Source organism: Phasianus colchicus, chromosome 15 (genome assembly GCF_987193195.1).
Source record: "Phasianus colchicus chromosome 15, bPhaCol1.hap1.1, whole genome shotgun sequence".
NCBI classification, from domain to species: Eukaryota; Metazoa; Chordata; class Aves; order Galliformes; family Phasianidae; genus Phasianus; species Phasianus colchicus.
In genome coordinates, this window is record NC_143450.1 from 49,648 (window position 1) to 334,678 (window position 285,031).

The window sequence follows — 285,031 nt, forward strand, 5'->3', positions numbered from 1 at the left end:
TTGTTGTATTTGTGCATATCTAAATAGCAGTACAGGCATCTTGTCATCCCAAGGACACCATGGAGTATTCATATAATATAAAGAGAGATGATGGGGATTTTCTAATAACTAAATTGGAAATCAGAAATGTTACTTTTTTTTTTTTTTTTCTTTTCCCAATTTACCAGTTTGCAAGCAATGCCTCCTTTTCCATAAAGACAGCTCTTCAAGAAAGCCCATTTCTAACACTCACAGACCTGTGCAGAACACCGTTTTTCATAGATGACAGACAGTAACTTTACAATAACATCAGCCATTTCTTTCAACACTGTCACAAATACCATTCAACAACAAATAGCATTCAACTAGGCCTCAACTGCCTAATCTCATTGAAGCCTGTATACCTTTCATTCAGTGTTAACATTACTTGAAAAAAAGTGTTTGGACGTTACATTATATTATCCTCAGTTCATCGTGTTGTAGCAGATCTAATCTTTAATGAAAACGAGACATGTAGGAATCCTATTTGAACTTTTATCTTCACTCTTATTTCAAAAAGAAAGTCGTTGATTAAACACACCTAGTGACAAACCAACATGTGATTATCATCTATAATAAATGATACTCCTGCTTGCTAGTATAATTGTATTTGCTTTTCTTGTTGCCTTTGCTTGCTTCATCCACACCAGTAGATGTGTTGAGAAAACTGACTGGGAGAAAAGAGGTCATTCCCTGGTCCTGGTTACAAAGACAGCACAGACACAGCCCATGGTGACTGAAAAACAAGGAATAAAGAGGTTCAAGACTGTACTGCAAAAGTGTATTGCAACTGCAGGTTGCTTAAAGAAGTAGAAGCAAAGGGAATGTCCACAGGTTTGAAAAAGTGGCCTGCAACTACACAATATTCATTGTTTCAGAAAGGAGATTTAACGATGCAAAATCTTTGGCAAGAAAACAGTTGTTTTTAGGGATCAAATAGAGAGAGAAATAGTGCTGGGGACCTAGACTCCATTTAGGACATAATACTTGTCTTGTCTCTACACGTGAAAATATTTTAAATTACTAGCTGAGAGATCAGGGGTCCTGAACCATGGTATGTTCATTATTGTTGATTGCATGTACTGTGTCATATCACTTAAAAAATTAAAAACATTAATGGCACTGAAATTTCAAACTGGGTGCACGTACCACTGTGCATAACAACTGACAAGCTATTATCTACGTTGATTAAAACTCTTAGTGCTAGTGTTTTAGCTTCTCCAAAAGCAAGGAATAAACAATTTGAATGTAGGCTTTATCAGTATTTGTACTTGTAATAAAACCAGGAATATTCATAGAATCATAGAATCATAGAATTTTTTTTTGAGTTGGAAGGGACTCTTACAGACCATTGAGTCCAGTTCCCCAGTAATGAACAGGGACACCCACAGAGGTCAGAGACCTCAGAGGCCTGTCCAGCCTGACCATGAATATCTCCCCACTGCCATAATGTTGTCATGCCCCAGACTTATACAAGACTACAGAGTGAGTCACCAGCTCTGGATTCCTACTTAGGAGGGGTTTGCCATCAAGATAGACAGCAAGTCTCCATGTAACCCTCTCCTCTAGGCATCAGCCCTGGGAAACATGCTGCCAAATATTCTTCAGAAAAGCATCTTAGAGAGGTTTCTGTGAGCAGATGGGGGACATTTGATGAAGCAAACGGATGCTGGGTAAGCAGTAATTCTCACTCAACAACCAGCCTGGGGGCTCCGTTCTTTCTTCGTTTCCATTCTTTCTGATGGAAATGTCCTTGAAACTTAATTGAGTTTGCATGGAATTTTACACTTTTTTGGATTTCTAATCTTTCTCATCATTAATCCTTAAATATGTGTTCCACAATACCAATAACCAATTATAGAAAAATAATTTAAAATAATCATGTATCAAACTTTTTTAAAATTCTATTTGGAAGGTAGGAGACCTAATTACAGGCATGGGACTTTAATGTGTGTGCTGAAAACTGAAACTCAATATCTACTCTTTCATTGCTCTTCAGCAACCTGAGCAAATAGATTACCTCCTGTGATAGGTTTCTGACAGTCCCTCTTAGTTTGACAGTTATTTTAGAGAGTCACTTTTGTATATAATGAAGGAAAAGTTGCCAAGCATACGTACATATTTTATGTTTCTTAAAAATTAAAAGCTAGAGGAAAGACTCCATTTTTAGTCATGCCATTTTAAATTCAGAGTATTTGTACTGTCCGCCAGGTTTACATCAATGACACAGAATGGCATCTAGCCCAAGGCCTGAGTTACATTTCTTGCACAGGAAGGGCAGCTTTTATAATTGAGTGTATCAGTTACTGCTTTGAACTTTTTTTGTGTTACTAAATTCATGTGAAAATATGATGTGCATTTCCGCATCTTCTATGTATGCCAAAAGAATTAAAAGCCATTTCTATCGAAGTGTTTCCTTGAAATTGCAACATAAAAAATATATAAATATTAAAAAAAATAAAACAAAACAAGAAATTTTCTCCCAGAAATAACAGGACTCTTACAAATACCTCACGTTTCATCTCAAGAATACTGCTTTCCACTCCTCAAGATCACACTGACTCCCATCACAATGGCCTTTTCTCCCACATACACCAGCTTTCTCCCAACCATGGGACATATTCTCCCAGAAATGCCAGCTTATTCTTTAAAAAACGGCCTTTTTTTCCCAAAATACCAGCTTTCTCACAAACACCTGTCATTTTCCAACCAAGTCTGCTACTATCTCCCAGAAACAGCTGGTTTCCGAGAAATACCTGACGTTTGCTCTCCCAAATACTACTTGACACTCCTCCAGAGGACATTGTCTCCCCTATTTACCACGTTTTCTCCCCAAGAGACCACTTGGCACACCAAAAAGACCACCGTTGCTCTCCAGTACAAGATCTTCTTTCCCACCGCTTCCCACTTTTCTCCCCCAGCTATGTCATTTCCTCCCAGAAATGCCACTTTTCCCTTGCAAATTTCACCTTCTCTTCCAAAAAGAGGAGATTTGCTCCCAGAAATACCCCTTCTCTTACCACTGCCACACGCTTTCTCCCCAAAAAGCCTCCATGACAATGCCAAATGGGACACTTGCAGCCAAGAAGAGGACACCTTCTCTCAGAAAGACCACTTTTCTCCCCAAGACAGGAGATTTTCTCCCAATTGGATGACATTTGCTGTAAGAAATACCTGTTTTCTTCCCTCAAGAGGACATTGTCTTTCCCACTGAGGACATTTTCTCCCAGAAGTGCCGCTACTCTTTGAAACACCTCCATTCCCTTCCACATCTACTCCATGACACGCCTCAGGATGACACTTACTCCCCGATTTGGGGCATTTTCTCCCAGAAATACCACTTCTCTCCCAAAGGGATGGCCTTTTCCCTCTCTAGCATCTGTTTCCTCACCAATACCTGGCATTTTCTCCCAGAAACACCAGCTTTCTCACACATACATCACCTTCCCCCCCCCACATCAGATGTTCCCTCCCAGAAATATGGCATTTGATCACAGATAATACTCTTTCCAGGGAATACCAGGTTTCATAAAAATACTCCGTAATTTCTCCATGAAGTTCGTTGGCAAGATGACACTTTCACCCTATATAGGAGGTTTTCTCTCAGAAATTCATGCTTCCCCCTCGCAGCACGGCACTTCTCCACAAAATTAGGACATTATCTCCCCGAAATACCACATTTCTCCAATCCAATGACATTATCTCTACGGAGAGTTTGCAGTTGCTGACCTAGAAATCGCTTTTCTCCCCGAATACCACTTACAGACTTCAACAGCGGTCTTGTCTTTCTCTCTCGCATGCCGAGAAAGGGCGACTTCAGCCGTGTGCTTTTCTCGGACGAGCGGCTTCTTCTGCGCACATCGCAAAGGAGCGGTTCTGCCTTCTCCGTGTGTCCGTGCATTCTACACTACGGTTCTCTCTCATTCTTAACCCTTGATTCCTAGGGACATTTCGTTTTTCTCTGTTTTTCCGATGCTACACTTCAGCATTCTGTGAGGAATATAGTAGAAGGGAAAAGCCCCTCTAATAAGGCAGCTAGAAGTTCCAGGAGCGACACACGTTGTGCTTTCAGAGAGGACGTTACAGAAAGACGAGAGATGTGGATTCTTTCCTGCGGAGAAAAAACCCCCTGTGTTCAGGAAATGCAGTATGCTGAATTCGCACGATCTCGGCATAGCAATTTCGCTATTTCGCTCTCGTGGGTGGACAGCGCCACTCTCTGTTTACCGCTTCGGAGAGTTTGCAGTTGCTGGCCGAGAAATCGCGGTTCTCCCCGAATGCCGCTTTGTGCCTTCAGCAGCGGTCTCGTCTCTCTCGCATGCCGAGAAAGAGCGACTTCAGCCGGATGCTTTTCTCGGACGAGCGGCTTCTTCTGCGCACATCGCAAAGGTGCGGTTCTGTCTTCTCCTTGTGTCCATGCATTCTGCACTACGCTTCTCTCTCATTCTTATGCCTTTCCTTTTATTCCTAGCGACATTTCGTTTTTGTGTGTTTATCCGATGGTACACTTCAGCATTCTGTGACGAACAGAGTAGAAGGGAAAAGCCCCTCTAATAAGGCAGCTAGACGTTCCAGGAGCGACACACGTTGTGCTTTCAGAGAGGACGTAACAGAAAGACGAGAGATGTGGATTCTTTAATGCGGAGAAAAAACCCCCTGTGTTCAGGAAATGCAGTATGCAGACTTCACACGTTCTTGGCGTCACAGTTCCGTTATTTCGCTCACGCACGTCTAAAGCGGCACTCGCGGTGAACCGCTTCAGAGAGTTTGCAGTTGCTGGCCGAGAAATCGCGGTTCTCCCCGAATCCCGCTTTCTGCCTTCAGCAGCGGTCTCGTCTCTCTCGCATGCCGAGAAAGAGCGAATTCAGCCGAATGCTTTTCTCGGACGAGCGGCTTCTTCTGCGCACATCGCATACGAGCGGCATCTGTTTCCTCACCAATACCTGGCATTTTCTCCGAGAAACACCAGCTTTCTCACAGATACTCTCTCGTCCGAGAGAAGCATCCGGCTGAAGTCGCTCTTTCTCGGCATGCGAGACAGACGAGACCGCTGCTGAAGGCACAAAGCGGCATTCGGGGAGAACCGCGATTTCTCGGCCAGCAACTGCAAACTCTCCGAAGCGGTAAACAGAGAGTGGCGCTGTCCACCCATGAGAGCGAAATAGCGAAATTGCTATGCCGAGAACGTGCGAATTCGGCATACTGCTATGCCTGAACACAGGGGGTTTTTTCTCCGCAGGAGAGAATCCACATCTCTCGACTTTCTGTAACGTCCTCTCTGAAAGCACAACGTGTGTCGCTCCTGGAACTTCTAGCTGCCTTATTAGAGGGGCAAATCCTTTTTACTCTGTTCGTCACAGAATGCTGAAGTGTAGCATCGGAAAAACAGAGAAAAACGAAATGTCCCTAGGAATCAAGGGTTAAGAATGAGAGAGAACCGTAGTGTAGAATGCACGGACACACGGAGAAGACAGAACCGCTCGTATGCGATGTGCGCAGAAGAAGCCGCTCGTCCGAGAAAAGCATTCGGCTGAATTCGCTCTTTCTCGGCATGCGAGAGAGACGAGACCGCTGCTGAAGGCAGAAAGCGGGATTCGGGGAGAACCGCGATTTCTCGGCCAGCAACTGCAAACTCTCTGAAGCGGTTCACCGCGAGTGCCGCTTTAGACGTGCGTGAGCGAAATAACGGAACTGTGACGCCAAGAACGTGTGAAGTCTGCATACTGCATTTCCTGAACACAGGGGGTTTTTTCTCCGCATTAAAGAATCCACATCTCTCGTCTTTCTGTTACGTCCTCTCTGAAAGCACAACGTGTGTCGCTCCTGGAACGTCTAGCTGCCTTATTATTAGAGGGGCTTTTCCCTTCTACTCTGTTCGTCACAGAATGCTGAAGTGTACCATCGGATAAACACACAAAAACGAAATGTCGCTAGGAATAAAAGGAAAGGCATAAGAATGAGAGAGAAGCGTAGTGCAGAATGCATGGACACAAGGAGAAGACAGAACCGCACCTTTGCGATGTGCGCAGAAGAAGCCGCTCGTCCGAGAAAAGCATCCGGCTGAAGTCGCTCTTTCTCGGCATGCGAGAGAGACGAGACCGCTGCTGAAGGCACAAAGCGGCATTCGGGGAGAACCGCGATTTCTCGGCCAGCAACTGCAAACTCTCCGAAGCGGTAAACAGAGAGTGGCGCTGTCCACCCACGAGAGCGAAATAGCGAAATTGCTATGCCGAGATCGTGCGAATTCAGCATACTGCATTTCCTGAACACAGGGGGTTTTTTCTCCGCAGGAAAGAATCCACATCTCTCGTCTTTCTGTAACGTCCTCTCTGAAAGCACAACGTGTGTCGCTCCTGGAACTTCTAGCTGCCTTATTAGAGGGGCTTTTCCCTTCTACTATATTCCTCACAGAATGCTGAAGTGTAGCATCGGAAAAACAGAGAAAAACGAAATGTCCCTAGGAATCAAGGGTTAAGAATGAGAGAGAACCGTAGTGTAGAATGCACGGACACACGGAGAAGGCAGAACCGCTCCTTTGCGATGTGCGCAGAAGAAGCCGCTCGTCCGAGAAAAGCACACGGCTGAAGTCGCCCTTTCTCGGCATGCGAGAGAGAAAGACAAGACCGCTGTTGAAGTCTGTAAGTGGTATTCGGGGAGAAAAGCGATTTCTAGGTCAGCAACTGCAAACTCTCCGTAGAGATAATGTCATTGGATTGGAGAAATGTGGTATTTCGGGGAGATAATGTCCTAATTTTGTGGAGAAGTGCCGTGCTGCGAGGGGGAAGCATGAATTTCTGAGAGAAAACCTCCTATATAGGGTGAAAGTGTCATCTTGCCAACGAACTTCATGGAGAAATTACGGAGTATTTTTATGAAACCTGGTATTCCCTGGAAAGAGTATTATCTGTGATCAAATGCCATATTTCTGGGAGGGAACATCTGATGTGGGGGGGGGAAGGTGATGTATGTGTGAGAAAGCTGGTGTTTCTGGGAGAAAATGCCAGGTATTGGTGAGGAAACAGATGCTAGAGAGGGAAAAGGCCATCCCTTTGGGAGAGAAGTGGTATTTCTGGGAGAAAATGCCCCAAATCGGGGAGTAAGTGTCATCCTGAGGCGTGTCATGGAGTAGATGTGGAAGGGAATGGAGGTGTTTCAAAGAGTAGCGGCACTTCTGGGAGAAAATGTCCTCAGTGGGAAAGACAATGTCCTCTTGAGGGAAGAAAACAGGTCTTTCTTACAGCAAATGTCATCCAATTGGGAGAAAATCTCCTGTCTTGGGGAGAAAAGTGGTCTTTCTGAGAGAAGGTGTCCTCTTCTTGGCTGCAAGTGTCCCATTTGGCATTGTCATGGAGGCTTTTTGGGGAGAAAGCGTGTGGCAGTTGTAAGAGAAGGGGTATTTCTGGGAGCAAATCTCCTCTTTTTGGAAGAGAAGGTGAAATTTCCAAGGGAAAAGTGGCATTTCTGGGAGGAAATGACATAGCTGGGCGAGAAAAGTGGGAACCGGTGGGAAAGAAGATCTTGTACTGGAGAGCAACGGTGGTCTTTTTGGTGTGCCAAGTGGTCTCTTGGGGAGACAACGTGGTAAATAGGGGAGACAATGTCCTCTGGAGGAGTGTCAAGTAGTATTTGGGAGAGCAAACATCAGGTATTTCTCGGAAACCGTCTGTTTCTGGGAGATAGTAGCAGACTTGGTTGGAAAATGACAGGTGTTTGTGAGAAAGCTGGTATTTTGGGAAAAAAAAGGCCGTTTTTTAAAGAATAAGCTGGCATTTCTGGGAGAATATGTGCCATCTTTGGGAGAAAACGGGTGTATGTGGGAGAAAATGTCGTGTATTTGGGAGAAAGCTGGTGTATGTGGGAGAAAAGGCCATTGTGATGGAAGTCAGTGTGATCTTGAGGAGTGGAAAGCAGTATTCTTGAGATGAAACGTGAGGTATTTCTAAGAGTCCTGGTATTTCTGGGAGAAAATGTCATGTTTTGGAGAGCCAAAGTCCCATTTTGGGGGCAGAAGCTGGTATTTCTGTGACACTGCCATCTTGATGGGGGCAAGTGTGATCTTGAGGAGTGTAAAGCAGCGTTTTGGTTAGAAAATGGGAGCTCTTCCTAAGAGCAGTGCTATTTCTGGGAGAAAAGGAGCTCTACTGGGCACAAAAATGGTGTATATGCGATAAAATGCCACATTTCTGAAAGAAACTGTCCTCTTGCGGAGTGTAATGCTGTATGTTCCAGAGGAAATGGGAAATATTCTACAGAGTCCTGGTATTTCTGGGAGAAGAGGTCTGATGTGGGGGGGGGGAAGGTGATGTATCTGTGAGAAAGCTGGTGTTTCTGGGAGAAAATGCCAGGTATTGGTGAGGAAACAGATGCTAGAGAGGGAAAAGGCCATCCCTTTGGGAGAGAAGTGGTATTTCTGGGAGAAAATGCCCCAAATCGGGGAGTAAGTGTCATCCTGAGGCGTGTCATGGAGTAGATTTGGGAGGAAATGGAGGTGTTTCAAAGAGTAGCGGCACTTGTGGGAGAAAATGTCCTCAGTGGGAAAGACAATGTCCTCTTGAGGGAAGAAAACAGGTCTTTCTTACAGCAAATGTCATCCAATTGGGAGAAAATCTCCTCTCTTGGGGAGAAAAGTGGTCTTTCTGAGAGAAGGTGTCCTCTTCTTGGCTGCAAGTGTCCCATTTGGCATTGTCATGGAGGCTTTTTGGGGAGAAAGCGTGTGGCAGTTGTAAGAGAAGGGGTATTTCTGGGAGCAAATCTCCTCTTTTTGGAAGAGAAGGTGAAATTTCCAAGGGAAAAGTGGCATTTCTGGGAGGAAATGACATAGCTGGGGGAGAAAAGTGGGAACCGGTGGAAAGAAGATCTTGTACTGTAGAGTAACGGTGGTCTTTTTGGTGTGCCAAGTGGTCTCTTGGGGAGAAAACGTGGTAAGTAGGGGAGACAACGTCCTCTGGAGGAGTGTCAAGTAGTATTTGGGAGAGCAAACGTCAGGTATTTCTCGGAAACCGGCGGTTTCTGGGAGATAGTAGCAGACTTGTTTGGAAAATGACAGGTGTTTGTAAGAAAGCTGGTATTTTGGGAAAAAAAAGGCCGTTTTTTAAAGAATAAGCTGGCATTTCTGGGAGAATATGTGCCATCTTTGGGAGAAAACGGGTGTATGTGGGAGAAAATGTCGTGTATTTGGGAGAAAGCTGGTGTATGTGGGAGAAAAGGCCATTGTGATGGGAGCCAGTGTGATCTTGAGGAGTGGAAAGCAGTATTCTTGAGATGAAACGTGAGGTATTTCTAAGAGTCCTGGTATTTCTGGGAGAAAATGTCTTGTTTTGGAGAGCCAAAGTCCCAATTTGGGGGCAGAAGCTGGTATTTCTGTGACACTGCCATCTTGATGGGGGCAAGTGTGATCTTGAGGAGTGTAAAGCAGCGTTTTGGTTAGAAAATGGGAGCTCTTCCTAAGAGCAGTGCTATTTCTGGGAGAAAAGGAGCTCTACTGGGCATAAAAATGGTGTATCTGCGATAAAATGCCACATTTCTGAAAGAAACTGTCCTCTTGCGGAGTGTAATGCTGTATGTTCCGGAGGAAATGGGAAATATTCAGCTGAGTCCGGGTATTTCTGGGAGAAGAGGTCTGATGTGTGGGGGGGAAGGTGATGTATCGGTGAGAAAGCTGGTGTTTCTGGGAGAAAATGCCAGGTATTGGTGAGGAAACAGATGCTAGAGAGGGAAAAGGCCATCCCTTTGGGAGAGAAGTGGTATTTCTGGGAGAAAATGCCCCAAATCGGGGAGTAAGTGTCATCCTGAGGCGTGTCATGGAGTAGATTTGGGAGGAAATGGAGGTGTTTCAAAGAGTAGCGGCACTTCCGGGAGAAAATGTCCTCAGTGGGAAAGACAATGTCCTCTTGAGGGAAGAAAACAGGTCTTTCTTACAGCAAATGTCATCCAATTGGGAGAAAATCTCCTCTCTTGGGGAGAAAAGTGGTCTTTCTGAGAGAAGGTGTCCTCTTCTTGGCTGCAAGTGTCCCATTTGGCATTGTCATGGAGGCTTTTTGAGGAGAAAGCGTGTGGCAGTTGTAAGAGAAGGGGTATTTCTGGGAGCAAATCTCCTCTTTTTGGAAGAGAAGGTGAAATTTCCAAGGGAAAAGTGGCATTTCTGGGAGGAAATGACATAGCTGGGGGAGAAAAGTGGGAACCGGTGGGAAAGAATATCTTGTACTGGAGAGCAACGGTGGTCTTTTTGGTGTGCCAAGTGGTCTCTTGGGGAGAAAACGTGGTAAATAGGGGAGACAACGTCCTCTGGAGGAGTGTCAAGTAGTATTTGGGAGAGCAAACGTCAGGTATTTCTCGGAAACCGGCTGTTTCTGGGAGATAGTAGCAGACTTGGTTGGAAAATGACAGGTGTTTGTGAGAAAGCTGGTATTTTGGGAAAAAAAAAGGCCGTTTTTTAAAGAATAAGCTGGCATTTCTGGGAGAATATGTGCCATCTTTGGGAGAAAACGGGTGTATGTTGTAGAAAATGTCCTTTTCTCCCAGAAATAGCACTGCTCTTAGGAAGAGCTCCCATTTTCTAACCAAAACGCTGCTTTGCACTCCTCAAGATCACACTTACCCCCATCAAGATGGCAGTGTCACAGAAATACCAGCTTCTGCCCCCAAAATGGGACTTTGGCACTCCAAAACAAGACATTTTCTCCCAGAAATACCAGGACTCTTAGAAATACCTCACGTTTCATCTCAAGAATACTGCTTTCCACTCCTCAAGATCACGCTGGCTCCCATCACAATGGCCTTTTCTCCCACATACACCAGCTTTCTCCCAAATACACAACATTTTCTCCCACATACACCCGTTTTCTCCCAAAGATGGCACATATTCTCCCAGAAATGCCAGCTTATTCTTTAAAAAACGGCCTTTTTTTCCCCAAAATACCAGCTTTCTCACAAACACCTGTCATTTTCCAACCAAGTCTGCTACTATCTCCCAGAAACAGCCCGTTTCCGAGAAATACCTGACGTTTGCTCTCCCAAATACTACTTGACACTCCTCCAGAGGACATTGTCTCCCCTATTTACCACGTTTTCTCCCCAAGAGACCACTTGGCACACCAAAAAGACCACCGTTGCTCTCCAGTACAAGATCTTCTTTCCCACCGCTTCCCACTTTTCTCGCCCAGCTATGTCATTTCCTCCCAGAAATGCCACTTTTCCCTTGGAAATTTCACCTTCTCTTCCAAAAAGAGGAGATTTGCTCCCAGAAATACCCCTTCTCTTACAACTGCCACACGCTTTCTCCCCAAAAAGCCTCCATGACAATGCCAAATGGGACACTTGCAGCCAAGAAGAGGACACCTTCTCTCAGAAAGACCACTTTTCTCCCCAAGACAGGAGATTTTCTCCCAATTGGATGACATTTGCTGTAAGAAAGACCTGTTTTCTTCCCTCAAGAGGACATTGTCTTTCCCACTGAGGACATTTTCTCCCAGAAGTGCCGCTACTCTTTGAAACACCTCCATTTCCTCCCACATCTACTCCATGACACGCCTCAGGATGACACTTACTCCCCGATTTGGGGCATTTTCTCCCAGAAATACCACTTCTCTCCCAAAGGGATGGCCTTTTCCCTCTCTAGCATCTGTTTCCTCACCAATACCTGGCATTTTCTCCGAGAAACACCAGCTTTCTCACAGATACTCTCTCGTCCGAGAGAAGCATCCGGCTGAAGTCGCTCTTTCTCGGCATGCGAGACAGACGAGACCGCTGCTGAAGGCACAAAGCGGCATTCGGGGAGAACCGCGATTTCTCGGCCAGCAACTGCAAACTCTCCGAAGCGGTAAACAGAGAGTGGCGCTGTCCACCCATGAGAGCGAAATAGCGAAATTGCTATGCCGAGAACGTGCGAATTCGGCATACTGCATTTCCTGAAAACAGGGGGTTTTTTCTCCGCAGGAGAGAATCCACATCTCTCGACTTTCTGTAACGTCCTCTCTGAAAGCACAACGTGTGTCGCTCCTGGAACTTCTAGCTGCCTTATTAGAGGGGCAAATCCTTTTTACTCTGTTCGTCACAGAATGCTGAAGTGTAGCATCGGATAAACACACAAAAACGAAATGTCGCTAGGAATAAAAGGAAAGGCATAAGAATGAGTGAGAGGCGTAGTGCAGAATGCATGGACACAAGGAGAAGACAGGACCGCTCCTTTGCGATGTGCGCAGAAGAAGCCGCTCGTCCGAGAGAAGCATCCGGCTGAAGTCGCTCTTTCTCGGCATGCGAGATAGACGAGACCGCTGCTGAAGTCAGAGAGCGGCATTCGGGGAGAACCGCGATTTCTCGGCCAGCAACTGCAAACTCTCCTAAGCGGTTCTCCGCGAGTGCCGCTTTTAACGTGCGTGAGCGAAATAACGGAAATGTGATGCGAGGAATGTGTGAATTCTGCATACTGCATTTCCTGAAAACAGGGAGTTTTTTCTCCGCAGGAAAGAATCCACATCTCTCGACTTTCTGTTACGTCCTCTCTGAAAGCACAACGTGTGTCGCTCTTGGAACTTCTAGCTGGCTTATTAGAGGGGCATTTCCTTTTTACTCTGTTCGTCACAGAATGCTGAAGTGTAGCATCGGAAAAACAGAGAAAAACGAAATGTCCCTAGGAATCAAGGGTTAAGAATGAGAGAGAACCGTAGTGTAGAATGCACGGACACACGGAGAAGACAAGAACCGCTCCTTTGCGATGTGCGCAGAAGAAGCCGCTCGTCCGAGAGAAGCATCCGGCTGAAGTCGCTCTTTCTCGGCATGCGAGATAGACGAGACCGCTGCTGAAGGCACACAGCGGCATACGGGGAGAACCGCGATTTCTCGGCCAGCAACTGCAAACTCTCCGAAGCGGTAAACAGAGAGTGGCGCTGTCCACCCACGAGAGCGAAATAGCGAAATTGCTATGCCGAGATCGTGCGAATTCAGCATACTGCATTTCCTGAACACAGGGGGTTTTTTCTCCGCAGGAAAGAATCCACATCTCTCGTCTTTCTGTAACGTCCTCTCTGAAAGCACAACGTGTGTCGCTCCTGGAACTTCTAGCTGCCTTATTAGAGGGGCTTTTCTCTTCTACTATGTTCCTCACAGAATGCTGAAGTGTAGCATCGGAAAAACAGAGAAAAACGAAATGTCCCTAGGAATCAAGGGTTAAGAATGAGAGAGAACCGTAGTGTAGAATGCACGGACACACGGAGAAGACAGAACCGCTCGTATGCGATGTGCGCAGAAGAAGCCGCTCGTCCGAGAAAAGCATTCGGCTGAATTCGCTCTTTCTCGGCATGCGAGAGAGACGAGACCGCTGCTGAAGGCACAAAGCGGGATTCGGGGAGAGCCGCGATTTCTCGGCCAGCAACTGCAAACTCTCCGAAGCGGTTCACCGCGAGTGCCGCTTTAGACGTGCGTGAGCGAAATAACGGAACTGTGACGCCAAGAACGTGTGAATTCAGCATACTGCATTTCCTGAACACAGGGGGTTTTTTCTCCGCAGGAAAGAATCCACATCTCTCGACTTTCTGTAACGTCCTTCTCTGAAAGCACAACGTGTGTCGCTCCTGGAACGTCTAGCTGCCTTATTAGAGGGGCATTTCCATTTTCTCTGTTTCGTCACAGAATGCTGAAGTGTACCATCGGATAAACACACAAAAACGAAATGTCGCTAGGAATAAAAGGAAAGGCATAAGAATGAGAGAGAAGCGTAGTGCAGAATGCATGGACACAAGGAGAAGACAGAACCGCACCTTTGCGATGTGCGCAGAAGAAGCCGCTCGTCCGAGAAAAGCATCCGGCTGAAGTCGCTCTTTCTCGGCATGCGAGAGAGACGAGACCGCTGCTGAAGGCACAAAGCGGCATTCGGGGAGAACCGCGATTTCTCGGCCAGCAACTGCAAACTCTCCGAAGCGGTAAACAGAGAGTGGCGCTGTTCACCCACGAGAGCGAAATAGCGAAATTGCTATGCCGAGATCGTGCGAATTCAGCATACTGCATTTCCTGAACACAGGGGGTTTTTTCTCCGCAGGAAAGAATCCACATCTCTCGTCTTTCTGTAACGTCCTCTCTGAAAGCACAACGTGTGTCGCTCCTGGAACTTCTAGCTGCCTTATTAGAGGGGCTTTTCTCTTCTACTATGTTCCTCACAGAATGCTGAAGTGTAGCATCGGAAAAACAGAGAAAAACGAAATGTCCCTAGGAATCAAGGGTTAAGAATGAGAGAGAACCGTAGTGTAGAATGCACGGACACACGGAGAAGGCAGAACCGCTCCTTTGCGATGTGCGCAGAAGAAGCCGCTCGTCCGAGAAAAGCACACGGCTGAAGTCGCCCTTTCTCGGCATGCGAGAGAGAAAGACAAGACCGCTGTTGAAGTCTGTAAGTGGTATTCGGGGAGAAAAGCGATTTCTAGGTCAGCAACTGCAAACTCTCCGTAGAGATAATGTCATTGGATTGGAGAAATGTGGTATTTCGGGGAGATAATGTCCTAATTTGGGGAGAAGTGCCGTGCTGCGAGGGGGAAGCATGCATTTCTGAGAGAAAACCTCCTATATAGGGTGAAAGTGTCATCTTGCCAACGAACTTCATGGAGAAATTAAGGGGTATTTTTATGAAACCTGGTATTCCCTGGAAAGAGTATTATCTGTGATCAAATGCCATATTTCTGGGAGGGAACATCTGATGTGGGGGGGGGAAGGTGATGTATGTGTGAGAAAGCTGGTGTTTCTGGGAGAAAATGCCAGGTATTGGTGAGGAAACAGATGCTAGAGAGGGAAAAGGCCATCCCTTTGGGAGAGAAGTGGTATTCCTGGGAGAAAATGCCCCAAATCGGGGAGTAAGTGTCATCCTGAGGCGTGTCATGGAGTAGATGTGGAAGGGAATGGAGGTGTTTCAAAGAGTAGCGGCACTTCTGGGAGAAAATGTCCTCAGTGGGAAAGACAATGTCCTCTTGAGGGAAGAAAACAGGTCTTTCTTACAGCAAATGTCATCCAATTGGGAGAAAATCTCCTCTCTTGGGGAGAAAAGTGGTCTTTCTGAGAGAAGGTGTCCTCTTCTTGGCTGCAAGTGTCCCATTTGGCATTGTCATGGAGGCTTTTTGGGGAGAAAGCGTGTGGCAGTGGTAAGAGAAGGGGTATTTCTGGGAGCAAATCTCCTCTTTTTGGAAGAGAAGGTGAAATTTGCAAGGGAAAAGTGGCATTTCTGGGAGGAAATGACATAGCTGGGGGAGAAAAGTGGGAACCGGTGGAAAGAAGATCTTGTACTGTAGAGTAACGGTGGTCTTTTTGGTGTGCCAAGTGGTCTCTTGGGGAGAAAACGTGGTAAATAGGGGAGACAACGTCCTCTGGAGGAGTGTCAAGTAGTATTTGGGAGAGCAAACGTCAGGTATTTCTCGGAAACCGTCTGTTTCTGGGAGATAGTAGCAGACTTGGTTGGAAAATGACAGGTGTTTGTGAGAAAGCTGGTATTTTGGGAAAAAAAAGGCCGTTTTTTAAAGAATAAGCTGGCATTTCTGGGAGAATATGTGCCATCTTTGGGAGAAAACGGGTGTATGTGGGAGAAAATGTCGTGTATTTGGGAGAAAGCTGGTGTATGTGGGAGAAAAGGCCATTGTGATGGAAGTCAGTGTGATCTTGAGGAGTGGAAAGCAGTATTCTTGAGATGAAACGTGAGGTATTTCTAAGAGTCCTGGTATTTCTGGGAGAAAATGTCATGTTTTGGAGAGCCAAAGTCCCATTTTGGGGGCAGAAGCTGGTATTTCTGTGACACTGCCATCTTGATGGGGGCAAGTGTGATCTTGAGGAGTGTAAAGCAGCGTTTTGGTTAGAAAATGGGAGCTCTTCCTAAGAGCAGTGCTATTTCTGGGAGAAAAGGAGCTCTACTGGGCACAAAAATGGTGTATATGCGATAAAATGCCACATTTCTGAAAGAAACTGTCCTCTTGCGGAGTGTAATGCTGTATGTTCCAGAGGAAATGGGAAATATTCTACAGAGTCCTGGTATTTCTGGGAGAAGAGGTCTGATGTGGGGGGGGGAAGGTGATGTATCTGTGAGAAAGCTGGTGTTTCTGGGAGAAAATGCCAGGTATTGGTGAGGAAACAGATGCTAGAGAGGGAAAAGGCCATCCCTTTGGGAGAGAAGTGGTATTTCTGGGAGAAAATGCCCCAAATCGGGGAGTAAGTGTCATCCTGAGGCGTGTCATGGAGTAGATTTGGGAGGAAATGGAGGTGTTTCAAAGAGTAGCGGCACTTCTGGGAGAAAATGTCCTCAGTGGGAAAGACAATGTCCTCTTGAGGGAAGAAAACAGGTCTTTCTTACAGCAAATGTCATCCAATTGGGAGAAAATCTCCTCTCTTGGGGAGAAAAGTGGTCTTTCTGAGAGAAGGTGTCCTCTTCTTGGCTGCAAGTGTCCCATTTGGCATTGTCATGGAGGCTTTTTGGGGAGAAAGCGTGTGGCAGTTGTAAGAGAAGGGGTATTTCTGGGAGCAAATCTCCTCTTTTTGGAAGAGAAGGTGAAATTTCCAAGGGAAAAGTGGCATTTCTGGGAGGAAATGACATAGCTGGGGGAGAAAAGTGGGAACCGGTGGAAAGAAGATCTTGTACTGTAGAGTAACGGTGGTCTTTTTGGTGTGCCAAGTGGTCTCTTGGGGAGAAAACGTGGTAAGTAGGGGAGACAACGTCCTCTGGAGGAGTGTCAAGTAGTATTTGGGAGAGCAAACGTCAGGTATTTCTCGGAAACCGGCGGTTTCTGGGAGATAGTAGCAGACTTGTTTGGAAAATGACAGGTGTTTGTAAGAAAGCTGGTATTTTGGGAAAAAAAAGGCCGTTTTTTAAAGAATAAGCTGGCATTTCTGGGAGAATATGTGCCATCTTTGGGAGAAAACGGGTGTATGTGGGAGAAAATGTCGTGTATTTGGGAGAAAGCTGGTGTATGTGGGAGAAAAGGCCATTGTGATGGGAGCCAGTGTTATCTTGAGGAGTGGAAAGCAGTATTCTTGAGATGAAACGTGAGGTATTTCTAAGAGTCCTGGTATTTCTGGGAGAAAATGTCTTGTTTTGGAGAGCCAAAGTCCCATTTTGGGGGCAGAAGCTGGTATTTCTGTGACACTGCCATCTTGATGGGGGCAAGTGTGATCTTGAGGAGTGTAAAGCAGCGTTTTGGTTAGAAAATGGGAGCTCTTCCTAAGAGCAGTGCTATTTCTGGGAGAAAAGGAGCTCTACTGGGCATAAAAATGGTGTATCTGCGATAAAATGCCACATTTCTGAAAGAAACTGTCCTCTTGCGGAGTGTAATGCTGTATGTTCCGGAGGAAATGGGAAATATTCAGCTGAGTCCAGGTATTTCTGGGAGAAGAGGTCTGATGTGGGGGGGGGAAGGTGATGTATCGGTGAGAAAGCTGGTGTTTCTGGGAGAAAATGCCAGGTATTGGTGAGGAAACAGATGCTAGAGAGGGAAAAGGCCATCCCTTTGGGAGAGAAGTGGTATTTCTGGGAGAAAATGCCCCAAATCGGGGAGTAAGTGCCATCCTGAGGCGTGTCATGGAGTAGATGTGGAAGGGAATGGAGGTGTTTCAAAGAGTAGCGGCACTTGTGGGAGAAAATGTCCTCAGTGGGAAAGACAATGTCCTCTTGAGGGAAGAAAACAGGTCTTTCTTACAGCAAATGTCATCCAATTGGGAGAAAATCTCCTGTCTTGGGGAGAAAAGTGGTCTTTCTGAGAGAAGGTGTCCTCTTCTTGGCTGCAAGTGTCCCATTTGGCATTGTCATGGAGGCTTTTTGGGGAGAAAGCGTGTGGCAGTTGTAAGAGAAGGGGTATTTCTGGGAGCAAATCTCCTCTTTTTGGAAGAGAAGGTGAAATTTCCAAGGGAAAAGTGGCATTTCTGGGAGGAAATGACATAGCTGGGCGAGAAAAGTGGGAAGCGGTGGGAAAGAAGATCTTGTACTGGAGAGCAACGGTGGTCTTTTTGGTGTGCCAAGTGGTCTCTTGGGGAGAAAACGTGGTAAATAGGGGAGACAACGTCCTCTGGAGGAGTGTCAAGTAGTATTTGGGAGAGCAAACGTCAGGTATTTCTCGGAAACCGGCGGTTTCTGGGAGATAGTAGCAGACTTGGTTGGAAAATGACAGGTGTTTGTGAGAAAGCTGGTATTTTGGGAAAAAAAAGGCCGTTTTTTAAAGAATAAGCTGGCATTTCTGGGAGAATATGTGCCATCTTTGGGAGAAAACGGGTGTATGTGGGAGAAAATGTCGTGTATTTGGGAGAAAGCTGGTGTATGTGGGAGAAAAGGCCATTGTGATGGAAGTCAGTGTGATCTTGAGGAGTGGAAAGCAGTATTCTTGAGATGAAACGTGAGGTATTTCTAAGAGTCCTGGTATTTCTGGGAGAAAATGTCATGTTTTGGAGAGCCAAAGTCCCATTTTGGGGGCAGAAGCTGGTATTTCTGTGACACTGCCATCTTGATGGGGGCAAGTGTGATCTTGAGGAGTGTAAAGCAGCGTTTTGGTTAGAAAATGGGAGCTCTTCCTAAGAGCAGTGCTATTTCTGGGAGAAAAGGAGCTCTACTGGGCACAAAAATGGTGTATATGCGATAAAATGCCACATTTCTGAAAGAAACTGTCCTCTTGCGGAGTGTAATGCTGTATGTTCCAGAGGAAATGGGAAATATTCTACAGAGTCCTGGTATTTCTGGGAGAAGAGGTCTGATGTGGGGGGGGGGAAGGTGATGTATCTGTGAGAAAGCTGGTGTTTCTGGGAGAAAATGCCAGGTATTGGTGAGGAAACAGATGCTAGAGAGGGAAAAGGCCATCCCTTTGGGAGAGAAGTGGTATTTCTGGGAGAAAATGCCCCAAATCGGGGAGTAAGTGTCATCCTGAGGCGTGTCATGGAGTAGATTTGGGAGGAAATGGAGGTGTTTCAAAGAGTAGCGGCACTTGTGGGAGAAAATGTCCTCAGTGGGAAAGACAATGTCCTCTTGAGGGAAGAAAACAGGTCTTTCTTACAGCAAATGTCATCCAATTGGGAGAAAATCTCCTGTCTTGGGGAGAAAAGTGGTCTTTCTGAGAGAAGGTGTCCTCTTCTTGGCTGCAAGTGTCCCATTTGGCATTGTCATGGAGGCTTTTTGGGGAGAAAGCGTGTGGCAGTTGTAAGAGAAGGGGTATTTCTGGGAGCAAATCTCCTCTTTTTGGAAGAGAAGGTGAAATTTCCAAGGGAAAAGTGGCATTTCTGGGAGGAAATGACATAGCTGGGGGAGAAAAGTGGGAACCGGTGGAAAGAAGATCTTGTACTGTAGAGTAACGGTGGTCTTTTTGGTGTGCCAAGTGGTCTCTTGGGGAGAAAACGTGGTAAGTAGGGGAGACAACGTCCTCTGGAGGAGTGTCAAGTAGTATTTGGGAGAGCAAACGTCAGGTATTTCTCGGAAACCGGCGGTTTCTGGGAGATAGTAGCAGACTTGTTTGGAAAATGACAGGTGTTTGTAAGAAAGCTGGTATTTTGGGAAAAAAAAGGCCGTTTTTTAAAGAATAAGCTGGCATTTCTGGGAGAATATGTGCCATCTTTGGGAGAAAACGGGTGTATGTGGGAGAAAATGTCGTGTATTTGGGAGAAAGCTGGTGTATGTGGGAGAAAAGGCCATTGTGATGGGAGCCAGTGTGATCTTGAGGAGTGGAAAGCAGTATTCTTGAGATGAAACGTGAGGTATTTCTAAGAGTCCTGGTATTTCTGGGAGAAAATGTCTTGTTTTGGAGAGCCAAAGTCCCAATTTGGGGGCAGAAGCTGGTATTTCTGTGACACTGCCATCTTGATGGGGGCAAGTGTGATCTTGAGGAGTGTAAAGCAGCGTTTTGGTTAGAAAATGGGAGCTCTTCCTAAGAGCAGTGCTATTTCTGGGAGAAAAGGAGCTCTACTGGGCATAAAAATGGTGTATCTGCGATAAAATGCCACATTTCTGAAAGAAACTGTCCTCTTGCGGAGTGTAATGCTGTATGTTCCGGAGGAAATGGGAAATATTCAGCTGAGTCCGGGTATTTCTGGGAGAAGAGGTCTGATGTGGGGGGGGGAAGGTGATGTATCGGTGAGAAAGCTGGTGTTTCTGGGAGAAAATGCCAGGTATTGGTGAGGAAACAGATGCTAGAGAGGGAAAAGGCCATCCCTTTGGGAGAGAAGTGGTATTTCTGGGAGAAAATGCCCCAAATCGGGGAGTAAGTGTCATCCTGAGGCGTGTCATGGAGTAGATTTGGGAGGAAATGGAGGTGTTTCAAAGAGTAGCGGCACTTCCGGGAGAAAATGTCCTCAGTGGGAAAGACAATGTCCTCTTGAGGGAAGAAAACAGGTCTTTCTTACAGCAAATGTCATCCAATTGGGAGAAAATCTCCTGTCTTGGGGAGAAAAGTGGTCTTTCTGAGAGAAGGTGTCCTCTTCTTGGCTGCAAGTGTCCCATTTGGCATTGTCATGGAGGCTTTTTGAGGAGAAAGCGTGTGGCAGTTGTAAGAGAAGGGGTATTTCTGGGAGCAAATCTCCTCTTTTTGGAAGAGAAGGTGAAATTTGCAAGGGAAAAGTGGCATTTCTGGGAGGAAATGACATAGCTGGGGGAGAAAAGTGGGAACCGGTGGGAAAGAATATCTTGTACTGGAGAGCAACGGTGGTCTTTTTGGTGTGCCAAGTGGTCTCTTGGGGAGAAAACGTGGTAAATAGGGGAGACAACGTCCTCTGGAGGAGTGTCAAGTAGTATTTGGGAGAGCAAACGTCAGGTATTTCTCGGAAACCGGCTGTTTCTGGGAGATAGTAGCAGACTTGGTTGGAAAATGACAGGTCTTTGTGAGAAAGCTGGTATTTTGGGAAAAAAAAAAGGCCGTTTTTTAAAGAATAAGCTGGCATTTCTGGGAGAATATGTGCCATCTTTGGGAGAAAACGGGTGTATGTTGTAGAAAATGTCCTTTTCTCCCAGAAATAGCACTGCTCTTAGGAAGAGCTCCCATTTTCTAACCAAAACGCTGCTTTACACTCCTCAAGATCACACTTACCCCCATCAAGATGGCAGTGTCACAGAAATACCAGCTTCTGCCCCCAAAATGGGACTTTGGCACTCCAAAACAAGACATTTTCTCCCAGAAATACCAGGACTCTTAGAAATACCTCACGTTTCATCTCAAGAATACTGCTTTCCACTCCTCAAGATCACGCTGGCTCCCATCACAATGGCCTTTTCTCCCACATACACCAGCTTTCTCCCAAATACACAACATTTTCTCCCACATACACCCGATTTCTCCCAAAGATGGGACATATTCTCCCAGAAATGCCAGCTTATTCTTTAAAAAACGGCCTTTTTTTCCCCAAAATACCAGCTTTCTCACAAACACCTGTCATTTTCCAACCAAGTCTGCTACTATCTCCCAGAAACAGCCCGTTTCCGAGAAATACCTGACGTTTGCTCTCCCAAATACTACTTGACACTCCTCCAGAGGACATTGTCTCCCCTATTTACCACGTTTTCTCCCCAAGAGACCACTTGGCACACCAAAAAGACCACCGTTGCTCTCCAGTACAAGATCTTCTTTCCCACCGGTTCCCACTTTTCTCCCCCAGCTATGTCATTTCCTCCCAGAAATGCCACTTTTCCCTTGCAAATTTCACCTTCTCTTCCAAAAAGAGGAGATTTGCTCCCAGAAATACCCCTTCTCTTACAACTGCCACACGCTTTCTCCCCAAAAAGCCTCCATGACAATGCCAAATGGGACACTTGCAGCCAAGAAGAGGACACCTTCTCTCAGAAAGACCACTTTTCTCCCCAAGACAGGAGATTTTCTCCCAATTGGATGACATTTGCTGTAAGAAAGACCTGTTTTCTTCCCTCAAGAGGACATTGTCTTTCCCACTGAGGACATTTTCTCCCAGAAGTGCCGCTACTCTTTGAAACACCTCCATTTCCTCCCACATCTACTCCATGACACGCCTCAGGATGACACTTACTCCCCGATTTGGGGCATTTTCTCCCAGAAATACCACTTCTCTCCCAAAGGGATGGCCTTTTCCCTCTCTAGCATCTGTTTCCTCACCAATACCTGGCATTTTCTCCGAGAAACACCAGCTTTCTCACAGATACTCTCTCGTCCGAGAGAAGCATCCGGCTCAAGTCGCTCTTTCTCGGCATGCGAGACAGACGAGACCGCTGCTGAAGGCACAAAGCGGCATTCGGGGAGAACCGCGATTTCTCGGCCAGCAACTGCAAACTCTCCGAAGCGGTAAACAGAGAGTGGCGCTGTCCACCCATGAGAGCGAAATAGCGAAATTGCTATGCCGAGAACGTGCGAATTCGGCATACTGCATTTCCTGAAAACAGGGGGTTTTTTCTCCGCAGGAGAGAATCCACATCTCTCGACTTTCTGTAACGTCCTCTCTGAAAGCACAACGTGTGTCGCTCCTGGAACTTCTAGCTGCCTTATTAGAGGGGCAAATCCTTTTTACTCTGTTCGTCACAGAATGCTGAAGTGTAGCATCGGATAAACACACAAAAACGAAATGTCGCTAGGAATAAAAGGAAAGGCATAAGAATGAGTGAGAGGCGTAGTGCAGAATGCATGGACACAAGGAGAAGACAGGACCGCTCCTTTGCGATGTGCGCAGAAGAAGCCGCTCGTCCGAGAGAAGCATCCGGCTGAAGTCGCTCTTTCTCGGCATGCGAGATAGACGAGACCGCTGCTGAAGTCAGAGAGCGGCATTCGGGGAGAACCGCGATTTCTCGGCCAGCAACTGCAAACTCTCCTAAGCGGTTCTCCGCGAGTGCCGCTTTAAACGTGCGTGAGCGAAATAACGGAAATGTGATGCGAGGAATGTGTGAATTCTGCATACTGCATTTCCTGAAAACAGGGAGTTTTTTCTCCGCAGGAAAGAATCCACATCTCTCGACTTTCTGTTACGTCCTCTCTGAAAGCACAACGTGTGTCGCTCTTGGAACTTCTAGCTGGCTTATTAGAGGGGCATTTCCTTTTTACTCTGTTCGTCACAGAATGCTGAAGTGTAGCATCGGAAAAACAGAGAAAAACGAAATGTCCCTAGGAATCAAGGGTTAAGAATGAGAGAGAACCGTAGTGTAGAATGCACGGACACACGGAGAAGACAAGAACCGCTCCTTTGCGATGTGCGCAGAAGAAGCCGCTCGTCCGAGAGAAGCATCCGGCTGAAGTCGCTCTTTCTCGGCATGCGAGATAGACGAGACCGCTGCTGAAGGCACACAGCGGCATACGGGGAGAACCGCGATTTCTCGGCCAGCAACTGCAAACTCTCCGAAGCGGTAAACAGAGAGTGGCGCTGTCCACCCACGAGAGCGAAATAGCGAAATTGCTATGCCGAGATCGTGCGAATTCAGCATACTGCATTTCCTGAACACAGGGGGTTTTTTCTCCGCAGGAAAGAATCCACATCTCTCGTCTTTCTGTAACGTCCTCTCTGAAAGCACAACGTGTGTCGCTCCTGGAACTTCTAGCTGCCTTATTAGAGGGGCATTTCCATTTTCTCTGTTTCGTCACAGAATGCTGAAGTGTAGCATCGGAAAAACAGAGAAAAACGAAATGTCCCTAGGAATCAAGGGTTAAGAATGAGAGAGAACCGTAGTGTAGAATGCACGGACACACGGAGAAGACAGAACCGCTCGTATGCGATGTGCGCAGAAGAAGCCGCTCGTCCGAGAAAAGCATTCGGCTGAATTCGCTCTTTCTCGGCATGCGAGAGAGACGAGACCGCTGCTGAAGGCACAAAGCGGCATTCGGGGAGAACCGCGATTTCTCGGCCAGCAACTGCAAACTCTCCGAAGCGGTAAACAGAGAGTGGCGCTGTCCACCCACGAGAGCGAAATAGCGAAATTGCTATGCCGAGATCGTGCGAATTCAGCATACTGCATTTCCTGAACACAGGGGGTTTTTTCTCCGCAGGAAAGAATCCACATCTCTCGTCTTTCTGTAACGTCCTCTCTGAAAGCACAACGTGTGTCGCTCCTGGAACTTCTAGCTGCCTTATTAGAGGGGCTTTTCTCTTCTACTATGTTCCTCACAGAATGCTGAAGTGTAGCATCGGAAAAACAGAGAAAAACGAAATGTCCCTAGGAATCAAGGGTTAAGAATGAGAGAGAACCGTAGTGTAGAATGCACGGACACACGGAGAAGGCAGAACCGCTCCTTTGCGATGTGCGCAGAAGAAGCCGCTCGTCCGAGAAAAGCACACGGCTGAAGTCGCCCTTTCTCGGCATGCGAGAGAGAAAGACAAGACCGCTGTTGAAGTCTGTAAGTGGTATTCGGGGAGAAAAGCGATTTCTAGGTCAGCAACTGCAAACTCTCCGTAGAGATAATGTCATTGGATTGGAGAAATGTGGTATTTCGGGGAGATAATGTCCTAATTTGGGGAGAAGTGCCGTGCTGCGAGGGGGAAGCATGCATTTCTGAGAGAAAACCTCCTATATAGGGTGAAAGTGTCATCTTGCCAACGAACTTCATGGAGAAATTACGGGGTATTTTTATGAAACCTGGTATTCCCTGGAAAGAGTATTATCTGTGATCAAATGCCATATTTCTGGGAGGGAACATCTGATGTGGGGGGGGGAAGGTGATGTATGTGTGAGAAAGCTGGTGTTTCTGGGAGAAAATGCCAGGTATTGGTGAGGAAACAGATGCTAGAGAGGGAAAAGGCCATCCCTTTGGGAGAGAAGTGGTATTCCTGGGAGAAAATGCCCCAAATCGGGGAGTAAGTGTCATCCTGAGGCGTGTCATGGAGTAGATGTGGAAGGGAATGGAGGTGTTTCAAAGAGTAGCGGCACTTCTGGGAGAAAATGTCCTCAGTGGGAAAGACAATGTCCTCTTGAGGGAAGAAAACAGGTCTTTCTTACAGCAAATGTCATCCAATTGGGAGAAAATCTTGTCTCTTGGGGAGAAAAGTGGTCTTTCTGAGAGAAGGAGTCCTCTTCTTGGCTGCAAGTGTCCCATTTGGCATTGTCATGGAGGCTTTTTGGGGAGAAAGCGTGTGGCAGTTGTAAGAGAAGGGGTATTTCTGGGAGCAAATCTCCTCTTTTTGGAAGAGAAGGTGAAATTTCCAAGGGAAAAGTGGCATTTCTGGGAGGAAATGACATAGCTGGGGGAGAAAAGTGGGAACCGGTGGAAAGAAGATCTTGTACTGTAGAGTAACGGTGGTCTTTTTGGTGTGCCAAGTGGTCTCTTGGGGAGAAAACGTGGTAAATAGGGGAGACAACGTCCTCTGGAGGAGTGTCAAGTAGTATTTGGGAGAGCAAACGTCAGGTATTTCTCGGAAACCGTCTGTTTCTGGGAGATAGTAGCAGACTTGGTTGGAAAATGACAGGTGTTTGTGAGAAAGCTGGTATTTTGGGAAAAAAAAGGCCGTTTTTTAAAGAATAAGCTGGCATTTCTGGGAGAATATGTGCCATCTTTGGGAGAAAACGGGTGTATGTGGGAGAAAATGTCCTTTTCTCCCAGAAATAGCACTGCTCTTAGGAAGAGCTCCCATTTTCTAACCAAAACGCTGCTTTACACTCCTCAAGATCACACTTACCCCCATCAAGATGGCAGTGTCACAGAAATACCAGCTTCTGCCCCCAAAATGGGACTTTGGCACTCCAAAACAAGACATTTTCTCCCAGAAATACCAGGACTCTTAGAAATACCTCACGTTTCATCTCAAGAATACTGCTTTCCACTCCTCAAGATCACACTGGCTCCCATCACAATGGCCTTTTCTCCCACATACACCAGCTTTCTCCCAAATACACAACATTTTCTCCCACATACACCAGCTTTCTCCCAACCATGGGACATATTCTCCCAGAAATGCCAGCTTATTCTTTAAAAAACGGCCTTTTTTTCCCCAAAATACCAGCTTTCTCACAAACACCTGTCATTTTCCAACCAAGTCTGCTACTATCTCCCAGAAACAGCCCGTTTCCGAGAAATACCTGACGTTTGCTCTCCCAAATACTACTTGACACTCCTCCAGAGGACATTGTCTCCCCTATTTACCACGTTTTCTCCCCAAGAGACCACTTGGCACACCAAAAAGACCACCGTTGCTCTCCAGTACAAGATCTTCTTTCCCACCGCTTCCCACTTTTCTCCCCCAGCTATGTCATTTCCTCCCAGAAATGCCACTTTTCCCTTGGAAATTTCACCTTCTCTTCCAAAAAGAGGAGATTTGCTTCCAGAAATACCCCTTCTCTTACCACTGCCACACGCTTTCTCCCCAAAAAGCCTCCATGACAATGCCAAATGGGACACTTGCAGCCAAGAAGAGGACACCTTCTCTCAGAAAGACCACTTTTCTCCCCAAGACAGGAGATTTTCTCCCAATTGGATGACATTTGCTGTAAGAAATACCTGTTTTCTTCCCTCAAGAGGACATTGTCTTTCCCACTGAGGACATTTTCTCCCAGAAGTGCCGCTACTCTTTGAAACACCTCCATTTCCTCCCACATCTACTCCATGAAACGCCTCAGGATGACACTTACTCCCCGATTTGGGGCATTTTCTCCCAGAAATACCACTTCTCTCCCAAAGGGATGGCCTTTTCCCTCTCTAGCATCTGTTTCCTCACCAATACCTGGCATTTTCTCCGAGAAACACCAGCTTTCTCACAGATACTCTCTCGTCCGAGAGAAGCATCCGGCTGAAGTCGCTCTTTCTCGGCATGCGAGACAGACGAGACCGCTGCTGAAGGCACAAAGCGGCATTCGGGGAGAACCGCGATTTCTCGGCCAGCAACTGCAAACTCTCCGAAGCGGTAAACAGAGAGTGGCGCTGTCCACCCATGAGAGCGAAATAGCGAAATTGCTATGCCGAGAACGTGCGTATTCGGCATACTGCTTTGCCTGAACACAGGGGGTTTTTTCTCCGCAGGAGAGAATCCACATCTCTCGACTTTCTGTAACGTCCTCTCTGAAAGCACAACGTGTGTCGCTCCTGGAACTTCTAGCTGCCTTATTAGAGGGGCAAATCCTTTTTACTCTGTTCGTCACAGAATGCTGAAGTGTAGCATCGGAAAAACAGAGAAAAACGAAATGTCCCTAGGAATCAAGGGTTAAGAATGAGAGAGAAGCGTAGTGTAGAATGCATGGACACACGGAGAAGACAGAACCGCTCGTATGCGATGTGCGCAGAAGAAGCCGCTCGTCCGAGAAAAGCATTCGGCTGAATTCGCTCTTTCTCGGCATGCGAGAGAGACGAGACCGCTGCTGAAGGCACAAAGCGGCATTCGGGGAGAACCGCGATTTCTCGGCCAGCAACTGCAAACTCTCCGAAGCGGTTCACCGCGAGTGCCGCTTTAGACGTGCGTGAGCGAAATAACGGAACTGTGACGCCAAGAACGTGTGAAGTCTGCATACTGCATTTCCTGAAATCAGGGGGTTTTTTCTCCGCAGGAAAGAATCCACATCTCTCGTCTTTCTGTTACGTCCTCTCTGAAAGCACAACGTGTGTCGCTCCTGGAACGTCTAGCTGCCTTATTAGAGGGGCTTTTCCCTTTTACTCTGTACGTCACAGAATGCTGAAGTGTAGCATCGGATAAACACACAAAAACGAAATGTCGCTAGGAATAAAAGGAAAGGCATAAGAATGAGTGAGAGGCGTAGTGCAGAATGCATGGACACAAGGAGAAGACAGGACCGCTCCTTTGCGATGTGCGCAGAAGAAGCCGCTCGTCCGAGAGAAGCATCCGGCTGAAGTCGCTCTTTCTCGGCATGCGAGATAGACGAGACCGCTGCTGAAGTCAGAGAGCGGCATTCGGGGAGAACCGCGATTTCTCGGCCAGCAACTGCAAACTCTCCTAAGCGGTTCTCCGCGAGTGCCGCTTTAAACGTGCGTGAGCGAAATAACGGAAATGTGATGCGAGGAATGTGTGAATTCTGCATACTGCATTTCCTGAAAACAGGGAGTTTTTTCTCCGCAGGAAAGAATCCACATCTCTCGACTTTCTGTTACGTCCTCTCTGAAAGCACAACGTGTGTCGCTCTTGGAACTTCTAGCTGGCTTATTAGAGGGGCATTTCCTTTTTACTCTGTTCGTCACAGAATGCTGAAGTGTAGCATCGGAAAAACAGAGAAAAACGAAATGTCCCTAGGAATCAAGGGTTAAGAATGAGAGAGAACCGTAGTGTAGAATGCACGGACACACGGAGAAGACAAGAACCGCTCCTTTGCGATGTGCGCAGAAGAAGCCGCTCGTCCGAGAGAAGCATCCGGCTGAAGTCGCTCTTTCTCGGCATGCGAGATAGACGAGACCGCTGCTGAAGGCACACAGCGGCATACGGGGAGAACCGCGATTTCTCGGCCAGCAACTGCAAACTCTCCGAAGCGGTAAACAGAGAGTGGCGCTGTCCACCCACGAGAGCGAAATAGCGAAATTGCTATGCCGAGATCGTGCGAATTCAGCATACTGCATTTCCTGAACACAGGGGGTTTTTTCTCCGCAGGAAAGAATCCACATCTCTCGTCTTTCTGTAACGTCCTCTCTGAAAGCACAACGTGTGTCGCTCCTGGAACTTCTAGCTGCCTTATTAGAGGGGCATTTCCATTTTCTCTGTTTCGTCACAGAATGCTGAAGTGTAGCATCGGAAAAACAGAGAAAAACGAAATGTCCCTAGGAATCAAGGGTTAAGAATGAGAGAGAAGCGTAGTGTAGAATGCACGGACACACGGAGAAGACAGAACCGCTCGTATGCGATGTGCGCAGAAGAAGCCGCTCGTCCGAGAAAAGCATTCGGCTGAATTCGCTCTTTCTCGGCATGCGAGAGAGACGAGACCGCTGCTGAAGGCACAAAGCGGCATTCGGGGAGAACCGCGATTTCTCGGCCAGCAACTGCAAACTCTCCGAAGCGGTAAACAGAGAGTGGCGCTGTCCACCCACGAGAGCGAAATAGCGAAATTGCTATGCCGAGATCGTGCGAATTCAGCATACTGCATTTCCTGAACACAGGGGGTTTTTTCTCCGCAGGAAAGAATCCACATCTCTCGTCTTTCTGTAACGTCCTCTCTGAAAGCACAACGTGTGTCGCTCCTGGAACTTCTAGCTGCCTTATTAGAGGGGCTTTTCTCTTCTACTATGTTCCTCACAGAATGCTGAAGTGTAGCATCGGAAAAACAGAGAAAAACGAAATGTCCCTAGGAATCAAGGGTTAAGAATGAGAGAGAACCGTAGTGTAGAATGCACGGACACACGGAGAAGGCAGAACCGCTCCTTTGCGATGTGCGCAGAAGAAGCCGCTCGTCCGAGAAAAGCACACGGCTGAAGTCGCCCTTTCTCGGCATGCGAGAGAGAAAGACAAGACCGCTGTTGAAGTCTGTAAGTGGTATTCGGGGAGAAAAGCGATTTCTAGGTCAGCAACTGCAAACTCTCCGTAGAGATAATGTCATTGGATTGGAGAAATGTGGTATTTCGGGGAGATAATGTCCTAATTTGGGGAGAAGTGCCGTGCTGCGAGGGGGAAGCATGCATTTCTGAGAGAAAACCTCCTATATAGGGTGAAAGTGTCATCTTGCCAACGAACTTCATGGAGAAATTAAGGGGTATTTTTATGAAACCTGGTATTCCCTGGAAAGAGTATTATCTGTGATCAAATGCCATATTTCTGGGAGGGAACATCTGATGTGGGGGGGGGAAGGTGATGTATGTGTGAGAAAGCTGGTGTTTCTGGGAGAAAATGCCAGGTATTGGTGAGGAAACAGATGCTAGAGAGGGAAAAGGCCATCCCTTTGGGAGAGAAGTGGTATTCCTGGGAGAAAATGCCCCAAATCGGGGAGTAAGTGTCATCCTGAGGCGTGTCATGGAGTAGATGTGGAAGGGAATGGAGGTGTTTCAAAGAGTAGCGGCACTTCTGGGAGAAAATGTCCTCAGTGGGAAAGACAATGTCCTCTTGAGGGAAGAAAACAGGTCTTTCTTACAGCAAATGTCATCCAATTGGGAGAAAATCTCCTCTCTTGGGGAGAAAAGTGGTCTTTCTGAGAGAAGGTGTCCTCTTCTTGGCTGCAAGTGTCCCATTTGGCATTGTCATGGAGGCTTTTTGGGGAGAAAGCGTGTGGCAGTTGTAAGAGAAGGGGTATTTCTGGGAGCAAATCTCCTCTTTTTGGAAGAGAAGGTGAAATTTGCAAGGGAAAAGTGGCATTTCTGGGAGGAAATGACATAGCTGGGGGAGAAAAGTGGGAACCGGTGGAAAGAAGATCTTGTACTGTAGAGTAACGGTGGTCTTTTTGGTGTGCCAAGTGGTCTCTTGGGGAGAAAACGTGGTAAATAGGGGAGACAACGTCCTCTGGAGGAGTGTCAAGTAGTATTTGGGAGAGCAAACGTCAGGTATTTCTCGGAAACCGTCTGTTTCTGGGAGATAGTAGCAGACTTGGTTGGAAAATGACAGGTGTTTGTGAGAAAGCTGGTATTTTGGGAAAAAAAAGGCCGTTTTTTAAAGAATAAGCTGGCATTTCTGGGAGAATATGTGCCATCTTTGGGAGAAAACGGGTGTATGTGGGAGAAAATGTCCTTTTCTCCCAGAAATAGCACTGCTCTTAGGAAGAGCTCCCATTTTCTAACCAAAACGCTGCTTTACACTCCTCAAGATCACACTTACCCCCATCAAGATGGCAGTGTCACAGAAATACCAGCTTCTGCCCCCAAAATGGGACTTTGGCACTCCAAAACAAGACATTTTCTCCCAGAAATACCAGGACTCTTAGAAATACCTCACGTTTCATCTCAAGAATACTGCTTTCCACTCCTCAAGATCACACTGGCTCCCATCACAATGGCCTTTTCTCCCACATACACCAGCTTTCTCCCAAATACACAACATTTTCTCCCACATACACCAGCTTTCTCCCAACCATGGGACATATTCTCCCAGAAATGCCAGCTTATTCTTTAAAAAACGGCCTTTTTTTCCCCAAAATACCAGCTTTCTCACAAACACCTGTCATTTTCCAACCAAGTCTGCTACTATCTCCCAGAAACAGCCCGTTTCCGAGAAATACCTGACGTTTGCTCTCCCAAATACTACTTGACACTCCTCCAGAGGACATTGTCTCCCCTATTTACCACGTTTTCTCCCCAAGAGACCACTTGGCACACCAAAAAGACCACCGTTGCTCTCCAGTACAAGATCTTCTTTCCCACCGCTTCCCACTTTTCTCCCCCAGCTATGTCATTTCCTCCCAGAAATGCCACTTTTCCCTTGGAAATTTCACCTTCTCTTCCAAAAAGAGGAGATTTGCTTCCAGAAATACCCCTTCTCTTACCACTGCCACACGCTTTCTCCCCAAAAAGCCTCCATGACAATGCCAAATGGGACACTTGCAGCCAAGAAGAGGACACCTTCTCTCAGAAAGACCACTTTTCTCCCCAAGACAGGAGATTTTCTCCCAATTGGATGACATTTGCTGTAAGAAATACCTGTTTTCTTCCCTCAAGAGGACATTGTCTTTCCCACTGAGGACATTTTCTCCCAGAAGTGCCGCTACTCTTTGAAACACCTCCATTTCCTCCCACATCTACTCCATGAAACGCCTCAGGATGACACTTACTCCCCGATTTGGGGCATTTTCTCCCAGAAATACCACTTCTCTCCCAAAGGGATGGCCTTTTCCCTCTCTAGCATCTGTTTCCTCACCAATACCTGGCATTTTCTCCGAGAAACACCAGCTTTCTCACAGATACTCTCTCGTCCGAGAGAAGCATCCGGCTGAAGTCGCTCTTTCTCGGCATGCGAGACAGACGAGACCGCTGCTGAAGGCACAAAGCGGCATTCGGGGAGAACCGCGATTTCTCGGCCAGCAACTGCAAACTCTCCGAAGCGGTAAACAGAGAGTGGCGCTGTCCACCCATGAGAGCGAAATAGCGAAATTGCTATGCCGAGAACGTGCGTATTCGGCATACTGCTTTGCCTGAACACAGGGGGTTTTTTCTCCGCAGGAGAGAATCCACATCTCTCGACTTTCTGTAACGTCCTCTCTGAAAGCACAACGTGTGTCGCTCCTGGAACTTCTAGCTGCCTTATTAGAGGGGCAAATCCTTTTTACTCTGTTCGTCACAGAATGCTGAAGTGTAGCATCGGAAAAACAGAGAAAAACGAAATGTCCCTAGGAATCAAGGGTTAAGAATGAGAGAGAAGCGTAGTGTAGAATGCATGGACACACGGAGAAGACAGAACCGCTCGTATGCGATGTGCGCAGAAGAAGCCGCTCGTCCGAGAAAAGCATTCGGCTGAATTCGCTCTTTCTCGGCATGCGAGAGAGACGAGACCGCTGCTGAAGGCACAAAGCGGCATTCGGGGAGAAAAGCGATTTCTCGGACAGCAACTGCAAACTCTCCGAAGCGGTTCACCGCGAGTGCCGCTTTAGACGTGCGTGAGCGAAATAACGGAACTGTGACGCCAAGAACGTGTGAAGTCTGCATACTGCATTTCCTGAAATCAGGGGGTTTTTTCTCCGCAGGAAAGAATCCACATCTCTCGTCTTTCTGTTACGTCCTCTCTGAAAGCACAACGTGTGTCGCTCCTGGAACGTCTAGCTGCCTTATTAGACGGGCTTTTCCCTTTTACTCTGTACGTCACAGAATGCTGAAGTGTAGCATCGGATAAACACACAAAAACGAAATGTCGCTAGGAATAAAAGGAAAGGCATAAGAATGAGTGAGAGGCGTAGTGCAGAATGCATGGACACAAGGAGAAGACAGGACCGCTCCTTTGCGATGTGCGCAGAAGAAGCCGCTCGTCCGAGAGAAGCATCCGGCTGAAGTCGCTCTTTCTCGGCATGCGAGATAGACGAGACCGCTGCTGAAGGCACACAGCGGCATTCGGGGAGAACCGCGATTTCTCGGCCAGCAACTGCAAACTCTCCTAAGCGGTTCACCGCGAGTGCCGCTTTAAACGTGCGTGAGCGAAATAACGGAAATGTGATGCGAGGAATGTGTGAATTCTGCATACTGCATTTCCTGAAAACAGGGAGTTTTTTCTCCGCAGGAAAGAATCCACATCTCTCGACTTTCTGTAACGTCCTCTCTGAAAGCACAACGTGTGTCGCTCTTGGAACTTCTAGCTGGCTTATTAGAGGGGCATTTCCTTTTTACTCTGTTCGTCACAGAATGCTGAAGTGTAGCATCGGAAAAACAGAGAAAAACGAAATGTCCCTAGGAATCAAGGGTTAAGAATGAGAGAGAACCGTAGTGTAGAATGCACGGACACACGGAGAAGACAAGAACCGCTCCTTTGCGATGTGCGCAGAAGAAGCCGCTCGTCCGAGAGAAGCATCCGGCTGAAGTCGCTCTTTCTCGGCATGCGAGATAGACGAGACCGCTGCTGAAGGCACACAGCGGCATACGGGGAGATCCGCGATTTCTCGGCCAGCAACTGCAAACTCTCCGAAGCGGTAAACAGAGAGTGGCGCTGTCCACCCACGAGAGCGAAATAGCGAAATTGCTATGCCGAGATCGTGCGAATTCAGCATACTGCATTTCCTGAACACAGGGGGTTTTTTCTCCGCAGGAAAGAATCCACATCTCTCGTCTTTCTGTAACGTCCTCTCTGAAAGCACAACGTGTGTCGCTCCTGGAACTTCTAGCTGCCTTATTAGAGGGGCATTTCCATTTTCTCTGTTTCGTCACAGAATGCTGAAGTGTAGCATCGGAAAAACAGAGAAAAACGAAATGTCCCTAGGAATCAAGGGTTAAGAATGAGAGAGAACCGTAGTGTAGAATGCACGGACACACGGAGAAGGCAGAACCGCTCCTTTGCGATGTGCGCAGAAGAAGCCGCTCGTCCGAGAAAAGCACACGGCTGAAGTCGCCCTTTCTCGGCATGCGAGAGAGAAAGACAAGACCGCTGTTGAAGTCTGTAAGTGGTATTCGGGGAGAAAAGCGATTTCTCGGACAGCAACTGCAAACTCTCCGAAGCGGTTCACCGCGAGTGCCGCTTTAGACGTGCGTGAGCGAAATAACGGAACTGTGACGCCAAGAACGTGTGAAGTCTGCATACTGCATTTCCTGAACACAGGGGGTTTTTTCTCCGCAGGAAAGAATCCACATCTCTCGACTTTCTGTAACGTCCTTCTCTGAAAGCACAACGTGTGTCGCTCCTGGAACGTCTAGCTGCCTTATTAGAGGGGCTTTTCCCTTCTACTCTGTTCGTCACAGAATGCTGAAGTGTACCATCGGATAAACACACAAAAACGAAATGTCGCTAGGAATAAAAGGAAAGGCATAAGAATGAGAGAGAAGCGTAGTGCAGAATGCATGGACACAAGGAGAAGACAGAACCGCTCGTATGCGATGTGCGCAGAAGAAGCCGCTCGTCCGAGAAAAGCATCCGGCTGAAGTCGCTCTTTCTCGGCATGCGAGACAGACGAGACCGCTGCTGAAGGCACAAAGCGGCATTCGGGGAGAACCGCGATTTCTCGGCCAGCAACTGCAAACTCTCCGAAGCGGTAAACAGAGAGTGGCGCTGTCCACCCACGAGAGCGAAATAGCGAAATTGCTATGCCGAGATCGTGCGAATTCAGCATACTGCATTTCCTGAACACAGGGGGTTTTTTCTCCGCAGGAAAGAATCCACATCTCTCGTCTTTCTGTAACGTCCTCTCTGAAAGCACAACGTGTGTCGCTCCTGGAACTTCTAGCTGCCTTATTAGAGGGGCTTTTCCCTTCTACTATATTCCTCACAGAATGCTGAAGTGTAGCATCGGAAAAACAGAGAAAAACGAAATGTCCCTAGGAATCAAGGGTTAAGAATGAGAGAGAACCGTAGTGTAGAATGCACGGACACACGGAGAAGGCAGAACCGCTCCTTTGCGATGTGCGCAGAAGAAGCCGCTCGTCCGAGAAAAGCACACGGCTGAAGTCGCCCTTTCTCGGCATGCGAGAGAGAAAGACAAGACCGCTGTTGAAGTCTGTAAGTGGTATTCGGGGAGAAAAGCGATTTCTAGGTCAGCAACTGCAAACTCTCCGTAGAGATAATGTCATTGGATTGGAGAAATGTGGTATTTCGGGGAGATAATGTCCTAATTTGGGGAGAAGTGCCGTGCTGCGAGGGGGAAGCATGCATTTCTGAGAGAAAACCTCCTATATAGGGTGAAAGTGTCATCTTGCCAACGAACTTCATGGAGAAATTACGGGGTATTTTTATGAAACCTGGTATTCCCTGGAAAGAGTATTATCTGTGATCAAATGCCATATTTCTGGGAGGGAACATCTGATGTGGGGGGGGGAAGGTGATGTATGTGTGAGAAAGCTGGTGTTTCTGGGAGAAAATGCCAGGTATTGGTGAGGAAACAGATGCTAGAGAGGGAAAAGGCCATCCCTTTGGGAGAGAAGTGGTATTCCTGGGAGAAAATGCCCCAAATCGGGGAGTAAGTGTCATCCTGAGGCGTGTCATGGAGTAGATGTGGAAGGGAATGGAGGTGTTTCAAAGAGTAGCGGCACTTCTGGGAGAAAATGTCCTCAGTGGGAAAGACAATGTCCTCTTGAGGGAAGAAAACAGGTCTTTCTTACAGCAAATGTCATCCAATTGGGAGAAAATCTCCTCTCTTGGGGAGAAAAGTGGTCTTTCTGAGAGAAGGTGTCCTCTTCTTGGCTGCAAGTGTCCCATTTGGCATTGTCATGGAGGCTTTTTGGGGAGAAAGCGTGTGGCAGTTGTAAGAGAAGGGGTATTTCTGGGAGCAAATCTCCTCTTTTTGGAAGAGAAGGTGAAATTTGCAAGGGAAAAGTGGCATTTCTGGGAGGAAATGACATAGCTGGGGGAGAAAAGTGGGAACCGGTGGGAAAGAAGATCTTGTACTGGAGAGCAACGGTGGTCTTTTTGGTGTGCCAAGTGGTCTCTTGGGGAGAAAACGTGGTAAATAGGGGAGACAACGTCCTCTGGAGGAGTGTCAAGTAGTATTTGGGAGAGCAAACGTCAGGTATTTCTCGGAAACCGTCTGTTTCTGGGAGATAGTAGCAGACTTGTTTGGAAAATGACAGGTGTTTGTGAGAAAGCTGGTATTTTGGGAAAAAAAAGGCCGTTTTTTAAAGAATAAGCTGGCATTTCTGGGAGAATATGTGCCATCTTTGGGAGAAAACGGGTGTATGTGGGAGAAAATGTCGTGTATTTGGGAGAAAGCTGGTGTATGTGGGAGAAAAGGCCATTGTGATGGAAGTCAGTGTGATCTTGAGGAGTGGAAAGCAGTATTCTTGAGATGAAACGTGAGGTATTTCTAAGAGTCCTGGTAGTTCTGGGAGAAAATGTCTGGTTTTGGAGAGCCAAAGTCCCATTTTGGGGGCAGAAGCTGGTATTTCTGTGACACTGCCATCTTGATGGGGGCAAGTGTGATCTTGAGGAGTGTAAAGCAGCGTTTTGGTTAGAAAATGGGAGCTCTTCCTAAGAGCAGTGCTATTTCTGGGAGAAAAGGAGCTCTACTGGGCACAAAAATGGTGTATATGCGATAAAATGCCACATTTCTGAAAGAAACTGTCCTCTTGCGGAGTGTAATGCTGTATGTTCCAGAGGAAATGGGAAATATTCTACAGAGTCCTGGTATTTCTGGGAGAAGAGGTCTGATGTGGGGGGGGGAAGGTGATGTATCGGTGAGAAAGCTGGTGTTTCTGGGAGAAAATGCCAGGTATTGGTGAGGAAACAGATGCTAGAGAGGGAAAAGGCCATCCCTTTGGGAGAGAAGTGGTATTTCTGGGAGAAAATGCCCCAAATCGGGGAGTAAGTGTCATCCTGAGGCGTGTCATGGAGTAGATGTGGAAGGGAATGGAGGTGTTTCAAAGAGTAGCGGCACTTCTGGGAGAAAATGTCCTCAGTGGGAAAGACAATGTCCTCTTGAGGGAAGAAAACAGGTCTTTCTTACAGCAAATGTCATCCAATTGGGAGAAAATCTCCTCTCTTGGGGAGAAAAGTGGTCTTTCTGAGAGAAGGTGTCCTCTTCTTGGCTGCAAGTGTCCCATTTGGCATTGTCATGGAGGCTTTTTGGGGAGAAAGCGTGTGGCAGTTGTAAGAGAAGGGGTATTTCTGGGAGCAAATCTCCTCTTTTTGGAAGAGAAGGTGAAATTTGCAAGGGAAAAGTGGCATTTCTGGGAGGAAATGACATAGCTGGGGGAGAAAAGTGGGAACCGGTGGGAAAGAAGATCTTGTACTGGAGAGCAACGGTGGTCTTTTTGGTGTGCCAAGTGGTCTCTTGGGGAGAAAACGTGGTAAATAGGGGAGACAACGTCCTCTGGAGGAGTGTCAAGTAGTATTTGGGAGAGCAAACGTCAGGTATTTCTCGGAAACCGTCTGTTTCTGGGAGATAGTAGCAGACTTGGTTGGAAAATGACAGGTGTTTGTGAGAAAGCTGGTATTTTGGGAAAAAAAAGGCCGTTTTTTAAAGAATAAGCTGGCATTTCTGGGAGAATATGTGCCATCTTTGGGAGAAAACGGGTGTATGTGGGAGAAAATGTCGTGTATTTGGGAGAAAGCTGGTGTATGTGGGAGAAAAGGCCATTGTGATGGAAGTCAGTGTGATCTTGAGGAGTGGAAAGCAGTATTCTTGAGATGAAACGTGAGGTATTTCTAAGAGTCCTGGTAGTTCTGGGAGAAAATGTCTGGTTTTGGAGAGCCAAAGTCCCATTTTGGGGGCAGAAGCTGGTATTTCTGTGACACTGCCATCTTGATGGGGGCAAGTGTGATCTTGAGGAGTGTAAAGCAGCGTTTTGGTTAGAAAATGGGAGCTCTTCCTAAGAGCAGTGCTATTTCTGGGAGAAAAGGAGCTCTACTGGGCACAAAAATGGTGTATATGCGATAAAATGCCACATTTCTGAAAGAAACTGTCCTCTTGCGGAGTGTAATGCTGTATGTTCCAGAGGAAATGGGAAATATTCTACAGAGTCCTGGTATTTCTGGGAGAAGAGGTCTGATGTGGGGGGGGGGAAGGTGATGTATCGGTGAGAAAGCTGGTGTTTCTGGGAGAAAATGCCAGGTATTGGTGAGGAAACAGATGCTAGAGAGGGAAAAGGCCATCCCTTTGGGAGAGAAGTGGTATTTCTGGGAGAAAATGCCCCAAATCGGGGAGTAAGTGTCATCCTGAGGCGTGTCATGGAGTAGATTTGGGAGGAAATGGAGGTGTTTCAAAGAGTAGCGGCACTTCTGGGAGAAAATGTCCTCAGTGGGAAAGACAATGTCCTCTTGAGGGAAGAAAACAGGTCTTTCTTACAGCAAATGTCATCCAATTGGGAGAAAATCTCCTCTCTTGGGGAGAAAAGTGGTCTTTCTGAGAGAAGGTGTCCTCTTCTTGGCTGCAAGTGTCCCATTTGGCATTGTCATGGAGGCTTTTTGGGGAGAAAGCGTGTGGCAGTTGTAAGAGAAGGGGTATTTCTGGGAGCAAATCTCCTCTTTTTGGAAGAGAAGGTGAAATTTCCAAGGGAAAAGTGGCATTTCTGGGAGGAAATGACATAGCTGGGCGAGAAAAGTGGGAACCGGTGGAAAGAAGATCTTGTACTGTAGAGTAACGGTGGTCTTTTTGGTGTGCCAAGTGGTCTCTTGGGGAGAAAACGTGGTAAGTAGGGGAGACAACGTCCTCTGGAGGAGTGTCAAGTAGTATTTGGGAGAGCAAACGTCAGGTATTTCTCGGAAACCGGCGGTTTCTGGGAGATAGTAGCAGACTTGTTTGGAAAATGACAGGTGTTTGTAAGAAAGCTGGTATTTTGGGAAAAAAAAGGCCGTTTTTTAAAGAATAAGCTGGCATTTCTGGGAGAATATGTGCCATCTTTGGGAGAAAACGGGTGTATGTGGGAGAAAATGTCGTGTATTTGGGAGAAAGCTGGTGTATGTGGGAGAAAAGGCCATTGTGATGGGAGCCAGTGTGATCTTGAGGAGTGGAAAGCAGTATTCTTGAGATGAAACGTGAGGTATTTCTAAGAGTCCTGGTATTTCTGGGAGAAAATGTCTTGTTTTGGAGAGCCAAAGTCCCATTTTGGGGGCAGAAGCTGGTATTTCTGTGACACTGCCATCTTGATGGGGGCAAGTGTGATCTTGAGGAGTGTAAAGCAGCGTTTTGGTTAGAAAATGGGAGCTCTTCCTAAGAGCAGTGCTATTTCTGGGAGAAAAGGAGCTCTACTGGGCATAAAAATGGTGTATCTGCGATAAAATGCCACATTTCTGAAAGAAACTGTCCTCTTGCGGAGTGTAATGCTGTATGTTCCGGAGGAAATGGGAAATATTCAGCTGAGTCCGGGTATTTCTGGGAGAAGAGGTCTGATGTGGGGGGGGGAAGGTGATGTATCGGTGAGAAAGCTGGTGTTTCTGGGAGAAAATGCCAGGTATTGGTGAGGAAACAGATGCTAGAGAGGGAAAAGGCCATCCCTTTGGGAGAGAAGTGGTATTTCTGGGAGAAAATGCCCCAAATCGGGGAGTAAGTGTCATCCTGAGGCGTGTCATGGAGTAGATTTGGGAGGAAATGGAGGTGTTTCAAAGAGTAGCGGCACTTCCGGGAGAAAATGTCCTCAGTGGGAAAGACAATGTCCTCTTGAGGGAAGAAAACAGGTCTTTCTTACAGCAAATGTCATCCAATTGGGAGAAAATCTCCTGTCTTGGGGAGAAAAGTGGTCTTTCTGAGAGAAGGTGTCCTCTTCTTGGCTGCAAGTGTCCCATTTGGCATTGTCATGGAGGCTTTTTGAGGAGAAAGCGTGTGGCAGTTGTAAGAGAAGGGGTATTTCTGGGAGCAAATCTCCTCTTTTTGGAAGAGAAGGTGAAATTTCCAAGGGAAAAGTGGCATTTCTGGGAGGAAATGACATAGCTGGGGGAGAAAAGTGGGAACCGGTGGGAAAGAATATCTTGTACTGGAGAGCAACGGTGGTCTTTTTGGTGTGCCAAGTGGTCTCTTGGGGAGAAAACGTGGTAAATAGGGGAGACAACGTCCTCTGGAGGAGTGTCAAGTAGTATTTGGGAGAGCAAACGTCAGGTATTTCTCGGAAACCGGCTGTTTCTGGGAGATAGTAGCAGACTTGGTTGGAAAATGACAGGTGTTTGTGAGAAAGCTGGTATTTTGGGAAAAAAAAAGGCCGTTTTTTAAAGAATAAGCTGGCATTTCTGGGAGAATATGTGCCATCTTTGGGAGAAAACGGGTGTATGTTGTAGAAAATGTCCTTTTCTCCCAGAAATAGCACTGCTCTTAGGAAGAGCTCCCATTTTCTAACCAAAACGCTGCTTTGCACTCCTCAAGATCACACTTACCCCCATCAAGATGGCAGTGTCACAGAAATACCAGCTTCTGCCCCCAAAATGGGACTTTGGCACTCCAAAACAAGACATTTTCTCCCAGAAATACCAGGACTCTTAGAAATACCTCACGTTTCATCTCAAGAATACTGCTTTCCACTCCTCAAGATCACGCTGGCTCCCATCACAATGGCCTTTTCTCCCACATACACCAGCTTTCTCCCAAATACACAACATTTTCTCCCACATACACCAGCTTTCTCCCAACCATGGGACATATTCTCCCAGAAATGCCAGCTTATTCTTTAAAAAACGGCCTTTTTTTCCCCAAAATACCAGCTTTCTCACAAACACCTGTCATTTTCCAACCAAGTCTGCTACTATCTCCCAGAAACAGCCCGTTTCCGAGAAATACCTGACGTTTGCTCTCCCAAATACTACTTGACACTCCTCCAGAGGACATTGTCTCCCCTATTTACCACGTTTTCTCCCCAAGAGACCACTTGGCACACCAAAAAGACCACCGTTGCTCTCCAGTACAAGATCTTCTTTCCCACCGCTTCCCACTTTTCTCCCCCAGCTATGTCATTTCCTCCCAGAAATGCCACTTTTCCCTTGCAAATTTCACCTTCTCTTCCAAAAAGAGGAGATTTGCTCCCAGAAATACCCCTTCTCTTACAACTGCCACACGCTTTCTCCCCAAAAAGCCTCCATGACAATGCCAAATGGGACACTTGCAGCCAAGAAGAGGACACCTTCTCTCAGAAAGACCACTTTTCTCCACAAGAGAGGAGATTTTCTCCCAATTGGATGACATTTGCTGTAAGAAAGACCTGTTTTCTTCCCTCAAGAGGACATTGTCTTTCCCACTGAGGACATTTTCTCCCAGAAGTGCCGCTACTCTTTGAAACACCTCCATTTCCTCCCACATCTACTCCATGACACGCCTCAGGATGACACTTACTCCCCGATTTGGGGCATTTTCTCCCAGAAATACCACTTCTCTCCCAAAGGGATGGCCTTTTCCCTCTCTAGCATCTGTTTCCTCACCAATACCTGGCATTTTCTCCGAGAAACACCAGCTTTCTCACAGATACTCTCTCGTCCGAGAGAAGCATCCGGCTGAAGTCGCTCTTTCTCGGCATGCGAGACAGACGAGACCGCTGCTGAAGGCACAAAGCGGCATTCGGGGAGAACCGCGATTTCTCGGCCAGCAACTGCAAACTCTCCGAAGCGGTAAACAGAGAGTGGCGCTGTCCACCCATGAGAGCGAAATAGCGAAATTGCTATGCCGAGAACGTGCGAATTCGGCATACTGCATTTCCTGAAAACAGGGGGTTTTTTCTCCGCAGGAGAGAATCCACATCTCTCGACTTTCTGTAACGTCCTCTCTGAAAGCACAACGTGTGTCGCTCCTGGAACTTCTAGCTGCCTTATTAGAGGGGCAAATCCTTTTTACTCTGTTCGTCACAGAATGCTGAAGTGTAGCATCGGATAAACACACAAAAACGAAATGTCGCTAGGAATAAAAGGAAAGGCATAAGAATGAGTGAGAGGCGTAGTGCAGAATGCATGGACACAAGGAGAAGACAGGACCGCTCCTTTGCGATGTGCGCAGAAGAAGCCGCTCGTCCGAGAGAAGCATCCGGCTGAAGTCGCTCTTTCTCGGCATGCGAGATAGACGAGACCGCTGCTGAAGTCAGAGAGCGGCATTCGGGGAGAACCGCGATTTCTCGGCCAGCAACTGCAAACTCTCCTAAGCGGTTCTCCGCGAGTGCCGCTTTAAACGTGCGTGAGCGAAATAACGGAAATGTGATGCGAGGAATGTGTGAATTCTGCATACTGCATTTCCTGAAAACAGGGAGTTTTTTCTCCGCAGGAAAGAATCCACATCTCTCGACTTTCTGTTACGTCCTCTCTGAAAGCACAACGTGTGTCGCTCTTGGAACTTCTAGCTGGCTTATTAGAGGGGCATTTCCTTTTTACTCTGTTCGTCACAGAATGCTGAAGTGTAGCATCGGAAAAACAGAGAAAAACGAAATGTCCCTAGGAATCAAGGGTTAAGAATGAGAGAGAACCGTAGTGTAGAATGCACGGACACACGGAGAAGACAAGAACCGCTCCTTTGCGATGTGCGCAGAAGAAGCCGCTCGTCCGAGAGAAGCATCCGGCTGAAGTCGCTCTTTCTCGGCATGCGAGATAGACGAGACCGCTGCTGAAGGCACACAGCGGCATACGGGGAGAACCGCGATTTCTCGGCCAGCAACTGCAAACTCTCCGAAGCGGTAAACAGAGAGTGGCGCTGTCCACCCACGAGAGCGAAATAGCGAAATTGCTATGCCGAGATCGTGCGAATTCAGCATACTGCATTTCCTGAACACAGGGGGTTTTTTCTCCGCAGGAAAGAATCCACATCTCTCGTCTTTCTGTAACGTCCTCTCTGAAAGCACAACGTGTGTCGCTCCTGGAACTTCTAGCTGCCTTATTAGAGGGGCTTTTCTCTTCTACTATGTTCCTCACAGAATGCTGAAGTGTAGCATCGGAAAAACAGAGAAAAACGAAATGTCCCTAGGAATCAAGGGTTAAGAATGAGAGAGAACCGTAGTGTAGAATGCACGGACACACGGAGAAGACAGAACCGCTCGTATGCGATGTGCGCAGAAGAAGCCGCTCGTCCGAGAAAAGCATTCGGCTGAATTCGCTCTTTCTCGGCATGCGAGAGAGACGAGACCGCTGCTGAAGGCACAAAGCGGGATTCGGGGAGAGCCGCGATTTCTCGGCCAGCAACTGCAAACTCTCCGAAGCGGTTCACCGCGAGTGCCGCTTTAGACGTGCGTGAGCGAAATAACGGAACTGTGACGCCAAGAACGTGTGAATTCAGCATACTGCATTTCCTGAACACAGGGGGTTTTTTCTCCGCAGGAAAGAATCCACATCTCTCGACTTTCTGTAACGTCCTTCTCTGAAAGCACAACGTGTGTCGCTCTTGGAACTTCTAGCTGGCTTATTAGAGGGGCATTTCCTTTTTACTCTGTTCGTCACAGAATGCTGAAGTGTAGCATCGGAAAAACAGAGAAAAACGAAATGTCCCTAGGAATCAAGGGTTAAGAATGAGAGAGAACCGTAGTGTAGAATGCACGGACACACGGAGAAGACAAGAACCGCTCCTTTGCGATGTGCGCAGAAGAAGCCGCTCGTCCGAGAGAAGCATCCGGCTGAAGTCGCTCTTTCTCGGCATGCGAGATAGACGAGACCGCTGCTGAAGGCACACAGCGGCATACGGGGAGAACCGCGATTTCTCGGCCAGCAACTGCAAACTCTCCGAAGCGGTAAACAGAGAGTGGCGCTGTCCACCCACGAGAGCGAAATAGCGAAATTGCTATGCCGAGATCGTGCGAATTCAGCATACTGCATTTCCTGAACACAGGGGGTTTTTTCTCCGCAGGAAAGAATCCACATCTCTCGTCTTTCTGTAACGTCCTCTCTGAAAGCACAACGTGTGTCGCTCCTGGAACTTCTAGCTGCCTTATTAGAGGGGCTTTTCTCTTCTACTATGTTCCTCACAGAATGCTGAAGTGTAGCATCGGAAAAACAGAGAAAAACGAAATGTCCCTAGGAATCAAGGGTTAAGAATGAGAGAGAACCGTAGTGTAGAATGCACGGACACACGGAGAAGACAGAACCGCTCGTATGCGATGTGCGCAGAAGAAGCCGCTCGTCCGAGAAAAGCATTCGGCTGAATTCGCTCTTTCTCGGCATGCGAGAGAGACGAGACCGCTGCTGAAGGCACAAAGCGGGATTCGGGGAGAGCCGCGATTTCTCGGCCAGCAACTGCAAACTCTCCGAAGCGGTTCACCGCGAGTGCCGCTTTAGACGTGCGTGAGCGAAATAACGGAACTGTGACGCCAAGAACGTGTGAATTCAGCATACTGCATTTCCTGAACACAGGGGGTTTTTTCTCCGCAGGAAAGAATCCACATCTCTCGACTTTCTGTAACGTCCTTCTCTGAAAGCACAACGTGTGTCGCTCCTGGAACGTCTAGCTGCCTTATTAGAGGGGCATTTCCATTTTCTCTGTTTCGTCACAGAATGCTGAAGTGTACCATCGGATAAACACACAAAAACGAAATGTCGCTAGGAATAAAAGGAAAGGCATAAGAATGAGAGAGAAGCGTAGTGCAGAATGCATGGACACAAGGAGAAGACAGAACCGCACCTTTGCGATGTGCGCAGAAGAAGCTGCTCGTCCGAGAAAAGCATCCGGCTGAATTCGCTCTTTCTCGGCATGCGAGAGAGACGAGACCGCTGCTGAAGGCACAAAGCGGCATTCGGGGAGAACCGCGATTTCTCGGCCAGCAACTGCAAACTCTCCGAAGCGGTAAACAGAGAGTGGCGCTGTCCACCCACGAGAGCGAAATAGCGAAATTGCTATGCCTAGATCGTGCGAATTCAGCATACTGCATTTCCTGAACACAGGGGGTTTTTTCTCCGCAGGAAAGAATCCACATCTCTCGTCTTTCTCTAACGTCCTCTCTGAAAGCACAACGTGTGTCGCTCCTGGAACTTCTAGCTGCCTTATTAGAGGGGCTTTTCTCTTCTACTATGTTCCTCACAGAATGCTGAAGTGTAGCATCGGAAAAACAGAGAAAAACGAAATGTCCCTAGGAATCAAGGGTTAAGAATGAGAGAGAACCGTAGTGTAGAATGCACGGACACACGGAGAAGGCAGAACCGCTCGTATGCGATGTGCGCAGAAGAAGCCGCTCGTCCGAGAAAAGCACACGGCTGAAGTCGCCCTTTCTCGGCATGCGAGAGAGAAAGACAAGACCGCTGTTGAAGTCTGTAAGTGGTATTCGGGGAGAAAAGCGATTTCTAGGTCAGCAACTGCAAACTCTCCGTAGAGATAATGTCATTGGATTGGAGAAATGTGGTATTTCGGGGAGATAATGTCTTAATTTGGGGAGAAGTGCCGTGCTGCGAGGGGGAAGCATGCATTTCTGAGTGAAAACCTCCTATATAGGGTGAAAGTGTCATCTTGCCAACGAACTTCATGGAGAAATTACGGGGTATTTTTATGAAACCTGGTATTCCCTGGAAAGAGTATTATCTGTGATCAAATGCCATATTTCTGGGAGGGAACATCTGATGTGGGGGGGGGAAGGTGATGTATGTGTGAGAAAGCTGGTGTTTCTGGGAGAAAATGCCAGGTATTGGTGAGGAAACAGATGCTAGAGAGGGAAAAGGCCATCCCTTTGGGAGAGAAGTGGTATTCCTGGGAGAAAATGCCCCAAATCGGGGAGTAAGTGTCATCCTGAGGCGTGTCATGGAGTAGATGTGGAAGGGAATGGAGGTGTTTCAAAGAGTAGCGGCACTTCTGGGAGAAAATGTCCTCAGTGGGAAAGACAATGTCCTCTTGAGGGAAGAAAACAGGTCTTTCTTACAGCAAATGTCATCCAATTGGGAGAAAATCTCCTCTCTTGGGGAGAAAAGTGGTCTTTCTGAGAGAAGGTGTCCTCTTCTTGGCTGCAAGTGTCCCATTTGGCATTGTCATGGAGGCTTTTTGGGGAGAAAGCGTGTGGCAGTGGTAAGAGAAGGGGTATTTCTGGGAGCAAATCTCCTCTTTTTGGAAGAGAAGGTGAAATTTGCAAGGGAAAAGTGGCATTTCTGGGAGGAAATGACATAGCTGGGGGAGAAAAGTGGGAACCGGTGGAAAGAAGATCTTGTACTGTAGAGTAACGGTGGTCTTTTTGGTGTGCCAAGTGGTCTCTTGGGGAGAAAACGTGGTAAATAGGGGAGACAACGTCCTCTGGAGGAGTGTCAAGTAGTATTTGGGAGAGCAAACGTCAGGTATTTCTCGGAAACCGTCTGTTTCTGGGAGATAGTAGCAGACTTGGTTGGAAAATGACAGGTGTTTGTGAGAAAGCTGGTATTTTGGGAAAAAAAAGGCCGTTTTTTAAAGAATAAGCTGGCATTTCTGGGAGAATATGTGCCATCTTTGGGAGAAAACGGGTGTATGTGGGAGAAAATGTCGTGTATTTGGGAGAAAGCTGGTGTATGTGGGAGAAAAGGCCATTGTGATGGAAGTCAGTGTGATCTTGAGGAGTGGAAAGCAGTATTCTTGAGATGAAACGTGAGGTATTTCTAAGAGTCCTGGTATTTCTGGGAGAAAATGTCATGTTTTGGAGAGCCAAAGTCCCATTTTGGGGGCAGAAGCTGGTATTTCTGTGACACTGCCATCTTGATGGGGGCAAGTGTGATCTTGAGGAGTGTAAAGCAGCGTTTTGGTTAGAAAATGGGAGCTCTTCCTAAGAGCAGTGCTATTTCTGGGAGAAAAGGAGCTCTACTGGGCACAAAAATGGTGTATATGCGATAAAATGCCACATTTCTGAAAGAAACTGTCCTCTTGCGGAGTGTAATGCTGTATGTTCCAGAGGAAATGGGAAATATTCTACAGAGTCCTGGTATTTCTGGGAGAAGAGGTCTGATGTGGGGGGGGGGAAGGTGATGTATCTGTGAGAAAGCTGGTGTTTCTGGGAGAAAATGCCAGGTATTGGTGAGGAAACAGATGCTAGAGAGGGAAAAGGCCATCCCTTTGGGAGAGAAGTGGTATTTCTGGGAGAAAATGCCCCAAATCGGGGAGTAAGTGTCATCCTGAGGCGTGTCATGGAGTAGATTTGGGAGGAAATGGAGGTGTTTCAAAGAGTAGCGGCACTTCTGGGAGAAAATGTCCTCAGTGGGAAAGACAATGTCCTCTTGAGGGAAGAAAACAGGTCTTTCTTACAGCAAATGTCATCCAATTGGGAGAAAATCTCCTCTCTTGGGGAGAAAAGTGGTCTTTCTGAGAGAAGGTGTCCTCTTCTTGGCTGCAAGTGTCCCATTTGGCATTGTCATGGAGGCTTTTTGGGGAGAAAGCGTGTGGCAGTTGTAAGAGAAGGGGTATTTCTGGGAGCAAATCTCCTCTTTTTGGAAGAGAAGGTGAAATTTCCAAGGGAAAAGTGGCATTTCTGGGAGGAAATGACATAGCTGGGCGAGAAATGTGGGAACCGGTGGAAAGAAGATCTTGTACTGTAGAGTAACGGTGGTCTTTTTGGTGTGCCAAGTGGTCTCTTGGGGAGAAAACGTGGTAAGTAGGGGAGACAACGTCCTCTGGAGGAGTGTCAAGTAGTATTTGGGAGAGCAAACGTCAGGTATTTCTCGGAAACCGGCGGTTTCTGGGAGATAGTAGCAGACTTGTTTGGAAAATGACAGGTGTTTGTAAGAAAGCTGGTATTTTGGGAAAAAAAAGGCCGTTTTTTAAAGAATAAGCTGGCATTTCTGGGAGAATATGTGCCATCTTTGGGAGAAAACGGGTGTATGTGGGAGAAAATGTCGTGTATTTGGGAGAAAGCTGGTGTATGTGGGAGAAAAGGCCATTGTGATGGGAGCCAGTGTGATCTTGAGGAGTGGAAAGCAGTATTCTTGAGATGAAACGTGAGGTATTTCTAAGAGTCCTGGTATTTCTGGGAGAAAATGTCTTGTTTTGGAGAGCCAAAGTCCCATTTTGGGGGCAGAAGCTGGTATTTCTGTGACACTGCCATCTTGATGGGGGCAAGTGTGATCTTGAGGAGTGTAAAGCAGCGTTTTGGTTAGAAAATGGGAGCTCTTCCTAAGAGCAGTGCTATTTCTGGGAGAAAAGGAGCTCTACTGGGCATAAAAATGGTGTATCTGCGATAAAATGCCACATTTCTGAAAGAAACTGTCCTCTTGCGGAGTGTAATGCTGTATGTTCCGGAGGAAATGGGAAATATTCAGCTGAGTCCAGGTATTTCTGGGAGAAGAGGTCTGATGTGGGGGGGGGAAGGTGATGTATCGGTGAGAAAGCTGGTGTTTCTGGGAGAAAATGCCAGGTATTGGTGAGGAAACAGATGCTAGAGAGGGAAAAGGCCATCCCTTTGGGAGAGAAGTGGTATTTCTGGGAGAAAATGCCCCAAATCGGGGAGTAAGTGTCATCCTGAGGCGTGTCATGGAGTAGATGTGGAAGGGAATGGAGGTGTTTCAAAGAGTAGCGGCACTTGTGGGAGAAAATGTCCTCAGTGGGAAAGACAATGTCCTCTTGAGGGAAGAAAACAGGTCTTTCTTACAGCAAATGTCATCCAATTGGGAGAAAATCTCCTGTCTTGGGGAGAAAAGTGGTCTTTCTGAGAGAAGGTGTCCTCTTCTTGGCTGCAAGTGTCCCATTTGGCATTGTCATGGAGGCTTTTTGGGGAGAAAGCGTGTGGCAGTTGTAAGAGAAGGGGTATTTCTGGGAGCAAATCTCCTCTTTTTGGAAGAGAAGGTGAAATTTCCAAGGGAAAAGTGGCATTTCTGGGAGGAAATGACATAGCTGGGCGAGAAAAGTGGGAAGCGGTGGGAAAGAAGATCTTGTACTGGAGAGCAACGGTGGTCTTTTTGGTGTGCCAAGTGGTCTCTTGGGGAGAAAACGTGGTAAATAGGGGAGACAACGTCCTCTGGAGGAGTGTCAAGTAGTATTTGGGAGAGCAAACGTCAGGTATTTCTCGGAAACCGGCGGTTTCTGGGAGATAGTAGCAGACTTGGTTGGAAAATGACAGGTGTTTGTGAGAAAGCTGGTATTTTGGGAAAAAAAAGGCCGTTTTTTAAAGAATAAGCTGGCATTTCTGGGAGAATATGTGCCATCTTTGGGAGAAAACGGGTGTATGTGGGAGAAAATGTCGTGTATTTGGGAGAAAGCTGGTGTATGTGGGAGAAAAGGCCATTGTGATGGAAGTCAGTGTGATCTTGAGGAGTGGAAAGCAGTATTCTTGAGATGAAACGTGAGGTATTTCTAAGAGTCCTGGTATTTCTGGGAGAAAATGTCATGTTTTGGAGAGCCAAAGTCCCATTTTGGGGGCAGAAGCTGGTATTTCTGTGACACTGCCATCTTGATGGGGGCAAGTGTGATCTTGAGGAGTGTAAAGCAGCGTTTTGGTTAGAAAATGGGAGCTCTTCCTAAGAGCAGTGCTATTTCTGGGAGAAAAGGAGCTCTACTGGGCACAAAAATGGTGTATATGCGATAAAATGCCACATTTCTGAAAGAAACTGTCCTCTTGCGGAGTGTAATGCTGTATGTTCCAGAGGAAATGGGAAATATTCTACAGAGTCCTGGTATTTCTGGGAGAAGAGGTCTGATGTGGGGGGGGGGAAGGTGATGTATCTGTGAGAAAGCTGGTGTTTCTGGGAGAAAATGCCAGGTATTGGTGAGGAAACAGATGCTAGAGAGGGAAAAGGCCATCCCTTTGGGAGAGAAGTGGTATTTCTGGGAGAAAATGCCCCAAATCGGGGAGTAAGTGTCATCCTGAGGCGTGTCATGGAGTAGATGTGGGAGGAAATGGAGGTGTTTCAAAGAGTAGCGGCACTTGTGGGAGAAAATGTCCTCAGTGGGAAAGACAATGTCCTCTTGAGGGAAGAAAACAGGTCTTTCTTACAGCAAATGTCATCCAATTGGGAGAAAATCTCCTCTCTTGGGGAGAAAAGTGGTCTTTCTGAGAGAAGGTGTCCTCTTCTTGGCTGCAAGTGTCCCATTTGGCATTGTCATGGAGGCTTTTTGGGGAGAAAGCGTGTGGCAGTTGTAAGAGAAGGGGTATTTCTGGGAGCAAATCTCCTCTTTTTGGAAGAGAAGGTGAAATTTCCAAGGGAAAAGTGGCATTTCTGGGAGGAAATGACATAGCTGGGGGAGAAAAGTGGGAACCGGTGGAAAGAAGATCTTGTACTGTAGAGTAACGGTGGTCTTTTTGGTGTGCCAAGTGGTCTCTTGGGGAGAAAACGTGGTAAGTAGGGGAGACAACGTCCTCTGGAGGAGTGTCAAGTAGTATTTGGGAGAGCAAACGTCAGGTATTTCTCGGAAACCGGCGGTTTCTGGGAGATAGTAGCAGACTTGTTTGGAAAATGACAGGTGTTTGTAAGAAAGCTGGTATTTTGGGAAAAAAAAGGCCGTTTTTTAAAGAATAAGCTGGCATTTCTGGGAGAATATGTGCCATCTTTGGGAGAAAACGGGTGTATGTGGGAGAAAATGTCCTTTTCTCCCAGAAATAGCACTGCTCTTAGGAAGAGCTCCCATTTTCTAACCAAAACGCTGCTTTACACTCCTCAAGATCACACTTACCCCCATCAAGATGGCAGTGTCACAGAAATACCAGCTTCTGCCCCCAAAATGGGACTTTGGCACTCCAAAACAAGACATTTTCTCCCAGAAATACCAGGACTCTTAGAAATACCTCACGTTTCATCTCAAGAATACTGCTTTCCACTCCTCAAGATCACGCTGGCTCCCATCACAATGGCCTTTTCTCCCACATACACCAGCTTTCTCCCAAATACACAACATTTTCTCCCACATACACCAGCTTTCTCCCAACCATGGGACATATTCTCCCAGAAATGCCAGCTTATTCTTTAAAAAACGGCCTTTTTTTCCCCAAAATACCAGCTTTCTCACAAACACCTGTCATTTTCCAACCAAGTCTGCTACTATCTCCCAGAAACAGCCCGTTTCCGAGAAATACCTGACGTTTGCTCTCCCAAATACTACTTGACACTCCTCCAGAGGACATTGTCTCCCCTATTTACCACGTTTTCTCCCCAAGAGACCACTTGGCACACCAAAAAGACCACCGTTGCTCTCCAGTACAAGATCTTCTTTCCCACCGGTTCCCACTTTTCTCCCCCAGCTATGTCATTTCCTCCCAGAAATGCCACTTTTCCCTTGCAAATTTCACCTTCTCTTCCAAAAAGAGGAGATTTGCTCCCAGAAATACCCCTTCTCTTACAACTGCCACACGCTTTCTCCCCAAAAAGCCTCCATGACAATGCCAAATGGGACACTTGCAGCCAAGAAGAGGACACCTTCTCTCAGAAAGACCACTTTTCTCCCCAAGACAGGAGATTTTCTCCCAATTGGATGACATTTGCTGTAAGAAAGACCTGTTTTCTTCCCTCAAGAGGACATTGTCTTTCCCACTGAGGACATTTTCTCCCAGAAGTGCCGCTACTCTTTGAAACACCTCCATTTCCTCCCACATCTACTCCATGACACGCCTCAGGATGACACTTACTCCCCGATTTGGGGCATTTTCTCCCAGAAATACCACTTCTCTCCCAAAGGGATGGCCTTTTCCCTCTCTAGCATCTGTTTCCTCACCAATACCTGGCATTTTCTCCGAGAAACACCAGCTTTCTCACAGATACTCTCTCGTCCGAGAGAAGCATCCGGCTCAAGTCGCTCTTTCTCGGCATGCGAGACAGACGAGACCGCTGCTGAAGGCACAAAGCGGCATTCGGGGAGAACCGCGATTTCTCGGCCAGCAACTGCAAACTCTCCGAAGCGGTAAACAGAGAGTGGCGCTGTCCACCCATGAGAGCGAAATAGCGAAATTGCTATGCCGAGAACGTGCGAATTCGGCATACTGCATTTCCTGAAAACAGGGGGTTTTTTCTCCGCAGGAGAGAATCCACATCTCTCGACTTTCTGTAACGTCCTCTCTGAAAGCACAACGTGTGTCGCTCCTGGAACTTCTAGCTGCCTTATTAGAGGGGCAAATCCTTTTTACTCTGTTCGTCACAGAATGCTGAAGTGTAGCATCGGATAAACACACAAAAACGAAATGTCGCTAGGAATAAAAGGAAAGGCATAAGAATGAGTGAGAGGCGTAGTGCAGAATGCATGGACACAAGGAGAAGACAGGACCGCTCCTTTGCGTTGTGCGCAGAAGAAGCCGCTCGTCCGAGAGAAGCATCCGGCTGAAGTCGCTCTTTCTCGGCATGCGAGATAGACGAGACCGCTGCTGAAGTCAGAGAGCGGCATTCGGGGAGAACCGCGATTTCTCGGCCAGCAACTGCAAACTCTCCTAAGCGGTTCTCCGCGAGTGCCGCTTTAAACGTGCGTGAGCGAAATAACGGAAATGTGATGCGAGGAATGTGTGAATTCTGCATACTGCATTTCCTGAAAACAGGGAGTTTTTTCTCCGCAGGAAAGAATCCACATCTCTCGACTTTCTGTTACGTCCTCTCTGAAAGCACAACGTGTGTCGCTCTTGGAACTTCTAGCTGCCTTATTAGAGGGGCATTTCCTTTTTACTCTGTTCGTCACAGAATGCTGAAGTGTAGCATCGGAAAAACAGAGAAAAACGAAATGTCCCTAGGAATCAAGGGTTAAGAATGAGAGAGAACCGTAGTGTAGAATGCACGGACACACGGAGAAGACAAGAACCGCTCCTTTGCGATGTGCGCAGAAGAAGCCGCTCGTCCGAGAGAAGCATCCGGCTGAAGTCGCTCTTTCTCGGCATGCGAGATAGACGAGACCGCTGCTGAAGGCACACAGCGGCATACGGGGAGAACCGCGATTTCTCGGCCAGCAACTGCAAACTCTCCGAAGCGGTAAACAGAGAGTGGCGCTGTCCACCCACGAGAGCGAAATAGCGAAATTGCTATGCCGAGATCGTGCGAATTCAGCATACTGCATTTCCTGAACACAGGGGGTTTTTTCTCCGCAGGAAAGAATCCACATCTCTCGTCTTTCTGTAACGTCCTCTCTGAAAGCACAACGTGTGTCGCTCCTGGAACTTCTAGCTGCCTTATTAGAGGGGCATTTCCATTTTCTCTGTTTCGTCACAGAATGCTGAAGTGTAGCATCGGAAAAACAGAGAAAAACGAAATGTCCCTAGGAATCAAGGGTTAAGAATGAGAGAGAACCGTAGTGTAGAATGCACGGACACACGGAGAAGACAGAACCGCTCGTATGCGATGTGCGCAGAAGAAGCCGCTCGTCCGAGAAAAGCATTCGGCTGAATTCGCTCTTTCTCGGCATGCGAGAGAGACGAGACCGCTGCTGAAGGCACAAAGCGGCATTCGGGGAGAACCGCGATTTCTCGGCCAGCAACTGCAAACTCTCCGAAGCGGTAAACAGAGAGTGGCGCTGTCCACCCACGAGAGCGAAATAGCGAAATTGCTATGCCGAGATCGTGCGAATTCAGCATACTGCATTTCCTGAACACAGGGGGTTTTTTCTCCGCAGGAAAGAATCCACATCTCTCGTCTTTCTGTAACGTCCTCTCTGAAAGCACAACGTGTGTCGCTCCTGGAACTTCTAGCTGCCTTATTAGAGGGGCTTTTCTCTTCTACTATGTTCCTCACAGAATGCTGAAGTGTAGCATCGGAAAAACAGAGAAAAACGAAATGTCCCTAGGAATCAAGGGTTAAGAATGAGAGAGAACCGTAGTGTAGAATGCACGGACACACGGAGAAGGCAGAACCGCTCCTTTGCGATGTGCGCAGAAGAAGCCGCTCGTCCGAGAAAAGCACACGGCTGAAGTCGCCCTTTCTCGGCATGCGAGAGAGAAAGACAAGACCGCTGTTGAAGTCTGTAAGTGGTATTCGGGGAGAAAAGCGATTTCTAGGTCAGCAACTGCAAACTCTCCGTAGAGATAATGTCATTGGATTGGAGAAATGTGGTATTTCGGGGAGATAATGTCCTAATTTGGGGAGAAGTGCCGTGCTGCGAGGGGGAAGCATGCATTTCTGAGAGAAAACCTCCTATATAGGGTGAAAGTGTCATCTTGCCAACGAACTTCATGGAGAAATTACGGGGTATTTTTATGAAACCTGGTATTCCCTGGAAAGAGTATTATCTGTGATCAAATGCCATATTTCTGGGAGGGAACATCTGATGTGGGGGGGGGAAGGTGATGTATGTGTGAGAAAGCTGGTGTTTCTGGGAGAAAATGCCAGGTATTGGTGAGGAAACAGATGCTAGAGAGGGAAAAGGCCATCCCTTTGGGAGAGAAGTGGTATTCCTGGGAGAAAATGCCCCAAATCGGGGAGTAAGTGTCATCCTGAGGCGTGTCATGGAGTAGATGTGGAAGGGAATGGAGGTGTTTCAAAGAGTAGCGGCACTTCTGGGAGAAAATGTCCTCAGTGGGAAAGACAATGTCCTCTTGAGGGAAGAAAACAGGTCTTTCTTACAGCAAATGTCATCCAATTGGGAGAAAATCTCCTCTCTTGGGGAGAAAAGTGGTCTTTCTGAGAGAAGGTGTCCTCTTCTTGGCTGCAAGTGTCCCATTTGGCATTGTCATGGAGGCTTTTTGGGGAGAAAGCGTGTGGCAGTTGTAAGAGAAGGGGTATTTCTGGGAGCAAATCTCCTCTTTTTGGAAGAGAAGGTGAAATTTGCAAGGGAAAAGTGGCATTTCTGGGAGGAAATGACATAGCTGGGGGAGAAAAGTGGGAACCGGTGGGAAAGAAGATCTTGTACTGGAGAGCAACGGTGGTCTTTTTGGTGTGCCAAGTGGTCTCTTGGGGAGAAAACGTGGTAAATAGGGGAGACAACGTCCTCTGGAGGAGTGTCAAGTAGTATTTGGGAGAGCAAACGTCAGGTATTTCTCGGAAACCGTCTGTTTCTGGGAGATAGTAGCAGACTTGGTTGGAAAATGACAGGTGTTTGTGAGAAAGCTGGTATTTTGGGAAAAAAAGGCCGTTTTTTAAAGAATAAGCTGGCATTTCTGGGAGAATATGTCCCATCTTTGGGAGAAAACGGGTGTATGTGGGAGAAAATGTCGTGTATTTGGGAGAAAGCTGGTGTATGTGGGAGAAAAGGCCATTGTGATGGAAGTCAGTGTGATCTTGAGGAGTGGAAAGCAGTATTCTTGAGATGAAACGTGAGGTATTTCTAAGAGTCCTGGTAGTTCTGGGAGAAAATGTCTTGTTTTGGAGAGCCAAAGTCCCATTTTGGGGGCAGAAGCTGGTATTTCTGTGACACTGCCATCTTGATGGGGGCAAGTGTGATCTTGAGGAGTGTAAAGCAGCGTTTTGGTTAGAAAATGGGAGCTCTTCCTAAGAGCAGTGCTATTTCTGGGAGAAAAGGAGCTCTACTGGGCACAAAAATGGTGTATATGCGATAAAATGCCACATTTCTGAAAGAAACTGTCCTCTTGCGGAGTGTAATGCTGTATGTTCCAGAGGAAATGGGAAATATTCTACAGAGTCCTGGTATTTCTGGGAGAAGAGGTCTGATGTGGGGGGGGGGAAGGTGATGTATCTGTGAGAAAGCTGGTGTTTCTGGGAGAAAATGCCAGGTATTGGTGAGGAAACAGATGCTAGAGAGGGAAAAGGCCATCCCTTTGGGAGAGAAGTGGTATTTCTGGGAGAAAATGCCCCAAATCGGGGAGTAAGTGTCATCCTGAGGCGTGTCATGGAGTAGATTTGGGAGGAAATGGAGGTGTTTCAAAGAGTAGCGGCACTTCTGGGAGAAAATGTCCTCAGTGGGAAAGACAATGTCCTCTTGAGGGAAGAAAACAGGTCTTTCTTACAGCAAATGTCATCCAATTGGGAGAAAATCTCCTCTCTTGGGGAGAAAAGTGGTCTTTCTGAGAGAAGGTGTCCTCTTCTTGGCTGCAAGTGTCCCATTTGGCATTGTCATGGAGGCTTTTTGGGGAGAAAGCGTGTGGCAGTTGTAAGAGAAGGGGTATTTCTGGGAGCAAATCTCCTCTTTTTGGAAGAGAAGGTGAAATTTCCAAGGGAAAAGTGGCATTTCTGGGAGGAAATGACATAGCTGGGGGAGAAAAGTGGGAACCGGTGGAAAGAAGATCTTGTACTGTAGAGTAACGGTGGTCTTTTTGGTGTGCCAAGTGGTCTCTTGGGGAGAAAACGTGTTAAGTAGGGGAGACAATGTCCTCCGGAGGAGTGTCAAGTAGTATTTGGGAGAGCAAACGTCAGGTATTTCTCGGAAACCGGCGGTTTCTGGGAGATAGTAGCAGACTTGGTTGGAAAATGACAGGTGTTTGTGAGAAAGCTGGTATTTTGGGTAAAAAAAGGCCGTTTTTTAAAGAATAAGCTGGCATTTCTGGGAGAATATGTGCCATCTTTGGGAGAAAACGGGTGTATGTGGGAGAAAATGTCGTGTATTTGGGAGAAAGCTGGTGTATGTGGGAGAAAAGGCCATTGTGATGGGAGTCAGTGTGATCTTGAGGAGTGGAAAGCAGTATTCTTGAGATGAAACGTGAGGTATTTCTAAGAGTCCTGGTATTTCTGGGAGAAAATGTCTTGTTTTGGAGAGCCAAAGTCCCAATTTGGGGGCAGGAGCTGGTATTTCTGTGACACTGCCATCTTGATGGGGGCAAGTGTGATCTTGAGGAGTGTAAAGCAGCGTTTTGGTTAGAAAATGGGAGCTCTTCCTAAGAGCAGTGCTATTTCTGGGAGAAAAGGAGCTCTACTGGGCATAAAAATGGTGTATCTGCGATAAAATGCCACATTTCTGAAAGAAACTGTCCTCTTGCGGAGTGTAATGCTGTATGTTCCGGAGGAAATGGGAAATATTCAGCAGAGTCCGGGTATTTCTGGGAGAAGAGGTCTGATGTGGGGGGGGGAAGGTGATGTATCTGTGAGAAAGCTGGTGTTTCTGGGAGAAAATGCCAGGTATTGGTGAGGAAACAGATGCTAGAGAGGGAAAAGGCCATCCCTTTGGGAGAGAAGTGGTATTTCTGGGAGAAAATGCCCCAAATCGGGGAGTAAGTGTCATCCTGAGGCGTGTCATGGAGTAGATTTGGGAGGAAATGGAGGTGTTTCAAAGAGTAGCGGCACTTCTGGGAGAAAATGTCCTCAGTGGGAAAGACAATGTCCTCTTGAGGGAAGAAAACAGGTCTTTCTTACAGCAAATGTCATCCAATTGGGAGAAAATCTCCTCTCTTGGGGAGAAAAGTGGTCTTTCTGAGAGAAGGTGTCCTCTTCTTGGCTGCAAGTGTCCCATTTGGCATTGTCATGGAGGCTTTTTGGGGAGAAAGCGTGTGGCAGTTGTAAGAGAAGGGGTATTTCTGGGAGCAAATCTCCTCTTTTTGGAAGAGAAGGTGAAATTTGCAAGGGAAAAGTGGCATTTCTGGGAGGAAATGACATAGCTGGGGGAGAAAAGTGGGAACCGGTGGGAAAGAATATCTTGTACTGGAGAGCAACGGTGGTCTTTTTGGTGTGCCAAGTGGTCTCTTGGGGAGAAAACGTGGTAAATAGGGGAGACAACGTCCTCTGGAGGAGTGTCAAGTAGTATTTGGGAGAGCAAACGTCAGGTATTTCTCGGAAACCGGCTGTTTCTGGGAGATAGTAGCAGACTTGGTTGGAAAATGACAGGTGTTTGTGAGAAAGCTGGTATTTTGGGAAAAAAAAAGGCCGTTTTTTAAAGAATAAGCTGGCATTTCTGGGAGAATATGTGCCATCTTTGGGAGAAAACGGGTGTATGTGGGAGAAAATGTCCTTTTCTCCCAGAAATAGCACTGCTCTTAGGAAGAGCTCCCATTTTCTAACCAAAACGCTGCTTTACACTCCTCAAGATCACACTTACCCCCATCAAGATGGCAGTGTCACAGAAATACCAGCTTCTGCCCCCAAAATCGGACTTTGGCACTCCAAAACAAGACATTTTCTCCCGGAAATACCAGGACTCTTAGAAATACCTCATGTTTCATCTCAAGAATACTGCTTTCCACTCCTCAAGATCACACTGGCTCCCATCACAATGGCCTTTTCTCCCACATACACCAGCTTTCTCCCAAATACACAACATTTTCTCCCACATACACCCGTTTTCTCCCAAAGATGGGACATATTCTCCCAGAAATGCCAGCTTATTCTTTAAAAAACGGCCTTTTTTTTCCCAAAATACCAGCTTTCTCACAAACACCTGTCATTTTCCAACCAAGTCTGCTACTATCTCCCAGAAATTGCCGGTTTCCAAGAAATACCTGACGTTTGCTCTCCCAAATACTACTTGACACTCCTCCAGAGGACATTGTCTCCCCTATTTATCACGTTTTCTCCCCAAGAGACCACTTGGCACACCAAAAAGACCACCGTTGCTCTCCAGTACAAGATATTCTTTCCCACCGGTTCCCACTTTTCTCCCCCAGCTATGTCATTTCCTCCCAGAAATGCCACTTTTCCCTTGGAAATTTCACCTTCTCTTCCAAAAAGAGGAGATTTGCTCCCAGAAATAGCCCTTCTCTTACAACTGCCACACGCTTTCTCCCCAAAAAGCCTCCATGACAATGCCAAATGGGACACTTGCAGCCAAGAAGAGGACACCTTCTCTCAGAAAGACCACTTTTCTCCCCAAGACAGGAGATTTTCTCCCAATTGGATGACATTTGCTGTAAGAAAGACCTGTTTTCTTCCCTCAAGAGGACATTGTCTTTCCCACTGAGGACATTTTCTCCCAGAAGTGCCGCTACTCTTTGAAACACCTCCATTTCCTCCCACATCTACTCCATGACACGCCTCAGGATGACACTTACTCCCCGATTTGGGGCATTTTCTCCCAGAAATACCACTTCTCTCCCAAAGGGATGGCCTTTTCCCTCTCTAGCATCTGTTTCCTCACCAATACCTGGCATTTTCTCCCAGAAACACCAGCTTTCTCACAGATACATCACCTTCCCCCTCCCACATCAGACCTCTTCTCCCAGAAATACCAGGACTCTGCTGAATATTTCCCATTTCCTCTGGAACATACAGCATTACACTCCGCAAGAGGACAGTTTCTTTCAGAAATGTGGCATTTTATCGCAGATACACCATTTTTATGCCCAGTAGAGCTCCTTTTCTCCCAGAAATAGCACTGCTCTTAGGAAGAGCTCCCATTTTCTAACCAAAACGCTGCTTTACACTCCTCAAGATCACACTTACCCCCATCAAGATGGCAGTGTCACAGAAATACCAGCTTCTGCCCCCAAAATGGGACTTTGGCTCTCCAAAACAAGACATTTTCTCCCGGAAATACCAGGACTCTTAGAAATACCTCACGTTTCATCTCAAGAATACTGCTTTCCACTCCTCAAGATCACACTGGCTCCCATCACAATGGCCTTTTCTCCCACATACACCAGCTTTCTCCCAAATACACAACATTTTCTCCCACACACACCCGTTTTCTCCCAAAGATGGGACATATTCTCCCAGAAATGCCAGCTTATTCTTTAAAAAACGGCCTTTTTTTACCCAAAATACCAGCTTTCTCACAAACACCTGTCATTTTCCAACCAAGTCTGCTACTATCTCCCAGAAACCGCCCGTTTCCTAGAAATACCTGACGTTTCCTCTCCCAAATACTACTTGACACTCCTCCAGAGGACATTGTCTCCCCTATTTACCACGTTTTCTCCCCATGAGACCACTTGGCACACCAAAAAGACCACCGTTACTCTCCAGTACAAGATGTTCTTTCCACCGGTTCCCACTTTTCTCCCCCAGCTATGTCATTTCCTCCCAGAAATGTCACTTTTCCCTTGGAAATTTCACCTTCTCTTCCAAAAAGAGGAGATTTGCTCCCAGAAATACCCCTTCTCTTACAACTGCCACACGCTTTCTCCCCAAAAAGCCTCCATGACAATGCCAAATGGGACACTTGCAGCCAAGAAGAGGACACCTTCTCTCAGAAAGACCACTTTTCTCCCCAAGACAGGAGATTTTCTCCCAATTGGATGACATTTGCTGTAAGAAAGACCTGTTTTCTTCCCTCAAGAGGACATTGTCTTTCCCACTGAGGACATTTTCTCCCAGAAGTGCCGCTACTCTGTGAAACACCTCCATTTCCTCCCAAATCTACTCCATGACACGCCTCAGGATGACACTTACTCCCCGATTTGGGGCATTTTCTCCCAGAAATACCACTTCTCTCCCAAAGGGATGGCCTTTTCCCTCTCTAGCATCTGTTTCCTCACCAATACCTGGCATTTTCTCCCAGAAACACCAGCTTTCTCACAGATACATCACCTTCCCCCCCCCCACATCAGACCTCTTCTCCCAGAAATACCAGGACTCTGTAGAATATTTCCCATTTCCTCTGGAACATACAGCATTACACTCCGCAAGAGGACAGTTTCTTTCAGAAATGTGGCATTTTATCGCAGATACACCATTTTTATGCCCAGTAGAGCTCCTTTTCTCCCAGAAATAGCACTGCTCTTAGGAAGAGCTCCCATTTTCTAACCAAAACGCTGCTTTACACTCCTCAAGATCACACTTACCCCCATCATGATGGCAGTGTCACAGAAATACCAGCTTCTGCCCCCAAAATGGGACTTTGGCTCTCCAAAACAAGACATTTTCTCCCAGAAATACCAGGACTCTTAGAAATACCTCACGTTTCATCTCAAGAATACTGCTTTCCACTCCTCAAGATCACACTGACTCCCATCACAATGGCCTTTTCTCCCACATACACCAGCTTTCTCCCAAATACACGACATTTTCTCCCACATACACCCGTTTTCTCCCAAAGATGGGACATATTCTCCCAGAAATGCCAGCTTATTCTTTAAAAAACGGCCTTTTTTTTCCCAAAATACCAGCTTTCTCACAAACACCTGTCATTTTCCAACCAAGTCTGCTACTATCTCCCAGAAACAGACGGTTTCCTAGAAATACCTGACGTTTGCTCTCCCAAATACTACTTGACACTCCTCCGGAGGACATTGTCTCCCCTATTTACCACGTTTTCTCCCCAAGAGACCACTTGGCACACCAAAAAGACCACCGTTACTCTCCAGTACAAGATATTCTTTCCACCGGTTCCCACTTTTCTCCCCCAGCTATGTCATTTCCTCCCAGAAATGCCACTTTTCCCTTGGAAATTTCACCTTCTCTTCCAAAAAGAGGAGATTTGCTCCCAGAAATACCCCTTCTCTTACAACTGCCACACGCTTTCTCCCCAAAAAGCCTCCATGACAATGCCAAATGGGACACTTGCAGCCAAGAAGAGGACACCTTCTCTCAGAAAGACCACTTTTCTCCCCAAGACAGGAGATTTTCTCCCAATTGGATGACGTTTGCTGTAAGAAAGACCTGTTTTCTTCCCTCAAGAGGACATTGTCTTTCCCACTGAGGACATTTTCTCCCACAAGTGCCGCTACTCTTTGAAACACCTCCATTTCCTCCCAAATCTACTCCATGACACGCCTCAGGATGACACTTACTCCCCGATTTGGGGCATTTTCTCCCAGAAATACCACTTCTCTCCCAAAGGGATGGCCTTTTCCCTCTCTAGCATCTGTTTCCTCACCAATACCTGGCATTTTCTCCCAGAAACACCAGCTTTCTCACAGATACATCACCTTCCCCCCCCCCACATCAGACCTCTTCTCCCAGAAATACCAGGACTCTGTAGAATATTTCCCATTTCCTCTGGAACATACAGCATTACACTCCGCAAGAGGACAGTTTCTTTCAGAAATGTGGCATTTTATCGCAGATACACCATTTTTATGCCCAGTAGAGCTCCTTTTCTCCCAGAAATAGCACTGCTCTTAGGAAGAGCTCCCATTTTCTAACCAAAACGCTGCTTTACACTCCTCAAGATCACACTTACCCCCATCATGATGGCAGTGTCACAGAAATACCAGCTTCTGCCCCCAAAATGGGACTTTGGCTCTCCAAAACAAGACATTTTCTCCCAGAAATACCAGGACTCTTAGAAATACCTCACGTTTCATCTCAAGAATACTGCTTTCCACTCCTCAAGATCACACTGGCTCCCATCACAATGGCCTTTTCTCCCACATACACCAGCTTTCTCCCAAATACACGACATTTTCTCCCACATACACCCGTTTTCTCCCAAAGATGGGACATATTCTCCCAGAAATGCCAGCTTATTCTTTAAAAAACGGCCTTTTTTTTCCCAAAATACCAGCTTTCTCACAAACACCTGTCATTTTCCAACCAAGTCTGCTACTATCTCCCAGAAACAGACGGTTTCCTAGAAATACCTGACGTTTGCTCTCCCAAATACTACTTGACACTCCTCCGGAGGACATTGTCTCCCCTATTTACCACGTTTTCTCCCCAAGAGACCACTTGGCACACCAAAAAGACCACCGTTACTCTCCAGTACAAGATATTCTTTCCACCGGTTCCCACTTTTCTCCCCCAGCTATGTCATTTCCTCCCAGAAATGCCACTTTTCCCTTGGAAATTTCACCTTCTCTTCCAAAAAGAGGAGATTTGCTCCCAGAAATACCCCTTCTCTTACAACTGCCACACGCTTTCTCCCCAAAAAGCCTCCATGACAATGCCAAATGGGACACTTGCAGCCAAGAAGAGGACACCTTCTCTCAGAAAGACCACTTTTCTCCCCAAGACAGGAGATTTTCTCCCAATTGGATGACATTTGCTGTAAGAAAGACCTGTTTTCTTCCCTCAAGAGGACATTGTCTTTCCCACTGAGGACATTTTCTCCCAGAATTGCCGCTACTCTGTGAAACACCTCCATTTCCTCCCACATCTACTCCATGACACGCCTCAGGATGACACTTACTCCCCGATTTGGGGCATTTTCTCCCAGAAATACCACTTCTCTCCCAAAGGGATGGCCTTTTCCCTCTCTAGCATCTGTTTCCTCACCAATACCTGGCATTTTCTCCCAGAAACACCAGCTTTCTCACAGATACATCACCTTCCCCCCCCCACATCAGACCTCTTCTCCCAGAAATACCAGGACTCTGCTGAATACTTCCCATTTCCTCCGGAACATACAGCATTACACTCCGCAAGAGGACTGTTTCTTTCAGAAATGTGGCATTTTATCGCAGATACACCATTTTTATGCCCAGTAGAGCTCCTTTTCTCCCAGAAATAGCACTGCTCTTAGGAAGAGCTCCCATTTTCTAACCAAAACGCTGCTTTACACTCCTCAAGATCACACTTGCCCCCATCAAGATGGCAGTGTCACAGAAATACCAGCTTCTGCCCCCAAAATGGGACTTTGGCTCTCCAAAACAAGACATTTTCTCCCGGAAATACCAGGACTCTTAGAAATACCTCACGTTTCATCTCAAGAATACTGCTTTCCACTCCTCAAGATCACACTGGCTCCCATCACAATGGCCTTTTCTCCCACATACACCAGCTTTCTCCCAAATACACGACATTTTCTCCCACATACACCCGTTTTCTCCCAAAGATGGGACATATTCTCCCAGAAATGCCAGCTTATTCTTTAAAAAACGGCCTTTTTTTTCCCAAAATACCAGCTTTCTCACAAACACCTGTCATTTTCCAACCAAGTCTGCTACTATCTCCCAGAAACCGCCGGTTTCCGAGAAATACCTGACGTTTGCTCTCCCAAATACTACTTGACACTCCTCCAGAGGACATTGTCTCCCCTATTTACCACGTTTTCTCCCCAAGAGACCACTTGGCACACCAAAAAGACCACCGTTGCTCTCCAGTACAAGATATTCTTTCCCACCGGTTCCCACTTTTCTCCCCCAGCTATGTCATTTCCTCCCAGAAATGCCACTTTTCCCTTGCAAATTTCACCTTCTCTTCCAAAAAGAGGAGATTTGCTCCCAGAAATACCCCTTCTCTTACAACTGCCACACGCTTTCTCCCCAAAAAGCCTCGATGACAATGCCAAATGGGACACTTGCAGCCAAGAAGAGGACACCTTCTCTCAGAAAGACCACTTTTCTCCCCAAGACAGGAGATTTTCTCCCAATTGGATGACGTTTGCTGTAAGAAAGACCTGTTTTCTTCCCTCAAGAGGACATTGTCTTTCCCACTGAGGACATTTTCTCCCACAAGTGCCGCTACTCTTTGAAACACCTCCATTTCCTCCCAAATCTACTCCATGACACGCCTCAGGATGACACTTACTCCCCGATTTGGGGCATTTTCTCCCAGAAATACCACTTCTCTCCCAAAGGGATGGCCTTTTCCCTCTCTAGCATCTGTTTCCTCACCAATACCTGGCATTTTCTCCCAGAAACACCAGCTTTCTCACAGATACATCACCTTCCCCGCCCCCACATCAGACCTCTTCTCCCAGAAATAACAGGACTCTGCTGAATACTTCCCATTTCCTCCGGAACATACAGCATTACACTCCGCAAGAGGACTGTTTCTTTCAGAAATGTGGCATTTTATCGCAGATACACCATTTTTATGCCCAGTAGAGCTCCTTTTCTCCCAGAAATAGCACTGCTCTTAGGAAGAGCTCCCATTTTCTAACCAAAACGCTGCTTTACACTCCTCAAGATCACACTTGCCCCCATCAAGATGGCAGTGTCACAGAAATACCAGCTTCTGCCCCCAAAATGGGACTTTGGCTCTCCAAAACAAGACATTTTCTCCCGGAAATACCAGGACTCTTAGAAATACCTCACGTTTCATCTCAAGAATACTGCTTTCCACTCCTCAAGATCACACTGGCTCCCATCACAATGGCCTTTTCTCCCACATACACCAGCTTTCTCCCAAATACACGACATTTTCTCCCACATACACCCGTTTTCTCCCAAAGATGGGACATATTCTCCCAGAAATGCCAGCTTATTCTTTAAAAAACGGCCTTTTTTTTCCCAAAATACCAGCTTTCTCACAAACACCTGTCATTTTCCAACCAAGTCTGCTACTATCTCCCAGAAACCGCCGGTTTCCGAGAAATACCTGACGTTTGCTCTCCCAAATACTACTTGACACTCCTCCAGAGGACATTGTCTCCCCTATTTACCACGTTTTCTCCCCAAGAGACCACTTGGCACACCAAAAAGACCACCGTTGCTCTCCAGTACAAGATCTTCTTTCCCACCGGTTCCCACTTTTCTCCCCCAGCTATGTCATTTCCTCCCAGAAATGCCACTTTTCCCTTGGAAATTTCACCTTCTCTTCCAAAAAGAGGAGATTTGCTCCCAGAAATACCCCTTCTCTTACAACTGCCACACGCTTTCTCCCCAAAAAGCCTCCATGACAATGCCAAATGGGACACTTGCAGCCAAGAAGAGGACACCTTCTCTCAGAAAGACCACTTTTCTCCCCAAGACAGGAGATTTTCTCCCAATTGGATGACATTTGCTGTAAGAAAGACCTGTTTTCTTCCCTCAAGAGGACATTGTCTTTCCCACTGAGGACATTTTCTCCCAGAAGTGCCGCTACTCTTTGAAACACCTCCATTTCCTCCCAAATCTACTCCATGACACGCCTCAGGATGACACTTACTCCCCGATTTGGGGCATTTTCTCCCAGAAATACCACTTCTCTCCTAAAGGGATGGCCTTTTCCCTCTCTAGCATCTGTTTCCTCACCAATACCTGGCATTTTCTCCCAGAAACACCAGCTTTCTCACAGATACATCACCTTCCCCCCCCCACATCAGACCTCTTCTCCCAGAAATACCCGGACTCTGCTGAATACTTCCCATTTCCTCCGGAACATACAGCATTACACTCCGCAAGAGGACAGTTTCTTTCAGAAATGTGGCATTTTATCGCAGATACACCATTTTTATGCCCAGCAGAGCTCCTTTTCTCCCAGAAATAGCACTGCTCTTAGGAAGAGCTCCCATTTTCTAACCAAAACGCTGCTTTACACTCCTCAAGATCACACTTGCCCCCATCAAGATGGCAGTGTCACAGAAATACCAGCTTCTGCCCCCAAAATGGGACTTTGGCTCTCCAAAACAAGACATTTTCTCCCAGAAATACCAGGACTCTTAGAAATACCTCACGTTTCATCTCAAGAATACTGCTTTCCACTCCTCAAGATCACACTGACTTCCATCACAATGGCCTTTTCTCCCACATACACCAGCTTTCTCCCAAATACATGACATTTTCTCCCACATACACCCGTTTTCTCCCAAAGATGGGACATATTCTCCCAGAAATGCCAGCTTATTCTTTAAAAAACGGCCTTTTTTTCCCCAAAATACCAGCTTTCTCACAAACACCTGTCATTTTCCAACCAAGTCTGCTACTATCTCCCAGAAACCGCCGGTTTCCGAGAAATACCTGACGTTTGCTCTCCCAAATACTACTTGACACTCCTCCGGAGGACATTGTCTCCCCTATTTACCACGTTTTCTCCCCAAGAGACCACTTGGCACACCAAAAAGACCACCGTTGCTCTCCAGTACAAGATCTTCTTTCCCACCGGTTCCCACTTTTCTCCCCCAGCTATGTCATTTCCTCCCAGAAATGCCACTTTTCCCTTGGAAATTTCACCTTCTCTTCCAAAAAGAGGAGATTTGCTCCCAGAAATACCCCTTCTCTTACAACTGCCACACGCTTTCTCCCCAAAAAGCCTCCATGACAATGCCAAATGGGACACTTGCAGCCAAGAAGAGGACACCTTCTCTCAGAAAGACCACTTTTCTCCCCAAGACAGGAGATTTTCTCCCAATTGGATGACGTTTGCTGTAAGAAAGACCTGTTTTCTTCCCTCAAGAGGACATTGTCTTTCCCACTGAGGACATTTTCTCCCAGAAGTGCCGCTACTCTGTGAAACACCTCCATTTCCTCCCAAATCTACTCCATGACACGCCTCAGGATGACACTTACTCCCCGATTTGGGGCATTTTCTCCCAGAAATACCACTTCTCTCCCAAAGGGATGGCCTTTTCCCTCTCTAGCATCTGTTTCCTCACCAATACCTGGCATTTTCTCCCAGAAACACCAGCTTTCTCACAGATACATCACCTTCCCCCCCCCCACATCAGACCTCTTCTCCCAGAAATACCAGGACTCTGTAGAATATTTCCCATTTCCTCTGGAACATACAGCATTACACTCCGCAAGAGGACAGTTTCTTTCAGAAATGTGGCATTTTATCGCAGATACACCATTTTTATGCCCAGTAGAGCTCCTTTTCTCCCAGAAATAGCACTGCTCTTAGGAAGAGCTCCCATTTTCTAACCAAAACGCTGCTTTACACTCCTCAAGATCACACTTACCCCCATCATGATGGCAGTGTCACAGAAATACCAGCTTCTGCCCCCAAAATGGGACTTTGGCTCTCCAAAACAAGACATTTTCTCCCAGAAATACCAGGACTCTTAGAAATACCTCACGTTTCATCTCAAGAATACTGCTTTCCACTCCTCAAGATCACACTGACTCCCATCACAATGGCCTTTTCTCCCACATACACCAGCTTTCTCCCAAATACACGACATTTTCTCCCACATACACCCGTTTTCTCCCAAAGATGGGACATATTCTCCCAGAAATGCCAGCTTATTCTTTAAAAAACGGCCTTTTTTTTCCCAAAATACCAGCTTTCTCACAAACACCTGTCATTTTCCAACCAAGTCTGCTACTATCTCCCAGAAACAGACGGTTTCCTAGAAATACCTGACGTTTGCTCTCCCAAATACTACTTGACACTCCTCCGGAGGACATTGTCTCCCCTATTTACCACGTTTTCTCCCCAAGAGACCACTTGGCACACCAAAAAGACCACCGTTACTCTCCAGTACAAGATATTCTTTCCACCGGTTCCCACTTTTCTCCCCCAGCTATGTCATTTCCTCCCAGAAATGCCACTTTTCCCTTGGAAATTTCACCTTCTCTTCCAAAAAGAGGAGATTTGCTCCCAGAAATACCCCTTCTCTTACAACTGCCACACGCTTTCTCCCCAAAAAGCCTCCATGACAATGCCAAATGGGACACTTGCAGCCAAGAAGAGGACACCTTCTCTCAGAAAGACCACTTTTCTCCCCAAGACAGGAGATTTTCTCCCAATTGGATGACGTTTGCTGTAAGAAAGACCTGTTTTCTTCCCTCAAGAGGACATTGTCTTTCCCACTGAGGACATTTTCTCCCACAAGTGCCGCTACTCTTTGAAACACCTCCATTTCCTCCCAAATCTACTCCATGACACGCCTCAGGATGACACTTACTCCCCGATTTGGGGCATTTTCTCCCAGAAATACCACTTCTCTCCCAAAGGGATGGCCTTTTCCCTCTCTAGCATCTGTTTCCTCACCAATACCTGGCATTTTCTCCCAGAAACACCAGCTTTCTCACAGATACATCACCTTCCCCCCCCCCACATCAGACCTCTTCTCCCAGAAATACCAGGACTCTGTAGAATATTTCCCATTTCCTCTGGAACATACAGCATTACACTCCGCAAGAGGACAGTTTCTTTCAGAAATGTGGCATTTTATCGCAGATACACCATTTTTATGCCCAGTAGAGCTCCTTTTCTCCCAGAAATAGCACTGCTCTTAGGAAGAGCTCCCATTTTCTAACCAAAACGCTGCTTTACACTCCTCAAGATCACACTTACCCCCATCATGATGGCAGTGTCACAGAAATACCAGCTTCTGCCCCCAAAATGGGACTTTGGCTCTCCAAAACAAGACATTTTCCCCCAGAAATACCAGGACTCTTAGAAATACCTCACGTTTCATCTCAAGAATACTGCTTTCCACTCCTCAAGATCACACTGGCTCCCATCACAATGGCCTTTTCTCCCACATACACCAGCTTTCTCCCAAATACACGACATTTTCTCCCACATACACCCGTTTTCTCCCAAAGATGGGACATATTCTCCCAGAAATGCCAGCTTATTCTTTAAAAAACGGCCTTTTTTTTCCCAAAATACCAGCTTTCTCACAAACACCTGTCATTTTCCAACCAAGTCTGCTACTATCTCCCAGAAACAGACGGTTTCCTAGAAATACCTGACGTTTGCTCTCCCAAATACTACTTGACACTCCTCCGGAGGACATTGTCTCCCCTATTTACCACGTTTTCTCCCCAAGAGACCACTTGGCACACCAAAAAGACCACCGTTACTCTCCAGTACAAGATATTCTTTCCACCGGTTCCCACTTTTCTCCCCCAGCTATGTCATTTCCTCCCAGAAATGCCACTTTTCCCTTGGAAATTTCACCTTCTCTTCCAAAAAGAGGAGATTTGCTCCCAGAAATACCCCTTCTCTTACAACTGCCACACGCTTTCTCCCCAAAAAGCCTCCATGACAATGCCAAATGGGACACTTGCAGCCAAGAAGAGGACACCTTCTCTCAGAAAGACCACTTTTCTCCCCAAGACAGGAGATTTTCTCCCAATTGGATGACATTTGCTGTAAGAAAGACCTGTTTTCTTCCCTCAAGAGGACATTGTCTTTCCCACTGAGGACATTTTCTCCCAGAATTGCCGCTACTCTGTGAAACACCTCCATTTCCTCCCACATCTACTCCATGACACGCCTCAGGATGACACTTACTCCCCGATTTGGGGCATTTTCTCCCAGAAATACCACTTCTCTCCCAAAGGGATGGCCTTTTCCCTCTCTAGCATCTGTTTCCTCACCAATACCTGGCATTTTCTCCCAGAAACACCAGCTTTCTCACAGATACATCACCTTCCCCCCCCCACATCAGACCTCTTCTCCCAGAAATACCAGGACTCTGCTGAATACTTCCCATTTCCTCCGGAACATACAGCATTACACTCCGCAAGAGGACTGTTTCTTTCAGAAATGTGGCATTTTATCGCAGATACACCATTTTTATGCCCAGTAGAGCTCCTTTTCTCCCAGAAATAGCACTGCTCTTAGGAAGAGCTCCCATTTTCTAACCAAAACGCTGCTTTACACTCCTCAAGATCACACTTGCCCCCATCAAGATGGCAGTGTCACAGAAATACCAGCTTCTGCCCCCAAAATGGGACTTTGGCTCTCCAAAACAAGACATTTTCTCCCGGAAATACCAGGACTCTTAGAAATACCTCACGTTTCATCTCAAGAATACTGCTTTCCACTCCTCAAGATCACACTGGCTCCCATCACAATGGCCTTTTCTCCCACATACACCAGCTTTCTCCCAAATACACGACATTTTCTCCCACATACACCCGTTTTCTCCCAAAGATGGGACATATTCTCCCAGAAATGCCAGCTTATTCTTTAAAAAACGGCCTTTTTTTTCCCAAAATACCAGCTTTCTCACAAACACCTGTCATTTTCCAACCAAGTCTGCTACTATCTCCCAGAAACCGCCGGTTTCCGAGAAATACCTGACGTTTGCTCTCCCAAATACTACTTGACACTCCTCCAGAGGACATTGTCTCCCCTATTTACCACGTTTTCTCCCCAAGAGACCACTTGGCACACCAAAAAGACCACCGTTGCTCTCCAGTACAAGATATTCTTTCCCACCGGTTCCCACTTTTCTCCCCCAGCTATGTCATTTCCTCCCAGAAATGCCACTTTTCCCTTGCAAATTTCACCTTCTCTTCCAAAAAGAGGAGATTTGCTCCCAGAAATACCCCTTCTCTTACAACTGCCACACGCTTTCTCCCCAAAAAGCCTCCATGACAATGCCAAATGGGACACTTGCAGCCAAGAAGAGGACACCTTCTCTCAGAAAGACCACTTTTCTCCCCAAGACAGGAGATTTTCTCCCAATTGGATGACGTTTGCTGTAAGAAAGACCTGTTTTCTTCCCTCAAGAGGACATTGTCTTTCCCACTGAGGACATTTTCTCCCACAAGTGCCGCTACTCTTTGAAACACCTCCATTTCCTCCCAAATCTACTCCATGACACGCCTCAGGATGACACTTACTCCCCGATTTGGGGCATTTTCTCCCAGAAATACCACTTCTCTCCCAAAGGGATGGCCTTTTCCCTCTCTAGCATCTGTTTCCTCACCAATACCTGGCATTTTCTCCCAGAAACACCAGCTTTCTCACAGATACATCACCTTCCCCGCCCCCACATCAGACCTCTTCTCCCAGAAATAACAGGACTCTGCTGAATACTTCCCATTTCCTCCGGAACATACAGCATTACACTCCGCAAGAGGACTGTTTCTTTCAGAAATGTGGCATTTTATCGCAGATACACCATTTTTATGCCCAGTAGAGCTCCTTTTCTCCCAGAAATAGCACTGCTCTTAGGAAGAGCTCCCATTTTCTAACCAAAACGCTGCTTTACACTCCTCAAGATCACACTTGCCCCCATCAAGATGGCAGTGTCACAGAAATACCAGCTTCTGCCCCCAAAATGGGACTTTGGCTCTCCAAAACAAGACATTTTCTCCCGGAAATACCAGGACTCTTAGAAATACCTCACGTTTCATCTCAAGAATACTGCTTTCCACTCCTCAAGATCACACTGGCTCCCATCACAATGGCCTTTTCTCCCACATACACCAGCTTTCTCCCAAATACACGACATTTTCTCCCACATACACCCGTTTTCTCCCAAAGATGGGACATATTCTCCCAGAAATGCCAGCTTATTCTTTAAAAAACGGCCTTTTTTTTCCCAAAATACCAGCTTTCTCACAAACACCTGTCATTTTCCAACCAAGTCTGCTACTATCTCCCAGAAACCGCCGGTTTCCGAGAAATACCTGACGTTTGCTCTCCCAAATACTACTTGACACTCCTCCAGAGGACATTGTCTCCCCTATTTACCACGTTTTCTCCCCAAGAGACCACTTGGCACACCAAAAAGACCACCGTTGCTCTCCAGTACAAGATCTTCTTTCCCACCGGTTCCCACTTTTCTCCCCCAGCTATGTCATTTCCTCCCAGAAATGCCACTTTTCCCTTGGAAATTTCACCTTCTCTTCCAAAAAGAGGAGATTTGCTCCCAGAAATACCCCTTCTCTTACAACTGCCACACGCTTTCTCCCCAAAAAGCCTCCATGACAATGCCAAATGGGACACTTGCAGCCAAGAAGAGGACACCTTCTCTCAGAAAGACCACTTTTCTCCCCAAGAGAGGAGATTTTCTCCCAATTGGATGACATTTGCTGTAAGAAAGACCTGTTTTCTTCCCTCAAGAGGACATTGTCTTTCCCACTGAGGACATTTTCTCCCAGAAGTGCCGCTACTCTTTGAAACACCTCCATTTCCTCCCAAATCTACTCCATGACACGCCTCAGGATGACACTTACTCCCCGATTTGGGGCATTTTCTCCCAGAAATACCACTTCTCTCCTAAAGGGATGGCCTTTTCCCTCTCTAGCATCTGTTTCCTCACCAATACCTGGCATTTTCTCCCAGAAACACCAGCTTTCTCACAGATACATCACCTTCCCCCCCCCACATCAGACCTCTTCTCCCAGAAATACCCGGACTCTGCTGAATACTTCCCATTTCCTCCGGAACATACAGCATTACACTCCGCAAGAGGACAGTTTCTTTCAGAAATGTGGCATTTTATCGCAGATACACCATTTTTATGCCCAGCAGAGCTCCTTTTCTCCCAGAAATAGCACTGCTCTTAGGAAGAGCTCCCATTTTCTAACCAAAACGCTGCTTTACACTCCTCAAGATCACACTTGCCCCCATCAAGATGGCAGTGTCACAGAAATACCAGCTTCTGCCCCCAAAATGGGACTTTGGCTCTCCAAAACAAGACATTTTCTCCCAGAAATACCAGGACTCTTAGAAATACCTCACGTTTCATCTCAAGAATACTGCTTTCCACTCCTCAAGATCACACTGACTTCCATCACAATGGCCTTTTCTCCCACATACACCAGCTTTCTCCCAAATACATGACATTTTCTCCCACATACACCCGTTTTCTCCCAAAGATGGGACATATTCTCCCAGAAATGCCAGCTTATTCTTTAAAAAACGGCCTTTTTTTCCCCAAAATACCAGCTTTCTCACAAACACCTGTCATTTTCCAACCAAGTCTGCTACTATCTCCCAGAAACCGCCGGTTTCCGAGAAATACCTGACGTTTGCTCTCCCAAATACTACTTGACACTCCTCCGGAGGACATTGTCTCCCCTATTTACCACGTTTTCTCCCCAAGAGACCACTTGGCACACCAAAAAGACCACCGTTGCTCTCCAGTACAAGATCTTCTTTCCCACCGGTTCCCACTTTTCTCCCCCAGCTATGTCATTTCCTCCCAGAAATGCCACTTTTCCCTTGGAAATTTCACCTTCTCTTCCAAAAAGAGGAGATTTGCTCCCAGAAATACCCCTTCTCTTACAACTGCCACACGCTTTCTCCCCAAAAAGCCTCCATGACAATGCCAAATGGGACACTTGCAGCCAAGAAGAGGACACCTTCTCTCAGAAAGACCACTTTTCTCCCCAAGACAGGAGATTTTCTCCCAATTGGATGACGTTTGCTGTAAGAAAGACCTGTTTTCTTCCCTCAAGAGGACATTGTCTTTCCCACTGAGGACATTTTCTCCCAGAAGTGCCGCTACTCTTTGAAACACCTCCATTTCCTCCCAAATCTACTCCATGACACGCCTCAGGATGACACTTACTCCCCGATTTGGGGCATTTTCTCCCAGAAATACCACTTCTCTCCTAAAGGGATGGCCTTTTCCCTCTCTAGCATCTGTTTCCTCACCAATACCTGGCATTTTCTCCCAGAAACACCAGCTTTCTCACAGATACATCACCTTCCCCCCCCCACATCAGACCTCTTCTCCCAGAAATACCCGGACTCTGCTGAATACTTCCCATTTCCTCTGGAACATACAGCATTACACTCCGCAAGAGGACAGTTTCTTTCAGAAATGTGGCATTTTATCGCAGATACACCATTTTTATGCCCAGCAGAGCTCCTTTTCTCCCAGAAATAGCACTGCTCTTAGGAAGAGCTCCCATTTTCTAACCAAAACGCTGCTTTACACTCCTCAAGATCACACTTGCCCCCATCAAGATGGCAGTGTCACAGAAATACCAGCTTCTGCCCCCAAAATGGGACTTTGGCTCTCCAAAACAAGACATTTTCTCCCAGAAATACCAGGACTCTTAGAAATACCTCACGTTTCATCTCAAGAATACTGCTTTCCACTCCTCAAGATCACACTGACTCCCATCACAATGGCCATTTCTCCCACATACACCCGCTTTCTCCCAAATACACGACATTTTCTCCCACATACACCCGTTTTCTCCCAAAGATGGGACATATTCTCCCAGAAATGCCAGCTTATTCTTTAAAAAACGGCCTTTTTTTCCCCAAAATACCAGCTTTCTCACAAACACCTGTCATTTTCCAACCAAGTCTGCTACTATCTCCCAGAAACCGCCGGTTTCCGAGAAATACCTGACGTTTGCTCTCCCAAATACTACTTGACACTCCTCCGGAGGACATTGTCTCCCCTATTTACCACGTTTTCTCCCCAAGAGACCACTTGGCACACCAAAAAGACCACCGTTGCTCTCCAGTACAAGATCTTCTTTCCCACCGGTTCCCACTTTTCTCCCCCAGCTATGTCATTTCCTCCCAGAAATGCCACTTTTCCCTTGGAAATTTCACCTTCTCTTCCAAAAAGAGGAGATTTGCTCCCAGAAATACCCCTTCTCTTACAACTGCCACACGCTTTCTCCCCAAAAAGCCTCCATGACAATGCCAAATGGGACACTTGCAGCCAAGAAGAGGACACCTTCTCTCAGAAAGACCACTTTTCTCCCCAAGACAGGAGATTTTCTCCCAATTGGATGACATTTGCTGTAAGAAAGACCTGTTTTCTTCCCTCAAGAGGACATTGTCTTTCCCACTGAGGACATTTTCTCCCAGAAGTGCCGCTACTCTTTGAAACACCTCCATTTCCTCCCAAATCTACTCCATGACACGCCTCAGGATGACACTTACTCCCCGATTTGGGGCATTTTCTCCCAGAAATACCACTTCTCTCCCAAAGGGATGGCCTTTTCCCTCCCTAGCATCTGTTTCCTCACCAATACCTGGCATTTTCTCCCAGAAACACCAGCTTTCTCACAGATACATCACCTTCCCCCCCCCACATCAGACCTCTTCTCCCAGAAATACCAGGACTCTGCTGAATACTTCCCATTTCCTCCGGAACATACAGCATTACACTCCACAAGAGGACTGTTTCTTTCAGAAATGTGGCATTTTATCGCAGATACACCATTTTTATGCCCAGTAGAGCTCCTTTTCTCCCAGAAATAGCACTGCTCTTAGGAAGAGCTCCCATTTTCTAACCAAAACGCTGCTTTACACTCCTCAAGATCACACTTGCCCCCATCAAGATGGCAGTGTCACAGAAATACCAGCTTCTGCCCCCAAAATGGGACTTTGGCTCTCCAAAACAAGACATTTTCTCCCAGAAATACCAGGACTCTTAGAAATACCTCACGTTTCATCTCAAGAATACTGCTTTCCACTCCTCAAGATCACACTGACTCCCATCACAATGGCCTTTTCTCCCACATACACCAGCTTTCTCCCAAATACACGACATTTTCTCCCACATACACCCGTTTTCTCCCAAAGATGGGACATATTCTCCCAGAAATGCCAGCTTATTCTTTAAAAAACGGCCTTTTTTTTCCCAAAATACCAGCTTTCTCACAAACACCTGTCATTTTCCAACCAAGTCTGCTACTATCTCCCAGAAACCGCCGGTTTCCTAGAAATACCTGACTTTTGCTCTCCCAAATACTACTTGACACTCCTCCGGAGGACATTGTCTCCCCTATTTACCACGTTTTCTCCCCAAGAGACCACTTGGCACACCAAAAAGACCACCGTTACTCTCCAGTACAAGATATTCTTTCCACCGGTTCCCACTTTTCTCCCCCAGCTATGTCATTTCCTCCCAGAAATGCCACTTTTCCCTTGGAAATTTCACCTTCTCTTCCAAAAAGAGGAGATTTGCTCCCAGAAATACCCCTTCTCTTACAACTGCCACACGCTTTCTCCCCAAAAAGCCTCCATGACAATGCCAAATGGGACACTTGCAGCCAAGAAGAGGACACCTTCTCTCAGAAAGACCACTTTTCTCCCCAAGACAGGAGATTTTCTCCCAATTGGATGACGTTTGCTGTAAGAAAGACCTGTTTTCTTCCCTCAAGAGGACATTGTCTTTCCCACTGAGGACATTTTCTCCCACAAGTGCCGCTACTCTTTGAAACACCTCCATTTCCTCCCAAATCTACTCCATGACACGCCTCAGGATGACACTTACTCCCCGATTTGGGGCATTTTCTCCCAGAAATACCACTTCTCTCCCAAAGGGATGGCCTTTTCCCTCTCTAGCATCTGTTTCCTCACCAATACCTGGCATTTTCTCCCAGAAACACCAGCTTTCTCACAGATACATCACCTTCCCCGCCCCCACATCAGACCTCTTCTCCCAGAAATACCAGGACTCTGCTGAATACTTCCCATTTCCTCCGGAACATACAGCATTACACTCCGCAAGAGGACAGTTTCTTTCAGAAATGTGGCATTTTATCGCAGATACACCATTTTTATGCCCAGTAGAGCTCCTTTTCTCCCAGAAATAGCACTGCTCTTAGGAAGAGCTCCCATTTTCTAACCAAAACGCTGCTTTACACTCCTCAAGATCACACTTGCCCCCATCAAGATGGCAGTGTCACAGAAATACCAGCTTCTGCCCCCAAAATGGGACTTTGGCTCTCCAAAACAAGACATTTTCTCCCAGAAATACCAGGACTCTTAGAAATACCTCACGTTTCATCTCAAGAATACTGCTTTCCACTCCTCAAGATCACACTGGCTCCCATCACAATGGCCTTTTCTCCCACATACACCATCTTTCTCCCAAATACACAACATTTTCTCCCACATACACCCGTTTTCTCCCAAAGATGGGACATATTCTCCCAGAAATGCCAGCTTATTCTTTAAAAAACGGCCTTTTTTTTCCCAAAATACCAGCTTTCTCACAAACACCTGTCATTTTCCAAACAAGTCTGCTACTATCTCCCAGAAACCGCCGGTTTCCGAGAAATACCTGACGTTTGCTCTCCCAAATACTACTTGACACTCCTCCGGAGGACGTTGTCTCCCCTATTTACCACGTTTTCTCCCCAAGAGACCACTTGGCACACCAAGAAGACCACCGTTGCTCTCCAGTACAAGTTATTCTTTCCCACCGGTTCCCACTTTTCTCCCCCAGCTATGTCATTTCCTCCCAGAAATGCCACTTTTCCCTTGGAAATTTCACCTTCTCTTCCAAAAAGAGGAGATTTGCTCCCAGAAATAGCCCTTCTCTTACAACTGCCACACGCTTTCTCCCCAAAAAGCCTCCATGACAATGCCAAATGGGACACTTGCAGCCAAGAAGAGGACACCTTCTCTCAGAAAGACCACTTTTCTCCCCAAGACAGGAGATTTTCTCCCAATTGGATGACGTTTGCTGTAAGAAAGACCTGTTTTCTTCCCTCAAGAGGACATTGTCTTTCCCACTGAGGACATTTTCTCCCAGAAGTGCCGCTACTCTTTGAAACACCTCCATTTCCTCCCAAATCTACTCCATGACACGCCTCAGGATGACACTTACTCCCCGATTTGGGGCATTTTCTCCCAGAAATACCACTTCTCTCCCAAAGGGATGGCCTTTTCCCTCCCTAGCATCTGTTTCCTCACCAATACCTGGCATTTTCTCCCAGAAACACCAGCTTTCTCACAGATACATCACCTTCCCCCCCCCACATCAGACCTCTTCTCCCAGAAATACCAGGACTCTGCTGAATACTTCCCATTTCCTCCGGAACATACAGCATTACACTCCACAAGAGGACTGTTTCTTTCAGAAATGTGGCATTTTATCGCAGATACACCATTTTTATGCCCAGTAGAGCTCCTTTTCTCCCAGAAATAGCACTGCTCTTAGGAAGAGCTCCCATTTTCTAACCAAAACGCTGCTTTACACTCCTCAAGATCACACTTGCCCCCATCAAGATGGCAGTGTCACAGAAATACCAGCTTCTGCCCCCAAAATGGGACTTTGGCTCTCCAAAACAAGACATTTTCTCCCAGAAATACCAGGACTCTTAGAAATACCTCACGTTTCATCTCAAGAATACTGCTTTCCACTCCTCAAGATCACACTGACTCCCATCACAATGGCCTTTTCTCCCACATACACCAGCTTTCTCCCAAATACACGACATTTTCTCCCACATACACCCGTTTTCTCCCAAAGATGGGACATATTCTCCCAGAAATGCCAGCTTATTCTTTAAAAAACGGCCTTTTTTTTCCCAAAATACCAGCTTTCTCACAAACACCTGTCATTTTCCAACCAAGTCTGCTACTATCTCCCAGAAACCGCCGGTTTCCTAGAAATACCTGACTTTTGCTCTCCCAAATACTACTTGACACTCCTCCGGAGGACATTGTCTCCCCTATTTACCACGTTTTCTCCCCAAGAGACCACTTGGCACACCAAAAAGACCACCGTTACTCTCCAGTACAAGATATTCTTTCCACCGGTTCCCACTTTTCTCCCCCAGCTATGTCATTTCCTCCCAGAAATGCCACTTTTCCCTTGGAAATTTCACCTTCTCTTCCAAAAAGAGGAGATTTGCTCCCAGAAATACCCCTTCTCTTACAACTGCCACACGCTTTCTCCCCAAAAAGCCTCCATGACAATGCCAAATGGGACACTTGCAGCCAAGAAGAGGACACCTTCTCTCAGAAAGACCACTTTTCTCCCCAAGACAGGAGATTTTCTCCCAATTGGATGACGTTTGCTGTAAGAAAGACCTGTTTTCTTCCCTCAAGAGGACATTGTCTTTCCCACTGAGGACATTTTCTCCCACAAGTGCCGCTACTCTTTGAAACACCTCCATTTCCTCCCAAATCTACTCCATGACACGCCTCAGGATGACACTTACTCCCCGATTTGGGGCATTTTCTCCCAGAAATACCACTTCTCTCCCAAAGGGATGGCCTTTTCCCTCTCTAGCATCTGTTTCCTCACCAATACCTGGCATTTTCTCCCAGAAACACCAGCTTTCTCACAGATACATCACCTTCCCCGCCCCCACATCAGACCTCTTCTCCCAGAAATACCAGGACTCTGCTGAATACTTCCCATTTCCTCCGGAACATACAGCATTACACTCCGCAAGAGGACAGTTTCTTTCAGAAATGTGGCATTTTATCGCAGATACACCATTTTTATGCCCAGTAGAGCTCCTTTTCTCCCAGAAATAGCACTGCTCTTAGGAAGAGCTCCCATTTTCTAACCAAAACGCTGCTTTACACTCCTCAAGATCACACTTGCCCCCATCAAGATGGCAGTGTCACAGAAATACCAGCTTCTGCCCCCAAAATGGGACTTTGGCTCTCCAAAACAAGACATTTTCTCCCAGAAATACCAGGACTCTTAGAAATACCTCACGTTTCATCTCAAGAATACTGCTTTCCACTCCTCAAGATCACACTGGCTCCCATCACAATGGCCTTTTCTCCCACATACACCATCTTTCTCCCAAATACACAACATTTTCTCCCACATACACCCGTTTTCTCCCAAAGATGGGACATATTCTCCCAGAAATGCCAGCTTATTCTTTAAAAAACGGCCTTTTTTTTCCCAAAATACCAGCTTTCTCACAAACACCTGTCATTTTCCAAACAAGTCTGCTACTATCTCCCAGAAACCGCCGGTTTCCGAGAAATACCTGACGTTTGCTCTCCCAAATACTACTTGACACTCCTCCGGAGGACGTTGTCTCCCCTATTTACCACGTTTTCTCCCCAAGAGACCACTTGGCACACCAAGAAGACCACCGTTGCTCTCCAGTACAAGTTATTCTTTCCCACCGGTTCCCACTTTTCTCCCCCAGCTATGTCATTTCCTCCCAGAAATGCCACTTTTCCCTTGGAAATTTCACCTTCTCTTCCAAAAAGAGGAGATTTGCTCCCAGAAATAGCCCTTCTCTTACAACTGCCACACGCTTTCTCCCCAAAAAGCCTCCATGACAATGCCAAATGGGACACTTGCAGCCAAGAAGAGGACACCTTCTCTCAGAAAGACCACTTTTCTCCCCAAGACAGGAGATTTTCTCCCAATTGGATGACGTTTGCTGTAAGAAAGACCTGTTTTCTTCCCTCAAGAGGACATTGTCTTTCCCACTGAGGACATTTTCTCCCAGAAGTGCCGCTACTCTTTGAAACACCTCCATTTCCTCCCAAATCTACTCCATGACACGCCTCAGGATGACACTTACTCCCCGATTTGGGGCATTTTCTCCCAGAAATACCACTTCTCTCCCAAAGGGATGGCCTTTTCCCTCTCTAGCATCTGTTTCCTCACCAATACCTGGCATTTTCTCCCAGAAACACCAGCTTTCTCACAGATACATCACCTTCCCCGCCCCCACATCAGACCTCTTCTCCCAGAAATACCAGGACTCTGCTGAATACTTCCCATTTCCTCCGGAACATACAGCATTACACTCCACAAGAGGACTGTTTCTTTCAGAAATGTGGCATTTTATCGCAGATACACCATTTTTATGCCCAGTAGAGCTCCTTTTCTCCCAGAAATAGCACTGCTCTTAGGAAGAGCTCCCATTTTCTAACCAAAACGCTGCTTTACACTCCTCAAGATCACACTTGCCCCCATCAAGATGGCAGTGTCACAGAAATACCAGCTTCTGCCCCCAAAATGGGACTTTGGCTCTCCAAAACAAGACATTTTCTCCCGGAAATACCAGGACTCTTAGAAATACCTCACGTTTCATCTCAAGAATACTGCTTTCCACTCCTCAAGATCACACTGACTCCCATCACAATGGCCTTTTCTCCCACATACACCAGCTTTCTCCCAAATACATGACATTTTCTCCCACATACACCCGTTTTCTCCCAAAGATGGGACATATTCTCCCAGAAATGCCAGCTTATTCTTTAAAAAACGGCCTTTTTTTCCCCAAAATACCAGCTTTCTCACAAACACCTGTCATTTTCCAAACAAGTCTGCTACTATCTCCCAGAAACCGCCGGTTTCCGAGAAATACCTGACGTTTGCTCTCCCAAATACTACTTGACACTCCTCCAGAGGACATTGTCTCCCCTATTTACCACGTTTTCTCCCCAAGAGACCACTTGGCACACCAAAAAGACCACCGTTGCTCTCCAGTACAAGATATTCTTTCCCACCGGTTCCCACTTTTCTCCCCCAGCTATGTCATTTCCTCCCAGAAATGCCACTTTTCCCTTGGAAATTTCACCTTCTCTTCCAAAAAGAGGAGATTTGCTCCCAGAAATACCCCTTCTCTTACAACTGCCACACGCTTTCTCCCCAAAAAGCCTCCATGACAATGCCAAATGGGACACTTGCAGCCAAGAAGAGGACACCTTCTCTCAGAAAGACCACTTTTCTCCACAAGACAGGAGATTTTCTCCCAATTGGATGACATTTGCTGTAAGAAAGACCTGTTTTCTTCCCTCAAGAGGACATTGTCTTTCCCACTGAGGACATTTTCTCCCAGAAGTGCCGCTACTCTTTGAAACACCTCCATTTCCTCCCAAATCTACTCCATGACACGCCTCAGGATGACACTTACTCCCCGATTTGGGGCATTTTCTCCCAGAAATACCACTTCTCTCCTAAAGGGATGGCCTTTTCCCTCTCTAGCATCTGTTTCCTCACCAATACCTGGCATTTTCTCCCAGAAACACCAGCTTTCTCACAGATACATCACCTTCCCCCCCACACATCAGACCTCTTCTCCCAGAAATACCAGGACTCTGCTGAATATTTCCCATTTCCTCTGGAACATACAGCATTACACTCCGCAAGAGGACAGTTTCTTTCAGAAATGTGGCATTTTATCGCAGATACACCATTTTTATGCCCAGTAGAGCTCCTTTTCTCCCAGAAATAGCACTGCTCTTAGGAAGAGCTCCCATTTTCTAACCAAAACGCTGCTTTACACTCCTCAAGATCACACTTGCCCCCATCAAGATGGCAGTGTCACAGAAATACCAGCTTCTGCCCCCAAAATGGGACTTTGGCTCTCCAAAACAAGACATTTTCTCCCAGAAATACCAGGACTCTTAGAAATACCTCACGTTTCATCTCAAGAATACTGCTTTCCACTCCTCAAGATCACACTGACTCCCATCACAATGGCCATTTCTCCCACATACACCAGCTTTCTCCCAAATACACGACATTTTCTCCCACATACACCCGTTTTCTCCCAAAGATGGGACATATTCTCCCAGAAATGCCAGCTTATTCTTTAAAAAACGGCCTTTTTTTCCCCAAAATACCAGCTTTCTCACAAACACCTGTCATTTTCCAACCAAGTCTGCTACTATCTCCCAGAAACCGCCGGTTTCCGAGAAATACCTGACGTTTGCTCTCCCAAATACTACTTGACACTCCTCCGGAGGACATTGTCTCCCCTATTTACCACGTTTTCTCCCCAAGAGACCACTTGGCACACCAAAAAGACCACCGTTACTCTCCAGTACAAGAAATTCTTTCCACCGGTTCCCAATTTTCTCCCCCAGCTATGTCATTTCCTCCCAGAAATGCCACTTTTCCCTTGGAAATTTCACCTTCTCTTCCAAAAAGAGGAGATTTGCTCCCAGAAATAGCCCTTCTCTTACAACTGCCACACGCTTTCTCCCCAAAAAGCCTCCATGACAATGCCAAATGGGACACTTGCAGCCAAGAAGAGGACACCTTCTCTCAGAAAGACCACTTTTCTCCCCAAGACAGGAGATTTTCTCCCAATTGGATGACATTTGCTGTAAGAAAGACCTGTTTTCTTCCCTCAAGAGGACATTGTCTTTCCCACTGAGGACATTTTCTCCCAGAAGTGCCGCTACTCTTTGAAACACCTCCATTTCCTCCCAAATCTACTCCATGACACGCCTCAGGATGACACTTACTCCCCGATTTGGGGCATTTTCTCCCAGAAATACCACTTCTCTCCCAAAGGGATGGCCTTTTCCCTCCCTAGCATCTGTTTCCTCACCAATACCTGGCATTTTCTCCCAGAAACACCAGCTTTCTCACAGATACATCACCTTCCCCCCCCCACATCAGACCTCTTCTCCCAGAAATACCAGGACTCTGCTGAATACTTCCCATTTCCTCCGGAACATACAGCATTACACTCCGCAAGAGGACAGTTTCTTTCAGAAATGTGGCATTTTATCGCAGATACACCATTTTTATGCCCAGCAGAGCTCCTTTTCTCCCAGAAATAGCACTGCTCTTAGGAAGAGCTCCCATTTTCTAACCAAAACGCTGCTTTACACTCCTCAAGATCACACTTACCCCCATCAAGATGGCAGTGTCACAGAAATACCAGCTTCTGCCCCCAAAATGGGACTTTGGCTCTCCAAAACAAGACATTTTCTCCCAGAAATACCAGGACTCTTAGAAATACCTCACGTTTCATCTCAAGAATACTGCTTTCCACTCCTCAAGATCACACTGACTCCCATCACAATGGCCTTTTCTCCCACATACACCAGCTTTCTCCCAAATACACGACATTTTCTCCCACATACACCCGTTTTCTCCCAAAGATGGGACATATTCTCCCAGAAATGCCAGCTTATTCTTTAAAAAACGGCCTTTTTTTCCCCAAAATACCAGCTTTCTCACAAACACCTGTCATTTTCCAACCAAGTCTGCTACTATCTCCCAGAAACCGCCGGTTTCCTAGAAATACCTGACTTTTGCTCTCCCAAATACTACTTGACACTCCTCCGGAGGACATTGTCTCCCCTATTTACCACGTTTTCTCCCCAAGAGACCACTTGGCACACCAAAAAGACCACCGTTACTCTCCAGTACAAGATATTCTTTCCCACCGGTTCCCACTTTTCTCCCCCAGCTATGTCATTTCCTCCCAGAAATGCCACTTTTCCCTTGGAAATTTCACCTTCTCTTCCAAAAAGAGGAGATTTGCTCCCAGAAATACCCCTTCTCTTACAACTGCCACACGCTTTCTCCCCAAAAAGCCTCCATGACAATGCCAAATGGGACACTTGCAGCCAAGAAGAGGACACCTTCTCTCAGAAAGACCACTTTTCTCCCCAAGACAGGAGATTTTCTCCCAATTGGATGACGTTTGCTGTAAGAAAGACCTGTTTTCTTCCCTCAAGAGGACATTGTCTTTCCCACTGAGGACATTTTCTCCCGGAAGTGCCGCTACTCTTTGAAACACCTCCATTTCCTCCCAAATCTACTCCATGACACGCCTCAGGATGACACTTACTCCCCGATTTGGGGCATTTTCTCCCAGAAATACCACTTCTCTCCCAAAGGGATGGCCTTTTCCCTCTCTAGCATCTGTTTCCTCACCAATACCTGGCATTTTCTCCCAGAAACACCAGCTTTCTCACAGATACATCACCTTCCCCCCCCCCCCACATCAGACCTCTTCTCCCAGAAATACCAGGACTCTGCTGAATACTTCCCATTTCCTCCGGAACATACAGCATTACACTCCGCAAGAGGACAGTTTCTTTCAGAAATGTGGCATTTTATCGCAGATACACCATTTTTATGCCCAGTAGAGCTCCTTTTCTCCCAGAAATAGCACTGCTCTTAGGAAGAGCTCCCATTTTCTAACCAAAACGCTGCTTTACACTCCTCAAGATCACACTTGCCCCCATCAAGATGGCAGTGTCACAGAAATACCAGCTTCTGCCCCCAAAATGGGACTTTGGCTCTCCAAAACAAGACATTTTCTCCCAGAAATACCAGGACTCTTAGAAATACCTCACGTTTCATCTCAAGAATACTGCTTTCCACTCCTCAAGATCACACTGGCTCCCATCACAATGGCCTTTTCTCCCACATACACCATCTTTCTCCCAAATACACAACATTTTCTCCCACATACACCCGTTTTCTCCCAAAGATGGGACATATTCTCCCAGAAATGCCAGCTTATTCTTTAAAAAACGGCCTTTTTTTTCCCAAAATACCAGCTTTCTCACAAACACCTGTCATTTTCCAAACAAGTCTGCTACTATCTCCCAGAAACCGCCGGTTTCCGAGAAATACCTGACGTTTGCTCTCCCAAATACTACTTGACACTCCTCCGGAGGACGTTGTCTCCCCTATTTACCACGTTTTCTCCCCAAGAGACCACTTGGCACACCAAGAAGACCACCGTTGCTCTCCAGTACAAGTTATTCTTTCCCACCGGTTCCCACTTTTCTCCCCCAGCTATGTCATTTCCTCCCAGAAATGCCACTTTTCCCTTGGAAATTTCACCTTCTCTTCCAAAAAGAGGAGATTTGCTCCCAGAAATAGCCCTTCTCTTACAACTGCCACACGCTTTCTCCCCAAAAAGCCTCCATGACAATGCCAAATGGGACACTTGCAGCCAAGAAGAGGACACCTTCTCTCAGAAAGACCACTTTTCTCCCCAAGACAGGAGATTTTCTCCCAATTGGATGACGTTTGCTGTAAGAAAGACCTGTTTTCTTCCCTCAAGAGGACATTGTCTTTCCCACTGAGGACATTTTCTCCCAGAAGTGCCGCTACTCTTTGAAACACCTCCATTTCCTCCCAAATCTACTCCATGACACGCCTCAGGATGACACTTACTCCCCGATTTGGGGCATTTTCTCCCAGAAATACCACTTCTCTCCCAAAGGGATGGCCTTTTCCCTCTCTAGCATCTGTTTCCTCACCAATACCTGGCATTTTCTCCCAGAAACACCAGCTTTCTCACAGATACATCACCTTCCCCGCCCCCACATCAGACCTCTTCTCCCAGAAATAACAGGACTCTGCTGAATACTTCCCATTTCCTCCGGAACATACAGCATTACACTCCACAAGAGGACTGTTTCTTTCAGAAATGTGGCATTTTATCGCAGATACACCATTTTTATGCCCAGCAGAGCTCCTTTTCTCCCAGAAATAGCACTGCTCTTAGGAAGAGCTCCCATTTTCTAACCAAAACGCTGCTTTACACTCCTCAAGATCACACTTGCCCCCATCAAGATGGCAGTGTCACAGAAATACCAGCTTCTGCCCCCAAAATGGGACTTTGGCTCTCCAAAACAAGACATTTTCTCCCAGAAATACCAGGACTCTTAGAAATACCTCACGTTTCATCTCAAGAATACTGCTTTCCACTCCTCAAGATCACACTGACTCCCATCACAATGGCCTTTACTCCCACATACACCAGCTTTCTCCCAAATACACGACATTTTCTCCCACATACACCCGTTTTCTCCCAAAGATGGGACATATTCTCCCAGAAATGCCAGCTTATTCTTTAAAAAACGGCCTTTTTTTCCCCAAAATACCAGCTTTCTCACAAACACCTGTCATTTTCCAACCAAGTCTGCTACTATCTCCCAGAAACCGCCGGTTTCCGAGAAATACCTGACGTTTGCTCTCCCAAATACTACTTGACACTCCTCCAGAGGACGTTGTCTCCCCTATTTACCACGTTTTCTCCCCAAGAGACCACTTGGCACACCAAAAAGACCACCGTTGCTCTCCAGTACAAGATCTTCTTTCCCACCGGTTCCCACTTTTCTCCCCCAGCTATGTCATTTCCTCCCAGAAATGCCACTTTTCCCTTGCAAATTTCACCTTCTCTTCCAAAAAGAGGAGATTTGCTCCCAGAAATACCCCTTCTCTTACAACTGCCACACGCTTTCTCCCCAAAAAGCCTCCATGACAATGCCAAATGGGACACTTGCAGCCAAGAAGAGGACACCTTCTCTCAGAAAGACCACTTTTCTCCCCAAGACAGGAGATTTTCTCCCAATTGGATGACGTTTGCTGTAAGAAAGACCTGTTTTCTTCCCTCAAGAGGACATTGTCTTTCCCACTGAGGACATTTTCTCCCGGAAGTGCCGCTACTCTTTGAAACACCTCCATTTCCTCCCAAATCTACTCCATGACACGCCTCAGGATGACACTTACTCCCCGATTTGGGGCATTTTCTCCCAGAAATACCACTTCTCTCCCAAAGGGATGGCCTTTTCCCTCTCTAGCATCTGTTTCCTCACCAATACCTGGCATTTTCTCCCAGAAACACCAGCTTTCTCACAGATACATCACCTTCCCCCCCCCCCACATCAGACCTCTTCTCCCAGAAATACCAGGACTCTGCTGAATACTTCCCATTTCCTCCGGAACATACAGCATTACACTCCGCAAGAGGACAGTTTCTTTCAGAAATGTGGCATTTTATCGCAGATACACCATTTTTATGCCCAGTAGAGCTCCTTTTCTCCCAGAAATAGCACTGCTCTTAGGAAGAGCTCCCATTTTCTAACCAAAACGCTGCTTTACACTCCTCAAGATCACACTTGCCCCCATCAAGATGGCAGTGTCACAGAAATACCAGCTTCTGCCCCCAAAATGGGACTTTGGCTCTCCAAAACAAGACATTTTCTCCCAGAAATACCAGGACTCTTAGAAATACCTCACGTTTCATCTCAAGAATACTGCTTTCCACTCCTCAAGATCACACTGGCTCCCATCACAATGGCCTTTTCTCCCACATACACCATCTTTCTCCCAAATACACAACATTTTCTCCCACATACACCCGTTTTCTCCCAAAGATGGGACATATTCTCCCAGAAATGCCAGCTTATTCTTTAAAAAACGGCCTTTTTTTTCCCAAAATACCAGCTTTCTCACAAACACCTGTCATTTTCCAAACAAGTCTGCTACTATCTCCCAGAAACCGCCGGTTTCCGAGAAATACCTGACGTTTGCTCTCCCAAATACTACTTGACACTCCTCCGGAGGACGTTGTCTCCCCTATTTACCACGTTTTCTCCCCAAGAGACCACTTGGCACACCAAGAAGACCACCGTTGCTCTCCAGTACAAGTTATTCTTTCCCACCGGTTCCCACTTTTCTCCCCCAGCTATGTCATTTCCTCCCAGAAATGCCACTTTTCCCTTGGAAATTTCACCTTCTCTTCCAAAAAGAGGAGATTTGCTCCCAGAAATAGCCCTTCTCTTACAACTGCCACACGCTTTCTCCCCAAAAAGCCTCCATGACAATGCCAAATGGGACACTTGCAGCCAAGAAGAGGACACCTTCTCTCAGAAAGACCACTTTTCTCCCCAAGACAGGAGATTTTCTCCCAATTGGATGACGTTTGCTGTAAGAAAGACCTGTTTTCTTCCCTCAAGAGGACATTGTCTTTCCCACTGAGGACATTTTCTCCCAGAAGTGCCGCTACTCTTTGAAACACCTCCATTTCCTCCCAAATCTACTCCATGACACGCCTCAGGATGACACTTACTCCCCGATTTGGGGCATTTTCTCCCAGAAATACCACTTCTCTCCCAAAGGGATGGCCTTTTCCCTCTCTAGCATCTGTTTCCTCACCAATACCTGGCATTTTCTCCCAGAAACACCAGCTTTCTCACAGATACATCACCTTCCCCGCCCCCACATCAGACCTCTTCTCCCAGAAATAACAGGACTCTGCTGAATACTTCCCATTTCCTCCGGAACATACAGCATTACACTCCACAAGAGGACTGTTTCTTTCAGAAATGTGGCATTTTATCGCAGATACACCATTTTTATGCCCAGCAGAGCTCCTTTTCTCCCAGAAATAGCACTGCTCTTAGGAAGAGCTCCCATTTTCTAACCAAAACGCTGCTTTACACTCCTCAAGATCACACTTGCCCCCATCAAGATGGCAGTGTCACAGAAATACCAGCTTCTGCCCCCAAAATGGGACTTTGGCTCTCCAAAACAAGACATTTTCTCCCAGAAATACCAGGACTCTTAGAAATACCTCACGTTTCATCTCAAGAATACTGCTTTCCACTCCTCAAGATCACACTGACTCCCATCACAATGGCCTTTACTCCCACATACACCAGCTTTCTCCCAAATACACGACATTTTCTCCCACATACACCCGTTTTCTCCCAAAGATGGGACATATTCTCCCAGAAATGCCAGCTTATTCTTTAAAAAACGGCCTTTTTTTCCCCAAAATACCAGCTTTCTCACAAACACCTGTCATTTTCCAACCAAGTCTGCTACTATCTCCCAGAAACCGCCGGTTTCCGAGAAATACCTGACGTTTGCTCTCCCAAATACTACTTGACACTCCTCCAGAGGACGTTGTCTCCCCTATTTACCACGTTTTCTCCCCAAGAGACCACTTGGCACACCAAAAAGACCACCGTTGCTCTCCAGTACAAGATCTTCTTTCCCACCGGTTCCCACTTTTCTCCCCCAGCTATGTCATTTCCTCCCAGAAATGCCACTTTTCCCTTGCAAATTTCACCTTCTCTTCCAAAAAGAGGAGATTTGCTCCCAGAAATACCCCTTCTCTTACAACTGCCACACGCTTTCTCCCCAAAAAGCCTCCATGACAATGCCAAATGGGACACTTGCAGCCAAGAAGAGGACACCTTCTCTCAGAAAGACCACTTTTCTCCACAAGAGAGGAGATTTTCTCCCAATTGGATGACATTTGCTGTAAGAAAGACCTGTTTTCTTCCCTCAAGAGGACATTGTCTTTCCCACTGAGGACATTTTCTCCCAGAAGTGCCGCTACTCTTTGAAACACCTCCATTTCCTCCCACATCTACTCCATGACACGCCTCAGGATGACACTTACTCCCCGATTTGGGGCATTTTCTCCCAGAAATACCACTTCTCTCCCAAAGGGATGGCCTTTTCCCTCTCTAGCATCTGTTTCCTCACCAATACCTGGCATTTTCTCCCAGAAACACCAGCTTTCTCACAGATACATCACCTTCCCCCCCCCACATCAGACCTCTTCTCCCAGAAATACCAGGACTCTGCTGAATACTTCCCATTTCCTCCGGAACATACAGCATTACACTCCGCAAGAGGACAGTTTCTTTCAGAAATGTGGCATTTTATCGCAGATACACCATTTTTATGCCCAGTAGAGCTCCTTTTCTCCCAGAAATAGCACTGCTCTTAGGAAGAGCTCCCATTTTCTAACCAAAATGCTGCTTTACACTCCTCAAGATCACACTTGCCCCCATCAAGATGGCAGTGTCACAGAAATACCAGCTTCTGCCCCCAAAATGGGACTTTGGCTCTCCAAAACAAGACATTTTCTCCCAGAAATACCAGGACTCTTAGAAATACCTCACGTTTCATCTCAAGAATACTGCTTTCCACTCCTCAAGATCACACTGACTCCCATCACAATGGCCTTTTCTCCCACATACACCAGCTTTCTCCCAAATACACGACATTTTCTCCCACATACACCCGTTTTCTCCCAAAGATGGGACATATTCTCCCAGAAATGCCAGCTTATTCTTTAAAAAACGGCCTTTTTTTACCCAAAATACCAGCTTTCTCACAAACACCTGTCATTTTCCAACCAAGTCTGCTACTATCTCCCAGAAACCGCCGGTTTCCGAGAAATACCTGACGTTTGCTCTCCCAAATACTACTTGACACTCCTCCAGAGGACGTTGTCTCCCCTATTTACCACGTTTTCTCCCCAAGAGACCACTTGGCACACCAAAAAGACCACCGTTGCTCTCCAGTACAAGATCTTCTTTCCCACCGGTTCCCACTTTTCTCCCCCAGCTATGTCATTTCCTCCCAGAAATGCCACTTTTCCCTTGGAAATTTCACCTTCTCTTCCAAAAAGAGGAGATTTGCTCCCAGAAATACCCCTTCTCTTACAACTGCCACACGCTTTCTCCCCAAAAAGCCTCCATGACAATGCCAAATGGGACACTTGCAGCCAAGAAGAGGACACCTTCTCTCAGAAAGACCACTTTTCTCCACAAGACAGGAGATTTTCTCCCAATTGGATGACATTTGCTGTAAGAAAGACCTGTTTTCTTCCCTCAAGAGGACATTGTCTTTCCCACTGAGGACATTTTCTCCCGGAAGTGCCGCTACTCTTTGAAACACCTCCATTTCCTCCCAAATCTACTCCATGACACGCCTCAGGATGACACTTACTCCCCGATTTGGGGCATTTTCTCCCAGAAATACCACTTCTCTCCCAAAGGGATGGCCTTTTCCCTCTCTAGCATCTGTTTCCTCACCAATACCTGGCATTTTCTCCCAGAAACACCAGCTTTCTCACAGATACATCACCTTCCCCCCCCCCACATCAGACCTCTTCTCCCAGAAATACCAGGACTCTGCTGAATACTTCCCATTTCCTCCGGAACATACAGCATTACACTCCGCAAGAGGACAGTTTCTTTCAGAAATGTGGCATTTTATCGCAGATACACCATTTTTATGCCCAGTAGAGCTCCTTTTCTCCCAGAAATAGCACTGCTCTTAGGAAGAGCTCCCATTTTCTAACCAAAATGCTGCTTTACACTCCTCAAGATCACACTTGCCCCCATCAAGATGGCAGTGTCACAGAAATACCAGCTTCTGCCCCCAAAATGGGACTTTGGCTCTCCAAAACAAGACATTTTCTCCCAGAAATACCAGGACTCTTAGAAATACCTCACGTTTCATCTCAAGAATACTGCTTTCCACTCCTCAAGATCACACTGACTCCCATCACAATGGCCTTTTCTCCCACATACACCAGCTTTCTCCCAAATACACGACATTCTCTCCCACATACACCCGTTTTCTCCCAAAGATGGGACATATTCTCCCAGAAATGCCAGCTTATTCTTTAAAAAACGGCCTTTTTTTCCCCAAAATACCAGCTTTCTCACAAACACCTGTCATTTTCCAACCAAGTCTGCTACTATCTCCCAGAAACCGCCGGTTTCCGAGAAATACCTGACGTTTGCTCTCCCAAATACTACTTGACACTCCTCCAGAGGACGTTGTCTCCCCTATTTACCACGTTTTCTCCCCAAGAGACCACTTGGCACACCAAAAAGACCACCGTTGCTCTCCAGTACAAGATCTTCTTTCCCACCGGTTCCCACTTTTCTCCCCCAGCTATGTCATTTCCTCCCAGAAATGCCACTTTTCCCTTGGAAATTTCACCTTCTCTTCCAAAAAGAGGAGATTTGCTCCCAGAAATACCCCTTCTCTTACAACTGCCACACGCTTTCTCCCCAAAAAGCCTCCATGACAATGCCAAATGGGACACTTGCAGCCAAGAAGAGGACACCTTCTCTCAGAAAGACCACTTTTCTCCCCAAGACAGGAGATTTTCTCCCAATTGGATGACATTTGCTGTAAGAAAGACCTGTTTTCTTCCCTCAAGAGGACATTGTCTTTCCCACTGAGGACATTTTCTCCCAGAAGTGCCGCTACTCTTTGAAACACCTCCATTTCCTCCCACATCTACTCCATGACACGCCTCAGGATGGCACTTACTCCCCGATTTGGGGCATTTTCTCCCAGAAATACCACTTATCTCCCAAAGGGATGGCCTTTTCCCTCTCTAGCATCTGTTTCCTCACCAATACCTGGCATTTTCTCCCAGAAACACCAGCTTTCTCACAGATACATCACCTTCCCCCCCCCACATCAGACCTCTTCTCCCAGAAATACCAGGACTCTGCTGAATACTTCCCATTTCCTCCGGAACATACAGCATTACACTCCGCAAGAGGACAGTTTCTTTCAGAAATGTGGCATTTTATCGCAGATACACCATTTTTATGCCCAGTAGAGCTCCTTTTCTCCCAGAAATAGCACTGCTCTTAGGAAGAGCTCCCATTTTCTAACCAAAACGCTGCTTTACACTCCTCAAGATCACACTTGCCCCCATCAAGATGGCAGTGTCACAGAAATACCAGCTTCTGCCCCCAAAATGGGACTTTGGCTCTCCAAAACAAGACATTTTCTCCCAGAAATACCAGGACTCTTAGAAATACCTCACGTTTCATCTCAAGAATACTGCTTTCCACTCCTCAAGATCACACTGACTCCCATCACAATGGCCTTTTCTCCCACATACACCAGCTTTCTCCCAAATACACGACATTTTCTCCCACATACACCCGTTTTCTCCCAAAGATGGGACATATTCTCCCAGAAATGCCAGCTTATTCTTTAAAAAACGGCCTTTTTTTCCCCAAAATACCAGCTTTCTCACAAACACCTGTCATTTTCCAACCAAGTCTGCTACTATCTCCCAGAAACCGCCGGTTTCCGAGAAATACCTGACGTTTGCTCTCCCAAATACTACTTGACACTCCTCCAGAGGACGTTGTCTCCCCTATTTACCACGTTTTCTCCCCAAGAGACCACTTGGCACACCAAAAAGACCACCGTTGCTCTCCAGTACAAGATCTTCTTTCCCACCGGTTCCCACTTTTCTCCCCCAGCTATGTCATTTCCTCCCAGAAATGCCACTTTTCCCTTGGAAATTTCACCTTCTCTTCCAAAAAGAGGAGATTTGCTCCCAGAAATACCCCTTCTCTTACAACTGCCACACGCTTTCTCCCCAAAAAGCCTCCATGACAATGCCAAATGGGACACTTGCAGCCAAGAAGAGGACACCTTCTCTCAGAAAGACCACTTTTCTCCCCAAGACAGGAGATTTTCTCCCAATTGGATGACATTTGCTGTAAGAAAGACCTGTTTTCTTCCCTCAAGAGGACATTGTCTTTCCCACTGAGGACATTTTCTCCCAGAAGTGCCGCTACTCTTTGAAACACCTCCATTTCCTCCCACATCTACTCCATGACACGCCTCAGGATGGCACTTACTCCCCGATTTGGGGCATTTTCTCCCAGAAATACCACTTCTCTCCCAAAGGGATGGCCTTTTCTTTCTCTAGCATCTGTTTCCTCACCAATACCTGGCATTTTCTCCCAGAAACACCAGCTTTCTCACAGATACATCACCTTCCCCCCCCCACATCAGACCTCTTCTCCCAGAAATACCAGGACTCTGCTGAATACTTCCCATTTCCTCCGGAACATACAGCATTACACTCCGCAAGAGGACAGTTTCTTTCAGAAATGTGGCATTTTATCGCAGATACACCATTTTTATGCCCAGTAGAGCTCCTTTTCTCCCAGAAATAGCACTGCTCTTAGGAAGAGCTCCCATTTTCTAACCAAAATGCTGCTTTACACTCCTCAAGATCACACTTGCCCCCATCAAGATGGCAGTGTCACAGAAATACCAGCTTCTGCCCCCAAAATGGGACTTTGGCTCTCCAAAACAAGACATTTTCTCCCGGAAATACCAGGACTCTTAGAAATACCTCACGTTTCATCTCAAGAATACTGCTTTCCACTCCTCAAGATCACACTGACTCCCATCACAATGGCCTTTTCTCCCACATACACCAGCTTTCTCCCAAATACACGACATTTTCTCCCACATACACCCGTTTTCTCCCAAAGATGGGACATATTCTCCCAGAAATGCCAGCTTATTCTTTAAAAAACGGCCTTTTTTTCCCCAAAATACCAGCTTTCTCACAAACACCTGTCATTTTCCAACCAAGTCTGCTACTATCTCCCAGAAACCGCCGGTTTCCGAGAAATACCTGACGTTTGCTCTCCCAAATACTACTTGACACTCCTCCAGAGGACGTTGTCTCCCCTATTTACCACGTTTTCTCCCCAAGAGACCACTTGGCACACCAAAAAGACCACCGTTGCTCTCCAGTACAAGATCTTCTTTCCCACCGCTTCCCACTTTTCTCGCCCAGCTATGTCATTTCCTCCCAGAAATGCCACTTTTCCCTTGGAAATTTCACCTTCTCTTCCAAAAAGAGGAGATTTGCTCCCAGAAATACCCCTTCTCTTACAACTGCCACACGCTTTCTCCCCAAAAAGCCTCCATGACAATGCCAAATGGGACACTTGCAGCCAAGAAGAGGACACCTTCTCTCAGAAAGACCACTTTTCTCCACAAGACAGGAGATTTTCTCCCAATTGGATGACATTTGCTGTAAGAAAGACCTGTTTTCTTCCCTCAAGAGGACATTGTCTTTCCCACTGAGGACATTTTCTCCCAGAAGTGCCGCTACTCTTTGAAACACCTCCATTTCCTCCCAAATCTACTCCATGACACGCCTCAGGATGACACTTACTCCCCGATTTGGGGCATTTTCTCCCAGAAATACCACTTCTCTCCCAAAGGGATGGCCTTTTCCCTCTCTAGCATCTGTTTCCTCACCAATACCTGGCATTTTCTCCCAGAAACACCAGCTTTCTCACAGATACATCACCTTCCCCCCCCCACATCAGACCTCTTCTCCCAGAAATACCAGGACTCTGCTGAATACTTCCCATTTCCTCCGGAACATACAGCATTACACTCCGCAAGAGGACAGTTTCTTTCAGAAATGTGGCATTTTATCGCAGATACACCATTTTTATGCCCAGTAGAGCTCCTTTTCTCCCAGAAATAGCACTGCTCTTAGGAAGAGCTCCCATTTTCTAACCAAAATGCTGCTTTACACTCCTCAAGATCACACTTGCCCCCATCAAGATGGCAGTGTCACAGAAATACCAGCTTCTGCCCCCAAAATGGGACTTTGGCTCTCCAAAACAAGACATTTTCTCCCGGAAATACCAGGACTCTTAGAAATACCTCACGTTTCATCTCAAGAATACTGCTTTCCACTCCTCAAGATCACACTGACTCCCATCACAATGGCCTTTTCTCCCACATACACCAGCTTTCTCCCAAATACACGACATTTTCTCCCACATACACCCGTTTTCTCCCAAAGATGGGACATATTCTCCCAGAAATGCCAGCTTATTCTTTAAAAAACGGCCTTTTTTTCCCCAAAATACCAGCTTTCTCACAAACACCTGTCATTTTCCAACCAAGTCTGCTACTATCTCCCAGAAACCGCCGGTTTCCGAGAAATACCTGACGTTTGCTCTCCCAAATACTACTTGACACTCCTCCAGAGGACGTTGTCTCCCCTATTTACCACGTTTTCTCCCCAAGAGACCACTTGGCACACCAAAAAGACCACCGTTGCTCTCCAGTACAAGATCTTCTTTCCCACCGGTTCCCACTTTTCTCCCCCAGCTATGTCATTTCCTCCCAGAAATGCCACTTTTCCCTTGGAAATTTCACCTTCTCTTCCAAAAAGAGGAGATTTGCTCCCAGAAATACCCCTTCTCTTACAACTGCCACACGCTTTCTCCCCAAAAAGCCTCCATGACAATGCCAAATGGGACACTTGCAGCCAAGAAGAGGACACCTTCTCTCAGAAAGACCACTTTTCTCCCCAAGACAGGAGATTTTCTCCCAATTGGATGACATTTGCTGTAAGAAAGACCTGTTTTCTTCCCTCAAGAGGACATTGTCTTTCCCACTGAGGACATTTTCTCCCAGAAGTGCCGCTACTCTTTGAAACACCTCCATTTCCTCCCACATCTACTCCATGACACGCCTCAGGATGGCACTTACTCCCCGATTTGGGGCATTTTCTCCCAGAAATACCACTTCTCTCCCAAAGGGATGGCCTTTTCCCTCTCTAGCATCTGTTTCCTCACCAATACCTGGCATTTTCTCCCAGAAACACCAGCTTTCTCACAGATACATCACCTTCCCCCCCCCACATCAGACCTCTTCTCCCAGAAATACCAGGACTCTGCTGAATACTTCCCATTTCCTCCGGAACATACAGCATTACACTCCGCAAGAGGACAGTTTCTTTCAGAAATGTGGCATTTTATCGCAGATACACCATTTTTATGCCCAGTAGAGCTCCTTTTCTCCCAGAAATAGCACTGCTCTTAGGAAGAGCTCCCATTTTCTAACCAAAACGCTGCTTTACACTCCTCAAGATCACACTTGCCCCCATCAAGATGGCAGTGTCACAGAAATACCAGCTTCTGCCCCCAAAATGGGACTTTGGCTCTCCAAAACAAGACATTTTCTCCCGGAAATACCAGGACTCTTAGAAATACCTCACGTTTCATCTCAAGAATACTGCTTTCCACTCCTCAAGATCACACTGACTCCCATCACAATGGCCTTTTCTCCCACATACACCAGCTTTCTCCCAAATACACGACATTTTCTCCCACATACACCCGTTTTCTCCCAAAGATGGGACATATTCTCCCAGAAATGCCAGCTTATTCTTTAAAAAACGGCCTTTTTTTCCCCAAAATACCAGCTTTCTCACAAACACCTGTCATTTTCCAACCAAGTCTGCTACTATCTCCCAGAAACAGCCGGTTTCCGAGAAATACCTGACGTTTGCTCTCCCAAATACTACTTGACACTCCTCCAGAGGACGTTGTCTCCCCTATTTACCACGTTTTCTCCCCAAGAGACCACTTGGCACACCAAAAAGACCACCGTTGCTCTCCAGTACAAGATCTTCTTTCCCACCGGTTCCCACTTTTCTCCCCCAGCTATGTCATTTCCTCCCAGAAATGCCACTTTTCCCTTGGAAATTTCACCTTCTCTTCCAAAAAGAGGAGATTTGCTCCCAGAAATACCCCTTCTCTTACAACTGCCACACGCTTTCTCCCCAAAAAGCCTCCATGACAATGCCAAATGGGACACTTGCAGCCAGGAAGAGGACACCTTCTCTCAGAAAGACCACTTTTCTCCCCAAGAGAGGAGATTTTCTCCCAATTGGATGACATTTGCTGTAAGAAAGACCTGTTTTCTTCCCTCAAGAGGACATTGTCTTTCCCACTGAGGACATTTTCTCCCAGAAGTGCCGCTACTCTTTGAAACACCTCCATTTCCTCCCACATCTACTCCATGACACGCCTCAGGATGGCACTTACTCCCCGATTTGGGGCATTTTCTCCCAGAAATACCACTTCTCTCCCAAAGGGATGGCCTTTTCCCTCTCTAGCATCTGTTTCCTCACCAATACCTGGCATTTTCTCCCAGAAACACCAGCTTTCTCACAGATACATCACCTTCCCCCCCCCACATCAGACCTCTTCTCCCAGAAATACCAGGACTCTGCTGAATACTTCCCATTTCCTCCGGAACATACAGCATTACACTCCGCAAGAGGACAGTTTCTTTCAGAAATGTGGCATTTTATCGCAGATACACCATTTTTATGCCCAGTAGAGCTCCTTTTCTCCCAGAAATAGCACTGCTCTTAGGAAGAGCTCCCATTTTCTAACCAAAACGCTGCTTTACACTCCTCAAGATCACACTTGCCCCCATCAAGATGGCAGTGTCACAGAAATACCAGCTTCTGCCCCCAAAATGGGACTTTGGCTCTCCAAAACAAGACATTTTCTCCCGGAAATACCAGGACTCTTAGAAATACCTCACGTTTCATCTCAAGAATACTGCTTTCCACTCCTCAAGATCACACTGACTCCCATCACAATGGCCTTTTCTCCCACATACACCAGCTTTCTCCCAAATACACGACATTTTCTCCCACATACACCCGTTTTCTCCCAAAGATGGGACATATTCTCCCAGAAATGCCAGCTTATTCTTTAAAAAACGGCCTTTTTTTCCCCAAAATACCAGCTTTCTCACAAACACCTGTCATTTTCCAACCAAGTCTGCTACTATCTCCCAGAAACAGCCCGTTTCCGAGAAATACCTGACGTTTGCTCTCCCAAATACTACTTGACACTCCTCCAGAGGACGTTGTCTCCCCTATTTACCACGTTTTCTCCCCAAGAGACCACTTGGCACACCAAAAAGACCACCGTTGCTCTCCAGTACAAGATCTTCTTTCCCACCGGTTCCCACTTTTCTCCCCCAGCTATGTCATTTCCTCCCAGAAATGCCACTTTTCCCTTGGAAATTTCACCTTCTCTTCCAAAAAGAGGAGATTTGCTCCCAGAAATACCCCTTCTCTTACAACTGCCACACGCTTTCTCCCCAAAAAGCCTCCATGACAATGCCAAATGGGACACTTGCAGCCAAGAAGAGGACACCTTCTCTCAGAAAGACCACTTTTCTCCCCAAGAGAGGAGATTTTCTCCCAATTGGATGACATTTGCTGTAAGAAAGACCTGTTTTCTTCCCTCAAGAGGACATTGTCTTTCCCACTGAGGACATTTTCTCCCAGAAGTGCCGCTACTCTTTGAAACACCTCCATTTCCTCCCACATCTACTCCATGACACGCCTCAGGATGACACTTACTCCCCGATTTGGGGCATTTTCTCCCAGAAATACCACTTCTCTCCCAAAGGGATGGCCTTTTCCCTCTCTAGCATCTGTTTCCTCACCAATACCTGGCATTTTCTCCCAGAAACACCAGCTTTCTCACAGATACATCACCTTCCCCCCCCCCACATCAGACCTCTTCTCCCAGAAATACCAGGACTCTGCTGAATACTTCCCATTTCCTCCGGAACATACAGCATTACACTCCGCAAGAGGACAGTTTCTTTCAGAAATGTGGCATTTTATCGCAGATACACCATTTTTATGCCCAGTAGAGCTCCTTTTCTCCCAGAAATAGCACTGCTCTTAGGAAGAGCTCCCATTTTCTAACCAAAACGCTGCTTTACACTCCTCAAGATCACACTTGCCCCCATCAAGATGGCAGTGTCACAGAAATACCAGCTTCTGCCCCCAAAATGGGACTTTGGCTCTCCAAAACAAGACATTTTCTCCCGGAAATACCAGGACTCTTAGAAATACCTCACGTTTCATCTCAAGAATACTGCTTTCCACTCCTCAAGATCACACTGACTCCCATCACAATGGCCTTTTCTCCCACATACACCAGCTTTCTCCCAAATACACGACATTTTCTCCCACATACACCCGTTTTCTCCCAAAGATGGGACATATTCTCCCAGAAATGCCAGCTTATTCTTTAAAAAACGGCCTTTTTTTCCCCAAAATACCAGCTTTCTCACAAACACCTGTCATTTTCCAACCAAGTCTGCTACTATCTCCCAGAAACAGCCCGTTTCCGAGAAATACCTGACGTTTGCTCTCCCAAATACTACTTGACACTCCTCCAGAGGACGTTGTCTCCCCTATTTACCACGTTTTCTCCCCAAGAGACCACTTGGCACACCAAAAAGACCACCGTTGCTCTCCAGTACAAGATCTTCTTTCCCACCGGTTCCCACTTTTCTCCCCCAGCTATGTCATTTCCTCCCAGAAATGCCACTTTTCCCTTGGAAATTTCACCTTCTCTTCCAAAAAGAGGAGATTTGCTCCCAGAAATACCCCTTCTCTTACAACTGCCACACGCTTTCTCCCCAAAAAGCCTCCATGACAATGCCAAATGGGACACTTGCAGCCAAGAAGAGGACACCTTCTCTCAGAAAGACCACTTTTCTCCCCAAGACAGGAGATTTTCTCCCAATTGGATGACATTTGCTGTAAGAAAGACCTGTTTTCTTCCCTCAAGAGGACATTGTCTTTCCCACTGAGGACATTTTCTCCCAGAAGTGCCGCTACTCTTTGAAACACCTCCATTTCCTCCCACATCTACTCCATGACACGCCTCAGGATGACACTTACTCCCCGATTTGGGGCATTTTCTCCCAGAAATACCACTTCTCTCCCAAAGGGATGGCCTTTTCCCTCTCTAGCATCTGTTTCCTCACCAATACCTGGCATTTTCTCCCAGAAACACCAGCTTTCTCACAGATACATCACCTTCCCCCCCCCCACATCAGACCTCTTCTCCCAGAAATACCAGGACTCTGCTGAATACTTCCCATTTCCTCCGGAACATACAGCATTACACTCCGCAAGAGGACAGTTTCTTTCAGAAATGTGGCATTTTATCGCAGATACACCATTTTTATGCCCAGTAGAGCTCCTTTTCTCCCAGAAATAGCACTGCTCTTAGGAAGAGCTCCCATTTTCTAACCAAAACGCTGCTTTACACTCCTCAAGATCACACTTGCCCCCATCAAGATGGCAGTGTCACAGAAATACCAGCTTCTGCCCCCAAAATGGGACTTTGGCTCTCCAAAACAAGACATTTTCTCCCAGAAATACCAGGACTCTTAGAAATACCTCACGTTTCATCTCAAGAATACTGCTTTCTACTCCTCAAGATCACACTGGCTCCCATCACAATGGCCTTTTCTCCCACATACACCAGCTTTCTCCCAAATACACGACATTTTCTCCCACATACACCCGTTTTCTCCCAAAGATGGGACATATTCTCCCAGAAATGCCAGCTTATTCTTTAAAAAACTGACTTTTTTTCCCAAAATACCAGCTTTCTCACAAACACCTGTCATTTTCCAACCAAGTCTGCTACTATCTCCCAGAAACAGCCCGTTTCCGAGAAATACCTGACGTTTGCTCTCCCAAATACTACTTGACACTCCTCCAGAGGACGTTGTCTCCCCTATTTACCACGTTTTCTCCCCAAGAGACCACTTGGCACACCAAGAAGACCACCGTTGCTCTCCAGTACAAGATCTTCTTTCCCACCGGTTCCCACTTTTCTCCCCCAGCTATGTCATTTCCTCCCAGAAATGCCACTTTTCCCTTGGAAATTTCACCTTCTCTTCCAAAAAGAGGAGATTTGCTCCCAGAAATACCCCTTCTCTTACAACTGCCACACGCTTTCTCCCCAAAAAGCCTCCATGACAATGCCAAATGGGACACTTGCAGCCAAGAAGAGGACACCTTCTCTCAGAAAGACCACTTTTCTCCCCAAGACAGGAGATTTTCTCCCAATTGGATGACATTTGCTGTAAGAAAGACCTGTTTTCTTCCCTCAAGAGGACATTGTCTTTCCCACTGAGGACATTTTCTCCCAGAAGTGCCGCTACTCTTTGAAACACCTCCATTTCCTCCCACATCTACTCCATGACACGCCTCAGGATGACACTTACTCCCCGATTTGGGGCATTTTCTCCCAGAAATACCACTTCTCTCCCAAAGGGATGGCCTTTTCCCTCTCTAGCATCTGTTTCCTCACCAATACCTGGCATTTTCTCCCAGAAACACCAGCTTTCTCACAGATACATCACCTTCCCCCCCCCACATCAGACCTCTTCTCCCAGAAATACCAGGACTCTGCTGAATACTTCCCATTTCCTCCGGAACATACAGCATTACACTCCGCAAGAGGACAGTTTCTTTCAGAAATGTGGCATTTTATCGCAGATACACCATTTTTATGCCCAGTAGAGCTCCTTTTCTCCCAGAAATAGCACTGCTCTTAGGAAGAGCTCCCATTTTCTAACCAAAACGCTGCTTTACACTCCTCAAGATCACACTTGCCCCCATCAAGATGGCAGTGTCACAGAAATACCAGCTTCTGCCCCCAAAATGGGACTTTGGCTCTCCAAAACAAGACATTTTCTCCCGGAAATACCAGGACTCTTAGAAATACCTCACGTTTCATCTCAAGAATACTGCTTTCCACTCCTCAAGATCACACTGACTCCCATCACAATGGCCTTTTCTCCCACATACACCAGCTTTCTCCCAAATACACGACATTTTCTCCCACATACACCCGTTTTCTCCCAAAGATGGGACATATTCTCCCAGAAATGCCAGCTTATTCTTTAAAAAACTGACTTTTTTTCCCAAAATACCAGCTTTCTCACAAACACCTGTCATTTTCCAACCAAGTCTGCTACTATCTCCCAGAAACAGCCCGTTTCCGAGAAATACCTGACGTTTGCTCTCCCAAATACTACTTGACACTCCTCCAGAGGACGTTGTCTCCCCTATTTACCACGTTTTCTCCCCAAGAGACCACTTGGCACACCAAGAAGACCACCGTTGCTCTCCAGTACAAGATCTTCTTTCCCACCGGTTCCCACTTTTCTCCCCCAGCTATGTCATTTCCTCCCAGAAATGCCACTTTTCCCTTGGAAATTTCACCTTCTCTTCCAAAAAGAGGAGATTTGCTCCCAGAAATACCCCTTCTCTTACAACTGCCACACGCTTTCTCCCCAAAAAGCCTCCATGACAATGCCAAATGGGACACTTGCAGCCAGGAAGAGGACACCTTCTCTCAGAAAGACCACTTTTCTCCCCAAGAGAGGAGATTTTCTCCCAATTGGATGACATTTGCTGTAAGAAAGACCTGTTTTCTTCCCTCAAGAGGACATTGTCTTTCCCACTGAGGACATTTTCTCCCAGAAGTGCCGCTACTCTTTGAAACACCTCCATTTCCTCCCAAATCTACTCCATGACACGCCTCAGGATGACACTTACTCCCCGATTTGGGGCATTTTCTCCCAGAAATACCACTTCTCTCCCAAAGGGATGGCCTTTTCCCTCTCTAGCATCTGTTTCCTCACCAATACCTGGCATTTTCTCCCAGAAACACCAGCTTTCTCACAGATACATCACCTTCCCCCCCCCCCACATCAGACCTCTTCTCCCAGAAATACCAGGACTCTGCTGAATACTTCCCATTTCCTCCGGAACATACAGCATTACACTCCGCAAGAGGACAGTTTCTTTCAGAAATGTGGCATTTTATCGCAGATACACCATTTTTATGCCCAGTAGAGCTCCTTTTCTCCCAGAAATAGCACTGCTCTTAGGAAGAGCTCCCATTTTCTAACCAAAACGCTGCTTTAAACTCCTCAAGATCACACTTGCCCCCATCAAGATGGCAGTGTCACAGAAATACCAGCTTCTGCCCCCAAAATGGGACTTTGGCTCTCCAAAACAAGACATTTTCTCCCAGAAATACCAGGACTCTTAGAAATACCTCACGTTTCATCTCAAGAATACTGCTTTCCACTCCTCAAGATCACACTGACTCCCATCCAAATACACGACATTTTCTCCCACATACACCCGTTTTCTCCCAAAGATGGCACATATTCTCCCAGAAATGCCAGCTTATTCTTTAAAAAACGGCCTTTTTTTTCCCAAAATACCAGCTTTCTCACAAACACCTGTCATTTTCTAACCAAGTCTGCTACTATCTCCCAGAAACCGCCGGTTTCCGAGAAATACCTGACGTTTGCTCTCCCAAATACTACTTGACACTCCTCCGGAGGACGTTGTCTCCCCTATTTACCACGTTTTCTCCCCAAGAGACCACTTGGCACACCAAAAAGACCACCGTTGCTCTCCAGTACAAGATCTTCTTTCCCACCGGTTCCCACTTTTCTCCCCCAGCTATGTCATTTCCTCCCAGAAATGCCACTTTTCCCTTGCAAATTTCACCTTCTCTTCCAAAAAGAGGAGATTTGCTCCCAGAAATACCCCTTCTCTTACAACTGCCACACGCTTTCTCCCCAAAAAGCCTCCATGACAATGCCAAATGGGACACTTGCAGCCAAGAAGAGGACACCTTCTCTCAGAAAGACCACTTTTCTCCCCAAGACAGGAGATTTTCTCCCAATTGGATGACATTTGCTGTAAGAAAGACCTGTTTTCTTCCCTCAAGAGGACATTGTCTTTCCCACTGAGGACATTTTCTCCCAGAAGTGCCGCTACTCTTTGAAACACCTCCATTTCCTCCCACATCTACTCCATGACACGCCTCAGGATGACACTTACTCCCCGATTTGGGGCATTTTCTCCCAGAAATACCACTTTTCTCCCAAAGGGATGGCCTTTTCCCTCTCTAGCATCTGTTTCCTCACCAATACCTGGCATTTTCTCCCAGAAACACCAGCTTTCTCACACATACATCACCTTCTCCCCCCCACATCAGATGTTCCCTCCCAGAAATATGGCATTTGATCATAGATATACTCTTTCCAGGGAATACCAGGTTTCATAAAAATACCTCATAATTTCTCAATGAAGTTCGTTAGCACGATGACACTTTCACACTAAATAGCAGATTTTCTCTCAGAAATGCATTCTTCCCCCTCACAGAACGGCATCTTCTCCCCAAATTAGGACATTATCTCCCCGAAATACCACATTTCTCCAATCCAATGACATTATCTCTACTGAGAGTTTGCAGTTGCTGCCCTTTAAATCGCTTTTCCCCCCGAATACCACTTTAAGATTTCAACAGCGGTCTTGCCTTTCTCTCTCGGATGCCGAGAAAGGGCGACTTCAGCCGTATGCTTTTCTCGGACGAGCGGCTTCTTCTTCGCACATAGCAAAGAAGCGGTTCTGTCTTCTCCTTGTGTCCATGCATTCTGCACTACGCTTCTCCCTCATTCTTATGCCTTTCCTTTTATTCCTAGCGACAGTTCGTTTTTGTGTGTTTATCCGATGCTACACTTCAGCATTCTGTTGACGAACAGAGTAGAAGGGAAAAGCCCCTCTAATAAGGCATCTAGAAGTTCCAGGAGCGACACACTTTGTGCTTTCAGAGAGGACGTTACAGAAAGTCGAGAGATGTGGATTCTTTCCTGCGGAGAAAAAACCCCCTGTGTTCAGGCGAAGCAGTATGCTGAATTCGCACGCTCTTGGCATAGCAATTTCGCTATTTCGCTCTCGTGGGTGGACAGCGCCACTCTCTGTTTACCGCTTCGGAGAGTTTGCAGTTGCTGGCCGAGAAATCGCGGTTCTCCCCGAATGCCGCTTTCTGCCTTCAGCAGCGGTCTCGTCTCTCTCGCATGCCGAGAAAGAGCGACTTCAGCCGGATGTTTTTCTCGGACGAGCGGCTTCTTCTGCGCACATCGCAAAGGTGCGGTTCTGTCTTCTCCTTGTGTCCATGCATTCTGCACTACGCTTCTCTCACATTCTTAACCCTTGATTCCTAGGGACATTTCGTTTTTGTGTGTTTATCCGATGCTACACTTCAGCATTCTGTAACGAACAGAGTAGAAGGGAAAAGCCCCTCTAATAAGGCAGCTAGAGGTTCCAGGAGCGACACACTTTGTGCTTTCAGGGAGGTCGTTACAGAAAGTCGAGAGATGCGGACTCTTTCCTGCGGAGAAAAAACCCCCTGTGTTCAGGAAAAGCAGTATGCAGAATTCACACGATCTCGGCATCACAGTTCCGTTATTTCGCTCACGCACGTCCAAAGCGCCACTCTTTGTTAACCGCTTCGGAGAGTTTGCAGTTGCTGGCCGAGAAATCGCGGTTCTCCCCGAATGCCGCTTTCTGCCTTCAGCAGCGGTCTCGTCTCTCTCGCATGCCGAGAAAGAGCGAATTCAGCCGGATGCTTTTCTCGGACGAGCGGCTTCTTCTGCGCACATCGCATACGAGCGGTTCTGTCTTCTCCTTGTGTCCATGCATTCTGCACTACGATTCTCTCTCATTCTTAACCCTTGATTCCTAGGGACATTTCGTTTTTCTCTGTTTTTCCGATGCTACACTTCAGCATTCTGTGACGAAACAGAGAAAATGGAAATGCCCCTCTAATAAGGCAGCTAGAAGTTCCAGGAGCGACACACGTTGTGCTTTTAGAGAGGACGTTACAGAAAGTCGAGAGATGTGGATTCTTTCCTGCGGAGAAAAAACCCCCTGTTTTCAGGAAATGCAGTATGCTGAATTCGCACGATCTCGGCATAGCAATTTCGCTATTTCGCTCTCGTGGGTGGACAGCGCCACTCTCTGTTTACCGCTTCGGAGAGTTTGCAGTTGCTGGCCGAGAAATCGCGGTTCTCCCCGAATGCCGCTGTGTGCCTTCAGCAGCGGTCTCGTCTATCTCGCATGCCGAGAAAGGGCGACTTTAGCCGTGTGCTTTTCTCGGACGAGCGGCTTCTTCTGCGCACATCGCAAAGGAGCGGTTCTGCCTTCTCCGTGTGTCCGTGCATTCTACACTACGGTTCTCTCTCATTCTTAACCCTTGATTCCTAGGGACATTTCGTTTTTGTGTTTTTTTCCGATGCTACACTTCAGCATTCTGTGAGGAAGATATTAGAAGGGAAAAGCCCCTCTAATAAGGCAGCTAGAAGTTCCAGGAGCGACACACGTTGTGCTTTCAGAGAGGACGTTACAGAAAGACGAGAGATGTGGATTCTTTCCTGCGGAGAAAAAACCCCCTGTGTTCAGGAAATGCAGTATGCTGAATTCGCACGATCTCGGCATAGCAATTTCGCTATTTCGCTCTCGTGGGTGGACAGCGCCACTCTCTGTTTACCGCTTCGGAGAGTTTGCAGTTGCTGGCCGAGAAATCGCGGTTCTCCCCGAATGCCGCTTTGTGCCTTCAGCAGCGGTCTCGTCTCTCTCGGATGCCGAGAAAGGGCGACTTCAGCCGTATGCTTTTCTCGGACGAGCGGCTTCTTCTTCGCACATCGCAAAGGAGCGGTTCTGTCTTCTCCTTGTGTCCATGCATTCTGCACTACGCTTCTCTCTCATTCTTATGCCTTTCCTTTTATTCCTAGCGACATTTCGTTTTTGTGTGTTTATCCGATGCTACACTTCAGCATTCTGTGACGAAACAGAGAAAATGGAAATGCCCCTCTAATAAGGCAGCTAGAAGTTCCAGGAGCGACACACGTTGTGCTTTCAGAGAGGACGTTACAGAAAGACGAGAGATGTGGATTCTTTCCTGCGGAGAAAAAACCCCCTGTGTTCAGGAAATGCAGTATGCTGAATTCGCACGATCTCGGCATAGGAATCTCGCTATTTCGCTCTCGTGGGTGGACAGCGCCACTCTCTGTTTACCGCTTCGGAGAGTTTGCAGTTGCTGGCCGAGAAATCGCGGTTCTCCCCGAATGCCGCTTTGTGCCTTCAGCAGCGGTCTCGTCTATCTCGCATGCCGAGAAAGAGCGACTTCAGCCGGATGCTTCTCTCGGACGAGCGGCTTCTTCTGCGCACATCGCAAAGGAGCGGTTCTTGTCTTCTCCGTGTGTCCGTGCATTCTACACTACGGTTCTCTCTCATTCTTAACCCTTGATTCCTAGGGACATTTCGTTTTTCTCTGTTTTTCCGATGCTACACTTCAGCATTCTGTGACGAACAGAGTAAAAAGGAAATGCCCCTCTAATAAGGCAGCTAGAAGTTCCAAGAGCGACACACGTTGTGCTTTCAGAGAGGACGTAACAGAAAGTCGAGAGATGTGGATTCTTTCCTGCGGAGAAAAAACCCCCTGTTTTCAGGAAATGCAGTATGCAGAATTCACACATTCCTCGCATCACATTTCCGTTATTTCGCTCACGCAAGTTTAAAGCGGCACTCGCGGAGAACCGCTTAGGAGAGTTTGCAGTTGCTGGCCGAGAAATCGCGGTTCTTCCCGAATGCCGCTTTGTGCCTTCAGCAGCGGTCTCGTCTGTCTCGCATGCCGAGAAAGAGCGACTTCAGCCGGATGCTTCTCTCGGACGAGCGGCTTCTTCTGCGCACATCGCAAAGGAGCGGTCCTGTCTTCTCCTTGTGTCCATGCATTCTGCACTACGCTTCTCTCTCATTCTTATGCCTTTCCTTTTATTCCTAGCGACATTTCGTTTTTGTGTGTTTATCCGATGGTACACTTCAGCATTCTGTGACGAACAGAGTAGAAGGGAAAAGCCCCTCTAATAAGGCAGCTAGACGTTCCAGGAGCGACACACGTTGTGCTTTCAGAGAGGACGTTACAGAAAGACGAGAGATGTGGATTCTTTCCTGCGGAGAAAAAACCCCCTGATTTCAGGAAATGCAGTATGCAGACTTCACACGTTCTTGGCGTCACAGTTCCGTTATTTCGCTCACGCACGTCTAAAGCGGCACTCGCGGTGAACCGCTTCGGAGAGTTTGCAGTTGCTGGCCGAGAAATCGCGGTTCTCCCGAATCCCGCTTTCTGCCTTCAGCAGCGGTCTCGTCTCTCTCGCATGCCGAGAAAGAGCGAATTCAGCCGAATGCTTTTCTCGGACGAGCGGCTTCTTCTGCGCACATCGCATACGAGCGGTTCTGTCTTCTCCGTGTGTCCGTGCATTCTACACTACGCTTCTCTCTCATTCTTAACCCTTGATTCCTAGGGACATTTCGTTTTTCTCTGTTTTTCCGATGCTACACTTCAGCATTCTGTGACGAACAGAGTAAAAAGGATTTGCCCCTCTAATAAGGCAGCTAGAAATTCCAAGAGCGACACACGTTGTGCTTTCAGAGAGGACGTTACAGAAAGTCGAGAGATGTGGATTCTCTCCTGCGGAGAAAAAACCCCCTGTGTTCAGGCAAAGCAGTATGCCGAATTCGCACGTTCTCGGCATAGCAATTTCGCTATTGCGCTCTCATGGGTGGACAGCGCCACTCTCTGTTTACCGCTTCGGAGAGTTTGCAGTTGCTGGCCGAGAAATCGCGGTTCTCCCCGAATGCCGCTTTGTGCCTTCAGCAGCGGTCTCGTCTGTCTCGCATGCCGAGAAAGAGCGACTTCAGCCGGATGCTTCTTTCGGACGAGAGAGTATCTGTGAGAAAGCTGGTGTTTCTCGGAGAAAATGCCAGGTATTGGTGAGGAAACAGATGCTAGAGAGGGAAAAGGCCATCCCTTTGGGAGAGAAGTGGTATTTCTGGGAGAAAATGCCCCAAATCGGGGAGTAAGTGTCATCCTGAGGCGTGTCATGGAGTAGATTTGGGAGGAAATGGAGGTGTTTCAAAGAGTAGCGGCACTTGTGGGAGAAAATGTCCTCAGTGGGAAAGACAATGTCCTCTTGAGGGAAGAAAACAGGTCTTTCTTACAGCAAATGTCATCCAATTGGGAGAAAATCTCCTGTCTTGGGGAGAAAAGTGGTCTTTCTGAGAGAAGGTGTCCTCTTCTTGGCTGCAAGTGTCCCATTTGGCATTGTCATGGAGGCTTTTTGGGGAGAAAGCGTGTGGCAGTTGTAAGAGAAGGGGTATTTCTGGGAGCAAATCTCCTCTTTTTGGAAGAGAAGGTGAAATTTCCAAGGGAAAAGTGGCATTTCTGGGAGGAAATGACATAGCTGGGGGAGAAAAGTGGGAACCGGTGGGAAAGAAGATCTTGTACTGGAGAGCAACGGTGGTCTTTTTGGTGTGCCAAGTGGTCTCTTGGGGAGAAAACGTGGTAAATAGGGGAGACAACGTCCTCTGGAGGAGTGTCAAGTAGTATTTGGGAGAGCAAACGTCAGGTATTTCTCGGAAACCGTCTGTTTCTGGGAGATAGTAGCAGACTTGGTTGGAAAATGACAGGTGTTTGTGAGAAAGCTGGTATTTTGGGAAAAAAAAGTCAGTTTTTTAAAGAATAAGCTGGCATTTCTGGGAGAATATGTCCCATCTTTGGGAGAAAACGGGTGTATGTGGGAGAAAATGTTGTGTATTTGGGAGAAAGCTGGTGTATGTGGGAGAAAAGGCCATTGTGATGGGAGCCAGTGTGATCTTGAGGAGTGGAAAGCAGTATTCTTGAGATGAAACGTGAGGTATTTCTAAGAGTCCTGGTATTTCTGGGAGAAAATGTCTTGTTTTGGAGAGCCAAAGTCCCATTTTGGGGGCAGAAGCTGGTATTTCTGTGACACTGCCATCTTGATGGGGGCAAGTGTGATCTTGAGGAGTGTAAAGCAGCGTTTTGGTTAGAAAATGGGAGCTCTTCCTAAGAGCAGTGCTATTTCTGGGAGAAAAGGAGCTCTACTGGGCATAAAAATGGTGTATCTGCGATAAAATGCCACATTTCTGAAAGAAACTGTCCTCTTGCGGAGTGTAATGCTGTATGTTCCGGAGGAAATGGGAAGTATTCAGCAGAGTCCTGGTATTTCTGGGAGAAGAGGTCTGATGTGGGGGGGGGGGAAGGTGATGTATCTGTGAGAAAGCTGGTGTTTCTGGGAGAAAATGCCAGGTATTGGTGAGGAAACAGATGCTAGAGAGGGAAAAGGCCATCCCTTTGGGAGAGAAGTGGTATCTCTGGGAGAAAATGCCCCAAATCGGGGAGTAAGTGTCATCCTGAGGCGTGTCATGGAGTAGATTTGGGAGGAAATGGAGGTGTTTCAAAGAGTAGCGGCACTTCCGGGAGAAAATGTCCTCAGTGGGAAAGACAATGTCCTCTTGAGGGAAGAAAACAGGTCTTTCTTACAGCAAATGTCATCCAATTGGGAGAAAATCTCCTGTCTTGGGGAGAAAAGTGGTCTTTCTGAGAGAAGGTGTCCTCTTCTTGGCTGCAAGTGTCCCATTTGGCATTGTCATGGAGGCTTTTTGGGGAGAAAGCGTGTGGCAGTTGTAAGAGAAGGGGTATTTCTGGGAGCAAATCTCCTCTTTTTGGAAGAGAAGGTGAAATTTCCAAGGGAAAAGTGGCATTTCTGGGAGGAAATGACATAGCTGGGGGAGAAAAGTGGGAACCGGTGGGAAAGAAGATCTTGTACTGGAGAGCAACGGTGGTCTTTTTGGTGTGCCAAGTGGTCTCTTGGGGAGAAAACGTGGTAAATAGGGGAGACAACGTCCTCTGGAGGAGTGTCAAGTAGTATTTGGGAGAGCAAACGTCAGGTATTTCTCGGAAACCGTCTGTTTCTGGGAGATAGTAGCAGACTTGGTTGGAAAATGACAGGTGTTTGTGAGAAAGCTGGTATTTTGGGAAAAAAAAGTCAGTTTTTTAAAGAATAAGCTGGCATTTCTGGGAGAATATGTCCCATCTTTGGGAGAAAACGGGTGTATGTGGGAGAAAATGTTGTGTATTTGGGAGAAAGCTGGTGTATGTGGGAGAAAAGGCCATTGTGATGGGAGCCAGTGTGATCTTGAGGAGTGGAAAGCAGTATTCTTGAGATGAAACGTGAGGTATTTCTAAGAGTCCTGGTATTTCTGGGAGAAAATGTCTTGTTTTGGAGAGCCAAAGTCCCATTTTGGGGGCAGAAGCTGGTATTTCTGTGACACTGCCATCTTGATGGGGGCAAGTGTGATCTTGAGGAGTGTAAAGCAGCGTTTTGGTTAGAAAATGGGAGCTCTTCCTAAGAGCAGTGCTATTTCTGGGAGAAAAGGAGCTCTACTGGGCATAAAAATGGTGTATCTGCGATAAAATGCCACATTTCTGAAAGAAACTGTCCTCTTGCGGAGTGTAATGCTGTATGTTCCGGAGGAAATGGGAAGTATTCAGCAGAGTCCTGGTATTTCTGGGAGAAGAGGTCTGATGTGGGGGGGGGGGAAGGTGATGTATCTGTGAGAAAGCTGGTGTTTCTGGGAGAAAATGCCAGGTATTGGTGAGGAAACAGATGCTAGAGAGGGAAAAGGCCATCCCTTTGGGAGAGAAGTGGTATCTCTGGGAGAAAATGCCCCAAATCGGGGAGTAAGTGTCATCCTGAGGCGTGTCATGGAGTAGATTTGGGAGGAAATGGAGGTGTTTCAAAGAGTAGCGGCACTTCTGGGAGAAAATGTCCTCAGTGGGAAAGACAATGTCCTCTTGAGGGAAGAAAACAGGTCTTTCTTACAGCAAATGTCATCCAATTGGGAGAAAATCTCCTGTCTTGGGGAGAAAAGTGGTCTTTCTGAGAGAAGGTGTCCTCTTCTTGGCTGCAAGTGTCCCATTTGGCATTGTCATGGAGGCTTTTTGGGGAGAAAGCGTGTGGCAGTGGTAAGAGAAGGGGTATTTCTGGGAGCAAATCTCCTCTTTTTGGAAGAGAAGGTGAAATTTCCAAGGGAAAAGTGGCATTTCTGGGAGGAAATGACATAGCTGGGGGAGAAAAGTGGGAACCGGTGGGAAAGAAGATCTTGTACTGGAGAGCAACGGTGGTCTTTTTGGTGTGCCAAGTGGTCTCTTGGGGAGAAAACGTGGTAAATAGGGGAGACAACGTCCTCTGGAGGAGTGTCAAGTAGTATTTGGGAGAGCAAACGTCAGGTATTTCTCGGAAACCGTCTGTTTCTGGGAGATAGTAGCAGACTTGGTTGGAAAATGACAGGTGTTTGTGAGAAAGCTGGTATTTTGGGAAAAAAAAGTCAGTTTTTTAAAGAATAAGCTGGCATTTCTGGGAGAATATGTCCCATCTTTGGGAGAAAACGGGTGTATGTGGGAGAAAATGTTGTGTATTTGGGAGAAAGCTGGTGTATGTGGGAGAAAAGGCCATTGTGATGGGAGCCAGTGTGATCTTGAGGAGTGGAAAGCAGTATTCTTGAGATGAAACGTGAGGTATTTCTAAGAGTCCTGGTATTTCTGGGAGAAAATGTCTTGTTTTGGAGAGCCAAAGTCCCATTTTGGGGGCAGAAGCTGGTATTTCTGTGACACTGCCATCTTGATGGGGGCAAGTGTGATCTTGAGGAGTGTAAAGCAGCGTTTTGGTTAGAAAATGGGAGCTCTTCCTAAGAGCAGTGCTATTTCTGGGAGAAAAGGAGCTCTACTGGGCATAAAAATGGTGTATCTGCGATAAAATGCCACATTTCTGAAAGAAACTGTCCTCTTGCGGAGTGTAATGCTGTATGTTCCGGAGGAAATGGGAAGTATTCAGCAGAGTCCTGGTATTTCTGGGAGAAGAGGTCTGATGTGGGGGGGGGGGGGGAAGGTGATGTATCTGTGAGAAAGCTGGTGTTTCTGGGAGAAAATGCCAGGTATTGGTGAGGAAACAGATGCTAGAGAGGGAAAAGGCCATCCCTTTGGGAGAGAAGTGGTATCTCTGGGAGAAAATGCCCCAAATCGGGGAGTAAGTGTCATCCTGAGGCGTGTCATGGAGTAGATTTGGGAGGAAATGGAGGTGTTTCAAAGAGTAGCGGCACTTCTGGGAGAAAATGTCCTCAGTGGGAAAGACAATGTCCTCTTGAGGGAAGAAAACAGGTCTTTCTTACAGCAAATGTCATCCAATTGGGAGAAAATCTCCTGTCTTGGGGAGAAAAGTGGTCTTTCTGAGAGAAGGTGTCCTCTTCTTGGCTGCAAGTGTCCCATTTGGCATTGTCATGGAGGCTTTTTGGGGAGAAAGCGTGTGGCAGTGGTAAGAGAAGGGGTATTTCTGGGAGCAAATCTCCTCTTTTTGGAAGAGAAGGTGAAATTTCCAAGGGAAAAGTGGCATTTCTGGGAGGAAATGACATAGCTGGGGGAGAAAAGTGGGAACCGGGGGGAAAGAAGATCTTGTACTGGAGAGCAACGGTGGTCTTCTTGGTGTGCCAAGTGGTCTCTTGGGGAGAAAACGTGGTAAATAGGGGAGACAATGTCCTCTGGAGGAGTGTCAAGTAGTATTTGGGAGAGCAAACGTCAGGTATTTCTCGGAAACCGGCGGTTTCTGGGAGATAGTAGCAGACTTGGTTGGAAAATGACAGGTGTTTGTGAGAAAGCTGGTATTTTGGGAAAAAAAAGTCAGTTTTTTAAAGAATAAGCTGGCATTTCTGGGAGAATATGTCCCATCTTTGGGAGAAAACGGGTGTATGTGGGAGAAAATGTCGTGTATTTGGGAGAAAGCTGGTGTATGTGGGAGAAAAGGCCATTGTGATGGGAGTCAGTGTGATCTTGAGGAGTGGAAAGCAGTATTCTTGAGATGAAACGTGAGGTATTTCTAAGAGTCCTGGTATTTCTGGGAGAATATGTCTTGTTTTGGAGAGCCAAAGTCCCATTTTGGGGGCAGAAGCTGGTATTTCTGTGACACTGCCATCTTGATGGGGGCAAGTGTGATCTTGAGGAGTGTAAAGCAGCGTTTTGGTTAGAAAATGGGAGCTCTTCCTAAGAGCAGTGCTATTTCTGGGAGAAAAGGAGCTCTACTGGGCATAAAAATGGTGTATCTGCGATAAAATGCCACATTTCTGAAAGAAACTGTCCTCTTGCGGAGTGTAATGCTGTATGTTCCGGAGGAAATGGGAAGTATTCAGCAGAGTCCTGGTATTTCTGGGAGAAGAGGTCTGATGTGGGGGGGGGGAAGGTGATGTATCTGTGAGAAAGCTGGTGTTTCTGGGAGAAAATGCCAGGTATTGGTGAGGAAACAGATGCTAGAGAGGGAAAAGGCCATCCCTTTGGGAGAGAAGTGGTATTTCTGGGAGAAAATGCCCCAAATCGGGGAGTAAGTGTCATCCTGAGGCGTGTCATGGAGTAGATTTGGGAGGAAATGGAGGTGTTTCAAAGAGTAGCGGCACTTCTGGGAGAAAATGTCCTCAGTGGGAAAGACAATGTCCTCTTGAGGGAAGAAAACAGGTCTTTCTTACAGCAAATGTCATCCAATTGGGAGAAAATCTCCTGTCTTGGGGAGAAAAGTGGTCTTTCTGAGAGAAGGTGTCCTCTTCTTGGCTGCAAGTGTCCCATTTGGCATTGTCATGGAGGCTTTTTGGGGAGAAAGCGTGTGGCAGTGGTAAGAGAAGGGGTATTTCTGGGAGCAAATCTCCTCTTTTTGGAAGAGAAGGTGAAATTTCCAAGGGAAAAGTGGCATTTCTGGGAGGAAATGACATAGCTGGGGGAGAAAAGTGGGAACCGGGGGGAAAGAAGATCTTGTACTGGAGAGCAACGGTGGTCTTCTTGGTGTGCCAAGTGGTCTCTTGGGGAGAAAACGTGGTAAATAGGGGAGACAATGTCCTCTGGAGGAGTGTCAAGTAGTATTTGGGAGAGCAAACGTCAGGTATTTCTCGGAAACCGGCGGTTTCTGGGAGATAGTAGCAGACTTGGTTGGAAAATGACAGGTGTTTGTGAGAAAGCTGGTATTTTGGGAAAAAAAAGTCAGTTTTTTAAAGAATAAGCTGGCATTTCTGGGAGAATATGTCCCATCTTTGGGAGAAAACGGGTGTATGTGGGAGAAAATGTCGTGTATTTGGGAGAAAGCTGGTGTATGTGGGAGAAAAGGCCATTGTGATGGGAGTCAGTGTGATCTTGAGGAGTGGAAAGCAGTATTCTTGAGATGAAACGTGAGGTATTTCTAAGAGTCCTGGTATTTCTGGGAGAATATGTCTTGTTTTGGAGAGCCAAAGTCCCATTTTGGGGGCAGAAGCTGGTATTTCTGTGACACTGCCATCTTGATGGGGGCAAGTGTGATCTTGAGGAGTGTAAAGCAGCGTTTTGGTTAGAAAATGGGAGCTCTTCCTAAGAGCAGTGCTATTTCTGGGAGAAAAGGAGCTCTACTGGGCATAAAAATGGTGTATCTGCGATAAAATGCCACATTTCTGAAAGAAACTGTCCTCTTGCGGAGTGTAATGCTGTATGTTCCGGAGGAAATGGGAAGTATTCAGCAGAGTCCTGGTATTTCTGGGAGAAGAGGTCTGATGTGGGGGGGGGAAGGTGATGTATCTGTGAGAAAGCTGGTGTTTCTGGGAGAAAATGCCAGGTATTGGTGAGGAAACAGATGCTAGAGAGGGAAAAGGCCATCCCTTTGGGAGAGAAGTGGTATTTCTGGGAGAAAATGCCCCAAATCGGGGAGTAAGTGTCATCCTGAGGCGTGTCATGGAGTAGATTTGGGAGGAAATGGAGGTGTTTCAAAGAGTAGCGGCACTTCTGGGAGAAAATGTCCTCAGTGGGAAAGACAATGTCCTCTTGAGGGAAGAAAAGAGGTCTTTCTTACAGCAAATGTCATCCAATTGGGAGAAAATCTCCTGTCTTGGGGAGAAAAGTGGTCTTTCTGAGAGAAGGTGTCCTCTTCTTGCCTGCAAGTGTCCCATTTGGCATTGTCATGGAGGCTTTTTGGGGAGAAAGCGTGTGGCAGTTGTAAGAGAAGGGGTATTTCTGGGAGCAAATCTCCTCTTTTTGGAAGAGAAGGTGAAATTTCCAAGGGAAAAGTGGCATTTCTGGGAGGAAATGACATAGCTGGGGGAGAAAAGTGGGAACCGGGGGGAAAGAATATCTTGTACTGGAGAGCAACGGTGGTCTTCTTGGTGTGCCAAGTGGTCTCTTGGGGAGAAAACGTGGTAAATAGGGGAGACAATGTCCTCTGGAGGAGTGTCAAGTAGTATTTGGGAGAGCAAACGTCAGGTATTTCTCGGAAACCGGCGGTTTCTGGGAGATAGTAGCAGACTTGGTTGGAAAATGACAGGTGTTTGTGAGAAAGCTGGTATTTTGGGAAAAAAAAGTCAGTTTTTTAAAGAATAAGCTGGCATTTCTGGGAGAATATGTCCCATCTTTGGGAGAAAACGGGTGTATGTGGGAGAAAATGTCGTGTATTTGGGAGAAAGCTGGTGTATGTGGGAGAAAAGGCCATTGTGATGGGAGTCAGTGTGATCTTGAGGAGTGGAAAGCAGTATTCTTGAGATGAAACGTGAGGTATTTCTAAGAGTCCTGGTATTTCTGGGAGAAAATGTCTTGTTTTGGAGAGCCAAAGTCCCATTTTGGGGGCAGAAGCTGGTATTTCTGTGACACTGCCATCTTGATGGGGGCAAGTGTGATCTTGAGGAGTGTAAAGCAGCGTTTTGGTTAGAAAATGGGAGCTCTTCCTAAGAGCAGTGCTATTTCTGGGAGAAAAGGAGCTCTACTGGGCATAAAAATGGTGTATCTGCGATAAAATGCCACATTTCTGAAAGAAACTGTCCTCTTGCGGAGTGTAATGCTGTATGTTCCGGAGGAAATGGGAAGTATTCAGCAGAGTCCTGGTATTTCTGGGAGAAGAGGTCTGATGTGGGGGGGGGGGAAGGTGATGTATCTGTGAGAAAGCTGGTGTTTCTGGGAGAAAATGCCAGGTATTGGTGAGGAAACAGATGCTAGAGAGGGAAAAGGCCATCCCTTTGGGAGAGAAGTGGTATTTCTGGGAGAAAATGCCCCAAATCGGGGAGTAAGTGTCATCCTGAGGCGTGTCATGGAGTAGATTTGGGAGGAAATGGAGGTGTTTCAAAGAGTAGCGGCACTTCTGGGAGAAAATGTCCTCAGTGGGAAAGACAATGTCCTCTTGAGGGAAGAAAACAGGTCTTTCTTACAGCAAATGTCATCCAATTGGGAGAAAATCTCCTGTCTTGGGGAGAAAAGTGGTCTTTCTGAGAGAAGGTGTCCTCTTCTTGGCTGCAAGTGTCCCATTTGGCATTGTCATGGAGGCTTTTTGGGGAGAAAGCGTGTGGCAGTGGTAAGAGAAGGGGTATTTCTGGGAGCAAATCTCCTCTTTTTGGAAGAGAAGGTGAAATTTCCAAGGGAAAAGTGGCATTTCTGGGAGGAAATGACATAGCTGGGGGAGAAAAGTGGGAACCGGGGGGAAAGAAGATCTTGTACTGGAGAGCAACGGTGGTCTTCTTGGTGTGCCAAGTGGTCTCTTGGGGAGAAAACGTGGTAAATAGGGGAGACAATGTCCTCTGGAGGAGTGTCAAGTAGTATTTGGGAGAGCAAACGTCAGGTATTTCTCGGAAACCGGCGGTTTCTGGGAGATAGTAGCAGACTTGGTTGGAAAATGACAGGTGTTTGTGAGAAAGCTGGTATTTTGGGAAAAAAAAGTCAGTTTTTTAAAGAATAAGCTGGCATTTCTGGGAGAATATGTCCCATCTTTGGGAGAAAACGGGTGTATGTGGGAGAAAATGTCGTGTATTTGGGAGAAAGCTGGTGTATGTGGGAGAAAAGGCCATTGTGATGGGAGTCAGTGTGATCTTGAGGAGTGGAAAGCAGTATTCTTGAGATGAAACGTGAGGTATTTCTAAGAGTCCTGGTATTTCTGGGAGAATATGTCTTGTTTTGGAGAGCCAAAGTCCCATTTTGGGGGCAGAAGCTGGTATTTCTGTGACACTGCCATCTTGATGGGGGCAAGTGTGATCTTGAGGAGTGTAAAGCAGCGTTTTGGTTAGAAAATGGGAGCTCTTCCTAAGAGCAGTGCTATTTCTGGGAGAAAAGGAGCTCTACTGGGCATAAAAATGGTGTATCTGCGATAAAATGCCACATTTCTGAAAGAAACTGTCCTCTTGCGGAGTGTAATGCTGTATGTTCCGGAGGAAATGGGAAGTATTCAGCAGAGTCCTGGTATTTCTGGGAGAAGAGGTCTGATGTGGGGGGGGGAAGGTGATGTATCTGTGAGAAAGCTGGTGTTTCTGGGAGAAAATGCCAGGTATTGGTGAGGAAACAGATGCTAGAGAGGGAAAAGGCCATCCCTTTGGGAGAGAAGTGGTATTTCTGGGAGAAAATGCCCCAAATCGGGGAGTAAGTGTCATCCTGAGGCGTGTCATGGAGTAGATTTGGGAGGAAATGGAGGTGTTTCAAAGAGTAGCGGCACTTCTGGGAGAAAATGTCCTCAGTGGGAAAGACAATGTCCTCTTGAGGGAAGAAAAGAGGTCTTTCTTACAGCAAATGTCATCCAATTGGGAGAAAATCTCCTGTCTTGGGGAGAAAAGTGGTCTTTCTGAGAGAAGGTGTCCTCTTCTTGCCTGCAAGTGTCCCATTTGGCATTGTCATGGAGGCTTTTTGGGGAGAAAGCGTGTGGCAGTTGTAAGAGAAGGGGTATTTCTGGGAGCAAATCTCCTCTTTTTGGAAGAGAAGGTGAAATTTCCAAGGGAAAAGTGGCATTTCTGGGAGGAAATGACATAGCTGGGGGAGAAAAGTGGGAACCGGGGGGAAAGAATATCTTGTACTGGAGAGCAACGGTGGTCTTCTTGGTGTGCCAAGTGGTCTCTTGGGGAGAAAACGTGGTAAATAGGGGAGACAATGTCCTCTGGAGGAGTGTCAAGTAGTATTTGGGAGAGCAAACGTCAGGTATTTCTCGGAAACCGGCGGTTTCTGGGAGATAGTAGCAGACTTGGTTGGAAAATGACAGGTGTTTGTGAGAAAGCTGGTATTTTGGGAAAAAAAAGTCAGTTTTTTAAAGAATAAGCTGGCATTTCTGGGAGAATATGTCCCATCTTTGGGAGAAAACGGGTGTATGTGGGAGAAAATGTCGTGTATTTGGGAGAAAGCTGGTGTATGTGGGAGAAAAGGCCATTGTGATGGGAGTCAGTGTGATCTTGAGGAGTGGAAAGCAGTATTCTTGAGATGAAACGTGAGGTATTTCTAAGAGTCCTGGTATTTCTGGGAGAAAATGTCTTGTTTTGGAGAGCCAAAGTCCCATTTTGGGGGCAGAAGCTGGTATTTCTGTGACACTGCCATCTTGATGGGGGCAAGTGTGATCTTGAGGAGTGTAAAGCAGCGTTTTGGTTAGAAAATGGGAGCTCTTCCTAAGAGCAGTGCTATTTCTGGGAGAAAAGGAGCTCTACTGGGCATAAAAATGGTGTATCTGCGATAAAATGCCACATTTCTGAAAGAAACTGTCCTCTTGCGGAGTGTAATGCTGTATGTTCCGGAGGAAATGGGAAGTATTCAGCAGAGTCCTGGTATTTCTGGGAGAAGAGGTCTGATGTGGGGGGGGGGGGAAGGTGATGTATCTGTGAGAAAGCTGGTGTTTCTGGGAGAAAATGCCAGGTATTGGTGAGGAAACAGATGCTAGAGAGGGAAAAGGCCATCCCTTTGGGAGAGAAGTGGTATCTCTGGGAGAAAATGCCCCAAATCGGGGAGTAAGTGTCATCCTGAGGCGTGTCATGGAGTAGATTTGGGAGGAAATGGAGGTGTTTCAAAGAGTAGCGGCACTTCTGGGAGAAAATGTCCTCAGTGGGAAAGACAATGTCCTCTTGAGGGAAGAAAACAGGTCTTTCTTACAGCAAATGTCATCCAATTGGGAGAAAATCTCCTGTCTTGGGGAGAAAAGTGGTCTTTCTGAGAGAAGGTGTCCTCTTCTTGGCTGCAAGTGTCCCATTTGGCATTGTCATGGAGGCTTTTTGGGGAGAAAGCGTGTGGCAGTGGTAAGAGAAGGGGTATTTCTGGGAGCAAATCTCCTCTTTTTGGAAGAGAAGGTGAAATTTCCAAGGGAAAAGTGGCATTTCTGGGAGGAAATGACATAGCTGGGGGAGAAAAGTGGGAACCGGGGGGAAAGAAGATCTTGTACTGGAGAGCAACGGTGGTCTTCTTGGTGTGCCAAGTGGTCTCTTGGGGAGAAAACGTGGTAAATAGGGGAGACAATGTCCTCTGGAGGAGTGTCAAGTAGTATTTGGGAGAGCAAACGTCAGGTATTTCTCGGAAACCGGCGGTTTCTGGGAGATAGTAGCAGACTTGGTTGGAAAATGACAGGTGTTTGTGAGAAAGCTGGTATTTTGGGAAAAAAAAGTCAGTTTTTTAAAGAATAAGCTGGCATTTCTGGGAGAATATGTCCCATCTTTGGGAGAAAACGGGTGTATGTGGGAGAAAATGTCGTGTATTTGGGAGAAAGCTGGTGTATGTGGGAGAAAAGGCCATTGTGATGGGAGTCAGTGTGATCTTGAGGAGTGGAAAGCAGTATTCTTGAGATGAAACGTGAGGTATTTCTAAGAGTCCTGGTATTTCTGGGAGAATATGTCTTGTTTTGGAGAGCCAAAGTCCCATTTTGGGGGCAGAAGCTGGTATTTCTGTGACACTGCCATCTTGATGGGGGCAAGTGTGATCTTGAGGAGTGTAAAGCAGCGTTTTGGTTAGAAAATGGGAGCTCTTCCTAAGAGCAGTGCTATTTCTGGGAGAAAAGGAGCTCTACTGGGCATAAAAATGGTGTATCTGCGATAAAATGCCACATTTCTGAAAGAAACTGTCCTCTTGCGGAGTGTAATGCTGTATGTTCCGGAGGAAATGGGAAGTATTCAGCAGAGTCCTGGTATTTCTGGGAGAAGAGGTCTGATGTGGGGGGGGGGGGGAAGGTGATGTATCTGTGAGAAAGCTGGTGTTTCTGGGAGAAAATGCCAGGTATTGGTGAGGAAACAGATGCTAGAGAGGGAAAAGGCCATCCCTTTGGGAGAGAAGTGGTATTTCTGGGAGAAAATGCCCCAAATCGGGGAGTAAGTGTCATCCTGAGGCGTGTCATGGAGTAGATTTGGGAGGAAATGGAGGTGTTTCAAAGAGTAGCGGCACTTCTGGGAGAAAATGTCCTCAGTGGGAAAGACAATGTCCTCTTGAGGGAAGAAAACAGGTCTTTCTTACAGCAAATGTCATCCAATTGGGAGAAAATCTCCTGTCTTGGGGAGAAAAGTGGTCTTTCTGAGAGAAGGTGTCCTCTTCTTGGCTGCAAGTGTCCCATTTGGCATTGTCATGGAGGCTTTTTGGGGAGAAAGCGTGTGGCAGTGGTAAGAGAAGGGGTATTTCTGGGAGCAAATCTCCTCTTTTTGGAAGAGAAGGTGAAATTTCCAAGGGAAAAGTGGCATTTCTGGGAGGAAATGACATAGCTGGGGGAGAAAAGTGGGAACCGGGGGGAAAGAAGATCTTGTACTGGAGAGCAACGGTGGTCTTCTTGGTGTGCCAAGTGGTCTCTTGGGGAGAAAACGTGGTAAATAGGGGAGACAATGTCCTCTGGAGGAGTGTCAAGTAGTATTTGGGAGAGCAAACGTCAGGTATTTCTCGGAAACCGGCGGTTTCTGGGAGATAGTAGCAGACTTGGTTGGAAAATGACAGGTGTTTGTGAGAAAGCTGGTATTTTGGGAAAAAAAAGTCAGTTTTTTAAAGAATAAGCTGGCATTTCTGGGAGAATATGTCCCATCTTTGGGAGAAAACGGGTGTATGTGGGAGAAAATGTCGTGTATTTGGGAGAAAGCTGGTGTATGTGGGAGAAAAGGCCATTGTGATGGGAGTCAGTGTGATCTTGAGGAGTGGAAAGCAGTATTCTTGAGATGAAACGTGAGGTATTTCTAAGAGTCCTGGTATTTCTGGGAGAATATGTCTTGTTTTGGAGAGCCAAAGTCCCATTTTGGGGGCAGAAGCTGGTATTTCTGTGACACTGCCATCTTGATGGGGGCAAGTGTGATCTTGAGGAGTGTAAAGCAGCGTTTTGGTTAGAAAATGGGAGCTCTTCCTAAGAGCAGTGCTATTTCTGGGAGAAAAGGAGCTCTACTGGGCATAAAAATGGTGTATCTGCGATAAAATGCCACATTTCTGAAAGAAACTGTCCTCTTGCGGAGTGTAATGCTGTATGTTCCGGAGGAAATGGGAAGTATTCAGCAGAGTCCTGGTATTTCTGGGAGAAGAGGTCTGATGTGGGGGGGGGAAGGTGATGTATCTGTGAGAAAGCTGGTGTTTCTGGGAGAAAATGCCAGGTATTGGTGAGGAAACAGATGCTAGAGAGGGAAAAGGCCATCCCTTTGGGAGAGAAGTGGTATTTCTGGGAGAAAATGCCCCAAATCGGGGAGTAAGTGTCATCCTGAGGCGTGTCATGGAGTAGATTTGGGAGGAAATGGAGGTGTTTCAAAGAGTAGCGGCACTTCTGGGAGAAAATGTCCTCAGTGGGAAAGACAATGTCCTCTTGAGGGAAGAAAAGAGGTCTTTCTTACAGCAAATGTCATCCAATTGGGAGAAAATCTCCTGTCTTGGGGAGAAAAGTGGTCTTTCTGAGAGAAGGTGTCCTCTTCTTGGCTGCAAGTGTCCCATTTGGCATTGTCATGGAGGCTTTTTGGGGAGAAAGCGTGTGGCAGTGGTAAGAGAAGGGGTATTTCTGGGAGCAAATCTCCTCTTTTTGGAAGAGAAGGTGAAATTTCCAAGGGAAAAGTGGCATTTCTGGGAGGAAATGACATAGCTGGGGGAGAAAAGTGGGAACCGGGGGGAAAGAATATCTTGTACTGGAGAGCAACGGTGGTCTTCTTGGTGTGCCAAGTGGTCTCTTGGGGAGAAAACGTGTTAAATAGGGGAGACAATGTCCTCTGGAGGAGTGTCAAGTAGTATTTGGGAGAGCAAACGTCAGGTATTTCTCGGAAACCGGCGGTTTCTGGGAGATAGTAGCAGACTTGGTTGGAAAATGACAGGTGTTTGTGAGAAAGCTGGTATTTTGGGAAAAAAAAGTCAGTTTTTTAAAGAATAAGCTGGCATTTCTGGGAGAATATGTCCCATCTTTGGGAGAAAACGGGTGTATGTGGGAGAAAATGTCGTGTATTTGGGAGAAAGCTGGTGTATGTGGGAGAAAAGGCCATTGTGATGGGAGTCAGTGTGATCTTGAGGAGTGGAAAGCAGTATTCTTGAGATGAAACGTGAGGTATTTCTAAGAGTCCTGGTATTTCTGGGAGAATATGTCTTGTTTTGGAGAGCCAAAGTCCCATTTTGGGGGCAGAAGCTGGTATTTCTGTGACACTGCCATCTTGATGGGGGCAAGTGTGATCTTGAGGAGTGTAAAGCAGCGTTTTGGTTAGAAAATGGGAGCTCTTCCTAAGAGCAGTGCTATTTCTGGGAGAAAAGGAGCTCTACTGGGCATAAAAATGGTGTATCTGCGATAAAATGCCACATTTCTGAAAGAAACTGTCCTCTTGCGGAGTGTAATGCTGTATGTTCCGGAGGAAATGGGAAGTATTCAGCAGAGTCCTGGTATTTCTGGGAGAAGAGGTCTGATGTGGGGGGGGGAAGGTGATGTATCTGTGAGAAAGCTGGTGTTTCTGGGAGAAAATGCCAGGTATTGGTGAGGAAACAGATGCTAGAGAGGGAAAAGGCCATCCCTTTGGGAGAGAAGTGGTATTTCTGGGAGAAAATGCCCCAAATCGGGGAGTAAGTGTCATCCTGAGGCGTGTCATGGAGTAGATTTGGGAGGAAATGGAGGTGTTTCAAAGAGTAGCGGCACTTCTGGGAGAAAATGTCCTCAGTGGGAAAGACAATGTCCTCTTGAGGGAAGAAAACAGGTCTTTCTTACAGCAAATGTCATCCAATTGGGAGAAAATCTCCTGTCTTGGGGAGAAAAGTGGTCTTTCTGAGAGAAGGTGTCCTCTTCTTGCCTGCAAGTGTCCCATTTGGCATTGTCATGGAGGCTTTTTGGGGAGAAAGCGTGTGGCAGTTGTAAGAGAAGGGGTATTTCTGGGAGCAAATCTCCTCTTTTTGGAAGAGAAGGTGAAATTTCCAAGGGAAAAGTTGCATTTCTGGGAGGAAATGTCATAGCTGGGGGAGAAAAGTGGGAACCGGTGGGAAAGAAGATCTTGTACTGGAGAGCAACGGTGGTCTTCTTGGTGTGCCAAGTGGTCTCTTGGGGAGAAAACATGGTAAATAGGGGAGACAATGTCCTCTGGAGGAGTGTCAAGTAGTATTTGGGAGAGCAAACGTCAGGTATTTCTCGGAAACCGGCTGCTTCTGGGAGATAGTAGCAGACTTGGTTAGAAAATGACAGGTGTTTGTGAGAAAGCTGGTATTTTGGGAAAAAAAAGTCAGTTTTTTAAAGAATAAGCTGGCATTTCTGGGAGAATATGTGCTATCTTTTGGAGAATACGGGTGTATGTGGGAGAAAATGTTGTGTATTTGGGAGAAAGCTGGTGTATGTGGGAGAAAAGGCCATTGTGATGGGAGCCAGTGTGATCTTGAGGAGTGGAAAGCAGTATTCTTGAGATGAAACGTGAGGTATTTCTAAGAGTCCTGGTATTTCTGGGAGAAAATGTCTTGTTTTGGAGAGCCAAAGTCCCATTTTGGGGGCAGAAGCTGGTATTTCTGTGACACTGCCATCTTGATGGGGGCAAGTGTGATCTTGAGGAGTGTAAAGCAGCGTTTTGGTTAGAAAATGGGAGCTCTTCCTAAGAGCAGTGCTATTTCTGGGAGAAAAGGAGCTCTACTGGGCATAAAAATGGTGTATCTGCGATAAAATGCCACATTTCTGAAAGAAACTGTCCTCTTGCGGAGTGTAATGCTGTATGTTCCGGAGGAAATGGGAAGTATTCAGCAGAGTCCTGGTATTTCTGGGAGAAGAGGTCTGATGTGGGGGGGGGGAAGGTGATGTATCTGTGAGAAAGCTGGTGTTTCTGGGAGAAAATGCCAGGTATTGGTGAGGAAACAGATGCTAGAGAGGGAAAAGGCCATCCCTTTGGGAGAGAAGTGGTATTTCTGGGAGAAAATGCCCCAAATCGGGGAGTAAGTGTCATCCTGAGGCGTGTCATGGAGTAGATTTGGGAGGAAATGGAGGTGTTTCAAAGAGTAGCGGCACTTCTGGGAGAAAATGTCCTCAGTGGGAAAGACAATGTCCTCTTGAGGGAAGAAAACAGGTCTTTCTTACAGCAAATGTCATCCAATTGGGAGAAAATCTCCTGTCTTGGGGAGAAAAGTGGTCTTTCTGAGAGAAGGTGTCCTCTTCTTGCCTGCAAGTGTCCCATTTGGCATTGTCATGGAGGCTTTTTGGGGAGAAAGCGTGTGGCAGTGGTAAGAGAAGGGGTATTTCTGGGAGCAAATCTCCTCTTTTTGGAAGAGAAGGTGAAATTTCCAAGGGAAAAGTGGCATTTCTGGGAGGAAATGACATAGCTGGGGGAGAAAAGTGGGAACCGGGGGGAAAGAATATCTTGTACTGGAGAGCAACGGTGGTCTTCTTGGTGTGCCAAGTGGTCTCTTGGGGAGAAAACGTGGTAAATAGGGGAGACAATGTCCTCTGGAGGAGTGTCAAGTAGTATTTGGGAGAGCAAACGTCAGGTATTTCTCGGAAACCGGCGGTTTCTGGGAGATAGTAGCAGACTTGGTTGGAAAATGACAGGTGTTTGTGAGAAAGCTGGTATTTTGGGAAAAAAAAGTCAGTTTTTTAAAGAATAAGCTGGCATTTCTGGGAGAATATGTCCCATCTTTGGGAGAAAACGGGTGTATGTGGGAGAAAATGTCGTGTATTTGGGAGAAAGCTGGTGTATGTGGGAGAAAAGGCCATTGTGATGGGAGTCAGTGTGATCTTGAGGAGTGGAAAGCAGTATTCTTGAGATGAAACGTGAGGTATTTCTAAGAGTCCTGGTATTTCTGGGAGAATATGTCTTGTTTTGGAGAGCCAAAGTCCCATTTTGGGGGCAGAAGCTGGTATTTCTGTGACACTGCCATCTTGATGGGGGCAAGTGTGATCTTGAGGAGTGTAAAGCAGCGTTTTGGTTAGAAAATGGGAGCTCTTCCTAAGAGCAGTGCTATTTCTGGGAGAAAAGGAGCTCTACTGGGCATAAAAATGGTGTATCTGCGATAAAATGCCACATTTCTGAAAGAAACTGTCCTCTTGCGGAGTGTAATGCTGTATGTTCCGGAGGAAATGGGAAGTATTCAGCAGAGTCCTGGTATTTCTGGGAGAAGAGGTCTGATGTGGGGGGGGGGGGGAAGGTGATGTATCTGTGAGAAAGCTGGTGTTTCTGGGAGAAAATGCCAGGTATTGGTGAGGAAACAGATGCTAGAGAGGGAAAAGGCCATCCCTTTGGGAGAGAAGTGGTATTTCTGGGAGAAAATGCCCCAAATCGGGGAGTAAGTGTCATCCTGAGGCGTGTCATGGAGTAGATTTGGGAGGAAATGGAGGTGTTTCAAAGAGTAGCGGCACTTCTGGGAGAAAATGTCCTCAGTGGGAAAGACAATGTCCTCTTGAGGGAAGAAAACAGGTCTTTCTTACAGCAAATGTCATCCAATTGGGAGAAAATCTCCTGTCTTGGGGAGAAAAGTGGTCTTTCTGAGAGAAGGTGTCCTCTTCTTGGCTGCAAGTGTCCCATTTGGCATTGTCATGGAGGCTTTTTGGGGAGAAAGCGTGTGGCAGTGGTAAGAGAAGGGGTATTTCTGGGAGCAAATCTCCTCTTTTTGGAAGAGAAGGTGAAATTTCCAAGGGAAAAGTGGCATTTCTGGGAGGAAATGACATAGCTGGGGGAGAAAAGTGGGAACCGGGGGGAAAGAATATCTTGTACTGGAGAGCAACGGTGGTCTTCTTGGTGTGCCAAGTGGTCTCTTGGGGAGAAAACGTGGTAAATAGGGGAGACAATGTCCTCTGGAGGAGTGTCAAGTAGTATTTGGGAGAGCAAACGTCAGGTATTTCTCGGAAACCGGCGGTTTCTGGGAGATAGTAGCAGACTTGGTTGGAAAATGACAGGTGTTTGTGAGAAAGCTGGTATTTTGGGAAAAAAAAGTCAGTTTTTTAAAGAATAAGCTGGCATTTCTGGGAGAATATGTCCCATCTTTGGGAGAAAACGGGTGTATGTGGGAGAAAATGTCGTGTATTTGGGAGAAAGCTGGTGTATGTGGGAGAAAAGGCCATTGTGATGGGAGTCAGTGTGATCTTGAGGAGTGGAAAGCAGTATTCTTGAGATGAAACGTGAGGTATTTCTAAGAGTCCTGGTATTTCTGGGAGAATATGTCTTGTTTTGGAGAGCCAAAGTCCCATTTTGGGGGCAGAAGCTGGTATTTCTGTGACACTGCCATCTTGATGGGGGCAAGTGTGATCTTGAGGAGTGTAAAGCAGCGTTTTGGTTAGAAAATGGGAGCTCTTCCTAAGAGCAGTGCTATTTCTGGGAGAAAAGGAGCTCTACTGGGCATAAAAATGGTGTATCTGCGATAAAATGCCACATTTCTGAAAGAAACTGTCCTCTTGCGGAGTGTAATGCTGTATGTTCCGGAGGAAATGGGAAGTATTCAGCAGAGTCCTGGTATTTCTGGGAGAAGAGGTCTGATGTGGGGGGGGGAAGGTGATGTATCTGTGAGAAAGCTGGTGTTTCTGGGAGAAAATGCCAGGTATTGGTGAGGAAACAGATGCTAGAGAGGGAAAAGGCCATCCCTTTGGGAGAGAAGTGGTATTTCTGGGAGAAAATGCCCCAAATCGGGGAGTAAGTGTCATCCTGAGGCGTGTCATGGAGTAGATTTGGGAGGAAATGGAGGTGTTTCAAAGAGTAGCGGCACTTCTGGGAGAAAATGTCCTCAGTGGGAAAGACAATGTCCTCTTGAGGGAAGAAAAGAGGTCTTTCTTACAGCAAATGTCATCCAATTGGGAGAAAATCTCCTGTCTTGGGGAGAAAAGTGGTCTTTCTGAGAGAAGGTGTCCTCTTCTTGCCTGCAAGTGTCCCATTTGGCATTGTCATGGAGGCTTTTTGGGGAGAAAGCGTGTGGCAGTTGTAAGAGAAGGGGTATTTCTGGGAGCAAATCTCCTCTTTTTGGAAGAGAAGGTGAAATTTCCAAGGGAAAAGTGGCATTTCTGGGAGGAAATGACATAGCTGGGGGAGAAAAGTGGGAACCGGTGGGAAAGAATATCTTGTACTGGAGAGCAACGGTGGTCTTCTTGGTGTGCCAAGTGGTCTCTTGGGGAGAAAACGTGGTAAATAGGGGAGACAATGTCCTCTGGAGGAGTGTCAAGTAGTATTTGGGAGAGCAAACGTCAGGTATTTCTCGGAAACCGGCTGCTTCTGGGAGATAGTAGCAGACTTGGTTAGAAAATGACAGGTGTTTGTGAGAAAGCTGGTATTTTGGGAAAAAAAAGTCAGTTTTTTAAAGAATAAGCTGGCATTTCTGGGAGAATATGTGCCATCTTTGGGAGAAAACGGGTGTATGTGGGAGAAAATGTTGTGTATTTGGGAGAAAGCTGGTGTATGTGGGAGAAAAGGCCATTGTGATGGGAGCCAGTGTGATCTTGAGGAGTGGAAAGCAGTATTCTTGAGATGAAACGTGAGGTATTTCTAAGAGTCCTGGTATTTCTGGGAGAATATGTCTTGTTTTGGAGAGCCAAAGTCCCATTTTGGGGGCAGAAGCTGGTATTTCTGTGACACTGCCATCTTGATGGGGGCAAGTGTGATCTTGAGGAGTGTAAAGCAGCGTTTTGGTTAGAAAATGGGAGCTCTTCCTAAGAGCAGTGCTATTTCTGGGAGAAAAGGAGCTCTACTGGGCATAAAAATGGTGTATCTGCGATAAAATGCCACATTTCTGAAAGAAACTGTCCTCTTGCGGAGTGTAATGCTGTATGTTCCGGAGGAAATGGGAAGTATTCAGCAGAGTCCTGGTATTTCTGGGAGAAGAGGTCTGATGTGGGGGGGGGAAGGTGATGTATCTGTGAGAAAGCTGGTGTTTCTGGGAGAAAATGCCAGGTATTGGTGAGGAAACAGATGCTAGAGAGGGAAAAGGCCATCCCTTTGGGAGAGAAGTGGTATCTCTGGGAGAAAATGCCCCAAATCGGGGAGTAAGTGTCATCCTGAGGCGTGTCATGGAGTAGATTTGGGAGGAAATGGAGGTGTTTCAAAGAGTAGCGGCACTTCTGGGAGAAAATGTCCTCAGTGGGAAAGACAATGTCCTCTTGAGGGAAGAAAACAGGTCTTTCTTACAGCAAATGTCATCCAATTGGGAGAAAATCTCCTGTCTTGGGGAGAAAAGTGGTCTTTCTGAGAGAAGGTGTCCTCTTCTTGCCTGCAAGTGTCCCATTTGGCATTGTCATGGAGGCTTTTTGGGGAGAAAGCGTGTGGCAGTGGTAAGAGAAGGGGTATTTCTGGGAGCAAATCTCCTCTTTTTGGAAGAGAAGGTGAAATTTCCAAGGGAAAAGTGGCATTTCTGGGAGGAAATGACATAGCTGGGGGAGAAAAGTGGGAACCGGGGGGAAAGAATATCTTGTACTGGAGAGCAACGGTGGTCTTCTTGGTGTGCCAAGTGGTCTCTTGGGGAGAAAACGTGGTAAATAGGGGAGACAATGTCCTCTGGAGGAGTGTCAAGTAGTATTTGGGAGAGCAAACGTCAGGTATTTCTCGGAAACCGGCGGTTTCTGGGAGATAGTAGCAGACTTGGTTGGAAAATGACAGGTGTTTGTGAGAAAGCTGGTATTTTGGGAAAAAAAAGTCAGTTTTTTAAAGAATAAGCTGGCATTTCTGGGAGAATATGTCCCATCTTTGGGAGAAAACGGGTGTATGTGGGAGAAAATGTCGTGTATTTGGGAGAAAGCTGGTGTATGTGGGAGAAAAGGCCATTGTGATGGGAGTCAGTGTGATCTTGAGGAGTGGAAAGCAGTATTCTTGAGATGAAACGTGAGGTATTTCTAAGAGTCCTGGTATTTCTGGGAGAATATGTCTTGTTTTGGAGAGCCAAAGTCCCATTTTGGGGGCAGAAGCTGGTATTTCTGTGACACTGCCATCTTGATGGGGGCAAGTGTGATCTTGAGGAGTGTAAAGCAGCGTTTTGGTTAGAAAATGGGAGCTCTTCCTAAGAGCAGTGCTATTTCTGGGAGAAAAGGAGCTCTACTGGGCATAAAAATGGTGTATCTGCGATAAAATGCCACATTTCTGAAAGAAACTGTCCTCTTGCGGAGTGTAATGCTGTATGTTCCGGAGGAAATGGGAAGTATTCAGCAGAGTCCTGGTATTTCTGGGAGAAGAGGTCTGATGTGGGGGGGGGAAGGTGATGTATCTGTGAGAAAGCTGGTGTTTCTGGGAGAAAATGCCAGGTATTGGTGAGGAAACAGATGCTAGAGAGGGAAAAGGCCATCCCTTTGGGAGAGAAGTGGTATTTCTGGGAGAAAATGCCCCAAATCGGGGAGTAAGTGTCATCCTGAGGCGTGTCATGGAGTAGATTTGGGAGGAAATGGAGGTGTTTCAAAGAGTAGCGGCACTTCTGGGAGAAAATGTCCTCAGTGGGAAAGACAATGTCCTCTTGAGGGAAGAAAACAGGTCTTTCTTACAGCAAATGTCATCCAATTGGGAGAAAATCTCCTGTCTTGGGGAGAAAAGTGGTCTTTCTGAGAGAAGGTGTCCTCTTCTTGGCTGCAAGTGTCCCATTTGGCATTGTCATGGAGGCTTTTTGGGGAGAAAGCGTGTGGCAGTTGTAAGAGAAGGGGTATTTCTGGGAGCAAATCTCCTCTTTTTGGAAGAGAAGGTGAAATTTCCAAGGGAAAAGTGGCATTTCTGGGAGGAAATGACATAGCTGGGGGAGAAAAGTGGGAACCGGGGGGAAAGAATATCTTGTACTGGAGAGCAACGGTGGTCTTCTTGGTGTGCCAAGTGGTCTCTTGGGGAGAAAACGTGTTAAATAGGGGAGACAGTGTCCTCTGGAGGAGTGTCAAGTAGTATTTGGGAGAGCAAACGTCAGGTATTTCTCGGAAACCGGCGGTTTCTGGGAGATAGTAGCAGACTTGGTTGGAAAATGACAGGTGTTTGTGAGAAAGCTGGTATTTTGGGAAAAAAAAGTCAGTTTTTTAAAGAATAAGCTGGCATTTCTGGGAGAATATGTCCCATCTTTGGGAGAAAACGGGTGTATGTGGGAGAAAATGTCGTGTATTTGGGAGAAAGCTGGTGTATGTGGGAGAAAAGGCCATTGTGATGGGAGTCAGTGTGATCTTGAGGAGTGGAAAGCAGTATTCTTGAGATGAAACGTGAGGTATTTCTAAGAGTCCTGGTATTTCTGGGAGAATATGTCTTGTTTTGGAGAGCCAAAGTCCCATTTTGGGGGCAGAAGCTGGTATTTCTGTGACACTGCCATCTTGATGGGGGCAAGTGTGATCTTGAGGAGTGTAAAGCAGCGTTTTGGTTAGAAAATGGGAGCTCTTCCTAAGAGCAGTGCTATTTCTGGGAGAAAAGGAGCTCTACTGGGCATAAAAATGGTGTATCTGCGATAAAATGCCACATTTCTGAAAGAAACTGTCCTCTTGCGGAGTGTAATGCTGTATGTTCCGGAGGAAATGGGAAGTATTCAGCAGAGTCCTGGTATTTCTGGGAGAAGAGGTCTGATGTGGGGGGGGGAAGGTGATGTATCTGTGAGAAAGCTGGTGTTTCTGGGAGAAAATGCCAGGTATTGGTGAGGAAACAGATGCTAGAGAGGGAAAAGGCCATCCCTTTGGGAGAGAAGTGGTATTTCTGGGAGAAAATGCCCCAAATCGGGGAGTAAGTGTCATCCTGAGGCGTGTCATGGAGTAGATTTGGGAGGAAATGGAGGTGTTTCAAAGAGTAGCGGCACTTCTGGGAGAAAATGTCCTCAGTGGGAAAGACAATGTCCTCTTGAGGGAAGAAAACAGGTCTTTCTTACAGCAAATGTCATCCAATTGGGAGAAAATCTCCTGTCTTGGGGAGAAAAGTGGTCTTTCTGAGAGAAGGTGTCCTCTTCTTGGCTGCAAGTGTCCCATTTGGCATTGTCATGGAGGCTTTTTGGGGAGAAAGCGTGTGGCAGTGGTAAGAGAAGGGGTATTTCTGGGAGCAAATCTCCTCTTTTTGGAAGAGAAGGTGAAATTTCCAAGGGAAAAGTGGCATTTCTGGGAGGAAATGACATAGCTGGGGGAGAAAAGTGGGAACCGGGGGGAAAGAATATCTTGTACTGGAGAGCAACGGTGGTCTTCTTGGTGTGCCAAGTGGTCTCTTGGGGAGAAAACGTGGTAAATAGGGGAGACAATGTCCTCTGGAGGAGTGTCAAGTAGTATTTGGGAGAGCAAACGTCAGGTATTTCTCGGAAACCGGCGGTTTCTGGGAGATAGTAGCAGACTTGGTTGGAAAATGACAGGTGTTTGTGAGAAAGCTGGTATTTTGGGAAAAAAAAGTCAGTTTTTTAAAGAATAAGCTGGCATTTCTGGGAGAATATGTCCCATCTTTGGGAGAAAACGGGTGTATGTGGGAGAAAATGTCGTGTATTTGGGAGAAAGCTGGTGTATGTGGGAGAAAAGGCCATTGTGATGGGAGTCAGTGTGATCTTGAGGAGTGGAAAGCAGTATTCTTGAGATGAAACGTGAGGTATTTCTAAGAGTCCTGGTATTTCTGGGAGAATATGTCTTGTTTTGGAGAGCCAAAGTCCCATTTTGGGGGCAGAAGCTGGTATTTCTGTGACACTGCCATCTTGATGGGGGCAAGTGTGATCTTGAGGAGTGTAAAGCAGCGTTTTGGTTAGAAAATGGGAGCTCTTCCTAAGAGCAGTGCTATTTCTGGGAGAAAAGGAGCTCTACTGGGCATAAAAATGGTGTATCTGCGATAAAATGCCACATTTCTGAAAGAAACTGTCCTCTTGCGGAGTGTAATGCTGTATGTTCCGGAGGAAATGGGAAGTATTCAGCAGAGTCCTGGTATTTCTGGGAGAAGAGGTCTGATGTGGGGGGGGGAAGGTGATGTATCTGTGAGAAAGCTGGTGTTTCTGGGAGAAAATGCCAGGTATTGGTGAGGAAACAGATGCTAGAGAGGGAAAAGGCCATCCCTTTGGGAGAGAAGTGGTATTTCTGGGAGAAAATGCCCCAAATCGGGGAGTAAGTGTCATCCTGAGGCGTGTCATGGAGTAGATTTGGGAGGAAATGGAGGTGTTTCAAAGAGTAGCGGCACTTCTGGGAGAAAATGTCCTCAGTGGGAAAGACAATGTCCTCTTGAGGGAAGAAAAGAGGTCTTTCTTACAGCAAATGTCATCCAATTGGGAGAAAATCTCCTGTCTTGGGGAGAAAAGTGGTCTTTCTGAGAGAAGGTGTCCTCTTCTTGCCTGCAAGTGTCCCATTTGGCATTGTCATGGAGGCTTTTTGGGGAGAAAGCGTGTGGCAGTTGTAAGAGAAGGGGTATTTCTGGGAGCAAATCTCCTCTTTTTGGAAGAGAAGGTGAAATTTCCAAGGGAAAAGTGGCATTTCTGGGAGGAAATGACATAGCTGGGGGAGAAAAGTGGGAACCGGTGGGAAAGAATATCTTGTACTGGAGAGCAACGGTGGTCTTCTTGGTGTGCCAAGTGGTCTCTTGGGGAGAAAACGTGGTAAATAGGGGAGACAATGTCCTCTGGAGGAGTGTCAAGTAGTATTTGGGAGAGCAAACGTCAGGTATTTCTCGGAAACCGGCTGCTTCTGGGAGATAGTAGCAGACTTGGTTAGAAAATGACAGGTGTTTGTGAGAAAGCTGGTATTTTGGGAAAAAAAAGTCAGTTTTTTAAAGAATAAGCTGGCATTTCTGGGAGAATATGTGCCATCTTTGGGAGAAAACGGGTGTATGTGGGAGAAAATGTTGTGTATTTGGGAGAAAGCTGGTGTATGTGGGAGAAAAGGCCATTGTGATGGGAGCCAGTGTGATCTTGAGGAGTGGAAAGCAGTATTCTTGAGATGAAACGTGAGGTATTTCTAAGAGTCCTGGTATTTCTGGGAGAATATGTCTTGTTTTGGAGAGCCAAAGTCCCATTTTGGGGGCAGAAGCTGGTATTTCTGTGACACTGCCATCTTGATGGGGGCAAGTGTGATCTTGAGGAGTGTAAAGCAGCGTTTTGGTTAGAAAATGGGAGCTCTTCCTAAGAGCAGTGCTATTTCTGGGAGAAAAGGAGCTCTACTGGGCATAAAAATGGTGTATCTGCGATAAAATGCCACATTTCTGAAAGAAACTGTCCTCTTGCGGAGTGTAATGCTGTATGTTCCGGAGGAAATGGGAAGTATTCAGCAGAGTCCTGGTATTTCTGGGAGAAGAGGTCTGATGTGGGGGGGGGAAGGTGATGTATCTGTGAGAAAGCTGGTGTTTCTGGGAGAAAATGCCAGGTATTGGTGAGGAAACAGATGCTAGAGAGGGAAAAGGCCATCCCTTTGGGAGAGAAGTGGTATCTCTGGGAGAAAATGCCCCAAATCGGGGAGTAAGTGTCATCCTGAGGCGTGTCATGGAGTAGATTTGGGAGGAAATGGAGGTGTTTCAAAGAGTAGCGGCACTTCTGGGAGAAAATGTCCTCAGTGGGAAAGACAATGTCCTCTTGAGGGAAGAAAACAGGTCTTTCTTACAGCAAATGTCATCCAATTGGGAGAAAATCTCCTGTCTTGGGGAGAAAAGTGGTCTTTCTGAGAGAAGGTGTCCTCTTCTTGGCTGCAAGTGTCCCATTTGGCATTGTCATGGAGGCTTTTTGGGGAGAAAGCGTGTGGCAGTGGTAAGAGAAGGGGTATTTCTGGGAGCAAATCTCCTCTTTTTGGAAGAGAAGGTGAAATTTCCAAGGGAAAAGTGGCATTTCTGGGAGGAAATGACATAGCTGGGGGAGAAAAGTGGGAACCGGGGGGAAAGAATATCTTGTACTGGAGAGCAACGGTGGTCTTCTTGGTGTGCCAAGTGGTCTCTTGGGGAGAAAACGTGGTAAATAGGGGAGACAATGTCCTCTGGAGGAGTGTCAAGTAGTATTTGGGAGAGCAAACGTCAGGTATTTCTCGGAAACCGGCGGTTTCTGGGAGATAGTAGCAGACTTGGTTGGAAAATGACAGGTGTTTGTGAGAAAGCTGGTATTTTGGGAAAAAAAAGTCAGTTTTTTAAAGAATAAGCTGGCATTTCTGGGAGAATATGTCCCATCTTTGGGAGAAAACGGGTGTATGTGGGAGAAAATGTCGTGTATTTGGGAGAAAGCTGGTGTATGTGGGAGAAAAGGCCATTGTGATGGGAGTCAGTGTGATCTTGAGGAGTGGAAAGCAGTATTCTTGAGATGAAACGTGAGGTATTTCTAAGAGTCCTGGTATTTCTGGGAGAAAATGTCTTGTTTTGGAGAGCCAAAGTCCCATTTTGGGGGCAGAAGCTGGTATTTCTGTGACACTGCCATCTTGATGGGGGCAAGTGTGATCTTGAGGAGTGTAAAGCAGCGTTTTGGTTAGAAAATGGGAGCTCTTCCTAAGAGCAGTGCTATTTCTGGGAGAAAAGGAGCTCTACTGGGCATAAAAATGGTGTATCTGCGATAAAATGCCACATTTCTGAAAGAAACTGTCCTCTTGCGGAGTGTAATGCTGTATGTTCCGGAGGAAATGGGAAGTATTCAGCAGAGTCCTGGTATTTCTGGGAGAAGAGGTCTGATGTGGGGGGGGGAAGGTGATGTATCTGTGAGAAAGCTGGTGTTTCTGGGAGAAAATGCCAGGTATTGGTGAGGAAACAGATGCTAGAGAGGGAAAAGGCCATCCCTTTGGGAGAGAAGTGGTATCTCTGGGAGAAAATGCCCCAAATCGGGGAGTAAGTGTCATCCTGAGGCGTGTCATGGAGTAGATTTGGGAGGAAATGGAGGTGTTTCAAAGAGTAGCGGCACTTCTGGGAGAAAATGTCCTCAGTGGGAAAGACAATGTCCTCTTGAGGGAAGAAAACAGGTCTTTCTTACAGCAAATGTCATCCAATTGGGAGAAAATCTCCTGTCTTGGGGAGAAAAGTGGTCTTTCTGAGAGAAGGTGTCCTCTTCTTGGCTGCAAGTGTCCCATTTGGCATTGTCATGGAGGCTTTTTGGGGAGAAAGCGTGTGGCAGTGGTAAGAGAAGGGGTATTTCTGGGAGCAAATCTCCTCTTTTTGGAAGAGAAGGTGAAATTTCCAAGGGAAAAGTGGCATTTCTGGGAGGAAATGACATAGCTGGGGGAGAAAAGTGGGAACCGGTGGGAAAGAATATCTTGTACTGGAGAGCAACGGTGGTCTTTTTGGTGTGCCAAGTGGTCTCTTGGGGAGAAAACGTGGTAAATAGGGGAGACAACGTCCTCTGGAGGAGTGTCAAGTAGTATTTGGGAGAGCAAACGTCAGGTATTTCTCGGAAACCGGCGGTTTCTGGGAGATAGTAGCAGACTTGGTTGGAAAATGACAGGTGTTTGTGAGAAAGCTGGTATTTTGGGAAAAAAAAGTCAGTTTTTTAAAGAATGAGCTGGCATTTCTGGGAGAATATGTGCCATCTTTGGGAGAAAACGGGTGTATGTGGGAGAAAATGTCGTGTATTTGGGAGAAAGCTGGTGTATGTGGGAGAAAAGGCCATTGTGATGGGAGCCAGTGTGATCTTGAGGAGTGGAAAGCAGTATTCTTGAGATGAAACGTGAGGTATTTCTAAGAGTCCTGGTATTTCTGGGAGAAAATGTCTTGTTTTGGAGAGCCAAAGTCCCATTTTGGGGGCAGAAGCTGGTATTTCTGTGACACTGCCATCTTGATGGGGGCAAGTGTGATCTTGAGGAGTGTAAAGCAGCGTTTTGGTTAGAAAATGGGAGCTCTTCCTAAGAGCAGTGCTATTTCTGGGAGAAAAGGAGCTCTACTGGGCATAAAAATGGTGTATCTGCGATAAAATGCCACATTTCTGAAAGAAACTGTCCTCTTGCGGAGTGTAATGCTGTATGTTCCGGAGGAAATGGGAAGTATTCAGCAGAGTCCTGGTATTTCTGGGAGAAGAGGTCTGATGTGGGGGGGGGGGAAGGTGATGTATCTGTGAGAAAGCTGGTGTTTCTGGGAGAAAATGCCAGGTATTGGTGAGGAAACAGATGCTAGAGAGGGAAAAGGCCATCCCTTTGGGAGAGAAGTGGTATTTCTGGGAGAAAATGCCCCAAATCGGGGAGTAAGTGTCATCCTGAGGCGTGTCATGGAGTAGATTTGGGAGGAAATGGAGGTGTTTCAAAGAGTAGCGGCACTTGTGGGAGAAAATGTCCTCAGTGGGAAAGACAATGTCCTCTTGAGGGAAGAAAACAGGTCTTTCTTACAGCAAATGTCATCCAATTGGGAGAAAATCTCCTGTCTTGGGGAGAAAAGTGGTCTTTCTGAGAGAAGGTGTCCTCTTCTTGGCTGCAAGTGTCCCATTTGGCATTGTCATGGAGGCTTTTTGGGGAGAAAGCGTGTGGCAGTTGTAAGAGAAGGGGTATTTCTGGGAGCAAATCTCCTCTTTTTGGAAGAGAAGGTGAAATTTCCAAGGGAAAAGTGGCATTTCTGGGAGGAAATGACATAGCTGGGGGAGAAAAGTGGGAACCGGTGGGAAAGAAGATCTTGTACTGGAGAGCAACGGTGGTCTTCTTGGTGTGCCAAGTGGTCTCTTGGGGAGAAAACGTGGTAAATAGGGGAGACAACGTCCTCTGGAGGAGTGTCAAGTAGTATTTGGGAGAGCAAACGTCAGGTATTTCTCGGAAACCGGCGGTTTCTGGGAGATAGTAGCAGACTTGGTTGGAAAATGACAGGTGTTTGTGAGAAAGCTGGTATTTTGGGAAAAAAAAGTCAGTTTTTTAAAGAATGAGCTGGCATTTCTGGGAGAATATGTGCCATCTTTGGGAGAAAACGGGTGTATGTGGGAGAAAATGTCGTGTATTTGGGAGAAAGCTGGTGTATGTGGGAGAAAAGGCCATTGTGATGGGAGCCAGTGTGATCTTGAGGAGTGGAAAGCAGTATTCTTGAGATGAAACGTGAGGTATTTCTAAGAGTCCTGGTATTTCTGGGAGAAAATGTCTTGTTTTGGAGAGCCAAAGTCCCATTTTGGGGGCAGAAGCTGGTATTTCTGTGACACTGCCATCTTGATGGGGGCAAGTGTGATCTTGAGGAGTGTAAAGCAGCGTTTTGGTTAGAAAATGGGAGCTCTTCCTAAGAGCAGTGCTATTTCTGGGAGAAAAGGAGCTCTACTGGGCATAAAAATGGTGTATCTGCGATAAAATGCCACATTTCTGAAAGAAACTGTCCTCTTGCGGAGTGTAATGCTGTATGTTCCGGAGGAAATGGGAAGTATTCAGCAGAGTCCTGGTATTTCTGGGAGAAGAGGTCTGATGTGGGGGCGGGGAAGGTGATGTATCTGTGAGAAAGCTGGTGTTTCTGGGAGAAAATGCCAGGTATTGGTGAGGAAACAGATGCTAGAGAGGGAAAAGGCCATCCCTTTGGGAGAGAAGTGGTATTTCCGGGAGAAAATGCCCCAAATCGGGGAGTAAGTGTGATCCTGAGGCGTGTCATGGAGTAGATGTGGGAGGAAATGGAGGTGTTTCAAAGAGTAGCGGCACTTCTGGGAGAAAATGTCCTCAGTGGGAAAGACAATGTCCTCTTGAGGGAAGAAAACAGGTCTTTCTTACAGCAAATGTCATCCAATTGGGAGAAAATCTCCTGTCTTGGGGAGAAAAGTGGTCTTTCTGAGAGAAGGTGTCCTCTTCTTGGCTGCAAGTGTCCCATTTGGCATTGTCATGGAGGCTTTTTGGGGAGAAAGCGTGTGGCAGTTGTAAGAGAAGGGGTATTTCTGGGAGCAAATCTCCTCTTTTTGGAAGAGAAGGTGAAATTTCCAAGGGAAAAGTGGCATTTCTGGGAGGAAATGACATAGCTGGGGGAGAAAAGTGGGAACCGGTGGGAAAGAAGATCTTGTACTGGAGAGCAACGGTGGTCTTTTTGGTGTGCCAAGTGGTCTCTTGGGGAGAAAACGTGGTAAATAGGGGAGACAACGTCCTCTGGAGGAGTGTCAAGTAGTATTTGGGAGAGCAAACGTCAGGTATTTCTCGGAAACCGTCTGTTTCTGGGAGATAGTAGCAGACTTGGTTGGAAAATGACAGGTGTTTGTGAGAAAGCTGGTATTTTGGGAAAAAAAAGTCAGTTTTTTAAAGAATAAGCTGGCATTTCTGGGAGAATATGTCCCATCTTTGGGAGAAAACGGGTGTATGTGGGAGAAAATGTCGTGTATTTGGGAGAAAGCTGGTGTATGTGGGAGAAAAGGCCATTGTGATGGGAGCCAGTGTGATCTTGAGGAGTGGAAAGCAGTATTCTTGAGATGAAACGTGAGGTATTTCTAAGAGTCCTGGTATTTCTGGGAGAAAATGTCTTGTTTTGGAGAGCCAAAGTCCCATTTTGGGGGCAGAAGCTGGTATTTCTGTGACACTGCCATCTTGATGGGGGCAAGTGTGATCTTGAGGAGTGTAAAGCAGCGTTTTGGTTAGAAAATGGGAGCTCTTCCTAAGAGCAGTGCTATTTCTGGGAGAAAAGGAGCTCTACTGGGCATAAAAATGGTGTATCTGCGATAAAATGCCACATTTCTGAAAGAAACTGTCCTCTTGCGGAGTGTAATGCTGTATGTTCCGGAGGAAATGGGAAGTATTCAGCAGAGTCCTGGTATTTCTGGGAGAAGAGGTCTGATGTGGGGGCGGGGAAGGTGATGTATCTGTGAGAAAGCTGGTGTTTCTGGGAGAAAATGCCAGGTATTGGTGAGGAAACAGATGCTAGAGAGGGAAAAGGCCATCCCTTTGGGAGAGAAGTGGTATTTCCGGGAGAAAATGCCCCAAATCGGGGAGTAAGTGTGATCCTGAGGCGTGTCATGGAGTAGATGTGGGAGGAAATGGAGGTGTTTCAAAGAGTAGCGGCACTTCTGGGAGAAAATGTCCTCAGTGGGAAAGACAATGTCCTCTTGAGGGAAGAAAACAGGTCTTTCTTACAGCAAATGTCATCCAATTGGGAGAAAATCTCCTGTCTTGGGGAGAAAAGTGGTCTTTCTGAGAGAAGGTGTCCTCTTCTTGGCTGCAAGTGTCCCATTTGGCATTGTCATGGAGGCTTTTTGGGGAGAAAGCGTGTGGCAGTTGTAAGAGAAGGGGTATTTCTGGGAGCAAATCTCCTCTTTTTGGAAGAGAAGGTGAAATTTCCAAGGGAAAAGTGGCATTTCTGGGAGGAAATGACATAGCTGGGGGAGAAAAGTGGGAACCGGTGGGAAAGAAGATCTTGTACTGGAGAGCAACGGTGGTCTTTTTGGTGTGCCAAGTGGTCTCTTGGGGAGAAAACGTGGTAAATAGGGGAGACAACGTCCTCTGGAGGAGTGTCAAGTAGTATTTGGGAGAGCAAACGTCAGGTATTTCTCGGAAACCGTCTGTTTCTGGGAGATAGTAGCAGACTTGGTTGGAAAATGACAGGTGTTTGTGAGAAAGCTGGTATTTTGGGAAAAAAAAGTCAGTTTTTTAAAGAATAAGCTGGCATTTCTGGGAGAATATGTCCCATCTTTGGGAGAAAACGGGTGTATGTGGGAGAAAATGTCGTGTATTTGGGAGAAAGCTGGTGTATGTGGGAGAAAAGGCCATTGTGATGGGAGCCAGTGTGATCTTGAGGAGTGGAAAGCAGTATTCTTGAGATGAAACGTGAGGTATTTCTAAGAGTCCTGGTATTTCTGGGAGAAAATGTCTTGTTTTGGAGAGCCAAAGTCCCATTTTGGGGGCAGAAGCTGGTATTTCTGTGACACTGCCATCTTGATGGGGGCAAGTGTGATCTTGAGGAGTGTAAAGCAGCGTTTTGGTTAGAAAATGGGAGCTCTTCCTAAGAGCAGTGCTATTTCTGGGAGAAAAGGAGCTCTACTGGGCATAAAAATGGTGTATCTGCGATAAAATGCCACATTTCTGAAAGAAACTGTCCTCTTGCGGAGTGTAATGCTGTATGTTCCGGAGGAAATGGGAAGTATTCAGCAGAGTCCTGGTATTTCTGGGAGAAGAGGTCTGATGTGGGGGGCGGGGAAGGTGATGTATCTGTGAGAAAGCTGGTGTTTCTGGGAGAAAATGCCAGGTATTGGTGAGGAAACAGATGCTAGAGAGGGAAAAGGCCATCCCTTTGGGAGAGAAGTGGTATTTCTGGGAGAAAATGCCCCAAATCGGGGAGTAAGTGTGATCCTGAGGCGTGTCATGGAGTAGATGTGGGAGGAAATGGAGGTGTTTCAAAGAGTAGCGGCACTTCTGGGAGAAAATGTCCTCAGTGGGAAAGACAATGTCCTCTTGAGGGAAGAAAACAGGTCTTTCTTACAGCAAATGTCATCCAATTGGGAGAAAATCTCCTGTCTTGGGGAGAAAAGTGGTCTTTCTGAGAGAAGGTGTCCTCTTCTTGGCTGCAAGTGTCCCATTTGGCATTGTCATGGAGGCTTTTTGGGGAGAAAGCGTGTGGCAGTTGTAAGAGAAGGGGTATTTCTGGGAGCAAATCTCCTCTTTTTGGAAGAGAAGGTGAAATTTCCAAGGGAAAAGTGGCATTTCTGGGAGGAAATGACATAGCTGGGGGAGAAAAGTGGGAACCGGTGGGAAAGAAGATCTTGTACTGGAGAGCAACGGTGGTCTTCTTGGTGTGCCAAGTGGTCTCTTGGGGAGAAAACGTGGTAAATAGGGGAGACAACGTCCTCTGGAGGAGTGTCAAGTAGTATTTGGGAGAGCAAACGTCAGGTATTTCTCGGAAACCGGCGGTTTCTGGGAGATAGTAGCAGACTTGGTTGGAAAATGACAGGTGTTTGTGAGAAAGCTGGTATTTTGGGAAAAAAAAGTCAGTTTTTTAAAGAATAAGCTGGCATTTCTGGGAGAATATGTCCCATCTTTGGGAGAAAACGGGTGTATGTGGGAGAAAATGTCGTGTATTTGGGAGAAAGCTGGTGTATGTGGGAGAAAAGGCCATTGTGATGGGAGCCAGTGTGATCTTGAGGAGTGGAAAGCAGTATTCTTGAGATGAAACGTGAGGTATTTCTAAGAGTCCTGGTATTTCTGGGAGAAAATGTCTTGTTTTGGAGAGCCAAAGTCCCATTTTGGGGGCAGAAGCTGGTATTTCTGTGACACTGCCATCTTGATGGGGGCAAGTGTGATCTTGAGGAGTGTAAAGCAGCGTTTTGGTTAGAAAATGGGAGCTCTTCCTAAGAGCAGTGCTATTTCTGGGAGAAAAGGAGCTCTACTGGGCATAAAAATGGTGTATCTGCGATAAAATGCCACATTTCTGAAAGAAACTGTCCTCTTGCGGAGTGTAATGCTGTATGTTCCGGAGGAAATGGGAAGTATTCAGCAGAGTCCTGGTATTTCTGGGAGAAGAGGTTTGATGTGGGGGCGGGGAAGGTGATGTATCTGTGAGAAAGCTGGTGTTTCTGGGAGAAAATGCCAGGTATTGGTGAGGAAACAGATGCTAGAGAGGGAAAAGGCCATCCCTTTGGGAGAGAAGTGGTATTTCCGGGAGAAAATGCCCCAAATCGGGGAGTAAGTGTGATCCTGAGGCGTGTCATGGAGTAGATGTGGGAGGAAATGGAGGTGTTTCAAAGAGTAGCGGCACTTGTGGGAGAAAATGTCCTCAGTGGGAAAGACAATGTCCTCTTGAGGGAAGAAAACAGGTCTTTCTTACAGCAAATGTCATCCAATTGGGAGAAAATCTCCTGTCTTGGGGAGAAAAGTGGTCTTTCTGAGAGAAGGTGTCCTCTTCTTGGCTGCAAGTGTCCCATTTGGCATTGTCATGGAGGCTTTTTGGGGAGAAAGCGTGTGGCAGTTGTAAGAGAAGGGGTATTTCTGGGAGCAAATCTCCTCTTTTTGGAAGAGAAGGTGAAATTTCCAAGGGAAAAGTGGCATTTCTGGGAGGAAATGACATAGCTGGGGGAGAAAAGTGGGAACCGGTGGGAAAGAAGATCTTGTACTGGAGAGCAACGGTGGTCTTTTTGGTGTGCCAAGTGGTCTCTTGGGGAGAAAACGTGGTAAATAGGGGAGACAACGTCCTCTGGAGGAGTGTCAAGTAGTATTTGGGAGAGCAAACGTCAGGTATTTCTCGGAAACCGTCTGTTTCTGGGAGATAGTAGCAGACTTGGTTAGAAAATGACAGGTGTTTGTGAGAAAGCTGGTATTTTGGGAAAAAAAAAGTCAGTTTTTTAAAGAATAAGCTGGCATTTCTGGGAGAATATGTCCCATCTTTGGGAGAAAACGGGTGTATGTGGGAGAAAATGTCGTGTATTTGGGAGAAAGCTGGTGTATGTGGGAGAAAAGGCCATTGTGATGGGAGCCAGTGTGATCTTGAGGAGTGGAAAGCAGTATTCTTGAGATGAAACGTGAGGTATTTCTAAGAGTCCTGGTATTTCTGGGAGAAAATGTCTTGTTTTGGAGAGCCAAAGTCCCATTTTGGGGGCAGAAGCTGGTATTTCTGTGACACTGCCATCTTGATGGGGGCAAGTGTGATCTTGAGGAGTGTAAAGCAGCGTTTTGGTTAGAAAATGGGAGCTCTTCCTAAGAGCAGTGCTATTTCTGGGAGAAAAGGAGCTCTACTGGGCATAAAAATGGTGTATCTGCGATAAAATGCCACATTTCTGAAAGAAACTGTCCTCTTGCGGAGTGTAATGCTGTATGTTCCGGAGGAAATGGGAAGTATTCAGCAGAGTCCTGGTATTTCTGGGAGAAGAGGTCTGATGTGGGGGCGGGGAAGGTGATGTATCTGTGAGAAAGCTGGTGTTTCTGGGAGAAAATGCCAGGTATTGGTGAGGAAACAGATGCTAGAGAGGGAAAAGGCCATCCCTTTGGGAGAGAAGTGGTATTTCCGGGAGAAAATGCCCCAAATCGGGGAGTAAGTGTGATCCTGAGGCGTGTCATGGAGTAGATGTGGGAGGAAATGGAGGTGTTTCAAAGAGTAGCGGCACTTCTGGGAGAAAATGTCCTCAGTGGGAAAGACAATGTCCTCTTGAGGGAAGAAAACAGGTCTTTCTTACAGCAAATGTCATCCAATTGGGAGAAAATCTCCTGTCTTGGGGAGAAAAGTGGTCTTTCTGAGAGAAGGTGTCCTCTTCTTGGCTGCAAGTGTCCCATTTGGCATTGTCATGGAGGCTTTTTGGGGAGAAAGCGTGTGGCAGTTGTAAGAGAAGGGGTATTTCTGGGAGCAAATCTCCTCTTTTTGGAAGAGAAGGTGAAATTTCCAAGGGAAAAGTGGCATTTCTGGGAGGAAATGACATAGCTGGGGGAGAAAAGTGGGAACCGGTGGGAAAGAAGATCTTGTACTGGAGAGCAACGGTGGTCTTTTTGGTGTGCCAAGTGGTCTCTTGGGGAGAAAACGTGGTAAATAGGGGAGACAACGTCCTCTGGAGGAGTGTCAAGTAGTATTTGGGAGAGCAAACGTCAGGTATTTCTCGGAAACCGGCTGTTTCTGGGAGATAGTAGCAGACTTGGTTAGAAAATGACAGGTGTTTGTGAGAAAGCTGGTATTTTGGGAAAAAAAAAGTCAGTTTTTTAAAGAATAAGCTGGCATTTCTGGGAGAATATGTCCCATCTTTGGGAGAAAACGGGTGTATGTGGGAGAAAATGTCGTGTATTTGGGAGAAAGCTGGTGTATGTGGGAGAAAAGGCCATTGTGATGGGAGCCAGTGTGATCTTGAGGAGTGGAAAGCAGTATTCTTGAGATGAAACGTGAGGTATTTCTAAGAGTCCTGGTATTTCTGGGAGAAAATGTCTTGTTTTGGAGAGCCAAAGTCCCATTTTGGGGGCAGAAGCTGGTATTTCTGTGACACTGCCATCTTGATGGGGGCAAGTGTGATCTTGAGGAGTGTAAAGCAGCGTTTTGGTTAGAAAATGGGAGCTCTTCCTAAGAGCAGTGCTATTTCTGGGAGAAAAGGAGCTCTACTGGGCATAAAAATGGTGTATCTGCGATAAAATGCCACATTTCTGAAAGAAACTGTCCTCTTGCGGAGTGTAATGCTGTATGTTCCGGAGGAAATGGGAAGTATTCAGCAGAGTCCTGGTATTTCTGGGAGAAGAGGTCTGATGTGGGGGCGGGGAAGGTGATGTATCTGTGAGAAAGCTGGTGTTTCTGGGAGAAAATGCCAGGTATTGGTGAGGAAACAGATGCTAGAGAGGGAAAAGGCCATCCCTTTGGGAGAGAAGTGGTATTTCCGGGAGAAAATGCCCCAAATCGGGGAGTAAGTGTGATCCTGAGGCGTGTCATGGAGTAGATGTGGGAGGAAATGGAGGTGTTTCAAAGAGTAGCGGCACTTCTGGGAGAAAATGTCCTCAGTGGGAAAGACAATGTCCTCTTGAGGGAAGAAAACAGGTCTTTCTTACAGCAAATGTCATCCAATTGGGAGAAAATCTCCTGTCTTGGGGAGAAAAGTGGTCTTTCTGAGAGAAGGTGTCCTCTTCTTGGCTGCAAGTGTCCCATTTGGCATTGTCATGGAGGCTTTTTGGGGAGAAAGCGTGTGGCAGTTGTAAGAGAAGGGGTATTTCTGGGAGCAAATCTCCTCTTTTTGGAAGAGAAGGTGAAATTTCCAAGGGAAAAGTGGCATTTCTGGGAGGAAATGACATAGCTGGGGGAGAAAAGTGGGAACCGGTGGGAAAGAAGATCTTGTACTGGAGAGCAACGGTGGTCTTTTTGGTGTGCCAAGTGGTCTCTTGGGGAGAAAACGTGGTAAATAGGGGAGACAACGTCCTCTGGAGGAGTGTCAAGTAGTATTTGGGAGAGCAAACGTCAGGTATTTCTCGGAAACCGTCTGTTTCTGGGAGATAGTAGCAGACTTGGTTAGAAAATGACAGGTGTTTGTGAGAAAGCTGGTATTTTGGGAAAAAAAAAGTCAGTTTTTTAAAGAATAAGCTGGCATTTCTGGGAGAATATGTCCCATCTTTGGGAGAAAACGGGTGTATGTGGGAGAAAATGTCGTGTATTTGGGAGAAAGCTGGTGTATGTGGGAGAAAAGGCCATTGTGATGGGAGCCAGTGTGATCTTGAGGAGTGGAAAGCAGTATTCTTGAGATGAAACGTGAGGTATTTCTAAGAGTCCTGGTATTTCTGGGAGAAAATGTCTTGTTTTGGAGAGCCAAAGTCCCATTTTGGGGGCAGAAGCTGGTATTTCTGTGACACTGCCATCTTGATGGGGGCAAGTGTGATCTTGAGGAGTGTAAAGCAGCGTTTTGGTTAGAAAATGGGAGCTCTTCCTAAGAGCAGTGCTATTTCTGGGAGAAAAGGAGCTCTACTGGGCATAAAAATGGTGTATCTGCGATAAAATGCCACATTTCTGAAAGAAACTGTCCTCTTGCGGAGTGTAATGCTGTATGTTCCGGAGGAAATGGGAAGTATTCAGCAGAGTCCTGGTATTTCTGGGAGAAGAGGTCTGATGTGGGGGCGGGGAAGGTGATGTATCTGTGAGAAAGCTGGTGTTTCTGGGAGAAAATGCCAGGTATTGGTGAGGAAACAGATGCTAGAGAGGGAAAAGGCCATCCCTTTGGGAGAGAAGTGGTATTTCCGGGAGAAAATGCCCCAAATCGGGGAGTAAGTGTGATCCTGAGGCGTGTCATGGAGTAGATGTGGGAGGAAATGGAGGTGTTTCAAAGAGTAGCGGCACTTCTGGGAGAAAATGTCCTCAGTGGGAAAGACAATGTCCTCTTGAGGGAAGAAAACAGGTCTTTCTTACAGCAAATGTCATCCAATTGGGAGAAAATCTCCTGTCTTGGGGAGAAAAGTGGTCTTTCTGAGAGAAGGTGTCCTCTTCTTGGCTGCAAGTGTCCCATTTGGCATTGTCATGGAGGCTTTTTGGGGAGAAAGCGTGTGGCAGTTGTAAGAGAAGGGGTATTTCTGGGAGCAAATCTCCTCTTTTTGGAAGAGAAGGTGAAATTTCCAAGGGAAAAGTGGCATTTCTGGGAGGAAATGACATAGCTGGGGGAGAAAAGTGGGAACCGGTGGGAAAGAAGATCTTGTACTGGAGAGCAACGGTGGTCTTTTTGGTGTGCCAAGTGGTCTCTTGGGGAGAAAACGTGGTAAATAGGGGAGACAACGTCCTCTGGAGGAGTGTCAAGTAGTATTTGGGAGAGCAAACGTCAGGTATTTCTCGGAAACCGGCTGTTTCTGGGAGATAGTAGCAGACTTGGTTAGAAAATGACAGGTGTTTGTGAGAAAGCTGGTATTTTGGGAAAAAAAAAGTCAGTTTTTTAAAGAATAAGCTGGCATTTCTGGGAGAATATGTCCCATCTTTGGGAGAAAACGGGTGTATGTGGGAGAAAATGTCGTGTATTTGGGAGAAAGCTGGTGTATGTGGGAGAAAAGGCCATTGTGATGGGAGCCAGTGTGATCTTGAGGAGTGGAAAGCAGTATTCTTGAGATGAAACGTGAGGTATTTCTAAGAGTCCTGGTATTTCTGGGAGAAAATGTCTTGTTTTGGAGAGCCAAAGTCCCATTTTGGGGGCAGAAGCTGGTATTTCTGTGACACTGCCATCTTGATGGGGGCAAGTGTGATCTTGAGGAGTGTAAAGCAGCGTTTTGGTTAGAAAATGGGAGCTCTTCCTAAGAGCAGTGCTATTTCTGGGAGAAAAGGAGCTCTACTGGGCATAAAAATGGTGTATCTGCGATAAAATGCCACATTTCTGAAAGAAACTGTCCTCTTGCGGAGTGTAATGCTGTATGTTCCGGAGGAAATGGGAAGTATTCAGCAGAGTCCTGGTATTTCTGGGAGAAGAGGTCTGATGTGGGGGGGGGGGAAGGTGATGTATCTGTGAGAAAGCTGGTGTTTCTGGGAGAAAATGCCAGGTATTGGTGAGGAAACAGATGCTAGAGAGGGAAAAGGCCATCCCTTTGGGAGAGAAGTGGTATTTCTGGGAGAAAATGCCCCAAATCGGGGAGTAAGTGTGATCCTGAGGCGTGTCATGGAGTAGATGTGGGAGGAAATGGAGGTGTTTCAAAGAGTAGCGGCACTTCTGGGAGAAAATGTCCTCAGTGGGAAAGACAATGTCCTCTTGAGGGAAGAAAACAGGTCTTTCTTACAGCAAATGTCATCCAATTGGGAGAAAATCTCCTGTCTTGGGGAGAAAAGTGGTCTTTCTGAGAGAAGGTGTCCTCTTCTTGGCTGCAAGTGTCCCATTTGGCATTGTCATGGAGGCTTTTTGGGGAGAAAGCGTGTGGCAGTTGTAAGAGAAGGGGTATTTCTGGGAGCAAATCTCCTCTTTTTGGAAGAGAAGGTGAAATTTCCAAGGGAAAAGTGGCATTTCTGGGAGGAAATGACATAGCTGGGGGAGAAAAGTGGGAACCGGTGGGAAAGAAGATCTTGTACTGGAGAGCAACGGTGGTCTTCTTGGTGTGCCAAGTGGTCTCTTGGGGAGAAAACGTGGTAAATAGGGGAGACAACGTCCTCTGGAGGAGTGTCAAGTAGTATTTGGGAGAGCAAACGTCAGGTATTTCTCGGAAACCGGCGGTTTCTGGGAGATAGTAGCAGACTTGGTTGGAAAATGACAGGTGTTTGTGAGAAAGCTGGTATTTTGGGAAAAAAAAGTCAGTTTTTTAAAGAATAAGCTGGCATTTCTGGGAGAATATGTCCCATCTTTGGGAGAAAACGGGTGTATGTGGGAGAAAATGTCGTGTATTTGGGAGAAAGCTGGTGTATGTGGGAGAAAAGGCCATTGTGATGGGAGCCAGTGTGATCTTGAGGAGTGGAAAGCAGTATTCTTGAGATGAAACGTGAGGTATTTCTAAGAGTCCTGGTATTTCTGGGAGAAAATGTCTTGTTTTGGAGAGCCAAAGTCCCATTTTGGGGGCAGAAGCTGGTATTTCTGTGACACTGCCATCTTGATGGGGGCAAGTGTGATCTTGAGGAGTGTAAAGCAGCGTTTTGGTTAGAAAATGGGAGCTCTTCCTAAGAGCAGTGCTATTTCTGGGAGAAAAGGAGCTCTACTGGGCATAAAAATGGTGTATCTGCGATAAAATGCCACATTTCTGAAAGAAACTGTCCTCTTGCGGAGTGTAATGCTGTATGTTCCGGAGGAAATGGGAAGTATTCAGCAGAGTCCTGGTATTTCTGGGAGAAGAGGTCTGATGTGGGGGCGGGGAAGGTGATGTATCTGTGAGAAAGCTGGTGTTTCTGGGAGAAAATGCCAGGTATTGGTGAGGAAACAGATGCTAGAGAGGGAAAAGGCCATCCCTTTGGGAGAGAAGTGGTATTTCCGGGAGAAAATGCCCCAAATCGGGGAGTAAGTGTGATCCTGAGGCGTGTCATGGAGTAGATGTGGGAGGAAATGGAGGTGTTTCAAAGAGTAGCGGCACTTGTGGGAGAAAATGTCCTCAGTGGGAAAGACAATGTCCTCTTGAGGGAAGAAAACAGGTCTTTCTTACAGCAAATGTCATCCAATTGGGAGAAAATCTCCTGTCTTGGGGAGAAAAGTGGTCTTTCTGAGAGAAGGTGTCCTCTTCTTGGCTGCAAGTGTCCCATTTGGCATTGTCATGGAGGCTTTTTGGGGAGAAAGCGTGTGGCAGTTGTAAGAGAAGGGGTATTTCTGGGAGCAAATCTCCTCTTTTTGGAAGAGAAGGTGAAATTTCCAAGGGAAAAGTGGCATTTCTGGGAGGAAATGACATAGCTGGGGGAGAAAAGTGGGAACCGGTGGGAAAGAAGATCTTGTACTGGAGAGCAACGGTGGTCTTTTTGGTGTGCCAAGTGGTCTCTTGGGGAGAAAACGTGGTAAATAGGGGAGACAACGTCCTCTGGAGGAGTGTCAAGTAGTATTTGGGAGAGCAAACGTCAGGTATTTCTCGGAAACCGTCTGTTTCTGGGAGATAGTAGCAGACTTGGTTAGAAAATGACAGGTGTTTGTGAGAAAGCTGGTATTTTGGGAAAAAAAAAGTCAGTTTTTTAAAGAATAAGCTGGCATTTCTGGGAGAATATGTCCCATCTTTGGGAGAAAACGGGTGTATGTGGGAGAAAATGTCGTGTATTTGGGAGAAAGCTGGTGTATGTGGGAGAAAAGGCCATTGTGATGGGAGCCAGTGTGATCTTGAGGAGTGGAAAGCAGTATTCTTGAGATGAAACGTGAGGTATTTCTAAGAGTCCTGGTATTTCTGGGAGAAAATGTCTTGTTTTGGAGAGCCAAAGTCCCATTTTGGGGGCAGAAGCTGGTATTTCTGTGACACTGCCATCTTGATGGGGGCAAGTGTGATCTTGAGGAGTGTAAAGCAGCGTTTTGGTTAGAAAATGGGAGCTCTTCCTAAGAGCAGTGCTATTTCTGGGAGAAAAGGAGCTCTACTGGGCATAAAAATGGTGTATCTGCGATAAAATGCCACATTTCTGAAAGAAACTGTCCTCTTGCGGAGTGTAATGCTGTATGTTCCGGAGGAAATGGGAAGTATTCAGCAGAGTCCTGGTATTTCTGGGAGAAGAGGTCTGATGTGGGGGCGGGGAAGGTGATGTATCTGTGAGAAAGCTGGTGTTTCTGGGAGAAAATGCCAGGTATTGGTGAGGAAACAGATGCTAGAGAGGGAAAAGGCCATCCCTTTGGGAGAGAAGTGGTATTTCCGGGAGAAAATGCCCCAAATCGGGGAGTAAGTGTGATCCTGAGGCGTGTCATGGAGTAGATGTGGGAGGAAATGGAGGTGTTTCAAAGAGTAGCGGCACTTGTGGGAGAAAATGTCCTCAGTGGGAAAGACAATGTCCTCTTGAGGGAAGAAAACAGGTCTTTCTTACAGCAAATGTCATCCAATTGGGAGAAAATCTCCTGTCTTGGGGAGAAAAGTGGTCTTTCTGAGAGAAGGTGTCCTCTTCTTGGCTGCAAGTGTCCCATTTGGCATTGTCATGGAGGCTTTTTGGGGAGAAAGCGTGTGGCAGTTGTAAGAGAAGGGGTATTTCTGGGAGCAAATCTCCTCTTTTTGGAAGAGAAGGTGAAATTTCCAAGGGAAAAGTGGCATTTCTGGGAGGAAATGACATAGCTGGGGGAGAAAAGTGGGAACCGGTGGGAAAGAAGATCTTGTACTGGAGAGCAACGGTGGTCTTTTTGGTGTGCCAAGTGGTCTCTTGGGGAGAAAACGTGGTAAATAGGGGAGACAACGTCCTCTGGAGGAGTGTCAAGTAGTATTTGGGAGAGCAAACGTCAGGTATTTCTCGGAAACCGTCTGTTTCTGGGAGATAGTAGCAGACTTGGTTAGAAAATGACAGGTGTTTGTGAGAAAGCTGGTATTTTGGGAAAAAAAAAGTCAGTTTTTTAAAGAATAAGCTGGCATTTCTGGGAGAATATGTCCCATCTTTGGGAGAAAACGGGTGTATGTGGGAGAAAATGTCGTGTATTTGGGAGAAAGCTGGTGTATGTGGGAGAAAAGGCCATTGTGATGGGAGCCAGTGTGATCTTGAGGAGTGGAAAGCAGTATTCTTGAGATGAAACGTGAGGTATTTCTAAGAGTCCTGGTATTTCTGGGAGAAAATGTCTTGTTTTGGAGAGCCAAAGTCCCATTTTGGGGGCAGAAGCTGGTATTTCTGTGACACTGCCATCTTGATGGGGGCAAGTGTGATCTTGAGGAGTGTAAAGCAGCGTTTTGGTTAGAAAATGGGAGCTCTTCCTAAGAGCAGTGCTATTTCTGGGAGAAAAGGAGCTCTACTGGGCATAAAAATGGTGTATCTGCGATAAAATGCCACATTTCTGAAAGAAACTGTCCTCTTGCGGAGTGTAATGCTGTATGTTCCGGAGGAAATGGGAAGTATTCAGCAGAGTCCTGGTATTTCTGGGAGAAGAGGTCTGATGTGGGGGCGGGGAAGGTGATGTATCTGTGAGAAAGCTGGTGTTTCTGGGAGAAAATGCCAGGTATTGGTGAGGAAACAGATGCTAGAGAGGGAAAAGGCCATCCCTTTGGGAGAGAAGTGGTATTTCCGGGAGAAAATGCCCCAAATCGGGGAGTAAGTGTGATCCTGAGGCGTGTCATGGAGTAGATGTGGGAGGAAATGGAGGTGTTTCAAAGAGTAGCGGCACTTGTGGGAGAAAATGTCCTCAGTGGGAAAGACAATGTCCTCTTGAGGGAAGAAAACAGGTCTTTCTTACAGCAAATGTCATCCAATTGGGAGAAAATCTCCTGTCTTGGGGAGAAAAGTGGTCTTTCTGAGAGAAGGTGTCCTCTTCTTGGCTGCAAGTGTCCCATTTGGCATTGTCATGGAGGCTTTTTGGGGAGAAAGCGTGTGGCAGTTGTAAGAGAAGGGGTATTTCTGGGAGCAAATCTCCTCTTTTTGGAAGAGAAGGTGAAATTTCCAAGGGAAAAGTGGCATTTCTGGGAGGAAATGACATAGCTGGGGGAGAAAAGTGGGAACCGGTGGGAAAGAAGATCTTGTACTGGAGAGCAACGGTGGTCTTTTTGGTGTGCCAAGTGGTCTCTTGGGGAGAAAACGTGGTAAATAGGGGAGACAACGTCCTCTGGAGGAGTGTCAAGTAGTATTTGGGAGAGCAAACGTCAGGTATTTCTCGGAAACCGTCTGTTTCTGGGAGATAGTAGCAGACTTGGTTAGAAAATGACAGGTGTTTGTGAGAAAGCTGGTATTTTGGGAAAAAAAAAGTCAGTTTTTTAAAGAATAAGCTGGCATTTCTGGGAGAATATGTCCCATCTTTGGGAGAAAACGGGTGTATGTGGGAGAAAATGTCGTGTATTTGGGAGAAAGCTGGTGTATGTGGGAGAAAAGGCCATTGTGATGGGAGCCAGTGTGATCTTGAGGAGTGGAAAGCAGTATTCTTGAGATGAAACGTGAGGTATTTCTAAGAGTCCTGGTATTTCTGGGAGAAAATGTCTTGTTTTGGAGAGCCAAAGTCCCATTTTGGGGGCAGAAGCTGGTATTTCTGTGACACTGCCATCTTGATGGGGGCAAGTGTGATCTTGAGGAGTGTAAAGCAGCGTTTTGGTTAGAAAATGGGAGCTCTTCCTAAGAGCAGTGCTATTTCTGGGAGAAAAGGAGCTCTACTGGGCATAAAAATGGTGTATCTGCGATAAAATGCCACATTTCTGAAAGAAACTGTCCTCTTGCGGAGTGTAATGCTGTATGTTCCGGAGGAAATGGGAAGTATTCAGCAGAGTCCTGGTATTTCTGGGAGAAGAGGTCTGATGTGGGGGGGGGGAAGGTGATGTATCTGTGAGAAAGCTGGTGTTTCTGGGAGAAAATGCCAGGTATTGGTGAGGAAACAGATGCTAGAGAGGGAAAAGGCCATCCCTTTGGGAGAGAAGTGGTATTTCTGGGAGAAAATGCCCCAAATCGGGGAGTAAGTGTCATCCTGAGGCGTGTCATGGAGTAGATTTGGGAGGAAATGGAGGTGTTTCAAAGAGTAGCGGCACTTCCGGGAGAAAATGTCCTCAGTGGGAAAGACAATGTCCTCTTGAGGGAAGAAAACAGGTCTTTCTTACAGCAAATGTCATCCAATTGGGAGAAAATCTCCTGTCTTGGGGAGAAAAGTGGTCTTTCTGAGAGAAGGTGTCCTCTTCTTGGCTGCAAGTGTCCCATTTGGCATTGTCATGGAGGCTTTTTGGGGAGAAAGCGTGTGGCAGTTGTAAGAGAAGGGGTATTTCTGGGAGCAAATCTCCTCTTTTTGGAAGAGAAGGTGAAATTTCCAAGGGAAAAGTGGCATTTCTGGGAGGAAATGACATAGCTGGGGGAGAAAAGTGGGAACCGGTGGGAAAGAAGATCTTGTACTGGAGAGCAACGGTGGTCTTCTTGGTGTGCCAAGTGGTCTCTTGGGGAGAAAACGTGGTAAATAGGGGAGACAACGTCCTCTGGAGGAGTGTCAAGTAGTATTTGGGAGAGCAAACGTCAGGTATTTCTCGGAAACCGTCTGTTTCTGGGAGATAGTAGCAGACTTGGTTAGAAAATGACAGGTGTTTGTGAGAAAGCTGGTATTTTGGGAAAAAAAAAGGCCGTTTTTTAAAGAATAAGCTGGCATTTCTGGGAGAATATGTGCCATCTTTGGGAGAAAACGGGTGTATGTGGGAGAAAATGTCGTGTATTTGGGAGAAAGCTGGTGTATGTGGGAGAAAAGGCCATTGTGATGGGAGTCAGTGTGATCTTGAGGAGTGGAAAGCAGTATTCTTGAGATGAAACGTGAGGTATTTCTAAGAGTCCTGGTATTTCTGGGAGAAAATGTCTTGTTTTGGAGAGCCAAAGTCCCATTTTGGGGGCAGAAGCTGGTATTTCTGTGACACTGCCATCTTGATGGGGGCAAGTGTGATCTTGAGGAGTGTAAAGCAGCGTTTTGGTTAGAAAATGGGAGCTCTTCCTAAGAGCAGTGCTATTTCTGGGAGAAAAGGAGCTCTACTGGGCATAAAAATGGTGTATCTGCGATAAAATGCCACATTTCTGAAAGAAACTGTCCTCTTGCGGAGTGTAATGCTGTATGTTCCGGAGGAAATGGGAAGTATTCAGCAGAGTCCTGGTATTTCTGGGAGAAGAGGTCTGATGTGGGGGGGGGGGGAAGGTGATGTATCTGTGAGAAAGCTGGTGTTTCTGGGAGAAAATGCCAGGTATTGGTGAGGAAACATATGCTAGAGAGGGAAAAGGCCATCCCTTTGGGAGAGAAGTGGTATTTCTGGGAGAAAATGCCCCAAATCGGGGAGTAAGTGTCATCCTGAGGCGTGTCATGGAGTAGATGTGGGAGGAAATGGAGGTGTTTCAAAGAGTAGCGGCACTTCTGGGAGAAAATGTCCTCAGTGGGAAAGACAATGTCCTCTTGAGGGAAGAAAACAGGTCTTTCTTACAGCAAATGTCATCCAATTGGGAGAAAATCTCCTGTCTTGGGGAGAAAAGTGGTCTTTCTGAGAGAAGGTGTCCTCTTCTTGGCTGCAAGTGTCCCATTTGGCATTGTCATGGAGGCTTTTTGGGGAGAAAGCGTGTGGCAGTTGTAAGAGAAGGGGTATTTCTGGGAGCAAATCTCCTCTTTTTGGAAGAGAAGGTGAAATTTCCAAGGGAAAAGTGGCATTTCTGGGAGGAAATGACATAGCTGGGGGAGAAAAGTGGGAACCGGTGGGAAAGAAGATCTTGTACTGGAGAGCAACGGTGGTCTTTTTGGTGTGCCAAGTGGTCTCTTGGGGAGAAAACGTGGTAAATAGGGGAGACAACGTCCTCTGGAGGAGTGTCAAGTAGTATTTGGGAGAGCAAACGTCAGGTATTTCTCGGAAACCGGCGGTTTCTGGGAGATAGTAGCAGACTTGGTTGGAAAATGACAGGTGTTTGTGAGAAAGCTGGTATTTTGGGAAAAAAAAAGTCAGTTTTTTAAAGAATAAGCTGGCATTTCTGGGAGAATATGTCCCATCTTTGGGAGAAAACGGGTGTATGTGGGAGAAAATGTCGTGTATTTGGGAGAAAGCTGGTGTATGTGGGAGAAAAGGCCATTGTGATGGGAGTCAGTGTGATCTTGAGGAGTGGAAAGCAGTATTCTTGAGATGAAACGTGAGGTATTTCTAAGAGTCCTGGTATTTCTGGGAGAAAATGTCTTGTTTTGGAGAGCCAAAGTCCCATTTTGGGGGCAGAAGCTGGTATTTCTGTGACACTGCCATCTTGATGGGGGCAAGTGTGATCTTGAGGAGTGTAAAGCAGCGTTTTGGTTAGAAAATGGGAGCTCTTCCTAAGAGCAGTGCTATTTCTGGGAGAAAAGGAGCTCTACTGGGCATAAAAATGGTGTATCTGCGATAAAATGCCACATTTCTGAAAGAAACTGTCCTCTTGCGGAGTGTAATGCTGTATGTTCCGGAGGAAATGGGAAGTATTCAGCAGAGTCCTGGTATTTCTGGGAGAAGAGGTCTGATGTGGGGGGGGGGGGAAGGTGATGTATCTGTGAGAAAGCTGGTGTTTCTGGGAGAAAATGCCAGGTATTGGTGAGGAAACAGATGCTAGAGAGGGAAAAGGCCATCCCTTTGGGAGAGAAGTGGTATTTCTGGGAGAAAATGCCCCAAATCGGGGAGTAAGTGTCATCCTGAGGCGTGTCATGGAGTAGATTTGGGAGGAAATGGAGGTGTTTCAAAGAGTAGCGGCACTTCCGGGAGAAAATGTCCTCAGTGGGAAAGACAATGTCCTCTTGAGGGAAGAAAACAGGTCTTTCTTACAGCAAATGTCATCCAATTGGGAGAAAATCTCCTGTCTTGGGGAGAAAAGTGGTCTTTCTGAGAGAAGGTGTCCTCTTCTTGGCTGCAAGTGTCCCATTTGGCATTGTCATGGAGGCTTTTTGGGGAGAAAGCGTGTGGCAGTTGTAAGAGAAGGGGTATTTCTGGGAGCAAATCTCCTCTTTTTGGAAGAGAAGGTGAAATTTCCAAGGGAAAAGTGGCATTTCTGGGAGGAAATGACATAGCTGGGGGAGAAAAGTGGGAACCGGTGGGAAAGAAGATCTTGTACTGGAGAGCAACGGTGGTCTTCTTGGTGTGCCAAGTGGTCTCTTGGGGAGAAAACGTGGTAAATAGGGGAGACAATGTCCTCTGGAGGAGTGTCAAGTAGTATTTGGGAGAGCAAACGTCAGGTATTTCTCGGAAACAGGCGGTTTCTGGGAGATAGTAGCAGACTTGGTTGGAAAATGACAGGTGTTTGTGAGAAAGCTGGTATTTTGGGAAAAAAAAGTCAGTTTTTTAAAGAATAAGCTGGCATTTCTGGGAGAATATGTCCCATCTTTGGGAGAAAACGGGTGTATGTGGGAGAAAATGTCGTGTATTTGGGAGAAAGCTGGTGTATGTGGGAGAAAAGGCCATTGTGATGGGAGCCAGTGTGATCTTGAGGAGTGGAAAGCAGTATTCTTGAGATGAAACGTGAGGTATTTCTAAGAGTCCTGGTATTTCTGGGAGAAAATGTCTTGTTTTGGAGAGCCAAAGTCCCATTTTGGGGGCAGAAGCTGGTATTTCTGTGACACTGCCATCTTGATGGGGGCAAGTGTGATCTTGAGGAGTGTAAAGCAGCGTTTTGGTTAGAAAATGGGAGCTCTTCCTAAGAGCAGTGCTATTTCTGGGAGAAAAGGAGCTCTACTGGGCATAAAAATGGTGTATCTGCGATAAAATGCCACATTTCTGAAAGAAACTGTCCTCTTGCGGAGTGTAATGCTGTATGTTCCGGAGGAAATGGGAAGTATTCAGCAGAGTCCTGGTATTTCTGGGAGAAGAGGTCTGATGTGGGGGGGGGGGGAAGGTGATGTATCTGTGAGAAAGCTGGTGTTTCTGGGAGAAAATGCCAGGTATTGGTGAGGAAACAGATGCTAGAGAGGGAAAAGGCCATCCCTTTGGGAGAGAAGTGGTATTTCCGGGAGAAAATGCCCCAAATCGGGGAGTAAGTGTCATCCTGAGGCGTGTCATGGAGTAGATTTGGGAGGAAATGGAGGTGTTTCAAAGAGTAGCGGCACTTCCGGGAGAAAATGTCCTCAGTGGGAAAGACAATGTCCTCTTGAGGGAAGAAAACAGGTCTTTCTTACAGCAAATGTCATCCAATTGGGAGAAAATCTCCTGTCTTGGGGAGAAAAGTGGTCTTTCTGAGAGAAGGTGTCCTCTTCTTGGCTGCAAGTGTCCCATTTGGCATTGTCATGGAGGCTTTTTGGGGAGAAAGCGTGTGGCAGTTGTAAGAGAAGGGGTATTTCTGGGAGCAAATCTCCTCTTTTTGGAAGAGAAGGTGAAATTTCCAAGGGAAAAGTGGCATTTCTGGGAGGAAATGACATAGCTGGGGGAGAAAAGTGGGAACCGGTGGGAAAGAAGATCTTGTACTGGAGAGCAACGGTGGTCTTCTTGGTGTGCCAAGTGGTCTCTTGGGGAGAAAACGTGGTAAATAGGGGAGACAACGTCCTCTGGAGGAGTGTCAAGTAGTATTTGGGAGAGCAAACGTCAGGTATTTCTCGGAAACCGTCTGTTTCTGGGAGATAGTAGCAGACTTGGTTAGAAAATGACAGGTGTTTGTGAGAAAGCTGGTATTTTGGGAAAAAAAAAGGCCGTTTTTTAAAGAATAAGCTGGCATTTCTGGGAGAATATGTGCCATCTTTGGGAGAAAACGGGTGTATGTGGGAGAAAATGTCGTGTATTTGGGAGAAAGCTGGTGTATGTGGGAGAAAAGGCCATTGTGATGGGAGTCAGTGTGATCTTGAGGAGTGGAAAGCAGTATTCTTGAGATGAAACGTGAGGTATTTCTAAGAGTCCTGGTATTTCTGGGAGAAAATGTCTTGTTTTGGAGAGCCAAAGTCCCATTTTGGGGGCAGAAGCTGGTATTTCTGTGACACTGCCATCTTGATGGGGGCAAGTGTGATCTTGAGGAGTGTAAAGCAGCGTTTTGGTTAGAAAATGGGAGCTCTTCCTAAGAGCAGTGCTATTTCTGGGAGAAAAGGAGCTCTACTGGGCATAAAAATGGTGTATCTGCGATAAAATGCCACATTTCTGAAAGAAACTGTCCTCTTGCGGAGTGTAATGCTGTATGTTCCGGAGGAAATGGGAAGTATTCAGCAGAGTCCTGGTATTTCTGGGAGAAGAGGTCTGATGTGGGGGCGGGGAAGGTGATGTATCTGTGAGAAAGCTGGTGTTTCTGGGAGAAAATGCCAGGTATTGGTGAGGAAACAGATGCTAGAGAGGGAAAAGGCCATCCCTTTGGGAGAGAAGTGGTATTTCCGGGAGAAAATGCCCCAAATCGGGGAGTAAGTGTGATCCTGAGGCGTGTCATGGAGTAGATGTGGGAGGAAATGGAGGTGTTTCAAAGAGTAGCGGCACTTGTGGGAGAAAATGTCCTCAGTGGGAAAGACAATGTCCTCTTGAGGGAAGAAAACAGGTCTTTCTTACAGCAAATGTCATCCAATTGGGAGAAAATCTCCTGTCTTGGGGAGAAAAGTGGTCTTTCTGAGAGAAGGTGTCCTCTTCTTGGCTGCAAGTGTCCCATTTGGCATTGTCATGGAGGCTTTTTGGGGAGAAAGCGTGTGGCAGTTGTAAGAGAAGGGGTATTTCTGGGAGCAAATCTCCTCTTTTTGGAAGAGAAGGTGAAATTTCCAAGGGAAAAGTGGCATTTCTGGGAGGAAATGACATAGCTGGGGGAGAAAAGTGGGAACCGGTGGGAAAGAAGATCTTGTACTGGAGAGCAACGGTGGTCTTTTTGGTGTGCCAAGTGGTCTCTTGGGGAGAAAACGTGGTAAATAGGGGAGACAACGTCCTCTGGAGGAGTGTCAAGTAGTATTTGGGAGAGCAAACGTCAGGTATTTCTCGGAAACCGTCTGTTTCTGGGAGATAGTAGCAGACTTGGTTAGAAAATGACAGGTGTTTGTGAGAAAGCTGGTATTTTGGGAAAAAAAAAGTCAGTTTTTTAAAGAATAAGCTGGCATTTCTGGGAGAATATGTCCCATCTTTGGGAGAAAACGGGTGTATGTGGGAGAAAATGTCGTGTATTTGGGAGAAAGCTGGTGTATGTGGGAGAAAAGGCCATTGTGATGGGAGCCAGTGTGATCTTGAGGAGTGGAAAGCAGTATTCTTGAGATGAAACGTGAGGTATTTCTAAGAGTCCTGGTATTTCTGGGAGAAAATGTCTTGTTTTGGAGAGCCAAAGTCCCATTTTGGGGGCAGAAGCTGGTATTTCTGTGACACTGCCATCTTGATGGGGGCAAGTGTGATCTTGAGGAGTGTAAAGCAGCGTTTTGGTTAGAAAATGGGAGCTCTTCCTAAGAGCAGTGCTATTTCTGGGAGAAAAGGAGCTCTACTGGGCATAAAAATGGTGTATCTGCGATAAAATGCCACATTTCTGAAAGAAACTGTCCTCTTGCGGAGTGTAATGCTGTATGTTCCGGAGGAAATGGGAAGTATTCAGCAGAGTCCTGGTATTTCTGGGAGAAGAGGTCTGATGTGGGGGGGGGGAAGGTGATGTATCTGTGAGAAAGCTGGTGTTTCTGGGAGAAAATGCCAGGTATTGGTGAGGAAACAGATGCTAGAGAGGGAAAAGGCCATCCCTTTGGGAGAGAAGTGGTATTTCTGGGAGAAAATGCCCCAAATCGGGGAGTAAGTGTCATCCTGAGGCGTGTCATGGAGTAGATTTGGGAGGAAATGGAGGTGTTTCAAAGAGTAGCGGCACTTCCGGGAGAAAATGTCCTCAGTGGGAAAGACAATGTCCTCTTGAGGGAAGAAAACAGGTCTTTCTTACAGCAAATGTCATCCAATTGGGAGAAAATCTCCTGTCTTGGGGAGAAAAGTGGTCTTTCTGAGAGAAGGTGTCCTCTTCTTGGCTGCAAGTGTCCCATTTGGCATTGTCATGGAGGCTTTTTGGGGAGAAAGCGTGTGGCAGTTGTAAGAGAAGGGGTATTTCTGGGAGCAAATCTCCTCTTTTTGGAAGAGAAGGTGAAATTTCCAAGGGAAAAGTGGCATTTCTGGGAGGAAATGACATAGCTGGGGGAGAAAAGTGGGAACCGGTGGGAAAGAAGATCTTGTACTGGAGAGCAACGGTGGTCTTCTTGGTGTGCCAAGTGGTCTCTTGGGGAGAAAACGTGGTAAATAGGGGAGACAACGTCCTCTGGAGGAGTGTCAAGTAGTATTTGGGAGAGCAAACGTCAGGTATTTCTCGGAAACCGTCTGTTTCTGGGAGATAGTAGCAGACTTGGTTAGAAAATGACAGGTGTTTGTGAGAAAGCTGGTATTTTGGGAAAAAAAAAGGCCGTTTTTTAAAGAATAAGCTGGCATTTCTGGGAGAATATGTGCCATCTTTGGGAGAAAACGGGTGTATGTGGGAGAAAATGTCGTGTATTTGGGAGAAAGCTGGTGTATGTGGGAGAAAAGGCCATTGTGATGGGAGTCAGTGTGATCTTGAGGAGTGGAAAGCAGTATTCTTGAGATGAAACGTGAGGTATTTCTAAGAGTCCTGGTATTTCTGGGAGAAAATGTCTTGTTTTGGAGAGCCAAAGTCCCATTTTGGGGGCAGAAGCTGGTATTTCTGTGACACTGCCATCTTGATGGGGGCAAGTGTGATCTTGAGGAGTGTAAAGCAGCGTTTTGGTTAGAAAATGGGAGCTCTTCCTAAGAGCAGTGCTATTTCTGGGAGAAAAGGAGCTCTACTGGGCATAAAAATGGTGTATCTGCGATAAAATGCCACATTTCTGAAAGAAACTGTCCTCTTGCGGAGTGTAATGCTGTATGTTCCGGAGGAAATGGGAAGTATTCAGCAGAGTCCTGGTATTTCTGGGAGAAGAGGTCTGATGTGGGGGGGGGGGGGAAGGTGATGTATCTGTGAGAAAGCTGGTGTTTCTGGGAGAAAATGCCAGGTATTGGTGAGGAAACATATGCTAGAGAGGGAAAAGGCCATCCCTTTGGGAGAGAAGTGGTATTTCTGGGAGAAAATGCCCCAAATCGGGGAGTAAGTGTCATCCTGAGGCGTGTCATGGAGTAGATGTGGGAGGAAATGGAGGTGTTTCAAAGAGTAGCGGCACTTCTGGGAGAAAATGTCCTCAGTGGGAAAGACAATGTCCTCTTGAGGGAAGAAAACAGGTCTTTCTTACAGCAAATGTCATCCAATTGGGAGAAAATCTCCTGTCTTGGGGAGAAAAGTGGTCTTTCTGAGAGAAGGTGTCCTCTTCTTGGCTGCAAGTGTCCCATTTGGCATTGTCATGGAGGCTTTTTGGGGAGAAAGCGTGTGGCAGTTGTAAGAGAAGGGGTATTTCTGGGAGCAAATCTCCTCTTTTTGGAAGAGAAGGTGAAATTTCCAAGGGAAAAGTGGCATTTCTGGGAGGAAATGACATAGCTGGGGGAGAAAAGTGGGAACCGGTGGGAAAGAAGATCTTGTACTGGAGAGCAACGGTGGTCTTTTTGGTGTGCCAAGTGGTCTCTTGGGGAGAAAACGTGGTAAATAGGGGAGACAACGTCCTCTGGAGGAGTGTCAAGTAGTATTTGGGAGAGCAAACGTCAGGTATTTCTCGGAAACCGGCGGTTTCTGGGAGATAGTAGCAGACTTGGTTGGAAAATGACAGGTGTTTGTGAGAAAGCTGGTATTTTGGGAAAAAAAAAGTCAGTTTTTTAAAGAATAAGCTGGCATTTCTGGGAGAATATGTCCCATCTTTGGGAGAAAACGGGTGTATGTGGGAGAAAATGTCGTGTATTTGGGAGAAAGCTGGTGTATGTGGGAGAAAAGGCCATTGTGATGGGAGTCAGTGTGATCTTGAGGAGTGGAAAGCAGTATTCTTGAGATGAAACGTGAGGTATTTCTAAGAGTCCTGGTATTTCTGGGAGAAAATGTCTTGTTTTGGAGAGCCAAAGTCCCATTTTGGGGGCAGAAGCTGGTATTTCTGTGACACTGCCATCTTGATGGGGGCAAGTGTGATCTTGAGGAGTGTAAAGCAGCGTTTTGGTTAGAAAATGGGAGCTCTTCCTAAGAGCAGTGCTATTTCTGGGAGAAAAGGAGCTCTACTGGGCATAAAAATGGTGTATCTGCGATAAAATGCCACATTTCTGAAAGAAACTGTCCTCTTGCGGAGTGTAATGCTGTATGTTCCGGAGGAAATGGGAAGTATTCAGCAGAGTCCTGGTATTTCTGGGAGAAGAGGTCTGATGTGGGGGGGGGGGAAGGTGATGTATCTGTGAGAAAGCTGGTGTTTCTGGGAGAAAATGCCAGGTATTGGTGAGGAAACAGATGCTAGAGAGGGAAAAGGCCATCCCTTTGGGAGAGAAGTGGTATTTCTGGGAGAAAATGCCCCAAATCGGGGAGTAAGTGTCATCCTGAGGCGTGTCATGGAGTAGATTTGGGAGGAAATGGAGGTGTTTCAAAGAGTAGCGGCACTTCCGGGAGAAAATGTCCTCAGTGGGAAAGACAATGTCCTCTTGAGGGAAGAAAACAGGTCTTTCTTACAGCAAATGTCATCCAATTGGGAGAAAATCTCCTGTCTTGGGGAGAAAAGTGGTCTTTCTGAGAGAAGGTGTCCTCTTCTTGGCTGCAAGTGTCCCATTTGGCATTGTCATGGAGGCTTTTTGGGGAGAAAGCGTGTGGCAGTTGTAAGAGAAGGGGTATTTCTGGGAGCAAATCTCCTCTTTTTGGAAGAGAAGGTGAAATTTCCAAGGGAAAAGTGGCATTTCTGGGAGGAAATGACATAGCTGGGGGAGAAAAGTGGGAACCGGTGGGAAAGAAGATCTTGTACTGGAGAGCAACGGTGGTCTTCTTGGTGTGCCAAGTGGTCTCTTGGGGAGAAAACGTGGTAAATAGGGGAGACAATGTCCTCTGGAGGAGTGTCAAGTAGTATTTGGGAGAGCAAACGTCAGGTATTTCTCGGAAACAGGCGGTTTCTGGGAGATAGTAGCAGACTTGGTTGGAAAATGACAGGTGTTTGTGAGAAAGCTGGTATTTTGGGAAAAAAAAGTCAGTTTTTTAAAGAATAAGCTGGCATTTCTGGGAGAATATGTCCCATCTTTGGGAGAAAACGGGTGTATGTGGGAGAAAATGTCGTGTATTTGGGAGAAAGCTGGTGTATGTGGGAGAAAAGGCCATTGTGATGGGAGCCAGTGTGATCTTGAGGAGTGGAAAGCAGTATTCTTGAGATGAAACGTGAGGTATTTCTAAGAGTCCTGGTATTTCTGGGAGAAAATGTCTTGTTTTGGAGAGCCAAAGTCCCATTTTGGGGGCAGAAGCTGGTATTTCTGTGACACTGCCATCTTGATGGGGGCAAGTGTGATCTTGAGGAGTGTAAAGCAGCGTTTTGGTTAGAAAATGGGAGCTCTTCCTAAGAGCAGTGCTATTTCTGGGAGAAAAGGAGCTCTACTGGGCATAAAAATGGTGTATCTGCGATAAAATGCCACATTTCTGAAAGAAACTGTCCTCTTGCGGAGTGTAATGCTGTATGTTCCGGAGGAAATGGGAAGTATTCAGCAGAGTCCTGGTATTTCTGGGAGAAGAGGTCTGATGTGGGGGGGGGGGAAGGTGATGTATCTGTGAGAAAGCTGGTGTTTCTGGGAGAAAATGCCAGGTATTGGTGAGGAAACAGATGCTAGAGAGGGAAAAGGCCATCCCTTTGGGAGAGAAGTGGTATTTCCGGGAGAAAATGCCCCAAATCGGGGAGTAAGTGTCATCCTGAGGCGTGTCATGGAGTAGATTTGGGAGGAAATGGAGGTGTTTCAAAGAGTAGCGGCACTTCCGGGAGAAAATGTCCTCAGTGGGAAAGACAATGTCCTCTTGAGGGAAGAAAACAGGTCTTTCTTACAGCAAATGTCATCCAATTGGGAGAAAATCTCCTGTCTTGGGGAGAAAAGTGGTCTTTCTGAGAGAAGGTGTCCTCTTCTTGGCTGCAAGTGTCCCATTTGGCATTGTCATGGAGGCTTTTTGGGGAGAAAGCGTGTGGCAGTGGTAAGAGAAGGGGTATTTCTGGGAGCAAATCTCCTCTTTTTGGAAGAGAAGGTGAAATTTCCAAGGGAAAAGTGGCATTTCTGGGAGGAAATGACATAGCTGGGGGAGAAAAGTGGGAACCGGTGGGAAAGAAGATCTTGTACTGGAGAGCAACGGTGGTCTTCTTGGTGTGCCAAGTGGTCTCTTGGGGAGAAAACGTGGTAAATAGGGGAGACAACGTCCTCTGGAGGAGTGTCAAGTAGTATTTGGGAGAGCAAACGTCAGGTATTTCTCGGAAACCGTCTGTTTCTGGGAGATAGTAGCAGACTTGGTTAGAAAATGACAGGTGTTTGTGAGAAAGCTGGTATTTTGGGAAAAAAAAAGGCCGTTTTTTAAAGAATAAGCTGGCATTTCTGGGAGAATATGTGCCATCTTTGGGAGAAAACGGGTGTATGTGGGAGAAAATGTCGTGTATTTGGGAGAAAGCTGGTGTATGTGGGAGAAAAGGCCATTGTGATGGGAGTCAGTGTGATCTTGAGGAGTGGAAAGCAGTATTCTTGAGATGAAACGTGAGGTATTTCTAAGAGTCCTGGTATTTCTGGGAGAAAATGTCTTGTTTTGGAGAGCCAAAGTCCCATTTTGGGGGCAGAAGCTGGTATTTCTGTGACACTGCCATCTTGATGGGGGCAAGTGTGATCTTGAGGAGTGTAAAGCAGCGTTTTGGTTAGAAAATGGGAGCTCTTCCTAAGAGCAGTGCTATTTCTGGGAGAAAAGGAGCTCTACTGGGCATAAAAATGGTGTATCTGCGATAAAATGCCACATTTCTGAAAGAAACTGTCCTCTTGCGGAGTGTAATGCTGTATGTTCCGGAGGAAATGGGAAGTATTCAGCAGAGTCCTGGTATTTCTGGGAGAAGAGGTCTGATGTGGGGGGGGGGGAAGGTGATGTATCTGTGAGAAAGCTGGTGTTTCTGGGAGAAAATGCCAGGTATTGGTGAGGAAACAGATGCTAGAGAGGGAAAAGGCCATCCCTTTGGGAGAGAAGTGGTATTTCTGGGAGAAAATGCCCCAAATCGGGGAGTAAGTGTCATCCTGAGGCGTGTCATGGAGTAGATGTGGGAGGAAATGGAGGTGTTTCAAAGAGTAGCGGCACTTCTGGGAGAAAATGTCCTCAGTGGGAAAGACAATGTCCTCTTGAGGGAAGAAAACAGGTCTTTCTTACAGCAAATGTCATCCAATTGGGAGAAAATCTCCTGTCTTGGGGAGAAAAGTGGTCTTTCTGAGAGAAGGTGTCCTCTTCTTGGCTGCAAGTGTCCCATTTGGCATTGTCATGGAGGCTTTTTGGGGAGAAAGCGTGTGGCAGTGGTAAGAGAAGGGGTATTTCTGGGAGCAAATCTCCTCTTTTTGGAAGAGAAGGTGAAATTTCCAAGGGAAAAGTGGCATTTCTGGGAGGAAATGACATAGCTGGGGGAGAAAAGTGGGAACCGGTGGGAAAGAAGATCTTGTACTGGAGAGCAACGGTGGTCTTTTTGGTGTGCCAAGTGGTCTCTTGGGGAGAAAACGTGGTAAATAGGGGAGACAACGTCCTCTGGAGGAGTGTCAAGTAGTATTTGGGAGAGCAAACGTCAGGTATTTCTCGGAAACCGGCGGTTTCTGGGAGATAGTAGCAGACTTGGTTGGAAAATGACAGGTGTTTGTGAGAAAGCTGGTATTTTGGGAAAAAAAAGGCCGTTTTTTAAAGAATAAGCTGGCATTTCTGGGAGAATATGTCCCATCTTTGGGAGAAAACGGGTGTATGTGGGAGAAAATGTCGTGTATTTGGGAGAAAGCTGGTGTATGTGGGAGAAAAGGCCATTGTGATGGGAGTCAGTGTGATCTTGAGGAGTGGAAAGCAGTATTCTTGAGATGAAACGTGAGGTATTTCTAAGAGTCCTGGTATTTCTGGGAGAAAATGTCTTGTTTTGGAGAGCCAAAGTCCCATTTTGGGGGCAGAAGCTGGTATTTCTGTGACACTGCCATCTTGATGGGGGCAAGTGTGATCTTGAGGAGTGTAAAGCAGCGTTTTGGTTAGAAAATGGGAGCTCTTCCTAAGAGCAGTGCTATTTCTGGGAGAAAAGGAGCTCTACTGGGCATAAAAATGGTGTATCTGCGATAAAATGCCACATTTCTGAAAGAAACTGTCCTCTTGCGGAGTGTAATGCTGTATGTTCCGGAGGAAATGGGAAGTATTCAGCAGAGTCCTGGTATTTCTGGGAGAAGAGGTCTGATGTGGGGGCGGGGAAGGTGATGTATCTGTGAGAAAGCTGGTGTTTCTGGGAGAAAATGCCAGGTATTGGTGAGGAAACAGATGCTAGAGAGGGAAAAGGCCATCCCTTTGGGAGAGAAGTGGTATTTCTGGGAGAAAATGCCCCAAATCGGGGAGTAAGTGTCATCCTGAGGCGTGTCATGGAGTAGATTTGGGAGGAAATGGAGGTGTTTCAAAGAGTAGCGGCACTTCCGGGAGAAAATGTCCTCAGTGGGAAAGACAATGTCCTCTTGAGGGAAGAAAACAGGTCTTTCTTACAGCAAATGTCATCCAATTGGGAGAAAATCTCCTGTCTTGGGGAGAAAAGTGGTCTTTCTGAGAGAAGGTGTCCTCTTCTTGGCTGCAAGTGTCCCATTTGGCATTGTCATGGAGGCTTTTTGGGGAGAAAGCGTGTGGCAGTTGTAAGAGAAGGGGTATTTCTGGGAGCAAATCTCCTCTTTTTGGAAGAGAAGGTGAAATTTCCAAGGGAAAAGTGGCATTTCTGGGAGGAAATGTCATAGCTGGGGGAGAAAAGTGGGAACCGGTGGGAAAGAAGATCTTGTACTGGAGAGCAACGGTGGTCTTCTTGGTGTGCCAAGTGGTCTCTTGGGGAGAAAACGTGGTAAATAGGGGAGACAATGTCCTCTGGAGGAGTGTCAAGTACTATTTGGGAGAGCAAACGTCAGGTATTTCTCGGAAACCGGCTGCTTCTGGGAGATAGTAGCAGACTTGGTTAGAAAATGACAGGTGTTTGTGAGAAAGCTGGTATTTTGGGAAAAAAAAGTCAGTTTTTTAAAGAATAAGCTGGCATTTCTGGGAGAATATGTCCCATCTTTGGGAGAAAACGGGTGTATGTGGGAGAAAATGTCGTGTATTTGGGAGAAAGCTGGTGTATGTGGGAGAAAAGGCCATTGTGATGGGAGCCAGTGTGATCTTGAGGAGTGGAAAGCAGTATTCTTGAGATGAAACGTGAGGTATTTCTAAGAGTCCTGGTATTTCTGGGAGAAAATGTCTTGTTTTGGAGAGCCAAAGTCCCATTTTGGGGGCAGAAGCTGGTATTTCTGTGACACTGCCATCTTGATGGGGGCAAGTGTGATCTTGAGGAGTGTAAAGCAGCGTTTTGGTTAGAAAATGGGAGCTCTTCCTAAGAGCAGTGCTATTTCTGGGAGAAAAGGAGCTCTACTGGGCATAAAAATGGTGTATCTGCGATAAAATGCCACATTTCTGAAAGAAACTGTCCTCTTGCGGAGTGTAATGCTGTATGTTCCGGAGGAAATGGGAAGTATTCAGCAGAGTCCTGGTATTTCTGGGAGAAGAGGTCTGATGTGGGGGGGGGGAAGGTGATGTATCTGTGAGAAAGCTGGTGTTTCTGGGAGAAAATGCCAGGTATTGGTGAGGAAACAGATGCTAGAGAGGGAAAAGGCCATCCCTTTGGGAGAGAAGTGGTATTTCCGGGAGAAAATGCCCCAAATCGGGGAGTAAGTGTCATCCTGAGGCGTGTCATGGAGTAGATTTGGGAGGAAATGGAGGTGTTTCAAAGAGTAGCGGCACTTCTGGGAGAAAATGTCCTCAGTGGGAAAGACAATGTCCTCTTGAGGGAAGAAAACAGGTCTTTCTTACAGCAAATGTCATCCAATTGGGAGAAAATCTCCTGTCTTGGGGAGAAAAGTGGTCTTTCTGAGAGAAGGTGTCCTCTTCTTGGCTGCAAGTGTCCCATTTGGCATTGTCATGGAGGCTTTTTGGGGAGAAAGCGTGTGGCAGTTGTAAGAGAAGGGGTATTTCTGGGAGCAAATCTCCTCTTTTTGGAAGAGAAGGTGAAATTTCCAAGGGAAAAGTGGCATTTCTGGGAGGAAATGACATAGCTGGGGGAGAAAAGTGGGAACCGGTGGGAAAGAAGATCTTGTACTGGAGAGCAACGGTGGTCTTCTTGGTGTGCCAAGTGGTCTCTTGGGGAGAAAACGTGGTAAATAGGGGAGACAATGTCCTCTGGAGGAGTGTCAAGTAGTATTTGGGAGAGCAAACGTCAGGTATTTCTCGGAAACAGGCGGTTTCTGGGAGATAGTAGCAGACTTGGTTGGAAAATGACAGGTGTTTGTGAGAAAGCTGGTATTTTGGGAAAAAAAAGTCAGTTTTTTAAAGAATAAGCTGGCATTTCTGGGAGAATATGTCCCATCTTTGGGAGAAAACGGGTGTATGTGGGAGAAAATGTCGTGTATTTGGGAGAAAGCTGGTGTATGTGGGAGAAAAGGCCATTGTGATGGGAGTCAGTGTGATCTTGAGGAGTGGAAAGCAGTATTCTTGAGATGAAACGTGAGGTATTTCTAAGAGTCCTGGTATTTCTGGGAGAAAATGTCTTGTTTTGGAGAGCCAAAGTCCCATTTTGGGGGCAGAAGCTGGTATTTCTGTGACACTGCCATCTTGATGGGGGCAAGTGTGATCTTGAGGAGTGTAAAGCAGCGTTTTGGTTAGAAAATGGGAGCTCTTCCTAAGAGCAGTGCTATTTCTGGGAGAAAAGGAGCTCTACTGGGCATAAAAATGGTGTATCTGCGATAAAATGCCACATTTCTGAAAGAAACTGTCCTCTTGCGGAGTGTAATGCTGTATGTTCCGGAGGAAATGGGAAGTATTCAGCAGAGTCCTGGTATTTCTGGGAGAAGAGGTCTGATGTGGGGGGGGGGAAGGTGATGTATCTGTGAGAAAGCTGGTGTTTCTGGGAGAAAATGCCAGGTATTGGTGAGGAAACAGATGCTAGAGAGGGAAAAGGCCATCCCTTTGGGAGAGAAGTGGTATTTCCGGGAGAAAATGCCCCAAATCGGGGAGTAAGTTCATCCTGAGGCGTGTCATGGAGTAGATTTGGGAGGAAATGGAGGTGTTTCAAAGAGTAGCGGCACTTCCGGGAGAAAATGTCCTCAGTGGGAAAGACAATGTCCTCTTGAGGGAAGAAAACAGGTCTTTCTTACAGCAAATGTCATCCAATTGGGAGAAAATCTCCTGTCTTGGGGAGAAAAGTGGTCTTTCTGAGAGAAGGTGTCCTCTTCTTGGCTGCAAGTGTCCCATTTGGCATTGTCATGGAGGCTTTTTGGGGAGAAAGCGTGTGGCAGTGGTAAGAGAAGGGGTATTTCTGGGAGCAAATCTCCTCTTTTTGGAAGAGAAGGTGAAATTTCCAAGGGAAAAGTGGCATTTCTGGGAGGAAATGACATAGCTGGGGGAGAAAAGTGGGAACCGGTGGGAAAGAAGATCTTGTACTGGAGAGCAACGGTGGTCTTCTTGGTGTGCCAAGTGGTCTCTTGGGGAGAAAACGTGGTAAATAGGGGAGACAACGTCCTCTGGAGGAGTGTCAAGTAGTATTTGGGAGAGCAAACGTCAGGTATTTCTCGGAAACCGTCTGTTTCTGGGAGATAGTAGCAGACTTGGTTAGAAAATGACAGGTGTTTGTGAGAAAGCTGGTATTTTGGGAAAAAAAAAGGCCGTTTTTTAAAGAATAAGCTGGCATTTCTGGGAGAATATGTCCCATCTTTGGGAGAAAACGGGTGTATGTGGGAGAAAATGTCGTGTATTTGGGAGAAAGCTGGTGTATGTGGGAGAAAAGGCCATTGTGATGGGAGTCAGTGTGATCTTGAGGAGTGGAAAGCAGTATTCTTGAGATGAAACGTGAGGTATTTCTAAGAGTCCTGGTATTTCTGGGAGAAAATGTCTTGTTTTGGAGAGCCAAAGTCCCATTTTGGGGGCAGAAGCTGGTATTTCTGTGACACTGCCATCTTGATGGGGGCAAGTGTGATCTTGAGGAGTGTAAAGCAGCGTTTTGGTTAGAAAATGGGAGCTCTTCCTAAGAGCAGTGCTATTTCTGGGAGAAAAGGAGCTCTACTGGGCATAAAAATGGTGTATCTGCGATAAAATGCCACATTTCTGAAAGAAACTGTCCTCTTGCGGAGTGTAATGCTGTATGTTCCGGAGGAAATGGGAAGTATTCAGCAGAGTCCTGGTATTTCTGGGAGAAGAGGTCTGATGTGGGGGGGGGGGGAAGGTGATGTATCTGTGAGAAAGCTGGTGTTTCTGGGAGAAAATGCCAGGTATTGGTGAGGAAACAGATGCTAGAGAGGGAAAAGGCCATCCCTTTGGGAGAGAAGTGGTATTTCTGGGAGAAAATGCCCCAAATCGGGGAGTAAGTGTCATCCTGAGGCGTGTCATGGAGTAGATGTGGGAGGAAATGGAGGTGTTTCAAAGAGTAGCGGCACTTCTGGGAGAAAATGTCCTCAGTGGGAAAGACAATGTCCTCTTGAGGGAAGAAAACAGGTCTTTCTTACAGCAAATGTCATCCAATTGGGAGAAAATCTCCTGTCTTGGGGAGAAAAGTGGTCTTTCTGAGAGAAGGTGTCCTCTTCTTGGCTGCAAGTGTCCCATTTGGCATTGTCATGGAGGCTTTTTGGGGAGAAAGCGTGTGGCAGTTGTAAGAGAAGGGGTATTTCTGGGAGCAAATCTCCTCTTTTTGGAAGAGAAGGTGAAATTTCCAAGGGAAAAGTGGCATTTCTGGGAGGAAATGACATAGCTGGGGGAGAAAAGTGGGAACCGGTGGGAAAGAAGATCTTGTACTGGAGAGCAACGGTGGTCTTCTTGGTGTGCCAAGTGGTCTCTTGGGGAGAAAACGTGGTAAATAGGGGAGACAATGTCCTCTGGAGGAGTGTCAAGTAGTATTTGGGAGAGCAAACGTCAGGTATTTCTCGGAAACAGGCGGTTTCTGGGAGATAGTAGCAGACTTGGTTGGAAAATGACAGGTGTTTGTGAGAAAGCTGGTATTTTGGGAAAAAAAAGTCAGTTTTTTAAAGAATAAGCTGGCATTTCTGGGAGAATATGTCCCATCTTTGGGAGAAAACGGGTGTATGTGGGAGAAAATGTCGTGTATTTGGGAGAAAGCTGGTGTATGTGGGAGAAAAGGCCATTGTGATGGGAGTCAGTGTGATCTTGAGGAGTGGAAAGCAGTATTCTTGAGATGAAACGTGAGGTATTTCTAAGAGTCCTGGTATTTCTGGGAGAAAATGTCTTGTTTTGGAGAGCCAAAGTCCCATTTTGGGGGCAGAAGCTGGTATTTCTGTGACACTGCCATCTTGATGGGGGCAAGTGTGATCTTGAGGAGTGTAAAGCAGCGTTTTGGTTAGAAAATGGGAGCTCTTCCTAAGAGCAGTGCTATTTCTGGGAGAAAAGGAGCTCTACTGGGCATAAAAATGGTGTATCTGCGATAAAATGCCACATTTCTGAAAGAAACTGTCCTCTTGCGGAGTGTAATGCTGTATGTTCCGGAGGAAATGGGAAGTATTCAGCAGAGTCCTGGTATTTCTGGGAGAAGAGGTCTGATGTGGGGGGGGGGGAAGGTGATGTATCTGTGAGAAAGCTGGTGTTTCTGGGAGAAAATGCCAGGTATTGGTGAGGAAACAGATGCTAGAGAGGGAAAAGGCCATCCCTTTGGGAGAGAAGTGGTATTTCCGGGAGAAAATGCCCCAAATCGGGGAGTAAGTGTCATCCTGAGGCGTGTCATGGAGTAGATTTGGGAGGAAATGGAGGTGTTTCAAAGAGTAGCGGCACTTCTGGGAGAAAATGTCCTCAGTGGGAAAGACAATGTCCTCTTGAGGGAAGAAAACAGGTCTTTCTTACAGCAAATGTCATCCAATTGGGAGAAAATCTCCTGTCTTGGGGAGAAAAGTGGTCTTTCTGAGAGAAGGTGTCCTCTTCTTGGCTGCAAGTGTCCCATTTGGCATTGTCATGGAGGCTTTTTGGGGAGAAAGCGTGTGGCAGTTGTAAGAGAAGGGGTATTTCTGGGAGCAAATCTCCTCTTTTTGGAAGAGAAGGTGAAATTTCCAAGGGAAAAGTGGCATTTCTGGGAGGAAATGACATAGCTGGGGGAGAAAAGTGGGAACCGGTGGGAAAGAAGATCTTGTACTGGAGAGCAACGGTGGTCTTCTTGGTGTGCCAAGTGGTCTCTTGGGGAGAAAACGTGGTAAATAGGGGAGACAATGTCCTCTGGAGGAGTGTCAAGTAGTATTTGGGAGAGCAAACGTCAGGTATTTCTCGGAAACAGGCGGTTTCTGGGAGATAGTAGCAGACTTGGTTGGAAAATGACAGGTGTTTGTGAGAAAGCTGGTATTTTGGGAAAAAAAAGTCAGTTTTTTAAAGAATAAGCTGGCATTTCTGGGAGAATATGTCCCATCTTTGGGAGAAAACGGGTGTATGTGGGAGAAAATGTCGTGTATTTGGGAGAAAGCTGGTGTATGTGGGAGAAAAGGCCATTGTGATGGGAGTCAGTGTGATCTTGAGGAGTGGAAAGCAGTATTCTTGAGATGAAACGTGAGGTATTTCTAAGAGTCCTGGTATTTCTGGGAGAAAATGTCTTGTTTTGGAGAGCCAAAGTCCCATTTTGGGGGCAGAAGCTGGTATTTCTGTGACACTGCCATCTTGATGGGGGCAAGTGTGATCTTGAGGAGTGTAAAGCAGCGTTTTGGTTAGAAAATGGGAGCTCTTCCTAAGAGCAGTGCTATTTCTGGGAGAAAAGGAGCTCTACTGGGCATAAAAATGGTGTATCTGCGATAAAATGCCACATTTCTGAAAGAAACTGTCCTCTTGCGGAGTGTAATGCTGTATGTTCCGGAGGAAATGGGAAGTATTCAGCAGAGTCCTGGTATTTCTGGGAGAAGAGGTCTGATGTGGGGGGGGGGGAAGGTGATGTATCTGTGAGAAAGCTGGTGTTTCTGGGAGAAAATGCCAGGTATTGGTGAGGAAACAGATGCTAGAGAGGGAAAAGGCCATCCCTTTGGGAGAGAAGTGGTATTTCCGGGAGAAAATGCCCCAAATCGGGGAGTAAGTGTCATCCTGAGGCGTGTCATGGAGTAGATTTGGGAGGAAATGGAGGTGTTTCAAAGAGTAGCGGCACTTCCGGGAGAAAATGTCCTCAGTGGGAAAGACAATGTCCTCTTGAGGGAAGAAAACAGGTCTTTCTTACAGCAAATGTCATCCAATTGGGAGAAAATCTCCTGTCTTGGGGAGAAAAGTGGTCTTTCTGAGAGAAGGTGTCCTCTTCTTGGCTGCAAGTGTCCCATTTGGCATTGTCATGGAGGCTTTTTGGGGAGAAAGCGTGTGGCAGTGGTAAGAGAAGGGGTATTTCTGGGAGCAAATCTCCTCTTTTTGGAAGAGAAGGTGAAATTTCCAAGGGAAAAGTGGCATTTCTGGGAGGAAATGACATAGCTGGGGGAGAAAAGTGGGAACCGGTGGGAAAGAAGATCTTGTACTGGAGAGCAACGGTGGTCTTCTTGGTGTGCCAAGTGGTCTCTTGGGGAGAAAACGTGGTAAATAGGGGAGACAACGTCCTCTGGAGGAGTGTCAAGTAGTATTTGGGAGAGCAAACGTCAGGTATTTCTCGGAAACCGTCTGTTTCTGGGAGATAGTAGCAGACTTGGTTAGAAAATGACAGGTGTTTGTGAGAAAGCTGGTATTTTGGGAAAAAAAAAGGCCGTTTTTTAAAGAATAAGCTGGCATTTCTGGGAGAATATGTGCCATCTTTGGGAGAAAACGGGTGTATGTGGGAGAAAATGTCGTGTATTTGGGAGAAAGCTGGTGTATGTGGGAGAAAAGGCCATTGTGATGGGAGTCAGTGTGATCTTGAGGAGTGGAAAGCAGTATTCTTGAGATGAAACGTGAGGTATTTCTAAGAGTCCTGGTATTTCTGGGAGAAAATGTCTTGTTTTGGAGAGCCAAAGTCCCATTTTGGGGGCAGAAGCTGGTATTTCTGTGACACTGCCATCTTGATGGGGGCAAGTGTGATCTTGAGGAGTGTAAAGCAGCGTTTTGGTTAGAAAATGGGAGCTCTTCCTAAGAGCAGTGCTATTTCTGGGAGAAAAGGAGCTCTACTGGGCATAAAAATGGTGTATCTGCGATAAAATGCCACATTTCTGAAAGAAACTGTCCTCTTGCGGAGTGTAATGCTGTATGTTCCGGAGGAAATGGGAAGTATTCAGCAGAGTCCTGGTATTTCTGGGAGAAGAGGTCTGATGTGGGGGGGGGGGAAGGTGATGTATCTGTGAGAAAGCTGGTGTTTCTGGGAGAAAATGCCAGGTATTGGTGAGGAAACAGATGCTAGAGAGGGAAAAGGCCATCCCTTTGGGAGAGAAGTGGTATTTCTGGGAGAAAATGCCCCAAATCGGGGAGTAAGTGTCATCCTGAGGCGTGTCATGGAGTAGATGTGGGAGGAAATGGAGGTGTTTCAAAGAGTAGCGGCACTTCTGGGAGAAAATGTCCTCAGTGGGAAAGACAATGTCCTCTTGAGGGAAGAAAACAGGTCTTTCTTACAGCAAATGTCATCCAATTGGGAGAAAATCTCCTGTCTTGGGGAGAAAAGTGGTCTTTCTGAGAGAAGGTGTCCTCTTCTTGGCTGCAAGTGTCCCATTTGGCACTGTCATGGAGGCTTTTTGGGGAGAAAGCGTGTGGCAGTGGTAAGAGAAGGGGTATTTCTGGGAGCAAATCTCCTCTTTTTGGAAGAGAAGGTGAAATTTCCAAGGGAAAAGTGGCATTTCTGGGAGGAAATGACATAGCTGGGGGAGAAAAGTGGGAACCGGTGGGAAAGAAGATCTTGTACTGGAGAGCAACGGTGGTCTTTTTGGTGTGCCAAGTGGTCTCTTGGGGAGAAAACGTGGTAAATAGGGGAGACAACGTCCTCTGGAGGAGTGTCAAGTAGTATTTGGGAGAGCAAACGTCAGGTATTTCTCGGAAACCGGCGGTTTCTGGGAGATAGTAGCAGACTTGGTTGGAAAATGACAGGTGTTTGTGAGAAAGCTGGTATTTTGGGAAAAAAAAAGTCAGTTTTTTAAAGAATAAGCTGGCATTTCTGGGAGAATATGTCCCATCTTTGGGAGAAAACGGGTGTATGTGGGAGAAAATGTCGTGTATTTGGGAGAAAGCTGGTGTATGTGGGAGAAAAGGCCATTGTGATGGGAGTCAGTGTGATCTTGAGGAGTGGAAAGCAGTATTCTTGAGATGAAACGTGAGGTATTTCTAAGAGTCCTGGTATTTCTGGGAGAAAATGTCTTGTTTTGGAGAGCCAAAGTCCCATTTTGGGGGCAGAAGCTGGTATTTCTGTGACACTGCCATCTTGATGGGGGCAAGTGTGATCTTGAGGAGTGTAAAGCAGCGTTTTGGTTAGAAAATGGGAGCTCTTCCTAAGAGCAGTGCTATTTCTGGGAGAAAAGGAGCTCTACTGGGCATAAAAATGGTGTATCTGCGATAAAATGCCACATTTCTGAAAGAAACTGTCCTCTTGCGGAGTGTAATGCTGTATGTTCCGGAGGAAATGGGAAGTATTCAGCAGAGTCCTGGTATTTCTGGGAGAAGAGGTCTGATGTGGGGGCGGGGAAGGTGATGTATCTGTGAGAAAGCTGGTGTTTCTGGGAGAAAATGCCAGGTATTGGTGAGGAAACAGATGCTAGAGAGGGAAAAGGCCATCCCTTTGGCAGAGAAGTGGTATTTCTGGGAGAAAATGCCCCAAATCGGGGAGTAAGTGTCATCCTGAGGCGTGTCATGGAGTAGATTTGGGAGGAAATGGAGGTGTTTCAAAGAGTAGCGGCACTTGTGGGAGAAAATGTCCTCAGTGGGAAAGACAATGTCCTCTTGAGGGAAGAAAACAGGTCTTTCTTACAGCAAATGTCATCCAATTGGGAGAAAATCTCCTGTCTTGGGGAGAAAAGTGGTCTTTCTGAGAGAAGGTGTCCTCTTCTTGGCTGCAAGTGTCCCATTTGGCATTGTCATGGAGGCTTTTTGGGGAGAAAGCGTGTGGCAGTTGTAAGAGAAGGGGTATTTCTGGGAGCAAATCTCCTCTTTTTGGAAGAGAAGGTGAAATTTCCAAGGGAAAAGTTGCATTTCTGGGAGGAAATGTCATAGCTGGGGGAGAAAAGTGGGAACCGGTGGGAAAGAAGATCTTGTACTGGAGAGCAACGGTGGTCTTCTTGGTGTGCCAAGTGGTCTCTTGGGGAGAAAACGTGGTAAATAGGGGAGACAATGTCCTCTGGAGGAGTGTCAAGTAGTATTTGGGAGAGCAAACGTCAGGTATTTCTCGGAAACCGGCTGCTTCTGGGAGATAGTAGCAGACTTGGTTAGAAAATGACAGGTGTTTGTGAGAAAGCTGGTATTTTGGGAAAAAAAAGTCAGTTTTTTAAAGAATAAGCTGGCATTTCTGGGAGAATATGTGCCATCTTTGGGAGAAAACGGGTGTATGTGGGAGAAAATGTCGTGTATTTGGGAGAAAGCTGGTGTATGTGGGAGAAAAGGCCATTGTGATGGGAGCCAGTGTGATCTTGAGGAGTGGAAAGCAGTATTCTTGAGATGAAACGTGAGGTATTTCTAAGAGTCCTGGTATTTCTGGGAGAAAATGTCTTGTTTTGGAGAGCCAAAGTCCCATTTTGGGGGCAGAAGCTGGTATTTCTGTGACACTGCCATCTTGATGGGGGCAAGTGTGATCTTGAGGAGTGTAAAGCAGCGTTTTGGTTAGAAAATGGGAGCTCTTCCTAAGAGCAGTGCTATTTCTGGGAGAAAAGGAGCTCTACTGGGCATAAAAATGGTGTATCTGCGATAAAATGCCACATTTCTGAAAGAAACTGTCCTCTTGCGGAGTGTAATGCTGTATGTTCCGGAGGAAATGGGAAGTATTCAGCAGAGTCCTGGTATTTCTGGGAGAAGAGGTCTGATGTGGGGGGGGGGGGGAAGGTGATGTATCTGTGAGAAAGCTGGTGTTTCTGGGAGAAAATGCCAGGTATTGGTGAGGAAACAGATGCTAGAGAGGGAAAAGGCCATCCCTTTGGGAGAGAAGTGGTATTTCTGGGAGAAAATGCCCCAAATCGGGGAGTAAGTGTCATCCTGAGGCGTGTCATGGAGTAGATTTGGGAGGAAATGGAGGTGTTTCAAAGAGTAGCGGCACTTCTGGGAGAAAATGTCCTCAGTGGGAAAGACAATGTCCTCTTGAGGGAAGAAAACAGGTCTTTCTTACAGCAAATGTCATCCAATTGGGAGAAAATCTCCTGTCTTGGGGAGAAAAGTGGTCTTTCTGAGAGAAGGTGTCCTCTTCTTGGCTGCAAGTGTCCCATTTGGCATTGTCATGGAGGCTTTTTGGGGAGAAAGCGTGTGGCAGTTGTAAGAGAAGGGGTATTTCTGGGAGCAAATCTCCTCTTTTTGGAAGAGAAGGTGAAATTTCCAAGGGAAAAGTGGCATTTCTGGGAGGAAATGACATAGCTGGGGGAGAAAAGTGGGAACCGGTGGGAAAGAAGATCTTGTACTGGAGAGCAACGGTGGTCTTCTTGGTGTGCCAAGTGGTCTCTTGGGGAGAAAACGTGGTAAATAGGGGAGACAATGTCCTCTGGAGGAGTGTCAAGTAGTATTTGGGAGAGCAAACGTCAGGTATTTCTCGGAAACAGGCGGTTTCTGGGAGAGAGTAGCAGACTTGGTTGGAAAATGACAGGTGTTTGTGAGAAAGCTGGTATTTTGGGAAAAAAAAGTCAGTTTTTTAAAGAATAAGCTGGCATTTCTGGGAGAATATGTCCCATCTTTGGGAGAAAACGGGTGTATTTGGGAGAAAATGTCGTGTATTTGGGAGAAAGCTGGTGTATGTGGGAGAAAAGGCCATTGTGATGGGAGTCAGTGTGATCTTGAGGAGTGGAAAGCAGTATTCTTGAGATGAAACGTGAGGTATTTCTAAGAGTCCTGGTATTTCTGGGAGAAAATGTCTTGTTTTGGAGAGCCAAAGTCCCATTTTGGGGGCAGAAGCTGGTATTTCTGTGACACTGCCATCTTGATGGGGGCAAGTGTGATCTTGAGGAGTGTAAAGCAGCGTTTTGGTTAGAAAATGGGAGCTCTTCCTAAGAGCAGTGCTATTTCTGGGAGAAAAGGAGCTCTACTGGGCATAAAAATGGTGTATCTGCGATAAAATGCCACATTTCTGAAAGAAACTGTCCTCTTGCGGAGTGTAATGCTGTATGTTCCGGAGGAAATGGGAAGTATTCAGCAGAGTCCTGGTATTTCTGGGAGAAGAGGTCTGATGTGGGGGCGGGGAAGGTGATGTATCTGTGAGAAAGCTGGTGTTTCTGGGAGAAAATGCCAGGTATTGGTGAGGAAACAGATGCTAGAGAGGGAAAAGGCCATCCCTTTGGGAGAGAAGTGGTATTTCTGGGAGAAAATGCCCCAAATCGGGGAGTAAGTGTCATCCTGAGGCGTGTCATGGAGTAGATTTGGGAGGAAATGGAGGTGTTTCAAAGAGTAGCGGCACTTGTGGGAGAAAATGTCCTCAGTGGGAAAGACAATGTCCTCTTGAGGGAAGAAAACAGGTCTTTCTTACAGCAAATGTCATCCAATTGGGAGAAAATCTCCTGTCTTGGGGAGAAAAGTGGTCTTTCTGAGAGAAGGTGTCCTCTTCTTGGCTGCAAGTGTCCCATTTGGCATTGTCATGGAGGCTTTTTGGGGAGAAAGCGTGTGGCAGTTGTAAGAGAAGGGGTATTTCTGGGAGCAAATCTCCTCTTTTTGGAAGAGAAGGTGAAATTTCCAAGGGAAAAGTGGCATTTCTGGGAGGAAATGACATAGCTGGGGGAGAAAAGTGGGAACCGGTGGGAAAGAAGATCTTGTACTGGAGAGCAACGGTGGTCTTTTTGGTGTGCCAAGTGGTCTCTTGGGGAGAAAACGTGGTAAATAGGGGAGACAACGTCCTCTGGAGGAGTGTCAAGTAGTATTTGGGAGAGCAAACGTCAGGTATTTCTCGGAAACCGGCGGTTTCTGGGAGATAGTAGCAGACTTGGTTAGAAAATGACAGGTGTTTGTGAGAAAGCTGGTATTTTGGGAAAAAAAAGTCAGTTTTTTAAAGAATAAGCTGGCATTTCTGGGAGAATATGTGCCATCTTTGGGAGAAAACGGGTGTATGTGGGAGAAAATGTCGTGTATTTGGGAGAAAGCTGGTGTATGTGGGAGAAAAGGCCATTGTGATGGGAGCCAGTGTGATCTTGAGGAGTGGAAAGCAGTATTCTTGAGATGAAACGTGAGGTATTTCTAAGAGTCCTGGTATTTCTGGGAGAAAATGTCTTGTTTTGGAGAGCCAAAGTCCCATTTTGGGGGCAGAAGCTGGTATTTCTGTGACACTGCCATCTTGATGGGGGCAAGTGTGATCTTGAGGAGTGTAAAGCAGCGTTTTGGTTAGAAAATGGGAGCTCTTCCTAAGAGCAGTGCTATTTCTGGGAGAAAAGGAGCTCTACTGGGCATAAAAATGGTGTATCTGCGATAAAATGCCACATTTCTGAAAGAAACTGTCCTCTTGCGGAGTGTAATGCTGTATGTTCCGGAGGAAATGGGAAGTATTCAGCAGAGTCCTGGTATTTCTGGGAGAAGAGGTCTGATGTGGGGGGGGGGAAGGTGATGTATCTGTGAGAAAGCTGGTGTTTCTGGGAGAAAATGCCAGGTATTGGTGAGGAAACAGATGCTAGAGAGGGAAAAGGCCATCCCTTTGGGAGAGAAGTGGTATTTCCGGGAGAAAATGCCCCAAATCGGGGAGTAAGTGTCATCCTGAGGCGTGTCATGGAGTAGATTTGGGAGGAAATGGAGGTGTTTCAAAGAGTAGCGGCACTTGTGGGAGAAAATGTCCTCAGTGGGAAAGACAATGTCCTCTTGAGGGAAGAAAACAGGTCTTTCTTACAGCAAATGTCATCCAATTGGGAGAAAATCTCCTGTCTTGGGGAGAAAAGTGGTCTTTCTGAGAGAAGGTGTCCTCTTCTTGCCTGCAAGTGTCCCATTTGGCATTGTCATGGAGGCTTTTTGGGGAGAAAGCGTGTGGCAGTTGTAAGAGAAGGGGTATTTCTGGGAGCAAATCTCCTCTTTTTGGAAGAGAAGGTGAAATTTCCAAGGGAAAAGTGGCATTTCTGGGAGGAAATGACATAGCTGGGGGAGAAAAGTGGGAACCGGTGGGAAAGAAGATCTTGTACTGGAGAGCAACGGTGGTCTTTTTGGTGTGCCAAGTGGTCTCTTGGGGAGAAAACGTGGTAAATAGGGGAGACAACGTCCTCTGGAGGAGTGTCAAGTAGTATTTGGGAGAGCAAACGTCAGGTATTTCTCGGAAACCGTCTGTTTCTGGGAGATAGTAGCAGACTTGGTTAGAAAATGACAGGTGTTTGTGAGAAAGCTGGTATTTTGGGAAAAAAAAAGGCCGTTTTTTAAAGAATAAGCTGGCATTTCTGGGAGAATATGTGCCATCTTTGGGAGAAAACGGGTGTATGTGGGAGAAAATGTCGTGTATTTGGGAGAAAGCTGGTGTATGTGGGAGAAAAGGCCATTGTGATGGGAGCCAGTGTGATCTTGAGGAGTGGAAAGCAGTATTCTTGAGATGAAACATGAGGTATTTCTAAGAGTCCTGGTATTTCTGGGAGAAAATGTCTTGTTTTGGAGAGCCAAAGTCCCATTTTGGGGGCAGAAGCTGGTATTTCTGTGACACTGCCATCTTGATGGGGGCAAGTGTGATCTTGAGGAGTGTAAAGCAGCGTTTTGGTTAGAAAATGGGAGCTCTTCCTAAGAGCAGTGCTATTTCTGGGAGAAAAGGAGCTCTACTGGGCATAAAAATGGTGTATCTGCGATAAAATGCCACATTTCTGAAAGAAACTGTCCTCTTGCGGAGTGTAATGCTGTATGTTCCGGAGGAAATGGGAAGTATTCAGCAGAGTCCTGGTATTTCTGGGAGAAGAGGTCTGATGTGGGGGGGGGGAAGGTGATGTATCTGTGAGAAAGCTGGTGTTTCTGGGAGAAAATGCCAGGTATTGGTGAGGAAACAGATGCTAGAGAGGGAAAAGGCCATCCCTTTGGGAGAGAAGTGGTATTTCTGGGAGAAAATGCCCCAAATCGGGGAGTAAGTGTCATCCTGAGGCGTGTCATGGAGTAGATTTGGGAGGAAATGGAGGTGTTTCAAAGAGTAGCGGCACTTCTGGGAGAAAATGTCCTCAGTGGGAAAGACAATGTCCTCTTGAGGGAAGAAAACAGGTCTTTCTTACAGCAAATGTCATCCAATTGGGAGAAAATCTCCTGTCTTGGGGAGAAAAGTGGTCTTTCTGAGAGAAGGTGTCCTCTTCTTGGCTGCAAGTGTCCCATTTGGCATTGTCATGGAGGCTTTTTGGGGAGAAAGCGTGTGGCAGTGGTAAGAGAAGGGGTATTTCTGGGAGCAAATCTCCTCTTTTTGGAAGAGAAGGTGAAATTTCCAAGGGAAAAGTGGCATTTCTGGGAGGAAATGACATAGCTGGGGGAGAAAAGTGGGAACCGGTGGGAAAGAAGATCTTGTACTGGAGAGCAACGGTGGTCTTCTTGGTGTGCCAAGTGGTCTCTTGGGGAGAAAACGTGGTAAATAGGGGAGACAATGTCCTCTGGAGGAGTGTCAAGTAGTATTTGGGAGAGCAAACGTCAGGTATTTCTCGGAAACCGGCGGTTTCTGGGAGATAGTAGCAGACTTGGTTGGAAAATGACAGGTGTTTGTGAGAAAGCTGGTATTTTGGGAAAAAAAGTCAGTTTTTTAAAGAATAAGCTGGCATTTCTGGGAGAATATGTCCCATCTTTGGGAGAAAACGGGTGTATGTGGGAGAAAATGTCGTGTATTTGGGAGAAAGCTGGTGTATGTGGGAGAAAAGGCCATTGTGATGGGAGTCAGTGTGATCTTGAGGAGTGGAAAGCAGTATTCTTGAGATGAAACGTGAGGTATTTCTAAGAGTCCTGGTATTTCTGGGAGAAAATGTCTTGTTTTGGAGAGCCAAAGTCCCATTTTGGGGGCAGAAGCTGGTATTTCTGTGACACTGCCATCTTGATGGGGGCAAGTGTGATCTTGAGGAGTGTAAAGCAGCGTTTTGGTTAGAAAATGGGAGCTCTTCCTAAGAGCAGTGCTATTTCTGGGAGAAAAGGAGCTCTACTGGGCATAAAAATGGTGTATCTGCGATAAAATGCCACATTTCTGAAAGAAACTGTCCTCTTGCGGAGTGTAATGCTGTATGTTCCGGAGGAAATGGGAAGTATTCAGCAGAGTCCTGGTATTTCTGGGAGAAGAGGTCTGATGTGGGGGGGGGGAAGGTGATGTATCTGTGAGAAAGCTGGTGTTTCTGGGAGAAAATGCCAGGTATTGGTGAGGAAACAGATGCTAGAGAGGGAAAAGGCCATCCCTTTGGGAGAGAAGTGGTATTTCTGGGAGAAAATGCCCCAAATCGGGGAGTAAGTGTCATCCTGAGGCGTGTCATGGAGTAGATGTGGGAGGAAATGGAGGTGTTTCAAAGAGTAGCGGCACTTCTGGGAGAAAATGTCCTCAGTGGGAAAGACAATGTCCTCTTGAGGGAAGAAAACAGGTCTTTCTTACAGCAAATGTCATCCAATTGGGAGAAAATCTCCTGTCTTGGGGAGAAAAGTGGTCTTTCTGAGAGAAGGTGTCCTCTTCTTGGCTGCAAGTGTCCCATTTGGCATTGTCATGGAGGCTTTTTGGGGAGAAAGCGTGTGGCAGTTGTAAGAGAAGGGGTATTTCTGGGAGCAAATCTCCTCTTTTTGGAAGAGAAGGTGAAATTTCCAAGGGAAAAGTGGCATTTCTGGGAGGAAATGACATAGCTGGGGGAGAAAAGTGGGAACCGGGGGGAAAGAATATCTTGTACTGGAGAGCAACGGTGGTCTTCTTGGTGTGCCAAGTGGTCTCTTGGGGAGAAAACGTGGTAAATAGGGGAGACAATGTCCTCTGGAGGAGTGTCAAGTAGTATTTGGGAGAGCAAACGTCAGGTATTTCTCGGAAACCGGCGGTTTCTGGGAGATAGTAGCAGACTTGGTTGGAAAATGACAGGTGTTTGTGAGAAAGCTGGTATTTTGGGAAAAAAAAGTCAGTTTTTTAAAGAATAAGCTGGCATTTCTGGGAGAATATGTCCCATCTTTGGGAGAAAACGGGTGTATGTGGGAGAAAATGTCGTGTATTTGGGAGAAAGCTGGTGTATGTGGGAGAAAAGGCCATTGTGATGGGAGTCAGTGTGATCTTGAGGAGTGGAAAGCAGTATTCTTGAGATGAAACGTGAGGTATTTCTAAGAGTCCTGGTATTTCTGGGAGAAAATGTCTTGTTTTGGAGAGCCAAAGTCCCATTTTGGGGGCAGAAGCTGGTATTTCTGTGACACTGCCATCTTGATGGGGGCAAGTGTGATCTTGAGGAGTGTAAAGCAGCGTTTTGGTTAGAAAATGGGAGCTCTTCCTAAGAGCAGTGCTATTTCTGGGAGAAAAGGAGCTCTACTGGGCATAAAAATGGTGTATCTGCGATAAAATGCCACATTTCTGAAAGAAACTGTCCTCTTGCGGAGTGTAATGCTGTATGTTCCGGAGGAAATGGGAAGTATTCAGCAGAGTCCTGGTATTTCTGGGAGAAGAGGTCTGATGTGGGGGGGGGAAGGTGATGTATCTGTGAGAAAGCTGGTGTTTCTGGGAGAAAATGCCAGGTATTGGTGAGGAAACAGATGCTAGAGAGGGAAAAGGCCATCCCTTTGGGAGAGAAGTGGTATTTCTGGGAGAAAATGCCCCAAATCGGGGAGTAAGTGTCATCCTGAGGCGTGTCATGGAGTAGATTTGGGAGGAAATGGAGGTGTTTCAAAGAGTAGCGGCACTTGTGGGAGAAAATGTCCTCAGTGGGAAAGACAATGTCCTCTTGAGGGAAGAAAACAGGTCTTTCTTACAGCAAATGTCATCCAATTGGGAGAAAATCTCCTGTCTTGGGGAGAAAAGTGGTCTTTCTGAGAGAAGGTGTCCTCTTCTTGGCTGCAAGTGTCCCATTTGGCATTGTCATGGAGGCTTTTTGGGGAGAAAGCGTGTGGCAGTTGTAAGAGAAGGGGTATTCCTGGGAGCAAATCTCCTCTTTTTGGAAGAGAAGGTGAAATTTCCAAGGGAAAAGTGGCATTTCTGGGAGGAAATGACATAGCTGGGGGAGAAAAGTGGGAACCGGTGGGAAAGAAGATCTTGTACTGGAGAGCAACGGTGGTCTTCTTGGTGTGCCAAGTGGTCTCTTGGGGAGAAAACGTGGTAAATAGGGGAGACAACGTCCTCTGGAGGAGTGTCAAGTAGTATTTGGGAGAGCAAACGTCAGGTATTTCTCGGAAACCGTCTGTTTCTGGGAGATAGTAGCAGACTTGGTTAGAAAATGACAGGTGTTTGTGAGAAAGCTGGTATTTTGGGAAAAAAAAAGTCAGTTTTTTAAAGAATAAGCTGGCATTTCTGGGAGAATATGTCCCATCTTTGGGAGAAAACGGGTGTATGTGGGAGAAAATGTCGTGTATTTGGGAGAAAGCTGGTGTATGTGGGAGAAAAGGCCATTGTGATGGGAGTCAGTGTGATCTTGAGGAGTGGAAAGCAGTATTCTTGAGATGAAACGTGAGGTATTTCTAAGAGTCCTGGTATTTCTGGGAGAAAATGTCTTGTTTTGGAGAGCCAAAGTCCCATTTTGGGGGCAGAAGCTGGTATTTCTGTGACACTGCCATCTTGATGGGGGCAAGTGTGATCTTGAGGAGTGTAAAGCAGCGTTTTGGTTAGAAAATGGGAGCTCTTCCTAAGAGCAGTGCTATTTCTGGGAGAAAAGGAGCTCTACTGGGCATAAAAATGGTGTATCTGCAATAAAATGCCACATTTCTGAAAGAAACTGTCCTCTTGCGGAGTGTAATGCTGTATGTTCCGGAGGAAATGGGAAATATTCAGCAGAGTCCTGTTATTTCTGGGAGAAGAGGTCTGATGTGGGGGGGGTGTAGTAGGCGTAGCGAGGACACGGTGTGTGACGGGGTCAGGTTCCCTATGCTCAGGGCTTGCCAGGTGCTGTCCCACGATAGGACAGCGTGAATGCAAGGGGTGTAGACAAAGCAGGACGAGAATATTTAAGTGCCTGCTACATTTTAATAAACGCCATTTTGCTTCACCTATACTTGGGGTCTGTGTGAGCATTTGGCCCCGACCTGGTGTGGGGTCGGTTTCGCTGGCAAAGCAGCACCTTATGGGGTGGAAAGCGAGTGTTGCAGAGAGAACGGCAACAAATGGTGACCCCGACGTGATTCACCCTGTGAGTAGTAGCTGCCCGGCGTGCCCGTAAGGCGGTGGAACCTGTGAGGTGGCGGCAGGTCGCCTGCGGAAGACACACTGCGGTGGAACCTGTGAGGTGGCGGCAGGTCGCGTGTGTAACTAAAATGAAGGTATTTTTACATTTCTGTAAAAGTTATTGCGGTAAAACCGTTCCTTCTAAGAAGGAGATCGCGGCCGTGTTATCGCGGCTAGAAAAGGAGGGTGAGCTGGACTCCCCTAAACAGGTGCTCGATTCAAATCGGTGGGACTCACTCACTGCGGCGCTGTGCCAGCGCGCCATGTCCGACCAAAAAGCCTCAGAGCTTAAAACATGGGGCTTGATACTTGAGGCTCTTAAAGCGGCAAAGGCAGAAGGAGGGTTCGGGGTGGACCGGAGCGCGACGGGGGCTGCCGGGAGCGGGTCTTTGCTTTCTCATAGATCCAGCGAGGCAAAGATGGCGCCGACGGCGGAGAGCAGAGGCGGAGAGACGGAGAAGAAGGAGTCGCCGAGTCAGTCATGTGAGCCGACAGCCCCGCCCCTGCCTTACCCTGCTCCGTCTTTATGCCCTTCTTTGGAGAAAACGTCACAGCCAGAACCGCCCCTTGAAGAACGCGATAGGGCGGTAGGCGGAGCGCGCCGGTGTGGGAGCCCGCACCCGGGAGGGAGCCCGCGCCGGTGGGGGGGCCCGGTTACTGACTGGGCTAAAATTAAAGAGGCAGCAGAAGAAAAGGGCTTAGCGAATCCAGCTGCGTTTCCGGTTGTAGCCTCAGAAGACGGCCCAATTTGGGTTCCTCTAGACCCGAAAGGGATCACGAGGGTGCTTGAGGCAGTTGAGAAAAAGGGTTTGAAATCCCCCTTGACAATGAATGCCCTCGAGAACCTTACCGCACAGGGGCCTCTCTTGCCCTATGATATAGAGAATTTGATGCGTATGGTTTTGAAGCCGGTGCAGTATACATTGTGGAAGGAGGAGTGGCAGGCCCGGCTTAGACAGTTATTGGTTACAGCGCAAAACGATCCAGCGAACGTATTATACAACTCCGACCTTCAGAGATTGATGGGTAGCGCACCAGGTCTGTTAACTGCCCAGGCACAAGTTATCCACCTGAGACCTGGGGAATTAATTGCTACATCTGACGCCGCTTTAGAGGCGTTTAGAAGGCTCGCAAGGAATGCAGAGCCATCTACTCCGTGGACAGAAATTACACAGGGCCCCACGGAGTCATTTCAGGATTTTGCAAATAGGCTGATAAAGGCCGTAGAAGGGTCAGACCTTCCTAGGGCGGTCCATAACCCTGTTATTCTGGACTGCCTTTATCAAAAGTCGAACGGGGATGTACGTGCCTTGCTGAGAGCGGCGCCGGAAAAGTTTCACACCCCTGGTGAGGCCATCAAGTATATCGTAGAGAAACAAAAGTCAAATCCGTCTGTGGCAGGTGAGGTTGCTGCCGCAGTGACTGGAGTGATGATGGCGCACGGGGGCTTTGGTTATCATCACCCCGGCTATCCGGCAGTGGATCAAGAGGCTCAAGGCCCATGTTTTAGGTGCGGCCAGTGGGGCCATATCAGGGCCCAGTGTAGGGCCAGAATAGAGGGTATGCTGCTGTAAAACATGTCAGTACGGGAAGTGTCATGTGGATCCCGGCGAGAAAGGTCAAACCAGATCTGATGAAAGAGAACAGTAACAAGGGACTCTGAGTTTTGCAGGTATGGCTCCTGTTAACACCGAAGAAGAAGGAGACAGCCCAGGAACCCCGAAAGAAGGCCGGGAGAAGTGTGGAGGAAGACTCAACCGTTGCTGCCAACGAGAAAATGCCTTTCTATCAGGCAAATGCTATGTTTAGTGTGTGTGGTGGTTATTGCTTTATCACAGGGAGCCAGGGTATTCACTTTTGTCACTGTCAGGGTATTCACTTTTGTCACTGTCAGGGTATTCACTTTTGTCACTGCCAGGGAATTCACCTTTTGTCACTGTCAGGGAATTTATGGGTTACTTAGGTAAATAAGACGAGCCAAAACAACTTTTGCTTTAGTTTGCAATCGGCTACCTCACTCTTTTGCACTTGCCTAATGGGCATTTCTCAATACACGTTAGAAGCCTTTGTTAGGTACACTACAAACCATTCCAGCTGCCGTAACAACACCGATCCAGCTAGCCAAACGGCATGTTTGATAAAATCTCTGAACGACCCTGGAGTTGCTGCAGCAGAGCTTGGCTCAGATAGAACACCTAGCATGTTGGTCAGTTAAGCAGGTGAATTTAACAACATTAGTATTGAATGCGATGCTAGAGGACACAAACAGCATTCGGCATGCGGTGCTGCAAAACAAAGCAGCCATCTACTTCTTGCTCCTGGCACAGGGGCATGAATGTGAAGACCTAGAAGGAATGTGTTGCTTCAATCTTAGCGACCACAGCGTATCCATCCATAAAGCGCTGAAAGCCCTGCGAGACCATACGGAGAGGATCCAGATGGACAACGACCCCATCGGAGACGGGTTCAAGAAGACGTTTGGCAACTTCGGGAGTTGGATTGCGAAGATCGTTAAGGACATAGTATTAGCACTTTTAGTAATTGTGTGTATTGCCACTATTCTGCCGTGTGTGATTATGTGCTTTCAGAATTGCTTACTAAGGATTATGTAGTAACTTAGGGACCAATGCATAGAGTATAGAGTATCACGGGTATCGGGAACAATTGTAGCGTTTGCGTTCGCGCTGTTACGGGATATTACTGAGCATAGGGAGGGGGAGATGTAGTAGGCGTAGCGAGGACACGGTGTGTGACGGGGTCAGGTTCCCTATGCTCAGGGCTTGCCAGGTGCTGTCCCACGATAGGACAGCGTGAATGCAAGGGGTGTAGACAAAGCAGGACGAGAATATTTCAGTGCCTGCTACATTTTAATAAACGCCATTTTGCTTCACCTATACTTGGGGTCTGTGTGAGCATTTGGCCCCGACCTGGTGTGGGGTCGGTTTCGCTGGCAAAGCAGCACCTTATGGGGTGGAAAGCGAGTGTTGCAGAGAGAACGGCAACAGGGGGGGAAGGTGATGTATCTGTGAGAAAGCTGGTGTTTCTGGGAGAAAATGCCAGGTATTGGTGAGGAAACAGATGCTAGAGAGGGAAAAGGCCATCCCTTTGGGAGAGAAGTGGTATTTCTGGGAGAAAATGCCCCAAATCGGGGAGTAAGTGTCATCCTGAGGCGTGTCATGGAGTAGATGTGGGAGGAAATGGAGGTGTTTCAAAGAGTAGCGGCACTTGTGGGAGAAAATGTCCTCAGTGGGAAAGACAATGTCCTCTTGAGGGAAGAAAACAGGTCTTTCTTACAGCAAATGTCATCCAATTGGGAGAAAATCTCCTGTCTTGGGGAGAAAAGTGGTCTTTCTGAGAGAAGGTGTCCTCTTCTTGCCTGCAAGTGTCCCATTTGGCATTGTCATGGAGGCTTTTTGGGGAGAAAGCGTGTGGCAGTTGTAAGAGAAGGGGTATTTCTGGGAGCAAATCTCCTCTTTTTGGAAGAGAAGGTGAAATTTCCAAGGGAAAAGTGGCATTTCTGGGAGGAAATGACATAGCTGGGGGAGAAAAGTGGGAACCGGTGGGAAAGAAGATCTTGTACTGGAGAGCAACGGTGGTCTTCTTGGTGTGCCAAGTGGTCTCTTGGGGAGAAAACGTGGTAAATAGGGGAGACAATGTCCTCTGGAGGAGTGTCAAGTAGTATTTGGGAGAGCAAACGTCAGGTATTTCTCGGAAACTGGCGGTTTCTGGGAGATAGTAGCAGACTTGGTTGGAAAATGACAGGTGTTTGTGAGAAAGCTGGTATTTTGGGAAAAAAAAAGTCAGTTTTTTAAAGAATAAGCTGGCATTTCTGGGAGAATATGTCCCATCTTTGGGAGAAAACGGGTGTATGTGGGAGAAAATGTCGTGTATTTGGGAGAAAGCTGGTGTATGTGGGAGAAAAGGCCATTGTGATGGGAGCCAGTGTGATCTTGAGGAGTGGAAAGCAGTATTCTTGAGATGAAACGTGAGGTATTTCTAAGAGTCCTGGTATTTCTGGGAGAAAATGTCTTGTTTTGGAGAGCCAAAGTCCCATTTTGGGGGCAGAAGCTGGTATTTCTGTGACACTGCCATCTTGATGGGGGCAAGTGTGATCTTGAGGAGTGTAAAGCAGCGTTTTGGTTAGAAAATGGGAGCTCTTCCTAAGAGCAGTGCTATTTCTGGGAGAAAAGGAGCTCTACTGGGCATAAAAATGGTGTATCTGCAATAAAATGCCACATTTCTGAAAGAAACTGTCCTCTTGCGGAGTGTAATGCTGTATGTTCCGGAGGAAATGGGAAATATTCAGCAGAGTCCTGTTATTTCTGGGAGAAGAGGTCTGATGTGGGGGGGGTGTAGTAGGCGTAGCGAGGACACGGTGTGTGACGGGGTCAGGTTCCCTATGCTCAGGGCTTGCCAGGTGCTGTCCCACGATAGGACAGCGTGAATGCAAGGGGTGTAGACAAAGCAGGACGAGAATATTTAAGTGCCTGCTACATTTTAATAAACGCCATTTTGCTTCACCTATACTTGGGGTCTGTGTGAGCATTTGGCCCCGACCTGGTGTGGGGTCGGTTTCGCTGGCAAAGCAGCACCTTATGGGGTGGAAAGCGAGTGTTGCAGAGAGAACGGCAACAAATGGTGACCCCGACGTGATTCACCCTGTGAGTAGTAGCTGCCCGGCGTGCCCGTAAGGCGGTGGAACCTGTGAGGTGGCGGCAGGTCGCCTGCGGAAGACACACTGCGGTGGAACCTGTGAGGTGGCGGCAGGTCGCGTGTGTAACTAAAATGAAGGTATTTTTACATTTCTGTAAAAGTTATTGCGGTAAAACCGTTCCTTCTAAGAAGGAGATCGCGGCCGTGTTATCGCGGCTAGAAAAGGAGGGTGAGCTGGACTCCCCTAAACAGGTGCTCGATTCAAATCGGTGGGACTCACTCACTGCGGCGCTGTGCCAGCGCGCCATGTCCGACCAAAAAGCCTCAGAGCTTAAAACATGGGGCTTGATACTTGAGGCTCTTAAAGCGGCAAAGGCAGAAGGAGGGTTCGGGGTGGACCGGAGCGCGACGGGGGCTGCCGGGAGCGGGTCTTTGCTTTCTCATAGATCCAGCGAGGCAAAGATGGCGCCGACGGCGGAGAGCAGAGGCGGAGAGACGGAGAAGAAGGAGTCGCCGAGTCAGTCATGTGAGCCGACAGCCCCGCCCCTGCCTTACCCTGCTCCGTCTTTATGCCCTTCTTTGGAGAAAACGTCACAGCCAGAACCGCCCCTTGAAGAACGCGATAGGGCGGTAGGCGGAGCGCGCCGGTGTGGGAGCCCGCACCCGGGAGGGAGCCCGCGCCGGTGGGGGGGCCCGGTTACTGACTGGGCTAAAATTAAAGAGGCAGCAGAAGAAAAGGGCTTAGCGAATCCAGCTGCGTTTCCGGTTGTAGCCTCAGAAGACGGCCCAATTTGGGTTCCTCTAGACCCGAAAGGGATCACGAGGGTGCTTGAGGCAGTTGAGAAAAAGGGTTTGAAATCCCCCTTGACAATGAATGCCCTCGAGAACCTTACCGCACAGGGGCCTCTCTTGCCCTATGATATAGAGAATTTGATGCGTATGGTTTTGAAGCCGGTGCAGTATACATTGTGGAAGGAGGAGTGGCAGGCCCGGCTTAGACAGTTATTGGTTACAGCGCAAAACGATCCAGCGAACGTATTATACAACTCCGACCTTCAGAGATTGATGGGTAGCGCACCAGGTCTGTTAACTGCCCAGGCACAAGTTATCCACCTGAGACCTGGGGAATTAATTGCTACATCTGACGCCGCTTTAGAGGCGTTTAGAAGGCTCGCAAGGAATGCAGAGCCATCTACTCCGTGGACAGAAATTACACAGGGCCCCACGGAGTCATTTCAGGATTTTGCAAATAGGCTGATAAAGGCCGTAGAAGGGTCAGACCTTCCTAGGGCGGTCCATAACCCTGTTATTCTGGACTGCCTTTATCAAAAGTCGAACGGGGATGTACGTGCCTTGCTGAGAGCGGCGCCGGAAAAGTTTCACACCCCTGGTGAGGCCATCAAGTATATCGTAGAGAAACAAAAGTCAAATCCGTCTGTGGCAGGTGAGGTTGCTGCCGCAGTGACTGGAGTGATGATGGCGCACGGGGGCTTTGGTTATCATCACCCCGGCTATCCGGCAGTGGATCAAGAGGCTCAAGGCCCATGTTTTAGGTGCGGCCAGTGGGGCCATATCAGGGCCCAGTGTAGGGCCAGAATAGAGGGTATGCTGCTGTAAAACATGTCAGTACGGGAAGTGTCATGTGGATCCCGGCGAGAAAGGTCAAACCAGATCTGATGAAAGAGAACAGTAACAAGGGACTCTGAGTTTTGCAGGTATGGCTCCTGTTAACACCGAAGAAGAAGGAGACAGCCCAGGAACCCCGAAAGAAGGCCGGGAGAAGTGTGGAGGAAGACTCAACCGTTGCTGCCAACGAGAAAATGCCTTTCTATCAGGCAAATGCTATGTTTAGTGTGTGTGGTGGTTATTGCTTTATCACAGGGAGCCAGGGTATTCACTTTTGTCACTGTCAGGGTATTCACTTTTGTCACTGTCAGGGTATTCACTTTTGTCACTGCCAGGGAATTCACCTTTTGTCACTGTCAGGGAATTTATGGGTTACTTAGGTAAATAAGACGAGCCAAAACAACTTTTGCTTTAGTTTGCAATCGGCTACCTCACTCTTTTGCACTTGCCTAATGGGCATTTCTCAATACACGTTAGAAGCCTTTGTTAGGTACACTACAAACCATTCCAGCTGCCGTAACAACACCGATCCAGCTAGCCAAACGGCATGTTTGATAAAATCTCTGAACGACCCTGGAGTTGCTGCAGCAGAGCTTGGCTCAGATAGAACACCTAGCATGTTGGTCAGTTAAGCAGGTGAATTTAACAACATTAGTATTGAATGCGATGCTAGAGGACACAAACAGCATTCGGCATGCGGTGCTGCAAAACAAAGCAGCCATCTACTTCTTGCTCCTGGCACAGGGGCATGAATGTGAAGACCTAGAAGGAATGTGTTGCTTCAATCTTAGCGACCACAGCGTATCCATCCATAAAGCGCTGAAAGCCCTGCGAGACCATACGGAGAGGATCCAGATGGACAACGACCCCATCGGAGACGGGTTCAAGAAGACGTTTGGCAACTTCGGGAGTTGGATTGCGAAGATCGTTAAGGACATAGTATTAGCACTTTTAGTAATTGTGTGTATTGCCACTATTCTGCCGTGTGTGATTATGTGCTTTCAGAATTGCTTACTAAGGATTATGTAGTAACTTAGGGACCAATGCATAGAGTATAGAGTATCACGGGTATCGGGAACAATTGTAGCGTTTGCGTTCGCGCTGTTACGGGATATTACTGAGCATAGGGAGGGGGAGATGTAGTAGGCGTAGCGAGGACACGGTGTGTGACGGGGTCAGGTTCCCTATGCTCAGGGCTTGCCAGGTGCTGTCCCACGATAGGACAGCGTGAATGCAAGGGGTGTAGACAAAGCAGGACGAGAATATTTCAGTGCCTGCTACATTTTAATAAACGCCATTTTGCTTCACCTATACTTGGGGTCTGTGTGAGCATTTGGCCCCGACCTGGTGTGGGGTCGGTTTCGCTGGCAAAGCAGCACCTTATGGGGTGGAAAGCGAGTGTTGCAGAGAGAACGGCAACAGGGGGGGAAGGTGATGTATCTGTGAGAAAGCTGGTGTTTCTGGGAGAAAATGCCAGGTATTGGTGAGGAAACAGATGCTAGAGAGGGAAAAGGCCATCCCTTTGGGAGAGAAGTGGTATTTCTGGGAGAAAATGCCCCAAATCGGGGAGTAAGTGTCATCCTGAGGCGTGTCATGGAGTAGATGTGGGAGGAAATGGAGGTGTTTCAAAGAGTAGCGGCACTTGTGGGAGAAAATGTCCTCAGTGGGAAAGACAATGTCCTCTTGAGGGAAGAAAACAGGTCTTTCTTACAGCAAATGTCATCCAATTGGGAGAAAATCTCCTGTCTTGGGGAGAAAAGTGGTCTTTCTGAGAGAAGGTGTCCTCTTCTTGCCTGCAAGTGTCCCATTTGGCATTGTCATGGAGGCTTTTTGGGGAGAAAGCGTGTGGCAGTTGTAAGAGAAGGGGTATTTCTGGGAGCAAATCTCCTCTTTTTGGAAGAGAAGGTGAAATTTCCAAGGGAAAAGTGGCATTTCTGGGAGGAAATGACATAGCTGGGGGAGAAAAGTGGGAACCGGTGGGAAAGAAGATCTTGTACTGGAGAGCAACGGTGGTCTTCTTGGTGTGCCAAGTGGTCTCTTGGGGAGAAAACGTGGTAAATAGGGGAGACAATGTCCTCTGGAGGAGTGTCAAGTAGTATTTGGGAGAGCAAACGTCAGGTATTTCTCGGAAACTGGCGGTTTCTGGGAGATAGTAGCAGACTTGGTTGGAAAATGACAGGTGTTTGTGAGAAAGCTGGTATTTTGGGAAAAAAAAAGTCAGTTTTTTAAAGAATAAGCTGGCATTTCTGGGAGAATATGTCCCATCTTTGGGAGAAAACGGGTGTATGTGGGAGAAAATGTCGTGTATTTGGGAGAAAGCTGGTGTATGTGGGAGAAAAGGCCATTGTGATGGGAGCCAGTGTGATCTTGAGGAGTGGAAAGCAGTATTCTTGAGATGAAACGTGAGGTATTTCTAAGAGTCCTGGTATTTCTGGGAGAAAATGTCTTGTTTTGGAGAGCCAAAGTCCCATTTTGGGGGCAGAAGCTGGTATTTCTGTGACACTGCCATCTTGATGGGGGCAAGTGTGATCTTGAGGAGTGTAAAGCAGCGTTTTGGTTAGAAAATGGGAGCTCTTCCTAAGAGCAGTGCTATTTCTGGGAGAAAAGGAGCTCTACTGGGCATAAAAATGGTGTATCTGCGATAAAATGCCACATTTCTGAAAGAAACTGTCCTCTTGCGGAGTGTAATGCTGTATGTTCCGGAGGAAATGGGAAGTATTCAGCAGAGTCCTGGTATTTCTGGGAGAAGAGGTCTGATGTGGGGGCGGGGAAGGTGATGTATCTGTGAGAAAGCTGGTGTTTCTGGGAGAAAATGCCAGGTATTGGTGAGGAAACAGATGCTAGAGAGGGAAAAGGCCATCCCTTTGGGAGAGAAGTGGTATTTCCGGGAGAAAATGCCCCAAATCGGGGAGTAAGTGTCATCCTGAGGCGTGTCATGGAGTAGATTTGGGAGGAAATGGAGGTGTTTCAAAGAGTAGCGGCACTTGTGGGAGAAAATGTCCTCAGTGGGAAAGACAATGTCCTCTTGAGGGAAGAAAACAGGTCTTTCTTACAGCAAATGTCATCCAATTGGGAGAAAATCTCCTGTCTTGGGGAGAAAAGTGGTCTTTCTGAGAGAAGGTGTCCTCTTCTTGGCTGCAAGTGTCCCATTTGGCATTGTCATGGAGGCTTTTTGGGGAGAAAGCGTGTGGCAGTTGTAAGAGAAGGGGTATTTCTGGGAGCAAATCTCCTCTTTTTGGAAGAGAAGGTGAAATTTCCAAGGGAAAAGTGGCATTTCTGGGAGGAAATGACATAGCTGGGGGAGAAAAGTGGGAACCGGTGGGAAAGAAGATCTTGTACTGGAGAGCAACGGTGGTCTTCTTGGTGTGCCAAGTGGTCTCTTGGGGAGAAAACGTGGTAAATAGGGGAGACAATGTCCTCTGGAGGAGTGTCAAGTAGCATTTGGGAGAGCAAACGTCAGGTATTTCTCGGAAACCGGCGGTTTCTGGGAGATAGTAGCAGACTTGGTTGGAAAATGACAGGTGTTTGTGAGAAAGCTGGTATTTTGGGAAAAAAAAAAGTCAGTTTTTTAAAGAATAAGCTGGCATTTCTGGGAGAATATGTCCCATCTTTGGGAGAAAACGGGTGTATGTGGGAGAAAATGTCGTGTATTTGGGAGAAAGCTGGTGTATGTGGGAGAAAAGGCCATTGTGATGGGAGTCAGTGTGATCTTGAGGAGTGGAAAGCAGTATTCTTGAGATGAAACGTGAGGTATTTCTAAGAGTCCTGGTATTTCTGGGAGAAAATGTCTTGTTTTGGAGAGCCAAAGTCCCATTTTGGGGGCAGAAGCTGGTATTTCTGTGACACTGCCATCTTGATGGGGGCAAGTGTGATCTTGAGGAGTGTAAAGCAGCGTTTTGGTTAGAAAATGGGAGCTCTTCCTAAGAGCAGTGCTATTTCTGGGAGAAAAGGAGCTCTACTGGGCATAAAAATGGTGTATCTGCGATAAAATGCCACATTTCTGAAAGAAACTGTCCTCTTGCGGAGTGTAATGCTGTATGTTCCGGAGGAAATGGGAAGTATTCAGCAGAGTCCTGGTATTTCTGGGAGAAGAGGTCTGATGTGGGGGGGGGGAAGGTGATGTATCTGTGAGAAAGCTGGTGTTTCTGGGAGAAAATGCCAGGTATTGGTGAGGAAACAGATGCTAGAGAGGGAAAAGGCCATCCCTTTGGGAGAGAAGTGGTATTTCTGGGAGAAAATGCCCCAAATCGGGGAGTAAGTGTCATCCTGAGGCGTGTCATGGAGTAGATGTGGGAGGAAATGGAGGTGTTTCAAAGAGTAGCGGCACTTCCGGGAGAAAATGTCCTCAGTGGGAAAGACAATGTCCTCTTGAGGGAAGAAAACAGGTCTTTCTTACAGCAAATGTCATCCAATTGGGAGAAAATCTCCTGTCTTGGGGAGAAAAGTGGTCTTTCTGAGAGAAACTCCCTTGGAAATTTCACCTTCTCTTCCAAAAAGAGGAGATTTGCTCCCAGAAATACCCCTTCTCTTACAACTGCCACACGCTTTCTCCCCAAAAAGCCTCCATGACAATGCCAAATGGGACACTTGCAGCCAAGAAGAGGACACCTTCTCTCAGAAAGACCACTTTTCTCCCCAAGACAGGAGATTTTCTCCCAATTGGATGACATTTGCTGTAAGAAAGACCTGTTTTCTTCCCTCAAGAGGACATTGTCTTTCCCACTGAGGACATTTTCTCCCACAAGTGCCGCTACTCTTTGAAACACCTCCATTTCCTCCCAAATCTACTCCATGACACGCCTCAGGATGACACTTACTCCCCGATTTGGGGCATTTTCTCCCAGAAATACCACTTCTCTCCCAAAGGGATGGCCTTTTCCCTCTCTAGCATCTGTTTCCTCACCAATACCTGGCATTTTCTCCCAGAAACACCAGCTTTCTCAGATACATCACCTTCCCCGCCCCCCCACATCAGACCTCTTCTCCCAGAAATACCAGGACTCTGCTGAATACTTCCCATTTCCTCCGGAACATACAGCATTACACTCCGCAAGAGGACAGTTTCTTTCAGAAATGTGGCATTTTATCGCAGATACACCATTTTTATGCCCAGTAGAGCTCCTTTTCTCCCAGAAATAGCACTGCTCTTAGGAAGAGCTCCCATTTTCTAACCAAAACGCTGCTTTACACTCCTCAAGATCACACTTGCCCCCATCAAGATGGCAGTGTCACAGAAATACCAGCTTCTGCCCCCAAAATGGGACTTTGGCTCTCCAAAACAAGACATTTTCTCCCAGAAATACCAGGACTCTTAGAAATACCTCACGTTTCATCTCAAGAATACTGCTTTCCACTCCTCAAGATCACACTGGCTCCCACCACAATGGCCTTTTCTCCCACATACACCAGCTTTCTCCCAAATACACAACATTTTCTCCCACATACACCCGTTTTCTCCCAAAGATGGCACATATTCTCCCAGAAATGCCAGCTTATTCTTTAAAAAACTGACTTTTTTTTCCCCAAAATACCAGCTTTCTCACAAACACCTGTCATTTTCTAACCAAGTCTGCTACTATCTCCCAGAAGCAGCCGGTTTCCGAGAAATACCTGACGTTTGCTCTCCCAAATACTACTTGACACTCCTCCAGAGGACGTTGTCTCCCCTATTTACCACGTTTTCTCCCCAAGAGACCACTTGGCACACCAAAAAGACCACCGTTGCTCTCCAGTACAAGATCTTCTTTCCCACCGGTTCCCACTTTTCTCCCCCAGCTATGTCATTTCCTCCCAGAAATGCCACTTTTCCCTTGGAAATTTCACCTTCTCTTCCAAAAAGAGGAGATTTGCTCCCAGAAATACCCCTTCTCTTACAACTGCCACACGCTTTCTCCCCAAAAAGCCTCCATGACAATGCCAAATGGGACACTTGCAGCCAAGAAGAGGACACCTTCTCTCAGAAAGACCACTTTTCTCCCCAAGACAGGAGATTTTCTCCCAATTGGATGACATTTGCTGTAAGAAAGACCTGTTTTCTTCCCTCAAGAGGACATTGTCTTTCCCACTGAGGACATTTTCTCCCACAAGTGCCGCTACTCTTTGAAACACCTCCATTTCCTCCCAAATCTACTCCATGACACGCCTCAGGATGACACTTACTCCCCGATTTGGGGCATTTTCTCCCAGAAATACCACTTCTCTCCCAAAGGGATGGCCTTTTCCCTCTCTAGCATCTGTTTCCTCACCAATACCTGGCATTTTCTCCCAGAAACACCAGCTTTCTCACAGATACATCACCTTCCCCGCCCCCCCACATCAGACCTCTTCTCCCAGAAATACCAGGACTCTGCTGAATACTTCCCATTTCCTCCGGAACATACAGCATTACACTCCGCAAGAGGACAGTTTCTTTCAGAAATGTGGCATTTTATCGCAGATACACCATTTTTATGCCCAGTAGAGCTCCTTTTCTCCCAGAAATAGCACTGCTCTTAGGAAGAGCTCCCATTTTCTAACCAAAACGCTGCTTTACACTCCTCAAGATCACACTTGCCCCCATCAAGATGGCAGTGTCACAGAAATACCAGCTTCTGCCCCCAAAATGGGACTTTGGCTCTCCAAAACAAGACATTTTCTCCCAGAAATACCAGGACTCTTAGAAATACCTCACGTTTCATCTCAAGAATACTGCTTTCCACTCCTCAAGATCACACTGGCTCCCACCACAATGGCCTTTTCTCCCACATACACCAGCTTTCTCCCAAATACACAACATTTTCTCCCATATACACCCGTTTTCTCCCAAAGATGGGACATATTCTCCCAGAAATGCCAGCTTATTCTTTAAAAAACTGACTTTTTTTTCCCCAAAATACCAGCTTTCTCACAAACACCTGTCATTTTCTAACCAAGTCTGCTACTATCTCCCAGAAGCAGCCGGTTTCCGAGAAATACCTGACGTTTGCTCTCCCAAATACTACTTGACACTCCTCCAGAGGACGTTGTCTCCCCTATTTACCACGTTTTCTCCCCAAGAGACCACTTGGCACACCAAAAAGACCACCGTTGCTCTCCAGTACAAGATCTTCTTTCCCACCGGTTCCCACTTTTCTCCCCCAGCTATGTCATTTCCTCCCAGAAATGCCACTTTTCCCTTGGAAATTTCACCTTCTCTTCCAAAAAGAGGAGATTTGCTCCCAGAAATACCCCTTCTCTTACAACTGCCACACGCTTTCTCCCCAAAAAGCCTCCATGACAATGCCAAATGGGACACTTGCAGCCAAGAAGAGGACACCTTCTCTCAGAAAGACCACTTTTCTCCCCAAGACAGGAGATTTTCTCCCAATTGGATGACATTTGCTGTAAGAAAGACCTGTTTTCTTCCCTCAAGAGGACATTGTCTTTCCCACTGAGGACATTTTCTCCCGGAAGTGCCGCTACTCTTTGAAACACCTCCATTTCCTCCCAAATCTACTCCATGACACGCCTCAGGATGACACTTACTCCCCGATTTGGGGCATTTTCTCCCAGAAATACCACTTCTCTCCCAAAGGGATGGCCTTTTCCCTCTCTAGCATCTGTTTCCTCACCAATACCTGGCATTTTCTCCCAGAAACACCAGCTTTCTCACAGATACATCACCTTCCCCCCCCCCCCACATCAGACCTCTTCTCCCAGAAATACCAGGACTCTGCTGAATACTTCCCATTTCCTCCGGAACATACAGCATTACACTCCGCAAGAGGACAGTTTCTTTCAGAAATGTGGCATTTTATCGCAGATACACCATTTTTATGCCCAGTAGAGCTCCTTTTCTCCCAGAAATAGCACTGCTCTTAGGAAGAGCTCCCATTTTCTAACCAAAACGCTGCTTTACACTCCTCAAGATCACACTTGCCCCCATCAAGATGGCAGTGTCACAGAAATACCAGCTTCTGCCCCCAAAATGGGACTTTGGCTCTCCAAAACAAGACATTTTCTCCCAGAAATACCAGGACTCTTAGAAATACCTCACGTTTCATCTCAAGAATACTGCTTTCCACTCCTCAAGATCACACTGGCTCCCATCACAATGGCCTTTTCTCCCACATACACCAGCTTTCTCCCAAATACACAACATTTTCTCCCACATACACCCGTTTTCTCCCAAAGATGGGACATATTCTCCCAGAAATGCCAGCTTATTCTTTAAAAAACTGACTTTTTTTTTCCCAAAATACCAGCTTTCTCACAAACACCTGTCATTTTCTAACCAAGTCTGCTACTATCTCCCAGAAGCAGCCGGTTTCCGAGAAATACCTGACGTTTGCTCTCCCAAATACTACTTGACACTCCTCCAGAGGACGTTGTCTCCCCTATTTACCACGTTTTCTCCCCAAGAGACCACTTGGCACACCAAAAAGACCACCGTTGCTCTCCAGTACAAGATCTTCTTTCCCACCGGTTCCCACTTTTCTCCCCCAGCTATGTCATTTCCTCCCAGAAATGCCACTTTTCCCTTGGAAATTTCACCTTCTCTTCCAAAAAGAGGAGATTTGCTCCCAGAAATACCCCTTCTCTTACCACTGCCACACGCTTTCTCCCCAAAAAGCCTCCATGACAATGCCAAATGGGACACTTGCAGCCAAGAAGAGGACACCTTCTCTCAGAAAGACCACTTTTCTCCCCAAGACAGGAGATTTTCTCCCAATTGGATGACATTTGCTGTAAGAAAGACCTGTTTTCTTCCCTCAAGAGGACATTGTCTTTCCCACTGAGGACATTTTCTCCCGGAAGTGCCGCTACTCTTTGAAACACCTCCATTTCCTCCCACATCTACTCCATGACACGCCTCAGGATGACACTTACTCCCCGATTTGGGGCATTTTCTCCCAGAAATACCACTTCTCTCCCAAAGGGATGGCCTTTTCCCTCTCTAGCATCTGTTTCCTCACCAATACCTGGCATTTTCTCCCAGAAACACCAGCTTTCTCACAGATACATCACCTTCCCCCCCCCCACATCAGACCTCTTCTCCCAGAAATACCAGGACTCTGCTGAATACTTCCCATTTCCTCCGGAACATACAGCATTACACTCCGCAAGAGGACAGTTTCTTTCAGAAATGTGGCATTTTATCGCAGATACACCATTTTTATGCCCAGTAGAGCTCCTTTTCTCCCAGAAATAGCACTGCTCTTAGGAAGAGCTCCCATTTTCTAACCAAAACGCTGCTTTACACTCCTCAAGATCACACTTGCCCCAATCAAGATGGCAGTGTCACAGAAATACCAGCTTCTGCCCCCAAAATGGGACTTTGGCTCTCCAAAACAAGACATTTTCTCCCAGAAATACCAGGACTCTTAGAAATACCTCACGTTTCATCTCAAGAATACTGCTTTCCACTCCTCAAGATCACACTGGCTCCCATCACAATGGCCTTTTCTCCCACATACACCAGCTTTCTCCCAAATACACAACATTTTCTCCCACATACACCCGTTTTCTCCCAAAGATGGGACATATTCTCCCAGAAATGCCAGCTTATTCTTTAAAAAATGGCCTTTTTTGCCCAAAATACCAGCTTTCTCACAAACACCTGTCATTTTCTAACCAAGTCTGCTACTATCTCCCAGAAGCAGCCGGTTTCCGAGAAATACCTGACGTTTGCTCTCCCAAATACTACTTGACACTCCTCCAGAGGACGTTGTCTCCCCTATTTACCACGTTTTCTCCCCAAGAGACCACTTGGCACACCAAAAAGACCACCGTTGCTCTCCAGTACAAGATCTTCTTTCCCACCGGTTCCCACTTTTCTCCCCCAGCTATGTCATTTCCTCCCAGAAATGCCACTTTTCCCTTGGAAATTTCACCTTCTCTTCCAAAAAGAGGAGATTTGCTCCCAGAAATACCCCTTCTCTTACAACTGCCACACGCTTTCTCCCCAAAAAGCCTCCATGACAATGCCAAATGGGACACTTGCAGCCAAGAAGAGGACACCTTCTCTCAGAAAGACCACTTTTCTCCCCAAGACAGGAGATTTTCTCCCAATTGGATGACATTTGCTGTAAGAAAGACCTGTTTTCTTCCCTCAAGAGGACATTGTCTTTCCCACTGAGGACATTTTCTCCCACAAGTGCCGCTACTCTTTGAAACACCTCCATTTCCTCCCAAATCTACTCCATGACACGCCTCAGGATGACACTTACTCCCCGATTTGGGGCATTTTCTCCCAGAAATACCACTTCTCTCCCAAAGGGATGGCCTTTTCCCTCTCTAGCATCTGTTTCCTCACCAATACCTGGCATTTTCTCCCAGAAACACCAGCTTTCTCACAGATACATCACCTTCCCCCCCCCCACATCAGACCTCTTCTCCCAGAAATACCAGGACTCTGCTGAATACTTCCCATTTCCTCCGGAACATACAGCATTACACTCCGCAAGAGGACAGTTTCTTTCAGAAATGTGGCATTTTATCGCAGATACACCATTTTTATGCCCAGTAGAGCTCCTTTTCTCCCAGAAATAGCACTGCTCTTAGGAAGAGCTCCCATTTTCTAACCAAAACGCTGCTTTACACTCCTCAAGATCACACTTGCCCCCATCAAGATGGCAGTGTCACAGAAATACCAGCTTCTGCCCCCAAAATGGGACTTTGGCTCTCCAAAACAAGACATTTTCTCCCAGAAATACCAGGACTCTTAGAAATACCTCACGTTTCATCTCAAGAATACTGCTTTCCACTCCTCAAGATCACACTGGCTCCCATCACAATGGCCTTTTCTCCCACATACACCAGCTTTCTCCCAAATACACAACATTTTCTCCCACATACACCCGTTTTCTCCCAAAGATGGGACATATTCTCCCAGAAATGCCAGCTTATTCTTTAAAAAACTGACTTTTTTTTTCCCAAAATACCAGCTTTCTCACAAACACCTGTCATTTTCTAACCAAGTCTGCTACTATCTCCCAGAAGCAGCCGGTTTCCGAGAAATACCTGACGTTTGCTCTCCCAAATACTACTTGACACTCCTCCAGAGGACGTTGTCTCCCCTATTTACCACGTTTTCTCCCCAAGAGACCACTTGGCACACCAAAAAGACCACCGTTGCTCTCCAGTACAAGATCTTCTTTCCCACCGGTTCCCACTTTTCTCCCCCAGCTATGTCATTTCCTCCCAGAAATGCCACTTTTCCCTTGGAAATTTCACCTTCTCTTCCAAAAAGAGGAGATTTGCTCCCAGAAATACCCCTTCTCTTACAACTGCCACACGCTTTCTCCCCAAAAAGCCTCCATGACAATGCCAAATGGGACACTTGCAGCCAAGAAGAGGACACCTTCTCTCAGAAAGACCACTTTTCTCCCCAAGACAGGAGATTTTCTCCCAATTGGATGACATTTGCTGTAAGAAAGACCTGTTTTCTTCCCTCAAGAGGACATTGTCTTTCCCACTGAGGACATTTTCTCCCGGAAGTGCCGCTACTCTTTGAAACACCTCCATTTCCTCCCAAATCTACTCCATGACACGCCTCAGGATGACACTTACTCCCCGATTTGGGGCATTTTCTCCCAGAAATACCACTTCTCTCCCAAAGGGATGGCCTTTTCCCTCTCTAGCATCTGTTTCCTCACCAATACCTGGCATTTTCTCCCAGAAACACCAGCTTTCTCACAGATACATCACCTTCCCCCCCCCCACATCAGACCTCTTCTCCCAGAAATACCAGGACTCTGCTGAATACTTCCCATTTCCTCCGGAACATACAGCATTACACTCCGCAAGAGGACAGTTTCTTTCAGAAATGTGGCATTTTATCGCAGATACACCATTTTTATGCCCAGTAGAGCTCCTTTTCTCCCAGAAATAGCACTGCTCTTAGGAAGAGCTCCCATTTTCTAACCAAAACGCTGCTTTACACTCCTCAAGATCACACTTGCCCCCATCAAGATGGCAGTGTCACAGAAATACCAGCTTCTGCCCCCAAAATGGGACTTTGGCTCTCCAAAACAAGACATTTTCTCCCAGAAATACCAGGACTCTTAGAAATACCTCACGTTTCATCTCAAGAATACTGCTTTCCACTCCTCAAGATCACACTGGCTCCCATCACAATGGCCTTTTCTCCCACATACACCAGCTTTCTCCCAAATACACAACATTTTCTCCCACATACACCCGTTTTCTCCCAAAGATGGGACATATTCTCCCAGAAATGCCAGCTTATTCTTTAAAAAATGGCCTTTTTTCCCCAAAATACCAGCTTTCTCACAAACACCTGTCATTTTCTAACCAAGTCTGCTACTATCTCCCAGAAGCAGCCGGTTTCCGAGAAATACCTGACGTTTGCTCTCCCAAATACTACTTGACACTCCTCCAGAGGACGTTGTCTCCCCTATTTACCACGTTTTCTCCCCAAGAGACCACTTGGCACACCAAAAAGACCACCGTTGCTCTCCAGTACAAGATCTTCTTTCCCATCGGTTCCCACTTTTCTCCCCCAGCTATGTCATTTCCTCCCAGAAATGCCACTTTTCCCTTGGAAATTTCACCTTCTCTTCCAAAAAGAGGAGATTTGCTCCCAGAAATACCCCTTCTCTTACAACTGCCACACGCTTTCTCCCCAAAAAGCCTCCATGACAATGCCAAATGGGACACTTGCAGCCAAGAAGAGGACACCTTCTCTCAGAAAGACCACTTTTCTCCCCAAGACAGGAGATTTTCTCCCAATTGGATGACATTTGCTGTAAGAAAGACCTGTTTTCTTCCCTCAAGAGGACATTGTCTTTCCCACTGAGGACATTTTCTCCCGGAAGTGCTGCTACTCTTTGAAACACCTCCATTTCCTCCCAAATCTACTCCATGACACGCCTCAGGATGACACTTACTCCCCGATTTGGGGCATTTTCTCCCAGAAATACCACTTCTCTCCCAAAGGGATGGCCTTTTCCCTCTCTAGCATCTGTTTCCTCACCAATACCTGGCATTTTCTCCCAGAAACACCAGCTTTCTCACAGATACATCACCTTCCCTCCCCCCACATCAGACCTCTTCTCCCAGAAATACCAGGACTCTGCTGAATACTTCCCATTTCCTCCGGAACATACAGCATTACACTCCGCAAGAGGACAGTTTCTTTCAGAAATGTGGCATTTTATCGCAGATACACCATTTTTATGCCCAGTAGAGCTCCTTTTCTCCCAGAAATAGCACTGCTCTTAGGAAGAGCTCCCATTTTCTAACCAAAACGCTGCTTTACACTCCTCAAGATCACACTTGCCCCCATCAAGATGGCAGTGTCACAGAAATACCAGCTTCTGCCCCCAAAATGGGACTTTGGCTCTCCAAAACAAGACATTTTCTCCCAGAAATACCAGGACTCTTAGAAATACCTCACGTTTCATCTCAAGAATACTGCTTTCCACTCCTCAAGATCACACTGGCTCCCATCACAATGGCCTTTTCTCCCACATACACCAGCTTTCTCCCAAATACACAACATTTTCTCCCACATACACCCGTTTTCTCCCAAAGATGGGACATATTCTCCCAGAAATGCCAGCTTATTCTTTAAAAAACTGACTTTTTTTTTCCCAAAATACCAGCTTTCTCACAAACACCTGTCATTTTCTAACCAAGTCTGCTACTATCTCCCAGAAGCAGCCGGTTTCTGAGAAATACCTGACGTTTGCTCTCCCAAATACTACTTGACACTCCTCCAGAGGACGTTGTCTCCCCTATTTACCACGTTTTCTCCCCAAGAGACCACTTGGCACACCAAAAAGACCACCGTTGCTCTCCAGTACAAGATCTTCTTTCCCACCGGTTCCCACTTTTCTCCCCCAGCTATGTCATTTCCTCCCAGAAATGCCACTTTTCCCTTGGAAATTTCACCTTCTCTTCCAAAAAGAGGAGATTTGCTCCCAGAAATACCCCTTCTCTTACAACTGCCACACGCTTTCTCCCCAAAAAGCCTCCATGACAATGCCAAATGGGACACTTGCAGCCAAGAAGAGGACACCTTCTCTCAGAAAGACCACTTTTCTCCCCAAGACAGGAGATTTTCTCCCAATTGGATGACATTTGCTGTAAGAAAGACCTGTTTTCTTCCCTCAAGAGGACATTGTCTTTCCCACTGAGGACATTTTCTCCCACAAGTGCCGCTACTCTTTGAAACACCTCCATTTCCTCCCACATCTACTCCATGACACGCCTCAGGATGACACTTACTCCCCGATTTGGGGCATTTTCTCCCAGAAATACCACTTCTCTCCCAAAGGGATGGCCTTTTCCCTCTCTAGCATCTGTTTCCTCACCAATACCTGGCATTTTCTCCCAGAAACACCAGCTTTCTCACAGATACATCACCTTCCCCCCCCCCACATCAGACCTCTTCTCCCAGAAATACCAGGACTCTGCTGAATACTTCCCATTTCCTCCGGAACATACAGCATTACACTCCGCAAGAGGACAGTTTCTTTCAGAAATGTGGCATTTTATCGCAGATACACCATTTTTATGCCCAGTAGAGCTCCTTTTCTCCCAGAAATAGCACTGCTCTTAGGAAGAGCTCCCATTTTCTAACCAAAACGCTGCTTTACACTCCTCAAGATCACACTTGCCCCCATCAAGATGGCAGTGTCACAGAAATACCAGCTTCTGCCCCCAAAATGGGACTTTGGCTCTCCAAAACAAGACATTTTCTCCCAGAAATACCAGGACTCTTAGAAATACCTCACGTTTCATCTCAAGAATACTGCTTTCCACTCCTCAAGATCACACTGGCTCCCATCACAATGGCCTTTTCTCCCACATACACCAGCTTTCTCCCAAATACACGACATTTTCTCCCACATACACCCGTTTTCTCCCAAAGATGGGACATATTCTCCCAGAAATGCCAGCTTATTCTTTAAAAAACGGCCTTTTTTTTCCCAAAATACCAGCTTTCTTACAAACACCTGTCATTTTCTAACCAAGTCTGCTACTATCTCCCAGAAGCAGCCGGTTTCCGAGAAATACCTGACGTTTGCTCTCCCAAATACTACTTGACACTCCTCCAGAGGACGTTGTCTCCCCTATTTACCACGTTTTCTCCCCAAGAGACCACTTGGCACACCAAAAAGACCACCGTTGCTCTCCAGTACAAGATCTTCTTTCCCACCGGTTCCCACTTTTCTCCCCCAGCTATGTCATTTCCTCCCAGAAATGCCACTTTTCCCTTGGAAATTTCACCTTCTCTTCCAAAAAGAGGAGATTTGCTCCCAGAAATACCCCTTCTCTTACCACTGCCACACGCTTTCTCCCCAAAAAGCCTCCATGACAATGCCAAATGGGACACTTGCAGCCAAGAAGAGGACACCTTCTCTCAGAAAGACCACTTTTCTCCCCAAGACAGGAGATTTTCTCCCAATTGGATGACATTTGCTGTAAGAAAGACCTGTTTTCTTCCCTCAAGAGGACATTGTCTTTCCCACTGAGGACATTTTCTCCCGGAAGTGCCGCTACTCTTTGAAACACCTCCATTTCCTCCCACATCTACTCCATGACACGCCTCAGGATGACACTTACTCCCCGATTTGGGGCATTTTCTCCCAGAAATACCACTTCTCTCCCAAAGGGATGGCCTTTTCCCTCTCTAGCATCTGTTTCCTCACCAATACCTGGCATTTTCTCCCAGAAACACCAGCTTTCTCACAGATACATCACCTTCCCCCCCCCACATCAGACCTCTTCTCCCAGAAATACCAGGACTCTGCTGAATACTTCCCATTTCCTCCGGAACATACAGCATTACACTCCGCAAGAGGACAGTTTCTTTCAGAAATGTGGCATTTTATCGCAGATACACCATTTTTATGCCCAGTAGAGCTCCTTTTCTCCCAGAAATAGCACTGCTCTTAGGAAGAGCTCCCATTTTCTAACCAAAACGCTGCTTTACACTCCTCAAGATCACACTTGCCCCCATCAAGATGGCAGTGTCACAGAAATACCAGCTTCTGCCCCCAAAATGGGACTTTGGCTCTCCAAAACAAGACATTTTCTCCCAGAAATACCAGGACTCTTAGAAATACCTCACGTTTCATCTCAAGAATACTGCTTTCCACTCCTCAAGATCACACTGGCTCCCATCACAATGGCCTTTTCTCCCACATACACCAGCTTTCTCCCAAATACACGACATTTTCTCCCACATACACCCGTTTTCTCCCAAAGATGGCACATATTCTCCCAGAAATGCCAGCTTATTCTTTAAAAAACTGACTTTTTTTTCCCAAAATACCAGCTTTCTCACAAACACCTGTCATTTTCTAACCAAGTCTGCTACTATCTCCCAGAAGCAGCCGGTTTCCGAGAAATACCTGACGTTTGCTCTCCCAAATACTACTTGACACTCCTCCAGAGGACATTGTCTCCCCTATTTACCACGTTGTCTCCCCAAGAGACCACTTGGCACACCAAAAAGACCACCGTTGCTCTCCAGTACAAGATCTTCTTTCCCACCGGTTCCCACTTTTCTCCCCCAGCTATGTCATTTCCTCCCAGAAATGCCACTTTTCCCTTGGAAATTTCACCTTCTCTTCCAAAAAGAGGAGATTTGCTCCCAGAAATACCCCTTCTCTTACAACTGCCACACGCTTTCTCCCCAAAAAGCCTCCATGACAATGCCAAATGGGACACTTGCAGCCAAGAAGAGGACACCTTCTCTCAGAAAGACCACTTTTCTCCCCAAGACAGGAGATTTTCTCCCAATTGGATGACATTTGCTGTAAGAAAGACCTGTTTTCTTCCCTCAAGAGGACATTGTCTTTCCCACTGAGGACATTTTCTCCCGGAAGTGCCGCTACTCTTTGAAACACCTCCATTTCCTCCCACATCTACTCCATGACACGCCTCAGGATGACACTTACTCCCCGATTTGGGGCATTTTCTCCCAGAAATACCACTTCTCTCCCAAAGGGATGGCCTTTTCCCTCTCTAGCATCTGTTTCCTCACCAATACCTGGCATTTTCTCCCAGAAACACCAGCTTTCTCACAGATACATCACCTTCCCCGCCCCCACATCAGACCTCTTCTCCCAGAAATACCAGGACTCTGCTGAATACTTCCCATTTCCTCCGGAACATACAGCATTACACTCCGCAAGAGGACAGTTTCTTTCAGAAATGTGGCATTTTATCGCAGATACACCATTTTTATGCCCAGTAGAGCTCCTTTTCTCCCAGAAATAGCACTGCTCTTAGGAAGAGCTCCCATTTTCTAACCAAAACGCTGCTTTACACTCCTCAAGATCACACTTGCCCCCATCAAGATGGCAGTGTCACAGAAATACCAGCTTCTGCCCCCAAAATGGGACTTTGGCTCTCCAAAACAAGACATTTTCTCCCAGAAATACCAGGACTCTTAGAAATACCTCACGTTTCATCTCAAGAATACTGCTTTCCACTCCTCAAGATCACACTGGCTCCCATCACAATGGCCTTTTCTCCCACATACACCAGCTTTCTCCCAAATACACGACATTTTCTCCCACATACACCCGTTTTCTCCCAAAGATGGCACATATTCTCCCAGAAATGCCAGCTTATTCTTTAAAAAACTGACTTTTTTTTCCCAAAATACCAGCTTTCTCACAAACACCTGTCATTTTCTAACCAAGTCTGCTACTATCTCCCAGAAGCAGCCGGTTTCCGAGAAATACCTGACGTTTGCTCTCCCAAATACTACTTGACACTCCTCCAGAGGACGTTGTCTCCCCTATTTACCACGTTTTCTCCCCAAGAGACCACTTGGCACACCAAAAAGACCACCGTTGCTCTCCAGTACAAGATCTTCTTTCCCACCGGTTCCCACTTTTCTCCCCCAGCTATGTCATTTCCTCCCAGAAATGCCACTTTTCCCTTGGAAATTTCACCTTCTCTTCCAAAAAGAGGAGATTTGCTCCCAGAAATACCCCTTCTCTTACAACTGCCACACGCTTTCTCCCCAAAAAGCCTCCATGACAATGCCAAATGGGACACTTGCAGCCAAGAAGAGGACACCTTCTCTCAGAAAGACCACTTTTCTCCCCAAGACAGGAGATTTTCTCCCAATTGGATGACATTTGCTGTAAGAAAGACCTGTTTTCTTCCCTCAAGAGGACATTGTCTTTCCCACTGAGGACATTTTCTCCCACAAGTGCCGCTACTCTTTGAAACACCTCCATTTCCTCCCACATCTACTGCATGACACGCCTCAGGATGACACTTACTCCCCGATTTGGGGCATTTTCTCCCAGAAATACCACTTCTCTCCCAAAGGGATGGCCTTTTCCCTCTCTAGCATCTGTTTCCTCACCAATACCTGGCATTTTCTCCCAGAAACACCAGCTTTCTCACAGATACATCACCTTCCCCCCCCCCCCCACATCAGACCTCTTCTCCCAGAAATACCAGGACTCTGCTGAATACTTCCCATTTCCTCCGGAACATACAGCATTACACTCCGCAAGAGGACAGTTTCTTTCAGAAATGTGGCATTTTATCGCAGATACACCATTTTTATGCCCAGTAGAGCTCCTTTTCTCCCAGAAATAGCACTGCTCTTAGGAAGAGCTCCCATTTTCTAACCAAAACGCTGCTTTACACTCCTCAAGATCACACTTGCCCCCATCAAGATGGCAGTGTCACAGAAATACCAGCTTCTGCCCCCAAAATGGGACTTTGGCTCTCCAAAACAAGACATTTTCTCCCAGAAATACCAGGACTCTTAGAAATACCTCACGTTTCATCTCAAGAATACTGCTTTCCACTCCTCAAGATCACACTGGCTCCCATCACAATGGCCTTTTCTCCCACATACACCAGCTTTCTCCCAAATACACAACATTTTCTCCCACATACACCCGTTTTCTCCCAAAGATGGGACATATTCTCCCAGAAATGCCAGCTTATTCTTTAAAAAACGGCCTTTTTTTTCCCAAAATACCAGCTTTCTCACAAACACCTGTCATTTTCTAACCAAGTCTGCTACTATCTCCCAGAAGCAGCCGGTTTCCGAGAAATACCTGACGTTTGCTCTCCCAAATACTACTTGACACTCCTCCAGAGGACGTTGTCTCCCCTATTTACCACGTTTTCTCCCCAAGAGACCACTTGGCACACCAAAAAGACCACCGTTGCTCTCCAGTACAAGATCTTCTTTCCCACCGGTTCCCACTTTTCTCCCCCAGCTATGTCATTTCCTCCCAGAAATGCCACTTTTCCCTTGGAAATTTCACCTTCTCTTCCAAAAAGAGGAGATTTGCTCCCAGAAATACCCCTTCTCTTACAACTGCCACACGCTTTCTCCCCAAAAAGCCTCCATGACAATGCCAAATGGGACACTTGCAGCCAAGAAGAGGACACCTTCTCTCAGAAAGACCACTTTTCTCCCCAAGACAGGAGATTTTCTCCCAATTGGATGACATTTGCTGTAAGAAAGACCTGTTTTCTTCCCTCAAGAGGACATTGTCTTTCCCACTGAGGACGTTTTCTCCCACAAGTGCCGCTACTCTTTGAAACACCTCCATTTCCTCCCACATCTACTGCATGACACGCCTCAGGATGACACTTACTCCCCGATTTGGGGCATTTTCTCCCAGAAATACCACTTCTCTCCCAAAGGGATGGCCTTTTCCCTCTCTAGCATCTGTTTCCTCACCAATACCTGGCATTTTCTCCCAGAAACACCAGCTTTCTCACAGATACATCACCTTCCCCCCCCCCCCCCACATCAGACCTCTTCTCCCAGAAATACCAGGACTCTGCTGAATACTTCCCATTTCCTCCGGAACATACAGCATTACACTCCGCAAGAGGACAGTTTCTTTCAGAAATGTGGCATTTTATCGCAGATACACCATTTTTATGCCCAGTAGAGCTCCTTTTCTCCCAGAAATAGCACTGCTCTTAGGAAGAGCTCCCATTTTCTAACCAAAACGCTGCTTTACACTCCTCAAGATCACACTTGCCCCCATCAAGATGGCAGTGTCACAGAAATACCAGCTTCTGCCCCCAAAATGGGACTTTGGCTCTCCAAAACAAGACATTTTCTCCCAGAAATACCAGGACTCTTAGAAATACCTCACGTTTCATCTCAAGAATACTGCTTTCCACTCCTCAAGATCACACTGGCTCCCATCACAATGGCCTTTTCTCCCACATACACCAGCTTTCTCCCAAATACACGACATTTTCTCCCACATACACCCGTTTTCTCCCAAAGATGGCACATATTCTCCCAGAAATGCCAGCTTATTCTTTAAAAAACTGACTTTTTTTTCCCAAAATACCAGCTTTCTCACAAACACCTGTCATTTTCTAACCAAGTCTGCTACTATCTCCCAGAAGCAGCCGGTTTCCGAGAAATACCTGACGTTTGCTCTCCCAAATACTACTTGACACTCCTCCAGAGGACGTTGTCTCCCCTATTTACCACGTTTTCTCCCCAAGAGACCACTTGGCACACCAAAAAGACCACCGTTGCTCTCCAGTACAAGATCTTCTTTCCCACCGGTTCCCACTTTTCTCCCCCAGCTATGTCATTTCCTCCCAGAAATGCCACTTTTCCCTTGGAAATTTCACCTTCTCTTCCAAAAAGAGGAGATTTGCTCCCAGAAATACCCCTTCTCTTACCACTGCCACACGCTTTCTCCCCAAAAAGCCTCCATGACAATGCCAAATGGGACACTTGCAGCCAAGAAGAGGACACCTTCTCTCAGAAAGACCACTTTTCTCCCCAAGACAGGAGATTTTCTCCCAATTGGATGACATTTGCTGTAAGAAAGACCTGTTTTCTTCCCTCAAGAGGACATTGTCTTTCCCACTGAGGACATTTTCTCCCAGAAGTGCCGCTACTCTTTGAAACACCTCCATTTCCTCCCACATCTACTCCATGACACGCCTCAGGATGACACTTACTCCCCGATTTGGGGCATTTTCTCCCAGAAATACCACTTCTCTCCCAAAGGGATGGCCTTTTCCCTCTCTAGCATCTGTTTCCTCACCAATACCTGGCATTTTCTCCCAGAAACACCAGCTTTCTCACAGATACATCACCTTCCCCCCCCCCCCCACATCAGACCTCTTCTCCCAGAAATACCAGGACTCTGCTGAATACTTCCCATTTCCTCCGGAACATACAGCATTACACTCCGCAAGAGGACAGTTTCTTTCAGAAATGTGGCATTTTATCGCAGATACACCATTTTTATGCCCAGTAGAGCTCCTTTTCTCCCAGAAATAGCACTGCTCTTAGGAAGAGCTCCCATTTTCTAACCAAAACGCTGCTTTACACTCCTCAAGATCACACTTGCCCCCATCAAGATGGCAGTGTCACAGAAATACCAGCTTCTGCCCCCAAAATGGGACTTTGGCTCTCCAAAACAAGACATTTTCTCCCAGAAATACCAGGACTCTTAGAAATACCTCACGTTTCATCTCAAGAATACTGCTTTCCACTCCTCAAGATCACACTGGCTCCCATCACAATGGCCTTTTCTCCCACATACACCAGCTTTCTCCCAAATACACGACATTTTCTCCCACATACACCCGTTTTCTCCCAAAGATGGCACATATTCTCCCAGAAATGCCAGCTTATTCTTTAAAAAACTGACTTTTTTTTCCCAAAATACCAGCTTTCTCACAAACACCTGTCATTTTCTAACCAAGTCTGCTACTATCTCCCAGAAGCAGCCGGTTTCCGAGAAATACCTGACGTTTGCTCTCCCAAATACTACTTGACACTCCTCCAGAGGACGTTGTCTCCCCTATTTACCACGTTTTCTCCCCAAGAGACCACTTGGCACACCAAAAAGACCACCGTTGCTCTCCAGTACAAGATCTTCTTTCCCACCGGTTCCCACTTTTCTCCCCCAGCTATGTCATTTCCTCCCAGAAATGCCACTTTTCCCTTGGAAATTTCACCTTCTCTTCCAAAAAGAGGAGATTTGCTCCCAGAAATACCCCTTCTCTTACCACTGCCACACGCTTTCTCCCCAAAAAGCCTCCATGACAATGCCAAATGGGACACTTGCAGCCAAGAAGAGGACACCTTCTCTCAGAAAGACCACTTTTCTCCCCAAGACAGGAGATTTTCTCCCAATTGGATGACATTTGCTGTAAGAAAGACCTGTTTTCTTCCCTCAAGAGGACATTGTCTTTCCCACTGAGGACATTTTCTCCCGGAAGTGCCGCTACTCTTTGAAACACCTCCATTTCCTCCCACATCTACTCCATGACACGCCTCAGGATGACACTTACTCCCCGATTTGGGGCATTTTCTCCCAGAAATACCACTTCTCTCCCAAAGGGATGGCCTTTTCCCTCTCTAGCATCTGTTTCCTCACCAATACCTGGCATTTTCTCCCAGAAACACCAGCTTTCTCACAGATACATCACCTTCCCCCCCCCCCACATCAGACCTCTTCTCCCAGAAATACCAGGACTCTGCTGAATACTTCCCATTTCCTCCGGAACATACAGCATTACACTCCGCAAGAGGACAGTTTCTTTCAGAAATGTGGCATTTTATCGCAGATACACCATTTTTATGCCCAGTAGAGCTCCTTTTCTCCCAGAAATAGCACTGCTCTTAGGAAGAGCTCCCATTTTCTAACCAAAACGCTGCTTTACACTCCTCAAGATCACACTTGCCCCCATCAAGATGGCAGTGTCACAGAAATACCAGCTTCTGCCCCCAAAATGGGACTTTGGCTCTCCAAAACAAGACATTTTCTCCCAGAAATACCAGGACTCTTAGAAATACCTCACGTTTCATCTCAAGAATACTGCTTTCCACTCCTCAAGATCACACTGGCTCCCATCACAATGGCCTTTTCTCCCACATACACCAGCTTTCTCCCAAATACACGACATTTTCTCCCACATACACCCGTTTTCTCCCAAAGATGGGACATATTCTCCCAGAAATGCCAGCTTATTCTTTAAAAAACGGCCTTTTTTTTCCCAAAATACCAGCTTTCTCACAAACACCTGTCATTTTCTAACCAAGTCTGCTACTATCTCCCAGAAGCAGCCGGTTTCCGAGAAATACCTGACGTTTGCTCTCCCAAATACTACTTGACACTCCTCCAGAGGACGTTGTCTCCCCTATTTACCACGTTTTCTCCCCAAGAGACCACTTGGCACACCAAAAAGACCACCGTTGCTCTCCAGTACAAGATCTTCTTTCCCACCGGTTCCCACTTTTCTCCCCCAGCTATGTCATTTCCTCCCAGAAATGCCACTTTTCCCTTGGAAATTTCACCTTCTCTTCCAAAAAGAGGAGATTTGCTCCCAGAAATACCCCTTCTCTTACAACTGCCACACGCTTTCTCCCCAAAAAGCCTCCATGACAATGCCAAATGGGACACTTGCAGCCAAGAAGAGGACACCTTCTCTCAGAAAGACCACTTTTCTCCCCAAGACAGGAGATTTTCTCCCAATTGGATGACATTTGCTGTAAGAAAGACCTGTTTTCTTCCCTCAAGAGGACATTGTCTTTCCCACTGAGGACATTTTCTCCCACAAGTGCCGCTACTCTTTGAAACACCTCCATTTCCTCCCACATCTACTCCATGACACGCCTCAGGATGACACTTACTCCCCGATTTGGGGCATTTTCTCCCAGAAATACCACTTCTCTCCCAAAGGGATGGCCTTTTCCCTCTCTAGCATCTGTTTCCTCACCAATACCTGGCATGTTCTCCCAGAAACACCAGCTTTCTCACAGATACATCACCTTCCCCCCCCCACATCAGACCTCTTCTCCCAGAAATACCAGGACTCTGCTGAATACTTCCCATTTCCTCCGGAACATACAGCATTACACTCCGCAAGAGGACAGTTTCTTTCAGAAATGTGGCATTTTATCGCAGATACACCATTTTTATGCCCAGTAGAGCTCCTTTTCTCCCAGAAATAGCACTGCTCTTAGGAAGAGCTCCCATTTTCTAACCAAAACGCTGCTTTACACTCCTCAAGATCACACTTGCCCCCATCAAGATGGCAGTGTCACAGAAATACCAGCTTCTGCCCCCAAAATGGGACTTTGGCTCTCCAAAACAAGACATTTTCTCCCAGAAATACCAGGACTCTTAGAAATACCTCACGTTTCATCTCAAGAATACTGCTTTCCACTCCTCAAGATCACACTGGCTCCCATCACAATGGCCTTTTCTCCCACATACACCAGCTTTCTCCCAAATACACGACATTTTCTCCCACATACACCCGTTTTCTCCCAAAGATGGGACATATTCTCCCAGAAATGCCAGCTTATTCTTTAAAAAACGGCCTTTTTTTTCCCAAAATACCAGCTTTCTCACAAACACCTGTCATTTTCTAACCAAGTCTGCTACTATCTCCCAGAAGCAGCCGGTTTCCGAGAAATACCTGACGTTTGCTCTCCCAAATACTACTTGACACTCCTCCAGAGGACATTGTCTCCCCTATTTACCACGTTGTCTCCCCAAGAGACCACTTGGCACACCAAAAAGACCAGCGTTGCTCTCCAGTACAAGATCTTCTTTCCCACCGGTTCCCACTTTTCTCCCCCAGCTATGTCATTTCCTCCCAGAAATGCCACTTTTCCCTTGGAAATTTCACCTTCTCTTCCAAAAAGAGGAGATTTGCTCCCAGAAATACCCCTTCTCTTACAACTGCCACACGCTTTCTCCCCAAAAAGCCTCCATGACAATGCCAAATGGGACACTTGCAGCCAAGAAGAGGACACCTTCTCTCAGAAAGACCACTTTTCTCCCCAAGACAGGAGATTTTCTCCCAATTGGATGACATTTGCTGTAAGAAAGACCTGTTTTCTTCCCTCAAGAGGACATTGTCTTTCCCACTGAGGACATTTTCTCCCGGAAGTGCCGCTACTCTTTGAAACACCTCCATTTCCTCCCACATCTACTCCATGACACGCCTCAGGATGACACTTACTCCCCGATTTGGGGCATTTTCTCCCAGAAATACCACTTCTCTCCCAAAGGGATGGCCTTTTCCCTCTCTAGCATCTGTTTCCTCACCAATACCTGGCATTTTCTCCCAGAAACACCAGCTTTCTCACAGATACATCACCTTCCCCGCCCCCACATCAGACCTCTTCTCCCAGAAATACCAGGACTCTGCTGAATACTTCCCATTTCCTCCGGAACATACAGCATTACACTCCGCAAGAGGACAGTTTCTTTCAGAAATGTGGCATTTTATCGCAGATACACCATTTTTATGCCCAGTAGAGCTCCTTTTCTCCCAGAAATAGCACTGCTCTTAGGAAGAGCTCCCATTTTCTAACCAAAACGCTGCTTTACACTCCTCAAGATCACACTTGCCCCCATCAAGATGGCAGTGTCACAGAAATACCAGCTTCTGCCCCCAAAATGGGACTTTGGCTCTCCAAAACAAGACATTTTCTCCCAGAAATACCAGGACTCTTAGAAATACCTCACGTTTCATCTCAAGAATACTGCTTTCCACTCCTCAAGATCACACTGGCTCCCATCACAATGGCCTTTTCTCCCACATACACCAGCTTTCTCCCAAATACACGACATTTTCTCCCACATACACCCGTTTTCTCCCAAAGATGGGACATATTCTCCCAGAAATGCCAGCTTATTCTTTAAAAAACTGACTTTTTTTTCCCAAAATACCAGCTTTCTCACAAACACCTGTCATTTTCTAACCAAGTCTGCTACTATCTCCCAGAAGCAGCCGGTTTCCGAGAAATACCTGACGTTTGCTCTCCCAAATACTACTTGACACTCCTCCAGAGGACGTTGTCTCCCCTATTTACCACGTTTTCTCCCCAAGAGACCACTTGGCACACCAAAAAGACCACCGTTGCTCTCCAGTACAAGATCTTCTTTCCCACCGGTTCCCACTTTTCTCCCCCAGCTATGTCATTTCCTCCCAGAAATGCCACTTTTCCCTTGGAAATTTCACCTTCTCTTCCAAAAAGAGGAGATTTGCTCCCAGAAATACCCCTTCTCTTACAACTGCCACACGCTTTCTCCCCAAAAAGCCTCCATGACAATGCCAAATGGGACACTTGCAGCCAAGAAGAGGACACCTTCTCTCAGAAAGACCACTTTTCTCCCCAAGACAGGAGATTTTCTCCCAATTGGATGACATTTGCTGTAAGAAAGACCTGTTTTCTTCCCTCAAGAGGACATTGTCTTTCCCACTGAGGACGTTTTCTCCCACAAGTGCCGCTACTCTTTGAAACACCTCCATTTCCTCCCACATCTACTGCATGACACGCCTCAGGATGACACTTACTCCCCGATTTGGGGCATTTTCTCCCAGAAATACCACTTCTCTCCCAAAGGGATGGCCTTTTCCCTCTCTAGCATCTGTTTCCTCACCAATACCTGGCATTTTCTCCCAGAAACACCACCTTTCTCACAGATACATCACCTTCCCCCCCCCCCCACATCAGACCTCTTCTCCCAGAAATACCAGGACTCTGCTGAATACTTCCCATTTCCTCCGGAACATACAGCATTACACTCCGCAAGAGGACAGTTTCTTTCAGAAATGTGGCATTTTATCGCAGATACACCATTTTTATGCCCAGTAGAGCTCCTTTTCTCCCAGAAATAGCACTGCTCTTAGGAAGAGCTCCCATTTTCTAACCAAAACGCTGCTTTACACTCCTCAAGATCACACTTGCCCCCATCAAGATGGCAGTGTCACAGAAATACCAGCTTCTGCCCCCAAAATGGGACTTTGGCTCTCCAAAACAAGACATTTTCTCCCAGAAATACCAGGACTCTTAGAAATACCTCACGTTTCATCTCAAGAATACTGCTTTCCACTCCTCAAGATCACACTGGCTCCCATCACAATGGCCTTTTCTCCCACATACACCAGCTTTCTCCCAAATACACGACATTTTCTCCCACATACACCCGTTTTCTCCCAAAGATGGCACATATTCTCCCAGAAATGCCAGCTTATTCTTTAAAAAACGGCCTTTTTTTTCCCAAAATACCAGCTTTCTCACAAACACCTGTCATTTTCTAACCAAGTCTGCTACTATCTCCCAGAAGCAGCCGGTTTCCGAGAAATACCTGACGTTTGCTCTCCCAAATACTACTTGACACTCCTCCAGAGGACGTTGTCTCCCCTATTTACCACGTTTTCTCCCCAAGAGACCACTTGGCACACCAAAAAGACCACCGTTGCTCTCCAGTACAAGATCTTCTTTCCCACCGGTTCCCACTTTTCTCCCCCAGCTATGTCATTTCCTCCCAGAAATGCCACTTTTCCCTTGGAAATTTCACCTTCTCTTCCAAAAAGAGGAGATTTGCTCCCAGAAATACCCCTTCTCTTACCACTGCCACACGCTTTCTCCCCAAAAAGCCTCCATGACAATGCCAAATGGGACACTTGCAGCCAAGAAGAGGACACCTTCTCTCAGAAAGACCACTTTTCTCCCCAAGACAGGAGATTTTCTCCCAATTGGATGACATTTGCTGTAAGAAAGACCTGTTTTCTTCCCTCAAGAGGACATTGTCTTTCCCACTGAGGACATTTTCTCCCGGAAGTGCCGCTACTCTTTGAAACACCTCCATTTCCTCCCACATCTACTCCATGACACGCCTCAGGATGACACTTACTCCCCGATTTGGGGCATTTTCTCCCAGAAATACCACTTCTCTCCCAAAGGGATGGCCTTTTCCCTCTCTAGCATCTGTTTCCTCACCAATACCTGGCATTTTCTCCCAGAAACACCAGCTTTCTCACAGATACATCACCTTCCCCCCCCCCACATCAGACCTCTTCTCCCAGAAATACCAGGACTCTGCTGAATACTTCCCATTTCCTCCGGAACATACAGCATTACACTCCGCAAGAGGACAGTTTCTTTCAGAAATGTGGCATTTTATCGCAGATACACCATTTTTATGCCCAGTAGAGCTCCTTTTCTCCCAGAAATAGCACTGCTCTTAGGAAGAGCTCCCATTTTCTAACCAAAACGCTGCTTTACACTCCTCAAGATCACACTTGCCCCCATCAAGATGGCAGTGTCACAGAAATACCAGCTTCTGCCCCCAAAATGGGACTTTGGCTCTCCAAAACAAGACATTTTCTCCCAGAAATACCAGGACTCTTAGAAATACCTCACGTTTCATCTCAAGAATACTGCTTTCCACTCCTCAAGATCACACTGGCTCCCATCACAATGGCCTTTTCTCCCACATACACCAGCTTTCTCCCAAATACACGACATTTTCTCCCACATACACCCGTTTTCTCCCAAAGATGGGACATATTCTCCCAGAAATGCCAGCTTATTCTTTAAAAAACGGCCTTTTTTTTCCCAAAATACCAGCTTTCTCACAAACACCTGTCATTTTCTAACCAAGTCTGCTACTATCTCCCAGAAGCAGCCGGTTTCCGAGAAATACCTGACGTTTGCTCTCCCAAATACTACTTGACACTCCTCCAGAGGACGTTGTCTCCCCTATTTACCACGTTTTCTCCCCAAGAGACCACTTGGCACACCAAAAAGACCACCGTTGCTCTCCAGTACAAGATCTTCTTTCCCACCGGTTCCCACTTTTCTCCCCCAGCTATGTCATTTCCTCCCAGAAATGCCACTTTTCCCTTGGAAATTTCACCTTCTCTTCCAAAAAGAGGAGATTTGCTCCCAGAAATACCCCTTCTCTTACCACTGCCACACGCTTTCTCCCCAAAAAGCCTCCATGACAATGCCAAATGGGACACTTGCAGCCAAGAAGAGGACACCTTCTCTCAGAAAGACCACTTTTCTCCCCAAGACAGGAGATTTTCTCCCAATTGGATGACATTTGCTGTAAGAAAGACCTGTTTTCTTCCCTCAAGAGGACATTGTCTTTCCCACTGAGGACATTTTCTCCCAGAAGTGCCGCTACTCTTTGAAACACCTCCATTTCCTCCCACATCTACTCCATGACACGCCTCAGGATGACACTTACTCCCCGATTTGGGGCATTTTCTCCCAGAAATACCACTTCTCTCCCAAAGGGATGGCCTTTTCCCTCTCTAGCATCTGTTTCCTCACCAATACCTGGCATTTTCTCCCAGAAACACCAGCTTTCTCACAGATACATCACCTTCCCCCCCCCCCCCACATCAGACCTCTTCTCCCAGAAATACCAGGACTCTGCTGAATACTTCCCATTTCCTCCGGAACATACAGCATTACACTCCGCAAGAGGACAGTTTCTTTCAGAAATGTGGCATTTTATCGCAGATACACCATTTTTATGCCCAGTAGAGCTCCTTTTCTCCCAGAAATAGCACTGCTCTTAGGAAGAGCTCCCATTTTCTAACCAAAACGCTGCTTTACACTCCTCAAGATCACACTTGCCCCCATCAAGATGGCAGTGTCACAGAAATACCAGCTTCTGCCCCCAAAATGGGACTTTGGCTCTCCAAAACAAGACATTTTCTCCCAGAAATACCAGGACTCTTAGAAATACCTCACGTTTCATCTCAAGAATACTGCTTTCCACTCCTCAAGATCACACTGGCTCCCATCACAATGGCCTTTTCTCCCACATACACCAGCTTTCTCCCAAATACACGACATTTTCTCCCACATACACCCGTTTTCTCCCAAAGATGGGACATATTCTCCCAGAAATGCCAGCTTATTCTTTAAAAAACGGCCTTTTTTTTCCCAAAATACCAGCTTTCTCACAAACACCTGTCATTTTCTAACCAAGTCTGCTACTATCTCCCAGAAGCAGCCGGTTTCCGAGAAATACCTGACGTTTGCTCTCCCAAATACTACTTGACACTCCTCCAGAGGACGTTGTCTCCCCTATTTACCACGTTTTCTCCCCAAGAGACCACTTGGCACACCAAAAAGACCACCGTTGCTCTCCAGTACAAGATCTTCTTTCCCACCGGTTCCCACTTTTCTCCCCCAGCTATGTCATTTCCTCCCAGAAATGCCACTTTTCCCTTGGAAATTTCACCTTCTCTTCCAAAAAGAGGAGATTTGCTCCCAGAAATACCCCTTCTCTTACCACTGCCACACGCTTTCTCCCCAAAAAGCCTCCATGACAATGCCAAATGGGACACTTGCAGCCAAGAAGAGGACACCTTCTCTCAGAAAGACCACTTTTCTCCCCAAGACAGGAGATTTTCTCCCAATTGGATGACATTTGCTGTAAGAAAGACCTGTTTTCTTCCCTCAAGAGGACATTGTCTTTCCCACTGAGGACATTTTCTCCCGGAAGTGCCGCTACTCTTTGAAACACCTCCATTTCCTCCCACATCTACTCCATGACACGCCTCAGGATGACACTTACTCCCCGATTTGGGGCATTTTCTCCCAGAAATACCACTTCTCTCCCAAAGGGATGGCCTTTTCCCTCTCTAGCATCTGTTTCCTCACCAATACCTGGCATTTTCTCCCAGAAACACCAGCTTTCTCACAGATACATCACCTTCCCCCCCCCACATCAGACCTCTTTTCCCAGAAATACCAGGACTCTGCTGAATACTTCCCATTTCCTCCGGAACATACAGCATTACACTCCGCAAGAGGACAGTTTCTTTCAGAAATGTGGCATTTTATCGCAGATACACCATTTTTATGCCCAGTAGAGCTCCTTTTCTCCCAGAAATAGCACTGCTCTTAGGAAGAGCTCCCATTTTCTAACCAAAACGCTGCTTTACACTCCTCAAGATCACACTTGCCCCCATCAAGATGGCAGTGTCACAGAAATACCAGCTTCTGCCCCCAAAATGGGACTTTGGCTCTCCAAAACAAGACATTTTCTCCCAGAAATACCAGGACTCTTAGAAATACCTCACGTTTCATCTCAAGAATACTGCTTTCCACTCCTCAAGATCACACTGGCTCCCATCACAATGGCCTTTTCTCCCACATACACCAGCTTTCTCCCAAATACACGACATTTTCTCCCACATACACCCGTTTTCTCCCAAAGATGGGACATATTCTCCCAGAAATGCCAGCTTATTCTTTAAAAAACGGCCTTTTTTTTCCCAAAATACCAGCTTTCTCACAAACACCTGTCATTTTCTAACCAAGTCTGCTACTATCTCCCAGAAGCAGCCGGTTTCCGAGAAATACCTGACGTTTGCTCTCCCAAATACTACTTGACACTCCTCCAGAGGACATTGTCTCCCCTATTTACCACGTTGTCTCCCCAAGAGACCACTTGGCACACCAAAAAGACCACCGTTGCTCTCCAGTACAAGATCTTCTTTCCCACCGGTTCCCACTTTTCTCCCCCAGCTATGTCATTTCCTCCCAGAAATGCCACTTTTCCCTTGGAAATTTCACCTTCTCTTCCAAAAAGAGGAGATTTGCTCCCAGAAATACCCCTTCTCTTACCACTGCCACACGCTTTCTCCCCAAAAAGCCTCCATGACAATGCCAAATGGGACACTTGCAGCCAAGAAGAGGACACCTTCTCTCAGAAAGACCACTTTTCTCCCCAAGACAGGAGATTTTCTCCCAATTGGATGACATTTGCTGTAAGAAAGACCTGTTTTCTTCCCTCAAGAGGACATTGTCTTTCCCACTGAGGACATTTTCTCCCGGAAGTGCCGCTACTCTTTGAAACACCTCCATTTCCTCCCACATCTACTCCATGACACGCCTCAGGATGACACTTACTCCCCGATTTGGGGCATTTTCTCCCAGAAATACCACTTCTCTCCCAAAGGGATGGCCTTTTCCCTCTCTAGCATCTGTTTCCTCACCAATACCTGGCATTTTCTCCCAGAAACACCAGCTTTCTCACAGATACATCACCTTCCCCCCCCCCACATCAGACCTCTTCTCCCAGAAATACCAGGACTCTGCTGAATACTTCCCATTTCCTCCGGAACATACAGCATTACACTCCGCAAGAGGACAGTTTCTTTCAGAAATGTGGCATTTTATCGCAGATACACCATTTTTATGCCCAGTAGAGCTCCTTTTCTCCCAGAAATAGCACTGCTCTTAGGAAGAGCTCCCATTTTCTAACCAAAACGCTGCTTTACACTCCTCAAGATCACACTTGCCCCCATCAAGATGGCAGTGTCACAGAAATACCAGCTTCTGCCCCCAAAATGGGACTTTGGCTCTCCAAAACAAGACATTTTCTCCCAGAAATACCAGGACTCTTAGAAATACCTCACGTTTCATCTCAAGAATACTGCTTTCCACTCCTCAAGATCACACTGGCTCCCATCACAATGGCCTTTTCTCCCACATACACCAGCTTTCTCCCAAATACACGACATTTTCTCCCACATACACCCGTTTTCTCCCAAAGATGGCACATATTCTCCCAGAAATGCCAGCTTATTCTTTAAAAAACTGACTTTTTTTTCCCAAAATACCAGCTTTCTCACAAACACCTGTCATTTTCTAACCAAGTCTGCTACTATCTCCCAGAAGCAGCCGGTTTCCGAGAAATACCTGACGTTTGCTCTCCCAAATACTACTTGACACTCCTCCAGAGGACGTTGTCTCCCCTATTTACCACGTTTTCTCCCCAAGAGACCACTTGGCACACCAAAAAGACCACCGTTGCTCTCCAGTACAAGATCTTCTTTCCCACCGGTTCCCACTTTTCTCCCCCAGCTATGTCATTTCCTCCCAGAAATGCCACTTTTCCCTTGGAAATTTCACCTTCTCTTCCAAAAAGAGGAGATTTGCTCCCAGAAATACCCCTTCTCTTACCACTGCCACACGCTTTCTCCCCAAAAAGCCTCCATGACAATGCCAAATGGGACACTTGCAGCCAAGAAGAGGACACCTTCTCTCAGAAAGACCACTTTTCTCCCCAAGACAGGAGATTTTCTCCCAATTGGATGACATTTGCTGTAAGAAAGACCTGTTTTCTTCCCTCAAGAGGACATTGTCTTTCCCACTGAGGACATTTTCTCCCGGAAGTGCCGCTACTCTTTGAAACACCTCCATTTCCTCCCACATCTACTCCATGACACGCCTCAGGATGACACTTACTCCCCGATTTGGGGCATTTTCTCCCAGAAATACCACTTCTCTCCCAAAGGGATGGCCTTTTCCCTCTCTAGCATCTGTTTCCTCACCAATACCTGGCATTTTCTCCCAGAAACACCAGCTTTCTCACAGATACATCACCTTCCCCCCCCCCACATCAGACCTCTTCTCCCAGAAATACCAGGACTCTGCTGAATACTTCCCATTTCCTCCGGAACATACAGCATTACACTCCGCAAGAGGACAGTTTCTTTCAGAAATGTGGCATTTTATCGCAGATACACCATTTTTATGCCCAGTAGAGCTCCTTTTCTCCCAGAAATAGCACTGCTCTTAGGAAGAGCTCCCATTTTCTAACCAAAACGCTGCTTTACACTCCTCAAGATCACACTTGCCCCCATCAAGATGGCAGTGTCACAGAAATACCAGCTTCTGCCCCCAAAATGGGACTTTGGCTCTCCAAAACAAGACATTTTCTCCCAGAAATACCAGGACTCTTAGAAATACCTCACGTTTCATCTCAAGAATACTGCTTTCCACTCCTCAAGATCACACTGGCTCCCATCACAATGGCCTTTTCTCCCACATACACCAGCTTTCTCCCAAATACACGACATTTTCTCCCACATACACCCGTTTTCTCCCAAAGATGGCACATATTCTCCCAGAAATGCCAGCTTATTCTTTAAAAAACTGACTTTTTTTTCCCAAAATACCAGCTTTCTCACAAACACCTGTCATTTTCTAACCAAGTCTGCTACTATCTCCCAGAAGCAGCCGGTTTCCGAGAAATACCTGACGTTTGCTCTCCCAAATACTACTTGACACTCCTCCAGAGGACGTTGTCTCCCCTATTTACCACGTTTTCTCCCCAAGAGACCACTTGGCACACCAAAAAGACCACCGTTGCTCTCCAGTACAAGATCTTCTTTCCCACCGGTTCCCACTTTTCTCCCCCAGCTATGTCATTTCCTCCCAGAAATGCCACTTTTCCCTTGGAAATTTCACCTTCTCTTCCAAAAAGAGGAGATTTGCTCCCAGAAATACCCCTTCTCTTACCACTGCCACACGCTTTCTCCCCAAAAAGCCTCCATGACAATGCCAAATGGGACACTTGCAGCCAAGAAGAGGACACCTTCTCTCAGAAAGACCACTTTTCTCCCCAAGACAGGAGATTTTCTCCCAATTGGATGACATTTGCTGTAAGAAAGACCTGTTTTCTTCCCTCAAGAGGACATTGTCTTTCCCACTGAGGACATTTTCTCCCGGAAGTGCCACTACTCTTTGAAACACCTCCATTTCCTCCCACATCTACTCCATGACACGCCTCAGGATGACACTTACTCCCCGATTTGGGGCATTTTCTCCCAGAAATACCACTTCTCTCCCAAAGGGATGGCCTTTTCCCTCTCTAGCATCTGTTTCCTCACCAATACCTGGCATTTTCTCCCAGAAACACCAGCTTTCTCACAGATACATCACCTTCCCCCCCCCACATCAGACCTCTTCTCCCAGAAATACCAGGACTCTGCTGAATACTTCCCATTTCCTCCGGAACATACAGCATTACACTCCGCAAGAGGACAGTTTCTTTCAGAAATGTGGCATTTTATCGCAGATACACCATTTTTATGCCCAGTAGAGCTCCTTTTCTCCCAGAAATAGCACTGCTCTTAGGAAGAGCTCCCATTTTCTAACCAAAACGCTGCTTTACACTCCTCAAGATCACACTTGCCCCCATCAAGATGGCAGTGTCACAGAAATACCAGCTTCTGCCCCCAAAATGGGACTTTGGCTCTCCAAAACAAGACATTTTCTCCCAGAAATACCAGGACTCTTAGAAATACCTCACGTTTCATCTCAAGAATACTGCTTTCCACTCCTCAAGATCACACTGGCTCCCATCACAATGGCCTTTTCTCCCACATACACCAGCTTTCTCCCAAATACACGACATTTTCTCCCACATACACCCGTTTTCTCCCAAAGATGGGACATATTCTCCCAGAAATGCCAGCTTATTCTTTAAAAAACGGCCTTTTTTTTCCCAAAATACCAGCTTTCTCACAAACACCTGTCATTTTCTAACCAAGTCTGCTACTATCTCCCAGAAGCAGCCGGTTTCCGAGAAATACCTGACGTTTGCTCTCCCAAATACTACTTGACACTCCTCCAGAGGACGTTGTCTCCCCTATTTACCACGTTTTCTCCCCAAGAGACCACTTGGCACACCAAAAAGACCACCGTTGCTCTCCAGTACAAGATCTTCTTTCCCACCGGTTCCCACTTTTCTCCCCCAGCTATGTCATTTCCTCCCAGAAATGCCACTTTTCCCTTGGAAATTTCACCTTCTCTTCCAAAAAGAGGAGATTTGCTCCCAGAAATACCCCTTCTCTTACCACTGCCACACGCTTTCTCCCCAAAAAGCCTCCATGACAATGCCAAATGGGACACTTGCAGCCAAGAAGAGGACACCTTCTCTCAGAAAGACCACTTTTCTCCCCAAGACAGGAGATTTTCTCCCAATTGGATGACATTTGCTGTAAGAAAGACCTGTTTTCTTCCCTCAAGAGGACATTGTCTTTCCCACTGAGGACATTTTCTCCCAGAAGTGCCGCTACTCTTTGAAACACCTCCATTTCCTCCCACATCTACTCCATGACACGCCTCAGGATGACACTTACTCCCCGATTTGGGGCATTTTCTCCCAGAAATACCACTTCTCTCCCAAAGGGATGGCCTTTTCCCTCTCTAGCATCTGTTTCCTCACCAATACCTGGCATTTTCTCCCAGAAACACCAGCTTTCTCACAGATACATCACCTTCCCCCCCCACACATCAGACCTCTTCTCCCAGAAATACCAGGACTCTGCTGAATACTTCCCATTTCCTCCGGAACATACAGCATTACACTCCGCAAGAGGACAGTTTCTTTCAGAAATGTGGCATTTTATCGCAGATACACCATTTTTATGCCCAGTAGAGCTCCTTTTCTCCCAGAAATAGCACTGCTCTTAGGAAGAGCTCCCATTTTCTAACCAAAACGCTGCTTTACACTCCTCAAGATCACACTTGCCCCCATCAAGATGGCAGTGTCACAGAAATACCAGCTTCTGCCCCCAAAATGGGACTTTGGCTCTCCAAAACAAGACATTTTCTCCCAGAAATACCAGGACTCTTAGAAATACCTCACGTTTCATCTCAAGAATACTGCTTTCCACTCCTCAAGATCACACTGGCTCCCATCACAATGGCCTTTTCTCCCACATACACCAGCTTTCTCCCAAATACACGACATTTTCTCCCACATACACCCGTTTTCTCCCAAAGATGGCACATATTCTCCCAGAAATGCCAGCTTATTCTTTAAAAAACTGACTTTTTTTTCCCAAAATACCAGCTTTCTCACAAACACCTGTCATTTTCTAACCAAGTCTGCTACTATCTCCCAGAAGCAGCCGGTTTCCGAGAAATACCTGACGTTTGCTCTCCCAAATACTACTTGACACTCCTTTAGAGGACGTTGTCTCCCCTATTTACCACGTTTTCTCCCCAAGAGACCACTTGGCACACCAAAAAGACCACCGTTGCTCTCCAGTACAAGATCTTCTTTCCCACCGGTTCCCACTTTTCTCTCCCAGCTATGTCATTTCCTCCCAGAAATGCCACTTTTCCCTTGGAAATTTCACCTTCTCTTCCAAAAAGAGGAGATTTGCTCCCAGAAATAGCCCTTCTCTTACCACTGCCACACGCTTTCTCCCCAAAAAGCCTCCATGACAATGCCAAATGGGACACTTGCAGCCAAGAAGAGGACACCTTCTCTCAGAAAGACCACTTTTCTCCCCAAGACAGGAGATTTTCTCCCAATTGGATGACATTTGCTGTAAGAAAGACCTGTTTTCTTCCCTCAAGAGGACATTGTCTTTCCCACTGAGGACATTTTCTCCCAGAAGTGCCGCTACTCTTTGAAACACCTCCATTTCCTCCCACATCTACTCCATGACACGCCTCAGGATGACACTTACTCCCCGATTTGGGGCATTTTCTCCCAGAAATACCACTTCTCTCCCAAAGGGATGGCCTTTTCCCTCTCTAGCATCTGTTTCCTCACCAATACCTGGCATTTTCTCCCAGAAACACCAGCTTTCTCACAGATACATCACCTTCCCCGCCCCCACATCAGACCTCTTCTCCCAGAAATACCAGGACTCTGCTGAATACTTCCCATTTCCTCCGGAACATACAGCATTACACTCCGCAAGAGGACAGTTTCTTTCAGAAATGTGGCATTTTATCGCAGATACACCATTTTTATGCCCAGTAGAGCTCCTTTTCTCCCAGAAATAGCACTGCTCTTAGGAAGAGCTCCCATTTTCTAACCAAAACGCTGCTTTACACTCCTCAAGATCACACTTGCCCCCATCAAGATGGCAGTGTCACAGAAATACCAGCTTCTGCCACCAAAATGGGACTTTGGCTCTCCAAAACAAGACATTTTCTCCCAGAAATACCAGGACTCTTAGAAATACCTCACGTTTCATCTCAAGAATACTGCTTTCCACTTCTCAAGATCACACTGGCTCCCATCACAATGGCCTTTTCTCCCACATACACCAGCTTTCTCCCAAATACACGACATTTTCTCCCACATACACCCGTTTTCTCCCAAAGATGGCACATATTCTCCCAGAAATGCCAGCTTATTCTTTAAAAAACTGACTTTTTTTTCCCAAAATACCAGCTTTCTCACAAACACCTGTCATTTTCTAACCAAGTCTGCTACTATCTCCCAGAAGCAGCCGGTTTCCGAGAAATACCTGACGTTTGCTCTCCCAAATACTACTTGACACTCCTCCAGAGGACGTTGTCTCCCCTATTTACCACGTTTTCTCCCCAAGAGACCACTTGGCACACCAAAAAGACCACCGTTGCTCTCCAGTACAAGATCTTCTTTCCCACCGGTTCCCACTTTTCTCCCCCAGCTATGTCATTTCCTCCCAGAAATGCCACTTTTCCCTTGGAAATTTCACCTTCTCTTCCAAAAAGAGGAGATTTGCTCCCAGAAATACCCCTTCTCTTACAACTGCCACACGCTTTCTCCCCAAAAAGCCTCCATGACAATGCCAAATGGGACACTTGCAGCCAAGAAGAGGACACCTTCTCTCAGAAAGACCACTTTTCTCCCCAAGACAGGAGATTTTCTCCCAATTGGATGACATTTGCTGTAAGAAAGACCTGTTTTCTTCCCTCAAGAGGACATTGTCTTTCCCACTGAGGACATTTTCTCCCGGAAGTGCCGCTACTCTTTGAAACACCTCCATTTCCTCCCACATCTACTCCATGACACGCCTCAGGATGACACTTACTCCCCGATTTGGGGCATTTTCTCCCAGAAATACCACTTCTCTCCCAAAGGGATGGCCTTTTCCCTCTCTAGCATCTGTTTCCTCACCAATACCTGGCATTTTCTCCCAGAAACACCAGCTTTCTCACAGATACATCACCTTCCCCGCCCCCACATCAGACCTCTTCTCCCAGAAATACCAGGACTCTGCTGAATACTTCCCATTTCCTCCGGAACATACAGCATTACACTCCGCAAGAGGACAGTTTCTTTCAGAAATGTGGCATTTTATCGCAGATACACCATTTTTATGCCCAGTAGAGCTCCTTTTCTCCCAGAAATAGCACTGCTCTTAGGAAGAGCTCCCATTTTCTAACCAAAACGCTGCTTTACACTCCTCAAGATCACACTTGCCCCCATCAAGATGGCAGTGTCACAGAAATACCAGCTTCTGCCCCCAAAATGGGACTTTGGCTCTCCAAAACAAGACATTTTCTCCCAGAAATACCAGGACTCTTAGAAATACCTCACGTTTCATCTCAAGAATACTGCTTTCCACTCCTCAAGATCACACTGGCTCCCATCACAATGGCCTTTTCTCCCACATACACCAGCTTTCTCCCAAATACACAACATTTTCTCCCACATACACCCGTTTTCTCCCAAAGATGGGACATATTCTCCCAGAAATGCCAGCTTATTCTTTAAAAAACTGACTTTTTTCCCCAAAATACTAGCTTTCTCACAAACACCTGTCATTTTCCAACCAAGTCTGCTACTATCTCCCAGAAACAGCCGGTTTCCGAGAAATACCTGACGTTTGCTCTCCCAAATACTACTTGACACTCCTCCAGAGGACATTGTCTCCCCTATTTACCACGTTTTCTCCCCAAGAGACCACTTGGCACACCAAAAAGACCACCGTTGCTCTCCAGTACAAGATATTCTTTCCCACCGGTTCCCACTTTTCTCCCCCAGCTATGTCATTTCCTCCCAGAAATGCCACTTTTCCCTTGGAAATTTCACCTTCTCTTCCAAAAAGAGGAGATTTGCTCCCAGAAATACCCCTTCTCTTACAACTGCCACACGCTTTCTCCCCAAAAAGCCTCCATGACAATGCCAAATGGGACACTTGCAGCCAAGAAGAGGACACCTTCTCTCAGAAAGACCACTTTTCTCCCCAAGACAGGAGATTTTCTCCCAATTGGATGACATTTGCTGTAAGAAAGACCTGTTTTCTTCCCTCAAGAGGACATTGTCTTTCCCACTGAGGACATTTTCTCCCGGAAGTGCCGCTACTCTTTGAAACACCTCCATTTCCTCCCACATCTACTCCATGACACGCCTCAGGATGACACTTACTCCCCGATTTGGGGCATTTTCTCCCAGAAATACCACTTCTCTCCCAAAGGGATGGCCTTTTCCCTCTCTAGCATCTGTTTCCTCACCAATACCTGGCATTTTCTCCCAGAAACACCAGCTTTCTCACACATACATCACCTTCTCCCCCCCACATCAGATGTTCCCTCCCAGAAATATGGCATTTGATCATAGATAGACTCTTTCCAGGGAATACCAGGTTTCATAAAAATACCTCATAATTTCTCCATGAAGTTCGTTAGCACGATGACACTTTCACACTAAATAGCAGATTTTCTCTCAGAAATGCATGCTTCCCCCTCACAGAACGGCATCTTCTCCCCAAATTAGGACATTATCTCCCCGAAATACCACATTTCTCCAATCCAATGACATTATCTCTACTGAGAGTTTGCAGTTGCTGCCCTTTAAATCGCTTTCCCACCCGAATACCACTTTCAGATTTCAACAGCGGTCTGGCCTTTCTCTCTCGGATGCCGAGAAAGAGCGACTTCAGCCGGATGCTTTTCTCGGACGAGCGGCTTCTTCTGCGCACATCGCATACGAGCGGTTCTTTCTTCTCCTTGTGTCCATGCATTCTGCACTACGCTTCTCTCTCATTCTTAACCCTTGATTCCTAGGGACATTTCGTTTTTGTGTGTTTATCCGATGCTACACTTCAGCATTCTGTGACGAACAGAGTAGAAGGGAAAAGCCCCTCTAATAAGGCAGCTAGAAGTTCCAGGAGCGACACACGTTGTGCTTTCAGAGAGGACGTTACAGAAAGACGAGAGATGTGGATTCTTTCCTGCGGAGAAAAAACCCCCTGTGTTCAGGCAAAGTAGTATTCTGAATTCGCACGTTCTTGGCATAGCAAATTCGCTATTTCGCTCTCGTGGGTGGACAGCGCCACTCTCTGTTAACCGCTTCGGAGAGTTTGCAGTTGCTGGCCCAGAAATCGCGGTTCTCCCCGAATGCCGCTGTGTGCCTTCAGCAGCGGTCTCGTCTCTCTCGCATGCCGAGAAAGAGCGACTTCAGCCGGATGCTTTTCTCGGACGAGCGGCTTCTTCTGCGCACATCGCAAAGGAGCGGTTCTGTCTTCTCCTTGTGTCCATGCATTCTGCACTACGCTTCTCTCACATTCTTATGCCTTTCCTTTTATTCCTAGCAAGAGTTCGTTTTTGTGTGTTTATCCGATGCTACACTTCAGCATTCTGTAACGAACAGAGTAGAAGGGAAAAGCCGCTCTAATAAGGCAGCTAGAAGTTCCAGGAGAGACACACGTTGTGCTTTTAGAGAGGACGTTACAGAAAGTCGAGAGATGTGGATTCTTTCCTGCGGAGAAAAAACCCCCTGTTTTCAGGCAACTTGCGAATTCAGTATATTGCATTGCCTGAAAACAGTAGGTTTTTTTTCCGCAGGAAAGAATCCACATCTCTCGACTTTCTGTAACGTCCTCTTTCTGACGGGCTTTTCCTTTTTACTCTGTTCGTCACAGAATGCTGAAGTATAGCATCGGATAAACAAACAAAAACGATATGTCCCTAGGAATAAAGGGTTAAGAATGAGAGAGAAGCGTAGTGTAGAATGCATGGACACAAGGAGAAGACAGAACCGCTCCTTTGCGATGTGCGCAGAAGAATCCATCTTCCGAGAAAAGCATCCGGCTGAAGTCGCTCTTTCTCGCTATGCGAGAGAGACGAGACCGCTGCGGAAGGCACAAAGCGGCATTCGGGGAGAACCGCGATTTCTCGGCCAGCAACTGCAAACTCTCCGAAGCGTTTAACAAAGAGTGGCGCTGTCAACCCACGAGAGCGAAATAGCGAAATTCCTATGCAGAGAACGTGCTAATTCAGAATACAGCATTTCCTGAAAACGGGGGGTATTTTTCCGGAGGAAAGAATCCACATCTCTCGACTTTCTGTAACGTCCTCTCTGAAAGCACAACGTGTGTCTCTCCTGGAACTTCTAGCTGCTTTATTAGAGGGGCTTTTCCCTTCTACTCTGTTCGTTACAGAATGCTGAAGTGTAGCATCGGATAAACACACAAAAACGATATGTCCCTAGGAATCATGGGTTAAGAATGAGAGAGAAGCGTAGTGCAGAATGCATGGACACAAGGAGAAGACAGAACCGCTCGTATGCGATGTGCGCAGAAGAAGCCGCTCGTCCGAGAAAAGCATCCGGCTGAAGTCGCTCTTTCTCGGCATGCGAGAGAAACGAGACCGCTGCTGAAGGCAGAAAGCGGCATTCGGGGAGAACCGCGATTTCTCGGCCAGCAACTGCAAACTCTCCGAAGCGGTTAACAAAGAGTGGCGCTTTGGACGTGCGTGAGCGAAATAACGGAACTGTGATGCCGAGATCGTGTGAATTCTGCATACTGCTTTTCCTGAACACAGGGGGTTTTTTCTCCGCAGGAAAGAGTCCGCATCTCTCGACTTTCTGTAACGACCTCCCTGAAAGCACAAAGTGTGTCGCTCCTGGAACCTCTAGCTGCCTTATTAGAGGGGCTTTTCCCTTCTACTCTGTTCGTTACAGAATGCTGAAGTGTAGCATCGGATAAACACACAAAAACGAAATGTCCATAGGAATCAAGGGTTAAGAATGTGAGAGAAGCGTAGTGCAGAATGCATGGACACAAGGATATGACAGAACCGCTCGTATGCGATGTGCGCAGCAGAAGCCGCTCGTCCGAGAAAAGCATCCGGCTGAAGTCGCTCTTTCTCGGCATAGCTTTCTGCTGAAGGCAGAAAGCGGCATTCGGGGAGAACCGCGAAATTGCTATGCCAAGAACGTGCGAATTCAGCATACTGCTTTGCCTGAACACAGGGGGTTTTTTCTCCGCAGGAAAGAATCCACATCTCTCGACTTTCTGTAACGTCCTCTCTGAAAGCACAAAGCGTGTCGCTCCTGGAACTTCTAGCTGCCTTATTAGAGGGGCTTTTCCCTTCTACTCTGTTCGTCAACAGAATGCTGAAGTGTAGCATCGGATAAACACACAAAAACGAACTGTCGCTAGGAATAAAAGGAAAGGCATAAGAATGAGGGAGAAGCGTAGTGCAGAATGCATGGACACAAGGAGAAGACAGAACCGCTTCTTTGCGATGTGCGAAGAAGAAGCCGCTCGTCCGAGAAAAGCATCCGGCTGAAGTCGCCCTTTCTCGGCATCCGAGAGAGAAAGGCAAGACCGCTGTTGAAATCTGAAAGTGGTATTCAGGGGGAAAAGCGATTTAAAGGGCAGCAACTGCAAACTCTCAGTAGAGATAATGTCATTGGATTGGAGAAATGTGGTATTTCGGGGAGATAATGTCCTAATTTGGGGAGAAGATGCCGTTCTGTGAGGGGGAAGCATGCATTTCTGAGAGAAAATCTGCTATTAAGTGTGAAAGTGTCATCGTGCTAACGAACTTCATGGAGAAATTATGAGGTATTTTTATGAAACCTGGTATTCCCTGGAAAGAGTATATCTGTGATCAAATGCCATATTTCTGGGAGGGAACATCTGATGTGGGGAAGAGAAGGTGATGTATGTGTGAGAAAGCTGGTGTTTCTGGGAGAAAATGCCAGGTATTGGTGAGGAAACAGATGCTAGAGAGGGAAAAGGCCATCCCTTTGGGAGAAAAGTGGTATTTCTGGGAGAAAATGCCCCAAATCGGGGAGTAAGTGTCATCCTGAGGCGTGTCATGGAGTAGATGTGGGAGGAAATGGAGGTGTTTCAAAGAGTAGCGGCACTTCTGGGAGAAAATGTCCTCAGTGGGAAAGACAATGTCCTCTTGAGGGAAGAAAACAGGTCTTTCTTACAGCAAATGTCATCCAATTGGGAGAAAATCTCCTGTCTTGTGGAGAAAAGTGGTCTTTCTGAGAGAAGGTGTCCTCTTCTTGGCTGCAAGTGTCCCATTTGGCATTGTCATGGAGGCTTTTTGGGGAGAAAGCGTGTGGCAGTTGTAAGAGAAGGGGTATTTCTGGGAGCAAATCTCCTCTTTTTGGAAGAGAAGGTGAAATTTGCAAGGGAAAAGTGGCATTTCTGGGAGGAAATGACATAGCTGGGGGAGAAAAGTGGGAAGCGGTGGGAAAGAAGATCTTGTACTGGAGAGCAACGGTGGTCTTTTTGGTGTGCCAAGTGGTCTCTTGGGGAGAAAACGTGGTAAATAGGGGAGACAACGTCCTCTGGAGGAGTGTCAAGTAGTATTTGGGAGAGCAAACGTCAGGTATTTCTCGGAAACCGGCTGTTTCTGGGAGATAGTAGCAGACTTGGTTGGAAAATGACAGGTGTTTGTGAGAAAGCTGGTATTTGGGGAAAAAAAAGGCCGTTTTTTAAAGAATAAGCTGGCATTTCTGGGAGAATATGTCCCATCTTTGGGAGAAAACGGGTGTATTTGGGAGAAAATGTTGTGTATTTGGGAGAAAGCTGGTGTATGTGGGAGAAAAGGCCATTGTGATGGGAGTCAGTGTGATCTTGAGGAGTGGAAAGCAGTATTCTTGAGATGAAACGTGAGGTATTTCTAAGAGTCCTGGTATTTCTGGGAGAAAATGTCTTGTTTTGGAGAGCCAAAGTCCCATTTTGGGGGCAGAAGCTGGTATTTCTGTGACACTGCCATCTTGATGGGGGTAAGTGTGATCTTGAGGAGTGTAAAGCAGCGTTTTGGTTAGAAAATGGGAGCTCTTCCTAAGAGCAGTGCTATTTCTGGGAGAAAAGGAGCTCTACTGGGCATAAAAATGGTGTATCTGCGATAAAATGCCACATTTCTGAAAGAAACTGTCCTCTTGCGGAGTGTAATGCTGTATGTTCCGGAGGAAATGGGAAGTATTCAGCAGAGTCCGGGTATTTCTGGGAGAAGAGGTCTGATGTGGGGGGGGGAAGGTGATGTATCTGTGAGAAAGCTGGTGTTTCTGGGAGAAAATGCCTGGTATTGGTGAGGAAACAGATGGAGGGACAGAGGGAAAAGGCCATCCCTTTGGGAGAGAAGTGGTATTTCTGGGAGAAAATGCCCCAAATCGGGGAGTAAGTGTCATCCTGAGGCGTGTCATGGAGTAGATTTGGGAGGAAATGGAGGTGTTTCAAAGAGTAGCGGCACTTCTGGGAGAAAATGTCCTCAGTGGGAAAGACAATGTCCTCTTGAGGGAAGAAAACAGGTCTTTCTTACAGCAAATGTCATCCAATTGGGAGAAAATCTCCTGTCTTGGGGAGAAAAGTGGTCTTTCTGAGAGAAGGTGTCCTCTTCTTGGCTGCAAGTGTCCCATTTGGCATTGTCATGGAGGCTTTTTGGGGAGAAAGCGTGTGGCAGTTGTAAGAGAAGGGGTATTTCTGGGAGCAAATCTCCTCTTTTTGGAAGAGAAGGTGAAATTTGCAAGGGAAAAGTGGCATTTCTGGGAGGAAATGACATAGCTGGGGGAGAAAAGTGGGAACCGGTGGGAAAGAATATCTTGTACTAGAGAGCAACGGTGGTCATTTTGGTGTGCCAAGTGGTCTCTTGGGGAGAAAACGTGTTAAATAGGGGAGACAATGTCCTCTGGAGGAGTGTCAAGTAGTATTTGGGAGAGCAAACGTCAGGTATTTCTCGGAAACCGGCTGCTTCTGGGAGATAGTAGCAGACTTGGTTGGAAAATGACAGGTGTTTGTGAGAAAGCTGGTATTTTGGGAAAAAAAAGGCCGTTTTTTAAAGAATAAGCTGGCATTTCTGGGAGAATATGTCCCATCTTTGGGAGAAAACGGGTGTATGTGGGAGAAAATGTTGTGTATTTGGGAGAAAGCTGGTGTATGTGGGAGAAAAGGCCATTGTGATGGGAGTCAGTGTGATCTTGAGGAGTGGAAAGCAGTATTCTTGAGATGAAACGTGAGGTATTTCTAAGAGTCCTGGTATTTCTGGGAGAAAATGTCTTGTTTTGGAGAGCCAAAGTCCCATTTTGGGGGCAGAAGCTGGTATTTCTGTGACACTGCCATCTTGATGGGGGTAAGTGTGATCTTGAGGAGTGTAAAGCAGCGTTTTGGTTAGAAAATGGGAGCTCTTCCTAAGAGCAGTGCTATTTCTGGGAGAAAAGGAGCTCTACTGGGCATAAAAATGGTGTATCTGCGATAAAATGCCACATTTCTGAAAGAAACTGTCCTCTTGCGGAGTGTAATGCTGTATGTTCCGGAGGAAATGGGAAGTATTCAGCAGAGTCCTGGTATTTCTGGGAGAAGAGGTCTGATGTGTGGGGGGGAAGGTGATGTATCTGTGAGAAAGCTGGTGTTTCTGGGAGAAAATGCCAGGTATTGGTGAGGAAACAGATGCTAGAGAGGGAAAAGGCCATCCCTTTGGGAGAGAAGTGGTATTTCTGGGAGAAAATGCCCCAAATCGGGGAGTAAGTGTCATCCTGAGGCGTGTCATGGAGTAGATGTGGGAGGAAATGGAGGTGTTTCAAAGAGTAGCGGCACTTCTGGGAGAAAATGTCCTCAGTGGGAAAGACAATGTCCTCTTGAGGGAAGAAAACAGGTCTTTCTTACAGCAAATGTCATCCAATTGGGAGAAAATCTCCTGTCTTGGGGAGAAAAGTGGTCTTTCTGAGAGAAGGTGTCCTCTTCTTGGCTGCAAGTGTCCCATTTGGCATTGTCATGGAGGCTTTTTGGGGAGAAAGCGTGTGGCAGTTGTAAGAGAAGGGGTATTTCTGGGAGCAAATCTCCTCTTTTTGGAAGAGAAGGTGAAATTTCCAAGGGAAAAGTGGCATTTCTGGGAGGAAATGACATAGCTGGGGGAGAAAAGTGGGAAGCGGTGGGAAAGAATATCTTGTACTGGAGAGCAACGGTGGTCTTTTTGGTGTGCCAAGTGGTCTCTTGGGGAGAAAACGTGGTAAATAGGGGAGACAACGTCCTCTGGAGGAGTGTCAAGTAGTATTTGGGAGAGCAAACGTCAGGTATTTCTCGGAAACGGGCTGTTTCTGGGAGATAGTAGCAGACTTGGTTGGAAAATGACAGGTGTTTGTGAGAAAGCTGGTGTTTTGGGAAAAAAAAGGCCGTTTTTTAAAGAATAAGCTGGCATTTCTGGGAGAATATGTCCCATCTTTGGGAGAAAACGGGTGTATGTGGGAGAAAATGTTGTGTATTTGGGAGAAAGCTGGTGTATGTGGGAGAAAAGGCCATTGTGATGGGAGTCAGTGTGATCTTGAGGAGTGGAAAGCAGTATTCTTGAGATGAAACGTGAGGTATTTCTAAGAGTCCTGGTATTTCTGGGAGAAAATGTCTTGTTTTGGAGAGCCAAAGTCCCATTTTGGGGGCAGAAGCTGGTATTTCTGTGACACTGCCATCTTGATGGGGGTAAGTGTGATCTTGAGGAGTGTAAAGCAGCGTTTTGGTTAGAAAATGGGAGCTCTTCCTAAGAGCAGTGCTATTTCTGGGAGAAAAGGAGCTCTACTGGGCATAAAAATGGTGTATCTGCGATAAAATGCCACATTTCTGAAAGAAACTGTCCTCTTGCGGAGTGTAATGCTGTATGTTCCGGAGGAAATGGGAAGTATTCAGCAGAGTCCTGGTATTTCTGGGAGAAGAGGTCTGATGTGGGGGGGGGAAGGTGATGTATCTGTGAGAAAGCTGGTGTTTCTGGGAGAAAATGCCAGGTATTGGTGAGGAAACAGATGCTAGAGAGGGAAAAGGCCATCCCTTTGGGAGAGAAGTGGTATTTCTGGGAGAAAATGCCCCAAATCGGGGAGTAAGTGTCATCCTGAGGCGTGTCATGGAGTAGATGTGGGAGGAAATGGAGGTGTTTCAAAGAGTAGCGGCACTTCTGGGAGAAAATGTCCTCAGTGGGAAAGACAATGTCCTCTTGAGGGAAGAAAACAGGTCTTTCTTACAGCAAATGTCATCCAATTGGGAGAAAATCTCCTGTCTTGGGGAGAAAAGTGGTCTTTCTGAGAGAAGGTGTCCTCTTCTTGGCTGCAAGTGTCCCATTTGGCATTGTCATGGAGGCTTTTTGGGGAGAAAGCGTGTGGCAGTTGTAAGAGAAGGGGTATTTCTGGGAGCAAATCTCCTCTTTTTGGAAGAGAAGGTGAAATTTCCAAGGGAAAAGTGGCATTTCTGGGAGGAAATGACATAGCTGGGGGAGAAAAGTGGGAAGCGGTGGGAAAGAATATCTTGTACTGGAGAGCAACGGTGGTCTTTTTGGTGTGCCAAGTGGTCTCTTGGGGAGAAAACGTGGTAAATAGGGGAGACAACGTCCTCTGGAGGAGTGTCAAGTAGTATTTGGGAGAGCAAACGTCAGGTATTTCTCGGAAACGGGCTGCTTCTGGGAGATAGTAGCAGACTTGGTTGGAAAATGACAGGTGTTTGTGAGAAAGCTGGTGTTTTGGGAAAAAAAAGGCCGTTTTTTAAAGAATAAGCTGGCATTTCTGGGAGAATATGTCCCATCTTTGGGAGAAAACGGGTGTATGTGGGAGAAAATGTTGTGTATTTGGGAGAAAGCTGGTGTATGTGGGAGAAAAGGCCATTGTGATGGGAGTCAGTGTGATCTTGAGGAGTGGAAAGCAGTATTCTTGAGATGAAACGTGAGGTATTTCTAAGAGTCCTGGTATTTCTGGGAGAAAATGTCTTGTTTTGGAGAGCCAAAGTCCCATTTTGGGGGCAGAAGCTGGTATTTCTGTGACACTGCCATCTTGATGGGGGTAAGTGTGATCTTGAGGAGTGTAAAGCAGCATTTTGGTTAGAAAATGGGAGCTCTTCCTAAGAGCAGTGCTATTTCTGGGAGAAAAGGAGCTCTACTGGGCATAAAAATGGTGTATCTGCGATAAAATGCCACATTTCTGAAAGAAACTGTCCTCTTGCGGAGTGTAATGCTGTATGTTCCGGAGGAAATGGGAAGTATTCAGCAGAGTCCTGGTATTTCTGGGAGAAGAGGTCTGATGTGGGGGGGGGGAAGGTGATGTATCTGTGAGAAAGCTGGTGTTTCTGGGAGAAAATGCCAGGTATTGGTGAGGAAACAGATGCTAGAGAGGGAAAAGGCCATCCCTTTGGGAGAGAAGTGGTATTTCTGGGAGAAAATGCCCCAAATCGGGGAGTAAGTGTCATCCTGAGGCGTGTCATGGAGTAGATTTGGGAGGAAATGGAGGTGTTTCAAAGAGTAGCGGCACTTCTGGGAGAAAATGTCCTCAGTGGGAAAGACAATGTCCTCTTGAGGGAAGAAAACAGGTCTTTCTTACAGCAAATGTCATCCAATTGGGAGAAAATCTCCTGTCTTGGGGAGAAAAGTGGTCTTTCTGAGAGAAGGTGTCCTCTTCTTGGCTGCAAGTGTCCCATTTGGCATTGTCATGGAGGCTTTTTGGGGAGAAAGCGTGTGGCAGTTGTAAGAGAAGGGGTATTTCTGGGAGCAAATCTCCTCTTTTTGGAAGAGAAGGTGAAATTTCCAAGGGAAAAGTGGCATTTCTGGGAGGAAATGACATAGCTGGGGGAGAAAAGTGGGAAGCGGTGGGAAAGAATATCTTGTACTGGAGAGCAACGGTGGTCTTTTTGGTGTGCCAAGTGGTCTCTTGGGGAGAAAACGTGGTAAATAGGGGAGACAACGTCCTCTGGAGGAGTGTCAAGTAGTATTTGGGAGAGCAAACGTCAGGTATTTCTCGGAAACCGGCTGTTTCTGGGAGATAGTAGCAGACTTGGTTGGAAAATGACAGGTGTTTGTGAGAAAGCTGGTATTTTGGGAAAAAAAAGGCCGTTTTTTAAAGAATAAGCTGGCATTTCTGGGAGAATATGTCCCATCTTTGGGAGAAAACGGGTGTATGTGGGAGAAAATGTCGTGTATTTGGGAGAAAGCTGGTGTATGTGGGAGAAAAGGCCATTGTGATGGGAGTCAGTGTGATCTTGAGGAGTGGAAAGCAGTATTCTTGAGATGAAACGTGAGGTATTTCTAAGAGTCCTGGTATTTCTGGGAGAAAATGTCTTGTTTTGGAGAGCCAAAGTCCCATTTTGGGGGCAGAAGCTGGTATTTCTGTGACACTGCCATCTTGATGGGGGTAAGTGTGATCTTGAGGAGTGTAAAGCAGCATTTTGGTTAGAAAATGGGAGCTCTTCCTAAGAGCAGTGCTATTTCTGGGAGAAAAGGAGCTCTACTGGGCATAAAAATGGTGTATCTGCGATAAAATGCCACATTTCTGAAAGAAACTGTCCTCTTGCGGAGTGTAATGCTGTATGTTCCGGAGGAAATGGGAAGTATTCAGCAGAGTCCTGGTATTTCTGGGAGAAGAGGTCTGATGTGGGGGGGGGAAGGTGATGTATCTGTGAGAAAGCTGGTGTTTCTGGGAGAAAATGCCAGGTATTGGTGAGGAAACAGATGCTAGAGAGGGAAAAGGCCATCCCTTTGGGAGAGAAGTGGTATTTCTGGGAGAAAATGCCCCAAATCGGGGAGTAAGTGTCATCCTGAGGCGTGTCATGGAGTAGATGTGGGAGGAAATGGAGGTGTTTCAAAGAGTAGCGGCACTTCTGGGAGAAAATGTCCTCAGTGGGAAAGACAATGTCCTCTTGAGGGAAGAAAACAGGTCTTTCTTACAGCAAATGTCATCCAATTGGGAGAAAATCTCCTGTCTTGGGGAGAAAAGTGGTCATTCTGAGAGAAGGTGTCCTCTTCTTGGCTGCAAGTGTCCCATTTGGCATTGTCATGGAGGCTTTTTGGGGAGAAAGCGTGTGGCAGTTGTAAGAGAAGGGGTATTTCTGGGAGCAAATCTCCTCTTTTTGGAAGAGAAGGTGAAATTTGCAAGGGAAAAGTGGCATTTCTGGGAGGAAATGACATAGCTGGGGGAGAAAAGTGGGAAGCGGTGGGAAAGAAGATCTTGTACTGGAGAGCAACGGTGGTCTTTTTGGTGTGCCAAGTGGTCTCTTGGGGAGAAAACGTGGTAAATAGGGGAGACAACGTCCTCTGGAGGAGTGTCAAGTAGTATTTGGGAGAGCAAACGTCAGGTATTTCTCGGAAACCGGCTGTTTCTGGGAGATAGTAGCAGACTTGGTTGGAAAATGACAGGTGTTTGTGAGAAAGCTGGTATTTTGGGAAAAAAAAGGCCGTTTTTTAAAGAATAAGCTGGCATTTCTGGGAGAATATGTCCCATCTTTGGGAGAAAACGGGTGTATGTGGGAGAAAATGTCGTGTATTTGGGAGAAAGCTGGTGTATGTGGGAGAAAAGGCCATTGTGATGGGAGTCAGTGTGATCTTGAGGAGTGGAAAGCAGTATTCTTGAGATGAAACGTGAGGTATTTCTAAGAGTCCTGGTATTTCTGGGAGAAAATGTCTTGTTTTGGAGAGCCAAAGTCCCATTTTGGGGGCAGAAGCTGGTATTTCTGTGACACTGCCATCTTGATGGGGGTAAGTGTGATCTTGAGGAGTGTAAAGCAGCATTTTGGTTAGAAAATGGGAGCTCTTCCTAAGAGCAGTGCTATTTCTGGGAGAAAAGGAGCTCTACTGGGCATAAAAATGGTGTATCTGCGATAAAATGCCACATTTCTGAAAGAAACTGTCCTCTTGCGGAGTGTAATGCTGTATGTTCCGGAGGAAATGGGAAGTATTCAGCAGAGTCCTGGTATTTCTGGGAGAAGAGGTCTGATGTGGGGGGGGGAAGGTGATGTATCTGTGAGAAAGCTGGTGTTTCTGGGAGAAAATGCCAGGTATTGGTGAGGAAACAGATGCTAGAGAGGGAAAAGGCCATCCCTTTGGGAGAGAAGTGGTATTTCTGGGAGAAAATGCCCCAAATCGGGGAGTAAGTGTCATCCTGAGGCGTGTCATGGAGTAGATTTGGGAGGAAATGGAGGTGTTTCAAAGAGTAGCGGCACTTCTGGGAGAAAATGTCCTCAGTGGGAAAGACAATGTCCTCTTGAGGGAAGAAAACAGGTCTTTCTTACAGCAAATGTCATCCAATTGGGAGAAAATCTCCTGTCTTGGGGAGAAAAGTGGTCTTTCTGAGAGAAGGTGTCCTCTTCTTGGCTGCAAGTGTCCCATTTGGCATTGTCATGGAGGCTTTTTGGGGAGAAAGCGTGTGGCAGTTGTAAGAGAAGGGGTATTTCTGGGAGCAAATCTCCTCTTTTTGGAAGAGAAGGTGAAATTTGCAAGGGAAAAGTGGCATTTCTGGGAGGAAATGACATAGCTGGGGGAGAAAAGTGGGAAGCGGTGGGAAAGAAGATCTTGTACTGGAGAGCAACGGTGGTCTTTTTGGTGTGCCAAGTGGTCTCTTGGGGAGAAAACGTGGTAAATAGGGGAGACAACGTCCTCTGGAGGAGTGTCAAGTAGTATTTGGGAGAGCAAACGTCAGGTATTTCTCGGAAACCGGCTGTTTCTGGGAGATAGTAGCAGACTTGGTTGGAAAATGACAGGTGTTTGTGAGAAAGCTGGTATTTGGGGAAAAAAAAGGCCGTTTTTTAAAGAATAAGCTGGCATTTCTGGGAGAATATGTCCCATCTTTGGGAGAAAACGGGTGTATTTGGGAGAAAATGTTGTGTATTTGGGAGAAAGCTGGTGTATGTGGGAGAAAAGGCCATTGTGATGGGAGTCAGTGTGATCTTGAGGAGTGGAAAGCAGTATTCTTGAGATGAAACGTGAGGTATTTCTAAGAGTCCTGGTATTTCTGGGAGAAAATGTCTTGTTTTGGAGAGCCAAAGTCCCATTTTGGGGGCAGAAGCTGGTATTTCTGTGACACTGCCATCTTGATGGGGGTAAGTGTGATCTTGAGGAGTGTAAAGCAGCGTTTTGGTTAGAAAATGGGAGCTCTTCCTAAGAGCAGTGCTATTTCTGGGAGAAAAGGAGCTCTACTGGGCATAAAAATGGTGTATCTGCGATAAAATGCCACATTTCTGAAAGAAACTGTCCTCTTGCGGAGTGTAATGCTGTATGTTCCGGAGGAAATGGGAAGTATTCAGCAGAGTCCTGGTATTTCTGGGAGAAGAGGTCTGATGTGGGGGCGGGGAAGGTGATGTATCTGTGAGAAAGCTGGTGTTTCTGGGAGAAAATGCCAGGTATTGGTGAGGAAACAGATGCTAGAGAGGGAAAAGGCCATCCCTTTGGGAGAGAAGTGGTATTTCTGGGAGAAAATGCCCCAAATCGGGGAGTAAGTGTCATCCTGAGGCGTGTCATGGAGTAGATTTGGGAGGAAATGGAGGTGTTTCAAAGAGTAGCGGCACTTCTGGGAGAAAATGTCCTCAGTGGGAAAGACAATGTCCTCTTGAGGGAAGAAAACAGGTCTTTCTTACAGCAAATGTCATCCAATTGGGAGAAAATCTCCTGTCTTGGGGAGAAAAGTGGTCTTTCTGAGAGAAGGTGTCCTCTTCTTGGCTGCAAGTGTCCCATTTGGCATTGTCATGGAGGCTTTTTGGGGAGAAAGCGTGTGGCAGTTGTAAGAGAAGGGGTATTTCTGGGAGCAAATCTCCTCTTTTTGGAAGAGAAGGTGAAATTTGCAAGGGAAAAGTGGCATTTCTGGGAGGAAATGACATAGCTGGGGGAGAAAAGTGGGAACCGGTGGGAAAGAATATCTTGTACTAGAGAGCAACGGTGGTCATTTTGGTGTGCCAAGTGGTCTCTTGGGGAGAAAACGTGTTAAATAGGGGAGACAATGTCCTCTGGAGGAGTGTCAAGTAGTATTTGGGAGAGCAAACGTCAGGTATTTCTCGGAAACCGGCTGCTTCTGGGAGATAGTAGCAGACTTGGTTGGAAAATGACAGGTGTTTGTGAGAAAGCTGGTATTTTGGGAAAAAAAAGGCCGTTTTTTAAAGAATAAGCTGGCATTTCTGGGAGAATATGTCCCATCTTTGGGAGAAAACGGGTGTATGTGGGAGAAAATGTTGTGTATTTGGGAGAAAGCTGGTGTATGTGGGAGAAAAGGCCATTGTGATGGGAGTCAGTGTGATCTTGAGGAGTGGAAAGCAGTATTCTTGAGATGAAACGTGAGGTATTTCTAAGAGTCCTGGTATTTCTGGGAGAAAATGTCTTGTTTTGGAGAGCCAAAGTCCCATTTTGGGGGCAGAAGCTGGTATTTCTGTGACACTGCCATCTTGATGGGGGTAAGTGTGATCTTGAGGAGTGTAAAGCAGCGTTTTGGTTAGAAAATGGGAGCTCTTCCTAAGAGCAGTGCTATTTCTGGGAGAAAAGGAGCTCTACTGGGCATAAAAATGGTGTATCTGCGATAAAATGCCACATTTCTGAAAGAAACTGTCCTCTTGCGGAGTGTAATGCTGTATGTTCCGGAGGAAATGGGAAGTATTCAGCAGAGTCCTGGTATTTCTGGGAGAAGAGGTCTGATGTGTGGGGGGGAAGGTGATGTATCTGTGAGAAAGCTGGTGTTTCTGGGAGAAAATGCCAGGTATTGGTGAGGAAACAGATGCTAGAGAGGGAAAAGGCCATCCCTTTGGGAGAGAAGTGGTATTTCTGGGAGAAAATGCCCCAAATCGGGGAGTAAGTGTCATCCTGAGGCGTGTCATGGAGTAGATGTGGGAGGAAATGGAGGTGTTTCAAAGAGTAGCGGCACTTCTGGGAGAAAATGTCCTCAGTGGGAAAGACAATGTCCTCTTGAGGGAAGAAAACAGGTCTTTCTTACAGCAAATGTCATCCAATTGGGAGAAAATCTCCTGTCTTGGGGAGAAAAGTGGTCATTCTGAGAGAAGGTGTCCTCTTCTTGGCTGCAAGTGTCCCATTTGGCATTGTCATGGAGGCTTTTTGGGGAGAAAGCGTGTGGCAGTTGTAAGAGAAGGGGTATTTCTGGGAGCAAATCTCCTCTTTTTGGAAGAGAAGGTGAAATTTCCAAGGGAAAAGTGGCATTTCTGGGAGGAAATGACATAGCTGGGGGAGAAAAGTGGGAAGCGGTGGGAAAGAAGATCTTGTACTGGAGAGCAACGGTGGTCTTTTTGGTGTGCCAAGTGGTCTCTTGGGGAGAAAACGTGGTAAATAGGGGAGACAACGTCCTCTGGAGGAGTGTCAAGTAGTATTTGGGAGAGCAAACGTCAGGTATTTCTCGGAAACCGGCTGTTTCTGGGAGATAGTAGCAGACTTGGTTGGAAAATGACAGGTGTTTGTGAGAAAGCTGGTATTTGGGGAAAAAAAAGGCCGTTTTTTAAAGAATAAGCTGGCATTTCTGGGAGAATATGTCCCATCTTTGGGAGAAAACGGGTGTATTTGGGAGAAAATGTTGTGTATTTGGGAGAAAGCTGGTGTATGTGGGAGAAAAGGCCATTGTGATGGGAGTCAGTGTGATCTTGAGGAGTGGAAAGCAGTATTCTTGAGATGAAACGTGAGGTATTTCTAAGAGTCCTGGTATTTCTGGGAGAAAATGTCTTGTTTTGGAGAGCCAAAGTCCCATTTTGGGGGCAGAAGCTGGTATTTCTGTGACACTGCCATCTTGATGGGGGTAAGTGTGATCTTGAGGAGTGTAAAGCAGCGTTTTGGTTAGAAAATGGGAGCTCTTCCTAAGAGCAGTGCTATTTCTGGGAGAAAAGGAGCTCTACTGGGCATAAAAATGGTGTATCTGCGATAAAATGCCACATTTCTGAAAGAAACTGTCCTCTTGCGGAGTGTAATGCTGTATGTTCCGGAGGAAATGGGAAGTATTCAGCAGAGTCCTGGTATTTCTGGGAGAAGAGGTCTGATGTGGGGGCGGGGAAGGTGATGTATCTGTGAGAAAGCTGGTGTTTCTGGGAGAAAATGCCAGGTATTGGTGAGGAAACAGATGCTAGAGAGGGAAAAGGCCATCCCTTTGGGAGAGAAGTGGTATTTCTGGGAGAAAATGCCCCAAATCGGGGAGTAAGTGTCATCCTGAGGCGTGTCATGGAGTAGATTTGGGAGGAAATGGAGGTGTTTCAAAGAGTAGCGGCACTTCTGGGAGAAAATGTCCTCAGTGGGAAAGACAATGTCCTCTTGAGGGAAGAAAACAGGTCTTTCTTACAGCAAATGTCATCCAATTGGGAGAAAATCTCCTGTCTTGGGGAGAAAAGTGGTCTTTCTGAGAGAAGGTGTCCTCTTCTTGGCTGCAAGTGTCCCATTTGGCATTGTCATGGAGGCTTTTTGGGGAGAAAGCGTGTGGCAGTTGTAAGAGAAGGGGTATTTCTGGGAGCAAATCTCCTCTTTTTGGAAGAGAAGGTGAAATTTGCAAGGGAAAAGTGGCATTTCTGGGAGGAAATGACATAGCTGGGGGAGAAAAGTGGGAACCGGTGGGAAAGAATATCTTGTACTAGAGAGCAACGGTGGTCATTTTGGTGTGCCAAGTGGTCTCTTGGGGAGAAAACGTGTTAAATAGGGGAGACAATGTCCTCTGGAGGAGTGTCAAGTAGTATTTGGGAGAGCAAACGTCAGGTATTTCTCGGAAACCGGCTGCTTCTGGGAGATAGTAGCAGACTTGGTTGGAAAATGACAGGTGTTTGTGAGAAAGCTGGTATTTTGGGAAAAAAAAGGCCGTTTTTTAAAGAATAAGCTGGCATTTCTGGGAGAATATGTCCCATCTTTGGGAGAAAACGGGTGTATGTGGGAGAAAATGTTGTGTATTTGGGAGAAAGCTGGTGTATGTGGGAGAAAAGGCCATTGTGATGGGAGTCAGTGTGATCTTGAGGAGTGGAAAGCAGTATTCTTGAGATGAAACGTGAGGTATTTCTAAGAGTCCTGGTATTTCTGGGAGAAAATGTCTTGTTTTGGAGAGCCAAAGTCCCATTTTGGGGGCAGAAGCTGGTATTTCTGTGACACTGCCATCTTGATGGGGGTAAGTGTGATCTTGAGGAGTGTAAAGCAGCGTTTTGGTTAGAAAATGGGAGCTCTTCCTAAGAGCAGTGCTATTTCTGGGAGAAAAGGAGCTCTACTGGGCATAAAAATGGTGTATCTGCGATAAAATGCCACATTTCTGAAAGAAACTGTCCTCTTGCGGAGTGTAATGCTGTATGTTCCGGAGGAAATGGGAAGTATTCAGCAGAGTCCTGGTATTTCTGGGAGAAGAGGTCTGATGTGGGGGGGGGAAGGTGATGTATCTGTGAGAAAGCTGGTGTTTCTGGGAGAAAATGCCAGGTATTGGTGAGGAAACAGATGCTAGAGAGGGAAAAGGCCATCCCTTTGGGAGAGAAGTGGTATTTCTGGGAGAAAATGCCCCAAATCGGGGAGTAAGTGTCATCCTGAGGCGTGTCATGGAGTAGATGTGGGAGGAAATGGAGGTGTTTCAAAGAGTAGCGGCACTTCTGGGAGAAAATGTCCTCAGTGGGAAAGACAATGTCCTCTTGAGGGAAGAAAACAGGTCTTTCTTACAGCAAATGTCATCCAATTGGGAGAAAATCTCCTGTCTTGGGGAGAAAAGTGGTCATTCTGAGAGAAGGTGTCCTCTTCTTGGCTGCAAGTGTCCCATTTGGCATTGTCATGGAGGCTTTTTGGGGAGAAAGCGTGTGGCAGTTGTAAGAGAAGGGGTATTTCTGGGAGCAAATCTCCTCTTTTTGGAAGAGAAGGTGAAATTTCCAAGGGAAAAGTGGCATTTCTGGGAGGAAATGACATAGCTGGGGGAGAAAAGTGGGAACCGGTGGGAAAGAATATCTTGTACTGGAGAGCAACGGTGGTCTTTTTGGTGTGCCAAGTGGTCTCTTGGGGAGAAAACGTGGTAAATAGGGGAGACAACGTCCTCTGGAGGAGTGTCAAGTAGTATTTGGGAGAGCAAACGTCAGGTATTTCTCGGAAACGGGCTGTTTCTGGGAGATAGTAGCAGACTTGGTTGGAAAATGACAGGTGTTTGTGAGAAAGCTGGTGTTTTGGGAAAAAAAAGGCCGTTTTTTAAAGAATAAGCTGGCATTTCTGGGAGAATATGTCCCATCTTTGGGAGAAAACGGGTGTATGTGGGAGAAAATGTTGTGTATTTGGGAGAAAGCTGGTGTATGTGGGAGAAAAGGCCATTGTGATGGGAGTCAGTGTGATCTTGAGGAGTGGAAAGCAGTATTCTTGAGATGAAACGTGAGGTATTTCTAAGAGTCCTGGTATTTCTGGGAGAAAATGTCTTGTTTTGGAGAGCCAAAGTCCCATTTTGGGGGCAGAAGCTGGTATTTCTGTGACACTGCCATCTTGATGGGGGTAAGTGTGATCTTGAGGAGTGTAAAGCAGCGTTTTGGTTAGAAAATGGGAGCTCTTCCTAAGAGCAGTGCTATTTCTGGGAGAAAAGGAGCTCTACTGGGCATAAAAATGGTGTATCTGCGATAAAATGCCACATTTCTGAAAGAAACTGTCCTCTTGCGGAGTGTAATGCTGTATGTTCCGGAGGAAATGGGAAGTATTCAGCAGAGTCCTGGTATTTCTGGGAGAAGAGGTCTGATGTGGGGGGGGGAAGGTGATGTATCTGTGAGAAAGCTGGTGTTTCTGGGAGAAAATGCCAGGTATTGGTGAGGAAACAGATGCTAGAGAGGGAAAAGGCCATCCCTTTGGGAGAGAAGTGGTATTTCTGGGAGAAAATGCCCCAAATCGGGGAGTAAGTGTCATCCTGAGGCGTGTCATGGAGTAGATGTGGGAGGAAATGGAGGTGTTTCAAAGAGTAGCGGCACTTCTGGGAGAAAATGTCCTCAGTGGGAAAGACAATGTCCTCTTGAGGGAAGAAAACAGGTCTTTCTTACAGCAAATGTCATCCAATTGGGAGAAAATCTCCTGTCTTGGGGAGAAAAGTGGTCTTTCTGAGAGAAGGTGTCCTCTTCTTGGCTGCAAGTGTCCCATTTGGCATTGTCATGGAGGCTTTTTGGGGAGAAAGCGTGTGGCAGTTGTAAGAGAAGGGGTATTTCTGGGAGCAAATCTCCTCTTTTTGGAAGAGAAGGTGAAATTTGCAAGGGAAAAGTGGCATTTCTGGGAGGAAATGACATAGCTGGGGGAGAAAAGTGGGAACCGGTGGGAAAGAATATCTTGTACTGGAGAGCAACGGTGGTCTTTTTGGTGTGCCAAGTGGTCTCTTGGGGAGAAAACGTGGTAAATAGGGGAGACAACGTCCTCTGGAGGAGTGTCAAGTAGTATTTGGGAGAGCAAACGTCAGGTATTTCTCGGAAACGGGCTGTTTCTGGGAGATAGTAGCAGACTTGGTTGGAAAATGACAGGTGTTTGTGAGAAAGCTGGTGTTTTGGGAAAAAAAAGGCCGTTTTTTAAAGAATAAGCTGGCATTTCTGGGAGAATATGTCCCATCTTTGGGAGAAAACGGGTGTATGTGGGAGAAAATGTTGTGTATTTGGGAGAAAGCTGGTGTATGTGGGAGAAAAGGCCATTGTGATGGGAGTCAGTGTGATCTTGAGGAGTGGAAAGCAGTATTCTTGAGATGAAACGTGAGGTATTTCTAAGAGTCCTGGTATTTCTGGGAGAAAATGTCTTGTTTTGGAGAGCCAAAGTCCCATTTTGGGGGCAGAAGCTGGTATTTCTGTGACACTGCCATCTTGATGGGGGTAAGTGTGATCTTGAGGAGTGTAAAGCAGCATTTTGGTTAGAAAATGGGAGCTCTTCCTAAGAGCAGTGCTATTTCTGGGAGAAAAGGAGCTCTACTGGGCATAAAAATGGTGTATCTGCGATAAAATGCCACATTTCTGAAAGAAACTGTCCTCTTGCGGAGTGTAATGCTGTATGTTCCGGAGGAAATGGGAAGTATTCAGCAGAGTCCTGGTATTTCTGGGAGAAGAGGTCTGATGTGGGGGGGGGAAGGTGATGTATCTGTGAGAAAGCTGGTGTTTCTGGGAGAAAATGCCAGGTATTGGTGAGGAAACAGATGCTAGAGAGGGAAAAGGCCATCCCTTTGGGAGAGAAGTGGTATTTCTGGGAGAAAATGCCCCAAATCGGGGAGTAAGTGTCATCCTGAGGCGTGTCATGGAGTAGATTTGGGAGGAAATGGAGGTGTTTCACAGAGTAGCGGCACTTCTGGGAGAAAATGTCCTCAGTGGGAAAGACAATGTCCTCTTGAGGGAAGAAAACAGGTCTTTCTTACAGCAAATGTCATCCAATTGGGAGAAAATCTCCTGTCTTGGGGAGAAAAGTGGTCTTTCTGAGAGAAGGTGTCCTCTTCTTGGCTGCAAGTGTCCCATTTGGCATTGTCATGGAGGCTTTTTGGGGAGAAAGCGTGTGGCAGTTGTAAGAGAAGGGGTATTTCTGGGAGCAAATCTCCTCTTTTTGGAAGAGAAGGTGAAATTTCCAAGGGAAAAGTGGCATTTCTGGGAGGAAATGACATAGCTGGGGGAGAAAAGTGGGAAGCGGTGGGAAAGAAGATCTTGTACTGGAGAGCAACGGTGGTCTTTTTGGTGTGCCAAGTGGTCTCTTGGGGAGAAAACGTGGTAAATAGGGGAGACAACGTCCTCTGGAGGAGTGTCAAGTAGTATTTGGGAGAGCAAACGTCAGGTATTTCTCGGAAACGGGCTGTTTCTGGGAGATAGTAGCAGACTTGGTTGGAAAATGACAGGTGTTTGTGAGAAAGCTGGTGTTTTGGGAAAAAAAAGGCCGTTTTTTAAAGAATAAGCTGGCATTTCTGGGAGAATATGTCCCATCTTTGGGAGAAAACGGGTGTATGTGGGAGAAAATGTTGTGTATTTGGGAGAAAGCTGGTGTATGTGGGAGAAAAGGCCATTGTGATGGGAGTCAGTGTGATCTTGAGGAGTGGAAAGCAGTATTCTTGAGATGAAACGTGAGGTATTTCTAAGAGTCCTGGTATTTCTGGGAGAAAATGTCTTGTTTTGGAGAGCCAAAGTCCCATTTTGGGGGCAGAAGCTGGTATTTCTGTGACACTGCCATCTTGATGGGGGTAAGTGTGATCTTGAGGAGTGTAAAGCAGCATTTTGGTTAGAAAATGGGAGCTCTTCCTAAGAGCAGTGCTATTTCTGGGAGAAAAGGAGCTCTACTGGGCATAAAAATGGTGTATCTGCGATAAAATGCCACATTTCTGAAAGAAACTGTCCTCTTGCGGAGTGTAATGCTGTATGTTCCGGAGGAAATGGGAAGTATTCAGCAGAGTCCTGGTATTTCTGGGAGAAGAGGTCTGATGTGGGGGGGGGAAGGTGATGTATCTGTGAGAAAGCTGGTGTTTCTGGGAGAAAATGCCAGGTATTGGTGAGGAAACAGATGCTAGAGAGGGAAAAGGCCATCCCTTTGGGAGAGAAGTGGTATTTCTGGGAGAAAATGCCCCAAATCGGGGAGTAAGTGTCATCCTGAGGCGTGTCATGGAGTAGATTTGGGAGGAAATGGAGGTGTTTCACAGAGTAGCGGCACTTCTGGGAGAAAATGTCCTCAGTGGGAAAGACAATGTCCTCTTGAGGGAAGAAAACAGGTCTTTCTTACAGCAAATGTCATCCAATTGGGAGAAAATCTCCTGTCTTGGGGAGAAAAGTGGTCTTTCTGAGAGAAGGTGTCCTCTTCTTGGCTGCAAGTGTCCCATTTGGCATTGTCATGGAGGCTTTTTGGGGAGAAAGCGTGTGGCAGTTGTAAGAGAAGGGGTATTTCTGGGAGCAAATCTCCTCTTTTTGGAAGAGAAGGTGAAATTTCCAAGGGAAAAGTGGCATTTCTGGGAGGAAATGACATAGCTGGGGGAGAAAAGTGGGAAGCGGTGGGAAAGAAGATCTTGTACTGGAGAGCAACGGTGGTCTTTTTGGTGTGCCAAGTGGTCTCTTGGGGAGAAAACGTGGTAAATAGGGGAGACAACGTCCTCTGGAGGAGTGTCAAGTAGTATTTGGGAGAGCAAACGTCAGGTATTTCTCGGAAACCGGCTGTTTCTGGGAGATAGTAGCAGACTTGGTTGGAAAATGACAGGTGTTTGTGAGAAAGCTGGTATTTTGGGAAAAAAAAGGCCGTTTTTTAAAGAATAAGCTGGCATTTCTGGGAGAATATGTCCCATCTTTGGGAGAAAACGGGTGTATGTGGGAGAAAATGTTGTGTATTTGGGAGAAAGCTGGTGTATGTGGGAGAAAAGGCCATTGTGATGGGAGTCAGTGTGATCTTGAGGAGTGGAAAGCAGTATTCTTGAGATGAAACGTGAGGTATTTCTAAGAGTCCTGGTATTTCTGGGAGAAAATGTCTTGTTTTGGAGAGCCAAAGTCCCATTTTGGGGGCAGAAGCTGGTATTTCTGTGACACTGCCATCTTGATGGGGGTAAGTGTGATCTTGAGGAGTGTAAAGCAGCGTTTTGGTTAGAAAATGGGAGCTCTTCCTAAGAGCAGTGCTATTTCTGGGAGAAAAGGAGCTCTACTGGGCATAAAAATGGTGTATCTGCGATAAAATGCCACATTTCTGAAAGAAACTGTCCTCTTGCGGAGTGTAATGCTGTATGTTCCGGAGGAAATGGGAAGTATTCAGCAGAGTCCTGGTATTTCTGGGAGAAGAGGTCTGATGTGGGGGGGGGAAGGTGATGTATCTGTGAGAAAGCTGGTGTTTCTGGGAGAAAATGCCAGGTATTGGTGAGGAAACAGATGCTAGAGAGGGAAAAGGCCATCCCTTTGGGAGAGAAGTGGTATTTCTGGGAGAAAATGCCCCAAATCGGGGAGTAAGTGTCATCCTGAGGCGTGTCATGGAGTAGATGTGGGAGGAAATGGAGGTGTTTCAAAGAGTAGCGGCACTTCTGGGAGAAAATGTCCTCAGTGGGAAAGACAATGTCCTCTTGAGGGAAGAAAACAGGTCTTTCTTACAGCAAATGTCATCCAATTGGGAGAAAATCTCCTGTCTTGGGGAGAAAAGTGGTCTTTCTGAGAGAAGGTGTCCTCTTCTTGGCTGCAAGTGTCCCATTTGGCATTGTCATGGAGGCTTTTTGGGGAGAAAGCGTGTGGCAGTTGTAAGAGAAGGGGTATTTCTGGGAGCAAATCTCCTCTTTTTGGAAGAGAAGGTGAAATTTCCAAGGGAAAAGTGGCATTTCTGGGAGGAAATGACATAGCTGGGGGAGAAAAGTGGGAAGCGGTGGGAAAGAATATCTTGTACTGGAGAGCAACGGTGGTCTTTTTGGTGTGCCAAGTGGTCTCTTGGGGAGAAAACGTGGTAAATAGGGGAGACAACGTCCTCTGGAGGAGTGTCAAGTAGTATTTGGGAGAGCAAACGTCAGGTATTTCTCGGAAACCGGCTGTTTCTGGGAGATAGTAGCAGACTTGGTTGGAAAATGACAGGTGTTTGTGAGAAAGCTGGTATTTTGGGAAAAAAAAGGCCGTTTTTTAAAGAATAAGCTGGCATTTCTGGGAGAATATGTCCCATCTTTGGGAGAAAACGGGTGTATGTGGGAGAAAATGTCGTGTATTTGGGAGAAAGCTGGTGTATGTGGGAGAAAAGGCCATTGTGATGGGAGTCAGTGTGATCTTGAGGAGTGGAAAGCAGTATTCTTGAGATGAAACGTGAGGTATTTCTAAGAGTCCTGGTATTTCTGGGAGAAAATGTCTTGTTTTGGAGAGCCAAAGTCCCATTTTGGGGGCAGAAGCTGGTATTTCTGTGACACTGCCATCTTGATGGGGGTAAGTGTGATCTTGAGGAGTGTAAAGCAGCATTTTGGTTAGAAAATGGGAGCTCTTCCTAAGAGCAGTGCTATTTCTGGGAGAAAAGGAGCTCTACTGGGCATAAAAATGGTGTATCTGCGATAAAATGCCACATTTCTGAAAGAAACTGTCCTCTTGCGGAGTGTAATGCTGTATGTTCCGGAGGAAATGGGAAGTATTCAGCAGAGTCCTGGTATTTCTGGGAGAAGAGGTCTGATGTGGGGGGGGGAAGGTGATGTATCTGTGAGAAAGCTGGTGTTTCTGGGAGAAAATGCCAGGTATTGGTGAGGAAACAGATGCTAGAGAGGGAAAAGGCCATCCCTTTGGGAGAGAAGTGGTATTTCTGGGAGAAAATGCCCCAAATCGGGGAGTAAGTGTCATCCTGAGGCGTGTCATGGAGTAGATTTGGGAGGAAATGGAGGTGTTTCAAAGAGTAGCGGCACTTCTGGGAGAAAATGTCCTCAGTGGGAAAGACAATGTCCTCTTGAGGGAAGAAAACAGGTCTTTCTTACAGCAAATGTCATCCAATTGGGAGAAAATCTCCTGTCTTGGGGAGAAAAGTGGTCTTTCTGAGAGAAGGTGTCCTCTTCTTGGCTGCAAGTGTCCCATTTGGCATTGTCATGGAGGCTTTTTGGGGAGAAAGCGTGTGGCAGTTGTAAGAGAAGGGGTATTTCTGGGAGCAAATCTCCTCTTTTTGGAAGAGAAGGTGAAATTTGCAAGGGAAAAGTGGCATTTCTGGGAGGAAATGACATAGCTGGGGGAGAAAAGTGGGAAGCGGTGGGAAAGAAGATCTTGTACTGGAGAGCAACGGTGGTCTTTTTGGTGTGCCAAGTGGTCTCTTGGGGAGAAAACGTGGTAAATAGGGGAGACAACGTCCTCTGGAGGAGTGTCAAGTAGTATTTGGGAGAGCAAACGTCAGGTATTTCTCGGAAACCGGCTGTTTCTGGGAGATAGTAGCAGACTTGGTTGGAAAATGACAGGTGTTTGTGAGAAAGCTGGTATTTTGGGAAAAAAAAGGCCGTTTTTTAAAGAATAAGCTGGCATTTCTGGGAGAATATGTCCCATCTTTGGGAGAAAACGGGTGTATGTGGGAGAAAATGTTGTGTATTTGGGAGAAAGCTGGTGTATGTGGGAGAAAAGGCCATTGTGATGGGAGTCAGTGTGATCTTGAGGAGTGGAAAGCAGTATTCTTGAGATGAAACGTGAGGTATTTCTAAGAGTCCTGGTATTTCTGGGAGAAAATGTCTTGTTTTGGAGAGCCAAAGTCCCATTTTGGGGGCAGAAGCTGGTATTTCTGTGACACTGCCATCTTGATGGGGGTAAGTGTGATCTTGAGGAGTGTAAAGCAGCATTTTGGTTAGAAAATGGGAGCTCTTCCTAAGAGCAGTGCTATTTCTGGGAGAAAAGGAGCTCTACTGGGCATAAAAATGGTGTATCTGCGATAAAATGCCACATTTCTGAAAGAAACTGTCCTCTTGCGGAGTGTAATGCTGTATGTTCCGGAGGAAATGGGAAGTATTCAGCAGAGTCCTGGTATTTCTGGGAGAAGAGGTCTGATGTGGGGGGGGGAAGGTGATGTATCTGTGAGAAAGCTGGTGTTTCTGGGAGAAAATGCCAGGTATTGGTGAGGAAACAGATGCTAGAGAGGGAAAAGGCCATCCCTTTGGGAGAGAAGTGGTATTTCTGGGAGAAAATGCCCCAAATCGGGGAGTAAGTGTCATCCTGAGGCGTGTCACGGAGTAGATTTGGGAGGAAATGGAGGTGTTTCAAAGAGTAGCGGCACTTCTGGGAGAAAATGTCCTCAGTGGGAAAGACAATGTCCTCTTGAGGGAAGAAAACAGGTCTTTCTTACAGCAAATGTCATCCAATTGGGAGAAAATCTCCTGTCTTGGGGAGAAAAGTGGTCTTTCTGAGAGAAGGTGTCCTCTTCTTGGCTGCAAGTGTCCCATTTGGCATTGTCATGGAGGCTTTTTGGGGAGAAAGCGTGTGGCAGTTGTAAGAGAAGGGGTATTTCTGGGAGCAAATCTCCTCTTTTTGGAAGAGAAGGTGAAATTTGCAAGGGAAAAGTGGCATTTCTGGGAGGAAATGACATAGCTGGGGGAGAAAAGTGGGAAGCGGTGGGAAAGAAGATCTTGTACTGGAGAGCAACGGTGGTCTTTTTGGTGTGCCAAGTGGTCTCTTGGGGAGAAAACGTGGTAAATAGGGGAGACAACGTCCTCTGGAGGAGTGTCAAGTAGTATTTGGGAGAGCAAACGTCAGGTATTTCTCGGAAACCGGCTGTTTCTGGGAGATAGTAGCAGACTTGGTTGGAAAATGACAGGTGTTTGTGAGAAAGCTGGTATTTTGGGAAAAAAAAGGCCGTTTTTTAAAGAATAAGCTGGCATTTCTGGGAGAATATGTCCCATCTTTGGGAGAAAACGGGTGTATTTGGGAGAAAATGTCGTGTATTTGGGAGAAAGCTGGTGTATGTGGGAGAAAAGGCCATTGTGATGGGAGTCAGTGTGATCTTGAGGAGTGGAAAGCAGTATTCTTGAGATGAAACGTGAGGTATTTCTAAGAGTCCTGGTATTTCTGGGAGAAAATGTCTTGTTTTGGAGAGCCAAAGTCCCATTTTGGGGGCAGAAGCTGGTATTTCTGTGACACTGCCATCTTGATGGGGGTAAGTGTGATCTTGAGGAGTGTAAAGCAGCATTTTGGTTAGAAAATGGGAGCTCTTCCTAAGAGCAGTGCTATTTCTGGGAGAAAAGGAGCTCTACTGGGCATAAAAATGGTGTATCTGCGATAAAATGCCACATTTCTGAAAGAAACTGTCCTCTTGCGGAGTGTAATGCTGTATGTTCCGGAGGAAATGGGAAGTATTCAGCAGAGTCCTGGTATTTCTGGGAGAAGAGGTCTGATGTGGGGGGGGGAAGGTGATGTATCTGTGAGAAAGCTGGTGTTTCTGGGAGAAAATGCCAGGTATTGGTGAGGAAACAGATGCTAGAGAGGGAAAAGGCCATCCCTTTGGGAGAGAAGTGGTATTTCTGGGAGAAAATGCCCCAAATCGGGGAGTAAGTGTCATCCTGAGGCGTGTCATGGAGTAGATTTGGGAGGAAATGGAGGTGTTTCAAAGAGTAGCGGCACTTCTGGGAGAAAATGTCCTCAGTGGGAAAGACAATGTCCTCTTGAGGGAAGAAAACAGGTCTTTCTTACAGCAAATGTCATCCAATTGGGAGAAAATCTCCTGTCTTGGGGAGAAAAGTGGTCTTTCTGAGAGAAGGTGTCCTCTTCTTGGCTGCAAGTGTCCTATTTGGCATTGTCATGGAGGCTTTTTGGGGAGAAAGCGTGTGGCAGTTGTAAGAGAAGGGGTATTTCTGGGAGCAAATCTCCTCTTTTTGGAAGAGAAGGTGAAATTTGCAAGGGAAAAGTGGCATTTCTGGGAGGAAATGACATAGCTGGGGGAGAAAAGTGGGAAGCGGTGGGAAAGAATATCTTGTACTGGAGAGCAACGGTGGTCTTTTTGGTGTGCCAAGTGGTCTCTTGGGGAGAAAACGTGGTAAATAGGGGAGACAACGTCCTCTGGAGGAGTGTCAAGTAGTATTTGGGAGAGCAAACGTCAGGTATTTCTCGGAAACCGGCTGTTTCTGGGAGATAGTAGCAGACTTGGTTGGAAAATGACAGGTGTTTGTGAGAAAGCTGGTATTTTGGGAAAAAAAAGGCCGTTTTTTAAAGAATAAGCTGGCATTTCTGGGAGAATATGTCCCATCTTTGGGAGAAAACGGGTGTATTTGGGAGAAAATGTTGTGTATTTGGGAGAAAGCTGGTGTATGTGGGAGAAAAGGCCATTGTGATGGGAGTCAGTGTGATCTTGAGGAGTGGAAAGCAGTATTCTTGAGATGAAACGTGAGGTATTTCTAAGAGTCCTGGTATTTCTGGGAGAAAATGTCTTGTTTTGGAGAGCCAAAGTCCCATTTTGGGGGCAGAAGCTGGTATTTCTGTGACACTGCCATCTTGATGGGGGTAAGTGTGATCTTGAGGAGTGTAAAGCAGCGTTTTGGTTAGAAAATGGGAGCTCTTCCTAAGAGCAGTGCTATTTCTGGGAGAAAAGGAGCTCTACTGGGCATAAAAATGGTGTATCTGCGATAAAATGCCACATTTCTGAAAGAAACTGTCCTCTTGCGGAGTGTAATGCTGTATGTTCCGGAGGAAATGGGAAGTATTCAGCAGAGTCCTGGTATTTCTGGGAGAAGAGGTCTGATGTGGGGGCGGGGAAGGTGATGTATCTGTGAGAAAGCTGGTGTTTCTGGGAGAAAATGCCAGGTATTGGTGAGGAAACAGATGCTAGAGAGGGAAAAGGCCATCCCTTTGGGAGAGAAGTGGTATTTCTGGGAGAAAATGCCCCAAATCGGGGAGTAAGTGTCATCCTGAGGCGTGTCATGGAGTAGATTTGGGAGGAAATGGAGGTGTTTCAAAGAGTAGCGGCACTTCTGGGAGAAAATGTCCTCAGTGGGAAAGACAATGTCCTCTTGAGGGAAGAAAACAGGTCTTTCTTACAGCAAATGTCATCCAATTGGGAGAAAATCTCCTGTCTTGGGGAGAAAAGTGGTCTTTCTGAGAGAAGGTGTCCTCTTCTTGGCTGCAAGTGTCCCATTTGGCATTGTCATGGAGGCTTTTTGGGGAGAAAGCGTGTGGCAGTTGTAAGAGAAGGGGTATTTCTGGGAGCAAATCTCCTCTTTTTGGAAGAGAAGGTGAAATTTCCAAGGGAAAAGTGGCATTTCTGGGAGGAAATGACATAGCTGGGGGAGAAAAGTGGGAACCGGTGGGAAAGAATATCTTGTACTGGAGAGCAACGGTGGTCTTTTTGGTGTGCCAAGTGGTCTCTTGGGGAGAAAACGTGGTAAATAGGGGAGACAACGTCCTCTGGAGGAGTGTCAAGTAGTATTTGGGAGAGCAAACGTCAGGTATTTCTCGGAAACCGGCTGTTTCTGGGAGATAGTAGCAGACTTGGTTGGAAAATGACAGGTGTTTGTGAGAAAGCTGGTATTTGGGGAAAAAAAAGGCCGTTTTTTAAAGAATAAGCTGGCATTTCTGGGAGAATATGTCCCATCTTTGGGAGAAAACGGGTGTATGTGGGAGAAAATGTCGTGCATTTGGGAGAAAGCTGGTGTATGTGGGAGAAAAGGCCATTGTGATGGGAGTCAGTGTGATCTTGAGGAGTGGAAAGCAGTATTCTTGAGATGAAACGTGAGGTATTTCTAAGAGTCCTGGTATTTCTGGGAGAAAATGTCTTGTTTTGGAGAGCCAAAGTCCCATTTTGGGGGCAGAAGCTGGTATTTCTGTGACACTGCCATCTTGATGGGGGTAAGTGTGATCTTGAGGAGTGTAAAGCAGCGTTTTGGTTAGAAAATGGGAGCTCTTCCTAAGAGCAGTGCTATTTCTGGGAGAAAAGGAGCTCTACTGGGCATAAAAATGGTGTATCTGCGATAAAATGCCACATTTCTGAAAGAAACTGTCCTCTTGCGGAGTGTAATGCTGTATGTTCCGGAGGAAATGGGAAGTATTCAGCAGAGTCCTGGTATTTCTGGGAGAAGAGGTCTGATGTGGGGGGGGGAAGGTGATGTATCTGTGAGAAAGCTGGTGTTTCTGGGAGAAAATGCCAGGTATTGGTGAGGAAACAGATGCTAGAGAGGGAAAAGGCCATCCCTTTGGGAGAGAAGTGGTATTTCTGGGAGAAAATGCCCCAAATCGGGGAGTAAGTGTCATCCTGAGGCGTGTCATGGAGTAGATTTGGGAGGAAATGGAGGTGTTTCACAGAGTAGCGGCACTTCTGGGAGAAAATGTCCTCAGTGGGAAAGACAATGTCCTCTTGAGGGAAGAAAACAGGTCTTTCTTACAGCAAATGTCATCCAATTGGGAGAAAATCTCCTGTCTTGGGGAGAAAAGTGGTCTTTCTGAGAGAAGGTGTCCTCTTCTTGGCTGCAAGTGTCCCATTTGGCATTGTCATGGAGGCTTTTTGGGGAGAAAGCGTGTGGCAGTTGTAAGAGAAGGGGTATTTCTGGGAGCAAATCTCCTCTTTTTGGAAGAGAAGGTGAAATTTCCAAGGGAAAAGTGGCATTTCTGGGAGGAAATGACATAGCTGGGGGAGAAAAGTGGGAAGCGGTGGGAAAGAATATCTTGTACTGGAGAGCAACGGTGGTCTTTTTGGTGTGCCAAGTGGTCTCTTGGGGAGAAAACGTGGTAAATAGGGGAGACAACGTCCTCTGGAGGAGTGTCAAGTAGTATTTGGGAGAGCAAACGTCAGGTATTTCTCGGAAACCGGCTGTTTCTGGGAGATAGTAGCAGACTTGGTTAGAAAATGACAGGTGTTTGTGAGAAAGCTGGTATTTTGGGAAAAAAAAGGCCGTTTTTTAAAGAATAAGCTGGCAATTCTGGGAGAATATGTCCCATCTTTGGGAGAAAACGGGTGTATGTGGGAGAAAATGTCGTGTATTTGGGAGAAAGCTGGTGTATGTGGGAGAAAAGGCCATTGTGATGGGAGTCAGTGTGATCTTGAGGAGTGGAAAGCAGTATTCTTGAGATGAAACGTGAGGTATTTCTAAGAGTCCTGGTATTTCTGGGAGAAAATGTCTTGTTTTGGAGAGCCAAAGTCCCATTTTGGGGGCAGAAGCTGGTATTTCTGTGACACTGCCATCTTGATGGGGGTAAGTGTGATCTTGAGGAGTGTAAAGCAGCGTTTTGGTTAGAAAATGGGAGCTCTTCCTAAGAGCAGTGCTATTTCTGGGAGAAAAGGAGCTCTACTGGGCATAAAAATGGTGTATCTGCGATAAAATGCCACATTTCTGAAAGAAACTGTCCTCTTGCGGAGTGTAATGCTGTATGTTCCGGAGGAAATGGGAAGTATTCAGCAGAGTCCTGGTATTTCTGGGAGAAGAGGTCTGATGTGGGGGGGGGAAGGTGATGTATCTGTGAGAAAGCTGGTGTTTCTGGGAGAAAATGCCAGGTATTGGTGAGGAAACAGATGCTAGAGAGGGAAAAGGCCATCCCTTTGGGAGAGAAGTGGTATTTCTGGGAGAAAATGCCCCAAATCGGGGAGTAAGTGTCATCCTGAGGCGTGTCATGGAGTAGATTTGGGAGGAAATGGAGGTGTTTCACAGAGTAGCGGCACTTCTGGGAGAAAATGTCCTCAGTGGGAAAGACAATGTCCTCTTGAGGGAAGAAAACAGGTCTTTCTTACAGCAAATGTCATCCAATTGGGAGAAAATCTCCTGTCTTGGGGAGAAAAGTGGTCTTTCTGAGAGAAGGTGTCCTCTTCTTGGCTGCAAGTGTCCCATTTGGCATTGTCATGGAGGCTTTTTGGGGAGAAAGCGTGTGGCAGTTGTAAGAGAAGGGGTATTTCTGGGAGCAAATCTCCTCTTTTTGGAAGAGAAGGTGAAATTTCCAAGGGAAAAGTGGCATTTCTGGGAGGAAATGACATAGCTGGGGGAGAAAAGTGGGAAGCGGTGGGAAAGAATATCTTGTACTGGAGAGCAACGGTGGTCTTTTTGGTGTGCCAAGTGGTCTCTTGGGGAGAAAACGTGGTAAATAGGGGAGACAACGTCCTCTGGAGGAGTGTCAAGTAGTATTTGGGAGAGCAAACGTCAGGTATTTCTCGGAAACGGGCTGTTTCTGGGAGATAGTAGCAGACTTGGTTAGAAAATGACAGGTGTTTGTGAGAAAGCTGGTATTTTGGGAAAAAAAAGGCCGTTTTTTAAAGAATAAGCTGGCATTTCTGGGAGAATATGTCCCATCTTTGGGAGAAAACGGGTGTATGTGGGAGAAAATGTTGTGTATTTGGGAGAAAGCTGGTGTATGTGGGAGAAAAGGCCATTGTGATGGGAGTCAGTGTGATCTTGAGGAGTGGAAAGCAGTATTCTTGAGATGAAACGTGAGGTATTTCTAAGAGTCCTGGTATTTCTGGGAGAAAATGTCTTGTTTTGGAGAGCCAAAGTCCCATTTTGGGGGCAGAAGCTGGTATTTCTGTGACACTGCCATCTTGATGGGGGTAAGTGTGATCTTGAGGAGTGTAAAGCAGCATTTTGGTTAGAAAATGGGAGCTCTTCCTAAGAGCAGTGCTATTTCTGGGAGAAAAGGAGCTCTACTGGGCATAAAAATGGTGTATCTGCGATAAAATGCCACATTTCTGAAAGAAACTGTCCTCTTGCGGAGTGTAATGCTGTATGTTCCGGAGGAAATGGGAAGTATTCAGCAGAGTCCTGGTATTTCTGGGAGAAGAGGTCTGATGTGGGGGGGGGAAGGTGATGTATCTGTGAGAAAGCTGGTGTTTCTGGGAGAAAATGCCAGGTATTGGTGAGGAAACAGATGCTAGAGAGGGAAAAGGCCATCCCTTTGGGAGAGAAGTGGTATTTCTGGGAGAAAATGCCCCAAATCGGGGAGTAAGTGTCATCCTGAGGCGTGTCATGGAGTAGATTTGGGAGGAAATGGAGGTGTTTCAAAGAGTAGCGGCACTTCTGGGAGAAAATGTCCTCAGTGGGAAAGACAATGTCCTCTTGAGGGAAGAAAACAGGTCTTTCTTACAGCAAATGTCATCCAATTGGGAGAAAATCTCCTGTCTTGGGGAGAAAAGTGGTCTTTCTGAGAGAAGGTGTCCTCTTCTTGGCTGCAAGTGTCCCATTTGGCATTGTCATGGAGGCTTTTTGGGGAGAAAGCGTGTGGCAGTTGTAAGAGAAGGGGTATTTCTGGGAGCAAATCTCCTCTTTTTGGAAGAGAAGGTGAAATTTGCAAGGGAAAAGTGGCATTTCTGGGAGGAAATGACATAGCTGGGGGAGAAAAGTGGGAAGCGGTGGGAAAGAATATCTTGTACTAGAGAGCAACGGTGGTCATTTTGGTGTGCCAAGTGGTCTCTTGGGGAGAAAACGTGGTAAGTAGGGGAGACAACGTCCTCTGGAGGAGTGTCAAGTAGTATTTGGGAGAGCAAACGTCAGGTATTTCTCGGAAACCGGCTGCTTCTGGGAGATAGTAGCAGACTTGGTTGGAAAATGACAGGTGTTTGTGAGAAAGCTGGTATTTTGGGAAAAAAAAGGCCGTTTTTTAAAGAATAAGCTGGCATTTCTGGGAGAATATGTCCCATCTTTGGGAGAAAACGGGTGTATGTGGGAGAAAATGTTGTGTATTTGGGAGAAAGCTGGTGTATGTGGGAGAAAAGGCCATTGTGATGGGAGTCAGTGTGATCTTGAGGAGTGGAAAGCAGTATTCTTGAGATGAAACGTGAGGTATTTCTAAGAGTCCTGGTATTTCTGGGAGAAAATGTCTTGTTTTGGAGAGCCAAAGTCCCATTTTGGGGGCAGAAGCTGGTATTTCTGTGACACTGCCATCTTGATGGGGGTAAGTGTGATCTTGAGGAGTGTAAAGCAGCGTTTTGGTTAGAAAATGGGAGCTCTTCCTAAGAGCAGTGCTATTTCTGGGAGAAAAGGAGCTCTACTGGGCATAAAAATGGTGTATCTGCGATAAAATGCCACATTTCTGAAAGAAACTGTCCTCTTGCGGAGTGTAATGCTGTATGTTCCGGAGGAAATGGGAAGTATTCAGCAGAGTCCTGGTATTTCTGGGAGAAGAGGTCTGATGTGGGGGGGGGAAGGTGATGTATCTGTGAGAAAGCTGGTGTTTCTGGGAGAAAATGCCAGGTATTGGTGAGGAAACAGATGCTAGAGAGGGAAAAGGCCATCCCTTTGGGAGAGAAGTGGTATTTCTGGGAGAAAATGCCCCAAATCGGGGAGTAAGTGTCATCCTGAGGCGTGTCATGGAGTAGATTTGGGAGGAAATGGAGGTGTTTCAAAGAGTAGCGGCACTTCTGGGAGAAAATGTCCTCAGTGGGAAAGACAATGTCCTCTTGAGGGAAGAAAACAGGTCTTTCTTACAGCAAATGTCATCCAATTGGGAGAAAATCTCCTGTCTTGGGGAGAAAAGTGGTCTTTCTGAGAGAAGGTGTCCTCTTCTTGGCTGCAAGTGTCCCATTTGGCATTGTCATGGAGGCTTTTTGGGGAGAAAGCGTGTGGCAGTTGTAAGAGAAGGGGTATTTCTGGGAGCAAATCTCCTCTTTTTGGAAGAGAAGGTGAAATTTCCAAGGGAAAAGTGGCATTTCTGGGAGGAAATGACATAGCTGGGGGAGAAAAGTGGGAAGCGGTGGGAAAGAATATCTTGTACTGGAGAGCAACGGTGGTCTTTTTGGTGTGCCAAGTGGTCTCTTGGGGAGAAAACGTGGTAAATAGGGGAGACAACGTCCTCTGGAGGAGTGTCAAGTAGTATTTGGGAGAGCAAACGTCAGGTATTTCTCGGAAACGGGCTGTTTCTGGGAGATAGTAGCAGACTTGGTTGGAAAATGACAGGTGTTTGTGAGAAAGCTGGTATTTTGGGAAAAAAAAGGCCGTTTTTTAAAGAATAAGCTGGCATTTCTGGGAGAATATGTCCCATCTTTGGGAGAAAACGGGTGTATGTGGGAGAAAATGTCGTGTATTTGGGAGAAAGCTGGTGTATGTGGGAGAAAAGGCCATTGTGATGGGAGTCAGTGTGATCTTGAGGAGTGGAAAGCAGTATTCTTGAGATGAAACGTGAGGTATTTCTAAGAGTCCTGGTATTTCTGGGAGAAAATGTCTTGTTTTGGAGAGCCAAAGTCCCATTTTGGGGGCAGAAGCTGGTATTTCTGTGACACTGCCATCTTGATGGGGGTAAGTGTGATCTTGAGGAGTGTAAAGCAGCGTTTTGGTTAGAAAATGGGAGCTCTTCCTAAGAGCAGTGCTATTTCTGGGAGAAAAGGAGCTCTACTGGGCATAAAAATGGTGTATCTGCGATAAAATGCCACATTTCTGAAAGAAACTGTCCTCTTGCGGAGTGTAATGCTGTATGTTCCGGAGGAAATGGGAAGTATTCAGCAGAGTCCTGATATTTCTGGGAGAAGAGGTCTGATGTGGGGGGGGGAAGGTGATGTATCTGTGAGAAAGCTGGTGTTTCTGGGAGAAAATGCCAGGTATTGGTGAGGAAACAGATGCTAGAGAGGGAAAAGGCCATCCCTTTGGGAGAGAAGTGGTATTTCTGGGAGAAAATGCCCCAAATCGGGGAGTAAGTGTCATCCTGAGGCGTGTCATGGAGTAGATTTGGGAGGAAATGGAGGTGTTTCAAAGAGTAGCGGCACTTCTGGGAGAAAATGTCCTCAGTGGGAAAGACAATGTCCTCTTGAGGGAAGAAAACAGGTCTTTCTTACAGCAAATGTCATCCAATTGGGAGAAAATCTCCTGTCTTGGGGAGAAAAGTGGTCTTTCTGAGAGAAGGTGTCCTCTTCTTGGCTGCAAGTGTCCTATTTGGCATTGTCATGGAGGCTTTTTGGGGAGAAAGCGTGTGGCAGTTGTAAGAGAAGGGGTATTTCTGGGAGCAAATCTCCTCTTTTTGGAAGAGAAGGTGAAATTTGCAAGGGAAAAGTGGCATTTCTGGGAGGAAATGACATAGCTGGGGGAGAAAAGTGGGAAGCGGTGGGAAAGAATATCTTGTACTGGAGAGCAACGGTGGTCTTTTTGGTGTGCCAAGTGGTCTCTTGGGGAGAAAACGTGGTAAATAGGGGAGACAACGTCCTCTGGAGGAGTGTCAAGTAGTATTTGGGAGAGCAAACGTCAGGTATTTCTCGGAAACCGGCTGTTTCTGGGAGATAGTAGCAGACTTGGTTGGAAAATGACAGGTGTTTGTGAGAAAGCTGGTATTTTGGGAAAAAAAAGGCCGTTTTTTAAAGAATAAGCTGGCATTTCTGGGAGAATATGTCCCATCTTTGGGAGAAAACGGGTGTATTTGGGAGAAAATGTTGTGTATTTGGGAGAAAGCTGGTGTATGTGGGAGAAAAGGCCATTGTGATGGGAGTCAGTGTGATCTTGAGGAGTGGAAAGCAGTATTCTTGAGATGAAACGTGAGGTATTTCTAAGAGTCCTGGTATTTCTGGGAGAAAATGTCTTGTTTTGGAGAGCCAAAGTCCCATTTTGGGGGCAGAAGCTGGTATTTCTGTGACACTGCCATCTTGATGGGGGTAAGTGTGATCTTGAGGAGTGTAAAGCAGCGTTTTGGTTAGAAAATGGGAGCTCTTCCTAAGAGCAGTGCTATTTCTGGGAGAAAAGGAGCTCTACTGGGCATAAAAATGGTGTATCTGCGATAAAATGCCACATTTCTGAAAGAAACTGTCCTCTTGCGGAGTGTAATGCTGTATGTTCCGGAGGAAATGGGAAGTATTCAGCAGAGTCCTGGTATTTCTGGGAGAAGAGGTCTGATGTGGGGGCGGGGAAGGTGATGTATCTGTGAGAAAGCTGGTGTTTCTGGGAGAAAATGCCAGGTATTGGTGAGGAAACAGATGCTAGAGAGGGAAAAGGCCATCCCTTTGGGAGAGAAGTGGTATTTCTGGGAGAAAATGCCCCAAATCGGGGAGTAAGTGTCATCCTGAGGCGTGTCATGGAGTAGATTTGGGAGGAAATGGAGGTGTTTCAAAGAGTAGCGGCACTTCTGGGAGAAAATGTCCTCAGTGGGAAAGACAATGTCCTCTTGAGGGAAGAAAACAGGTCTTTCTTACAGCAAATGTCATCCAATTGGGAGAAAATCTCCTGTCTTGGGGAGAAAAGTGGTCTTTCTGAGAGAAGGTGTCCTCTTCTTGGCTGCAAGTGTCCCATTTGGCATTGTCATGGAGGCTTTTTGGGGAGAAAGCGTGTGGCAGTTGTAAGAGAAGGGGTATTTCTGGGAGCAAATCTCCTCTTTTTGGAAGAGAAGGTGAAATTTCCAAGGGAAAAGTGGCATTTCTGGGAGGAAATGACATAGCTGGGGGAGAAAAGTGGGAACCGGTGGGAAAGAATATCTTGTACTGGAGAGCAACGGTGGTCTTTTTGGTGTGCCAAGTGGTCTCTTGGGGAGAAAACGTGGTAAATAGGGGAGACAACGTCCTCTGGAGGAGTGTCAAGTAGTATTTGGGAGAGCAAACGTCAGGTATTTCTCGGAAACCGGCTGTTTCTGGGAGATAGTAGCAGACTTGGTTGGAAAATGACAGGTGTTTGTGAGAAAGCTGGTATTTGGGGAAAAAAAAGGCCGTTTTTTAAAGAATAAGCTGGCATTTCTGGGAGAATATGTCCCATCTTTGGGAGAAAACGGGTGTATGTGGGAGAAAATGTCGTGTATTTGGGAGAAAGCTGGTGTATGTGGGAGAAAAGGCCATTGTGATGGGAGTCAGTGTGATCTTGAGGAGTGGAAAGCAGTATTCTTGAGATGAAACGTGAGGTATTTCTAAGAGTCCTGGTATTTCTGGGAGAAAATGTCTTGTTTTGGAGAGCCAAAGTCCCATTTTGGGGGCAGAAGCTGGTATTTCTGTGACACTGCCATCTTGATGGGGGTAAGTGTGATCTTGAGGAGTGTAAAGCAGCGTTTTGGTTAGAAAATGGGAGCTCTTCCTAAGAGCAGTGCTATTTCTGGGAGAAAAGGAGCTCTACTGGGCATAAAAATGGTGTATCTGCGATAAAATGCCACATTTCTGAAAGAAACTGTCCTCTTGCGGAGTGTAATGCTGTATGTTCCGGAGGAAATGGGAAGTATTCAGCAGAGTCCTGGTATTTCTGGGAGAAGAGGTCTGATGTGGGGGGGGGAAGGTGATGTATCTGTGAGAAAGCTGGTGTTTCTGGGAGAAAATGCCAGGTATTGGTGAGGAAACAGATGCTAGAGAGGGAAAAGGCCATCCCTTTGGGAGAGAAGTGGTATTTCTGGGAGAAAATGCCCCAAATCGGGGAGTAAGTGTCATCCTGAGGCGTGTCATGGAGTAGATTTGGGAGGAAATGGAGGTGTTTCACAGAGTAGCGGCACTTCTGGGAGAAAATGTCCTCAGTGGGAAAGACAATGTCCTCTTGAGGGAAGAAAACAGGTCTTTCTTACAGCAAATGTCATCCAATTGGGAGAAAATCTCCTGTCTTGGGGAGAAAAGTGGTCTTTCTGAGAGAAGGTGTCCTCTTCTTGGCTGCAAGTGTCCCATTTGGCATTGTCATGGAGGCTTTTTGGGGAGAAAGCGTGTGGCAGTTGTAAGAGAAGGGGTATTTCTGGGAGCAAATCTCCTCTTTTTGGAAGAGAAGGTGAAATTTGCAAGGGAAAAGTGGCATTTCTGGGAGGAAATGACATAGCTGGGGGAGAAAAGTGGGAAGCGGTGGGAAAGAAGATCTTGTACTGGAGAGCAACGGTGGTCTTTTTGGTGTGCCAAGTGGTCTCTTGGGGAGAAAACGTGGTAAATAGGGGAGACAACGTCCTCTGGAGGAGTGTCAAGTAGTATTTGGGAGAGCAAACGTCAGGTATTTCTCGGAAACCGGCTGTTTCTGGGAGATAGTAGCAGACTTGGTTGGAAAATGACAGGTGTTTGTGAGAAAGCTGGTATTTTGGGAAAAAAAAGGCCGTTTTTTAAAGAATAAGCTGGCATTTCTGGGAGAATATGTCCCATCTTTGGGAGAAAACGGGTGTATTTGGGAGAAAATGTTGTGTATTTGGGAGAAAGCTGGTGTATGTGGGAGAAAAGGCCATTGTGATGGGAGTCAGTGTGATCTTGAGGAGTGGAAAGCAGTATTCTTGAGATGAAACGTGAGGTATTTCTAAGAGTCCTGGTATTTCTGGGAGAAAATGTCTTGTTTTGGAGAGCCAAAGTCCCATTTTGGGGGCAGAAGCTGGTATTTCTGTGACACTGCCATCTTGATGGGGGTAAGTGTGATCTTGAGGAGTGTAAAGCAGCGTTTTGGTTAGAAAATGGGAGCTCTTCCTAAGAGCAGTGCTATTTCTGGGAGAAAAGGAGCTCTACTGGGCATAAAAATGGTGTATCTGCGATAAAATGCCACATTTCTGAAAGAAACTGTCCTCTTGCGGAGTGTAATGCTGTATGTTCCGGAGGAAATGGGAAGTATTCAGCAGAGTCCTGGTATTTCTGGGAGAAGAGGTCTGATGTGGGGGGGGGAAGGTGATGTATCTGTGAGAAAGCTGGTGTTTCTGGGAGAAAATGCCAGGTATTGGTGAGGAAACAGATGCTAGAGAGGGAAAAGGCCATCCCTTTGGGAGAGAAGTGGTATTTCTGGGAGAAAATGCCCCAAATCGGGGAGTAAGTGTCATCCTGAGGCGTGTCATGGAGTAGATTTGGGAGGAAATGGAGGTGTTTCAAAGAGTAGCGGCACTTCTGGGAGAAAATGTCCTCAGTGGGAAAGACAATGTCCTCTTGAGGGAAGAAAACAGGTCTTTCTTACAGCAAATGTCATCCAATTGGGAGAAAATCTCCTGTCTTGGGGAGAAAAGTGGTCTTTCTGAGAGAAGGTGTCCTCTTCTTGGCTGCAAGTGTCCCATTTGGCATTGTCATGGAGGCTTTTTGGGGAGAAAGCGTGTGGCAGTTGTAAGAGAAGGGGTATTTCTGGGAGCAAATCTCCTCTTTTTGGAAGAGAAGGTGAAATTTCCAAGGGAAAAGTGGCATTTCTGGGAGGAAATGACATAGCTGGGGGAGAAAAGTGGGAAGCGGTGGGAAAGAATATCTTGTACTGGAGAGCAACGGTGGTCTTTTTGGTGTGCCAAGTGGTCTCTTGGGGAGAAAACGTGGTAAATAGGGGAGACAACGTCCTCTGGAGGAGTGTCAAGTAGTATTTGGGAGAGCAAACGTCAGGTATTTCTCGGAAACCGGCTGTTTCTGGGAGATAGTAGCAGACTTGGTTAGAAAATGACAGGTGTTTGTGAGAAAGCTGGTATTTTGGGAAAAAAAAGGCCGTTTTTTAAAGAATAAGCTGGCATTTCTGGGAGAATATGTCCCATCTTTGGGAGAAAACGGGTGTATGTGGGAGAAAATGTTGTGTATTTGGGAGAAAGCTGGTGTATGTGGGAGAAAAGGCCATTGTGATGGGAGTCAGTGTGATCTTGAGGAGTGGAAAGCAGTATTCTTGAGATGAAACGTGAGGTATTTCTAAGAGTCCTGGTATTTCTGGGAGAAAATGTCTTGTTTTGGAGAGCCAAAGTCCCATTTTGGGGGCAGAAGCTGGTATTTCTGTGACACTGCCATCTTGATGGGGGTAAGTGTGATCTTGAGGAGTGTAAAGCAGCGTTTTGGTTAGAAAATGGGAGCTCTTCCTAAGAGCAGTGCTATTTCTGGGAGAAAAGGAGCTCTACTGGGCATAAAAATGGTGTATCTGCGATAAAATGCCACATTTCTGAAAGAAACTGTCCTCTTGCGGAGTGTAATGCTGTATGTTCCGGAGGAAATGGGAAGTATTCAGCAGAGTCCTGGTATTTCTGGGAGAAGAGGTCTGATGTGGGGGGGGGAAGGTGATGTATCTGTGAGAAAGCTGGTGTTTCTGGGAGAAAATGCCAGGTATTGGTGAGGAAACAGATGCTAGAGAGGGAAAAGGCCATCCCTTTGGGAGAGAAGTGGTATTTCTGGGAGAAAATGCCCCAAATCGGGGAGTAAGTGTCATCCTGAGGCGTGTCATGGAGTAGATTTGGGAGGAAATGGAGGTGTTTCAAAGAGTAGCGGCACTTGTGGGAGAAAATGTCCTCAGTGGGAAAGACAATGTCCTCTTGAGGGAAGAAAACAGGTCTTTCTTACAGCAAATGTCATCCAATTGGGAGAAAATCTCCTGTCTTGGGGAGAAAAGTGGTCTTTCTGAGAGAAGGTGTCCTCTTCTTGGCTGCAAGTGTCCCATTTGGCATTGTCATGGAGGCTTTTTGGGGAGAAAGCGTGTGGCAGTTGTAAGAGAAGGGGTATTTCTGGGAGCAAATCTCCTCTTTTTGGAAGAGAAGGTGAAATTTGCAAGGGAAAAGTGGCATTTCTGGGAGGAAATGACATAGCTGGGGGAGAAAAGTGGGAACCGGTGGGAAAGAATATCTTGTACTAGAGAGCAACGGTGGTCATTTTGGTGTGCCAAGTGGTCTCTTGGGGAGAAAACGTGGTAAGTAGGGGAGACAACGTCCTCTGGAGGAGTGTCAAGTAGTATTTGGGAGAGCAAACGTCAGGTATTTCTCGGAAACCGGCTGCTTCTGGGAGATAGTAGCAGACTTGGTTGGAAAATGACAGGTGTTTGTGAGAAAGCTGGTATTTTGGGAAAAAAAAGGCCGTTTTTTAAAGAATAAGCTGGCATTTCTGGGAGAATATGTCCCATCTTTGGGAGAAAACGGGTGTATGTGGGAGAAAATGTTGTGTATTTGGGAGAAAGCTGGTGTATGTGGGAGAAAAGGCCATTGTGATGGGAGTCAGTGTGATCTTGAGGAGTGGAAAGCAGTATTCTTGAGATGAAACGTGAGGTATTTCTAAGAGTCCTGGTATTTCTGGGAGAAAATGTCTTGTTTTGGAGAGCCAAAGTCCCATTTTGGGGGCAGAAGCTGGTATTTCTGTGACACTGCCATCTTGATGGGGGTAAGTGTGATCTTGAGGAGTGTAAAGCAGCGTTTTGGTTAGAAAATGGGAGCTCTTCCTAAGAGCAGTGCTATTTCTGGGAGAAAAGGAGCTCTACTGGGCATAAAAATGGTGTATCTGCGATAAAATGCCACATTTCTGAAAGAAACTGTCCTCTTGCGGAGTGTAATGCTGTATGTTCCGGAGGAAATGGGAAGTATTCAGCAGAGTCCTGGTATTTCTGGGAGAAGAGGTCTGATGTGGGGGGGGGAAGGTGATGTATCTGTGAGAAAGCTGGTGTTTCTGGGAGAAAATGCCAGGTATTGGTGAGGAAACAGATGCTAGAGAGGGAAAAGGCCATCCCTTTGGGAGAGAAGTGGTATTTCTGGGAGAAAATGCCCCAAATCGGGGAGTAAGTGTCATCCTGAGGCGTGTCATGGAGTAGATTTGGGAGGAAATGGAGGTGTTTCACAGAGTAGCGGCACTTCTGGGAGAAAATGTCCTCAGTGGGAAAGACAATGTCCTCTTGAGGGAAGAAAACAGGTCTTTCTTACAGCAAATGTCATCCAATTGGGAGAAAATCTCCTGTCTTGGGGAGAAAAGTGGTCTTTCTGAGAGAAGGTGTCCTCTTCTTGGCTGCAAGTGTCCCATTTGGCATTGTCATGGAGGCTTTTTGGGGAGAAAGCGTGTGGCAGTTGTAAGAGAAGGGGTATTTCTGGGAGCAAATCTCCTCTTTTTGGAAGAGAAGGTGAAATTTCCAAGGGAAAAGTGGCATTTCTGGGAGGAAATGACATAGCTGGGGGAGAAAAGTGGGAAGCGGTGGGAAAGAATATCTTGTACTGGAGAGCAACGGTGGTCTTTTTGGTGTGCCAAGTGGTCTCTTGGGGAGAAAACGTGGTAAATAGGGGAGACAACGTCCTCTGGAGGAGTGTCAAGTAGTATTTGGGAGAGCAAACGTCAGGTATTTCTCGGAAACGGGCTGTTTCTGGGAGATAGTAGCAGACTTGGTTGGAAAATGACAGGTGTTTGTGAGAAAGCTGGTATTTTGGGAAAAAAAAGGCCGTTTTTTAAAGAATAAGCTGGCATTTCTGGGAGAATATGTCCCATCTTTGGGAGAAAACGGGTGTATGTGGGAGAAAATGTCGTGTATTTGGGAGAAAGCTAGTGTATGTGGGAGAAAAGGCCATTGTGATGGGAGTCAGTGTGATCTTGAGGAGTGGAAAGCAGTATTCTTGAGATGAAACGTGAGGTATTTCTAAGAGTCCTGGTATTTCTGGGAGAAAATGTCTTGTTTTGGAGAGCCAAAGTCCCATTTTGGGGGCAGAAGCTGGTATTTCTGTGACACTGCCATCTTGATGGGGGTAAGTGTGATCTTGAGGAGTGTAAAGCAGCATTTTGGTTAGAAAATGGGAGCTCTTCCTAAGAGCAGTGCTATTTCTGGGAGAAAAGGAGCTCTACTGGGCATAAAAATGGTGTATCTGCGATAAAATGCCACATTTCTGAAAGAAACTGTCCTCTTGCGGAGTGTAATGCTGTATGTTCCGGAGGAAATGGGAAGTATTCAGCAGAGTCCTGGTATTTCTGGGAGAAGAGGTCTGATGTGGGGGGGGGAAGGTGATGTATCTGTGAGAAAGCTGGTGTTTCTGGGAGAAAATGCCAGGTATTGGTGAGGAAACAGATGCTAGAGAGGGAAAAGGCCATCCCTTTGGGAGAGAAGTGGTATTTCTGGGAGAAAATGCCCCAAATCGGGGAGTAAGTGTCATCCTGAGGCGTGTCATGGAGTAGATTTGGGAGGAAATGGAGGTGTTTCACAGAGTAGCGGCACTTCTGGGAGAAAATGTCCTCAGTGGGAAAGACAATGTCCTCTTGAGGGAAGAAAACAGGTCTTTCTTACAGCAAATGTCATCCAATTGGGAGAAAATCTCCTGTCTTGGGGAGAAAAGTGGTCTTTCTGAGAGAAGGTGTCCTCTTCTTGGCTGCAAGTGTCCCATTTGGCATTGTCATGGAGGCTTTTTGGGGAGAAAGCGTGTGGCAGTTGTAAGAGAAGGGGTATTTCTGGGAGCAAATCTCCTCTTTTTGGAAGAGAAGGTGAAATTTCCAAGGGAAAAGTGGCATTTCTGGGAGGAAATGACATAGCTGGGGGAGAAAAGTGGGAAGCGGTGGGAAAGAATATCTTGTACTGGAGAGCAACGGTGGTCTTTTTGGTGTGCCAAGTGGTCTCTTGGGGAGAAAACGTGGTAAATAGGGGAGACAACGTCCTCTGGAGGAGTGTCAAGTAGTATTTGGGAGAGCAAACGTCAGGTATTTCTCGGAAACGGGCTGTTTCTGGGAGATAGTAGCAGACTTGGTTAGAAAATGACAGGTGTTTGTGAGAAAGCTGGTATTTTGGGAAAAAAAAGGCCGTTTTTTAAAGAATAAGCTGGCATTTCTGGGAGAATATGTCCCATCTTTGGGAGAAAACGGGTGTATGTGGGAGAAAATGTTGTGTATTTGGGAGAAAGCTGGTGTATGTGGGAGAAAAGGCCATTGTGATGGGAGTCAGTGTGATCTTGAGGAGTGGAAAGCAGTATTCTTGAGATGAAACGTGAGGTATTTCTAAGAGTCCTGGTATTTCTGGGAGAAAATGTCTTGTTTTGGAGAGCCAAAGTCCCATTTTGGGGGCAGAAGCTGGTATTTCTGTGACACTGCCATCTTGATGGGGGTAAGTGTGATCTTGAGGAGTGTAAAGCAGCATTTTGGTTAGAAAATGGGAGCTCTTCCTAAGAGCAGTGCTATTTCTGGGAGAAAAGGAGCTCTACTGGGCATAAAAATGGTGTATCTGCGATAAAATGCCACATTTCTGAAAGAAACTGTCCTCTTGCGGAGTGTAATGCTGTATGTTCCGGAGGAAATGGGAAGTATTCAGCAGAGTCCTGGTATTTCTGGGAGAAGAGGTCTGATGTGGGGGGGGGGAAGGTGATGTATCTGTGAGAAAGCTGGTGTTTCTGGGAGAAAATGCCAGGTATTGGTGAGGAAACAGATGCTAGAGAGGGAAAAGGCCATCCCTTTGGGAGAGAAGTGGTATTTCTGGGAGAAAATGCCCCAAATCGGGGAGTAAGTGTCATCCTGAGGCGTGTCATGGAGTAGATTTGGGAGGAAATGGAGGTGTTTCAAAGAGTAGCGGCACTTCTGGGAGAAAATGTCCTCAGTGGGAAAGACAATGTCCTCTTGAGGGAAGAAAACAGGTCTTTCTTACAGCAAATGTCATCCAATTGGGAGAAAATCTCCTGTCTTGGGGAGAAAAGTGGTCTTTCTGAGAGAAGGTGTCCTCTTCTTGGCTGCAAGTGTCCCATTTGGCATTGTCATGGAGGCTTTTTGGGGAGAAAGCGTGTGGCAGTTGTAAGAGAAGGGGTATTTCTGGGAGCAAATCTCCTCTTTTTGGAAGAGAAGGTGAAATTTGCAAGGGAAAAGTGGCATTTCTGGGAGGAAATGACATAGCTGGGGGAGAAAAGTGGGAAGCGGTGGGAAAGAAGATCTTGTACTGGAGAGCAACGGTGGTCTTTTTGGTGTGCCAAGTGGTCTCTTGGGGAGAAAACGTGGTAAATAGGGGAGACAACGTCCTCTGGAGGAGTGTCAAGTAGTATTTGGGAGAGCAAACGTCAGGTATTTCTCGGAAACCGGCTGTTTCTGGGAGATAGTAGCAGACTTGGTTGGAAAATGACAGGTGTTTGTGAGAAAGCTGGTATTTTGGGAAAAAAAAGGCCGTTTTTTAAAGAATAAGCTGGCATTTCTGGGAGAATATGTCCCATCTTTGGGAGAAAACGGGTGTATTTGGGAGAAAATGTTGTGTATTTGGGAGAAAGCTGGTGTATGTGGGAGAAAAGGCCATTGTGATGGGAGTCAGTGTGATCTTGAGGAGTGGAAAGCAGTATTCTTGAGATGAAACGTGAGGTATTTCTAAGAGTCCTGGTATTTCTGGGAGAAAATGTCTTGTTTTGGAGAGCCAAAGTCCCATTTTGGGGGCAGAAGCTGGTATTTCTGTGACACTGCCATCTTGATGGGGGTAAGTGTGATCTTGAGGAGTGTAAAGCAGCGTTTTGGTTAGAAAATGGGAGCTCTTCCTAAGAGCAGTGCTATTTCTGGGAGAAAAGGAGCTCTACTGGGCATAAAAATGGTGTATCTGCGATAAAATGCCACATTTCTGAAAGAAACTGTCCTCTTGCGGAGTGTAATGCTGTATGTTCCGGAGGAAATGGGAAGTATTCAGCAGAGTCCTGGTATTTCTGGGAGAAGAGGTCTGATGTGGGGGCGGGGAAGGTGATGTATCTGTGAGAAAGCTGGTGTTTCTGGGAGAAAATGCCAGGTATTGGTGAGGAAACAGATGCTAGAGAGGGAAAAGGCCATCCCTTTGGGAGAGAAGTGGTATTTCTGGGAGAAAATGCCCCAAATCGGGGAGTAAGTGTCATCCTGAGGCGTGTCATGGAGTAGATTTGGGAGGAAATGGAGGTGTTTCAAAGAGTAGCGGCACTTCTGGGAGAAAATGTCCTCAGTGGGAAAGACAATGTCCTCTTGAGGGAAGAAAACAGGTCTTTCTTACAGCAAATGTCATCCAATTGGGAGAAAATCTCCTGTCTTGGGGAGAAAAGTGGTCTTTCTGAGAGAAGGTGTCCTCTTCTTGGCTGCAAGTGTCCCATTTGGCATTGTCATGGAGGCTTTTTGGGGAGAAAGCGTGTGGCAGTTGTAAGAGAAGGGGTATTTCTGGGAGCAAATCTCCTCTTTTTGGAAGAGAAGGTGAAATTTGCAAGGGAAAAGTGGCATTTCTGGGAGGAAATGACATAGCTGGGGGAGAAAAGTGGGAACCGGTGGGAAAGAATATCTTGTACTGGAGAGCAACGGTGGTCTTTTTGGTGTGCCAAGTGGTCTCTTGGGGAGAAAACGTGGTAAATAGGGGAGACAACGTCCTCTGGAGGAGTGTCAAGTAGTATTTGGGAGAGCAAACGTCAGGTATTTCTCGGAAACGGGCTGTTTCTGGGAGATAGTAGCAGACTTGGTTGGAAAATGACAGGTGTTTGTGAGAAAGCTGGTATTTTGGGAAAAAAAAGGCCGTTTTTTAAAGAATAAGCTGGCATTTCTGGGAGAATATGTCCCATCTTTGGGAGAAAACGGGTGTATTTGGGAGAAAATGTTGTGTATTTGGGAGAAAGCTGGTGTATGTGGGAGAAAAGGCCATTGTGATGGGAGTCAGTGTGATCTTGAGGAGTGGAAAGCAGTATTCTTGAGATGAAACGTGAGGTATTTCTAAGAGTCCTGGTATTTCTGGGAGAAAATGTCTTGTTTTGGAGAGCCAAAGTCCCATTTTGGGGGCAGAAGCTGGTATTTCTGTGACACTGCCATCTTGATGGGGGTAAGTGTGATCTTGAGGAGTGTAAAGCAGCGTTTTGGTTAGAAAATGGGAGCTCTTCCTAAGAGCAGTGCTATTTCTGGGAGAAAAGGAGCTCTACTGGGCATAAAAATGGTGTATCTGCGATAAAATGCCACATTTCTGAAAGAAACTGTCCTCTTGCGGAGTGTAATGCTGTATGTTCCGGAGGAAATGGGAAGTATTCAGCAGAGTCCTGGTATTTCTGGGAGAAGAGGTCTGATGTGGGGGCGGGGAAGGTGATGTATCTGTGAGAAAGCTGGTGTTTCTGGGAGAAAATGCCAGGTATTGGTGAGGAAACAGATGCTAGAGAGGGAAAAGGCCATCCCTTTGGGAGAGAAGTGGTATTTCTGGGAGAAAATGCCCCAAATCGGGGAGTAAGTGTCATCCTGAGGCGTGTCATGGAGTAGATTTGGGAGGAAATGGAGGTGTTTCAAAGAGTAGCGGCACTTCTGGGAGAAAATGTCCTCAGTGGGAAAGACAATGTCCTCTTGAGGGAAGAAAACAGGTCTTTCTTACAGCAAATGTCATCCAATTGGGAGAAAATCTCCTGTCTTGGGGAGAAAAGTGGTCTTTCTGAGAGAAGGTGTCCTCTTCTTGGCTGCAAGTGTCCCATTTGGCATTGTCATGGAGGCTTTTTGGGGAGAAAGCGTGTGGCAGTTGTAAGAGAAGGGGTATTTCTGGGAGCAAATCTCCTCTTTTTGGAAGAGAAGGTGAAATTTGCAAGGGAAAAGTGGCATTTCTGGGAGGAAATGACATAGCTGGGGGAGAAAAGTGGGAACCGGTGGGAAAGAATATCTTGTACTGGAGAGCAACGGTGGTCTTTTTGGTGTGCCAAGTGGTCTCTTGGGGAGAAAACGTGGTAAATAGGGGAGACAACGTCCTCTGGAGGAGTGTCAAGTAGTATTTGGGAGAGCAAACGTCAGGTATTTCTCGGAAACGGGCTGTTTCTGGGAGATAGTAGCAGACTTGGTTGGAAAATGACAGGTGTTTGTGAGAAAGCTGGTATTTTGGGAAAAAAAAGGCCGTTTTTTAAAGAATAAGCTGGCATTTCTGGGAGAATATGTCCCATCTTTGGGAGAAAACGGGTGTATGTGGGAGAAAATGTTGTGTATTTGGGAGAAAGCTGGTGTATGTGGGAGAAAAGGCCATTGTGATGGGAGTCAGTGTGATCTTGAGGAGTGGAAAGCAGTATTCTTGAGATGAAACGTGAGGTATTTCTAAGAGTCCTGGTATTTCTGGGAGAAAATGTCTTGTTTTGGAGAGCCAAAGTCCCATTTTGGGGGCAGAAGCTGGTATTTCTGTGACACTGCCATCTTGATGGGGGTAAGTGTGATCTTGAGGAGTGTAAAGCAGCGTTTTGGTTAGAAAATGGGAGCTCTTCCTAAGAGCAGTGCTATTTCTGGGAGAAAAGGAGCTCTACTGGGCATAAAAATGGTGTATCTGCGATAAAATGCCACATTTCTGAAAGAAACTGTCCTCTTGCGGAGTGTAATGCTGTATGTTCCGGAGGAAATGGGAAGTATTCAGCTGAGTCCGGGTATTTCTGGGAGAAGAGGTCTGATGTGGGGGGGGGAAGGTGATGTATCTGTGAGAAAGCTGGTGTTTCTGGGAGAAAATGCCAGGTATTTGTGAGGAAACAGATGCTAGAGAGGGAAAAGGCCATCCCTTTGGGAGAGAAGTGGTATTTCTGGGAGAAAATGCCCCAAATCGGGGAGTAAGTGTCATCCTGAGGCGTGTCATGGAGTAGATTTGGGAGGAAATGGAGGTGTTTCAAAGAGTAGCGGCACTTCTGGGAGAAAATGTCCTCAGTGGGAAAGACAATGTCCTCTTGAGGGAAGAAAACAGGTCTTTCTTACAGCAAATGTCATCCAATTGGGAGAAAATCTCCTGTCTTGGGGAGAAAAGTGGTCTTTCTGAGAGAAGGTGTCCTCTTCTTGGCTGCAAGTGTCCCATTTGGCATTGTCATGGAGGCTTTTTGGGGAGAAAGCGTGTGGCAGTTGTAAGAGAAGGGGTATTTCTGGGAGCAAATCTCCTCTTTTTGGAAGAGAAGGTGAAATTTGCAAGGGAAAAGTGGCATTTCTGGGAGGAAATGACATAGCTGGGGGAGAAAAGTGGGAACCGGTGGGAAAGAATATCTTGTACTGGAGAGCAACGGTGGTCTTTTTGGTGTGCCAAGTGGTCTCTTGGGGAGAAAACGTGGTAAATAGGGGAGACAACGTCCTCTGGAGGAGTGTCAAGTAGTATTTGGGAGAGCAAACGTCAGGTATTTCTCGGAAACGGGCTGTTTCTGGGAGATAGTAGCAGACTTGGTTGGAAAATGACAGGTGTTTGTGAGAAAGCTGGTATTTTGGGAAAAAAAAGGCCGTTTTTTAAAGAATAAGCTGGCATTTCTGGGAGAATATGTCCCATCTTTGGGAGAAAACGGGTGTATGTGGGAGAAAATGTTGTGTATTTGGGAGAAAGCTGGTGTATGTGGGAGAAAAGGCCATTGTGATGGGAGTCAGTGTGATCTTGAGGAGTGGAAAGCAGTATTCTTGAGATGAAACGTGAGGTATTTCTAAGAGTCCTGGTATTTCTGGGAGAAAATGTCTTGTTTTGGAGAGCCAAAGTCCCATTTTGGGGGCAGAAGCTGGTATTTCTGTGACACTGCCATCTTGATGGGGGTAAGTGTGATCTTGAGGAGTGTAAAGCAGCGTTTTGGTTAGAAAATGGGAGCTCTTCCTAAGAGCAGTGCTATTTCTGGGAGAAAAGGAGCTCTACTGGGCATAAAAATGGTGTATCTGCGATAAAATGCCACATTTCTGAAAGAAACTGTCCTCTTGCGGAGTGTAATGCTGTATGTTCCGGAGGAAATGGGAAGTATTCAGCTGAGTCCGGGTATTTCTGGGAGAAGAGGTCTGATGTGGGGGGGGGAAGGTGATGTATCTGTGAGAAAGCTGGTGTTTCTGGGAGAAAATGCCAGGTATTTGTGAGGAAACAGATGCTAGAGAGGGAAAAGGCCATCCCTTTGGGAGAGAAGTGGTATTTCTGGGAGAAAATGCCCCAAATCGGGGAGTAAGTGTCATCCTGAGGCGTGTCATGGAGTAGATTTGGGAGGAAATGGAGGTGTTTCAAAGAGTAGCGGCACTTCTGGGAGAAAATGTCCTCAGTGGGAAAGACAATGTCCTCTTGAGGGAAGAAAACAGGTCTTTCTTACAGCAAATGTCATCCAATTGGGAGAAAATCTCCTGTCTTGGGGAGAAAAGTGGTCTTTCTGAGAGAAGGTGTCCTCTTCTTGGCTGCAAGTGTCCCATTTGGCATTGTCATGGAGGCTTTTTGGGGAGAAAGCGTGTGGCAGTTGTAAGAGAAGGGGTATTTCTGGGAGCAAATCTCCTCTTTTTGGAAGAGAAGGTGAAATTTGCAAGGGAAAAGTGGCATTTCTGGGAGGAAATGACATAGCTGGGGGAGAAAAGTGGGAACCGGTGGGAAAGAATATCTTGTACTGGAGAGCAACGGTGGTCTTTTTGGTGTGCCAAGTGGTCTCTTGGGGAGAAAACGTGGTAAATAGGGGAGACAACGTCCTCTGGAGGAGTGTCAAGTAGTATTTGGGAGAGCAAACGTCAGGTATTTCTCGGAAACCGGCTGTTTCTGGGAGATAGTAGCAGACTTGGTTGGAAAATGACAGGTGTTTGTGAGAAAGCTGGTATTTTGGGAAAAAAAAGGCCGTTTTTTAAAGAATAAGCTGGCATTTCTGGGAGAATATGTCCCATCTTTGGGAGAAAACGGGTGTATGTGGGAGAAAATGTTGTGTATTTGGGAGAAAGCTGGTGTATGTGGGAGAAAAGGCCATTGTGATGGGAGTCAGTGTGATCTTGAGGAGTGGAAAGCAGTATTCTTGAGATGAAACGTGAGGTATTTCTAAGAGTCCTGGTATTTCTGGGAGAAAATGTCTTGTTTTGGAGAGCCAAAGTCCCATTTTGGGGGCAGAAGCTGGTATTTCTGTGACACTGCCATCTTGATGGGGGTAAGTGTGATCTTGAGGAGTGTAAAGCAGCGTTTTGGTTAGAAAATGGGAGCTCTTCCTAAGAGCAGTGCTATTTCTGGGAGAAAAGGAGCTCTACTGGGCATAAAAATGGTGTATCTGCGATAAAATGCCACATTTCTGAAAGAAACTGTCCTCTTGCGGAGTGTAATGCTGTATGTTCCGGAGGAAATGGGAAGTATTCAGCAGAGTCCTGATATTTCTGGGAGAAGAGGTCTGATGTGGGGGGGGGAAGGTGATGTATCTGTGAGAAAGCTGGTGTTTCTGGGAGAAAATGCCAGGTATTGGTGAGGAAACAGATGCTAGAGAGGGAAAAGGCCATCCCTTTGGGAGAGAAGTGGTATTTCTGGGAGAAAATGCCCCAAATCGGGGAGTAAGTGTCATCCTGAGGCGTGTCATGGAGTAGATTTGGGAGGAAATGGAGGTGTTTCAAAGAGTAGCGGCACTTCTGGGAGAAAATGTCCTCAGTGGGAAAGACAATGTCCTCTTGAGGGAAGAAAACAGGTCTTTCTTACAGCAAATGTCATCCAATTGGGAGAAAATCTCCTGTCTTGGGGAGAAAAGTGGTCTTTCTGAGAGAAGGTGTCCTCTTCTTGGCTGCAAGTGTCCCATTTGGCATTGTCATGGAGGCTTTTTGGGGAGAAAGCGTGTGGCAGTTGTAAGAGAAGGGGTATTTCTGGGAGCAAATCTCCTCTTTTTGGAAGAGAAGGTGAAATTTGCAAGGGAAAAGTGGCATTTCTGGGAGGAAATGACATAGCTGGGGGAGAAAAGTGGGAACCGGTGGGAAAGAAGATCTTGTACTGGAGAGCAACGGTGGTCTTTTTGGTGTGCCAAGTGGTCTCTTGGGGAGAAAACGTGGTAAATAGGGGAGACAACGTCCTCTGGAGGAGTGTCAAGTAGTATTTGGGAGAGCAAACGTCAGGTATTTCTCGGAAACCGGCTGTTTCTGGGAGATAGTAGCAGACTTGGTTGGAAAATGACAGGTGTTTGTGAGAAAGCTGGTATTTTGGGAAAAAAAAGGCCGTTTTTTAAAGAATAAGCTGGCATTTCTGGGAGAATATGTCCCATCTTTGGGAGAAAACGGGTGTATGTGGGAGAAAATGTTGTGTATTTGGGAGAAAGCTGGTGTATGTGGGAGAAAAGGCCATTGTGATGGGAGTCAGTGTGATCTTGAGGAGTGGAAAGCAGTATTCTTGAGATGAAACGTGAGGTATTTCTAAGAGTCCTGGTATTTCTGGGAGAAAATGTCTTGTTTTGGAGAGCCAAAGTCCCATTTTGGGGGCAGAAGCTGGTATTTCTGTGACACTGCCATCTTGATGGGGGTAAGTGTGATCTTGAGGAGTGTAAAGCAGCGTTTTGGTTAGAAAATGGGAGCTCTTCCTAAGAGCAGTGCTATTTCTGGGAGAAAAGGAGCTCTACTGGGCATAAAAATGGTGTATCTGCGATAAAATGCCACATTTCTGAAAGAAACTGTCCTCTTGCGGAGTGTAATGCTGTATGTTCCGGAGGAAATGGGAAGTATTCAGCTGAGTCCGGGTATTTCTGGGAGAAGAGGTCTGATGTGGGGGGGGGAAGGTGATGTATCTGTGAGAAAGCTGGTGTTTCTGGGAGAAAATGCCAGGTATTTGTGAGGAAACAGATGCTAGAGAGGGAAAAGGCCATCCCTTTGGGAGAGAAGTGGTATTTCTGGGAGAAAATGCCCCAAATCGGGGAGTAAGTGTCATCCTGAGGCGTGTCATGGAGTAGATTTGGGAGGAAATGGAGGTGTTTCAAAGAGTAGCGGCACTTCTGGGAGAAAATGTCCTCAGTGGGAAAGACAATGTCCTCTTGAGGGAAGAAAACAGGTCTTTCTTACAGCAAATGTCATCCAATTGGGAGAAAATCTCCTGTCTTGGGGAGAAAAGTGGTCTTTCTGAGAGAAGGTGTCCTCTTCTTGGCTGCAAGTGTCCCATTTGGCATTGTCATGGAGGCTTTTTGGGGAGAAAGCGTGTGGCAGTTGTAAGAGAAGGGGTATTTCTGGGAGCAAATCTCCTCTTTTTGGAAGAGAAGGTGAAATTTGCAAGGGAAAAGTGGCATTTCTGGGAGGAAATGACATAGCTGGGGGAGAAAAGTGGGAACCGGTGGGAAAGAATATCTTGTACTGGAGAGCAACGGTGGTCTTTTTGGTGTGCCAAGTGGTCTCTTGGGGAGAAAACGTGGTAAATAGGGGAGACAACGTCCTCTGGAGGAGTGTCAAGTAGTATTTGGGAGAGCAAACGTCAGGTATTTCTCGGAAACCGGCTGTTTCTGGGAGATAGTAGCAGACTTGGTTGGAAAATGACAGGTGTTTGTGAGAAAGCTGGTATTTTGGGAAAAAAAAGTCAGTTTTTTAAAGAATAAGCTGGCATTTCTGGGAGAATATGTCCCATCTTTGGGAGAAAACGGGTGTATGTGGGAGAAAATGTTGTGTATTTGGGAGAAAGCTGGTGTATGTGGGAGAAAAGGCCATTGTGATGGGAGTCAGTGTGATCTTGAGGAGTGGAAAGCAGTATTCTTGAGATGAAACGTGAGGTATTTCTAAGAGTCCTGGTATTTCTGGGAGAAAATGTCTTGTTTTGGAGAGCCAAAGTCCCATTTTGGGGGCAGAAGCTGGTATTTCTGTGACACTGCCATCTTGATGGGGGTAAGTGTGATCTTGAGGAGTGTAAAGCAGCGTTTTGGTTAGAAAATGGGAGCTCTTCCTAAGAGCAGTGCTATTTCTGGGAGAAAAGGAGCTCTACTGGGCATAAAAATGGTGTATCTGCGATAAAATGCCACATTTCTGAAAGAAACTGTCCTCTTGCGGAGTGTAATGCTGTATGTTCCGGAGGAAATGGGAAGTATTCAGCAGAGTCCTGATATTTCTGGGAGAAGAGGTCTGATGTGGGGGGGGGAAGGTGATGTATCTGTGAGAAAGCTGGTGTTTCTGGGAGAAAATGCCAGGTATTGGTGAGGAAACAGATGCTAGAGAGGGAAAAGGCCATCCCTTTGGGAGAGAAGTGGTATTTCTGGGAGAAAATGCCCCAAATCGGGGAGTAAGTGTCATCCTGAGGCGTGTCATGGAGTAGATTTGGGAGGAAATGGAGGTGTTTCAAAGAGTAGCGGCACTTCTGGGAGAAAATGTCCTCAGTGGGAAAGACAATGTCCTCTTGAGGGAAGAAAACAGGTCTTTCTTACAGCAAATGTCATCCAATTGGGAGAAAATCTCCTGTCTTGGGGAGAAAAGTGGTCTTTCTGAGAGAAGGTGTCCTCTTCT

General features: G+C 46.6%; 2 protein-coding genes across 2 annotated transcripts; both read left to right on the plus strand.

Annotated features, from left to right (window-relative positions):
* Positions 1-185,553: 185,553 nt before the first annotated feature.
* LOC149915801 (uncharacterized) lies at positions 185,554-187,708 on the plus strand. The gene has a single exon (XM_090150864.1). The coding sequence runs from the start codon at positions 185,673-185,675 to the stop codon at positions 187,155-187,157; it is 1,485 nt and encodes a 494-aa protein (XP_090006990.1). The 5' UTR covers positions 185,554-185,672; the 3' UTR covers positions 187,158-187,708.
* Positions 187,709-190,249: 2,541 nt separating this feature from the next.
* LOC149915802 (uncharacterized) lies at positions 190,250-192,404 on the plus strand. Its single transcript, XM_090150868.1, has one exon. The coding sequence runs from the start codon at positions 190,369-190,371 to the stop codon at positions 191,851-191,853; it is 1,485 nt and encodes a 494-aa protein (XP_090006994.1). The 5' UTR covers positions 190,250-190,368; the 3' UTR covers positions 191,854-192,404.
* Positions 192,405-285,031: the final 92,627 nt, after the last annotated feature.

What these genes read in the sequence shown, in the direction of transcription:
- LOC149915801 (XM_090150864.1), top strand. Translation starts at nt 185,673, where the DNA reads ATGAAGGTATTTTTACATTTCTGTAAAAGTTATTGCGGTAAAACCGTT.
- LOC149915802 (XM_090150868.1), top strand. Translation starts at nt 190,369, where the DNA reads ATGAAGGTATTTTTACATTTCTGTAAAAGTTATTGCGGTAAAACCGTT.